The 285,328-nt window shown below is 52.3% G+C and overlaps 3 protein-coding genes and 1 long non-coding RNA gene across 5 annotated transcripts; 2 read left to right on the top strand and 2 right to left on the bottom strand.

Moving 5' to 3' along the window:
* Window positions 1-76,235: 76,235 nt before the first annotated feature.
* OAT (ornithine aminotransferase) lies at window positions 76,236-108,188 on the bottom strand. Its single transcript, XM_004446650.5, has 10 exons — window positions 107,971-108,188; window positions 95,419-95,646; window positions 88,317-88,541; window positions 88,119-88,214; window positions 81,508-81,635; window positions 80,843-80,965; window positions 79,948-80,076; window positions 79,081-79,194; window positions 78,206-78,350; window positions 76,236-77,050 (listed from the first exon to the last, which is right to left on the bottom strand). Exons 2-10 carry the CDS (start codon window positions 95,615-95,617, stop codon window positions 76,890-76,892), a joined length of 1,320 nt encoding a protein of 439 aa, XP_004446707.1. The 5' UTR covers window positions 95,618-95,646; window positions 107,971-108,188; the 3' UTR covers window positions 76,236-76,889.
* Window positions 108,189-123,844: 15,656 nt separating this feature from the next.
* On the bottom strand, window positions 123,845-126,363 carry NKX1-2 (NK1 homeobox 2). The gene is made up of 2 exons (XM_004446678.2): window positions 126,153-126,363; window positions 123,845-124,590 (listed from the first exon to the last, which is right to left on the bottom strand). The coding sequence occupies exons 1-2, from the start codon at window positions 126,361-126,363 to the stop codon at window positions 123,845-123,847; spliced, it is 957 nt and encodes a 318-aa protein (XP_004446735.2).
* On the top strand, window positions 123,955-134,155 carry LOC131278661 (uncharacterized). Its single transcript, XR_009186042.1, has 2 exons — window positions 123,955-124,184; window positions 133,325-134,155. It is a non-coding gene; the product is annotated as an uncharacterized lncRNA (long non-coding RNA).
* Window positions 134,156-139,626: 5,471 nt separating this feature from the next.
* LHPP (phospholysine phosphohistidine inorganic pyrophosphate phosphatase) lies at window positions 139,627-285,108 on the top strand. 2 transcript variants are annotated; one of them, XM_058298171.2, is made up of 7 exons: window positions 139,627-139,795; window positions 160,828-161,015; window positions 164,499-164,652; window positions 171,882-171,945; window positions 173,055-173,147; window positions 195,399-195,490; window positions 284,406-285,108. In XM_058298171.2, exons 1-7 carry the CDS (start codon window positions 139,671-139,673, stop codon window positions 284,500-284,502), a joined length of 813 nt encoding a protein of 270 aa, XP_058154154.1. In that variant the 5' UTR covers window positions 139,627-139,670; the 3' UTR covers window positions 284,503-285,108. The 2 variants fall into 2 exon arrangements, with proteins under 2 accessions (XP_058154154.1, XP_012385395.2); XM_012529941.3 differs by lacking the exon at window positions 195,399-195,490 and having other exon boundaries at window positions 139,637-139,795.
* Window positions 285,109-285,328: the final 220 nt, after the last annotated feature.

Here is a 285,328-nt window from a genome sequence, read left to right as displayed (position 1 = left end):
AATTACTGCTTTACCCAACAACATGAATGAATCTCACAAATATAACAATAAAAAGCAAGGCACAAAATTAAAATGCAAATTAGATGGCTCCATTTATATGACATTCAAAAACAAGCAAAACTCATCTACACGGGTGGAAGTCAGGATAATGGGAATACTGGGGACAAGGGTCATTGTGCGTTCTTGAGCTGGGTGCGGGTTACACAGGCGTGTCACTCTGTGAAAATTCATCAAGCTGGACACTAAGGAGCTGTGCCCTTTATAAGTATGGGGCATATTTATACTAAAAGATTACTCATTGTTTACCTGAAACTCAAATTTAACTGGCCATCCTGAATTTTGTCAACTCCATTCCATTCTCGTGTTGATGGACATTTGGCCCATCCACAAATACCATAAGTGTATTTTAAATGTCAACAAAAAATATGGGCCTCACAATATGTGTCCTTGCATTTTTTGCTTAAGAAGGAAATGCCAGTGACAATGTTAGAATTTTTAGTGGGCTGGGAGGAGGGTCGGAGTAGGAAAAGTGATTGCAAATACTCATATAGTAATAAATTTTGTAACACAGAAAATAAATGTCTTCCAGAATCCACAGATATGGCTCTGTTTCCTTTCTCTTAGGATTTCTTAAATTAATATTCAATTTATTTTTTGGATGGATTTATGCTTTATTACATATCAAAAACATTCATCTGTGAAAAAAGAAGAAAGCCCAGTTGCTCTTCCCCTGATGATCAAACCATGAAAACCCCACCCCATGCATGGGAGAGTTCACTCTGGTATGTACCATAATTAAACCTAAATAAATCACCCCTTGCTTTATTCAAGCCATTTCAGACCAAAACTGCCCTGATCCCTGATCTCAATTAAAAGCTTCAATATATGACTAATATATTTTTCATAGTCTCTTGGTGCATATGTGGCACCATCATTCTTTTTTATTTTTGGGGGGGGGGGGCTTTTTTTTTTTATCGTATTATTTTGCAGATACATAGATCACAAAAAATGTTACAGCAGAGTTGCAACTCCTACTCTCCAGTTCGTTGGACTTATACCCAGTTCTCTTAGGATTTAAATTCAAGCTGCCTACTAAGTAATTTCAAACTGTTCTGTCCATTTTTGTAGACAGGCGGAGGGTGGCGATCAGTCAGCAAGTGTGTATTTGAGCCCTCTCCCCATACACATTATCAGTTCCCAGATGTGAGTGGAAACAATCATCACGCCCTAGCGGTCACAGTGCAGAGACACATGGTTCTGCCATGCTTTGTCCAAATTCCTAACCAACACCCATGAGCATGATAAAACAGTTGTGTTCAGCAAATAAATTTTGGGATGATTCATTACACAGCAGTAGCAACTGAATGATAATGCCTTGTTTCAGTCAGCTTTCCACTGCATAACAACTATCCCGAAATTTAGTGGCTTAAAACAATATACTTTATGTTGAATGACATAAGCCAAGCATTGAAGGACAAATACCATATGACCTCTCTGATATGAAATATGCAAACCAAGCTTTCTCAGAAAGCTAGAGACTGGATGATAGGCTTACAGGAAATTGGGGGGAGAGGAAGGTTGTGAGCTGATACCTACATGGTTGAAATCTATGATAATGTGAAAGTAAATAGCATACAGGGAAAGGAGAAGATGGGGGCATAGGGATACTATTGGGTGGGGCTTTGCAGGCTTAAGGAGGGCTAGGGTTGGGAGGATGGGTCAGATGGCCCAAGAAATTGAGGGAAGGGTTGGGGGGAACAGATGAACATGGGAGATTGTCGGGTATGTGCTTGAAACTATAATGTTGAGAAAATCCTTTAGAAAATACAATCAGTAAAGGTTACCTGTTTAAGGTACTTAAGGGGTGGCATCTGGCACAGGGGCAGGCTTCTAGGGAGTGTGTGAGTGCTCATCTTGTAACAGTGTGTTATATCATTGGGTGGAGACCCATACAATGAGTGGGAAGATGTACCCTCACCCTGGGAAGACCCGATGTTCTCAAACGTAGGGAATTGTATCTCTTGAGAGAATTAGTGGCTCCCAGTGGGGGAGGACACTCTAGCATGTCAAGCCCTCAGCATTGTTGCAATTATCTGTGAATCTGGTCCTTCAGGCAGTGAAGCTTGATTGTCACTGTGGGCCATGAGGGGAGGGGAAGAGAGCAATAGAACAGATGGAAGCAGGGTAGCTGGGAGGCGTGTTCCATAAGATCGTGCAATGATGGATATAGGACATGTTCAATTTCACCAAAAATGTATAAAAGTCCATAGGTTAAAATGTAAACCATAATGTATTTTAAAAATTTAGAAAATTGTAGTCTAAAATATAAACCATAATGTAAACCAAAATGGAACCAGGTTTGGTAGCTATATTTCAATATCTGTACATCAGCTGCAGCAAATATAACATGAGCATGTAAAAAGATCATTGCTAGCAAAGGGGGAAAAGGGGTTGATGTTGGAAATATGGGAGTCCCCTATATTGTATAGGTGACTTTACTGTGATCTAAAACTTTTTTGAAGACAAAATTAAAAATTAAAAAAAAAGAAAAGAATGTAGACACTAAGGAAAAAATGAAAGAAATTGCCTTGCCACTGTACATACAAGGCAACACCAATTACGGTGATGAAAGACAAAACGTCAAAAACAAAGTTTTATGGTATTTTTCATTTTTTAACACCCCAATTTATTTTTTACTTTTAGTTTTTCTACATTAGTATGTATTCTATTTCTAATCTTTAAACCTATCATTACTATTTCATTTTCCTAATTGAACTTGGCAATATATTAGGCTTCATTTTTTAAGAAATTTTGGCCCACAGAGGGATTAACTATGGCAGGGAGGAACACTGGTGCGGGGTGTTATTGATGGGGCACACATGGTTGGGAGGAAGTTCTCCAGGGCATGTATATAGGATAGATAAAAATGTTCGGATATTCATTGGGTATTTTCATAGAAGTTACCCTTACAAACAACAACTGAGGGAGTGCTGAGTTTCTAGCCAGGGAAGCTCTGTCACATTCTCCAGTGGAACAGCAACAATCCCCCAAGTGCAAGGGCAAATACCAGTGAAGAAGGATGGTCCAATGGTGAGCCCTTAAGCTGATTACTATGCTTATGAGCCTGTGTGCCTGAAATTTCAACTAGGCCTAGAGCGGCAGGGTGCCTAAGAGTTACCTCCTGAGAGCCTCCATATTTCTCAAATGTGGCCACTCTCTAAGCAAAGCTCAGCATGTAAATGCATTACCTTCCCCCCAGCATGGGACATGACTCCCAGGGATGAGCCTCCTTGATGCCGAGGGATTACTACCAGTCACTAGCTGGTGATGCAACTATAAAAAGACCTTGAATAAAAGGGGGATAATGGTAAATACAAATAAGTTTATATGGCTAAGAGCCTTCAAAAAATAGTTGGAAGGTCATCAGAGAGGTCAAACTTACACACATCTCAGCAGGATCCCAAAGACAGACAAAGTGCATACAACCCCAGGTACTGGTGCTCCTGAGGGCTACAGAGACACATAGGTTCTACAGTCATGGCAGATGGCTCTGGAGTTCAGTGCCTTGTCAGTGGGTCCTACCTTGGAATTTGTGTTCCTGAGTGTGATGGAGTTGGACTCAGATGTGACCTTTTTACACATACCTCTTCTGTCACTTTTACTGAACCTGTGGTTGAAACTGGGATTGGTGTATACTCAGGAGACTTGAATCTCTGGACTGACCATGTGCCAGCTGGGCCCTGAGCCTCAGCAGAGTTACAAGTCCTACTCTCTAGTTCTTTGGACTTACCCAGGTCAGCTAACAGGGAGGTGAAGATGGTCAACCACTACACCAGGAAACAAAGAGTGCCTACAACTGCAAGCAAGAGAATCGCATCCATCAACCATGTGAGATCTAAGCCCCCTCTCAAGTTAGAGGTGGAGTGGACATCACCATCCCAGGGTCCACAGGATGGAGGAATAAAATATGGATTAGAGTGGACTTACTGGTATTCTATTATAGAACTATTGTGACTCTAGCAATTAAAGAAATTGTATCATTGATGTGGAGACAGTGGCCATGGTAGCTGCTGAGGGCAGGGAGAGGGAAGAAGAGATGTGATGTGGGGGCATTTCTGGGACTTGGAGTTGTCCTAAATGATATTGCAGGGACAGATGCTGGACATTATATACCCTGCCATAACCCACTGAATTTACTGGGGAAGAGTGCAAACTACAATGTAAACTATAATCCATGTGGTGCAGCAGTGCTCCAAAATGAATTCACCAAATGCAATGAATGTGCCTCAGTGATGAAAGAGGTTGTTGATGTGGGAGGAGTGGGGTGAGGTGAGGTGTGGGGTATATGGGAACCTCTTACATTTTTTGAATGTAATATTTTTTGTGATCTATGTGTCTTTTTTAAAAAGGCAATTAAAATTAAAAATTAAAAGAAAAAAAAAACAATATACATTTATTTAGCTTGTGATTCTGTGGGTGAGCTGGGTGGTTCCAGTTTGGGCTGGCCCAGCTGATCTTGACCAGGCTCTCTCATACATATGGTCAACTGGAGGGTTGGCTGGTGGCTGGATGATGATCTTCATTCACAAGTCTGACAGTTGGCAGGCTGTCGACTGGGGCAGCAGTTACAGCTAGGCCCTGGGTGCCTCATCATCTAAGAGGCTGCCACCAAGTCTTCTTCAAAGGGGAACAGAGCCAAGAGCAGCAAGAGGGGACCAGCTCCACTGTGCAAGCTCTTCTCAAGTCTCTACATCCATTGGCCAAAGCAAGTCACATGGCCAAGTCCAGAGTCAGAGTGAGAGAGCTCTCAAAGTAACGAGGCAAGGAATGTGGATCCAGGGAGGGAAGAATCCATGGCCATTTTGTAGTCTACCGTACTCTGCCACTTGTCACCTGGCCACATGACAAAGGGCAGGGAGCATGTCTTGCCATGCACTATCGGATGGGAGCTTCCTTGGGTCTTCATCCAATGTGGCTGGAGCAGAAGTTATCTGAGAGGAGAGGCTGGGGTGAAGTCAAAGGGACAAGCAAGGGGCTGGGTGGAAAGGGCCATCCATCCCTGTCTCCTCAAGAGATAGGAAGAGTATGAACGGGGAAAGAGTCTGGAAGTCAGACCCACCCAAGTTTAATTCCAGCTCCACCACAAGCCCCTAGAAGACCCCTTGCTAACCTCACTGTCCCCATCTACCTCTTAGGGTTGCAGTGAGAATGACATGAGGCTGGGTGCCTGGTGTAGAGCCCACAAACAGCACTTAGCAGCATGAGCAGCCCTGTCGTAAGAGCTGCAGGTGGTATGTTTGCAGCTCCAGGTACTGGCCCAGGATTCCTCTGAGCCTGCAGAGTGACAGGGCTGGCCAAGAAAGAGCCAGGTGAAAAGGTTCCCCAGTCAAAGCCTTTGCAGATGCTCACTCCCTAAACCCCCTTATTATGCTACCAATGACTGGTGCAGCTGCTTACTGAGAAATAATTGTTGCCTGCCTGTCTGAGGGTTGGCCTGTGCAAATGGCAATTGTTCAGATCCTGCACCTGGCCACCCAGTGGGGTCCCTGGGTCTGTGCTTATGAATGTACTTCTCAAAGGCTCATGCTGGTGTGGTGCTGGCTCGTTTGACTTGGTGTCCAGCAGCTGGGCAGCACCTGGGGCAGTGGTAGACATCCAAGGAGGGATGGGCTACAGCCCAAAGCAAGGCTCCAGAAGCAGCTTTCCCTGCTGCAGAACCAGGCTGTGAGTGCAAGGGCACATACACCCCACACACACTCACACACTCATACCTACCAACCCCTTGACTGAATGGCATGCTGCCATGTCAACCACATGCAAAGAGGCCCTTCTCCTCCAAGAATCATTGCTAAGCTTGGCTGACCATCTTCCCAGACCAGATATGGGAGAGGGGAAGGCATTGCTGCAGAAACAACAGCCTGCTAGCATGGAGTTGCAGGTGGGCCTGGGAGGCTGCAACAGTAGGTTCAGAAAATCAAGTGGAAACTGGAAAATCTAGACTTCCTGGAATGCCAGAATTCCTCTCTAGGCATTAAGGGTTGTGATGGATGGGAATCGGATTTGGCTCAACCAATAGAGCATCCGCCTACCACACGGGAGGTCCAAGGTTCAAACCCAGGGCCTCCTGGCCCATGTGATGAGCTGGCCCATGTGCAGTGCTGATGCGCACAAAGAGTGCCATGCCACACAGGGGTGTCCCCCACATAGGGGAGCCCCACATGCAAGGAGTGTGCCCCGTAAGGAGAGCCACCCAGAGCAAAAGAAAGTGCAGCCTGCCCAAGAATGGTGCCGCACACACAGAGAGCTGACACAACAAGATGACACAACAAAAAGAAACACAGATTCCTGGTGCCACTGATAAGGATAGAAGCAGTCACAGAAGAACACACAGCAAATGGACACAGAGAGCAGACAACGGGGGGTGGGGAGGAAAGGGGAGAGAAATTTAAAAAAAAAGCACAGTGAAGCAGATTTGGATCAACTGATAGAGCGTCTGCCTACCACATGGGAGGTCCAGGCTTCAAACCCAGGGCCTCCTGACCCGTGTGGTAAGCTGGCCCAAGCGCAGTGCTGATGTGCACAAGGAGTGCCATGCCATGCAGGGGTGTCCCCTGCATAGGGGAGCCCCATGCACAAAGAGTACACCCCTCAAGAAGAGCCTCCACGAGTGAAAAACAAAAGCGCAGGGAAACGGATATGGATCAACTGATAGAGCGTCTGCCTACCACATGGGATGTCCAAGGTTCAAACCCGGGCCTCCATGTGGTGAGCTGGCCCACACGCAGTGCTGGACACAGGGGTGTCCCCCACATAGGAGAACCCCACATGCAAGAATCACACCCCATAAGGAGAGCCGCCCCATGTGAAAAAAAGCACAGCCTACCCAGGAGTGGTACTGCACACAAAGAGAGTTGACATAGCAAGATGATGCAACAAAAAGAGACACAGATTTCCAGTGCCAATGACATGAATACAAGTGGACACAGAAGAACACACAGCAAATGGACACAGAGAGCAGACAACTGGGAGGGAGGGGGGGAATAAAAAATAAATAAATTCTAAAAAGCACAGCCTGCCCAGGAGTGGCCCCACACACACACAGAGGTGATGCCACAAGATGACGCAAGAAAGAGAGACACAGATTCCTGGTGCCACTGACAACAATGCAAGTGGACAAAGAAGAACTCACTGTGAATGGACAGAGAGAGCAGACAATGGGGGAGAGGGGAGGGAATAAATAAAAAATAAATCTTTTTCAAAAAAATGTTGTGATGGTTAATTTCATGTGTCTAGTCAATCAATGCTGTTTGGTTAAACACTGCCCAAATTGTTTCTGTGGAGACATTTTGTAGATGAGATTAGCATCTACAGTCAGTTGACCTTAAGCAAAGGCAATTACCCTGAAAATGGGGTGGGGGTGGCAGGGGTGCCTCATCCAATTACTTGGAGGTCTTAAGAGCAAAAGCTGAGGGTTCCAGAGATGATAAGAATGTCTGCCTCAAGCCTTCAGCATCAATTCTTACTGGAATTTCCAGCCTGCCCACTCCCTAAGGAATTTGGACTCAAGAAAATATCCTCCTTCACTGGTGTTTTCATTTCCTGGCTTCTAAAGCAAAGACCATGCAATGGGTTGGCTTAAGCAACAGGAATCTATTGGGTACATTCTTGAGGCCAGGAGAAGTCCAAAATCAAGGTGTCAGCAAAGCAATGCTTTCTCCCGGAAGTCTGTGGGGCTCTGGGGCTGGCTGCTGGGGATCCTGGGTCCTTGGCTTTCCAGTCACATGGCAATGCACATGGCGGCTCTCCTGGCTTCCGTGGGTTCCGATGACATCCAGCTTCCGGCTTCTCCCTCTGGCCTTCTTTCTCTCTGTGACCTTCTCTCTAAGGCCTTCAGTAATAGGATTAAAAACCCTCCTGATTCAGCTGGGCCACACTGTAACTGAAGGAACCTCATCAAAGGGTCCTATTTACAAGGGTTCACACCCACAGGAATGGGTTAAGTTTGTTTGAGAACATGTTTTTCTGGGGTACAGAGCTCCAGCCACCCACCCTGGAATCTCCAGCCTGTGGCTTACCGTACAAAATTGGGATTTGCCAACTCCCACAATCACATGAGCCAATTCCTTCTAATAAATCTCTTAATCCTGTTGGTTTGGTTTCTCTGAAGGTCCCCACTCATACAGGGGGCAAGAGAAGGTTTTGAAGGGCAGCATGATGCGGCCAAGGGCACAGATGAGTTCTCAGGACCATCCCTCTGGGGACGTGTGGGAGAAAGACAGACTGGACATGCGTGGCCAGTTCAGTGGAGATGTCCATGGCCCGGGAGAAGCTGCTAGGCTGAGTGGGGAGGTGACCGTAGGAAAGGAGAGGGTAGAAGGTAGTCAAGGGCCATTCCCAGGTTGACATCACATGCCGCTGGCTGACTGAATATCGGGCATGACGAGGAAGACAGGACAAGTAGAACCGAGGCTCCTGGTACACCCAGTGGGTGACAATGGGGCCATTAACCCAGCACAGGAGGAAGGGCAGGTGTGGAGAAGCTGCTGTGGTAAGTTTTAGGAGATCCGTTCAGTCTGAGCCACTACCTCAGCATCTCGGGATTCATCAACTTTCCTGATCTGTGCTGCAGCCATTTAGGAAACCCTTCCTGATGGCAAAATCTATACGCTCCCTATAAGAGGCAGCCTTTCCTTTCCCACCTGTAGCAGTTTGATATTGTTTAAGAATTCCAAAAATAGATATTGGAGTAGATACATTTGTAAACTGGTTTGTTCCTCTGGGCGTATTAGATTATATTGGATTCAGAGGTTTCACTTTTACTTGATTAAATATGATTGAGGCTTTGATTGGGCCACATCAGTGGGGCAGGGACTCTCAGAGAAACTGCACCACAGAGAAAGGGGGTTGGAGTTTTGATCCTGGAGCCTGGGAAGTAAACAGCTAGAGAAGCAGATAGGTGAAGGAGGAGGGAAGGCTCAATTGGACACAGCAGAGACCCTGGGAAGAGAGACGAGCTGTTTGCCTGATAGTCTACAGCTGGCCTCGTGGAGAGAGCAAAGGAGCTGAGCTTGGAGAGAAATGAGCCCCAGAAAGAGAGGAACCCAGGAAGCCTGAACGCTCGCAGACGTCGGCAGCCATCTTTCTCCAACACGTGACAACAGTCTTTGGTGAGGGAAGTAACTTATGCTTAACGGCCTTGTATTTGTAAGTTCTTACCCCAAATAAGTACCCTTTATAAAAGCCAACAGATTTCTGTATTTGGCATCAGCACCCCCTTGGCTGGCTAATACACCACCTCTATAGCTAAGGTCCATGGGAACGGCCAGCGTGGTCTGGGAAGGGAGGTCCACATGGCCTGCTCGGGTGGAAGAAACCGGAGAGGGTCACATGATGGAGGTGGAGACCCCAGGGGGCAGGCCTGCCTCTGAAGTTTCCCCAGGCCTGCAGGAGCCCTGAGACGCTGGTGGAAACTGGGGTTCAGTCCCTCAGTCCAGCCACAGGTTCTCCAAGCCTGGCCTCCAATCCCACTGTGGCCCACCCGGTCCTCTCTGTCCTGGGCTCGAGCCCTCACGCCTTTCACAAGCATCCACACCCCAGCGGACATGAGCCCCAGCCGGGATCTGGCAGGGGGATTATTTTTGAAACCTATTTGCAAGGCAGGTTTCTTACAAATGCAGAAAAGCAAAGCAGATTCCACCGCTTTGAAAAGGACGACACACACTACGCGAGTTCTGCGGATGCTGGCACGTGCGGCATCACTGGGCCCATCCTCGCCGTCCACACATTTAGGAGACACAGAATGACCCCTCCCCAACCATTGTCAGCAACGGAGAGCATCCAGCGGGCACCCGTGGGGCGGGAGGCATGGGGCCAGGCCACCACAGGCATTCTGGGGGACCCTCGGCTGCCTAGTGCATCCCAAGATACCTGTCCTGGCAGTGACAGGCTCCAGATCAGACCAAGGAGTCAGCCTGAGCCCTGGGCTGGTTTTCAGGACTCGGGTGCGGAGCCCTGAAAGGGCCGTCTCCCATCCTCTTCTGGGCCCCACACCTAGCATCCAGGGAGCCTCCACTCAGCAACCCCTGTATCTGTCATGCTCCCGCTCATTAACCTTCTGTGGCTCCCAACACGCAATCAAGCCCATGCTCTTCAGTCTTCGTGACCCCATCCCACTACACCCCCACATCCCCAGACTCCTCCCGGGGGCTGTGGCTCCCAGGCCTTTGCTCAGATGGGCCTCTGACAGCAGCTCTGAAATCTTCTCTCCATGGCCACTTCCTCCATGGATTCTTCTCTGAATTCCCCCAAAGACAGTGCTCCCCCCCTCCCCCCCACCCCCATCCTTCCATGCCCCTGGGAAAGCTCTTGCCCACTTTGAGTTTCAGCTCTTTGGCATTTGCCTCATCTCTACCCTCCCTCGTGAGCATGCAGAGGCGCCAGGGAGGCTTCAGCCTCCATCTCTGCACGCCCATCCATCAGGGAGGGCGAGGCCAGCTGCTGCCCAGACAAGCCTGGGCCCGCGGTCCTGGCTGGGCGACCTCCTGTTGCTGCCTCCCTTTACCCCTCCTCCTTGCCTTTGTTATCTCCCTTTTCCAGCCGTTGCTATCCTTCCCGCCAGTCCCGTCCACTTAGCCAACTCATAATCTGCCCCTTTTCTTAATCACCGCCTACTTCATAGCTGCCTGCACAGTTCCGCCTATCCACTACCGCCCCATAGTTTACCCGCCCCAATTCCTACCCCTCCCTTGACCCGACCTTATATAATCAAGTGTATTTCCGCAATAAATTAGACTAGCTCATTCTCACAGGCTGTCTCCGTGGTTTTTACCGCGCGTCCCCCACGCCTGGAGAACCTAGGCCTACGCGTTGGCCTAGGGGCTCACCGCCGAGCCGTGGAAGCCCGCCCGGTCCTCGTAGGTTGCTAACTTAGAATAGCAGCCCACAGCAGGGGTTGCTAACTTAGAATAGCAGCCCACAGCAGGGGTTGCTAACTTGGAATAGCAGCTCACAACCTCCCACAGGCTCGCTCAGGGGCCTGCCCTCCCCTCGGCCCTTGGGCTTTCTCCACGGAGTTGGCACCCAGTTTTGAACCATGACACCCATAACATGCGTCCCTTCCACTCACACTGTCTGAGCAAGGATGCACCACCTGGCCACAACTGGGGAGGGGGCTGGGAAACATCAGTGGCACATGGGGGGCCATGGCCTTGGCAGTGCTGCCCCAGCGATGTGTGCGAATGAGGCCACCCTACAGGTGTGTTGGAGGGAGTGTGTCCAGAGGGGGGAGGAGGGAGGGGATGGCCCCCATATTTGCTGCACTCCTACTACGTGCAAGGCCCTGCGCTGGGTGCAGTCGCACATCAGAGCCTCACAGAGCAGCAGAAAGAGCCCAGACTTGAAGTCAGACCCATGTGGTCCAGAGCCCAGGCCTAGAGGCCTGAGAATGGCCACCAACTCCCCAAGGCCTGGGCTGACGCCCCCACGTAACGAGGACGATCTGACCCCCAGGATGTGGGCGACTGTGTGAGGTGAAAAGAATGAAGAGCCTGGCACACAGCAGGCCCCCGAGGCAGGGCGCTGCTCTTAGCTATGGTAGATAATCCTCATCCTCACGGCAGGGAAACCGGATCTCAAGTCATGGCAGGGCAAATGTGCCCCAACTCCACGTCCTCCCCAGCATGTGCCCAGCTGCCAGGGCCATCCCTAGTGAAGATCGGAGGAGCCTGCAACCTCCCAGACTTGGCAACTGCCATGGACTGAGCTCTTGCCTCAAAGCCCCATGGTATCTGTCAAACGCAGCCAGTTTCATCCACACCCTCTTAAAGAATATTCAGTCCACTGATTCTCAGTAAAAATACTTCAGAGCCTGGGTCTAGAGCAGCCATCTTCTCTTCACCCAGTTCTCCTGCCTGCCATGGGAGGCCCCACCCTCCACCCTGACCCCTGAGATTTATCACCCATCCATCTCCTCTGCAATATCGTCTCCCAGAACCCAGCCCTCCCTCTTTGGACCAGTGCAGTGGACAAGGTCCAAGAAGGAACATTCAGATGCTCTGCAGCAAAAGAAGAGACACCAGAGCCCATGTCACTGACAGCCAGCCCCAGGGCCACGGAGCTTCCACTGGACCCCTCCACCTGCTTCCACGGCACGTGGGCAGGGCTGATGGGATCTGGCCCTCAGGAGGGCCCTGTGATCAAGCCCAGTGGTCCAGCCCCAGGAGCCCGGGGCTTCCGCCCTTCCTGCCAGCAGCTGCCCAAGGGCTGTGGATGGTCAGAAAGAGATGGTCACGCTGCTTGCCCACCACCTGGCACGCAGCTGGTCCTAAGCTCCAGGAGATGCTGGGTAAAAATGCAAAAACCGCTCCTCCCTTGCTTGGAAAGGGCGCTGCATTTATTCCAACCCTCGCTGGCGAGAGCACCTCATCACGGAGATCCGTAGATTTGCGGTCAGTTCCTGGCATGCCCCCAACCTGCTTTCAGGTTTGGGGGATGTGCACCTGGAGAGGGCCCCTGCCCACAGCTTTGCTTCCTCCGCAGAGTTGGGCCAGCAAGGCTGTAAGACTGGGCGGGAGCTGTGGGCAGGAGGCCACATACGGCCGGGCCCTGCCACCTGCTACAGTTGGATGCGTCGTCCGCTCGCATCTGTGCCAAGGGGCGTGGGGAGCTGAGGCTGGTTAAATCACCCGAGCCACGGGCATTGCCACGTGCCACCAAGGAAGAGGCCCGCTCCCCAGCCCGCCCGCACCCCGGCCCCCATTTTCCAGCCTGGGCCCCTCTCCCTCTGTCCTCCTTGCATTAGGCAGCCTCATTTGTCATCTTGAACTCTCACATGTAAGTCCCGGCAGCCACGCCCTGGCCTCTTCCAGCTGCGCTCGTCACTCCAGCCGTGTGCTGGTTTTTCCAGGCTCCGCGGGGCCGCCTTGGTCCAGTGGCTGCAGATGCTCCGGTCATGGTGGCCTCTGAGACAGAGCTGGGACTGGAGCCCGTACATTGGCCCCACCTCAGTCCCCTGCCCCTGCCCTCCCGGGCCCCACAGCAGAGACTCTGCCACCCCTTCCCCCAGCGGCTGAGCCTCCCCCAGGCTGGAGTCTGTGGTCACCCAACGGGGTGACTGGACACTGTGCCAGGCCAGCCCCAATGCAGGGAGGGGGATCCAACTCCCACCGTCTTTGGGGCCAGGGCCCCTCGGCGCTCCTGAGGGCCTTGCCTTCTCTCTCCTGCCTCCAGGCCTTCACATACGCTGTTCCTCCTACTTTAGACACCCTTCCTCATCCACCTGATGCTTTGCCTTCCTATGAGCCTTTCAGGTCTTGGCCCAGGTGCCACTTCTTCCAGGCAGCCCTCTCTGACCACCCCACTCATGGTCAGACACCCCTGCTCCCTTCTCCACTTCCTGCCCTCCCCCTGTGCTGCCTCTGTCACGCTGGGAGGGAAGAGCCCGTTGGCCTCTTTGTCACCCTCTCCAGGCTGTGAGCTCCATGGAGCAGGTGGGGACCTCATCTGCTTGCCACAGTCTCCAGCACAGCACCTGGGATAGATGCTTCAAAAACAACTGCTGCCTGAATGAAAATGAAAGAATGAGGTAAAGGAATAAAATGAGTGAAGGAGTGAGTGAATGAATGGATGAATGTTGGCTTGGAGGTCCTGTTGCTCCAGGAGTGAGTCTTGAACACCGTGGGGAAGGATACGCTTCTCTCCTGCCTCCCAGCGGCCTACCAGCCCCCAGCCCCCAGAACTGGAACCTTGCACAATGGCCAGCCTCCCCACCCCCCACGAAATGAGGTGGCCGTAGGCCTGGTAGCCAGAGCGGGTTGATCCTATAGCTCACCAGGGGTGGCGGGGACAGCCACCTGTCCACACTCACCAGGCTGGACCCACATGGCAGCCACTACTGGTCCCCTCCAAGAGCACCCAAAGGCCCCATCTCAGCTCGTCCCACTACCAGCTGCACCTCAGGTCAGCCTCTCCTGGCCTGTGTCCCTGTACCTGGTCAGCTCTTACTTGTCCTTCAGATGAAAGGAAGCTTTCCCTGACCCCCTGGGCAGGATTGGGTTCCCCTGGAAATATTTTTGCCAAGTACTTCTCCTTCCAGCACTTGTCACTCTGGTCTAAATGGAGTACATGTGAAATGACTTGTCCAGAGACTTCCTCCCTGGTTGGATTCTAAACTCTGCAAGGGAAGCAGATTTGGCTCAATGATAGGGTGTCCACCTACCACATGGGAGGTCCAAGGTTCACACCCCGGCCTCCTTGACCCGTGTGGAGCTGGCCCATGCCCAGTGCTGATGCGCACAAGGAGTGCCGTGCCACACAGGGGTGTCCCCCGCATAGGGGAGCCCCACGCGCAAGGAGTGTGCCCCGTAAGGAGACCTTCCCAGCGCGAAAGAAAGTGCAGCCTGCCCAGGAATGGCACCACACACACGGAGAACTGACACAAGATGATGCAGCAAAAAGAGACACAGATTCCCGTGCCGCTGACAACAACAGAAGCAGACAAAGAAGACACAGCAGATAGACACAGAGAACAGACAACTGGGGTGGGAGGGAAAGGGAGAGAAATAAATAAATAAATATATCTTTTTTTAAAAAAAGCCTCTTAAGCAATTCAGCCTGATTCTGCCTTCAGCTGAGTCAGCTTCCAGCACTCAGTGCTGTGCTGGTTTACTCTCAGGCTTCTTTGGATCCCAAGCAGGCCCCATAGAGAGTGCCCAGTGTCTGCTCACAGATGAGGCCTAGATAACACAGGACAGCCCTTCACTCCCAGCGGGACTCTGCACCACCCCTTCCCCTCCATGCCCTGTACCCTGAAGCTTTCGACATTGCCCTCGCCTCTCTGCCACCTGACACCTCACTTCCCATCCACGGCTACAGCCCCCCACTTTCCCTCCCTCTCCAGAGAAAGCCTGCCAGCAAGGCTGTCTCTGCGAAACCTGGTGCCCCTGGCTGGACCCTAGGAGTTCGCCCAGATGGAATTTACAGACAAGTTGCCAAGATCACTATGTCGCTGAAAGACAGCAGGAAAGGGTTCGATTGGAGACGGGGCAGTCGCCAGCCTTCTGGGGTTGCTATGGGCACTGTTCCGTCCCTCCTTCTACACAGAGGCAGGCTGAGCCAGCCAGGAGAGGCCCAGGGAGAGCCTTGCCGGGCTGGAGGCTGTCCTCCCCTCCAATGCCACTTTTCCAGCACAGGAAGGCAGCATGTGCCTCTGGGACTGCAGGGCTGCACCACGGGGTCAAAATGCCAGGCGCCTGCAGGCAGACGGGCATCAGAGCAGAGGCGAGCAAACACTTCCACAGGGCACGTGGCAACTCAGAAATGGCGACCTTAGGCGGCGTTTTCTCCTGCGAATGGCGGGCCCGCGTGGGGCTTGGCAGGCAGGCGTGTGCACCAGTCGGAAAACCCAAACCTACGGACTCTACCCATTTTGGGTCATTGACAGCAAACTGGACACGTCTCATGAGGCCACAAATTTCCCAGCATGCCTCACTTCATGTTCCCAGTCTGGAATTAAAGTTGGCATTTGTTGCCCTGGGTTAATTAAACAAATGAATAAGATGCCATGGTAGGAGTGCCAGTTCCCTGCTATGTTTCAGATATTCCCTGGGGAGCTGAGAGAGGGAGCTCTGCCAACCACAGCAATATTCCTAAAACTAAGCACCCCGAGGCCGCGCGAAGAACTCACCCAAGTGTAGAATGTCTGAGCTCCCTGGGGACGGGGACCAGACCCCACTCATCCCCGGGTCCCCAGCCAGGCTCAGAGGCAGGCACATCCCCCCATGACCCTTTGGGGAAGGCAAGCCAGATCCCTTGATGTTTGGAAGGAAGGGAATGTGTCCCCAAAAGGCTTCCTACTAGACAAGCCCACACAGCTCCCGAGCTGAGACCAAACGGCCCTTTCATTCCCCCCAAGTCTCCCACTAGACAAGACGCACCCACCTCGAGTGGACAGAGGGGCCCCCTCCCTCCTCACCACCGTGAGCCCAGCCTTCCTCTGAGCCCTCTGCCGCCCCCACCCGGTCCCACTTCTCCTTCCTCATCTCCAGGCCACTGGGTTTTCCAACCACATGCAACTGGGATGGACGAGGAAGCAGATGTCACATCATCCCTACATCATGGCATCACCAGGTCAGGGCCCCGCCACATCACAGCATCACCATGACACAGCATCACCACGTGACAGTGTCGCCATGACACAGTGTCACCACCACCTAGCATCACCACGTTACAGCATCACTACATCACAGCATCACCATGACACAGCATCACCACGTGACAGTGTCGCCATGACACAGCATTACCAAGACACATCATCACAAGCTCACAGCACCACGATGTCACAGCATCACCACATCACAGCATCACCACAACACAGCATCACCATGTGACAGTGTCACCATGACACAGTGTCACCACAACATAGCATCACCACGTTACAGCATCACTACATCACAGCATCACCACAACACAGCATCACCATGTGACAGTGTCGCCATGACACAGTGTCACCACCACCTAGCATCACCACGTTACAGCATCACTACATCACAGCATCACCACAACACAGCATCACCATGTGACAGTGTCGCCATGACAGTGTCACCACCACCTAGCATCACCACGTTACAGCATCACTACATCACTGCATCACCACGACACAGCATCACCATGTGACAGTGTCGCCATGACACAGTGTCACCACAACATAGCATCACCACGTTACAGCATCACTACATCACAGCATCACCACGACACAGCATCACCACGTGACAGTGTCGCCATGACACAGCATTACCAAGACACATCATCACAAGATCACAGCACCACGACGTCACAGCATCACCATGTCACAGCATCACCATATCATAGCATCACCGGGACACAGCGTCACAAGATCACAGCACCACCATGTCACAGCATCACCATGTCACAGTGTCACCATGACACAGCATCACCATGTCACAGCATCACATCACAGCATCACCATGTCACAGCATCACCATATCACAGCATCACCACAACACAGCATCACCACGACACAGCATCACCACGACACAGCATCACAAGATCACAGCATCACTATGACACAGCATCACCAAGTCACAGCATAACCACGTCAGTGTCACCACTTCACAGCACCATGTCACAGCCTAACTGAATCACAGCCTCACCACTGGTGCCTCTGGAGAGCTTTCTAGCTCCAGTTAATGGTTGCCAGGGAAATAGGTCCAAGGAAAACCAGGCACACCCAGTGCCACCACGCCAGGAACCCTGCCACCAGGCGGAGATGGGTCTCTGCAGAGCCCGCTGCACGGCTGCTTCCGCGGAGGCACAGCCCCTCGGAGGGTGCGTGAGAAGGCCGTGTGGCTCCCTCAGGGCTCAAGGGTAAACTGCCAAGAACTGTTTCTAGATCTGCTCTGGCCTCAACCTCGGATGAAGCTGCTCGTCAGGCCGAGGAGTGACAGCCAGGAAGTCCTCCCCCTGTCTTCCTGAAGTGACGCTCTCATTGAGCTGGACAAAATTGCCGTATTCCCAGGCCTTTCCTCCCAGGGATCGTTTCCTCTCAAGACAGCCACAAGGGCCCGGCACCCTCACGCAGCGTCGTGGCCCCCAGCCCCAGAGACAGGCCACAGGTCGCGCGCCAGCGCTTCCCTGGCGGCCTGGTGCCAGCAAGAGCCAGCCCCAGCCGGAACCACGGGGGGGAGGCGCCCATTCTCTGGCCCACAGCACCCCTGACAGGCCCCGCAGCCCCTCTGAGTCCAGCCATCACTCACTACAGCCTTCCCCAAAGGGTCATTTCAGGAAGGAAAAACAGCCCAGGGAAAGGAGTGGCCCAGGAGTGGCCAAGCCAACAAACAGACAGACGGAAGCCAAAACGGAGCCTCCAGCTGGACGTTCAGACCTAAAGTAGCAATGGACTGTCTTTTAAAATGGACTGTCTTTTTTTCATTTTAAAAAGTTTAAAATAAAGTCTGGATGCCTATGGGCCCATCTCAGCTTGCTCCCCCAATGTCTGGCCCTGCCCCCCTGCCTGGAGTCATTGAAAGTGACCTTGTCACAGTGATGATCAGGACAGCAAGGCAGACCAAAAAGACATGCACAGACTAATAATAACTAACATTTATTGAGTACCTACCATGTACTGAGCAATATATATACACATTAAGTATACCGGGTCATCTGATCTTTTAAGTTAGGTACTACTATTATCCCCATTTTACAGATGAGTAAACTGAGGCAAAGAGAACAATAAATTCAGTCTCCAACCTCACTTTTAAGACAGCCCCCAGTGATCCTCAGCTCCTGGTGGTCAGGCTGTGTGTGACCCCCGCCCTTGAGCGGGGCGGGATATAGTGGCTCCCATCTAATAGTCCAGCAAAAGCGACGAGAAGCCACTTCCAGGACTCAACGACAAAGACCGTGGCTTCTGTCTTGGGCTCTCTCTCCTACTCTGGTTCCCTCTGGTGACACCCGGCTGCCCTGTGGTGAGCTGTCCAGTGCAGACACATCTTGGCAAGGAGCCGAGGGAGCCATCCAGCCCACAGCACCTCACCCTGCCCACGTCCTGTGAGCGACTCAGAAGCAGATCCTGCTGCAGTTAATCTTCAGATGAGACCATAGCCCTGGCCAGTACCTTCATGTGCCTTGTGAGAGACCTTGAGATAGGGTTCCTGCTGAGCCACACCCAGGCTGCGCACCCCCAGAAAAGAAGAGGTGGTCAATGTGTATTGCCTTAAGCTGCTAGATTTGGGGGCAATTTGTGCCACAGCTGTGGAGAACCAATAAGCCTCCTCAGACATGAGCTGCCCCGAGCCCTGCCCTGCCGTAACCCCTCGCTGGAGGCCCACCTCACTGTGGCCCTCCAGGCCTGTCCCTGTCCCTGACACTGCCTCCTCCTGACCCCAGTCCAGAAGCTAACTGGCCCCTTAGCTAAGGCACAGTACCTGCCGTCTCACTGCTGGTCGCTTGCCACGTCTTTGGTCACCTGGAAGACCTGGCCAATGGCACCTGTCCCCATCCCTGAACCCATCTCCTAGTCTGGAAACAGGGTTAAGTGAACCCCACACGAAAGAACAGTCCCTTCAACAAAAGGTGCTGGGAGAACTGGATATCCACATGCAAAAGAATGAAGGAGGGTCCCAACTCACACCATCTACAAAATCAACTCAAAATGGACCAAAGAGCTGTATATAAGAACTAAGACTATAAACTCCTAGAAAAAATGTAGGGAAGCATCTTCAGGATCTTGGGCTAAACAATTGTTTCTTCGACTTTACACCCAAAGCTACAAGCAACAAAAGGAAAAATAGATAAATGGGACCTCACCAAAACCTAAAATTTTGTTTCTCAAAGGACTTTATCATAAAGTGAAAAGACGACCTACCAAATTGGAGAAAATATTTGGAAGTAATATAACTGATAAGGGTTTAATACAAAGAATATATAAAGAAATCCTGCAGCTGAACATTAAAAAAAACAATCCAACTAAAAAATGGGCAAAAGACTTGGATAGACCTTTCTCCAAAGAAGATACACAAATGGCTATAAAGCACAAGAAAAGATGTTCAACATCATTAGCTATTAGGGAAACACAAACCAAAACTTTTACAATGAGAGTGTGAATAAAATGGTTATTTAAAAAGAAACTTTTTAAAACCTACAATGAGATTCATTTCACTGTGACTAGAATGGCTACTATTTTAAAAACAGGAAGTTGCAGGTGTTGGAGAGGATGTGGAGAAAGAGGAACATTCATTCTTGGCTGGTGGGTATGTAAAATGGTGCAGCCTCTGTGGAAGACAATTTGGCACTTCCTGAGAAATCTAGGTATAGAACTACCATATGACCCGGCAATCCCACTGCTAGGTTTGCACCCAAAAGACTTGAATGCAGGAACTCGAACAGATATTTGCACACCGAGGCTCATAGTGGCATATTCATGATTGCCACGAGCTGGAAGCAGCCCAAGTGTCCATCAACCAGTGATGGGTAAATGTTGTACATACACCTGATGGAATATTATTCAGTATTAAAAAGGAATGAAGACATGATTCCTAAGGCAACATAGTTGAACCTCAAAAACATCATGTTGAGTGGAATAAGCCAGACACAAAAGCACAAATATTTCATGATCTCACTGATATGAAATAACTAGAAGAAGCAAAGTCGTAGTCAGAATCTAGAATATAGTTTACCACAGGCTGGGTTGGGGTTAGGAAATACGGAGTTAATTCTTAAATTTTATAGAATTTCTGTTTGGGTTGAATGTAAAGTTTTGGTAATGGATGATGGTGATGGAAGAACAATATCGTGAATGTAATAACACCACTGAATTTTATACATGAAATGTGGTTAAAAAGGGAAATTTTAAGTCATTGTATGTTACTAGCAATTTTTTAATAGGACTGTACAACAGTGACCCTATTGTAAATGATGAACTATAGTTAACAATGCAATTTAAAAATGTTCTTTCATGAATTGCAACAAATATACCACACTAATGTAAGGTGTTAGATAATAGGGTAGTACATGGGAAATTTGTATTTTATGTATTTTATGCATGATATTTCTGTAAACCTACAACTTCTCTAACAAAAAATAATTACTACAAAAAAGAGAGAGAGGGAAGCCCATGTGGTTGTTTTGGGGGTTAAACAATAGGTATTGAGAATTTGCCAGGGGACCAGCCACTGTTCAGAGGACTTTTATGCAGTATCTCACCTACTGCCCCAGTGACTCGGTGAGGAAGGTACTATTTTAGCCCCATTTTCCAGGTAAGAGAATGGGGGCTTAGATAAATCCTGTGACTCCCCACAGCCACACACCTGCTCAGTACAGGGCCCTGGCCTGAATGCTGATTCTCAGAAACAATCCTATTTCCTCCTCTCACAGAGCTGCCGGCCCTGGGTCTCCCTCCGTCCTGGGCAGGTGTGGTCAGAGCTCCCCCGAGCCTGCAGGCGGGCACAGCCTCCCGGGCCCCATCCCCAGGGCTTCCGCCGTCAGCACCCGTGGAGCCACATCAGAGGCTGGACCTCCTGATGCCCCAAACCCCGGCCCGACCCAGAGAAGGCAGAACCACAAAACCCCACATCCGAGATGCTGTATAGTCTAGATTCTGCTTCTACAATTGTGTTTGTCTCCTTAGTCCTTTCAGGGATGGACGAGATGAAAATTCATCTTCATCCATCAGAAATGTTTCTAAACTTGGAATGTCAGGGTCCCAAGAGCCACCCCCAGGCCCACCGTCCTGTCACCTCTGGCTCTGGCACAAGGCAAAGCCCTTCACGGGTTTAGTCCATTGGGAACACGAGGGACTCACCCCTCTCCGGGAGCAAGCTGAATTCGGGGTCCCTGAGGACTCCCCAGCAGATAAATGAAAAGCTCGTCTTTCCCTCCAATAAGGGCAGCCAGGCCTTTCAGCCCCCGAGACTCAGCTCGGCAGCCCAGAAGGTACTGACCGGCCGTGGCGGATTCCAGCCTGCCCAGGCTTCTGCCCGAGAGAGGCCCAGGAGCAAGGGCTGTGTTCACTTTCCACTGCTGCTGTAAAAAGTGAACGCAAACTATGACCTGAACGAAAACAAATTCCTTGTATTACTGGAAGTCAGAAGTCTGGCAAGGCTCGCACCGGTGTCGGCAGCCACGGGTAGGACTGACTCCTCGTCTTTTCTGGCTCTGGAGGCTGCTCGCGTTCCTTGGCTCGTGGCGCCTTCCTCCCTCTTCAAAGCCAGCAGTGGCGGGTCAGGTCCCTCTCACAGCCCGTGACCCTGACCTCCTCTCCTGCCGCCTTCTCCCCTTTTAAGGAGCCTTGCGATGACTTTGGGTCCCACCTGCATAACCAGAAGAAGTTGCGTACTCTCAAGTGCCCATCACCCCTCATCCGGGTTCAGGGCCCGAAGGAGCAGGAGCGCCGGACCCATCCGAGCTTTCTGGAGCCCCCTGCAGAGCAAGGAGGAGGGATCTGGGCATCAAGCCTGCATTCCAGTTCTGTCCCTGCAGCTTACCCTGTGATCCCGGGCAAGCTACTGCCCCTCTCTGGGCCTCGGCGACCTCCTCAGGAAGTGGAGGGACAGCCGCTCCCTTCCCCAACCAGCGCAGCCCAGCAGGTGCAGATTCAGGTGACCCAGCTTCGCCTTGGTCCTGGTGGGCCCAGCAGGCGCACGCTAAATGTCAGTCCCCTGTACCCCTCGGCACCCTGCCCAAGTCCACCCTACCGTTTGAAACCAGAGAGATGCCTAAGAAAACAAGCACCTTTCCTTGGAGAAAAAAGGCTGTCATTTTCCTAGCAGTCTCGGGCACCCTGACCGGGGCCCTGCCGGCTGGAGTCGCTCCAGAAATGGAGGTTCTGGCTGGCTGTCCTGGACTGGCCGCAGAGAAAACACACCCTCGGGGCCAGGGCAGTGCGGATGAACTCCAGGAGCGGAGCCTCCCAGAGCGCGTCTGGGGCAGGAGGCCAGCAGGCAGGAGGGGGCACGCTGGCAGCAGGCCTGGGCGCCACCTGGCCCGGCCCGGGCTCCCCGTGCGGCTGGAAGGCCTGTGCCCGTGCTGCAGCATCCACTGTGCAGAGAAGGCAGGTGCCCCGACCTGAGGCCGGAGCTCCCGAGCGGAGCAGCCTGGAGCAGGGTGGGGGGCAGCAGGAGGGAGGGGTAGCAGACCAAGAGCCGGCAGCATTGCAGCCCAGCAGGGACACCATTGCCAGGACGACGTGGGCCGCTCAGACGTGCCTGGGTCCCCAAAAGAGAAGAGGCAGAGCTGGGATTCGAACTCAGGTCCCTACCCCTGGACCACAATGCTTCCTGGCAGAGGGGGCAGAGCTGGGAGGAGGAGCAATTTCAAGAACTTCCTGAAGGAACACGGTGACCGAAAGCTGCCCCATCGGGCCCGTGAGACTGGCGAGACGGGGGTCGAGGGGCGGGCCGCGGCCCGTGCTCACAGCCCCTTGGTCCCCCCGTGAGCCCCTCCCGGGCAGCCCCCCTGGGCCTCGGGCCCCAGGTACACCCAGAGCCCCGCTTGTTCCTGCGCATCAAACCACCTCATCTCCCTCTTCCCTTTATCTCAAAAAACCCAGAGCTCAGCTTTCTTTTCTAAAGCGCCGCTAATTAGAAGCATATTTTATTTTCCCAGGGGAGGCAGCTGTGGGATAAAAGTGGGAAGTGTAAACGCTGGTGGTGGATGAATCATCGCATTGCTTTTTATTCATTTTTCTTTTACGACGAAGTTCGTATGATTTCCTAAAAGCACATAGAAAAGGAGCACAGCTCATGCCCCTCGGCCTTGGCGAGGACTCCTGGGGGTGGAGTTCAAAAGCCAAGACAGGGCTTGTTGAACAAGCTCCGTGCGTTATAAGCAAGTCCACATCCCCCTCTGGGCCGGAAGTGGTCCAGGGAAAGCATTTGGCCAAGTTGGCCCAGACAAAGGAGGGCAGTCTATTCTGCACACTGCTCATGTTCAATAAACATGTGCTGAGTGAATGAATTAACTAATAGGTTTACCTAAAGCCTGCTTTAACCAGGGAAATTAGAATAATTGACCTTGTGTGGCCCCTTAATAAGTGGAATATGACTTGATGATATGAGAAAATATTCCCCACCTATTTTAAGTGAAAAGCAAATTATGAAACAGTGTGTAGAGTAGGATCCAAATTTTATTTTCAAAACATAATATATGTACATAAATCTATGGAAATATAATATAAATGTAAGAAAATGCATAAGCTCCGGTACCAGTCTCTTTGAATGGAGGGGCAATGAGCGGTCTGTAATTTCTTCTTCACCCTTCCCAGCATTTTCCAGTTTTCAGTCAAAAGCACATGCTACTTCAGTAATCAGGGAGAAAAACATTCTACTCACAATAAGATGCAGGATCGTAAGGTAACTGGCCCACCTGGCTTCCTTGCATGAAACGCAAGCATGCCTTACCTGACTCCGACGAAATGTCAGCAGCGTAGAGGCCACCCTTCTCCAGGGGGCTGCAGACCAGGGAGTCCTTCCCTGAGATTCCTCAAGGACCCCAAGGGGGTGGAAGGGGGTGAGGGAAAACCTGAGCAGATGGGGCGCCAGGCTACCCACCCCTCTTTCAACCAGAGCCGCTCTGCACCGCCCGGGGCCGGCAGGGATTCCATGCACTGCCCCGGCCGGCTGAGACCTCAAACCCTCTATTCTCCAAGAGCAAATTAAATCTGACCCTGTATCCCCATCTCCCTGGGCCAATGGCAAATTCACCCTGTCATTATGGGGCTCCCTCTTCAGCCAGGTTTTCCAGATTTTACAAATGAAAATACAAGACGCCCGGTCAAATGTGAATTTCAGATAAACCAGAGTATTTTAGTGTAAGTATGTCACACGCAAGCCTGTCTCACATAAACTAAAATACCCTGTTGCTTATCCAAGATTTCACGTTTAACTGGTGTCCTGATTTTAGCTGGCAGCCCCCTCCCATCCACCAAAGGTCCCGCCAAGGCCCCCGGTGGTTAGCAGCCCAGCGGGGACCCCAGGCCGCTGGTGCCCACTGTGCCCACCCCACAGGCTCCCTCAGGGCAGGGGCTCTGCTGCCCTCATGCCACGTGGGGCAGGGGCACCTTTGCCAGGGCCGGCCTGGTGACCAGAGTCTGACCTCCGATGGGTGCCAGTTGGCCACCCCCAGGCCTGCCCCTCTCGGGGTGCTATGAGGACGTGGGGGCGGGCCCACCCCACCATCAGGCACCTGGCGGGAGACCGCTGGCACACCGAATCGGGAATCAGGGTGAGTCTAAGAAAGGGACTACGGGGAAGCAGCTGTGGCTCGAGCAATTGACCTCCCGTTTACCCTACGGAGGACCCGGGTTCAAGCCCCAAGACCTCCTGGAAAAAAAGAATTGTCCCATACCTGCGCAGCGCAGAGAGGCACAGGCCCCTACACGGTGACGCGGCGCACCAAAAAGACGACACAACCAGATAGAAAAATAAAAAAGAAAGAGGTGTGGACCAAGCGTAGGAAAGCAAGAGGCAGTGCGGCCCCAGGCTGCTGAAGGGGTGAGGGGGGAAGGGGCTGCAGAGCCTGGGCACAGAGAGGCCATGGGCAGGGCTGCGGAGTAACAGCCGCGACCCTCCGACGCCCCAGAGGGAGAGGTCCCGGGGCGAGGACACCCTCCCTTCCCTCCCTCCACCTCCTGCCTGGCCAAGCCTGACTCAAAGTCAGGGGTCAGGGGGCCCACCGAGGTGACCCCTGCAGGTGGCCTCCAGGGCCCAGAGCAGGGGTAAGTGAAGAGGGCCGGGGAGGGGCGAAGGGAGAGGCCCGGCAGCGCCCCCCTCGTCGGGAGAACTCTTCGTCCACAGCCCACCGCTCCGAGCCCCCCCACAATCCTCTCAGTGAGTTGAAACAAAGGCCAAGAAGGAGCACTGTCTTCATGCAACAGGTCGACCCGAAGCCAGAGGACAGGTTGAAGAAAGAGAGCCCAGTGGTCAGACCCCTTCAGTAACAGGGAGGGGATACACAACGAGAACAAAACAGTAGCTCTCCTCTCAAAAGTCTTGATCCCGGCCTTTACGGGTTGGACTTCCACCCAAAAAACCCAGTTCACAATGGTTCTGCGACTTCAGGAAGAACAAAAGCCAGGGCCGTGAGCTAAAACGCCTGCACACAGAAACGCCAGCATGAACCAGTGACAGCCGACGACGCTCCTCGTCCCTGGCCGGCCTGGAGCTACGTTAGCCAGGCTTTGGAAGGCCTGCTCCGCGGAGATGGGCTCCAAGCACAGTCCCGAGCCGAGCAGGGCAGGCCCACCCGCCGGCTGCCTCCCAGGGATAAGCTGGCCCCAGAGAGGACCAGTGCTTTTCAGGGATTTACCCCTGCTCCAGTCGAATGGCCCTCAGAAAAAAGACTGTGACCCAGTAGACTTGGATGACGCAAGCCTTCCATCAGCGATGTTTAAAAATGGAAGCATGTGGAGCCTGACCCTCCTCGAAATCCCTCAGTTTCCCTTCATGAGGCTTCTAGCCAAAGATGATAAAAGGTGAAGTGGTTTTTAATGCGTATGCTCTACTGCCTCTTAGAAGTACTTTTTATAAGCTGGTAAACCTAGAATCTAGGGAGTGGCCAAACTAAATGTAACTTCTTAAAAAAAAAAGGAAAGAAGAAGAAATCTATGTGTCTCACTGTCAACTGTCTATAGTTTTGTGTGCTCTCATTTTGGGATTAAAAATGTGTTTTTTTTCCCCAAGTGAATTTGATAGTTTTAATGTTTTACAACTTAAAAAAAAAAAAAACATTAAAATGCTTATTAATTATTTTGGTCATTTTAAAAATGCTACTATGATTTCCTTTTAAATGTCCAATATTTACACATTCTTATTAATATTTTCAAATGATATTGCCAAGCTAAGATACCTAAACTCACAATGTCTGTGGTGCTGTAAAGTTTATACTGCCATGTGTCAATTTTGAAAATGATAACCTTTTCCATCCTGCATATTCCATTGTTATTGCCTCACTGATTGGTTCAGGAATGGGTACACAAGCCAGTCAGAATGAGTGAGGTCCCTTCTTCCGTAGGAACAACTAAAAGACTCAGCTTTCCCACCGGACATAAATAAGGAAATAGTCACTAGAGATTTGGCAGCCATTCTGTGCCCATGAGGAAAGAGTCTGCCTGAAAATAAGCCAATACCAGAGAAGTAGAACCAAAGAGTATATGGAGAGAGGCCGCCTGCTGATTACATCATTTGAGCTCTGGGTCAAACCATGGCTGAAGAGTTGAGTTCCAGGCATCCATAAAAGTTCATGTTTTACTTAAGCCAGTTTGAGTTGGGTTTTTGACACAAGCTCAATTCCTACATGGCATGCCATGTGCATAGGGGGTCAGGAGTATCACTCCCACTTCTCTCAAGGCCAAATAAGTGGAAAAGAGCCTGGCAGCTGTCCAGAAGAGGCAGCTCCACCCCACTGGGAAATGAGATGCCTTTCTCTGCCAAAGGGGCGAGGAAGGGACAACTGGGGGCCTGAGCTCCTTTGAAAGGTGGGGTGACAAGATGGTTACGTGTGCAGACTCAGAGCAGACTGACCCCCCGGGCTAGCCCACACCTCCACCACTTGCTGATCACTCGGGCATCATCCTCGTCCCCTCTGCTCCTCCGTCTCTTCCTGGGAGGATACCATGTGGCTACTGCAAAGATTAAACAAGCAAACACCTGTGAAGTCCTTAGACCAGAGCTTGGCACAACACGGACCTCATTAAAAGGTTTTAGCTGCTGCTGCTGTTATTAATACATTATTAATCACACACAAGCCCTCTCTGGATGAGTTTCACTCTGAAGGTTTACAGCCCTCCAGCCTCCTGCCCATATGAGGAAAAATCCTACCACCTGCCCTGGGTGAGCCCCACTTCCCTCCACCCCTCTCCCTGCAGGCTCCCTCCCAGCCTGTCCCAGAAACTTACCTGCTGAGCTGCTGTGAGCCCCACTACACCTGCCGGTCCAGCCACATGCAGACCAGGGATCTGCAGCCAATTCCAAGCTATCCCATTTTTCTGTAGCAAGTGACAAAAACTGGATTAATGGGGGGAGGCGACTTTATTGTCAGAATTCAGAGGCCCCGTGATGCCACAGGTGCCCTGCCTCCCACCACCTCTTGGCCGTGCCTTCCTCTGTGTTGGCTTCACCTTCAGGCAGGTCTCCTCCATGTCAAGGATAACTTTCTTTGAATGTCTGGAAGTTTAAAAGAACTATCTCTTTAAAAATCAGAGTAGGGAAACGGACTTTGGCCCAGTGGTTAGGGCGTCCGTCTACCATATGGGAGGTCTGTGGTTCAAACCCCCGGCCTCCTTGACCCGTGTGGAGCTGGCCATGCGCAGCGCTGATGCGCGCAAGGAGTGCCTTGCCACGCAAGGGTGTCCCCCGCGTGGGGGAGCCCCACGCGCAAGGAGTGCGCCCATGAGGAAAGCCGCCCAGCGTGAAAAGAAAGAGCAGCCTGCCCAGGAATGGTGCCGCCCACACTTCCCGTGCCGCTGACGACAACAGAAGCGGACAAAGAAACAAGACGCAGCAAATAGACACCAAGAACAGACAACCAGGGGAGGGGGGGAATTAAATAAATAAATCTTTAAAAAAAAAAAAAAAATCAGAGTAAACTAGGAAATCAGAGGGAGAGAATATATTGAAGAGCTGAAATGGCCAAGATAGCCAAATAATGATGAAAGCACTACAAGTGAAAATGTGTGGATTGAAGTTAAAGTTGTTCTTAGAGGAAAATCCAGAGTTTTTAAAGTACTAATCAGAAAACAAAAAATGAAAATGAAAACAAATGAGTTCAACTCAAAAAAGGACAATGGAGTCAACTCAAAGCAGCAAAAAAAAGACCTAAGTAAAATAGATAAGGGCAGAATTCCATAAAACCAACAACAAAACCAGAAATGATTAACATAATCAAACTAAAAATATGCAAAATATAAAATGAAAACAGGGAACAACTCTGAAATAACAAATACTTTTTAATACTTAAGGAAAATTATTTACAACCACCAACCAATATTAAATGGATTCATTTGCAGGAGAGAAAAAAATAGCAAAATTGGCATAAGGGGAAATAGAAAAGCTGGGTAGGTCACTGCCATGAAGGAAAGTCAAAACGGAAGAGAACAAACTGTTAGAACCGCCAGGAGAGTTCAATGTGGTTGCCAGCTACATACTTGTCTTAGTATGCCAGAGCTCCTATGACAAATACTGCACACTAGTTGGTTTAGAAATTTGTGGGCTCACAGTTTGGAAAACCAGAAACCCAAAACCAAGGTCTCAGCAGGCCGCGCTTTTCCCCAGGCTGCAGCGTTCTGGAGCTGGTTTGCCGCAATCCTTGGGGTTCCTTGGCTTGTGTCTCACTTGGCGGTCACTCTCCTGGGCCTCCTCCCATGGCTCTCTCTGACTCCTGGCTTCTACTTCCATGTTCACTGTCCTTGCTGATGAGGACTCCCGGTCACATGGACCAAGGCCCATCCTGATTCGGTTTGGCCTCATCTGAATGGGCTCTTCAAAGATCCTGTCCACAGGTGAGTCCACACCTTTGCTAGCAATGACATCTTCAAAGGTCTGTTTGCACATGGGTTCACATTGGCAGAAACACAGATTCGGATTTGTACGTGTCTTTTGTGGGTGACATGAGTCAATCCCCCAAAATATTCAACATACAAAAAACAATAGTGTTCCTCAGTTCCAGCAAAAACCCACTGGAAAACATGTAGTCAAAATAAGACAGCATTTATCATAGCAACAAAAATATAAATTATCTGTGAATTAACCCAGAAAACAATACACAAAGATCTCTAGGGAAGCAGAAGTGGCTCAAGCGATTGGGCTCCCATCTACCATATAGGAGGTCCAGGGTTTGGTTCCCGGGGCATCCTAGTGAAGGCAAGTTGGCCTGCGCGGAGAGCAGGCTCAAGAGGAGAGCTGGCCGGGAAACGGACTTTGGCCCAGTGGTTAGGGCGTCCGTCTACCATATGGGAGGTCCGCGGTTCAAACCCCGGGCCTCCTTGACCTGTGTGGAGCTGGCCATGCGCAGTGCTGTTGCGCGCAAGGAGTGCCGTGCCACGCAAGGGTGTCCCCCGCATGGGGGAGCCCCACGCGCAAGGAGTGCGCCCGTGAGGAAAGCCGCCCAGCGTGAAAAGAAAGAGCAGCCTGCCCAGGAATGGCGCCGCCCACACTTCCCAAGCCGCTGACGACAACAGAAGCGGACAAAGAAACAAGACGCAGCAAATAGACACCAAGAACAGACAACCAGGGGAGGGGGGGAATTAAATAAATAAATAAATCTTAAAAAAAAAAAAAAAAAAAGAGAGCTGGCCCACATGGAGTGCTGACCCGCATGGAGTACTGGCCCACATGGAGAGCTGACACAGCAAGATGACACAACAAAAAGAGACACAGAGGAGAGACAATAAGGGATGGAGCAGACCAGGGAGCTGAGGTGGCGCAAGAGATTGCACACCTCTCTCCCACTCCAGAAGGTCCCAGGATAGGTTCCCAGTGCCGCCTAAAGAGAAGACAAGCAGACACAGAAGACACAGTGAATGGACACAGAAAGCAGATAGAGAGCACAGAAACAACTGGGGGCAGGGTAAATTAATTAATTAATTTTTTTTTTAAAGATCTCCATGGAGAAAATTTTGAATCTATTAAAGGCCCCAAAAGGAGTATACAAGAAAGAAGATAGAAGTACCCAATTCATGGATGGCACACCGTAACTGCAAAGGTGAATTTCCTCAAATCAATCTGTAAATTAAAAGCAATCCATTCAAAAATTACAGCTGCATTTTTCAGGAACTTTAAAAATTTATTTGAAAATTCACACGAAAAATAAAGATTCATGAATAGCTTAAAAAACATGTTTTTAATAAAAAGGAGAGCAAAGAAGTGGCATTGGCAAAGGTACAAATAAGAAGATCAAATAAACAGGACAGAGATTGTGAAATCAGACCAAAATGATGGAGATGAAACTCCCTCCAGGGAGGGAAACATGGGTTCTTTAATAAATGACTTTGGGGATATTAGCTCGTCTTGTGGAGAAGCTGTTGTCTCCTGCCATGTAGAGAATGCACGCCAAGTAGAGAGCCGCTGGCCCAATGTCCCAGCCACACTTCAAATTATTGACCTTGTCACTAAATATTGTGCTGCCTATTTGACAATCACTGGCCTGTACATTGCATGTGCCTTATAATTTCAACGTATATTTGTGACATTTCCCAATGTCTCATGTGTATTACATGTTTATATAACCCAAACTTGGTCTCCACAGAAGAGTGGTTGAAAGCAGTTCCAAATGAAAAGTAGATTCTTGGCATCCTTAAACTGAATTAAGCAAGCCAATTATTAGACTGCTTCACATGCAAGATGAACAACTGAAGCATTCCACTTCTAAAAGTGTGGAGGTAAACTACCTGAGACAAGCAACTGCCATCCAAGTCCGACAGATTAACATCAGGAAAGTAAGATGCCAGAAGGAAGTATAGGGAAGCCGATGGGGCTCAACTGATAGAGCATCTGCCTACCGTATAGGAGGTCCAGAGTTCAAACCCACGGCCTCCAGGCCCGTGTGGAGCTGGCCCACGCACAGTGCTGCCGTGCGCAAGGAGTGCCCTGCCACGCAGGGGTGTCCCCCACATAGGGGAGCCCCACATGTAAGGAGTGCACCCTGCAAGGAAAGCCACCCTGCAGGAATAAAGCACAGCATGCCCAATAATGGCACTGCACACACAGAGAGCTGACACAGTAAGATGACACAACAGAAGAGATATAGGTGCCGCCAAGAATACAAACAGACAGAAGAACACACAGCGAATGGACACAGAGCAGACAAGGGAAGGGGAGGGAGAAATAAAATAAATCTTTAAAAAAAAAAAAAAGGAGTATAAAAAAAACTATTTACCCTAGACATTTATTTCTTTTGGAAATAGATATATTTTGGATTCTTGGTACTGGTTAGGAGGAGAGGGAAAAAAGCAAAACAACACTAAAAGCTCTTTAGATACAACCATCAAAGGCATTTGAAAACTCTTCATGTTGAACATAGAGACAAAAATATAAAAATTAAAATAATTATACAATGCATATAATGTAACAGTATAATGTAATATCATATGCACATATATATATTCCAAATTGCTTAAGGATTGAGTGTGATAGTTAAAGTACAAAATTTTAAAAAGAAGAGAGAAAAAGTTTACAGTCTCAAAGTCAGAAAACGTTGGAAAAACAAGGGGCAAAAAGAACAAACTATGATTTTGGATAAATAATAAATACCTACTGAAATTAAAAATGTAAAAAAAAGCTATGGTAATAAAAATGACAGATGCAACTTCATCAGAATTAAACATTTCTATTCAGTAAAGGATACCACAAAGTAAATAAATGAGTGAACAGACTGGAATAAGTTTTTTCACTGTCTGAAAATAATTGTCGGGAATTATTGTCCAGAGGATGCAAGTAGCTCCTACAAATCAGCAAGTAAAAGATAGCAAACCTCTCCAGAAAATGAACAAAGATTACGAACAGACAATTAACAAGCAGGGGAAATCTTGTTGCTTAATCGATCATGAAGAGACACACTACCTCACTAATAACCAGAGTCACGTGAATTAAAACAAGATGCCCCTTACAGCTACCCAATTAGCAGCGAATAGATGGTCAAGCAATAAATACCACTTGCTGCTGGGAGTTTGCAGCATGGGGTCTCTCTTCTGATGGGGGAAGGATAAACTGGGAGTTTGCATTGCCCTTCGGCCCAGTGGCGTGATTCCCAGGTATGTGTCCCAAAGACGTTTTTGCGTGGCCCTGAAGGAGACACATACAAGGATGCTTGGCCCAGTGAAGGGCAAACTAGGGGCCCATTTCTTAGGAATGGAAAAGCTTTATGGGGCCTTTTAAAAAGGGTATTCACATAAATGAAATTCCATGCAGCAACCAGATATATTGAACTAGATTTCCATATAGCAATGAGGACCTATCTGGAAATATAACATAGGGCAAAAAAAAGTATGAAAGAGAATGAGATTTAGAGGCTGGTATAATTTATGTAGATTTTTAAACACACACAAAATAGCACTATATATTTTCCAAGGTGTCACTTACATTTAAATAAATGTAGCATGTCTTGAAAGTGGCTTGAAAGGATAAAAATTAAATACACTGAAGTAGGTGCTGGGGGAAGGGGAATGGGAGTCAGATGGGAGGACAAAGAGGGAAGATAAAGAAGCAATTAGCTGTACAGAACATATGTCCAGGGTGCATGGTAATGTTTGGATATACTCATAGTGGCAACAATTAAAAACCACAGTAGGGGGGGTACTGGGTTCCTGGCCAGTGGTGCTCTGTCATGGTCCCTAGGGGAGCAGCGACAGTCTCCCAGGTACAGTGGCAGGGACCGGGAGGGAGTGAGGGTTCAACAGTGAGCCCCTGATGCTAATGACTATGCTTCTGAGCTGACAAACCTAAAATAAGAACAAGGCCTAGAGCAACATTGTGCCTGGGAATTTCCTCCTGTCAGCCTTCATATTACTCAAATGTGGCCAGTCTCGAAGCCAAACTCAGCATGTAAATGCAATGCCTTCCCCCCAGCGTGGGACATGACACCCGGGGATGAGCCTCCCTGGCAACGAGGGACCACTATCAACTACCAACTGATGATGCAACTGGAAAATGACCTTATACGGAAGGTTCAATGCGGATCAGCAGAATAGCCACGTCTACATAAAATACCATGACTTTAAAATGCTGTTTGACCTAAAGTAAGGGGGAAATGGAAAGGAGAAATGAGTTTATATGGCTACGAGTTTCTAAAAAAGAGTCTGGAGGCTGGCAGAAGGATTGCCCTCATGCACAACTGAGCAGAGTCAGAGAGACAGAAAAAGCAGATACAACCCCCAGATATTGGTTCCTTTGAGGGCTAAAGAGACCCATGGGAGTTATGGTCATGGCCGATGGGGTTAACTACCAGGGCAGATGGCCCCTCTTTGGAAATGGTGTTTATGTGTGATGAATCTGGCCTCAGATGGGATCTCCCTTCATAAGACTTTCATGCTAATGTGCTGGAGGTGCAGTTAATGTTGGGGTTTAAGATATATTTAGGGGATTTGAATCTCTGGACTGACAATGTGATAGCCAGGTCCTGAACCTCAACAGACTCCAGCACCTACAATCTGATCTATTGGACTTACCACACTCAGCTAAGATGGAGTTGAAGAAGGACAACCACCACACCATGGAGGCTAGAGTGATTACAACTGAAAATGGGAGGATTGCATCCAGCATCCATGTGGAATCTGAGCCTCCTCTTGACATAGAGGTGCAATGGACACAACCAATCCAATGTCCACATAGAAGAGGTGGCATTGGATTGGGAAAAGTGGACATGGTGGACGATGGGTATGGGGAAAGGCAGGAAGAGATGAGAGGTGGAGGCGTCTTTGGGACATGGAGCTGCCCTGGATGGTGCTTCAGAGGTAATCACTGGACATTGTAAATCCTCACAGGGCCCACTGGATGGAATGGAGGAGAGTATGGGCCATGATGTGAACCATTGTCTATGAGGTGCAGAGGTGCCCAAAGATGTACTTACCAAATCCAATGGATGTGTCATGATGATGGGAACGAGTGTTGTTGGGGGGGGGAGAGGGGGGGCGGGGGGGTGGGGTTGAATGGGACCTCACATATATATTTTTAATGTAATATTATTACAAAGTCAATAAAAAAAAAAAAATAAAGCAAAGCACAGCTTGCGTGGGCCACTGGTGATGTAAGCCAGGCTCTGGGCTGGGTGGTCCCTTCAGTTCTGTGGACCTGAGGACCCCAAGCTCCCAGGAAGCCCTGAACATGCTGTGCCACCCTCAGAGAGCCTGTTCTGACCACTCAGTGCTCAAGGGTGGCACTAGGTTGCTTCCCATCTGTGGAGGAACAGGATTCTGGACCACCAGGCCTCCAGGCAAGAGGCTGCAAGACCAGCAGCCCCACCCACCCTCCTCCCCTCCACCCTCCTCCTGCAGAGCACCCACACACTGCCCTGTCCAAAGTCAGCTCTCCTCCATTTCCAGGCTCAGCCCCGGAGGCTCCTATTTCACCCGACCCCCTCCGCCTTCTCTGGGCAGCTCTGAAGCTCCAGAGGTCTGGCCCAGCCCATGCACTCCTCCACCTTCTGCCAGAGATGCACCCAGGAAGGCACTTCTGAAGGCCCCCACAGGCTGTCTCCATCAAGCCAAGGGGAGGCCTGGAACCCCAGGGAGGGCTTGAGGACAGATGAGGGCCCAGCCTCCATTCCGGGGGCCCAGGCTGGATGGACAAAACCAGCCCATGAGCACACAGGTTCTCCTGCCTGCAGTGCCAATAAGGGCAGCCAAGCCAGGCAGCCCCATTCTCCCTCTCCCTTCTCCCTCCTCTCTCCTCTTTTTCCTTTTCCTCTCCTTCTTCTCCTTCATCTCCCTCCCTTTCTCCCCTCCTCATCATCAGGGTCATCATCACCATCATCATTGTCATCATCATTGTCATGATCACCACCATCATCATCACCACCATCATCATCTCAATCACGATCATCACCACCATGAGCATCACCACCACCATCACCCTCACCACCCTCATCATTGTCATCACCATCACCATCACCACCATCACCACCACCACCCTCATCACCACCACCACCACCACCACCACCACCACCACCACCACCATCACCACCACCACCACCACCACCACCACCACCACCACCACCATCACCACCACCCTCATCACCACCACCACCACCACCACCACCACCACCACCACCACCATCACCACCACCACCACCACCATCACCACCACCCTCATCACCACCACCACCACCACCATCACCACCACCACCACCACCACCACCATCACCACCACCACCATCACCACCACCACCACCATCACCACCACCCTCATCACCACCACCACCACCACCACCACCATCACCACCACCACCACCATCACCACCACCACCATCACCACCACCACCACCATCACCACCACCACCATCACCACCACCACCACCATCACCACCACCACCATCACCACCACCACCACCACCACCATCACCACCACCACCATCACCACCACCACCACCATCACCACCACCCTCATCACCACCACCACCACCACCACCCTCATCACCACCACCACCACCACCATCACCACCACCCTCATCACCACCACCACCACCACCATCACCACCACCATCACCACCACCACCATCACCACCACCACCACCATCACCACCACCCTCATCACCACCACCACCACCACCACCACCACCACCACCACCACCACCACCACCATCACCACCACCACCACCACCACCACCATCACCACCACCACCACCATCACCACCACCACCATCACCACCACCATCACCACCACCACCACCATCACCACCACCACCATCACCACCACCATCACCACCACCACCACCACCACCACCACCACCACCATCACCACCACCACCATCACCACCCTCATCACCACCACCACCACCACCACCACCACCACCACCACCATCACCACCACCACCACCATCACCACCACCACCATCACCACCCTCATCATTGTCATCACCATCATCACCACCCTCACCCTCACCCCCCTCACCACCCTCATCACCACCACCACCACCCTCACCACCCTCACCATCCTCACCCCCCTCACCCCCCTCATCCCCCTCGCCACCCTCACCACCCTCACCACCCTCATCATCGTCATCACCATCGTCATTGCAGCAGCTATCACTTACCAATACATATTAAGTGCCAGGCATTGAGCTGAGTACTAGATCCCCTAACTTCTACCACAGCCCTATGAGGCACACTTTGTAACTTCATTTTACAGGTGCTCAGAGAGGCTTGGAGACTTGTCTAAGGCCATCCAGACCCTTAGACTTGGGGTACAAAGCCAGCTTGTCTGTCTCAAAGTCTGGGCCCCTGCCCCCACATCGGCCCAAACTGGCCTCTCCAGCTCTGCCCGCTTCTCCAGCCTGCCTGGCCCCAGCTCCTACCCAGTCCATTATGGCCTCTCCTGGGATGCTCACTCCATCCCCAGAGCCCTGCCAGAGACCGCAGCATCAGGTATGGGAGAATTCCCTGAGGGACTCGGGCTTGTACCTCTCGCCCGCACACCTGGCCTTCAGAGCCACCTGAAGGACAGCGGGATGGAAGGAAAGGAGAGCCTAGGGGGCCTTTGGGTCCTGCCATGAAAAAGAATATGCCTGGAATCCAGACAGATTTGTTTTCCCCAGAGGGACCCAGTGGATCATATCTGGTGGCAGAGCCAGGCAAGCTGGGAAAGCACTGAGAGCCCCGGAAGGCCATACATCCCATAAGCACTTCCTGGGCACCTAGATGTGCCCAAACCTGTGTCAGGGACCATGGCTGTGGACTCAAACATCACGAGGGGTCCCTGCCTCAAGGAAGATTCCAACACCCACGTGCAATCCCGAGGGCACTGGGATCCGGAAGCTCATCTCAGGCTGGATCCCACCTATGAAAAAGAAACCTCACCCCGACCCCCTGTGAGGGTCCCTGCACCAGGGAATTCCTACATTCCTAACTCCCTCCCTCAGGACAGCTCCTTCTCCAAGTCAGAATTCTTGTCCTCTGAAGAAATGGTGTTTGCCCTCCTTTCTGATGATAAGAATTCTGAACCAAACATGTTGCTCTTTTCACTTTTCACTGCAACTACCAGGAAGCGCAAAAGGAGTGTTTAAGCCCAAATGCTGGAATCACATTACATTCTCTGTAGGTGCAGTTTTTTAAATCCCGGTCCTGAGTGCCTGTTGCTACTTTATAGTGTGTGTCCTTGATGGAAACTGCCTCAAACCTTCTGTGAAATAAGAGAGGAAAAGAATGAATGAGTAAATTAGGTTTCCAGGATTTCTATGAGAATAAAATCACTGAAATTAATTCCCCACCTGAAAACTCCAGCCCTGTGCAGTTCCAGGGAAGAGGTTGGGAAATGCTTTTCCAGGGAATTAGCGCTCAGAGAACAAAGCCTGCACCTGCCGGCGCCTGCCTGTTCCTACTCTCGCCCACCCTCGCCTCCCCCCGCCTCTCCCCGGTGGGACACCAGCCCCAGCTCTGCCCACTCCCCGCTTCCTCTGGGCTGCTCGAGTTTCCCACGTTTTCCTTCTTCCCTGTCTCCGCCAGGTCTTCCCAGACTTGAGCTGTCTCTAGACCACTGGGCTAGCAGCAGCTTCATTCTGAACTCGCTCCACCCCAGGCTCGGCTTCCCTTTCTCTTTTCCCTTCCAGGTCTCTACCCTCAGCCTTGATTTGGGTCCCCCAGAAGCAGACCCAGAGACAAGGACTCGGGAGCAGGGAGCTGATGTGGAAGGTGGTCCAGGAGGCACTAGGAGGAGGGAGGGGAGCGAGCGAGAAGGGAGGAGAGCTGGGAGGAGGCCTGCCTGGGCCAGCAGACGCGGTCCCCAGGGCCGGGGACAGCTCTGAGCTCTCCCACTGACAACCACCCACCGCCCCACACATCCGGGTTGCTCCTGAAGGGGGTGGAGCAGCAGACCCTGTCCTTCCCTCTGGGAGTCTGCTCATTTCCTAGGGTCCCTGTAACAAAATACCACAAGCAAGGCGGCTTCAAACAGCAGACTTACGGTCTCAGCGTTCTGGAGGTTGGAGGCAGGACCCCCTCGAGGCTCCCGGGCCTCCTGGCCTCCTGCAGCTTCTGGTGGTCAAGGGCAGCCTTAGGCGTGGCTCGGCTTGGACTCTGGCCTCCACTCTGCCTCCAGCATCACATGCATTCTCCCTGACAGCCACATCTGGGTGCAAATGTCCCTTTTCTGATGAGGATACCGGCCATTGGATTCAGGGCCCACCCAAACCCCGTGTGGCCTCATCTTAACTCAGCTACCTCAGCAAAGACCCTACTTCCAAAGAAGGTCACATTTCCAGGTGCCAGGTTTAGGACCTGAACTAAGATTTGGGGGGAGCATCGACAGTCCAGCCCCACCCAGCTCCCCAGGTCCCCTCCCCTGGGTCATACCCAAAGCCCCCTCCTCACTGGGAGCAAGGCTGCAAGCTGGGAAGGAGGCCAAGAGAGATGGTGAAACAGAAAACACAGTGGGAAGCACGTTCTGTCTAAGGATCGGGAAACAGGAGGCACCAGGCGCCTGGGGGAAGTCACAAATGGAAAGCGGTGGAAGACAGTAGCAATGTAAAGTTGGGAGCAGAGGCGGCTCAAGCAGTCGAGCGTGTGCTTCAAGCATGGGAGGTCCTAGGTTCGGTTCCCAGTGCCTCCTAGAAACAAAGACCAACAACAAGCAAACAAACGAGCGGATGTGGCTCAGTGGTTGAGCACCGACTTCCCACTTACAAGATCCGGGGTTCAATCAGTACCTGAAAAAAAAAACAACAATATGAAGCAGCATCCCCGAGTCCCCTCAGCCCCCCAGGTACAGCTTGGCAATGAGGGTCGTCATGGAGATGGAGAGTCCAGGGCCGAGCCCAGGAGGACCCAGGTGAGGCCTCCACGGGGACCACAGCACCAGGCCGGCAGCTCAGAAGCCTGGCTCAGGGGCTTGCAAAGGGCTTAGTCCCAGGATTTCCCCAAGCCTTGAGCAGGGCCACCACGTCCTTTGCAGGGGGAGGGGCAGACGTAATGGCTGGGCTGCAGTCGCCACCAACATAGAGTATTCTTGTTCCCCAGCCGTTTTAACAAGGTATTTATGGGCCAGATATGGCCTCAGGACAAGACTTGGCTTATGGGGCTGGCTCCAAACAAGCAGGGCAAAGAGGCCTCAGGACAAAGGCCGTGTGATAAAGGCCATGAAAGCAGAGAACTGAGGGGCCATTCAGCCCTCGTGAACGAGCAGCCCGGGCTCAGCTCTGGGAGGCACCTTCACCCTCACCGGCCGGGGGGGAGGGGGCCGGGGGGAAGGTAGCCCAGCTGACCAACCCCACGGGGGCAGGGCCTGGGTAGAGCACGGCTCCCACAGCCCACCCTGGGTTTTGAGAGCTTTTGCCTACCACCCCACCACAGCATCGTTACATAACGAGTAGCTTATTGTCCCATCGTCACTCCTCAAAGACGGCCACGATCAGGGCCCAGTGCACACGAGACAAGCCTTCAGCGGCCGCGGTTCCGACAGGCGGCAGGCAGGCGGCGATTCAGCCCCTCTGTCCCACGGAGCTGCGATGCCCCGTTTCACCTGTGCACAGCTGCCGTTTAGGGAGAGCTCGGTGTGTGCAAGACCCCCCGCGGAGGGCCCCTCGGCCACCCGCTCCCTCGGGCTCAGCCCCTTGGCAGGTAGATCCGTCGGCATCAAGCCCCTGGCAGGTGAGCGACGGGCCGAGGGTTCCCACCCAGATCTGCAGAGGCCACCTAGGGTCTTCCTCCCACCACGTCCATGTCTACGTCCACGTCCACGTCCACACGGGCAACCTCCCAAGAGGCGTCAGTGTGAACATAGGGAAGGAGCAGCTTATCTGCCCAGCACAATCAAAGAGGGCTTCCTGGAGGTGGCAATGTCTGAGCCAGGCCTAGAATGATGAGAAGAGAGAGGAGCAGAGGGAAAAGGGAGCGGACACAGAGGCCTGGGCATGGCAGGCAGGGACCAGAGGTGTCTCGATGGCACAGCACACTTCCTCAGAGGCTCTGAGATTTGGGGTTCTGCCCTATTGTTATTCCAAAAGGTGGGAGCAACCCAAATGTCCATCAGCAGATGAATGGATAATCAAATCGGTATATACACACTATGGAATATTATTCAGCCACACAAAGGAACGACGTTCTGGCACATGCTACAACATAGATTAACCTTGACGACAAGACACATGGTGAGTGAAATAAGCCAGATAACAGAAAGACAAACATTGTATGATCTTGCTTATATGAACTACCTAGAAGAAGCAAACTTCATAGAGACAGATGATAATTTATAGGTTACTGGGGCCAGCAGGGTGGGGTGGGAAGTCTGAGTACAGCTTAATAGTTGCAGAATTTGTTTGAGGTGATGAAAAAGTTGGGGTAATGGATATTGGTGATAGTAATTTATTGGTGAGTATAATTTATACTACTAAGTTGTGTACTTGAAAGTGGTGAAATTGGGAAGTTTTGCACTGTGTATGGGTTACAACAATAAACATTTATTAGAAAATACAGAAATACCTACCGCATAGCCAATGTTAACCACGTACTTCATAGAATTATATTTTGTCCTTACAAATACTCTGGGGGAGAATTCATTAACCCCATTTTACAGAAACCTGAGACTCAAGGAGGTTAAAAAACTTGCTGAAACCACGGGGCCTCGGGCGAATGCAGGAGGCAGGTCTCAATTAGGGGTTTCATTTGGGGCCCCTGCACCTGCCCAGTCGCCAAGCAGAAAGCCTAGGGGCGGGGGCTCACGGGAGCCAGACAAGACAGACTGAGCCTGGAAGGGGGCGGCCCTGGGGCGCCTCCTGTCCTCAGTTTACAGCCCAGGGCCAAGGACCTCGGTTGTGGGTCCTACAGGGCTATGGACAGGCGGGAGAGCCAGGCCTGGGGGAGACTTTGCTCGCTGTGGTCAGCTAAATAATCACTGACGTTCATCCCCCGAACTGTCCACACCCTAATCCCCAGAACCTGCGATGATGTCCCTTACCAGAACGGATTTGCAGCTGTGATTAGGTAAATGGCCTTGCGATGGGGAGCGGTCCTGGATTATCTCTTATAAGTAAATCCCCAGGGTCCCGAGAAGAGGCAGACAGGAGGGTCATGATCAGCAGTGGGCGGGGATGATGGAAGCCAGAGGCCCGAGGTGGAGAGAGCTGAAGATGCTGTGCTGCTGGCTTCAGAGACATGGGCGGGGCCAGGGGCCCATGGACGCAGGTGACTCTAGAAGCTGGTCAAGGCAGGTGAACAGCGTCCCCTGGAGCCTCCAGAAGGAACCAGCCCTGCCAACACCTTGACCGGAGCCAGTGGACTGGTTTTGGACTTCTGAGCTCCAGAACTGGAGAGAATAGCTCTTTGTCATGTGAAGCACTAAGTTTGTGCTCATTTGTTTCAGCAGCAACTTGAAACTCATACCCTGGCTCTCACGCCCACTCACCTGGGAACAATTCCAGGCCAAGCAATTCTGAACCCTGAGAATGTGACCGAAGTTCTCCTTTGACCACAGCAAAATGATTCCAAATTCTCCTCCTTGAATGTAGAAAACAGGTTCCAGATCATTCCATTCTACTTCCTGTGAGAGGTTTGGGGAAAAAAAGGATCCAAGAAAATAGAATTACTTTAAACAGCACTCTTCCTGCTGCCCCCAAATGAAATACATTTCTTCTCAGAGAGTGACAAAACTAGACCTGTTACGGTAGTGGCCGCTGCTGGTCCCAACTGACCACAGCTGCCCGGGGGATGCCGCAGCCGGTCAAGCTGGGCTGAAAGAAGGGCGCTGAGAAAAGGAACATTGTTGCAGAGGGACAGAGGACTTGGGGCTTTGGCTTGGCCGAGGGAGGCGGCTTTGGGGCAGGGAGTTTTCCTAGAGCTATAAATGTAACAGGTCGCCACTGTGAGCAGGGGGACACTGCCATATTTTATTAATAGGCCCACCCAGGGAAAGCTTACGGGGGGTGGGGGTAGGCAGAGGCAAGGAGACGCTGCCTGATCACACGGCGCGCACAGCAGAAAACAGTCCACGCAGACGTGCCTGGGCCGGGAAGGACACTGGGGCTCGTCCGTGGTGGCTGCCCCCTCTTCCCAGGACGGGCTTGGCAAGCTGTGCCTGGAAATACCGGACCACACTGTGCCGGCCACCACTGGTCACCCCTGCCAGGGAAGCCCCTTGGGGTAGGAGGCCAAGAGATGGAGGTGCTGCTCTCTAGACCCTGCTGTGAGTCCAAGTCACTGCCCAGGCCCGGGCCTCAGTTTCCCCAGCCATAGCCATCACTGGCTGGACTAGCAGGCCCAGTCTGAAGGTCTGGACTTCCTCAGTCCAGTCCCCAACGTCTTGCTCCACCTTGAGCTTCTCCCTCCTGTCACGTCTCCCAGACGTGGCCTCAGCCCCAGCCAGGGCCTCTGCAGCTCTGCCCACTCCCCGCTTCCTCTCCCCCAAATTCTGAGACACGGCGGTCTGGGCTGCTGGAGTTTCCCACGTTTTCCTTCTTCCCTGTCTCCCCCAGGTCTTCCGAGACTTGAGCTGTTTCTAGACCGTTTGGCTAACAGAAGCTTCATTCTGAACTCGCTCCACCCCAGGCTCGGCTCCCCTTTCTCTTTTCCCTTCCGGGCCTCTACGCCTTGCCTCGATTTGGGTCCCCCCGAAGCAGACCCAGAAACAAGGACTCGGGAGCAGGAAGCTGATGTGGAAGGTGTCCAGGAGGCACTAGGAGGAGGTGGGGGAGCGAGCGAGAAGGGAGGAGAGCCGGGAGGAGGCCTGCCTGGGCCAGCGGACGCAGTCCCCAGGGCCGGGGGGCAGCTCTGAGCTCTCCCACTGACGACCACCCACCGCCCACACGTCCATGTTGCTCCTGATCAGGGTGGAGCGGCCCTTGGATGCCAGAGAAGCAGAGACCCAGGGCTGGGGCGGGCAGGGTCCGTGGCAGGGGGTCCATGGCAGGGAGCCCGCCACCCGCCACGCCACAGGAGGCAGCACCACCATGCCCCCCGCCTTCTCCTCTGTCCTCTCCATGGGCCCAGCTCATGCAGGCCCCTTCCCAGCTTAGGGCACCCCTGCAGCACTGTGGCCGCCCCCCAGGATGATCGTTTCCCCAAATGGCACCGCCATCTCCCAGCGGCGCGTCTGCGTCCAGCGTGCAGGCCAAAGCGTGCTCTGGGGCAGCAGGGGCTGGAAACCTTCCCGAGGCCCCAGCCGAGCGCGAGCGTCATTCCCTCCGGGTGGGCGATGGCCCCTCGCCTTCCCTGAAGGGCCAGGGAGGAAATCGTGCCCCCTGGGCCCCAGGGGGGCAGGTTCTAGGTCCCGGCCGGTCCTCCAGGCGGCCCCAAGCGCCTCACCCAGCCGCGGTCACCAGCTCGCTGTGTGCAGACGCCTGCGGGCACCTGGCTCCAGCACCGCCACCACCTCAGGACGCCTGGAGGGCAGAAGGAGGGCGCCCATTTCACAGACGAGGAAACTGAACCTGGGAGCAGGTAGGGCCCGGTCACGCTGGGCCGGTCCCTGCTCAGCACCCGTCCCTGCCCTCCAGGGGCTCACAGGCCCCCAGGAGAGATGCCCCTCACTCCCCGGCTCAAGGGGAGTCCCCAGCATTTCAGGAAGAAGCAGGACAGGGAGGGCGCCCCCCCCACCACCGTGTGACGCTCTTCTTCCCCACCCTCCTCGCCCGCGCCCTCAAAACAGATCCCCGGAGCCAGAGACGACCTGCCAACCACAGTGCCCACTCAGCGGGTTCGGGGCCAGGGCGGAGGGCCCTGGGTGGCCAGGGGGAGAAGGGAGCTCAGAAGGCAAGGGCGCCAGGAGGGGCCCCCCAGAACACACCGCTGCCCCCTCACAAGGTCTTCACCCCAAGGAGGGGGCAGCCCTGGGGCGCCCGTGGTGCCCACAGCCAGAGGCCCCTGCGGCCAGCCTGGCAGCCAGGGGAAGAGAGGCCACCTGCCAGGGACCCCCACCCCTGGCCCCAAAGACCCTGACCCTGTCCCCATGCAGGGTCGGAGGCACCACCTTCCCAGGCAGCCTGGAGGGGCTTCAGGGGGAGAGAAAGCTCAGGTAGAACTTCTGTAATGGCCTCTTCAGGGGCTCAGGGGGGCTGGGGGAGACGCCCACCTTCCACCCCTCAAGAGAGTGAGCCCTTGGGAAGCGGATGTGGCTCAGCTGATAGAGCATCCACCTACCATATGGAGGGCCCAGGGTTCAAACCCCGGCCTCCTGACCCGTGTGGAGCTGGCCCACAGACAGAGCTGATGTGCTCAAGGAGTGCCCTTCCACGCAGGGGTGTCTCCTGCACAGCGGAGCCCCACGCGCGAGGAGTGCACCCTGCAAGGAGAGCTGCCCCACGTAAGATAAGTGCAGCTCACCTAGGAGTGGCGCCGCACACACAGAGCAGCAGGTACAGCAAGATGACGCAACAAAAAGAGACACAGATTCCCAGTGCCACTGACAAGAATACAAGCGGACACAGAAGAACACACAGCCAATGGACACAAAGAGCAGACAATGCGGGGGGGGGGGGGAAGAGGGGAGGAAGGGGAGAGAAATAAATAAAAATAAATCATTAAAAAAAAAAAAATGATCGTGCCAGAGGCGGGCCTGGAGCAGAGCCAGTTCTAAGTCTGTACTATCATCTGGAGCAGATAATGGGGGTAGGAGTGGGGGGGATCCCCAGCCCTCAGACTCCGTGGGGCCTTGGCCCCCCAGCAGGCACTCGGGAGAGGATGTTAATGGGCTCAGGGGATGGAGACGTTTAAAATGGAAATTGACTTCTGCCCAGCAACTTGCAGATTCCGCTGACAGCCCTTCAACAACAAGCCCTTCTCCAGGCCAAAGACCCGCCGCCTTGGATGGTGGGTGGTGGGGAAGTGACCCCCCCCAGCCCAGCCTGCCCAGCAGGCTCCCACGCTGCGCTTCGGAGGGAGATTACACGATGCCTTATGCATCCGCCTTCAGGGGGAAGCCAGAGGCAAGCGGCATCTACAGAAGCCCAAGTGCAGAGGGCTCGGGGAGGAGTGGGGGGACCAGGGCAGAGCGGGCCTGCAGGCTGCAGGGGCAGAGCCCAGCAGGGGACCCCAGGTGAGGTGGGGGTCACTGGCGGGAGCACGCTCCTTTCACGGTGGCTGCGGGTGGCCGGCAGTGGCTCTGTCCCCTTCCTCCCACCTCGCCATCTCGGGATGCCAGGGCTGCTCTGACGGATGCCACACGCTGCTGGCTTAGCACCAGGAACTTCTGCTCTCACAATTTTGGAGGCCACAAGTCCAAAACCCTGACGGCCATGCTTTCCCGGAAGCTGTAGCCTCCTGGGGCCGGCCTGCCGCAGCCCCCGTCCCGTGGCAAGGTCCCGCTCTCCCCTGGTGGCTTCCTCTGGCTTTGGGCTTTTTATAAGGCGCACCGATTCAGGGGCGCCCCGCCTACAGAGGACCTGCGAAGAGCCTACTCACAAATGGGCCCACGCTCTAGCTGATGTCACATCTCCTCAGGGTCCCATTTACAAAGGGGTTCATCAGAAGAAGAAATGACGGAGACCCGGGGCCACACCGTGAGACGAGAGCCAGAGCCCCAAGGACGGTGGCAAGTTAGGCCAGATCGCTGGACTCCAAGAGAGAGTCCCGACTTGGGAGTTCTGGTCTCTCAGGCCGTGAGCCAGCAACCCCGGCTGTTTACGCCGACGCCCTGCGCGGTGTTTGCCAGGGGTGACTGAGCCAGCGGAAGTCAAGGTAAGCGGGGCCACCTGTGGCTCAGGTCCAAAGAAGAAAGTCCAGCCTCGGTCACCCCACGCCCGTGCGCTCTGAGGCGGGGACGGCGCGGCTCCTCACCGACAGGGCCACCTCCAGAGTCACACCCCCTCAGAAGGCCTCGGGGGAAGCCCTTCCCCTCAGCCCCCTCAGGGACAGCCCGGGCTCCTGACCAGCAGTCCAGGTGGACGGGAGCTGCCCAGAGCCGGTGCCCAGGAGCCGGTCGCGCCTGCTGCTGGCCGTTGCCTCGCGGAAGGTCGGGAAGAGGCCCCGTGAGATCTGCCCGAGACAGGAAGCGGCCTCCCGGTTTTCCCTTCGGGAGGAATATGCCAGAAAAGCAGTGGCCCGTGAGGCTCTGGACCATCTTGGTAAGAGGAACACTGGGGATGATGAGAAACCGACTGTGCTGACGACGCCGGGACGACACGTCACATCTGCTGAGACGAGGAGGAGCTCGGCCCCACTTCCAGGCAGTCACAGCACGCTTAGCGCGGGAAGGCAGCGTGGACGGCGAGACGTGGCTTGCTCACGGTCACACAGCACGTGGGGGGCGACAGGGCCGGGGAAGATTGCCGGCGCCCCAAACCCTCCGGCGCTCTCTCCTCTCAGAGCCGCCTGCCCTCAGAGAGCCCGGGGATGCCGTCTGAGCGCCAGCCTGTCAGGGCGCACCGGGCCTGGGGCCGCCGAGCCCACCCTCGGCACCCCCCAGGAGCCCACCCTCTCCCCCGGGCGTCCCCGCCCTCGCCCCCGGGCTTCCCGCCCTCGCCAGGTCTCCGCACAGCCCCCTCTCGCCGTCAGGGCCGCTCCTCTGGACCCCAGCTGCGGGGTGGCACAGGCCCCCTTCCCGCAGGCTCCCCGCCGGGCTCTCCAGGAGGAGCAGGAACTGCCCAGCTCCAAGGCGAGTTTCCAGAGCCTTCCAGAGCCTTCCAGAGCCGGGCTCGTCCCGCGGCAGTGGAGGCCGCCTCCGTGCCGGCAGCGGGAGGAGGGCGAGCGGCCGCCGGACGTCCTCCCTTTGGATCGGCAGCCATCGAAAGGCTGCCACAGAATAGCAACGACGAGGAGAAAGGTCCCCAACGAAACGTCAAGGGGAGGACACAGTCGTACGCCGCCCGGCCCGGCCGGAAGCCAGGCCTTGTCCGATGCCGGGATTCCGAGGCCTGCGGGCGGGCGGCCAGCGCAAGACTCCTGGCGTCTAACCTCCGTGTCCAGCCAAGAAGCGTCCTGGAAAAGGCGGCGCGGCCGGCCCGCCCCAGAACGGCGCTCCGCACCCTCCCTGGGTTTTCTCATTTATACTGCCTTACTCAGGGACCCCGCTGAAATGAAAAACCCATTCCAAGCAGCCGCAGCCGAGAAGGAAGCTAGGAATGGAGAGCGTCAGCAGCACGTTAGCTCTATCCCAGCTGGGTCCAGGCTCTGGAGGCGTCCTCAGCGCTCCGTCTCCCCATGTTGGCATTCAGAGGCTGGGTCTCAGATCCACCAGCCCCCTCCTCACCACCCCAAGGGGCCCTCTGTACGTCACGACCCACGTGCCACCTGCCACCAGGACACGCTTCAACCCACGCAGCAATCCCAGCGGAAGACGGTCCAATTTGTTTTTAAGAGGTACCAGGGATTGAACCTGGGATCTCGCACTGACGAGCCCCCTGGAAAGCCATGCCCATTCCCCAGTGAGCCTTGAATGAATCTACCCCAAGAAAGGTGGACTCTATCACCAGAAGGAGGAAGCTTGAGGCAGACAAGCCAAGGTTCAGAGAGGCTGAGGAACTCACCCAAGAACACACAGCCCCAAGGAGCCAGGATGCTAAGTCGGGGCTGCAGCCACCAAAGCCCAGGCTCAGTACTGCTCTCTTGTCCCGCTCATGGGAAGGAGGAGAGAGAGCCAGCAGCTCACCCTGGACACCCTGGGCCCACTTCCAAGGCCTCCCAGCAGAATCCCAGAGCCAGAGGGGCTGCAAGGAAAAACGGAGAGAGCTGTGTGTGCTAGACCTCTGAGCACCAAGCACGGAGTGCTGCTGCAAGCAGCTGCAGCCAATCCTGCTCCTCCGAGCCCAACGGGGTGCATTAGAGGACATGGGGCGCTCACAGGTCTCTGCAGGGGTCGGGCAGCCAGGTTTGAGGGCAAAGGCAGTCAGGAACAATGTCCCAAGTCACCGGGCAGTTGCTGCAGGGAAACCTGTGAAGGACACAGGCACCTCCCTGGTTCCTGCTGACCCCCAGTGGAAGACGCTTGAACCCATCCCTGGAAGCCTCTAGAACCAAGAAGCAGGAATCACTGCTGCCCCTGAGCTCCCGCAGGAAATCCTGTACGCCGCCCCAGCCTTTTCATGTCACTGGTTCCCACATGCCCTGAATCGGCAGAGCCTTTATCAAATGCTTATTTCCCTGGCTACAGGGGGGGCTGGGAAGGCACAGGCATTTTCAGCCTCTGGAAGGCAAGGGGTCCCTGCCTTCCTCCAAGACAGCTGAGGTGAGAAAGCCCCCAACACTGGAGGGGCATACCAAGATGCCAGATGGCCAAAGAGAGTATCATGTATCAGTCTGCGTTCAAGCAGAGGAGTGGAACCAGATGTGTATGTTTGTGTGTGTGTTGCGTGAGTGTATGATGAATGTAAACACACATATGCGTGGCATTAGTTTCCTAAGGCTGCTGTAACAAATCAGCACAAATTTGATGCCTCAGAGCAACAGGAGCTACTCGCTCACTGTTCTGGGAGTGAACGTTCCAAAATTAGTCTCACTGGGCTAAGATGGCGGTGCGGGCAGGCTGTGCCCCTCCGTCCCGCCCCCGCCTCTTCTCGGAGTGGCCCCCGTGCCTGGCTTGTGGCCAGTGTCTTTAACTCTCTGCTTTGTCTTCACTGCCTCTTCTCTGCATGTGTGAAATCTCCCTCTGCCTCTCTTTTATAAGGACAAGTGTGTCTGCATATTTAGGGCTCATCTCAAGATCCTTACTTAATCTCACCTGCCGAGACCCTCTTCCCACCTATGGTAACACTTACAGGTTTTGGGGAGTAAGACCTGATGTCTCTGGGGAGCTATTACTCAGCCTACTATGTATGATTTACCCAAATGTGGGAACAGGCTACACGTTTGATGGTGCCACAGCCTGACGTCAGCAATCAAGATGTGAAGAAGGTTACCTGTTTAAGATACTTAAAGGGGATAATCTGACACAGGACAGATTCCTAGGGAATATGTGAATGCTCATTTTGCCAGAGTGGGTTATATCATTGGGTAGAGACCCATATCATGAGAGTGAAGGTAGACACACATCCTGGGGAGGACTGATGCCATCAAATAGAGGGAACTGTAGCTCTCAAGAGAAATGGTGGCTCCCAGGGCATTAGGGCAGTTGAGCATGTCAAGCCCTCAACACTGTTGCAAGTATCTCTGAACATGGCTCTTCAAGCAATGAAGACTGACTGTCACTGTGGGCCCCAAGGGGAGGGGGAAATAAGTATTGAATAGATGGAACCAATGGAACAATGTAACCGGCGAAGGGGGTGTCTGCAGGAGAAGCTGGCCTCTTTTGTCACAGAGTTGAGCCCCTGGCCCAGGAGTTGGAGATACTGAAGGAGGAGTGCTGGCAGGTGCTAGAGGAGCCACAGGCCCTCGCCAGCCAGGTGAGGCTGCAGCTAAGCCACCTGGGAGCTGCCCCGGAGCCTGGGCCTTGCTCCAACCTTCCCTCCAAGGGGGAAAGAACTGCACCCTGCCTTCTTAACCTCATGCCAAACATAGCTCGAGGCCCATGCTGATCTGCGACTGGCAGGAGAAGAACTCTGGAAAACGTGTCCATCCCGGACAGCTGTCCACTAACCTCAAAGACCTCAGGCCTTGAGACACTGGTGGCACTTCCCTGGTGGACCAGGAGTGATCAGAAGCCAGTGACAGGGACCTTCTGCCTGGGGACCAAGCTCAGATATCCAGTCTAGAACCCACTTAGATAGATTTATTTTTGAGACCTCCAGCCCTTTCCTGACCTTAGAACCAGTCTGGGGACATGCAGGGTCACCCCAACAGCTTTCCCTAACTTGCAATCTTGGGCAGCTAGGACTGGGAACTTTGTGCCCACACTCCTTCCAAGGGCCCTGGGCACCTTAGATGCCTCCTCTCCAGGGTCCCCAGATCCACAACTCCCCCTCCCGAGGGAGGGCCCCCCCTGCTCTGCGTTTGTTTCACTACGGGAGACCCAGCAAGCAGCTCTCCAGGTGAACACGGAAGGTAAGTTAACTCTGGTCTTTCCAGATGCTGCCTTCCCCACAGGGTTCCAGTGTGGGAGGAGTAATTGTGTGACTGTGAAGACAGGAAGTCCAGAGGGAAAGGTGATAAATATCAGTTGTCTCCGAGGGATGGGATTATGGATGATTTTTCTGCCCTCCCTTATATTTTTCTGTATTAAGTTGTTCAATGACCATATAATATAATCAGAAGAGAAAAATCATTTGCCACGTGGTCAGGTTTCTCTTCACTCCCTTGTGCTCTCAGAGCACAGCTCCCCGAACAGGGCCCAGGGGCAGCCTCAGAGGGCCGCGCTGAGCCATCACCACGATACTCGCTTTGGCCTTACGGGAACGTTCCCGAGACAAGCCATGAGGCAGCTTCTCTCGGCTTTTCAGGCACCGAGAGCGTATCTGGGGCATGAAACTTCTGGAAGCTTTAGTCATCAATCTCTGGTCTCCCCGTGACACTCTGCTGATTGTCAGCAAAGCTCTCAGGGCATGGAGTTGGCAGACGGGCATTCTTTACCCAGGCAAGATTTGTCAAGAAGAGCAGGGAGAGAGCGCCTTGCCCCCAGCAAGCTACAAAAGTCCCAGGAGCTGTGGGTATACTCGGCTCCCTGGCCTGGCGGCTAGTGACAGGCTGGTCCGAGGCCACCAAGACCAGCCACGGTTTGGTCCAATCTCTCCTCCGGGCCGCTCGATGTGGAAGCGTAAGCCTGCGAGAGCCCTGCTCAGCCTCTCGTTCTCCAGATGTGCGTGAGCACAGGTGTTCCTGGGCGCTCCCAGGTCCTGCCCTGAGCACCAGACTTGGTTTCCTGTAACTGAGGGCACGACTTGCCCCTAAGGGCCAGAAGCAGCAGCAGGGACCGAGAAGGCCGCTGATTTGGTGTCCCTGATCGATGCTCTTGATAGATTGGCTCAAATTCATTGTTCATTAAGTGCAGGAAAGGAACCAACTTTCTCTTAATACAGAGTGTCTACCTCCTACATTGCATGAAAAATAAAGGCTTTTTTTTTAAGCCTTTAGCCCTGGCTCAGCATCAGACATCCCTGGGAAGTCTTAAGAGTATGGGTGTGGTTCTGTAGCTGCTCGAAAAGTCAAGTGCAGAATTACCATATGACCCAGAAATCCAAGTTCTAGGTATAAGCCCCAAAAGAACTGAAAGCAGGGACTTGAACAGATCCCTGTGCACCATCGCAGCACGATTCTCCAGCCCAGGCAATAGCGGCACAGCGAGAGGTGGTTCATTTCTTTCCTCTGAGGATTCTGGAAGCTTCAGTGGGGCAGGGCCAATGGACATTTTGCCATTTGGATAAAGCGTCACCATGGAAACCCGGCGAACTTGCAGTAGCCCCTGGCTTGTATTTGTGATGCTGCTGTACCCTGACACACAGGTGACCCAGGAAGTGTCCCCGGGAGTGGCCAAGCTGGGCCTCCCTTCAGGCTGCGCCAGGCAGGGGCAGCCGCGTCCCACTAAGCCTCTGGGCTGCCTTCCTTTCCTGTCCTTTCCTGCCCAGGTGGCAAGGACCCATTTAAATGCCACCCCCACTCCTTCCCCCATGCCCCAGCCCCTCTGGGCCCCTGCCCCGACGGCGCAGCTCCTCCAGGTTTGCACCCACCCTGCCCCAGCTCCTCCTCCATCCTGACCATGTGAGCCTCTCTGCTTTTCTCTCCCTCCCCCATGACCTTGAGGGGCCATCTGTCTTCTCTTAGCTTTTGCCCTCTGACCCCTGGCACTGTTTCTGGCACACTAAATACCCTAGAAACTCCGGTTGAAATTGAAATTGCTCGTTAATCTCTGAAATTAACCCCCCTCCAGCTTTCCTCAGCAGGTGTCTGCAAATGGATCCAATACGCCCAGTTGTGGAGGCGGCGGACGTGACGAGGAGACCAAGGGAGCCCCCTCCCGCTTCCCCAGACGACGTCCAGGCGCTCACTCTCCTCTGTCACCCCGCCACACATTTATCTGGGGGGAGCAAATACGCGGTTCCTTGTGTACATCACTGTTGTAAGTACAATAAATCACTAGCAGCGAGAGACGCCCCTCGCAGGGGAGAGCGCCAGCCGCCTCAGCGCGCACTATCGGGAAGAGGCAGCCGCCATCAATAACGCCGCCGTCAGAGCCAGGAGAAAATCAAAGGCCTCCTGTCGAGGCCCCTGTCGAATTGACGTGCCGCACTCACGGGGTTGCAGCCGGGACAAATGGAGCCAGGAGCAGACCTAGGGACACGGAGAGCCTGGGAAGGCCAGCTGGGGCCCCACCCGCGGCCAGGGCACAGCAGTGCCAGGCGAGGAGAGAAGCCCAGGACGGCCCGTGGGCCCCACCCGCCCCGCAGCCCCGGACCCGTCACCCTCTCCAGGTCCCTCCGAGCCCCCAGAGCCTCTGTCCCTGCCCTGCCCTCGGCTCTTTTGCTTTCTGTCCCCCACAGGCACCTCTTAGCAGGATAGATGGAATGGACAGAGCTGGAGCCAACTTCCTGGCCTCTGGGGCGCTCTCCATGCGGCCCAACTTGGCATGCCCTGGCCTCGCACACAGTAGATGCCCAATAAAGGTTTATTGAATTATGGGTTCTAAATTCCAAATGCTGGTGGGGGGCAGTATCGATCACATAATCGTAACTGCATGGTCTGCTCCTGTCCCGGGAAAACAGATGGGTCAGCAACTGCGGCTCGCTAAAGCCAGTCACCCTCCAGGCAGGCTGACGCTGCCCTTGAGCGCGTCACCGCGCACATCTCCAGGGTTTCATCACCGAAATTTTACTCCAAGGGTTTCCAGCTCCACCTCTGCAGCAGAAGGCCCTGGGAAGTCTGCTAAGGATATGTGTGTGCTTTGGCAGATCCTCGAAAAGTTAAACATGGAATTGCCTCATGACGCGGCAATCCCACTTCTACCGATGTTCCCAGCAGCACTATTCACAAAAGCCGGAAGTGAAGCAACCCCAGCGCCCCTCAGTCAGTGAAAGGATAGACAGAACGTGGTGTAAGCACGCAATGGAGTATCCGCCATAGAAAAGCAATGCAGTTCTGATGCTTGGAGCAACACGGATGAACCTCGAAGACACTGTGTTGAGTGAGATAAGCCAGACACAAAAGATGAAGCTTGAGTAATTTCACTAATATGAAGTATCTAGAATAAGCAAATGCAGAGAGACAAGAAGTAGAACACAGGTTACGAGGGCCCCGGGTGGGGGATGAGGCATTACTGTTGAGCGGATGCAGAGCCTCTGTTTGGGTGATGGAGAAGTTTTGGTAATGGGTACTGGTGGTGGCAGCACAACATTGTGAAAGTAATTAATACCACTGACTTGTGTGCTTGAAATGGAAAATGTTGTGTAGTACATATGTTACCACAATAATAATGAAAGGGAGGGAGGAAGGGAGGAAGGGAGAAGGGGAAGGGAGAGAGGAAAAAAATACCCATGTGCTGACCCACCGAGTCCTGGACTTGCAGATGCTAGAAATGCTTCCAAGTGTCTCTGGAACATTCCAAAGATTGAGATGGATAGGATGTGCAGAGGGGCAGAGTGGTGGGGACACAGCCCAGCTCTGCCTCTGTCGTCCTGGGAACCTATTGCCGTCACTTTACTGGCCAGACGCTCCACTGCCTGGTCTGTGAGGAGATGTAATAAAACCCTGGGCCCCCAGTGACCTCAAAGTTCTCCCCAAAATCCAGGAAGCCACTCCGCAGACCTGAGAAAGCAGCTGCCGGTTGATTTGTATTTGTGTAACAAACATAGATTTGCTCGATAACACTTGGATTCAAGACACATCTCATTTGATATATTTTACTAAATAAAATTAAATCTTGGGAAGCAGATTTGGCTCAACTGATAGGGCGTCCACCTACCACATGAGAGGTCCGCAGTTCAAACCCCGGGCCTCCTTGACCCGTGTGGAGCTGGCCCACACACAGTGCTGATGCGCGCAAGGAGTGCTGTGCCACACAGGGGTGTCCCCCGCGTAGGGGAGCCCCATGTGCAAGGAGCGCGCCCCGTAAGGAGAGCCGCCCAGCGCGAAAAAAAGTGCAGCCTGCCCAGGAGTGGTGCCGCACACACAGAGAGCTGACACAGCAAGATGACACAACAAAAAGAGACACAGATTCCCAGTACCACTGACAAGAATGGAAGCAGACGCAGAACACAGAGCGAATGGACACAGAGAGCAGACAACTGGGGGGAAGGGCAGGGGAGGGGAGAGAAATAAATGAAAAAATAAGTAAATCTTAAAAAAAAAAAATTTAGCTGAGCAGCCCCCTGACAAACACTGACGTGGCCATCCAGTCTACCGACCCCAGGGCAGACCCAGCTGACTGCCAGACTCCTGCCTCAGGCCCCTCACGCACACATGGGCCCTCACACACACATGGGTCCTCATGCACAGCGGGCACCTCTCGCACACACAGGCCCCCGTGCGCACAGCGGGCCCCTCACACGCAAATGGGCCCCTCACATGCACACGGGCCCCTCACACACACAGCGGGCCTCTCAGGCGCAGAGTGGGCCCCTCACATACTCAGGAGCCCCCTCATGCACAGCAGGTCCCTCATGTGCACACAGGCCCCTCGCACACACGGGCCCCCTGCAGGCAGCCCAGCTCTTCTTCACTGACCTCGTGTCGGCATCCCAGCCGTCACCCTGAGACCTTGATACCCTGATACGGGACAGACACTTCCAGGGCTTTGGCTTTGGAAACCTACCCTACCTCTTCCCCAGATGTCATCCCCTCGGGCTCCCCACTCAGTACCAAAGCATCTCCACTCAGTTCAGTCTTGGATCTCTTGGGTTTTGTGTTTTTGGTGTGTGTTTTTTTTAAATTCTCCCTGCTCCACCCAAGATGGTTCCTTTATCTGTTTGCTCACTGTTTTTGCTCATTGTCTGCTCATTTTCTGTTTTTGATACTTCTTAGGAGGCACCAGAAACCAAACCTTGGACCTCCTATGTAGGAGATAGGTACCCAAGTGCTTAAGCCACATCCACTCCCTGCTCATTGTTGGTTTGCTTGCTGTCTACTCGCTGTTTGCTTGCTGCCTTACTCGGGTTTTTTTTTTTTCGCTTGTTGTCTGCTCGTTGTTTTTGTCTGCTTGTTGTCTGCTTATTGTTTTTGTTTGATGTCTGCTCATTGTCTGCTCATTGGTTGCCTGTCTTCTTTAGGAGGCACTGGGAACCAAACCCAGGACCTCCCATGTGGGAGGCAGGCACCCAACTTCCTAAGCCACATCTGATGCCTCTTGGGTTTTTTTAATACTCTTTTTAAATAGACTCTTCTTTTGAACCACTGTAGGTTTACAGAAAAATTACACAGAAAATACAGAGTTCCCATAAAACTGTCCCCCCACACGACACACACAGTTTTCCCTAGTATTAATATTTTGCGTTAGAGTGGTACATTTGTAATACCTGATGAGCCAATTTATTAGAATGACATTATTAACTCTAGTCCATAGCTTGCACTAAGGTTCACTCTTGCTGTTGTGCAGTTCAATGGGTTTTTTTTTTAATTGTGGTAACACAAATGTAACCTAAAATTTCCCATTTTAACCACTTTATAATATGCAATCAGTGGTGGTAATTACATTCACAGTGTTGTGCTACCACCATGACTGTTCATTACCAAAACATTTCCACCACCCGGAACAGAAACTCTGTGCCCATTAAACAAAACCTCCCACTCCCCGGCCCCAGCCCCACGCTGAGCCTTTTCTTTCAGTCCCAACCTGTGCCAGGGTTGACCAGATACCCAACATTAGTCATACTGGGGCCTCCCTCTGCTCCCCAAAAGCTCTGTTGCACATGAACCAGGGCACCCAGCAAGGCGTCCTCTCCTCGGTGTGCAGGGGACCCTCACTGCCACGGCACCTTCGCTACATTGACCGTGGTCTCGTCACAGCCCCGGCACCCAGACCTGCAAGCGTCTAAGGGGCCACTCTCCCATCCGTCGCGGCAGCCCAATCCCCAGCCCCAACTCAGCACACACAAGGGACTCCCCCACTCCCCTGCGTCGACGATCCCCTCCTCTCTGTAGACCAAACAGGAGCCTGAGCAGGCCCCTCCCGGGCACGGAGCCCCGGCTCTCCCAGAGGAGTCAGCCTTGGCCTGACCCTCGGTCTCCGAGCAGCAAGACCAAGTCTGGTTCCATATCTCAACAAAGTCGTGGGCTGCAAGGGTCTCCACGTCCGCCAAACAACACAGACCTGGCCGAGGGTTAGTCTGACACACAATTTAAACTTGGGATCGGGGTGGGGGAAGCAGTGTACTTTGCAAGTTGATATACCCTGAAGTTTGAAAAATCAATGTCTCCCTCTCTCTCTTCCTCTCCCCTCTCTCCCGATTATTCAAGGTAAACCTCCATTTCTGTGGCAGACACCTTCAAGTGACCCCTAGTGAGTCACCCCATATAGAAGCCCCTTCCCTGAGCATGGGGGAACTTGTGGTTTCCAGCCAAGAGAACATGGCAAAAGATGTCACTCACCTGATCACTTTACATTATATAAGACTCCATCTTAGGAGGCTGGAGCAAGAAATTCTCCAGCTGGCCCTGGAGAAGTCAGCCACCCTAGTAGGAGGGGCCACCTGGCAGGGACCTGTGGGTGGCTTTAAGAGCTGAGAGCACCCCCCCATCCCAACAGCCAGAAGAACACATGGTCCTCAGAAACTGAATTCCGCTGACAACCACTTGGAGGAGGACCCAGATGTCCAGAGAGGAACCCAGCCCAGCCAACTCCTTGACAGCAGCGTCATGCCACCCCGAGCAGGAACCCAGTTAAGCCGCGCTCACACTCCCAACCCACAGAAACGGTGAGGTAAGGAATAGGCGGTATTTTAAGCCACCCCTTTTTGGTGCTTGGTTACAAAGCACTAGAAAATTAATTCAATTCTTTCCTATTTCATCTTTGATGGGAATATGTCATGTTGCACCTGGGGGTTTGCATCCAAAAGAAAGCAGACACAAAGGAGGCTTGGATTTCCAATTCCAGAAAGAGCCTGGGCTGGGAGTTAAAAGACCTGGGTTCAAGTTCAGCTCCTTCTACTAACCTGCCATGTCACTGAACAAGTCTCAGCTTGTCAGTGAGCCAGGGCTGGCCTCAGGCTCCTTACGGTCTTCTGAGTCTATGGTTTCATCAGAGAGCTTTTAAAGTGCAAAGCACTTCCCATTTATTTCCAGATCCTCTCGTTGTCCTTTCTAGCTGCCCATTTCCTTCACACCCAGAGCAGAGGCGGGGAACTGCCAGCAGGGCCAGAGTCCCGGAGACCTGGGGTCCCCTTTGTCCCTCCTCGCCTCCATCCAGCCTGGCAGAGTCCCAGCCAAAGCCACTCTCCTGCTTGAGCTGGAAAGAAAAACCTGCCAGGCCCCAGAGGACCCGTTCCCAAGGGACGGCCTAAGAAGCAGCCACCCCCATTTCCAATCCACATCGTGAATTACTTTGGGAACAATCTGCTGGCTCAGCAAACTTTCTCCATTTTTCACCCATCCAAGCACATTCTTCTGAGCCCTCCTAGGAGGGGCAGGGGGACTCGTGCTCCCCCTTCACTCCAGCCACAGAGCAATCCAACAGGGGCTCCCTGCGCCTGTGGCTTCTTGCAGGGTCGTCTGCCCGAGAGGATGCAAAGCCTGCTGTGGCATGTCCCCAAACCTCCCTGACGGACCCGACGGCAGCACGGCAGGAAGGGGCCTGGTTTGCCCACAGCTAGGTGTGCGGCTGCAGAGGTCAGGGACCAGCTGGCCTTGCCCTTGGGGACAATGAGGACCAAGCGCTACCCAGTGATCTTAGTCGGGGAGCCCCAGGCCAGCCTTGGCCCCTCACCACCTAGCACCTTGCTGCCAAGAACCAGAGCTGCAGCCACCACCCCCCACCCCCCAAGGACTGAGTACATTGGAGGCAGTGGCCCAGCCCCCAACCTCCCACTCTGCTCTTGACCGCCCAGTCCTGTTGGATCCCAATCACCCGCTCCCCTCTGGCTGGATAGCCCGGCCCTGCTCAACTGCAGGACGCTGCCTCACTCCAGCAGCGGGCACCTGGGCTGCCCCTCGCCGTCCATCCCTTGGGATCTATTTTCCTCAATCCAAACAAGCCCAGAGCCACTGCCCTGCAGGCCCAAGGCGCCGTGCCAAGCACAGAGGATGGGCATAGTTGGGTGACCTCGGGGAGACGAGCAGAGGCCCACAAACACCTATGCCGACCATTTTAAAGCAAACAAGCTGATGCTGTTACAGAAATAGCAGCCTCTCCAGAAAGGTCTAGAAATGCTTCCACGGCCACACGGGACAAGGGAGTGTCACTGTGAGTGCCTCTGCGGGGTCCCTCTGCCTGGCAGCCTCAGTCTGGGGGTCCCTGCGCAGAAGTGGGGCCCTTTCCTGAAGCGCAGGGCCCAGCTGACTCCACGCGCTCCATCAGGGCCGAGACACGTGTCCCACGTGCAGCCAGGCCACGCGAGTGGTGGCAAGAGGGTCCCTGGACCACAGCTCCTGCAGGGATGCAAGATCCAGTCCTTTGACTTTTCATGGCCCACACCCAGGTCCCACTGAGCTCTGGAAAACAGAATCACAGGGACAGTCTCAGACCCAGCACAGTGAGCCTCGGGGAGCCTCAGTTTCCTCACCTGTGGATGATAGCACCTCCCTCCCCTTGAAATGAATTAACAGACTCTGGTGCTTCAAGACCTTCCTCACAATGGAGAATGTGAATGAAAATATTTGTCCCTTCCCCCAAAGCTGGAGGGCTCCCCATCTCCGCCCCTATCACCCCTTCCCAGGCAGCCGGATGCGGACAGGCACTGCTGGGAAGCTCGGATCTGCCTAAAGGACCGTCACAGCTCTGGCCTCCGCCCAGTGCTGGGTTTCCTTGTCTCATCTGGGAGGCTGGGAGGACTGGGGTAGAGCTGACACGTGGCTTTTTCTTTATGAGCTCCCCGCAGGGTTCTAGAAAGGCTGCTCTGCGGAGCCAAGCCTGGGCCTTGGGTCTAGCGGAGCCGAGCCAGCGGGCTCTTCCCCCGTGGGACTGCTCGCTGCACCTCCCGTCCCGCCTCTTCCTGCAGCCCACACACTGCTAGGATCCTCCCTGCCTAATTAGCAGGCCAATCCCGTCCCCAGCGAACTAAATGGGTCCCTTCTGCTCCGTGGGCGTCTCTCACAGTGTCCCTTTGTGGCTGCCCGGGGGCCCAGCCATCCTGGGTCCTCGGCTGCTTGTGCCGAGTGCAGTTCTGAGTTCACGCCTGGTGCCCACCTTCAAAGCTATAAGCAGGACCGCGGGGGGACTCCTGGGGCAGCGCTTTCCTCTCGAAAAGTGGCTGACTGCGGGCGGGGCCAGGCCTGGCCTCCGCAGACTGGCCTCGGGCCAGCCGTTTGCAGGGGGCTTGTGCACCCAAACCACCCGCCCTGCAGCTGAGACACACAAACAGCCAGGCGGGCCAGGCGGGAGGGCACATGCCCTGTTCTCGTGAAGGGGGCCAGGCACAGCTCTATGGACACAGCATGCCCCACACACCCTACCTGCTCCCCAAGGGGGCAGAGCCTCCCCCTCCTAAAGGTAGAGCTGTCTGGAGAAGTGGGGATGCACTTTCCAAAATGCTCCACTGAGGCAGGCGTTCCTCCAAGTGGGGAAGCAAATGCTCTTCCACCCCGGAAGGGGCACTGGCTATGGCAGCTCACACTAAAGGGCCAATAGCAGATCCTACCCAGAAAGGTGGCCCTCCAGGTCAGGTGGGGGGCTCACCAAGAACCACCCGGGATGGTCAGCACTCCGCCTGGGGCTGCACTGCAGCAGGAACAGGTGAGGGGCCCTGGAGAGCCAATGCACAGTGGACCTCCCCTTCCCTGGGCCACACTCAATGACCAGCCTCCTCCCCTCCCCTGGCCCCCGCTCTGGGGTTCGAGAACTTGAGGTGGCTCCTGAGCATGGATTTGAGGTTTCACCTAACTGCACATACAAACTGGGCTGACTGGGTGCCCAGCTCCACAGAGGAGGTGGGGGCAGGGTGTTAACGCTGGTAATTGCCGTGTAACTTCACTGGGCCTAGGCCTGTGACCCACCAACCCTGCAGAGCTGCCAGGGGAGCAAAGAATCCAGCCTCTATAAAAGACGGGTCGTAATCTCAAAGCCAAACTCAGCATGTAAATGTGTTGCCTTCCCCCTAGTGTAGGACATGACTCCCAGGGATGAGCCTCCCTGGCACTGAGGGAATACTACCAAGTACCAGTTGATGATGTAACTAGAAAATGACCTTGAATAAAAGGATCAACTCGGACCAGCAGAATATCTCAGTCTACATATAATACCAGGGGTTAAAAATGCTTTTTGACCTGAATAAAAGGGGGAAATAGAAAGGACAAATGAGTTTATATGGCTATGAGTCTCCAAAAAGAGCCAGGAGGTTATCAGAGGGGTTGCCCTTATGCACACCTCAGCAGAGTCCCAGAGACAGATAAAAGTAGATGCAACCCCAGGTATTGGTTCTTCTGAGGGCTACAGAGACCCACAGGTCCTATGGTCATGGCAGATGGAGTTCAGTGCCATGTCAGTTGGCCCTACTTTGGAGTTTTTGTTTCTGTATGATGGAGCTGGACTCAGATGTGATCTTTGTCCTCAAGCCTCTCTTGTTACTTTTACTGGAATTGTAGTTGGTGCTGGGGTTTAATGTATACCCAGGGGACCTGAATCTCTGGGCTGACCATGTGATAGCCAGGCCCTGGGCCTCAACAGACTTGCAGCTCCTACACTCTGGTTTATTGGATTTACCCTACTCAGCTAACATGGAGGTGAAGAAGGTCAAACACCATACAAGGGAGCCAAGAGTGCCTACAACTGAAAGCAGGAGAATTGCATCCAGCATCCGTGTGGAATATAAGCCCTCTCTTGATATAGATGTGGAGTGGACACAGCCATTCTAGGGTCCACAGGGTGGAGGAATAGAGAATGGATTAGAGGGGACTTACTGATATCCTATTCATGAACTATTATGATTAGTAATTAAAGAAAATGTGGCATTGGTGTGGAGAAAGTGGCCATGGTGGCTGCTGGGGGTAGGGAGTGGGAGGCAGAGATGTGATGTGGGGGCATTTTCGGGGGTTGGAGTTGTCCTGGGTGGTGTTGCAGGGACAGTTACCAGACATTGTATGTTCTCCCATGGCCCACTGGGTGGACTGTGGGAGAGTGTGGGCTATGGTGTGGACCATTGACCATGAGGTGCAGCGGTGCTCAGAGATGTATTCACCGAGTGCAGTGAATGTCCCACGATGATGGAAGGGGTTGTTGTTAAGGGAGGAGTGGGGTGACGGGGGTGGGGGGTATATGGGGACCTCATATTTTTTTAATGTAACATTAAAAAAATAAATAGAGAAAAAAAATAAAAAGCACAAAAAAAAAATAAAAAAAGAGGGGTCGCCATTAGTCCTCTTCTTCCCGTGGGGAGAGAGACGGGCACTGGGCAAACGAAGCCAGGATTAGAACCCAGGCTGTGGGCAAGTGAAGCCGGGACTAGAACCCAGGTCTCTTCCAAGCCCAGGTGTGAACCCTCCAAAGGAGAACCCCACTCTGTGTCTGGCCCCAAGCTTCCCTAAAATCTCTGACTCGTGACCGTAGCCCTGCGGGAGTGATGGGCCTGGGGCAGCCGTAGGGCCCTGATGCCCTCCATCCAGTTCTGGGGACCACTGGTTCAGATTCCCCTGTGTGGCCAGGGCGGGGAGACCTTCATAGTTTCTTGAGCCTGGTTTGATCCCAGGACCCCAGAATCTGAGAATCCTCAGCACCAGCTGGACCTGTGTTGGTCACAGAAGGGGGAAGAGGCCCAACACTGCCCCCCACTCAGCCCACTGGCCCACACCCATCTTCTAAAAGGGTAAAGTGAGCCCCCTGAGGGGCATGACTTATCCTAGGCCCAGCAGCTGGTGCCCTGCCCCGTGGGACTGGAGCAAGCACTCTGTCTGCTCCTTGTTCCTGCCTGGAGGGCACGCGGTGGTTGGAGCCGGCACAGAAAGCCTGGGCCTCCAAAGCTGGTCTTGCCCTTGGCTCCCACGTGCCCAGAGTCTGTCAGGGCCGGCTGGGCCAGGACTACCACTATCTCAGTGACCATGGCCCAAAGCAGGCACAGCCATGCTGCTAGCACAGGTCCCCCACCCCAACTCCGTGCACAACCCCTCCCCCATCCAGTGACCAAGTCTTACTCCAATGCGCAGCCGCAGAGCTGAGGCCCCCAGAGGCCCGCCCCACAGTCTTTGCAAATCCCGCAGCCTGAGATCCTCCTAGCAGCTTTCCTCGGATTCCCAGAGGCCTGAGAGCGCCCACTGCCCCCCCGCCCGGGGGATGCACAGGCCACCCGCACCTGCCAAGTGAGCCACAGCCACCTTTTAAAGTCCCCCTCCCGGTGCTGGTGGGTGATCCGTCCTCTGCCTGCAGGAGGGGGCACCGACGAGTCCCCCTTCTGCAGTAAGAGCCACTAAGAGGCTCCGCCGAGGTGCGGCGCGGTGGCCGGACGCTGAGACGGGTGGAAGCTCTCCAGATGCGCAGAACCGCGTGCGGGCGAGCAAAGCCTGGTCGGAGGCCCATCTCTGCAGCGAGGGCCGTGGCGGATTGGTTTCTGCAAGGAGGACACTTCCTAACAACTGACAAAAGCACACTCCATTCCAGGTGGTACTGCGAGGCTCCCCGCAGGCCGCCGCTGCCCCGGGGGGCCCGGCTCGGCGCGCACCCGTGGGCGCACCCACCCGCCCCCGGGCCCACGCTCTTGGCCCGAAGCCCCCGGGCCCTGGCCGGACCTTCAGTCCCGGACGCTGCCGGAGGGCCCAGGCACCCCCGGAGCGCATGCGCACTGCCGCGGCTGCAGGGCCCGGCCCCGGAGCAAAGCTTTGCCGACAGCGCCCCCCGCCGGCCCAGGCGCGCGAGGCCCGGAGCCTGGCTTCGGTGGGTTCCCCGTGGCAGGCGAGGGGCGGCTCTACACCCGGTCTTCCGCCCGGCGCCCGAACCTCGTCTCCGCAGAGATGGGGCCTCTGCTCCCGGGAAACGGACTGGGGACACTAAGGCTTAAGGGGATGTTAAAACCCAGTGCAGGGAACGAGCCCCCACCCGCGTGGCCGTTTTCTGTGGGCTCACGAGCGCGCTCACAGGTTAGAGGCCCAGGCTGGTGCGTGCTCGGGCTCAGCTGGTCAGTGCTGGGTCCCCCTTCCAGAGGCCAATGCAGCCAGGAATTGCTTTAAGAAATGCTGGCCTAAGTGATATTGCAGGGTCAGATGCTGGCCTTTCTATATCCTGCCGTAACCCACTGACTAGTACCAGGGGACAGTGTCAGCTACAGGGTAAGCTGTTACCACGTGGTGCAGCAGTGCTCCAAAATGTGTTCACCGAGTGCAGTGAGTGTGCCACGATGATGGGGGAGGTTGTTGGTGTGGGAGGAGTAGGGTGGGGGCCTGGGGGGTATACAGGAACCTCATGTCTTTTAATGTGATGTTTTTTGAGATGTATATATCTTCAAAAAATACAATTTACAAAAATGATGGGGGGTATATGGGAACCTCCTATGTTTTTTAATGTAATGTTCTTTGTGATCTATTAACTTTAATTTTTTAAAAAGTATTTTAAAAAATGCTGACCTAATTCCACAGCCTCATTTCAGGAAGGGCACAGGGTGGTCAGTTGCAAAAGGCTGGGAGGGAAGAGCCAAGAAGAAGCTCTGAGCAGCTCAGCGGCCTGCGCCCCTCCCGAATTACACCCCACCGGGCCTGAGCAGTATGGCTGGACCAGGGATCCGGAGATGTCACCAGGTTCCCAGCCAGCCCTGCAGCCAGCAGGCTGTGCACACCCAGGGAAGTAACTTCTCCTCTCTGAAACTCCCAAGTCTTCCTTCTAAGGAGGAATGATTGGCAGCAGACCTCCATGACTTGAAGTCTGGAGGCATCCTCCCAAGACCTGGCCACATGTGGCTGCCATGGGTTTTTCGTGCTCCTATACAGGTACCCCCAGGCAACCCCCAACGCTGCATGCATGGTATGTGCATGCGGTGTGGTGTGTGCACGTGCATGCGTGTATGTGTGTGCACGTGCTTTTGTGTGCATGTGCATGCATGTACATGTGTGTGTGCCAGCAGTGGACCTGGCCCTGCTGGGGATGGGACCGCCCCACCTGCGGAGGCTGAGTCACCCTGAGTCAGCTCCCTAGGGTGTTACGTTAAGCCGGGAGCCTGGGGGGCGTCCAGCTCACCTCCCCGCCCCGGCATGCACCAGGACGAATGTGCGGAGGCTGCTCCTGGCCAGCGACCAGGTGGCACCTGCTTACCCAGCAGGACCACGGTGGCGCAGGTGCCCAAGGCTTTGCCTTTCCCTGCCAAGGACAAGACCAGGGGGCAGAGGCCTCATGGGGCACGTTGCCAGCCCCGGGGAGCCCTTCCCCCCATGACAGAGGCGGGGCTGAGGCAGAGGCAGGCTAGGGGCCTTGCCAAGGTGCCACAGCCAGGAAGGGCTTCAGCCAGGGGTGGAGGCCCAGAGTCTGGTAGGATCAGCCCCGCCTGGGGTCAGGTTCTAGGATCCCCGAGGAAGAAGCACGGGGACCCAGGGTGGCGCTTCCAGGGCACCCATTGAAGTCCTGCAGCTGTACGCGTTGTTGGCATGCATATTTGAAAGTAACTGCCTGGGTAATTATTTCCGAGTAGAGTGGAATATAGGTGCAAGGCTTGGCACTCAGGGTCACAAAACCTAAGTGGTTTGTGATGAAAAGGAAGGCAGGAGAGGAAGGAGACTGGTCGTCCGGCCAGCACCCCTCCCCTCTCATCTCAGGGAGGGAGGCTGGCCTGAGAAAAGCCCCCAAGCTCAAAAGACCCCCAGGCCCTCTGCAGCCCGTTACCAGAAGCCAGTGCTGCAAAGGGTCCAACTGAACAGGCGGCTTGGAGCCGGGGCGCAGCCCTCCAGGCCACAGGGCGCACCGAGGCGTTGTGCTGCAGATGAGAAAAGCCGCAGCAGCTCAGCTGCTTCATTAACGGTTTGAGGGACTGGGCCTCAAACGCACAGGACGCACAGGAAAACAAATCTCATTTGCAAGTTAATCAAAATAAAGGCTGAGAGCTAATAAAAATGCCTCATGGAGCCACGGAGTAAGTCCTGAAATATATTTTAAAGAGATTTTTCCCTTAACGGGCTAAGCTACTTTCATATCTATTATTCATTTGAAAGGCTCCTGCTGGAATTAAGAATCCATCCCCCAAGTCAGAAACAAATCGAAATTCTTCTGCACACACCAGAGACCTCTCGGGGATGCTCCTGAGACAAGAGGCCCTGCCCCACCCCACCCCCATTCCCATCCTCCCTCCACCCCATTCACCTGGCTCCAGGCACCTGAGACTCCTTCCTGCTTCCCCCCAGAAACCCTGTGCCCCCACCCAGAGCCCCAGGCCCACCACTTAGCATGTCATTGGCACAAGGCCAGTTTCTTAGGCTCTAAAACCTGTTTTTTGCATCTGCAAAATGGGGATAGTTGTATCTGTGGTGAAACTTAATGCATTTAGGATGGTGCCAGGCACATTCTGCTTAATAAAATTTACTTCTTTGAATCATTACCTCTTGTTACAGCCCAACTCCCGAAGGGCAACTTGGTGAGGCTGCACGAGATCAAAGAACGCACCCGGCATTTTCGTCCGGCCTGACTTCATTGGACTTACGGACAGAAGAGAATCTTTCATGGCGGCCGATCAAAGAATGAAGTTAGTGCTCAGCAAGAGAGGAGAAAACGAGGAGTGATATCTAAGGGATTTTAGAACAAGGACATTGCACAGGGATGAGAAGAGCTCCTGCTCGGGTCCGGGAAGTGCGCACGGGGTGTGGTGGTGTTCGCACTACGCACATAGGAAGGATGACTACTGCTTTGGGAAGGTCATAGCTGATGACGCCATCGATACATTCCCTCCCCTCTGGAGAGGGCTGTAACCCTTTAACTCAAGCCTAGGTAACACGGGCGCTACGTGCTGAGGACTTGGGGAGCACAACCCACCCCCCGTAGCAGCCTTCACTGGCCATAGGACAAGCCTTGCATCCACACTCCACAACAACAGTATAAAAGACAACAGAATAATAGGAGCAGTATATACACAACACTGAACGTCAGCGAGGGCATGGGTCCCACCTTGTGACACAGTGAGAACGCATGTTAGCAGAGGGGAAAGGAAGACTGGGGTCACAGCTGAGTCCCCAGACAACATGGCCAACAAACAGCATGGTCGTGAGACCCCATCCAGAAACCTCCTGAGGGATCCCAAGACCCTGAAACGAGAACCTCATTTGGAACGAGAACCTCATTTGAAATGAGAATTCTGTTCAGGGTCAAGGGAAAGCCCTGGATACCCTCAAAAGGCCTCGCCATTGGTCCCTCAGAAACTGACAGGTGGGACAACCAATCAGAACAGCAAACAGCTGGGGCCCCACCCCAACATTATGAAGGGGGAAGAAGGAAAACTTTTAAAAGGGCCTGACATGGGGCCCCAGGCACACAGCCCACCTGCAGTATACCAGCATCCGTGCCTCGGACTGTGCACTTTTCTCCTTTTCTTGTTTCTCAATAAACTCTTTACTCCTTTGCCTATCAGATGTCTTGTCCTTAAATTCTTCTGTGCAACGTAAGCCAAGAACCTAGAAGCCCAGAATCCAGAGCCATCAAGTAACCGTAAGACTATCTAAAGTCATCCTATTTTGTAAAACTACTTTTTGTAGTTGGATAGTTTCTTCATTTAGTAACCAAATTGCTACTTTGGAGGCAAAAAGGGCTCAAGCAGTGTGATTGGCTAAAGCCATTACATGTTTTTCAGTGACAGTTGCAGCACCACTTGGCACAAAACCAGCCAATGGGTAGAACCACCAGAGGTTGCGTGTAACTCTGTAGCTAGCCTTGATAGTAAAACTACACAACTCAGGGGTAGCCACCCCACATCGCGGAGTCCCTCTTGTCGTTTGTTCCATGCAGACAGAGGTGATACGATCTCTGGTGACAGATTCAGGTGCTGACCATCCTAAACATTATACACAGCTATCCTAATAAAGGCTGGGCTTATTCACCTGTTCCCTTACAAGGGAAAAAATATAATTACAAGTCTCATCGAAGGATGCAGCTGAATCTCAGGCCTAAATGAGGTCTTCTTGTCCCAAACGTGTTGATGGGTCATAGTCTACCATTGCCGGCAAGGTGGTCCATGCTGTCCAGTGTGCAGGAGACACAGTCCACGGAAGGTCAGGAGCACCCAAGGATGGTACGTCTGTGCAAACCCAACATCGGGTTTAATTGTGGGCATGGGTTACTGCCGAAGCCCGCTGGAGAAGGGTAATGGCTTGGGCGCTACAGGTGAAAAGAAAGATGTCTATGGGGAACGAGAAGGGGAGGGCAGGCTGGAAAGCAGGATACAAGCAACATTTCCAGTAGTGGGTAACATAGCAGTCCAGGGCTTTCAAACTGGACCTCGTGACCAGCGTCTTTGGTGGGCTTTATCCTGACCAGCTGCCACCCGTTTCCTGTACTAACCTGCCTCAACTCCCCCCTCAGAGAGTTCACACCCTTATTCAAGGCAGAGCTCAAAGGCGATGGTCATTCCTCTGTAGCTCCTCCTGCTGGTCAGGGGCAGTAGAATCTACCTGACCAGGTGTGAAACTCTCTGGCTGTTCTACTGAGGTTGAGGGAAGGCAGATCTGGCATCTTGATTGGAACTGGATGAAATCCCCACATGACCAATACCTCATTGTGGAAGATGTTGATTCTGGAAGAAATGAAGTTAGAATTTTCAAGATACAGTTAGTTCTAGGGAGAGACTGTGGTAGATCCACAGGTTTGGTATAAACTGCCACCCCCAGCTCCCACAGTGGTGCTTATGCCTACAACAGCTCGGAGAGGTATGAGGAGATGCACTGCCTTAGACATAAACTCACAAAGACAGTATAGGCAAGAAGATAAGCTCATGGCAAGCGAAAGAGAGACAATGCTAAAGAGATCTATTCTTTCATCTTACAGGTGTGATCATTAATTACTTAGTAAAGGAATTAAGTTTACAAAGACTTTAACAGTTCAATATCTTTCTGCATATAATCTAGAATAGAAGAGATATTATCATATTCATCAGGTATGTAGGTACAGTACTTAATACTATTTTCAATGCACTAGTCAATATACAAGTTCCTCTTTGAGCTGTAGTTAATAGATTAAGCTCCAGGTTTGCAATACCTTACATGTTATCTCTCCATGGGAGCAGGCCATCTTGCCAATTGTTATCTGTTTAGGTCCTACTCACAGTGCTCTGTAATCACTGCTCCACTTGGCATATCCTTCACAAAGCCAGCATGCTGCAGCACCACTGGCCCTAGAGAGAGGATCCAGCATTCCACCAGCCTGGTGCATAGCACCCTTCAGCACCAGGAAACAGAGTCAGTCACTGGTCCATTGTAAATCTGGCCATTTCAAGCCATCGCCAGCTGCTGCAGGAGTCTGAAACCACAATGTACTCTCCATCCACTTCAAGAATATAACCAGAGATGTGGTAGATAACTTTATTGTTTTAGGGGTTATTGACCAACCTAGCCAATAACTCAAAAGGAGAACCACCATGCAGTGTACTGAATGCCTGGTTTCGATGCACAAGAGAGTTTGACAATACTTAGGTCTACCTCTCTTAATTTTCATACACTTTCTAAATACTTCCAGTGCAGTTTATAATACATCAAATGAACTTAACTATTTTAGTACTTTACTTTTTACTTTTCCATGATTACATTAATTAACAGGTATTTCATTTCAGCACTACAGGAAAAACTACTTTCTCCATTATTTTATGAAAACCTAAGATTCCCAGTGGAATCAAGGTTCTCTTCCAAAACCCTACCGCCACTTCAACATGCAGATTGAGAGGGGCTCTGACAGGTTTCCCTGTTATGAAGTTACTCTGACAGGTTTCCCTGTTATGAAGTTACTGATTGTTATCAACATCAATTCAGTTACTATTTAATAATGGCTTCCTGGGGAAGCAGATTTGGCCCAATGGATAGGGCATCCACCTACCACATGGGAGGTCCACGGTTCAAACCCAGGGACTCCTGACCCATGTGATGAGCTGGCCCACGTGCAGTGCTGATGCGCGCAAGAAGTGCCGTGCCACGCAGGGGTGTTCCCTGCATAGGGGAGCCCCACGTGCAAGGAGTGCACCCCCTAAGGAGAGCCGCCCAGTTGGAAAAAAGTGCAGCCTGCCCAGGAATGGCGCCGCACACATGGTTAGCTGATGCAGCAAGATGTCACAATAAAAACAAGACACAGATTCCGGGTGCCGCTGACAAGAATGTAAGCAGACAGAGAAGAACACACAGCGAATGGACACAGAGAGCAGACAACTGGGGGCGGGGGTAGGGGAAGGGAAGAGACATTTTTTTTTTAATCTTAAAAAAATAAAATAAAATTAATAATAATAATAATGGCTTCCTGGAATTAGTCATTTAAGTACTTCAGTTTAGACCTGCTTTTACAAACTTCGTATAATTAACTATAATTACTTTTTCTTATTAACTCCTAGATTTCTACTTAATGATTTCCCTGAATCAGTTACTTACATTATAATCATTCTGTTTAGAAAATGCTTTTACAAACTTCCCATAACTATCTATAACCACACAGACTATCGTAACTTCATCTCAAGACAAATCTCACCTTTACAAAACACATTCCCTTAGTTAATGCTACTTTCTACAATACCTTCGGCAGCTTTCTATATTCATTCAAGCCTTGTCTGACATATTTCCACCCTGATTTTATGAAAATCAGCCATCTTATCTTAGGACAAAACACTTTCCCTTAAACAAACTTACCATATTTTAGTCAGCATTGACTATGAATTCATGTCCACAAACCTTTTACTTTTTCTATATCCATTTAAGTTTCATATTCCTCATTCCGTTCTGTGAAGAAAAAATTTTAAAAACTATTCAATTCAATTTAGACAAAAACAAGTTTTTAAAAAGAGCTTTGTAATAATTTCATTAGTTAAAAACTTACAATTTTCATCATCTTAAAGGCTTAATACATATTATGCTAATTTATTTTATTAGTATTGCTGTCAGATTTTCCCTAGGCTCTTGGCTATGCTACAAGAAACAAATTTCAAGAGCGAGCCAGGTTAGTTAGGCCAGTAATTCATAAAGGAATGGAGAGAAGAGAAATGGAAAAAATAACAGATCATGGGCCCCAGGTAGAGAGGAAGGGGCTGAAGAGTGATAAAGAGGGCCAATTTACACACTACAGTTCTCCATTACAGATTACAAATGCCCAGGTTTTACTTGCATGTTGCTCCATGGGGGGGGGGGGGGGCAGGGAGGGGGAGGCAGAACAGGGCCTACTCAGCCTTTGCCTTTGCTTTTTGAACCATTAATTATTCTGCCCCTTTGCTAAGGACAGGGGAGGAGTCCCAACTGTTTGCTGTTTTGATTGATTACCCCAGCCATCAATCCCCTGGGAGGGCCCAATGATAAGATCCCTAGAGAATATCCAGGGGTTCTCCAGGGTTCTGAATGAAATCTCATCCTGAATGGGGTTCTCTCAAGTTCTCCCAGCAGCCATCCTGGGGGTACCAATGTCCATGTGGGCGTCTTGCCAGGTGTCAGATCCATCTATTGACTCCCTATTTTACTAGCCTGACTCAGTATCCTATAAACCTAGGGAGATTATACCTAAGCTAAACAAAATTGAAACCATATATATAGTTTACACAAGAGAAGTTCTTGTTTCTTCCTTCTTCCACAGGAAGCTAAAACCTCTTTGTGAATAATCTTAAAAACATGACTGCCAAGTTCTAGAATATAATTGTTTAATTTGTTGAATCATAATTTAGAGAAATCTTTCCATAGCTTTTAAAGACTTTTTCTTTACTTACTGAAATTTAGCCATTGGATTAATACTGTCATTCAAAAACTATTAAAATTTAATTGGGGGAATTGGATTTGGCCCAACGGACAGGGTGACCGCCTACCACATGGGAGGTCCAAGGTTCAAACCCAGGGCCTCTTGACCGTGTGATGAGATGGCCCACGCACAGGACTGATGTGCACAAGGGGTGCCCTGCCACACAGGGGTGTCCCTGCGTAGTGGAGCCCCACGCGCAAGGGGTGTGCCCTATAAGGAGAGACACCCAGTGCGAAAAAAGTGCAGCCTGCCCAGGAATGGCGCCACACACACGGAGAGATGACGCAACAAAAAAGAGACACAGATTCCGGGTGCCGCTGACAAGAATACAAGTGGACACAGAAGAACACACAGCGAATGGACAGAGAACAAACAACTGGGGGGGAGGCAGGGAAGGGGAGAGAGAAAAACAAACAAATAAATAAATCTTTAAAAAAATAATAACATATCTATTTTTTTTTTAATTTTAATTGGTAGGGAAGCAGATGTGGCTCAACCGATTGGGCTCCCATCTACCATATGGGAGGCCCTGGGTTCGAGTCCCAGGGCCTCCTTGTGAAGTCAAGCTGGCCCGCACCCGTGGAGAGCTGATGGCCCACACCTGCCAAGAGCTGACGGCCTGTGCCCACCAAGAACCAGCGCAGCAAGATGACACCACCAAGGGAGACAAGCAGACACAGAAGAATGCGCAGCAAATGGACACACAGCAGACAGAAAGCAAGCGGCAAGGGGGGAAGGATAAATAAATAAAAAATAAATCTTTTTAAAAAATTTAATTGGGAAATTACAGGACAGATTATGCAAAACAAGGTTTATTCTGTAATATCCCCTCTGTTCCTATTTTAATTTCCAGACAGAATTCTAGGCTAAACTGACATCTCCCCTATCTTTCCACACCCAGGCCATCCCATTAGTTCCCTACACCAGTTTTACTGGAATTCGGTCAAGGTTAGGAGAAGACCCTGGGGGCATGATAGGCTAAAGAAAGAATGCGGGAGAATTCAGGATAAGTTTTTTAGTTTCTTTCCTCTAACTAGTTTCTTTAGTCATATTTTATACTGACTTTTTATCCTGTTTGGCTTTTCTAATTTGGGTTTCCTGAGTATTCATTTACCTATATAAGCACCCGTTTAATTTTTAGCAATTTGAATAGAGCTCTTTTAAGAATTTCCATTTGTTAATTTAATATTACCATCCAGAGGTATGAAAATATACACTGCACTGAACAAACAGACAAATGCAGAAGAGCTAAGGCACACCCACAGAAACCTAAACCCACCGGTTTGACTCACAATTCTCCCTCCCTTGGTCCGGCTGTCTCCCGCTCTCCACCTTCTCACATCTCTGTTTTTACTGCTCTTAAGATCTCTTCTGGAATTAGTGTTGCCTGTAATAAGCACGCTTGTTCTTGGAAACACTTCTATTAGTAACCACAACCAGTTAGGAATACTTGAGCCATATAAATGCCATTAAGCACTAATTTAACAGGTTAGATGGACAGACCTTTAACACATACATTCTGGTTACTACTCTTCAGGAGTACACTTAGGCTCAAAGTTCAGGAGTAAGTGATTAATTCAAAACGGAAAGTTGGTTTTAATACCTTGATAAAATTCTAATCAAAATGAAATGTGACTAAAACAAAACATTGTCAAAATAACATCCCATTTAAACTCTTCTACAGTTTACACAAATATTATGATTTTGGCTTTGTAATATATTTTTAACTGAATGCTTACAAAAGTGGCTATCATTTTTTTTCAATTAAGAGTTATCTGGTTTGAAGTTACTCAACTTTAACAACACCGATTTTGTTAATGTGGCTATCTGGATCTAACTAGAATTAACATGGAAACAAAATAGAGAACATTAAAGTTGCTAAGTTTTTCCACTTCTCCAGTAGTTTAATTCTATTAGCTCCACTAGCCCACAAGCGCACCAAACAGGTGGCAAGGGGTTCACGGAGTTGCTGCCAGAATGTTTTCTCTTAGTTAACTGCTCTGGCAGCATGCACTCTACTCCCATCGGTGTCTGCGGGGCACCCCCACATTCACACAGAGTTCCACAATGGCCAAGCAAGTGGGCAACCCCATATTCTCTCGGCAGTCCCCACTCCCCCAGGAGGGCAGCCACCCTTCCCCACATGGACGTTACAGGCCAGCCTGGGGTTTCCCCATGGAGTTTCCTTTCCCTGAGCCCGTGCCTGCTGCTGCCAGTGGTCCTTTGGTCTCCTGGCTGGATCGCCAATTGTTACAACCCAACTCCTGAAGGGTGCAAGTTGCTGAGGCCACAAGACCAAAGAACACACCTGGCATTTAGTCAAGCATAAGCTTTATTGGGACTTATGGATAGGACAGAATCTTTGACAGTGGCTTGTCAAAGAATGAATGAAGTCAGGACTCTGCAAGGAGATAAGAAAATGAGGGGTTCTATACAAGGAGTTTTAGAAGGACATTCCACAGGGTATGAGAGCAGAGTTCCTGCTAAGGTCAAGGAAAGTGTACACATGGGGTGTGGGCGGGACATGTTTTCACCAAGTCGGGTTTACCGAGGATGTTTACTGCTTTGGGAAGATTATAGGTTCTGATACTAACCATACATTCCCTCTCCTCTGGGGAGGGTTAAACTTTAACTTATGCCTAGGTCATACAAGCGGCTACCTGGGAAGGGGGCCTGTCCCCACACCTCTCCAGACACATGGGGCTCATCAGGTGTCTGGCATTTAGTTGGTACTCAAACATTTTTTCAAATAAATGCACCGACTAAAAAGCCCCGTGGGACCAGGGACCATGCCGGTCCTGTTCCCCATGGATTTTGGCCCAAGACCAGGGTCTGGCTGGGGGAGCGCTCAAATGCGCAGTCAGCGGCATTGGTGCTTACTCGAGGCACTTGACTGCACACACTGAAATGCCCTGGAAAGCTTTTTTCTTCTTCTGAGGTACCAGGGTTGGGGATTGAAACCTGGACCTCGTGTATGGGAAACGGGTCATCAACACTGAGTTACAACAGCTACCCTGAGCTAGTTTTTGTCATTTGCTGGTTTTTTTGTTTCTAGAGGGTACCAGAGATAGAACCTGGGACCTCGTATATGGGAAGCAGGCACTCAACCAGTAGCTACATCCATTCCCCACTGGGGAGATTTAAACATGCAGATGCCCAGGCTCCACCCCAAGATTCCGGGTCACTGATTTAAAGATGTGGTCTACACAATGAGGATCACTTTAAAACACCCTTACGTGAGCAGAAATGCAGCCAGCCTTGATCTAAACCGTGAGTGGCCCCCACCTGGAAGGGAACAGTTGACCTGCCCCTCCCCCAACACCAAATCCCTTTTTCTTTTCCCCAGCACATCTCCAAATTGGGAACTTTAAATTCCTAGTGCTTAATTCTGGGTAAATAAAACTTCAGTTTACTTATAGGTGGAATTAAGAACAGAGATGAGGTGTCTTAGAAACTCAAAATACAAAAAAATCAAGTCATCATAGGGAGAAGGAATGACTAATTGCAAAAGAGCATCTGGGTGACAATCCTTTGGGTGCACCTAGCCCAGCCTGTGCATCTGGTCACCCTGTGGTCTCTGGGTTCTCTCCCACCTCCCCTTCAGACCTACCCATTCTACACCCTCCCTCCCTCCTCAGCCATCACCTTATCTAGAGGGTTCCTCCCGAGGACTCCTCCAAGTGCCTGGGAAGGCAGGCAAGGGGAGGTTAGCAACTCATTTACTGAGCTTCTACTAATGCCAGGTGGCATCCCAGGACTTAGCCTGCACCACGCCTTTGAAGGTCATATCATCCCACCTCCCTGGATAAGCAGGTGAGGCTCTGAGACGCAGCAAAGTGTAATATTCTAGAGCTAGTAGGTGGTGAGACCAAGCTTCCACGCCAGGGGCATGGGGGAGTCCCCATTATCAGGCTCTCCCCCTTACTTCATCCCCGTGAGAGTGTAAATGGGAGCAAGCAACACCTCACCCACTGTGCTTACCACTGTGCACAGATCTGATGCCCCAGTGTGGCTGACAGACCGAAGAGTGTGTAAGAAGTGAGAAGCCTCCAGCAGGCAGGCTTCCTAATGCAGCAGGCCCACTCTTACTGGCCCTCAATGAATTCAGCAGCAAGTCTTTTGATCTGCCCAATTCACCTAGTCTTTGGAGCTTCAAGTTGCTCCCATGAGTGAGAATGCATATTGGAAATTTTAATTGTTGGAAATGCACTCTCAGGTATAACCCTCCTTCCCCCCCCCCACGTCAGAATCAATTTTAATAAAGACTCCTAAGACCCCTGTTCTCAACCTTGACTCACATTGGAATCACCTGGGGAAAAACATACTGATGCGTGTGTGCACCCCAGATATTCCAGTCCCAATGATAATAATGTGCAGCCAAAGGACCAGAATAAGGACAATTGGCTGGAAAATAATGCCAAATGGCACTGGGGCCAGCATGGTTCACTCCAGGGTTTGAAAACTGGTAGAACTCTGAACGTCTTTAAGACAGGCCTCACACCCCGGTTGTACCATCTTATGCATAGTTAGACCTGCCCAGCCCCTGCAGGGATTTCACCCGGACACCCCCATGCAGACCAGTAAGAATTTCAGTTGGTGTGAAGAGATCTTCAGAATCCACTCACATGTTTAAACTTAGCCTCGTTTAGAGGCAAACACTGCTCAAGGGACCAAAGACCCAACTCCCATACTGCTAAGGGCACAACCAGGGAGGGGGGGGAAGGGGCGCAGTTTGGCTCTAAATTCCTTTCCTTTTACCCAGCAATCTTCCTTTAGGGATTTACTCCACAGAAACATACAACTGTGCAAAGATAGAAACATAAGGTGGTCAACACAAGCTTTGTTTAAAGAGTGAGAGATGAAATGACTCAAATGATCCTGATATGAGATGAAATTATAATATATTTACTTATAATGAAACACCATTCATTTAAGAATGAGATAGCTTTATCATTCCCAATATAGAAAAACATTCACAATTTTCTGTTCCACTAAAAAAACAGAAGTTGCAAAACACCAACTGTATTTAAGTATATTTTCATAAAAATGATAAATATTAGTATATGTACAGGGAAGAGAGTTATTTTAAAAGGGAAGAAGGGAGGATTATAAGGTACTTCTGTTTTCTAGGTTTATTTTCCTTTTAAAGTTCTATTTTTCTAGAGGTTACCAAAGAAAACTGAAATGCTCTTTGAGAACACATGGAATAAAACAAGGTAAGAAAATGCTCAGAGTTTTCAAATGTTAGATAATCAATTCTGCAGTAATAGTACACTAGTAAAGTCAACAGACATTATTAATATAAGCTTTATTTTAAAGAAACATCAGAAATGAACATTTTTACAAATTATAATCAAACATAAAACATCGGAAATGAACATTTTTACAAATTATAATCAAACTAATGACATCCATAGAATACATCCTGATATTGGCCAATATTGAGTTAAATTTACTTAACTCTAGTATTTTCACATGTGCTTAGCCTTTAATCCTTCCTAAAATTCAAAGATTTTAATTATTCAACTTTAGTAGTGTTAAGGAGATCTTCTATATAATAGCCCAGAGATATTTTTTCCAAATATGAAACATTATACCAGCAAGGAAATTATCAAAATGTATATACTAAAGGGTTGATTAAAGGCTGTCTATAAAGATAGACACATTTCATCTTAGAAAGACACACACACAAACCACAATCAAATATATGATCTCCACTACATCTTTCTTAAAGTTATATTACACACCAAACTGCAGGCTCATAAATTTATTCTATTACATATGAACTGAAAAAAATACATAATACTACTAATAAAAAAAAAACTAAGTCCTTGAAAACATGCAGGAGTGGAATGTATCTGCCTTAAGAGCAGAAGCTTAATAGGCCATCACCGACCACCTGGCTCCAGCTGGCTCCCAGGCGCCACTGATCAGCTACGCTGCTCAGAAAGACAGGATGGTCTTGTTAATGATCTCAACTGACTCCTGAATCTCATCCTCCTTGATGACAAGCGGCGGTGCGAACCTGATAATGTCACCATGGGTTGGCTTGGCCAAAAGTCCATTATCTCGAAGTCGCAGGCATACCTTCCAAGCATCATAATCTGAAAAGAAACCGTCAAACACATGTATGCTGATCAAAAGGTAAATGCATAAACATTCCCTTGCAATATGCTTGGGCAAAGTGAAGCCTAGCAAAATAGAATTCTCGGCACCTGCTCAAGAAAGGCAGCTTTGAGCTGCAGGCTTGCTTTTGCTCTTACTCCTGACCTTTTGGCAAACACCTACCTAGGTGTTGGAATGGCATGATTAGACACATCATTGATTCTTATTATTTTTTTTTTCATAATTGAAAAAACCAAGCAAAAAAACCCCTGTGTGTTCTAAAACTGCTGTATTAATGATACCAGGAGGAACCAACACAAAAAAGGATTTGGTTGATAAAGATAATTAACCGACACAGATGAGCAATACTCAAACCCCAGGGAATCCAATGCATTCATACAAGGATTTGTTCCCTGAGTTCGTGGAACTAGACACTCATTTTATAGCAGTGATTCTCAATCCTGGCTGCACATCAGAATCACCGAGAGAGCCCTGCGACCTGCAAATGCCTGAGCCCCACCCCAGAGCTATTAAATTGGAATTTCTGGCCTCAAATTTTTTTAAAAGCTCCCCAGGTCATTCTGAAGTAAGGTCGGGGTTGGAGCCACTTGGCTTTAAATGGGTTATCTGGAGAAAACCCAGCAAGGCACCCTGAAGGTTACAAATGGGGTGCTAAAAGACCAAAAAGACTGAATGACACTTATTGAGCAGGCAATTATGTGGCAGCTGGAATCACTAACCAATATTATCACTGATATATCATTTTTCCCACTGCTTCCACTACCTCTACTGATTACTACAAAGCACTGAAGAGGGAGGAAAGCACAGCAAAGGGAAACATTAAAGAAAGTGCTCTCTATACACTTCCTAACAGAAAATAACTTAAACTCTCCAACTCATCTAAGGTAGAATAACAAATGACTTAAAGGAAGTAAAACAGGTCAAATTACTTAAATGTAGAGTTTTCATGTAGGGAAGAGGTATGTCTAATATCATTACTATAATTATACCTCAATCAGATCATATTCTGCCTTAAAAGATTTGTCAACAGGAGGCCAGTTAATAGAGGGACCTGACAACAACTTAAAATAAGAAATGTATTTTAGCTTTTCCTATAAATTTAATATCTTCAGTAAAAGTATACCTCTTCATACCTTTGGTTTCTCTAATAACAATAGCATTTAATAATCCTTTTCCTCTTACAGCAGTTACAATATCAGAAGGTAGTTTCATGAGTTCACTTCTCAAGATAGTACCCATTTTGTCTGCATTTTCAACAAGGTTTTCTTCTTCCAAAACCTATTTTTAAAGAGAAATTACATAAATTTTGAGATGGCCTTTTCTGTTTTTCTTTGGAGAGTCACAGGTTATAAGTAAAGGAAGAACATGATTAAAGACTGGAGTAACTTTCATTTCTATGTTTCAACTCCTTTATTAATCTGTATTTACACAGACTAGCTCAGAGCCTTGCTTTAATCTCAAATCCATTATCAGTCTGATTTCACGGCAAAATAAAAATAAGGGCATTCAAATATGCTTAGTGCAACTAGTACATGATCTTACTACTTAAATAAGTCAATGAACATAATTTTTAACCTGCAAAAAAAAAGTCCTTAAATGTGTTCTTCCTAAAATGCCCACACTCAGAAATTACAGAGAAATTTTGTCCTTGGTAGGAGGCACATAAGGAATAATGCTAAAGGCATTTAAAATTCACACTTTTAAGCAAGAGGCCAAGCAAGCCAGACCCGGCAAGCAGGTGGATCACGACGTGAGATCTGAGGACCAGCCAGGGCCTAAGCGTCCAAAGTCCTAGAAGACTGAAAACTCAGGAAGCCCATGGGAGGACACCCAGTCTACTGGGCCAAGATTTAAAACACTTTTTGACAATGCCTTGCCCCTACAAGCTTTCCTCTTACATCATATTCTCTAATATTGGGCAATCTAATTAAATTTCTCATTACACCAATGTGCTCAAACTTCAACATCACTTAGAGAAATGGATCCTGCATGGTGTGGTCAGTTTTACCTCGAGGGATGCAATGGCTACTCGGCAGCCCAGAGGATTACCACCATACGTCGAGCCGTGCTCCCCGGGTTTAATGGTGAGCATTATGTCATCATCACACAGCACTGCAGACACCTAAAGACAGAGAATCAAATGCTCACACAGTAACTTCTCCAACTAAGTAGTCACTCTCAGCATACCAGAAACACAAATATTTATGAAGCAGATATTAAATTTGATATAAAGCTTCAACAAATAAGAGCTATTATGTCTGTCATCTTAACTGCCAATGACACTGAGGAATATCCTAACAGATTGCAAATATATGAGGCACACTTCAATGGCACAGACCAACAGAATTTTGGAACTAAGATTTTAATGCTGCTACACAGATTTACAATACTTCCCAATTTCAAGGTGACATGCTTTGTTTAACTACTAGAAAACAATGCTGAACACTGTCTTCAGCAAACAATTTGATCTACTCAGCAAAATGTCTCTACTTCAGAGCCCTTTCAGTCAATGCCAATTATTGGCTCTGAATAGGAAACCCAAGAAAAGAACTACACAAAAAATTAGTTTTTCCATCTCTACATTCATCATTCATGACTTCAAACCCTCAATTAGTAATGCCATGTTTCTGAACATTGGATAAAAGCACAGAGGTCTCTGGGAATATTTGGGGGACAAAATGTTTCCACCCAAAACAAATGCCATAGCAAATTCCACGCACAATCAATTCCTCAGTGAAAGTTAACTGAGTCTACTAAGTCAAACCAAACCATCTGAGAAAGGCATTTCTGTCCATTATCAGTTGATATAAAAATATTTCAGAGGTCTATTTCATTGGAGCAGCGAAGGAAAAAAGAGATTGGACATGAAACTTACCGGATAGAGGCCACCAGAAAGGGCCTTTCCAAGGAGGACCACATCAGGTCTAACGTTTTCATGATCAACAGCCAACCATCTACCAGTTCTGGCCAATCCTGTCTGTATTTCATCAGCAATAAATAGAACCTATTGGAAAACAAAATAACAGTGTTAATTATCATTTTCATTTCCATGGGGAGAAGAGCAGTCTTTATTTCATCCTCACCCCCAAAATCTGTAATTCTGACATGCCCTCAAATTTGTGAAAAGGTTTTTAACAACCCACACAATTCCCAACATGTCCTCTGGAAATCCTGTAAACACCCCAATTATTTACTTTATCAGGCCACAATCCTCCAGATGGTCACTTAGCACTGCTCTACATAAAGGAAAGGCACTTACGCAGAGGTGAGGGTTGGGATAAAGCTATCCTCTGGGGACAAATTAATTCTTTTATTCCACAAATATTTATTAAACATTTACCACATGACAGAAGTTATTCAGTGGTAAACAAAATACACTAATATTACCCTTGGTGGGAGGAGGAGGAGGAAAGTTAATTACTTAAAGTCTGGAGTTCGGGAGTGACAGCAAAGGGTCTGGTAGGATTTGGGACTGTAGGTAAAGATTGAGTGCACTGTTCTTAGAGACGAGAGGAGAGAACATGTTTAGGGCTGGAAAGTACACAGCTATGCCCAAGCCAGTATGCCCAATGTCCCAGAGCCAGGAAAAAGTCAGCTTCTGCACAGGTTCCTGACAGGGGGTACTAGAAAGTTCTGAAGCTCTGAGAAAGATGTCTCCCTCTAGTGGAAAAGGTTTTTAATCTTTGCATTGATCCTAGCAGAATTCAGAGAGGCCTGCAGTTGCGCTCCCAGGCCCCAGGCAGCGCATCAGGAGTGGGGAGCACGGACACCTGGTGCCTGGTGCAGAGCTCCCGCACTCCCATCAGGTAACCTGGATCCGGAACCATCACACCCGCTTCACCCTGAATTGGTTCTACCATAAACGCAGCAACATTGGGATCCTGAAGAACGCGCTACAAAAGAAACACAAACATGTTTTAACAACTTCTTTTCTACCACATTTGGAAACCTAAAACCACACCCTGCACAATTCTGTTAAGTATCAGAAGCACCAACACTTCAGCTTTAAGCTACTCTAACCTATATTTTCTAGTATGTAGTCAAATGTACTGTAAGTAAAACCTAAGGTAAATAGCCATTTTAAAGCCATTTTAAGTGAACCTTTTTATTTTGTAAATATCTTCATAATTTTTTAAAGCTAGCTAAAAATTATGTAATTTTATCTAGTAAAGTCAATAAACAGATAATATCCAAGTTAATTGTTATCAAGGATACAAATCTAAAGTAGCTTGTTAGTTGTAAAGATCAGACCACAGAGCCAAGTTTTCTGTGTTGGAAACTAACTGATCATTACAGAGAACAAGGCTGAAACCTTGGCCTAATTTCAATAAGATAAAATTACATTAGAGTCACATAATGTATTTTTAATTCAAATATTCAACACATATTATTTCTGTTTACTATGTACTTAGCAACAAGACACTAGTGAACTTACCTCCAGAGCAGGCAGATCATTATACGGAATGATTTCGAAACCTGGCATAAACGGTCCGAAACCATCATAACTGGTGGGGTCTGTGGAACTGGAGATAGCAGACAAGGTTCTACCCCAAAAGTTGCCAGCTAGAAATGAGAAACAAATGCTGATTATCTCAAGCAAACCCAACACATTTATTAAAAGTTGTTCCCCAAAAATTCCTTAGGAAGTTTGATTAAAAAAGGAAGTCAAGGGTTTGCTTTTGAAAACCTCCAGAGGGCTTTCATTTGTTAAAAAAAACTGATATTCGATACCATATTCGTATGTCATGAGAGAATACAGTCTGGTGTTGCAATTAACGTTTTATGTACTTCTCTACTGGATCTCTTGACTGTAATATACAGAGAGACACTTGTCTTTTCTTTCACTAATCCCAACCCAATAGCAGTATTCAATACATAATTTTCTAGAGATGGTGCATTTTGGATAATGATAGGAGAAAGATATTTTCCGTAGAAAATTAACAGTTTTCCTTTTAAAAATCCAAATATTACAAGCTAATAATTCTATAGAATGCCTTTTAAATTTCATTTTGAGACAACAGACTCAGACTATCATAATACTTTCGATCTTTCCTTCCTTGGTTACAATCCTTTATAATGTTAAATAATACATCTGCCTTTGTTCAAAAGTATTTTTTATCCATTAATTGATTTCATCAATAAACTTGACTGAGTGTCTACTAGAGGCACCACTCCCTCTAGGTGCTGGAAGAGAAGGGTGATCAAGTTCGGCAAGCTCCCTGCCCTCAAGGAGCTTACATTCCAGTAGAGAAGAAACAAGGTAACATAAGCTAGTAAAACAACTGAACAACATCACTTAATATCGGGTTAGATTCAAGGAAGGAAATAAACAAGACAGAATAATCAAGAGGGTTGAGGGTTCACGTACAGTATATTTTTACATCTTACCACCAACTCTGCTCACAGCAACTTAATCAACCCAGTTGTATTTTAGCTTCATAACATCTCTAAAAACTACTCTTGCAAAGCCTCTCACCTATGAGCAATCTCCATTTAACTCATCCACTAATAACAGCATATTAATTTTGACCAGGCTTGTTTGAGGGAAAAAATGTACCTAATAGGCCAAGAACCTAGTCTCTCTTCTCTATCCAGCCCTACATCTCCCACTCCCTACCCCTGGTAACAAACGACCCATAGTGTGAAAAGCCATCCTCTCCCTGACTCACCAGCTTCTTTTAATATTCAGATGGGAAGGTATTTGCACCCTTTGCTAGTTTTAAAGAGACTGGATACAGTATGTAAGAATGAAAATCACCAAAAAGACCAGTTTTATTTGCAAGAGACATTTATGATGTCCTACAACTAAGGCCTAAGATTTTAAAGTAAGTAATCCAACTATGGAAGATTTCCTCTTTGGAAACACTCACCTGCCATTCTCAAATACCAACTACTGCTGGCCATCAGTTAAATTCTGGGTTTTATTATGTGATGAGTTTACGGCTTAACTACAGCTATTCACAAGGCAGAATAATGACAGTTTTCAATAATCACAAGAATTAACTTTAACCAGGGCCAGTGACAAATCTATACATACTTATGTTTCAAAAATTGAAACCAAAACTTCAAAAATGACTCAGAAGTGGAGAACCAGCAAGATGGAGACAGAATAAGTAGCTCCTAGAGTCAGCTTCTGCTACAGGGCAGTTAGGAAACACCCAGAGCTCTCTGGAGCTATCTGAAGCACCTATTTGGGTGCTCCAGGAGCCCAGAAGAGCATCCTGCAACACACCTGAAGGAATGAAGGAGGAGACTGCGCATCTGCAGAGAAGATTCGTTAAGTAGAATGCTCCATGCCTCAGAGGCCAGTATCCATCCTCCACTGGAGACACAAGCCTTGGGAGCTGTTTCACGGCTGAAATTGAAAGCTCCACTTCCCAAAAACGAGGGAGGAAGAGACGGTGGGCAACAACTTCAGCTATTGATGAGTAAATTCAGTGGGCTACAGTATAATCCTGAGAACAGCTAAAGTATGAACCTGTCCAAGCCAGAAAGAGGCCAGTGGCCCCATCTTAACTCTGCCTGAGACACCAGGGAAAGCGGAGCCGACTGAGGATCACAGTGCTGATGGAGACCAGCTTCCTTCCACCCAGATCAGATTACACCTCTAGCATAAGCCCCAACCCCACCTCTGGCAGGGAGGAAGCTGGGGGGACCTGCACCAGCCTCTCCGGGAAATTACTGGTCAAGCCACGGAGGCCAGAGATTGTCCTACTCTGGCAGCACAAACTGCCCCAGGAGCTATTCTGTGGCTGGAATTTGAAGCTCCATTTCCCAAAAACGGGGGAGAAGGAGATGGTTGGCCACTGATTTCAGCTACTGATTGGTGGATTCAGCTGCCTAAGGTATAATCCTAGGAATAGCTAAAGTTTGAACTTGTCCAGGTTGGAAAGAGGCTGGTAGCCACCATTTTGACTCTGGCCCCTGCAAGAGAGAAAGCGAGGCTGACCGAAAACCAGTGATGGTAGGAACCGGTTTCTCTCACCCAGATCAGCCTGCAGCCCCAGCCTAAGTGTCAGCCCTGCCTCTGGCAGAGAGGAGGCTGGAGGGCTTGGCACCAGCCTATCCAGGTAACTGCAGGTACATTTGTCTGGCACAGACTGAATAATTGGAAGTCAACTGGGGCAACTTCGGTCATCTTGGACCCATACTGCATAGACTGCTGCCCATACCTGCAGCTCCATCCCAGCCCCAAGCAGGAAAGGGAAGTGAAGCCTCATCAGTCTCTCTGGGCAACTAGAGTCTAGGCCTGCATATCTTGGATTATTTCACACAGTTGTAACTCTGTCCCTACCCCTGGCAAAGGAGAAAGTTGGGAGAAGCTTCATCAGTCCCTGGGATAATGAGCAGCTTGAGCCTTCACAGCTTATAGCAACAACTACATCTTTGGTTCCTACTGCACAACTAGCAAGGGAGAAATGACAGGAAGCCCTAAACTAAAGAGAAAAACTGCTCTCAGAATATATACTCTAGTAAGCAATGTGCCAAAACACCAACAAAAAAATTGCAATCCACACCAAGAAACAGGAAGATATGGCCCAGTTAAAGGAATAAGATAAGCCTCCAGATGACATAAAGGACAGGAAGCCCTAAACTAAAGAGAAAAACTGCTCTCAGAATAAATACTCTACTAAGCAATGTGCCAAAACACCAACAAAAATTACAATCCACACCAAGAAACAGGAAGATATGGCCCAGTTAAAGGAATAAGATAAGCCTCCAGATGACATAAAGGAATTGAGACAACTTATCACAGATGTTCAAACAAATCTCCTTAATAAATTCAATGAGAAGGCTAAAGAGATTAAGGATATTAAGACTTTGGATGAGCACAAAGAAGAATTTGAAGGCATACATAGAAAAATAGCCGATCTTATGGGAATGAAAGGCACAATAAATAAAATTTTAAAAACATTGGAATCACATAATAGCAGATTGAAGAGGCAAAAGAAAGGATTGGTGAGCTTGAAGAAATGGCCTCTGAAACTGAACATACAAAAGAACAGATGAAGAATGGAAAAAATTGAACAAGGTTTCAGGGAACTAAATGACATCAAAAGGCATGCAAACATACATGTCATGGGTATTCCAGAAGGAGAAGAGAAAGAAAAAGGGGCAGAAGGAATATATGAAGAAATAATGATAGAAAATTTCCCAACCCTATTGAAGGACATAGATATCCATGTCCAAGAAGCACAACGTACTCCCATCTGAAAAAATCCAAATAGACCAACTCCAAGACACATACTCACCAGAATGTCGAATGCCAAAGGCAAAGAGAGAATTCTGAGAACAGCAAGTAAAAAGCAATGCATAACATATAAGGGATACCCAATAAGATTAAATTCTAATTTCTCACCAGTAACCATGAATGCAAGAAGACAGTGGTATGATATATTTAAGATAGTACAAAAGAAAACCTTTCAGCCAAGAATCTTATATCCAGCAAGATTGTCTTTCAAAAATGAGGGTGTGTTTAGAGTATTCACAGATAAACAGAAACTGAGAGAATTTCTAACCAAGAGACCAGATTTTTCAGGAAATTCTAAAGGGTGTGCTAGAGCCTGAAAAGAAAAGAAAGGAGAGAGAGGCCTAAAAGAGAGTCTAGAAATGAAGATTATATCAATAAAAGTAACAAAGTGTCAAAGGAGTGGTAAAAATAAAATATGACAGATAAAATTCAAATAGGAATAAACTTAACCAACGATGTAAAGCACTTGTGTTCAGAAAACTGCAACTCAAAGTTAAAAGAAATCAAAAAAGGCCTAAATAACTGGAAAAACATTCCACGCTCATGGATTGAAAGACTAAATATCATAAAGATGTCAATTCTACTCAAATTGATATACAGATTCAATGCAATCCCAATAAAAAGTCCACCAGGACTTTTTTTTTAATTGAAAACACGATTATCAAAAGTTTATATGGAAGGGTAAGTGGTCCTGTATAACCAGGAACATCTTGAAAAGGAAAAGCAAACTCTCCTCTCTAGACTTTAAATTGTATTACCAAGCTATAGTGATAAAAATAGCATAGTACTGGCATAAAGACAGACACATAGACCAAAGGAACCAAATTGATGGTTCAGAAGCAGACCCTCACATGTATGGTCAAGTGATTTTTGACGAGCCTGTCAAACCCACACAGCTCAGGCAGAACAGTCCATTCAACAAATGGTGCTGAGAGAACTGGATATCCATAGCTGAAAGAAGGAAACAGGACCCCTATCTCCACACCTTATGCAAAAATTAACTCAAAATGGATCGAAAACCTAAAAAATAAATAACTATAAAAGCAGTAACCATAAAGCTTCTAGAAAAAAACTGTAGGAAAATAGCTTCAAGACCTGGTGGTAGGTGGTGGATTCTGAAAGGAGATAAGAGGAGAACTGAGATGGACTACTGATGTCTAATGTATGCAGCAGTTTTAATTAGCTTTACTGTAAAAGTGTGGAAATGTATAGATGGTAACAATAGTAACAGCTAGTTTATAAATGGGGATGCAGCTGAAAATGGCAGTCTAGGTATGTAAATACCAATTAATAGATTGCTAGTGAATATTCTAGGAACAGAATAGCACAGTAAACCAAGAGGAGGATGAGAATTGTGGTTGATAGTACAAAAGCAAGAATGTCCTTTGTTAGCTAGCACAAATGTACATCACAATTACAGGGTGGTGGGAATGTGGAGAAGCATGGGACAGATACAACTGGAGTGACCTATGGACTGTGGTTAGCAGTAATGATATAATATTCTTGTATCTATGCCAAAGATGTACTGTGTTCATAATGGGGCAGTATGGAAAATGAGTGCCAAATGTACACTATGGACATGTTAACAACCAGATGATATTATCTGTAACAAATGTTCCACTACAGTGTGGTGGTTGATAGCAGGGTGTTGTTTGGAAATTCTACACATGTGCGTGATTGTTTTATAAGCTTACAACTTCTGTCATAAAAATATATATATTTAAAAAATAATAATATTGTGGGGTGGGGGAAAAATACACCAAATATAAGATAAGGACCATAATTAGTAGTAAGACTTTGACAATATTCTTTCATAATTTGTAACAAACATCTTACAACAATGCAAGGTCTTAATGGAGGGTTGATTTATGGGCTCCCTATATGATGTTATACATGTTTGCTTTATAAGTTCACAACTTTTCCTATACACTATTGTTTGTGTATGATCATATATAAATGATAAAAAGATAATAATAATAGGAGGTTGGGGGAAAATACTTTGGTTAGTAGTAATATTTTGACAGTGCTCTTTAATCATTAGTTAAAAAGGTTTAACAACGATTCTAGGTATTACTGATAGGGTGAGGTACGAGAGTCCTGTATGATGTTATATATGTTTGTTTTATAAGTTCACAACTATTACTATACACTTATTTTTTATGTACATTTATGCATGAATTATATACTTCAATAAATTAAAAAAAAATTCTAAGGGGGGAGAAAATAATAAAGCAAACAAAAAACCAACTAAGGAAAAAAAAATAAAGGTTCAGAACCTATCATTTGAATATCATTATAAAGATTCCAAAAGTTAGATTCAAGTTATTCTTTTCAACCATTCCCAGAAGAATACAAGGAAAACTACAGCCTCCTCTTCCCAACTGCTTCAAAGAAGACCATGGTACAACCAACACGTCAAATATTAAGATTCACACTTCATCTCATACCCACGGCACGGCCTTCTTGAACATATCCCAAGCCTGACAACCTAACAAAAGTCCAGCTAATTAACCAGAAAACTGCTATGGGAAATATATGTAGATAATGAGAAATTATATCAAATAACCATTCATTTTAGAGAAGGAGTGGTAGGGAGTTATTTAGGAGAGAAAAACCCCATATGTGAACTTGGAAATAAACCCAAAACAAGGAAGTCCCTCATTAATTTTTAATGAAATGTCCAGCAAATAAAAATCAGGTACAGCAAAAACATTTTAAAAATCTCATCAGTAAATTAAAAGCAAAAATGAAATTGCATGTTTAAATGAAAGCAGCTGATGTTTAATTTCACATACCTGCAAAAACAATCTTTGCTTTGTATTTCGGAATACCCTTAACAGTGTAGCCCCATTTACGAGCAAGTTTGCAGGCAGTCTCTCCAGCCTCCACTCCTATCCAGAGGGAAACGATTTCAAATTTTAAAAATGTTTTAAGTTATCAGAAAATAATAAGATTATTTGGGGGGTATTTAACTGGAAAAGGAAATAATTTACCTGTATTCATAGGAAGAACTTTGTGGTAGTTGAAAAGTTTAGTGATATACTCCTCATATTCGCCAAGTACATTGTTATAGAAAGCCCTAGATGTTAAGGTTAATTTGTCCGCCTGGCTTTTCAGAGCATCCACAATCTTTGGATGACAATGCCCTTGGTTGACAGCACTGTAAGCACTCAGGAAGTCAAAATATTTTCTGCCTTCTACATCCCACACGTAAACACCTAAAATATATAAGGAAGAAAACAAGTCTCTGAATATGAGCCTATATTAAACTCATAAAACATGTTTTTAATATATAATTGTAGTTCAGGCTTGTTTTAGAGCAATCATAATAAACTTTGCTTTAGAAGATATATTAAAGAATTATATTTTATCTGTCAATCTTCAAGAAACATGTTTAACAAGAACGGCATAGCACGAAAAGGATGTAAACCCTCAAATGAAACCTTTACCCAATTCTAACACTAAGAAATCAAAATTGGAATCTAAAGGTAAAACATTAAACTTAATAGATAATATCATGGAAAGTTGACCATAGGAAGTAAAATGCAACAAGGGTTTGAGGAACACCTAACTTTTACCATGTACTTACATACTGTGTTCAGTGCTTTCATACATGATCTCACCCTCATGAGAATCTGGTAACCACCCCCTGGGCAGAGTTAAGGAAATAGAAACATAGATTACAGAGCCAGCCCAAGCAGTGGGTGTCAAACTGGGACTTGAATCCAGGCAGCCACACTCCAGAGCTCATCCTCTGCTACTATAAATGAAAAATTATTCTGCAAACCTGTTTCCAAATTTATAATACATACATCTAGATTTTTTGTTCAAAAGGAGATATATATTACAATACTGGTCACAAACTACAGACAGATAAAATGTTTAATATTCGTATGCTGTCATCTTCAGGCTCAAAGCTAAGTAACAAACTTTGATTTCATTTATTTAAGGCTGTTATATCAAAATCTGTTAAGTCACCATTTAGCAATAATCAAAATACTACAGCAATAATTTATCCAGGCAAGAATAACAGAGGCTAAAACTGTGAGTACAAATTTGGTGGGTAAACAGGCCATTTGCATAATCTCAAATTATCTCTGCACAAAATACCACAAAAAGAAACACAGTAACTTCACAGTAGAAAAGCTGGGCAGACACTACCTACCAAAGTCAACACTGCCAGTAATGAAATAAACAGCCATGTGTCTCCTGACATGCTGTATCCAGAGGGACACAAGAGCATTTCTGCAGTTTCTGGCCCAGAACAAATGACCTGAATCTAATCCTGAGGAAACATCAGTCAACCCAGAATTGAGCTTCCTTCTACAAAATTATCAGCCTGTACACTCCAAAAATACCAAGTTAGAGAACAACCAGCAAGATGATGACATACTAAGGAGCTCCTAGAGTCAGCTCGTGCTACAAGACAGTTGGTTATCACCCAGAGCTCTCCACAGCACCTGTATGGGGGCTCCAGAAGACCAGAAGAGCATCCTCAACATCCTTGAAAGAACGGAAGGAGGAGACTGCCCATCTGCTGAGAAGATTCATAAGTAGAGCCCTCCACGACATGGAGGCTGGGGCCCAGCCTCCACTGGAGGCACAAGCCTCCTGGGGAGCTATTCCGTGGCTGGAATTGGAAACTCCACTCCCCAAAAATGAGAGAGAAAGAGACAGTTGGGCACCAACTTCAGCTGATTAGTAAATCTGACTGGCCAAAGTATAACCCTAAGAACAGCTAAAGTTTGAACCTGTCCAAGCCAGAAAGAGGCTAGTAGACGACATTTTAACTCAGCCCCTGGCAGGAGAGCAAACGGGGCTGACTGAAAATCACAGTGCTGGTTAAGGACTGGCTCTTTCCATCTAGATCAAATTGCAGCTCTACCCTAAGCCCCAGCCCCACCTCCAGCAGGGAGGAAACTGAGGGGACCTGCACCAGCCTCTCAGGGAAAATACAGGCCATGCTGCAGAGACCAGTGATCATCCTAATCTGGCAGCATAAGCCACCTCAGGAGCTATTCTGTGGCTGGAGTTGGAAGCTCCATTTCCCAAACACAGGGAGAGAAGAGACAGCTGGCTATTGACTTCAGCTACTGATTAGTAAATTCTGCTGGCTAAAGTATAACCCTAAGAACAGCTAAAGTTTGAACCTGCCCAAGTTTGAAAGAGGTTGGTAGCTGCAATTTTGACTCCACCTCCTGCATGAGGGGTAGCTGGGCTGAATGAAAATTACAGTGAAGGTAGAGACTAGTTTATTTCACCCAGATTGGCCTGCAGCCATAGCCTAGGCCTCAGTTCCACCTCTAGGAGGAAGTAACCTGGCCGGCTCTGCACCAGCCTCTCCAGGTAACTGCAGGTACATTTGAGTGGCACAGACTGAACACCTGGAAGTCTACCAGTGCAACTGCAGTCATCTTGGACTCATACTGCATAGTCTGCTGGTCACACCTGCAGCTCCATCCCGACTCCAGGCAGGAAAGAAAGGGGCGTGAACCTTCATCAGTCTCTTTGGGCAACTACAGTCTAGGCCTGCATGACTTAGATTATTCCACACAGCTGTGGCTCTGTCCCTACCCATGGCAAAGGAGAAAGTTGGGAGAAGCTTCATTGGTCCCTAGAACAAAGAAGGCAGATGAAACCTCCACAGCTTGAAGTACTTACTACATCCTTGGCTCCTACTACACAACCAGCAAGAGAGAAAGGGCAAGAAAGCCCAAAACTAAAGAAAGAAACTGTACCCAGAATAAATATATCTAGCAAGCCAGATGCCAAGACAGAAAAAAAAAAAATTACAATCCACACCAAGAAACAGGAAGATATAGCCCAGTTAAAGAAGGTAAGCCTCCAGATGACATGAAGGAGGTGAGACAACTAATCATAGATGTTCAAATAAATCTCCTTAATAAATTCAATGAGGTGGCTAAAGAGATTAAGGATATTAAAAAGACACTGGATGAGCACAAAGAAGAATATGAAAGCATATGTAGAAAAATAGCAGATCTTATGGTAATGAAAGTTGCAATAAATGAAATTAAAAATACACTGGAGGGAAGCGGATGTGACTCAAATGATTGGGTTTTCATCTACCATATGGGAGGACCCAGGTTCGATCCCTGGGGCCTCCTGGTAAAAGCATACCCATGCAGCAAGCCAGTGCCCATGCAGTGAGCCAGCGCCTGTGCAGTGAGCCAGTGTCTGCACAACAAGCCACACAGCAAGATGATGATGCAATAAAAGAGAGACAAAGGGGAGAGTCAAGGCGAGACACAACAGAAACTAGAAAATGAGGTGGCACAAGTGACGGGGAACTTCTCTCTACATCGGAGGTCCCCAGGATCAAATCTCAGTGAATCCTAGAGGAGAAAACGAGAAGACAAAAAAAGAGAAATAGAACAGAAGATCATACAGCAAATGGACACAGACAGCAAAAACAGGAGGGCAGTAGGGAGGGGGAGAAAATAAATAAAATAAAGTGATTTATTAAAAAAACAAAACACTGGAATCATATAATAGCAGATTTGAGGAGGCAGAAAAAATGATTGGTAAGCTTGAAGAAATGGCCTCTGAAAGCAAATACACAAAAGAACAGATAAAGAAAAGAAAGGAAAAATTGGGGAACTAAACGACAGCAAGAGACATGCAAACATACCTGTCATGGGTGTCCCAAAAGAAGAAGAGAAGGGAAAAAGGGCAGAAGGAATATGTGAAGAAATAATGGTAGAAAATGTCCCAACCCTACTGAAGGACATGGATATCCATATCCAAGAAGCACAACGTACTTCCATCCAAATAAATCTGAACAGACCAACTCCGAGACACATATTAATCAGAATGTCAAATGCCAAAGACAGAGAATTCTGAAAGCAGCAAGAGAAAAGCAATGCAAACAGATAAGGGATACCCAATAAGATTAAGTGTTGATTTCTCATCAGAAACCAAGGAGGCAAGAAGATGGTGATATATTTAAGATACTGCAAGAGAGAAACTTCCAGCCAAGAATCTTCTATCTGGCAAGACTGTCTTTCAAAAATGAGGAGGAGTTTATAATATTCACAGATAAACAGAACTCAGAAAGTTTGTAACCAAGAGACCAGCTTTGCAGGAAATACTAAACGGTGTGCTACAGCCTGAAAAGAAAAGACAGGAGAGTTTGAAAGACAATCTAAAAATGAAGATTATATCAGTAAAGTAACTAAAAGTGTTAAGAGTGGTGAAAATAAAATATAACAGATAAAACCCAAATATTTTGGAATAAATTTAACTAACGATGTCAAGCACCTGTATTCAGAAAACTACAACTCACTGTTAATAGAAATCAAAAAAGATCTAAATAATTGGAAGAATATTCAATGCTTATGGATTGGAAGACTAACTATCATTAAGGTATCAATTCTATTCAAATTGATACACAGATTCAATGCAATCCCAATAAAAATTCCACCAGCATTTTTTAAATTAATAGAAAACATGATTATCAATTTTTTTTGGAAAAGTAAGGTGTCCTGAATAGCCAGAAATATCTTAGAAAGGAAAGGCGAAGTTGGAGGACTCTTCCTGACTTTAAAATCATATTACCTAGCTACATTGGTAAACACAGCATGATACTCACATAAAGACAGAAACACAGACCAATGGAACCGAACTGATGGTTCAAAAACAGACCCTGACATCTAGGGTCAAGTGAGTTTGTTTTTTATTTTTAAGATTTATTTTATTTATTTCTCTCCCCTCCCTGCCCTCCCCCCCGGCCCCCGTTGTCTGTTTTCTGTGTTCATTTGCTGTGTGTTCTTCTTTTTGTCTGCTTCTGTTGTTGTCAGCGGCACAGGAATCTCTGTTTCTTTTTGTTGCGTCAGCTCTCCGTGTGTGCAGCGCCATTCCTGGGCAGGCTGCACTTTCTTTCGCACTGGGCGGCTCTCCTTACAGGGCGCACTCCTTGCACGTGGGGCTCCCCTACGTGGGGGACACCCCTCTGTGGCATGGCACTCCTTGCACGCATCAGTACTGCACGTGGGCCAGCTCCACACAGGTCAAGGAGGCCTGGGGTTTGAACCACAGACCTCCCATGCGGTAGACAGATGCCCTATCCACTGGGCCAAGTCCGCTTCCCTCAAGTGAGTTTTGACAAGCCTGTCAAACCCACCCAGCTTGGGCAGAACAGTCCATTCAACAAATGGTGCTGAGAGAATTGGATATACATAGCTGAAAGAAGGAAAGAAGACCCCTATCTCACACCTCATACAAAAATTAACTCAAATGGATCAAAAACTTAAATATAAAAGCAGGAGACTTAAAGCTTCTTGAAGAAAATGTAGGAAAATATCCTCAAGACCTGGTGGTAGGTGTTGGATCCTTAAAGCAGATAACAGGAGGACTGAAATGGACTCTTGATGCTTAATGTATGTACAAGTTTTAATTAACTTTACTGTAAAATTGTAGAAATGTATAAAGTGGGTGGTAACAGATTATAGTGAGTAACAGTAAATGGGAATGTGGCTGAAGAGGGTAGTCTAGAGATGTAAATGACAACTGACAGAAAGCTAGGGAATAATCTAGGGACTAAATAACACAGTAAACCCAGAGGTGGATGAGAATTGTGGTTGATGGTATAGATGCAAGAGTGTCCTTTGTGAGCTAGAACAGATGTACATCACTATTGCAGGATGGTTTGAATGTGGAGAAGCACAGGAAAAATACAACTGGAGTGACCCATGGACTGTGGTTAACAGTAATAATGTTAATATTCATCCATCTATGCCAAAGATGTACTGAGTATGGAAAAAGTGTGCCAAATATATATGGACCTGGTAACAGTCTGATGATAATATCTCATAATTTGTAACAAATGTTCTACCATGGTGTGGTGTGTTGATTAAAGGCTGCTGTATGGGAATTCTGCACACGTGTGTGACTGTTTTGCAAGTTTACAACTTCTGCCATAAAAATATATTTAAAAAATAATAACAGGGTCTGCTGGGGGAAAAATATGCCAAATATAAGATAACGGCTAGAGTAAGTACTAAGATTTTGATGATATTCTTTCATAACTTGTAACAAATGTCTCACAACAATGCAAGATGTTGGTGGTGGATTTATGTAAGGGGCCCCTATAAGATGTTATACATGTTTGCTTTGTAAGTTCACAACTTTTACTACACACTTACTGCTTATGTATATTCATGTAGAAATGATACAATAGAAATAATAATAATAATAATAATAGGTTGGGTTGGGGGGAAAATACACCAAATAGAAGATACTTTGGTTAGTGGTAATATTTTGAGGATGCTCTTTAATCATTAAAAATGTTTCACAACAATGCAAGGTATTGGTGATAGGGTAAGGTATGAGAGCCCTGTATGATGTTATGTATGTTTTACAAGTACACAATTATTACTATACACTTATTGTTTATGTATGTTTATATATGACTACCATCTTCAATAAATTTTTTTAAATGAGAAAAAAAAATCAAGTTAATAAAACACCGAGGAATTGTTCTGGATTTTAAAAGGCAAAACAATCATGGTACCTGAATGCAACCTATGAGCCAAGATTTTCTTTTGCTATAAAGGACAATAAGGAAATCTGAAAAACGTCTGTAGATAGACAACGATAGTGTATCGACGTTAATGTCCTGATTTTGATCATTACACTGTGGTTATGCAAGAGAAAGTCCTTGTTTGTTAGGAACACACACTTTAATATTAAGGGGTAAAGGGGCATAATGTCTGCAATTTATTCTCAAACAGTGCACACCCATGTAGAAAGACAGTGATGATAAACCTAATGTGGAAAACTGTTAGCACTAGGGAAATCTGGGTGACAAGTAAAGAAAATTCTTTGTATTTCTTTTGCAACTTCTCTGAGTTTAAAATTATGCCAAAATAGAAGTTTAAAAGAAAAAAAAAAGTGATAGCAATATTATAGTACTTTATCATGTATCTATAGTCCTTATTGGTGAGGTCCACTGTGTCAAAGCCTAAATGCGTTCATCCTTGCATTTCCCAAAGCAAATAACAGATGTTCAATAAATGTTAAACTAACTTTATCTGCAATATCAAAATTAAATGCATCTGGAAAAATATATGCAGGTACCTTTTCCTCTCTCCAGGGCTACAGGTAAAGGGTGGTAGTTGTGTGCACCATACTTAGACTCCCGTTCAAAAATGTAATCAGAGGATGGAGGGCCTTGGACTGTTCTTTTAGCTGCAACGGAGGTAGCAGAAGCCACTGAAGAATGAACGCCACGACGAAGTACAGCAACAGTCTGCAAATGTGCTAGTTTGGAAAACATTGTGTCCTTCAAGCAGTACTGCTATAGACCTGTCCAAAAAAAAGAGAGGGCATTAAGTGTAAGTCTTCAGAGGTGATGGATTTGTTGAGCACCTACCACGTGTCCTGCAAAGGATCAGGCAAATGAAAGAAAAAAAAGACCTGGCCCTTGCCTTTGGGAAGCTTGAAGACAACAAAAGGTCAAATAAATAAGTATTTACAGTAAAAGCTGATACATGCTACAATGAGGATAAGTGCTAAGAGTTGCAAGTCTAAAAGAATATAGCTAGAGACTGGATGACAGGCTTAAAGGAAATTGGGGGTTAGAGGAAGGATGTAAGCTGACACCTACATGGGTGAAATCTATAAGCTGGAGGTAAGTATTTGTACAAGGAAGGGATTAAATGGGGATATAGGGTTACCTTTGGGTGGGGCTTTGTGGGCTTGAGGGGGGCTAGGGATGGGAGGATGGGTAATATTGCCCAAGAAATTGGGGAAGGGTGGGGCAACATATGAACATAGGAGATTGTCAGGTATTTGGTTGAGAGTATAATGCTGAGAAAACTTTTTGAAAAATATAATAAGGAAGGTTACCTGTTTAAGATGCTTAAAGGGGATAATATGACGCCAGACAGGCTCCTAGGGAATATGTGAATGCTCATTTTGCCATAGTGGGTTGTATCATTAGATAGAGACCCATATAATGAGAGTGAAGGTATACCCACATCCTGGGGAGGACTGATGCCCTCAAATAGAGGGAATTGTATCTCTCAAGAGAAATGGTAGCTCCCAGTGCATTAGGGCAGTTGAGCATGTCAAGCCCTCAACACTGTTGCAAGTATCTCTGAACATGGCCCTTCAAGCAATGAAGATTGACTGTCACTGTGGGTCCTAAGGGGAGGGGGAAAGAGGTATTGAATAGATGTAACCAATGTAACTGTGTGGGCAATAGAAGTGTTCCACAAGTACACAAGGATGGATATAAGACACGTAAAATTACATCAAAAATATATAGGGGCTGATAGGCTAAAACGTAAATCATAATGTAAAACATAAGATAACTAAAAATTTAGAAAACTGTATAGTCTAAAATATAAACCACAATGTAAACACAAATGTTACCTTGTTTGAAAGCTATTGTCTCAGTATCTGTACATCAGTTTCAGTAAATATAGTATGAATATGTAAAAAGATTATTGCTACGGAAGGGAAAAGGTTTTATGTTGGATACGTGGGAGTACTGTATATTGTACATATGAATTACTGTGATCTAAAACTCTTGTGAAGATAAGCTTAATAATTAGAAAAAAGAAAAGAAAAAGATAGGACGTAGAACTGAGGAATAGACAGAAGTAGTTGCCTTGCCAATTTGCATACAGGGCAATACTCATTGTAGTGGTGGAAGTCAAAACATCAAAAACAAAGCCTTTGCATTTTTAAATTTTTTGATACCCCAATTTATTTTTACCTTAATTTTTCCAAATTAATATGTATTCTATATCTAACTTTTAAACTCATCACTATATTCCATTTTACTATTAATGGAACCTGGCAATATATTGAGCTTCACTTTTCAAGAAGTTTTGGATCACAGAAAGGTTCAACAATGGCAGCGGAGGAATACTGGTGTGGGATGTTATTGACAGGGGACACATGGTTGGCAGGGAGTTCTCTAGGGCATATATCCAGGGTACATAAAAATGTTTGGATATTTTCATAGTAGATACAATTAAAAATGGCAACTGAGGGAGTGCTGAGTTCCTAGCCAGGGGAGCTTCATCACAGTCACTAAAGGAACAGCAACAATCCCCCAAGTGTAACCGCAAAGACCAAAAAAGAAGGAAGGTCCAACAATGAGCTCTTGATACTAATGACTATGTTTGTGAGCCTGTGCACCTGAAATAAGAACAAGGCCTAGAGCTACAGGGTGCCTAAGAGTTACCTACTGAGAGCCTAATGTGGCCAGTCTCGAAGCCAAACTAGGATGTAAATGCGTTGCCTTCCCTCCAGTGTGGGTGGGACATGACTCCCGGGGATGAGCCTCCCTGGCGCTGAGGGATTACTACCAAGTACCAGCTGATGATATAACTAGGAAATGACCTTGAATAAAAAAGTCAACTCGGACCAGCAGAATATCTCAATCTACATATAATACCAGGAGTTAAAAATGCTTTTTGACCTGAATCAAAGGGAGAAATGGAAAGGACAAATGAGTTTATATGGCTATGAGTCTCCAAAAAGAGCCAGGAGGTTATCAGAGGGGTTGCCCTTATGCACACCTCAGCAGAGTCCCAGAGACAGATAAAGTAGATACAACCCCGCGTATTGGTTCTTCTGAGGGCTACGGAGACCCACAGGTTCTATGGTCATGGCAGATGGAGTTCAGTGCCATGTCAGTTGGCCCTACTTTGGAGTTTGTGTTTCTGTGTGATGGAGCTGGATTCAGATGTGATCTCTGTTCACAAGTCTCTCCTATTACTTTTACCGGAACTGTAGTTGGTGCTGGGGTTTAATATACACCCAGGGGACCTGAATCTCTGGACTGACCATGTGATAGCCAGGCCCTGAGCCTCAACAGACTTCAGCTCCTCACTCTGGTTTATTGGACTTACCCCACTCAGCTAACATGGAGTTGAAGATGGTCAACCACCACATCAAGGAGCCAAGAATGCCCACACCTGAAAGCAGGAGGATTGCATCCAGCATCCATGTGGAATCTAAGCCCCTTCTTGATATAGATGTGGAGTGGACACAACCATTCCAAGGTCCACAGGATAGCGGAATAGAGTATGGATTAGAGTGGACTTACTGATATTCTATTCATGAACTATTGTGATTAGTAATCGAAGAAAATGTGGCCTTGGTGTGGAGAAAGTGGCCATGGTAGCTGCTGGGGGTAGGGAGTGGGAGGAAGAGATGAGATGTGGGGGCGTTTTCAGGACTTGGAGTTGTCCTGGGTGGTGCTGCAGGGACAGTTATCGGATATTGTATGTCCTCCCATGGCCCACTGGGTAGACTGTGGGAGAGTGTGGGCTATGGTGTGGACCACTGACCATGAGGTGCAGCGGTGCTCAGAGATGTATTCACCAAATGCAATGTATGTCTCATGATGATGGAGGAGATTGTTGTTATGGGTGGAGGAGTGGGGTGAGGGGGGGTGGGGAGTATGTGGGGACCTCATATTTTTTTAATGTAACATTAAAAACATAAATAAAGACAAATGAAAAAAAGAACATGTAAGAAAATGGTGATTGGAAGGTCAGGGGCTTTTACTTTTCACTTACACCATTTTGTAACACTTCACAATAGAATTCACACACATACTCATACACTTAGGTCAAAAATACTAGGAGTACATCAAGGACAAAGGCACTCACTGTGGGGGAGCTAAGCAAGGCTGCGTGGAAGAGGGGCTAAAGAGCTGTTCAGATCTGACAGACTGAGGACCAAGGCTAAGGCAGAGAGCAGAGGGAGCTGGGCGTAGTCAGAGAAAGGGCTCTGGCCTAAGGGGGTCTAGTCACAGGGTAGTCACAGGGTAGGAGCTCCTGGGACTGGAGAAATATTTTGCATATTGACTTTGTCCTTGCCTGTGGGGAGTAAAGAAATTAAGAAAGAATTTGGTTTCTGCAAAGGTAACAGAGACCATCATAAGGAGAAAAGAACAGGTTATGTAGGGGAACAAAGTGACTTCTTGAAGACGGGAAAGGCACTTGAACCAAAGATAGAAATTAACACCAGAGACAAAAATTACAAAAAGAAGAATCTGATATTTAGTCAGAAATATCTAAAACTTAGTCAAAATTATCATAAGCAAAGGTGAAAGGCAAACAGACTAGAAAAAAAATGTTCCCCAATTATAATAAACAGCCTTTAAAGAGCTTTGACAATAAGTTGAACAGGCCCACAGAAAAATTTATACAAAAGATAAAAACAGGCAATTCTCCAAATAAACAGTCTATTCTGCTATGATGGCTACGTTTCTGTAAAACTTATCCACCACCACCTCCCTGGAAAAAAAAATCTGCATCATAAAAGCAATGGTTTAAAGAAAAAAATTAGAGAACAAACTATAATAAGTAATTGTACATCTCAGTAAAACCAGTATTTAATTCCATGTTTCCGAATCTCAGAGTTTAGACTTCTCTCTTCCAGTCATCACTGGCCCTTTAACTGGCCCCCATCACAGTGGGGGATACAAAACCCATTGTTTTGTATCCAATTGTATGGTACTCAATCATGATAAGCCATTAAGTAAAGTAATGGATACAGAGCTCCTGTTGGGGGTGTTGAAAATTTTGGTAATGGATGATAGCAATGGTAGCACAATCTTGTAAATGTAATTAATAATCACTGTATTATATACTTGAAAATGGCTGAAATAGGAAATCTTATATTGTACATGCTATCACAATTTCTTCCTTAAAGAAAGTATGCTACAGAACAAATGAAGAATAAAAAATTAGGGAAAATGCACAGCAATGTCTGAAAAAATACGTATTTTCAAGATAAATTCAAGATTTGTAGAAAGTTGCCAAAAACTAGGCAGTTAGTATGTCTATCCTTAATTTCTAAAAAAAGGGAAGCTAGTTAACTGGTGTTTCAACAGAACTCTACCAATAACAAGTCAAAACATGCATAATCTCACAACACTCTTGTTTTGAGCTCCCAACTTAACAAAACATCATACTTGGAGCTTAGCTTGCTTCTCTTTCTACTTGGCACTCCCCAGTATACGCAATATGTTTAGGAATTCACAATTGCTAAAAAAATACCAGAACACCAGTTTGCCAAAGACTCACCGACTAACCTCTTTCTTCCCACAGTTCAGACTAGAATACAGATTTTCAATTAGAGATCCAGGGACACTCTTTAAAGGGACAATCTAATAGCTCCCGAAAGAAAATGCAGAATTGTATGCATAAGTGCATTTTTCAAAGGAAAAAAGTCTGTAACTTTAACTAGATTTTATTTCAAAGGAGTATAGACCAACAATAACAAAGTTTTATAAGAGTCATTAAGCTATAGGTGGTTCCACTAGACAAAACGTGCCCAAAATACTACTGTTAAGTCTAAAATACTGATTTTCAGATTCATTTCTTGAGCTCTTTATGCTCTGCTCAGTAAAAATTAATGTTCTGTTTGGCCAACTAAAAATCTAATACATCAACAGACATTCATTTTTACCTATCAAATTAGCAATGAAACTCAGTGATGTGTCCTCATGTGCTACTTAATGGTACTCTACAGTGAAATAACTTTCTGAAAAGAATTGTAGCCACAATAAAAGCCGGAGAAGTGTTTATACTCTCAGACCAGTAATTTCACTCTTTAGATACCATTGTAAAATAGGAAGGAACAGACACACATATGCACACAAGTGTTCAACAAATGAGAATGGTTCAACTAATCACAAACATGATATCGTGTAGCCATTTAAATAAAGTTGTTAATGACCTGGAGAGATGTTTTAGGATATGTTTAAGAGAAGAAAATAAAGTCATCTATACAAAATGATCAACTATGCAAAAAATAAACCATCATCAAGGGGAAAACTATAAGGAAAGGCACAAAAAACTCTACTTTTCTGCACTTTTCACATTTTCTACAATGACCATGAATTACATTTATAGTAAGAAAATAAATGGTATTAAAAACAAAACTGGATGTCTGCCTGGATAGCTGTGTTTAGACAAAGAAAAAGGTTAGGCAAGAAAGACTGTGAAGAAGAAAAGAAAGGATTTGCTACACCTTGAGAAAACAGACTGTGGTTACAAAAAAGGTAAACATCACAGCCCTAGGAAGTGAAGTCCTGATAATAATAAATAGACCCCAAAGTTCCTCTGTTCGGAGGGGGGAAGGTCAATTTCTAAAACACAAATGATTCTATATGATTTTCCTATCAAGGTCTGTAGCTCTGTGGCTACACAAAGAATTAAAAAAAAAAAAAAAAGGGGGTATTAAAAAATATTTTTAAAAACTCTAAATAGCATCTTTTAAGTTAATTAAGTTGATACAAGAATGGATTCTTTGAAAGTAGACAGCGGTGATGGGAGAACATTATTGTGCCGGTAATTAACAGTGCTGAACTGTACGTGTGAAACTGGTTGAAAAGGGAAGCTTGGGGTCATAGATATTACTCGAAGGAAAGCTAGAGGACATGGGACTGTATAACACAGTGAGTCATGTCGTGGATGATGCCAGCGGTTAATAGTACAAAAACAAGAACCTTCTTGCATGAACTATAACAAATATACATCACTATTAGAAGATGTTAATAATAGGGTGGTATGTGGGGAAAAAGACAACGCACAGTACTGACTAAACAGTAATACTGTAATTTTTTCACATTAATTGTTAACAAAAGTACTATACCAATGCTAAGGGTCAATATGGGGAGGGGACTAAGGGTCAAGGATTTTTTTTCTTTTTTGTTTTATTTTTCATGTTTGGAGCAATGAAAATGTTCTAAATTGACTGTGGTGATGAACACACAACTCAATGTACTGAGAGTCAAAGATTGTATACTTTGGATGGATTGTATGGTGTGTAAATCTATAATTTTTAAAAAAATATTCTTCGTGATTATCTAAATCGATCGTCTCATTTTATATTAGGAACTTATTGCTCAGCTAATTTCCAAAACAAATGGATGATGAAAACCAATTGATATGCCAAATCCAGGCAGTTCTATTTAAGAAAACCCAACTATAACTTATTAACAAAATAGCAACATTCAAAATATTACTAACAACCCATTAGCCATCAGGGAAACACAAATCAAAACCACAATGATCCCCTCCTGGGGAGTCTTGTTATGTTGTCTAACAGAAGGGCAAGAATTCTAGAGTACATAGGAAATCCTAATGAAAGAAAACAGGCCAATATGCCAAGCCCTCAATATTAATACTTGTACTTAGGAACCTTATTCTTATAAAATTGAAACTTAGCCTAATAATCTCTATTACCTAAGAGTTACCTCCTGGAAACCTCCTTGTTACTCAAATGTGGCCTCTCTAAGCCAAACTCAGCAAATAAACTCACTAGCTCCCGATCCCAACATGACTCCCGCACATCTCAGGTAGCTCTCACTGACTGCCACAGTAAACAAAGCCCAAAGCTGGGGTGCTCCAGAGGACTCTAGAGACATGTGGACACTATCAGCAAGGCACACAACCCCATGAAACCAGCACCCCGTCAGCGAGCCATACTTTGGAATATACGATAACCTATTTCTCCACTGTAACAGAGTTAGGCTCGTTTGTAATTTCCCTACACAAGATTCTTCTACCCCTTTTATTTAAACCTATAATTAGCACTATACCCGTTAAATCTAAGTCCCAGAAACTAAAGTCTTCGGTCTATTCATATGCTAATTAAGCTCAGCAGAATTGCAGCCATCACATACTTTCCAGTCCATCAGACTTGCCCAGGACAACTAACAAAATGATGATGACCGACAACGCCCATCCCAAAAAGCAGAGTATCTAGAAGTTTGCAAGCAAAACAGTTCCTTCTGCCCCATGAAGTCTAAGCCCCCTCTCAATGGGAAGCAGGGTGGGCGTTACCGTGCCCAAATCCTCACGATTGAGGAATGAACAAACATGGGGGGGAATGCAACCATGGACCAAAGCAGACTTAGTAAAGAACTTGAAACATGGATAAAAAGATAGTGGTTATCAAAGGTTCTGAGCAGGCAGGGCGAGGAAAAAATAGATGGAACATACAGCATTTTTAGGACATTGGAATTGTTCTGCATTATTTTCCTATGATGGATACAGGTCATTACACATTTTGTCAAAACCATAAAATTGTATGGTGTACAATTTTAATGTAAACTAATGACCATGGTTAGTAGCAATGCTTCAATATTTGTTCATCAATTTTAACAAATGTACCATACTCGTGTAAATGTTATTCATAGGGGAAAATGTGAGAGAGGAGGCAGTAGGGTATTTCCGAATTCCCTATATTTTCTATGTAACTTTTCTGTAACTTTTTTGTAACCTAAAATTTCTTTAAAAATAAAATTTTTAAAAGTTACTACCTCACAGTCATTAGCATGGCTACTATTAAAGTGGTGCAGCTGCTCTGGAAGACTGTTTGGCAGTTCCTCAGAAAGTTAAATATAAAACAACCATATATAACCAGCAATCCCACTTTTAGATACATACCCAAAAGAATTAAAAGTAGGGACTGAACTGATACTTGCACACCAATGTTCATAGCAGCTTTACTCACAATTGCCCAAAGGTGAAAGCAACGCAAATATCCATTGACAGAAAAATGAATAAACAAAATGTTGTATAGGGGGGAGTGGGGGGCAGGGGCGGTGGGGTTGAATGGGACCTCATATTTTTCATAATGTAATTAAAATAAATAAATAAATAAATAAATGATTTTTTTTAAAAAAATGTTGTATATATACAATGGAATATTATTTAGCCTCAAAAAATGACGTTCCGATACATGCTACAATATGGATAAAACTTTAAGACATGTTGAGTGGAAAATGCCAGATACAAAAAGACAAATATCGTATGATCTCGCTGATGTAATTAGAATATGCTAATTTTGTGTAAGAAATCACAAGCGAGGTTACCAGGGGCAGGGGCAGGGGCAGGGGCAGGGGCGGGGAATGGGAAGTTACTGTTCAACTGTTTCCGTTTCTGATTGGGCTGATGGAAATGTTTTGGTAATGAATGGGGATGACATGACAGAAGCACAACATTGTGAATATAATTACCACCACTGAATTGAATACTTGAAAGTAGCTAAAATGATTAATTTTGGGCTGTATATATTACCAGAATAGAACCATATATCACAAGAGTGAACCCTAAAGTAAACTATGGACCACTGTTAATATAATTATAATAATAATGTTTCGTCAATTGTAACACAGGTACCACAGTAATGCAAAATGTTAACAGGGAAAACTGTAGGTGGGGAAGGAGAAGGTATAATATGGGAACTGTACTTTCTGCATGGTTTTTCTGAAAACCTACCAGTGCTCTAATAAAAAAATCAATAACAATAAAAAGGTACTAATACTCACTAAGATTTTAAAAGTAGAACTCTGGATATTTCATTCAACTGGGAAAGGTCCTACACTTTGGTGGATCATGGCATACCAGGAATTCTGTAAGCACATTTTTATCAAAGGACCTTCTGTGTTCAAGTTAACTGTGCTTGGCACCATACAGCAAGTATTAGAAAAGAATTTAAATTGGCTTTAAAAATAGCTAACATCAATAATTTCCTTACCCCAAAAGGCCTGGTAAGCAGGATAGGAGAGTGGAAAGTCCACAAGCTGTGAATCAGAGAGACCAAGATTTATCCCATTTCTGGCTGTGACACTTAAGTTTCTTTGGGTGATTTTGTCAATCTTTCTGAACTTCGATTTCCCCATTCACAAAATGAGGTTGAAGTCCTTCAAGGGCATACTGAGGATTAACTGAGTTAGTGTTAAAGTACCAAAACTAGCACAACATGGTCATAACATATTACTTCCCCTCCTCCCTTAAATTCACAGCAGCAGCTAGCAAATTTCTGTAACACAAAAATCAAGTTACATAGTTTCTTTTTTTAAACTGGGATTTTTTTTCCCTGAAAAGAATAGTAAATTTTTTCTGTTGATTAAAATACCTGGGGAGTAGGGAGTGGGTTATATGGGAACCTCTTATTTTTTTGTTTTTTAATGTAACATTCCTTGTGGTCTATTACTTTTTTTTATTAATTTTTTAAAAATTTTAAAAAACCATTATAAAAGTCAATCCATTTATGGTACTTTGCATTGGCAGCCCTGTGGCAAGCAAACTAAGACACCCCCCAAATGCAAGTTCATTGAGTGGAAGAGTGAATAAAATCAAGAGATTTTTCAAGTTGAAAAATAAAAATAAAAAAATAAAATACTAATATATCTCAGACAAGAATTACCTGTAATTCCACATGTCAGAGATAACCATTAATTTCCTGTTATTTTTCTATGCATACAAACTATATAATATTAGCCTTTTTTCACCCTCCCTATAGAATTATTACATAAGACCCATCTGAGGGCTTCCAGGTAGCTTGCACAGGCTCCTCCCACAGGTCCTAACACTTCAGCCCACGGTTTTACATGCCTGCCCCAGCTACTAGCCTATAAACGAACAGAAAGGAGAGTAACCAAGTCCTAAAAGCAACTGTGCATCTGCAGAACTCGCCCAGGTTCCAGGACCTGGCTGGCATTCCCTGTTTGTTCAACGAATGAGGTCATTCCTGAAGAAACACTCGGGACTCCTACCGGAGTCAAGGCATCAAGGGAAAGAGTGCAAGACTATCACTGGGATGATTAAGCCGTCTGTTCTTAACCAAGCCGAGCCCACACCAAGAGGAGGCTCTCATCCGCTCAGATCTCCTGAGGCACAACCTTCTTCACCAAGAGTTCACTTCATCAGATTTAATGGCCTTCAGAGTCAGTGTGGGCCAATGTGACTCCTCAGGGCTGGGTCAGGCATTTAACAGAGCCCCTTACTTGGATCCTGGAAATGAGAACAAATTGCTATTGACAAGCAAAAATTTTACCACTGAATGCTTAAGGGAGCCACATAAGCAATACCACCCTCTTCAGGTAACTATTGCTACCTCCCCCCTACATGCGAGCAGATCTACAAGAGTTTCTGTTAAAGGCTGCATTTTCAAAAACCAATTTAGCTTATGCTATTAAATACTATTGTCTTAACTCACTCTAAAAGAATAATCCCTGCAAAGTCAACAAAAAGCCACTTCAACACTCAACCTGAGGAGTAAATTTGGTTTTATGATATTTGTCAAATATTTACTTGACTTGAGGTAAGCATTCATCAATACAGACCTTTTTAAGAAAAGTTCTGCCAACAAAGCTCTTACATAATCAGAATTCTGGCTACAATTGAACTCAAGTGCGTCACTGGCAAACAACCGAAGTATTACCACTCAAAGAGGATTGGCTAACCTACAACGCACCCTCCACACACCTCTAAAATTCATTCCATTCATCACTATTTTAAAATTTATGAGATTTGGCACATCCTCAAGAACTCAGTAAAGAGCATAAAAATTGCACCAAAATAACTGTAATAAAGACAGTCTTTGGGAAATTACATATAAGACAGCCTCTTTGGAGGAAAAAATTCCTTTTTAGGGTTTTTGCTATACAAAGTTACATTCAATTTGGGGGGGTGCAAAATTAATCTTAAACATTTTTACTAAATGAAAAACTGTAAACGTAAAATGAAGACACTTTCATTTAACTATAGGGTTTATAAAAAGATTCTACATATTTTTCATAATCAGGAACTAGATTCTCATGGAAAGATTAACTGGGACAGCCTACTGACAGGAGTCTACTTTTATTTCAAATGGGTAAGAGAAAGAATTTGGGTTGCAAATCTGAAGAACAGTTGTAGATTCACGCTGACAACTAGTCTGCTTACAGAAACTCTTACAATCCTATAAGATTCCGAATTGAGACAACGGAAATTATACAGTCACTTCATTACAAGCGCACTCCTTCTTTCCCACCTTCTCACCTTAACATCTCACTTTATCAGAGGTAAAACTGAACACCAAGAAGGTAAGATAGTGACAAAAGGAGACACTGTAGGTCACTGAGAGCAGGTCTTCCACTGAATTCCACCAGAATTTACTGAACATTGCAAAGGAACTCTTTAAGAATGAAGTCGTCATGCTCAAAGTCCAGGTGGCCCCAATCCCTTGACACCATCTAATAATCAACCTGTATGTTACTGTCAGGTTCATCTCTACTTCTGTAAAGTTTTTATTTGCACAACAGCTGGGGGGATGAGAAAGCCTGGGGAAGGGGGAGAGGTGGGCGGGTGTAGCTGTAGCGCCAACGAGCGGCCTGGGGCTTGGGGAACCGGGGGTCTCTGGACCCCTTCTCAAAGGTCTCCATCAGTCTCCTTGCAGCCCCGCAAGGCGGGCTCGAGGGCGGCGGGACCCGGAGGCCGGGCGGGAGGCTCGGCCCCGCCCGGCCTGGCAAGCGGAGGTGCCACATCTACAGCCTCTCCCTCCTCTCTTCCTCCTTCCCTCCCTCGCGCGCCGCCCGCCGCTTGGGACCCGGGATCCTGAGGCGGTCCCGGGCCAGGGATGCCCCGCGCCCCGCCCAGGGTCGCGCCCGACCCGGCGGGACCCCAGCTGCCCCAAGTCCGAGCCGGCGGCGGCGTAAACCGGCTGCGGAGGCTTCCCGCGCCGAGGCCCAGCACGCGTCATCAGCGGGTCCCCCGGGAACCCCGGCCTGAGCGGCCGCGCGCCCGGCCGCCTCGCCGGTCACCGTCGCGGGGCGCTCCCACCCCAGCCTAGCGGCTAGCTTATTCGCGGCGCTCACGCGGTTACCTGACGGCACCGCAGAAGGCTCAGGAACACGCGTCGTCGACGAAGCGGCGGCGGCGGCGGCGTCACGGCAGCCTTAAGGCGCGGCTTCCGCCCGCCCCCTCGACGCCCTCGTCACCCTCGTCTTCCATTGGCTGGCGACGGAGGACTGGGCACCAATCGCGTGGGCTCCGCCCCGCCCCGCCGCCGCGCGCCGCCGAGCTTTCCTGGGCCGCGGGTCCGAGCCGCGCCTGCGCCTGCGCCTGCGCCTGCGCCTGCGCGGGCGGCGTGGACGCAGTCTGGCTGTTCTTGGTACCAGCACCCTTCCCTCGGCGCCGTCCCCTGCGCAGAGTGAGACCCGAAGGCGTGAAGCCGTGGTCAGGTCCATTTCGCGGGCCGCCCTGGAACCCGGAGGCGCTGCCCTGCTAAGTGATGCAGTCGAATCCGCGTCCAGCAAGCTTCACGGCGGCTGGAAACACTCTGCCCGGCTCGCCGTGGCTGCTGTGGGCAGTAAATGACGCGAAGGCCTTTGGACCGCATGCCCGCCCGCGGCGCCTTCCACCCCCCGTCAGAAAGCTCAGAACTCAACGAGAATATTCCGGGATAAGCTCCTGTCAGAACCGGGAGGGACTTGGGCGTCATTTATTTACAGCATTTTATTTTTTTTAGATTGGGAAACAGACTGGGAGAGGAGAAACGACTTGCCGAGGGTTACAGGGCACGTGCAGGCCGTCCCAGCCCTCCGTGCCAGGCTCCCTAGTCACTGGGCACAGGCTTGCGCAGCCAGGCAGCACGTGATCGTCAGCGCTGTGTCCGTTAAACCACAATGACTCGGTCAGGGTCTCAGCGGAAAACATGCCCACTTCTATTTGGAAATTTGAGAATTTGCTAAAGGAATTCTGTGCGTGGGCAGAGAGTACCAGGAAACCACAAGAAATAGAGAAGTAACCTGGGCTAGTGCACCTGGAAAGGCCACTACTGGCCCGAGGCCTCAGGGTCCACAGGGGGAGGGAGTGAGTACCAGGGCATGCCCTGCGCTGCCCTCAGCAACACCACAGGGTTGGGGCTGGGGTGATTCCGCCTGGCTCTCCTGCCGGGACCCTCCATGGGCTGAACCCATTAGGAAGGAAGAGGCCTGGAGAGCCCTTGGAGGCAGTCCCTACAGGTGAGGAAGTGGGAGAGTGGATGAGGCAGGGAAGGAGGTTGGGAGACACTCAGCACACATAACCAGCTGAGAAGTCTTAGGGGAGCAGGAAGTAAAGGCAAAGCTATATGGGGGTCAGGGAAACGGTGCCGGCCAGAAGCAAAGCTGTAGACTGTCAGAATCCTTGTCCGCAGTCGTCCAGAACAAGACGTCCAAGGGAGTCAGTCCTCCTTGGCTCAAATCTGCCCTCACCCGAGATCACGGAAACGGACTGTTATGGCCATGCCCTCTCTGGAGGCCAGCGAGTGAGGGTTTTGCCATTTCTTTGGTGTCCCTCCACGGCATGGAATTCAGTATTATTAACTCCGTGGAAGTTAGGTCCTTCTGCCAAGGGGTCAGAGAGGAATCATTTCTCAGCCATTCTGCTCTACAAACCTGGGCAGATGTGTGGGGCCAAGCAGATCTCTTGGAACACTTACAGAGCCCAGGAATCCCCAGCTATGCCTTGGCAAGTAGGAGAAGGTGCTTCTGAATTTAGGAAGATCTAACATCAAAATATGTTACAAAGTCTCTGGACCCACAGATAAGATGCTCTTTAATGAATAGATGCTCTCATATACAAGAAACTTCTGAGAATGTCTGAGTTTATCTCTTCTCTCTTATCAGAAAAATGCAAATAGGTACAGAGAACATGATAATACTTTGATTCCTCCGCCAACAGTTGTTTTCTCAGATTAACTTGGCCTGAAAAGGGATTCCTGGACTTGAAAGTTGCTTGTTTTCAGAAATGGAGCTGCTCCATTTGTATGCATTTTTTATTTGTATAACCTAGAAACAGATTGTACATTACAAAGATTTTTGAGCCTCTAAAAATATTCATAGATTCAAGTAATTAACTTTACAAGAACCATAAAGCCTAAAGCTACAAAGGCTGAACCTCATAGCAGATATCCATGACCTAGATTCATTTCATTTGTTCACTCCATAAATGTTTGTGTTTGTAGAGATCCCTGCATGCCTGGCACTAGAAGGGATTTCACATCAGGCAGGATCCAGTGGGTCTCTTCAGTAAGTACCAAGAAGTTTAGGAAATGCGCCTTCAACAGGTGGGAATAGAAACCTGGAGACTCTGACCACCTAAGAGAGCTGCAACTACGTAGAAAGGGGAAGAAGTCTTGATTTTTTAATAGGCATTGGTCAATTATTGAGCAACCAGAAAAACAATTTGTGGGTTTTGCAGTCCTCTTGGTTTTCATTATTTCCTCCCTTGTTATTACTTGTTATTAACAGAGCCCACATAGACCTTGGCTTGCAATGATTAAAAAGGAAAATCCAAGCTGACAGGCGAGGATAACGTTTGATAATGACACTCAGAAAGGAAGTGATGATTTTGGCCCCGTGGGAGAAATTTTATTTTCCGGGGTATAATTTATCCTAAAAAAAGCAGCCTTCCCTACGCATGTAACATGTCCTTCTTGCTTCTACGTGGGGCTGGGGCAGGCATTTTTCTCTGGAGGAGCATTAACCTGCACAAGTCCTGGGCAGGAGGCAAGCAGTGGAAGTATGCTGGTAAAAGTTCTGAACTTAAGGTATTTTGCAGTTAAAATATTGGTTCTAAGGTGAGATGTCTGCCTAGGAGTGCTTATTTGCTCCCTCCCCACCCCCCACCTGAACTCCACCCAAGAACTCTAGCTGCAGCTCCAGCCCTAGCCCCTGGGAGAAGACCACTGACACCCAGCCTGCAGGTTTGGCAGAGTTGCCTCCCTCCCGAGAGGCTGGAGGATTGGCTCCAGGTCCTCGTGACCCGGAAGGCGAACAGGAAATACCAGATAGGCTGCAGGGGGCCTGGACCCACGCAGCTGGCAGAGCTCTGAGTGTAAATCAGCTCAGCTGCAAACATTTAAAGAGAGACTCAACTCATGCAGCTTAAAAAGTCAGCTCATCAGTTTTGAAAAACAATAAAATGGTATTTTGAACATAGGAATTAGAAATGTAAATGCATAACATGGTTTTAAAGAGCTGACAAGAGCCTGAAGAATCAATTCCAAAACAGGAATGCAAGGTTCCCAGAGTTTCATAAAGGGCACAGCCAATGTTATGTAAGAGGTGACAGAGGCAGCCAAGAAGCCAGGGGTACCACCCCTTCAGGTTCCATTTTTGCGACACTTAATTTGAAGTAAAAATTTAGACTAAGAACCAAAAGAGTTAAAAATTTTTGACAAAAGTTCAAATAATGTATTAGCTTTAATATGGAAAATATCTTGCTATTTAAAAAACAAGATAAATCTCAAGTACTAGTTAAATATTCACATCTTTATCTATTTAAGTACTATTTTGCAATGATTTTTTATTGATTCCATGAAAGCTAACTCTGAGTGCCAAAACTTGAGTAACTTTTATTACATTCTTTTGAGGACTTTAATTCTGACTCCTTTTAGTTGGACTAGTTTTTAAAAAATTCCCATGATTTATTAGTTGAAAACAATTCAGACTTTTCTCCCAACATTGCTGACTTAAGTAAATGTAAATTTTTAAAATGGCCATACGTTTTTATTATAATGTATATAACATAGCATTTTAACCTTTGTTGTTGTTTTTTTAGAAGATACTGAGTAATGAACCCAGGACCTCATACATGAGAAGCGGGCACTCAACCACTTGAGCTACATCCATCTGCCCCAACATAAAATTTGCTATTTTAAACCATTTTAAGTTATAGTTCAACGGCATTAACTACTTTTACAATGTTTTGCTACCATCACCACCTTCTATTTCTAAAACTTTTCATCACCCCAAACAGAACCTATTAAGAAGCAACTCACCATTCATTCACACACACACACACATGCACAGCCACTGAGCTACTTTCTGTTCTATGTATTTGCTTACTCTAAATATTTCATCTAAGTGGAATCATACAATATTTATCCTTTTGTGCTTGGCTTATTTCATTTAGCATAATGCTCCTAATGTTGTAACATGTATCAGAACTCCATTTCTTTTTACGGCTGAAGAATATTCCATCGTATGTATAGACCACTTTTTGTTTATCTCTTCATCTGTTGATGGACACTTGAGTTGCTTCCACTTTTTGGCTGTTGTGAATAATGCTGCCCTGGATATCAGGGTACAAGTTTCTGCTTGAGTCCCTGCTTTCAGTTTTGGGGGATACATACCTGAAAGTGGAATTGTTGGGTCATATGGTAAGTCTATTTTTAACTTTTTCTACAGCAGCTGTATTATTTTACATTTCCACCAGCAATCCATGAGAGTTCCAATTTCTCCACATCCTGGCCAACACTTGTTATTGTACATTTTAAAAATAATAACCATTCTAGTGGGTGTGTAAACCTTGTTTTAATTAAATGTAGTTTGAAGATTTTTTTTCCTCTCCCCTTCCCCCCCCCACCCCCAGTTGTCTGCTCTCTGTGTCCATTTTGCTGTGTGTTCTTCTGTGACGGCTTCCATCCTTATCCGCAGCACCAGGAATCTGTGTTTCTTTTTGTTGCGTCATCTTGCTGTGTCAGCTCTCCGTGTGGGCGGCGCCATTCCTGGGCAGGCTGCACTTTCTTTCGCGCTGGGCGGCTCTCCTTATGGGGCACACTCCTTGCGTGTGGGGCTCCCCAACGCGGGGGACACCCCTGCGTGGCACGGCACTCCTTGCGCGCATCAGCGCTGCGCATGGGCCAGCTCCACACGGGTCAAGGAGGCCCAGGTTTGAACCGTGGACCTCCCATGTGGTAGGCAGACGCCCTAATCGCTGGGCCAAGTCTGCTTCCCTGAAGATTTTTTAAGCTTTTCAATGTTAGATGCTATTAAATAAGTATGACATAAATCATTTCATCTTTGCAGAAGACATTGAATATTTGTTTTCTTCCAAACTTTACAGAGAATTGTTCACATTTTGGAAAACCCTGTCACAGACAGCAGTGCCCATTCTGGTACTTGAGTCACCAAGATGGGCCTGCATTTCTGGTGGCCACGTCCTTAATAGCAGTATATGCTTCTCTTTTCTTTTGACCTGGACTTTCCCCGAAAGGACTTTAGTGATAAAGAGGCATTAAATCTCTAAATTAGGGAAGAGAAATTATATTCTTCCATGCCACCTGAAGTTTGAATTATTCCACTGATAAAATAAATCAACTTTCGTTATCTGACTTCTGTATTAGTTTAACCATAGATTAAAGCACTAGACGATCTCAAATACATAGCTCTCCCCACTTTTTATTTAGATTTTTAAATAAAAATCTAGCTCACAGGCCGCAGACTTGGCCCAGTGGTAGGGCATCCGTCTACCACATGGGAGGTCCGCGGTTCAAACCCCGGGCCTCCTCGACCCGTGTGGAGCTGGCCCATGCGGAGCACTGATGCGTGCAAGGAGTGCCCTGTCACGCAGGGGTGTCCCCGCATTGGAGAGCCCCACACGCAAGGAGTGTGCCCCGTAAGGAGAGCCGCCCAGCGTGAAAGAAAGTGCAGCCTCCCCAGAAATGGTGCCGCACACAGGGAGAACTGACACAAGATGACACAACAACAACAAAAAGAAACAGAGATTCCCGTGCGGCTAACAACAACAGAAGCGGACAAAGAAGATGCAGCAAATAAACACAGAGAACAGACAGCCGGAGTGGGTGGGGGTGGGGGTGGGGGGGAGGGGAGATAAATAAATAAATCTTTAAAAAAAACAATCTAGATCACAAAACACTGTGGCACTTCAAGAGGAATCAAAGGTATTGAATAAGCAGCAGTTCCTACCTTCAAACTTCAGCGGGCAGACACCGTGCTGCAAGAGCCAGACCGTGCCAACACTGGCTGTTCACTGGGTGCCAGGGCACCTGCGCCCATGCCCTGCGGTGGTGGAGAGGCAGGCTTTACTGCGGCAATGGAAAAGTTTGGGTAATGGATAGTGGTGATGGTGGCACGACCTTGCAAATGTAATTAACAGCATTGAATTGTGTATTTAAATATTGTTAAAAGGGGAAATTTGGGAAATTTTAGGTTGTATATATATTACTAGAATTTAAAAAAAAAATTTAACAGTTCAGAATCAGACAACCCAGAAGTCAAATCCTCCCCTGCTCCTCAGTTGGGTAATGTAGGACCCCACAGGTCCCTTGCCCCAACTTGTAAAATGAGACACTGCTTTGCAGGGTGGCCTTGAGGATTCCATGACAGATGCAACATTTCTAAGACCTCCAGTGGCTCAATTATGGTGGTATTACTATCTTTATGTAAAATGATGGTAAAGGTTCCTGTCCTATATACAACCAAAGGTAGTATTTTATTTAAAATAATGGGTAAAGTTTCTTTTCCAAGCTCTTACGAGCATCATCTAGCCTTGACTCCTTTCTTCTCAAAAGCGTTCGACTGAAAAGTAAATAAAGCATATATTATAGTAAAAAAAGCTATAAAATTTCAATTAAAAAGGCCATAATATTTTATCACTGTGATCTGCTTGGGTAAATTTTATTTGGAAAGGGCAAATAAAAAGGGTCACAGCACAGAAAACTTCCCACCCTGGCCTTAAACACAGGGTGCCTTAGATTTATCCCAGCTGCTCCTGGAGTTTGGGAAACTTGAGCCAGAGTTTGTGCCAGATTTCATAGGGATTGAACTTTATTCAGAGCTAGATTTCTGGTTGCTTAACATCTTTCCATGTGTTAATTTTCTAAAGGAATCTTGAGATAAACCCAGGTTAGTAGTTTAGTGCCCCATTGGGCAGATTGTCAAAAGACAAATCTCTTCTTGGTTTCCAAAGATTGATGCTAATCAGGAAAGGACTTGGGGAAGTTTCAAATTACGTAAGTTATAATATCTTACTCTTTTCTTAAATTGTTTCGTAGAGATCTTCCTCATTCTTTTTTTTTTTTTTAAATAACTGCATTAATAGCCCCATATTGCTAGACCCTTGGAGTATTTCCAATCTTTTACTAATGCAGTGTCACATGGTAGTCTCATGCAGGTTTATCTATAGGATAAAGTCCTAGACAGGAGACGGCTGGGTCAAAGAACTTGCCTACATTCCAGTTTCAAGGAATCGACTTCCAGGGCCTGCAGGAGAGCGCGATACCTGCACACGCTATGCCGGTCTCAGAATGAGACGAATGCAGAAATTGAGAGTAGTTGGACAATTTAGAGCAAATTTACATTCCTGTGGCAACCAAGTGCATGATCAGTTCTTTATTTCGTTTTATTTTTGTTTTTTTTAATCTGAGTTATTTAAATAGTACATTTTTATTGACATTATCAGTCTATGATAAGTGAAAAAAATTTTAAATTACTTCTATGGCATGCAAAATACCTTTAAAATTCCTTTAAGTATCATTGTTTCCAAAGTTATGAGTAGCTTCTTTATTAACTTGTGGCATCCTTTCAAATCATTTGAAATTCAGTATAAGGTTTGTTATACAAACTTCTAACAAAGGTGAGGGGGTTGTGCAGATAACTACCCCTAAACATCAAAGGATAAGACAAAATTAGGCCAAATAAGTGAAAACGTTTTCCAATCACTTAAAGGCAACCAACCATTCTGTTGTAAGAGAAAAAAAAAAAACCACAAAACATATGGATGAATTGCCTGAGGGAGAGAGAGAAGAGGCTCAACCAGATGAAACAAGTAGCTAAGGGCACAAGACAAAGAGTAGTGGGTGCTAAATGTGGTCAGATCTTACACGCAAAATGATCTGGGCAGCGAAGCCTCTAGAATCAGCTTGGTGCCAGCCCAGAGGTCAGCCTGCCTTTGAGGACACTGATTCCCTAATAGTAGGGAGGGGGCGCAAGATGAAATATTGATATGCAGGAAGGGAGTGTTAGAAATTCTTCTTATATTTTATAATCGTATCCTTTTAAATGTATATTTTTATTTTGCAGGTAAATCATTTTTAGCACTGTAGTATATGTATATTATTTAAATACATACATATGTTAGGGATGCAGACTCAGTAGTTTTGATTTCAGGAATGAGATAAAAAATGCAGAAAGCCCACTGGACTAGATAAATCTGTGGCAGAACTTGAGGGAAGGGACCAGGTGTGTCTTGTTCACCACTGCACATCCAGAGACTGCACACTGGCTGACTCCCAGCAAACACAGGGGATTTATATGGACTTTGTTATAGCCTTGAAAATAAGCACCCAGGTGCTTCCACAGGGGTAGTTGCTAAATACTAAAGCTCCAGAGAGATGGGGAGACGAAACGGCCTGTATCTATCCTAAGGCAATGTTGTTATTCAAACATAGTATTGTTCTCTTCTAGACCTGAAAGAGATTAGAAATCAGTCAATAGATCCAACTGTATGGGTTTATATTCCCATGAACTCCTGGAATCTTGTGACCGGGAAGGTACACATTTGTCTAAGGCACTGAAGGTAGTTCTAGTTCTTCTTTTAGTAGAAAACCATGGTGGAAACTAACCATTTTATAAGGGTAAAAAGCAGTTCTGATTCATCCCAGGAAGGCAAATAACTGAGGTCTTTTGAACTTACCTCGTTAATATTAACTTCTTTGTTAGTAATGCTTTGTCGCTCTGGGAGTTATACCTGCCTAGCCAGGTATAACTACGGCACAAAACAGCTCTGTATAGAACAAGCGTGGCAAAGGTGGGATTAGTAGCATAATTATCTCCAGTCTGAATTCCTAATTACGTCAGTGCTAGGGACAGTATGTCCTGGTACAGAAATGACTGGCAGGGAAACCGTGGCATTTTCCCCACTCTACTGCACCAACTGCACACCTGAGCTCCTGTCACGATGCTGAGCCTGAATCTTTCCATTGCATTCCCAGAGCCTAGTGCAGCACCTGGCTTATGCCCAATAAATGTTTGTGCAAAGGAAGAGGGGAGGGAATCTTTGGACCATATACTTTTTTAAATGTACAAAAGAAATGGGGATGGGGTGGGAGGCCATAAAAGCAATTTGAAAAATTTTAGAGTTGTGATTCACATGTCAGATATTTTTATTAAGGCAGCTTGTTAATTTATCACAGAAGAGAAGATGTCTATGCTTCCTCCTGGAAGATTGCTATTTGCTACTATTCGCCGATATTACTAAATGACCTTATATGGAGAGAAGCTAATTTCAAATTCTAGATCTGCTTGAATTCTGATGTCTTTAAAAAGATTCCATCAAAATCTTGCTTGGAGTTAAGTGAGGTTTTTTTAGTCAGGATCAAAAAAGAGCTGGTTACTTTTGTTCTCCCTGTAGAGATATTTATAGGAATTAGTATTGTGTATTTCTGGCAAGGTAGAGTGACACAGGCGACCACAGTGATGCACAAAAAGCCCCCTACGTGCAAAACCAGCACACTTTAGAAAATGCACTAGTGGGGGAATGGAGCTTTCAGAAAACTGTCCTGTTGTCAGTCCTTTCCATCTTTCCTGCATGCTTTGCGGTCATTTTAGATCTCATGAGTGTGGACTTCTGAAAGTGCTGTCTAACTCTCCCCCAGGTCCAGCCCCTTCTACCTTCCAATTCACAGGCTAATTTTAGAAGCAAGGAGAACCTCAGCCCCTTTTGTAAGTGGATTCACCAAAAGATGAAGGAAATGGGGTCACGAGAAGGGTCTACTAGGATTGTCCACCGGGCTTTTTTAAGGTTTGATTCCTGTCACCTGCTGTGGATGCTCTTGGGCCATGGGGGCGCAGGGGCTGGGGCTGGGACAGTGCAAAGGAGGACCAGAAGGAGGACCACTGTGTGCCCAGCAGCTGCCTGAGTCTGGTTTGTTTAGAACGCAGTCCCCACTTTGGGGCCATTTCCAAACCCATGTGCTACGTAAAAACACCAATTTATAAATCAGCAGGAAGAACTTTAATATTTCCTGGGAGAGACCATGTGCACCTTAGAGGCTCAGAAAAGTAAGGAAACTAGCCCAAGATTGCAGAGCTAACAAGGAGTAGAGCTAGAAATCTTTTGACTCCACATACCAGCTTGGAGAAAAGGAAGGGAACAGACAAGATTTTCTTCTTCACTGCAGCCTTAGTAAAGAGCCCCATCATCCGGAACAGTCCTCGGCACAGAAGGGCGCTCTGCAAATGTTTGTGGCAGGATGACCCGCCTTTTCAGTGCACAGGACACTTCAGCTGTAACTGCAAAGCACCCAGCCGCCTCCCAATTCACTTAAAAATATTTTTAACCACATTTTTTCTAGATTTGGCAGAATCAGAAGGCCCAGATGTCAGGCTCTGATGTGTGACCTTGAGCAAGTCAGTTCCCCTCTAAATCTCAGTTTATGTTGCCTGTAAACAAAGGGGTTAGCTAACAGACAAAAGACTTGAACAGGCACTTCACCAAAACAGATATCGAAGTGGCCAACATACATATGGAGAAGTGGCCAATATCCTTATTTATCAGAAAATGGAAGTTGAAACTATAGTGTAATACCACTACACACTTTCCAGAATGACTGGAATGAGCAAGGCGCTTGGTTCCAAGTGTGGGGAGGAAGTGGAACACCTGGAACTCCCCTTCACTGGGGGTGGCAACGCAAACTGTTGAAGCCACACGCTTTGATAGTATCTACTCCAGCTAAACACACCCACAGTAACTGCACTCCCAGGTCTATTATCAATGGAAATATGAAGACAGAGTTACCAAAAGGCAGGTACAAGATTGTTTAGTCAGTATAGCCCCAAACTGGAAAGTATTCAATTGCTCATCAACAGTAGAATGGAGAAGTATGTTGTGGCGTGTACACACCAGTAATAAGAATACATCATCTACAACTATACGTGATATGGATGAAACTCAAAATAATGCCGAGTGAAAGAAGCCAGGCATACAGACATAAAAGACTATGTATGGTGTGATTCCATTTCTTTTTGGTTTTTGCTTTTTTAGGAGGTTCTGGGGACTGAATACAGGACCTCGTACATGGGAAGCAGGCGCTCAACCACTGAGCTACATCAGCTCCTCTCCATTTCTCTAATTAGAACAAAACAAAACCCCAAAACAGGCAGAACTCATATATTGTTAGAAGTCAGAATAGTGGTTCCCCTTGGGAAGGGGACAAGGGGGGTGCTGGGGTACGGGATCTTGATCTGGGCGTTGGTTATACAGGTGCATTTCATGCATGGTATATTCAGTGTTCTGTATGTTGTCTTTTGTGAAAAATAAGGGATTTTAAAAATGAGCTAGTTGGGCAAGGTACAGCATGGCTTTTCTAGTGTCACCCGTGACCGCCCCAGGCACTAAACTCAGTGCTACCCCATGTAAATTCTTGGGTAGTGCTCTCCGTAGCCCCCTGGAGGTAGCCGTTATGAAGAAACTGAGGCATAAAGACAAGTTGCCAAGGTCACACACCCAGAGGGTGGAAGTGGCCTTGGACCTGAGCAGGCTCAGGCGGGGGAGCCACACTCTGAGCCCTGCGCTCGCTACCCACCTCACAGGCAGTCTTGGAAACCACAGCCCTGGGCGCCTGGAGGGGTGAGGTGGGCGCGGTCTTCTCTGACAGACCCCACCGGAAGCCCACGGTGTGTCTCTCTGGCTCTCCCCACATCAAATCTGCCACTTCCTCCCCGTGGGGCGCTCTGCGTTTCTTTCCCTGGCACTTTTCTTTCCTTGAATCTGTTTTCTATCACTTCAACTGGGACGCTTCCCTTCAACTGACCGTAAGATGGAATTATGGTTTTTAAAGGTAAGTAACATTTATTGAAAAAATGTCGTTAGCCTACACTTAATTTTAAAAGCTATTGTTGCTTAAGAGTTACTTCTAAAAAACATACTAAATTACTGTGTCATAAAATGGACTGAACGCAAGAAATTCTCCCCACTCCCTCCCTTAAATAAAGCTCCCTGGCTACATGGTTTCAAGGGATATAAAATTGTCATTTTTGTCATCAAAAATCAATAACTAGCAGTAGACTCAAGTCTGAAAAGTTAGATTTGTGGGGGTATTAAGAACTTGTAAAGTTAGGCTAGGACGTTAATACATGAAAAAGATGTGTTTCGGGAGCGGATGTGGCTCAGCAGTTGGGTGCCCACCTCCCACATGGGAAGTCCCAGGTTTGGTTCCCAGTCACTCCTAAAGAAGACAAACAACAACAAGCAGACATCAAGCAAAAAAAATCTGAGCAGACAATGAGCAAACAATGAGCGGACAGCAAGCAAAAAAACAAGGAACAAAACAGATGAGGCATTGGTGTGGAGAAAGTGGCCATGGTGGCTGCTGGGGGTAGGGAGTGGGAGGAAGAGATGAGATGTGGGGGCATTTTCGGGACTTGGAGTTGTCCTGGGGGTGCTGCAGGGACAGTTACCGGACATCGTATGTCCTCCCATGGCCCACTGGGTGGACTGTGGGAGAGTGTGGGCTATGGTGTGGACCATTGATCATGAGGTGCAGCGGTGCTCAGAGATGTATTCACCAAGTGCAATGAATGTCTCATGATGATGGAGGAGGTTGTTATGGGGCGAGGAGTGGGGTGAGGGGGGTGGGGGGTATATGGGGAACTCATATTTTTTTAATGTAATATTAAAAAAATAAAGACAAAAAAAAGAAATCATAGATACAAAGACATATATACAAAGTTGTTAATTTTTAGTAGCAAATAAAATTACAAACAACATAGGGTGGGTTGGGGGAAGATACAACAAATGTAAGATATGGACTATAGTTAGTAGTAATATTTTGATGGTATTTTTTCATAATTTGTAACAAATGTTTCACAACAATGCAAGATGTTGGTGGTGGGGTGATATATGGGACCCGTGTAAAATGTTATGTGTGTTTGTTTTGTAAGTTCACAATTTTTACTATATAATTATTGTTTATGTCTGTTCATGTATACTTCAATAAAAATTTTTTTCAATTACAAAAAAAAAACAGATGAGGGAGCCATAGTGGGAGGGGATGTGTTTGCAGGTACTGCCTGCAAATGTGTTCTCTAGCATGCTTCTGGAATCTAGCATGAGACTGAAGAGGATGACTCTAGAAAGTGGCATTGGGGGAAGCGGATGTGGCTCAATAAATAGAACATCCACCTACCATAAGGGATGGTCCAGGGTTTGATACCCAGGGCCTCCTGACCCACGTGGTGAGTTGGCCCATGCACAGAGCTGCTGCACACTAAGAAGTGCCACGCAGGAGCGCCCCGCGTGGGGGTACCCCATGCGCAAAGAGTGTGCCCTGCAAGGAGAGTCGCCCCACGTGAAAAAAAAAGTGCAGCCCGCCCAGGAGTGGCGCTGCACACACGGAGAGCTGACGCAGCAAGATGACGTAACAAAAAAAGGGGCACATCTTCCTGGTGCCACCGAGGGTACAAGCGGACACAGAACACACAGCGAGTGGACACAGAGAGCAAACAATGGGGGCAGGGAGGGAGAGAATAAATAAAATAAATCTTTAAAAAAAAGAAAAAAGAAAGTGGCATTAGGTTAGAAACACGCTCCATTTATGAAGGTGAGCTGGGGTGGGGGTGGGAATACATATATACATCCTCTGATAATTATACAATTATTAAAAGGCTTTGCTCATACAGAACAAGGAATAAGTAAACAAGAAATCATTGCAAAAAGAATTTATTAGACAAACACATCAATAGATCGAGTCTAAGGATTTGGTTGGAAAGCCAACGTGCCTTTCAAAGCAGCAGGAGTCCAAAGTCACACAGATCCAGCTTTATTCTGTGACAATTTGTGGGAAAAAGAAGGGTCGGGAATTGCGCCCTCCCAGCTAGTCCACAGACAGACAGGTCGCCTGGGTCCCTTCCTTTGTCCCTCACTTGGACTGAAGTCCTCTGGAACTCTGGTACCTGAGGAGCCTGGAATGAAATGTTTCCCACCTATGACAGAAATTCTTGGCTACAGATTTAGCCTCTGTGTACTTGAAACTGTACTTCAATTGCCTGTTCATTTACACGGAATTTTGCTTTGGGGAAAACAACTGTAAGGTACCAACACACAGTGAATAAAATAACGTTCTCTACTACAGTGACCGCATTTGTAATCTCATCTGGCACCATCTGTCTTCAGAAAGTTATAACATGTCATTTGGGGAACACTATTCTTTAGAAGAGAAGAGTGTAATTTGTAAATAATACATAAATAATACATTCTCTTAAATCTTGTAAGTGTCACACGAATATGAAGTCTTCATTTAATTTGGGGGAAAGGGAGGGTGTTTTCTATCATTCTTGATAATAATACAATTAGATACTTCAAGATTTTAATGCTGTAATGTATTCATAGCACCAAACAGTCCACTTTTACTTTATAAAAAGCCACTTATCATTCAATTTAATTATTAGTGTCATAGGTTACCAAGAAATAGCAAGAAATATAGCATCCATATAAATATCACACGGCCTTGAGTAATCAAATAAAGGCGAGATGGAAACACACCTGACAGCTGAAGACATTTGTATTTCTGAAACGCTGGCTTCAAGCCATATTCCTAAGAAAAGCATGGGAAACTAAAGGAAGAGTATTCCAAACAAACTTGGCAAGGGAGTTTTTGAGAATTCATTTTTTTATAAAAGGAGATAAAAGCATAAAAGCAGCATTTAGAATGCACATGTATAAAGTACCTGGAGTTGGATCCATTATCAGCCTGTTTTTTTGCTTCCACAGTAGCTCTCTACACACAAAAACCATTCCTTTTACAGCCTGATTACAACTTTTTGCTTATTCACCATGCCATGGTGAGAATCTGTTTGGAACAAGAATAGCTTTCAAGTCAAAAGTTTAAATGAAGATATAAAAATGTTGCATTTTATGCTTTTACAAAATGACCCAATTCATAGGCCCAGGTTGTGCTTCTGGGGCTACCTCTGTCCAGCTATGGTCAGTAGCTGGGGGCCCAGGAATCGCTGGACAGACAGATTAATCAGCACTAAAGTTTTAAGGTATCAAATACTGCAACGAAACCATCTGATTGATGCATAGACTTTGTGTCCTTCCTTGAGCCACTGGTCCTCTTCATGATCTTATTTTTTTAATGCATTTGGAGCCATTGCTGTGGTTTGTCAACCCTGTTCTCAAAACCTGCAGCGCAGAAGGGTGTCTACTTGAGCAAGGAGGGCTAGCTACAAAGCTGAGTTACATTTCCCAGCACAAACTTCTGTTTTACTAGGAAAAGATGAAGAGTCTGTTTTGTAGCAAGAATTGCTTTCAAGTCAGAATCTTAAATGAACATCTAAAAATGTCCAGCTATATACTTTCAAAAAATAGTCCATTTCATAACTGCCGTGTGTGCTTGCAGAAATAGGTCTCCCCCAGCTCTGCTCAGTATTTGGGAGTCGAGGAACCGCTGGGTTTGGACCAATAATCAACTATAAAAAGAGAAAGCTCCTTACCTTCGGAGTCAGCTAAAATCTTTCCAGATTTGACCCTAGGTGTGAGCAGCTGGCGGGCAGGAGGCCTTGGCTCCTTCTCTCCACCTCTGCCCCTGGCCAGACATCCTGATCCTGCAAACCAGCCCTCGAGATGAATTAAGCCTGATGGAAAGTTAAGATCAAGGTCGAGAAGCCGGAAGACTTGAGGCCAGCCTTCGACTCCCAGCACTCTTAAAAAGACGATGGACCCCTGCCCCCTTTCATGGACCGCGTGGATTCTGGGGGTCCACGCGACCGGCATGGGAGTCGGTGCACAGCTTCCCTAGGCCCTCTGGCGGTGTCTCCAGGTAGAGCAAAGGGCACTAGGCGGGGACACCGGCGCACCAGGAGGGGGCGGTCGCTGGGCCTCCGCGCTCCTGGGTGGAGTGGGAGGGCCACGCCACGCTGCAGGTCGCTCTTCCATCTCCACGCGGTGGGGGCCCAGAGGGCCTGTGTTCACAAGTGCGGGTTGTAGAAAGGGGCCAGATAGGAGGGCCCGAGGAAGGGCGCGAAGGGGCCCCCGGCGGCGGCGGCAGCCGTCAGCGGGAAAGAGGCAGCGGCTGGGAAGAGGACGTTGGCCGCGGAGTAGGAGGGGAAAGTCTGGAAGGGCAGCGCGCTCGGGCCCGGCGGGCCGGGACTGGCCCCCGCGCCGCCGCCGCCGCCCGCCGCCGCCGCCGACCCGGGCGCCGCGGACTGGGGCGCACCGCCTCCTGCCTGCAGCGCGCCGTCGGCGCCCGGGTTCTGCTTCTTCCACTTGGTCCTGCGGTTCTGGAACCAGATTTTGACCTGTGTCTCGGTGAGGCTGAGCGACAGCGCGAGGTTCAGGCGCTCGCATACCGACAGGTAGCGCGTGGCCCTGAACTTGTTCTCCAAGGCGACCAGCTGCTCGTAGGTGAAGGCGGTGCGCGCGCGCCGCGGCTTGGCGCAACAGGGTTCCGCGCGCCGGCGCCGCGGCCGCGGGGAGTGCGGGGACAGCGGGCAGTCCGGAGAGCCCGCGGGGCCGCCGCCGCCAGGGCCGCGCTCCCCGGCCGCCAGCGCTGCGGCCCGGGCCTCGGGGGAGCGCGCGGGGCCGGCCTGCGGGCGCGCCACCCACTCGCGGTCGCCGCGCCGCGCAGCGTCTTCAGCGTCCTCGTCCTCCTCGGCGTCCTCGGCCTCCGAGCCCTCCAGGGGGGACGCCGCGCCCGCGCCTCTGCCCTCAGCATCTAGGGGAGAAGCGGACGGTGACCAAAAGCGGGCAACGACCCGCCGCGTCCGGATCCCCAAACCTTCACCCGTACGCCCCGCAAGCCCCAGCTTCGCTGCTCTCCGCGCAGTGCGCTCCTCCCTCCTCGGTCCCAGCCGCATCCTCCAAAGTACTCCCCAAAGTTGGGGTTTAGGGTGCAGTGCCCTCTTGCCCCTTCACTGTGCTATCTAGTAGGCGACCAAGAGAAGATGAATGAATGAATGGCCCCCATTAAGAAAGGGTTGTGACCTGGGGGGCAACCCCAAAGGCAGGTTGGGATCGTTGTACTTGAAGACTTCGAAACGTCAAGTGCGTTTAGGGGGTTTGTCTCCCCGGTCCCAAGAAGCTTATTTTGGCCTGGGACCCCTAGCAATTAAAAAAGAAGTTATTTAAAAAAAAAGAAGAAGTTATTAAGTTCTCCCCCCACTCCTCTTTTAAAGTGAAATCCCCCCTTTCCCATCTTCTCTCTCCTGCCGTGTTAATAGAGTTTCAGATTTGTGCGGGGCCGGATCGATAGATGTCATCTATTAAAGGTAAGTTTTAATCGAACAATATTAGGATCAGACAGGGAAAGGGGGTTTGAAGTCGGTACCTGCAAGCTGCGGGCAGGAGATATGCAGGCGCCAGTAATAGAATATCGATCACCGGGGTGAGGGCGGGGAGTGCGGCCCCTCCGAGGGGCGATCCGAACAATTACCAGGACCGCTGTCCGTGCCCGGGCGCGGCCGCCAGAGGCGCCTGGAGCCCCAGACAATCACCGCCAAACTTGGGGAGGGGAAGGTAGGGGTGCCGAGGGGGATCCAGCCTCCCCAGGGACCTGCGCCCCTGGCCCTTGTCAACCTCGTGACCAACCCTCCATCCAGCATGGCCCTGCTGTCTTTCAGTCCTTCCTGCGGCCACAAACTTTCCTGTCCTCCTCACCGGGTGTCCGCCAGCGTTGGGAATCAGTCAAAATGGGTTTCGAGGAGAAAGGACGAAATGCCTCCCACCCACCTGCACCCTCTACCGCACACAACATTTGGGTCTCTGGGAGGGTGGGTGAGCCGGACAGCCAAAGTTCTGCGGGTGTGTCCGGGTGAGTGGTAGTGGTCCCAGGTGCGTAAACCTGACCTCGCGACCCCGGGCACACGACTTAACCTCAGCCCCCTCACCCATAAAAGGGCGTGTTGCCAACGATGGCATGTACCTCACAGGTTCCCAAGTTCTCCGTTACTGGCCCGTAGCGGGCGCGTTAAAGGCCGGATGAATGAATGAGCGTGGGCAGGGAGGGCTCTGGGTAAGTGTTCGTTCCACGGCGAGGAAGTCAGAGTCGTGGGTCTTAACCGCTTGGCGGTGAGGAGGGACGAGGGTTCGGTGGCAAATCAGTGCCCTGGGAGGCTGGGAGCCTCTTCTCAATCCAATTCGGAGGCTGGGGCTGTACTTGGCACCTCGCCCTCTGCGGACGATGCGGCGAAGGGCCCCTCGCCCGCTTGCTGGCTGCTTTCTCCCCACCTCCACCCCGCATCATCTGGGCTGGGGGCGGGAGTCGCTTCGCATCCTTACCAGGGCTCTCCCGTTGCCAGGCTGGGTCTCCAGGGCTGGCGTCCTTCCCGGCTTCGGCCTCCAAACTTTTCTTGGCTTCCAGCGGAGCTAGGCGCACCGCCGGGAGCGCAGCGCGGGTGAATTTCTGCGGATCCAGGATATCCATGACCGAAAAGGAGATCTTGTGGTGGGAGGGAGCCGCCTTGGCCCCGCTGTCCTGCCATGCCAGCATGCCCGCCGCCCGCGGGCCGGAGGCCCGGCAGCGCGGGTCCGAGGTGGCCGCGCTCGGGCTCGCCTTCCGGCGGTTGGCGCGGCCGCAGCTCTCCAGCCGGGAGGAGGGTCGCTGCGGCCAAGAGAGGAAGAGGGTGGGGGGATGGTGGAGCGGGAGTCGGGGCGGGGAGAGAGCCGCGGGGGGCTGCGAGCCGATTGGCACTTGCGTGGCGGAGGTCCCCGCCACGTGCAGGGCGCGCTCGCAAAAGGCCCAGGACTGCCCCGCGCGGCTCTGGGCCGCACCATCAGCTCGGGGGCCGTCTCTGTACGCCCGGGGCGCGCGCCCGCCGGGACAGCGCCGCGGGTTCCGCGCGCTTCCACCCAACCCGAAGGGACTCCGGGTGTGCGCGCCAGAGGGAAGGGGGGCGGCAATCCTCCATCCGGTGGAGCTCCCCAACACACGCGCGCGCGCACTCCACCCCCCGTTCCCCCCCCCCCCCCAAGCAACCTCTGACTTGGGTGTTCACCCTCTCCCTGGTGTACTGGGTGCAACTGAGTCCGGAACTGCTCACATTTCCACGGCAGTGCTCAGAGCATCTGCTCGGCCAGTGCATTTTCAGGGCCCAGGGATATGTGGCCTCAGGCTGGGTCAGCTCAGAGTGAGAAGCCCTCGTGTGCTCACAGCCCTCGGACTGGCACTTACTTGCTTCTCTGAGCATCCTTGTAGTGTGGGCGTGCTGGGGCACTATTATCACCTTTTAAAGATGAGGACACTGAGGCTCAAAGAGAAAAAGGGATTTGCGCAAGGTCATAGTTGATGGACAGAGATGGATTCGAACCCAGGGCTCCTGCCCCCAGACCTGTGCCCCTTTCACTACCTCCTGCCGCCTGGAAACGAAGGGAAGGGAGCAAGATGCGCCTGCACAGCGGCCACCGTCCTCCTTTCTACCCCACCAGGCTGGATGGAAGGCATCAGGGGCTCTGGACAAGTGTCCGAGGGCCTGGCAGGCTGCCCCGGGGCTTTGGGAACTGTGATGTGGGCTCAAGGCCCAGGGGTGAGAGAGAAGGGTCACTGTCCTGGCTGGTGGTGACCCAGGGTTTTGTGACCTGCGAACGACCCTCAGGTGCAATGTCAGGCCTTCCTCACAGTCAGATTCAATCGTCTGCAGCAGAAATTGAGTCTTCGGGAATCAGGTTGCATCTTTGATGCTCAAACTCCTTCAGTCCCAACAAGGAAAATGTTGAAGGAAGCTTGGTTTGAATTTAATAGAACAGCTAGGATTGCAGGGGCCCCCGCTGCCCCTCCAAGTGCCCTGGGGACGGCCACCTTGGGTGGATTGGGGAAGCTGCCACCAGCCATACCCGTCCTTTCCTTTTTTCCCCCATTTTCCTCCGGGGGAGCACACGGGCATCTGTATCAATGGCAAATCCTGAAACTTCTCGCAGCCTCCCCGCCCAGAACCTCGAACTCTGCTGGCCCTTTCTTCCCTGCCCCATGGGGTTTGCAAACAATGACTTGGCCATTAATATTGTCTGAGCAGGTAAGGAGTAGGAAGAGGAGGAGAAGCTGCTCTTTAAAGCGGCGGGGACTGCTAATCCCATCTGTTATTGAGAAGGCGGCCTTAGAGCCCAGCGCCTTGTAGTTTTTCTCATTCAAACCTTCTGGCCCCTCCCAGAGGCGGCTACCCTATTCACCGCAGACTTTTAAGTCGGGCTGAAATTCAAACCAGCTCCAGTCCTGAAGCGAAGATCGATTGTGCTTTTAAAGCTTAGGAAAGGAAGTGCCCTACCCAAAGCTGGCTGGCGGGGCCACCTGCCTCCCACCAGAGGGAAGGCGTGCCGTGTGAAACCAGAAGAAAGCCTCCCTGGACAGCGGCACCCCGGAACCTGGATTAGGGATCAGCACCCTGAGAAACGAGATAGGGTCCTGCTTTCTGTTTTGACAACTCTTTCTCGCCCCAGTCCTCACCTGATCTTTTTTTTAATCTCCTTTTTTCCTTTTCTCACCCCTCTCCCTAATGATCTCGATTGCTTTTTTTCTTTTTCCACCTGCAGTCGTATTTTTGAAAAACGGGCTTTTCGGGATAGCTCGGAATATATCTATTGAATGAAAACAGGTGGCTTGCCGTGGTCCCTCTTTTTACCCACTCCTCTTTAAGGAAACTTGAGGCCGTTTCCAGGGGGTTGGGGCCAGCATTCCAGAGGACCCTCCAGACCCAAACCAGGGGACGGGGAAGGCCCCAGACAGCCAAGAGCAGCCACATCTGGGTCACTTGACTTCACTTTATAAACTGCCTCAAAAATGTTTAAGTTAAATGAGTCATTATAGGAAGGAGCTGAAGAAGGGAGAAGCAACAGACTGGAGACAAAGTCAAGAGCACAGAAAGGCCATGGTCTTTAAAACTGAAGCTCCGTAAAACTCCTTACTCGTCAAAGGTGTCTTAATTATTATTTCTCTTTATTGCCCTTTATTTTCCTGGTGTTTCTGATAAGTGTGGTACATGCAGCATGAGGTTATGTGAAACCTCACACTCAGTACTTGACTTCTGCAGCAGATTACACCAGGGGTTCTTAAGGGGTCCGTGAGCTTGAATTGAAATTTAAAAAACAACACATTATTCTTGTGGGGACGTGTTGGTGCAGGTGTGATGTATTTATTAAATAATATACGGTATAGTATGGACTTGGGAAGGGCTCCGTGGTTTTCACCTGACTGGCAAAGGGGTCCGTGGAACAAAAAAAAAAACTGTTAAGAAGTCCTGGATTCCATGGAAGAAGCACCCCAGTGTCTCCCGTGGCTCATCAACTTCAGGGGGATAGAAAATGCTCCCTCCTATTACCCAACTTAAAGAGAACCCCCACACCCACCCCAAGAAAAGGCTAAATCCTTAAATTTGGTGGTGGTGGTTGGGAAGGAGATCTTTGGGGAATTGTTTCTCTGGGTACCTGCTTGGTAATAGACCAGGGGGGGAGATGCGACGTGGCCGTGTGTTTGATCCCTAATGCCGGAGCTTCGTTAGCATCCTCACGCGTGTATTTACGCCTGAAGCATCACAATGTAATAAATATATACATCTCCAGCCAGCCACCTTCCCTCGGTGCAGGGAGTTGATTTGTTTTTTCAGCAGGAGCATTAAAATTCCGCCTGAGTGCCGTCTTTAAATTGCTTTGATGCTAGGTGGGTTCCAACCCTGACCTGTCCTGATGGCAGCTGATGGCTGTAACAAGCTCAGGATCAATATTCATAGCGGGTGTCCTGGGCTGATAACACTACCCAAGACAATGTTCACTATCAGCACGGACAGCTGAGATATTGCACCATTAGGGATGTTGTGTTAAATAACCTGATCCATTTCTGAGGCTATTTAATGAATTTCACAGTTTAGATAGTATCTTTAAGGAGAAGGCAAAGGCTATTCCGGAGCCACTGATGCAAATCAATGGTGCCAAGCTGCCCGAGCTATTCCACAAACAAAGCGGCCCGGCCCGATAATTCCAGCACAGCCTCGACGAGCCACTGCCTGCACCAGGGACCTAGGGACAGTGTTAACAATGGGAAGAACGTGCAGTTCAGGCAGAGGGAGAGCCACGCTCGAGTCCTGTCGGAGCGCCTGAGATGAACTCTGACGTTCCTGAAACAAAATGCGACTGACATTCTCTAGGTTAAGCCCCTTGGTTTGAGGCAGCCCACCGGGTAGGACACCTGTGCCAAAGGGACAGCTTGATAAGGCCCAGCTTGGTGAGGGAGGGGAGACATCAGAGGTGGCGCTGCAGGGTGGTGATGTCTGTCCTCGAGCCCCCCAGCCAGCTTGCCCCCAGGTGGACTTCTGCAGCACAAACAGCTTTCAAATAGCGCCAGGGGTGGTGCGCTAGATTTTTAAAGTTAATTACCATAGCAGAGTCGGTTGTTTGTTTACTTGACTCCGGATCCCTTGTTGCTGGAAAGTTCATTTACAATTAAAGGCGAGCATTTACCATTCTCCACCAGGGCTCTGAACTCTTGACTGCCTGGGAAAGGTGTTCCTTTTTAAAAGCCCACCGTGGCGATTGTCAAAAAATCATTTCAAGTGTGACCTTCCCAGTTGTCCCCAAGCGCAAACAAAATAAAAATGTTTACTCAACCTATTTTGCTTTAAGAAATCAGTATTTCTTTTTGGAAGTAAACAGGTTAAAAAAGGGTCAACTTCTTTGTCTTAGAAAGGCAGAAGAAGCATCAAAGGTAGTAAAGTTAACTTGCCCTGATGAGAATATTTAGGATTAATAGGTTAATATAATTATGTACTCTATATTAGTTGCATATTATAGAATTTATAAAGTAAAATTATGTACCAATGTAACGTTGATGATCAGTAAGAGCTTTAATAGCTGCTCTTTCTTGGGCACTTGCTCTGGACCATGCAGGCAGCTGCCTCAGCCTTTTGCACACTTTACTTAATTGAACCCACCCAACAGCCTCAGGAAGCAGGCACTATTACCCAAATTTGCAGTTGAGTAAACAGTTTAGAGGTTTAGTAACTTGACCAAGGCCTCAGAAGACCGAAGTGGTGGAGCTGAGATTCGAACCCAGGCAGTGAGATTTCCAAGCCCAGGGCCAGTAAAGTTCTTACTAGGGAAATCAACTTCCAGCTCCAGGATGAAATCCAATGGCAGACATTTACGGAATGGATTTTCCCTCAAAGGTACACACGGAGCTGAGATTTGTAAGAGGACCTCTGAGAAAATAACCAAAATGCAAGCCCTGCCCGGATGTCCGCTGCGAGGCTGGGTTCCGAGTCCCGTTTTGGAAGCTCTCACATTCAGTGTTGTCTAAAGTTCTTAAGATAGTCCCAGGAGGAGCCTACGGAGGTAATTGCCAGGCGAGCCAAATTGCTCTGGGCATCTGGAAAAGCGGAGAAATGTCATTGGGAGAAAGAGAATGGAAACAAAACGTCAAGTCGCAAGCTGAGGACATATGAAGAGAGAAGGTGCAGGGCCACAAGCGCAATCTGGGTTCCGTGTAAAGCAAGCTCAGCGTGCCACTTTAATGCTGGACCAAAGAGGGGCAATGGTGGAGGAAAGGCAAGGAAGCAGGGCAGAGGTATGCAAGTGCTTGATGCTCTGACTTCCCTGCAGAAAGGTGAGCAGGCTGCTTTGTCCTTGTTAAGTGGTTTCTACAAGGGAGATGCTGAAGCCCTCTCTGTGCCCACATTCCATGCCTTCCTCTTTTCGCTGGGCTCCCTGCCTCCAGCCTTGCTGCCACACGAGCCTCTTGGCCTCGCTTGGGTGTGTAAACTTCACCCCTCTAAGGGCCAGGCTGTGGCCTACACGAGCGGAGCTGCCTGCGTGAGGACCACGGCAGATGGAGGGTCCCGCTCCATCTCACGGCAATCCTGCGCCTGCACAGGTTGACAGTGACTTGGCTGGCAGTGACCTTGCAGGAATGCCTGCCAGCACTGAGTGATCCAAAGGAAGCTGGAAATCTGGATTTTAAATGCTGGTGACCAATTCACAAGGTTTAAAAGTGGGACATCAAAAACAGGCCTGTGGATCATGACTTTGTGACCTCGGCTGTGCACGTGGCCAGGTGACCCTGATTCCTTGTTCACGGTGTTTTGATGGCTTTCGGTGGTTTGTGGGATGGAGACAGTGTCCTGGTGTGGCGGGTGAGGCCCTGCAAGGTTTCGCCCTGGCTGCCTGTGCAGCCTGCTTCCTGGAGAGGCCATGCTCCATGTGAGATGCCCTGGGGACCCTGCCCCATGCATGCTGCCTTCCCAGCGACTTGGCTTCAGCCCTCAGACCCTGGGGAGTGGGCAGTGACCACATAGTGGGAATCCCGGCCCACAGGTGGCCTATTTGTAGGCTGCCTAACAGCCAGGTGGGTACAGTCTGGCTCAAGCAGGTGAGCCGAGCTGGTCAGATCCATTTCCAGGAGTCTGGACTGACCCAGGAGGGTAGTTCCTGCCAGTGGCGGGGGGCTTGTGTTAAATGGGAAAGAAAAGTTGGAAACTGTCCGACCACGTGAGCACAAGAGTTAGGAGGAGCCGGGAGAGAGAAAGAGCAGAACCGAGGTGCAGAGCAGGTGGCAAAGCAAAGGGACAGCTGGGTGGGCACCAGCTGCGCCCTCGGTGGCCTTCTTGAGGCTGGTGGCTCCACTTCCCTTGAGCCTCCCTGCACCCTGCCAAAAACTCCTCTGTACTTTGATGGGAGCCCCTCAGACGGAGGGACTTCTTTTCATCTTTGAGTGTCTCTGCTCAAGGGTCACTTCTGTCAAGCCTTCTCTGACTTCCCAGGCTGGCTTGAGCACGCCTGCCCATGCTGTCCCTTGGTGTTGTCTGATCAGTGCCCATTGCCCCCTTCTCTGGTATCAGCACTTTGATTTTGCTCAGCCCCCCCCCCGCCCCCTATATACTGTACTAGCAGGACTGTTGATCAAGGGTTGCAGCCTCCCCCAGTCAAGGGGTGGGAGTGGGCCCCTAAAGGATCAATCACTCTCTCCCCTGGGACTCTGAAACAGAGTGACACTGGGTTGGAGCTGCTAAATGCAGGCACTGGAACCCTAAAGAAATTGTCTGCTTCCCACTCTTGGAGGTGATGATTCCTGAACTTTGAGGATTGGTTTCCAGCATTTCCTTAGATGCTATAAACTGCCTTATGTCCTTCCCAGCACCCTCCTCACATTCGCTTCCCCCACTTTTGGAATCAAATTAGCCAGAGCCAAAGACCCTGCTGGTCCAGGCTTTATTTATTTATTTTTATTTAATTCTTTTTTTTTTTTTAGGAGGTACTAGGGATTGAACCCAGGACCTCATACAAGGGAAGCAGGCACTTAATCACTGAGCTCAATCTGCTCCCCGATGAGAGTTGGTTTTTTGTTTTTATTTTTAGGAGTTACTGGGATCAAACCTGGAACCTCGTACATGGGAAGCAGGTGCTCAACCACTGAGCTACATCAACTCCGCAATGAAAGTTGGCTTTTTCATTTGTTTGTTTGTTTTTGTTTTTAGGAGGCACCAGGATCAAACCCGGGACCTTGTACGTGGGAAGGAGGCACTCAACCGTTTGAGCCACATCTGCTCCTCTGGTGCCGGCTTTATTGTACCGTATGGGACGCAGACTGTGGTCTGAGGACTGCCTTAAAGTCAGGGACCACAGAGCCTTTAACTTCGTGACCATCAGGCCCTGGCATGTAGCAGGTTGATGAACTGAGTGAATGGAGGGCAGAGTACAAGGTGGTCCAATAGCATGACCCAAAGCGCCACTGGATGATGAAACTGGCTTGGAAACCCAGGCCTTAAGAGATTGAACGGGCTGAAAATCAAAATAGGATCAAGAGAAGTTTAGATACAGCTATGGATTCACAACGGATCAGGCTCACTTGTGGAACAGCCTGACACATTCAAGGGGGTCATTCCTGCTGGACGAACACGCTCCCACCCCAAGGCCACCGCAGGGAAGGAGAACCATGAGTCTGACTCACGGGGCGTTTCTGACGCGTGGTAGAAACGTGTAGTGGTAGCCAGTCTCCACAGGTGACCACCCCTGGTAAACCACACTGTTCGGTGTTGACATCCTTGTGAAGTTCCTGCCATGCTGAGCCTGGTCTGGCCCTGAATGACCAGCACAGTGTGGCTGAAGTGACTCTGAGTGGCCTCCGTGCTGTTTTGGTCACAGAAGGCCGTGGGAGTAAGCAATTTTAGCCATTCCAGCCCTGTAGAGCCCCCAGAGGGCTGCAGGCCCAGCCAATAGCACATGCGGCAAAAGAACCATCTAGCTGAGCCCAGTCAGTCCACAGACTCCCGAGAAATAATAAAATGGTAGTTGTTTTAAGCAACTAAGTTTTGTGGTGGGTTTTTTTTTTTATTTATTTTTTATTCATTTCTCTCCCCTTTCCCACCCCTCTGCCCCCCGTTGTCTGCTCTCTGTGTCCATTCGCTGTGTGTCCTTCTGTGTCCACTTGCATACTTGTCAGTGGCACTAGGAATCTGTGTCTCTTCTTGTTGCATCATCTTGCTGCATCAGCTCTCTGTGTGTGCGGTGCCACTCCTGGGCAGGCTGCGCTTTTTTCACATGGGGCAGCTCTCCTTGAGGGGCGCACTCATTGTGCGTGGGGCTCCCCTACATAAGGGACACCCCTGCATGGCACAGCACTCCTTGTGTTTATCAGCACTGTGCATGGGCCAGCTCATCACATGGGTCAGGAGTCCCTGAGTTTGAACCCTGGACCTCCTATGTGGTAGGTGGATGCCCTACCAGTTGAGCCAAATCCGCTTCCCTGTGGTGGTTTTTAATGCAGCAATGGATAAATAGAACTTATGCACTTAATTAGATGGTTGTCATGGAAATCTTGGTAGCTTAACTCCTAAGGCAGCTCTGCTGGACATTCCCTGTTTGCTTCTCCAGATGTTCTCCATCTTCCTCTAGCCTGCTTGGTGCCACTGAGGTGGACTTGCATCTATAGGCTCCCTGCCCTCTGCCATCCAGTAGAGTTCAGCCAATGGGAAGCACCAGCAGGAGACAAAAGGACAGGACGAAAGAGATGAGGCACTCCTTCCCTGCCGGCCACAGGTTAACATGGCTGTGTCCGTCCACCGAAGGCCACTGCTCCCCTGCAGCCACAGAGCTCCTTCTGCTGCAGTACGAACTTCGCAGGCCTAGGGATGGCAGCTTCGGAACCCTTCCCTGTTCTTTGTTGCTTTTCCTTACCACTGCCAACTGTCCCTTCAGTTCTGAGGATCTCATGTAAGTGTGTGGACTTTCTTAGGCCATATCCTGAAACACTCCACATACTTATTTAAAGCTGCTAATTCTTCAGGCTTTGTACAAAAAGAGACAAGAACCTCTGTGGCTAAACAGAGAGGAAAGAAATAGGAAGCTTGGGAAAGCATCCCTTGTGGTGTCCTCTCCCATCAAACCTTTGCCCAGGGTGTTCAAAAGGAAATGAGCAGGCAGCCTGAGCCTTGCCCCATTGCCCTTCTAGGACCATGCCAAGCAGTGACGGGAAGAGGAACACACAAACGGTGAGCCCAGACAATCAGCCCCTCCAGTAACGACAGCCACGTATGTGACCAGTGATCTTGTTTTAGGAAAAAAAAAAAATCAAAGGATCATAGAATATTAGAGCTTCCAGGGGCATCAGGCACATTCTAGCATCTAGAATCTAGACCCTTGTGACTCAGCAAAGCCCCTGGGGAGCTTCCTAGAAATGCAGAATCTCAGGATCCTTCCCAGAACTACTGAAAACCAGAATCTGCATTTTAGTCACACACACACGCACACACCCATAATTCATATGCGCGTTATTTATTTTTTAATATGTAATGGCCTTCTGTATCTCTTTTATTTTAAGATTTATTTTTTATTTATTTCTCTCCCCTTCCTGCCCCCTGTCTGTTCTCTGTGTTCATTCACTGTGTGTTCTTCTGTGTCTGCTTGCATTATCCAGCGGAATTGGGAAACTGTGTCTCTTTTTTGTTGCTTCATCTGGCTGCATCAGCTGTCCGTGTGTGCAGTGCTACTCCTGGGCAGGCTGCGCTTTTTTCATGCAGGGCGGCTCTCTTTGCAGGGTGCACTCCTTGCGCATGGGGTACCTCTACACAGGGGCACCTCTGCGTGGCACGGCACTCCTTGCACGCAGCAGCACTGCACATGGGCCAGCTTAGCACACAGGTCAGGAGGCCCTGGGGATCGAACCCTGGATCCTCCATATGGTAGGCAGACGCTCTATCAGTTGAGCCATGTCTGCTTCCCCACATGCACTTTGAAATGTAAGAAACTCTAGTCTAGATCAGCGCTCCTCAAAGCAAGGTCTATAGACCATCACCGGGGAGACTGTGAGAAATGCAAATTGTCAGACCCATTCCAGACCTCCTATATCCCAGTCTGGGTTTTCATAAGCCCTCCAGGTGATTCTAAAGGCACACTAAAGTCTGAAGACTTTCAGAGCAATGACTCTAATTTTTTGACTATGGCCCATTCCAGTAAGAGAGAAGGCCCTTGGCCTACATGGCCCCATCTGGTCTCACTTTCCAGGTAAGAAAAACTTTGGTAATAAGAAAGCAGGGTCCCCATGGGTGATGGGCACGTGCTACTTTGCCTGCACAGTGTCTTTTCCCTCTTCTGGTTACAGTGCCCTGCTTTTTGCTGGGGGGAGGGGAGCGGCCTCTCCCCCATTCTGTATGGTCATGGTGGGACTGTGCACAGGTGCCTCCCTTACCCAGCCCTGGCAGGGGCACACTGTACTGTATCCCTCTGAACACAGGTATGGGGATTGGGGGGCACTGACCAAAGGGTTCTTCCTGGAACTGTCAGATAAAGTTGTGGAAAAGGCGCTTCACCATGTGGCTTCCTTGACACTCTGTTAGCCTGGAGCTGGAGCAGCTGTTTCTCCTAGCTGCCAGGAAAAAGCCTGACACAGTGAGACAGAACAAAACCAACCCACAGAGGAGAGCGGAAGTGGGAATGGAGAGCCAGAGTGCCCAGAACCTTAGATCCATGCCTGAAGCTATCAATTGCTGGACTCTCTGGTTATGTGAGCCGATAAATTCCTTTTAAATTGAAGCTATTTGCAATTGGGTTTCTGTCACTGGCAACTCAAAGAGTTCTCGCTAATGCAAGCAAATCTGGAAGGATTATACAAACATCTACATAGCAATCGAGATTTGGATGAATTCATATTTGAGCTGAAATTCAGACATGAGTTGTAGCCTTGATCCTGGAAAAATAACAGGACAAGGCATGGTAATGAAAAGATGTACACTGCACATTATAGTATTACTCAAATAACTAACAACAGACTAAAAGTCACCTTTCAGGAATTCATCATTAAAACACAAGAAAAACGGCAAATATTAGAAATTCAAGGCAACATTGGATATGCACAGATCCTCAAGGGCTCATACCAGTCACTTCTGAAACTGCAACTACTGGCCCTGCACAGTAGCAGCTTTGCAACTTGGCCGAAAGTTTTGAGGCAGCAACATTTCTTAGTAGAAGCTGATCTGGAGCCTTCAGGAAATTCTGGAAGCACACACACTTGAGTTGACAGGTTCCGTATTTTCGTTGACCTCCATAATGTACACAGAGGGTTACTAGGAAGTAGACATCTGTCACACTTAAAAATAAAAATGCATGGCCCTGCCTCCCATTGCCTCCCTTTTTTCTTACCAATGGAACCCAGATTTCATTCTGAGCGGCAAATGCCCAGCTAAAAGTCTCACATTTTTAGGGTCCCTTAAAGCTAGGGTTGGCCACATGACTAGCTCTGGCCTAAAAGATGGAAATAAAGATTCTGGGAAAACTCACTTTCCTGGCATAAAGGGGAAAACCCAGCTGTCACATGCCTTTTGTTCTCCTTCTTCCTCTTTTTCCTGCATGAAATGCGGCAGTGATGCCCTGGAGGTGCAGGAGGCATCTTGCAGGCACCAGAGTGAGTGCTGAACACCAAGGATGATGGAGCAGAGAGATGGAAGAAACCTGGTCACTGACGGTGCTGGGGCTGCTGGACCTGGCCAGGGCTCCTTCCTCTTGGCTTCTTGTTTATGCAGAAAAGGTTACCCCTATTTGGTAGCACAACCACAAGTGAGTTTCTGTTACATGCTGCCACATGCAAGCCTAATTTACACTATGCCCTTCATTTGTTAGATCCAAAGAGAGGTCTCGGCCCATCAGTGGCAATTGGGCATTGCTCCTAGCTCCGTGACTCTTAGCTGCAGAGAACTCAAGCTTGGTTCCTCTGCCAGCCTTGGAAATCTATAAGCTCCTTAATGCCCTGTGTAAACTAATCCCAATAGCTGGAGTGGTTTTTCCTGTTTGCAACTAAGATCCTGGCCAATATATAAGGCACACTACTCTTTTCTCCCCAGACCAGATTGTAAACTCCTAAAGGACAGGAACTACATTCTATACTTCTATATAATCAACAGAGTAGGGAAGCAGACTTGGCCCAGTGGATAGGGCGTCCATCTACCACACGGGAGGTCCGCGGTCCACAGTTCAAACCCGGGGCCTCCTTGACCCGTGTGGAGCAGGCCCTCGTGTGGAGCTGGCCCTCGTGTGGTGCTGATGTGCACAGGGGTGCCCCCGCGTAGGGGAGCCCCATGCGCAAGGAGAATCACCCAGCGTGAAATAAAGTGCAGCCTGCCCAAGAATGGCGCCACACACGGAGAGCTGACACAAGAAGAGGCAACAAAAAGAAACACAGATTCCCATGCCGCTGACAACAACAGAAGTGGACAAAAAGAACATGCAGCAAATGGACACAGAGAGGAGACAACGGGGGGGGGGGGGGGGGGGGGAGAGGGTATGAGGGGAGGGAGAGAAACAAATAAAAAATAAATCTTAAAAAAAAAACAAACAGTAAACGGCTCCCTCAGTAATCTTATCAACAAGATACACACAATTCATTGAACTGGGTTTTAAGTTCTAACATTCTGATAAATTCTTTATATGAAGTATTCTCTGTATGATCATCTTCTTTTGAGACCTCAAAGCTAAATTAGGCCAGAAGTCACATTTTCTCAAATTTCAATTTAAATATTTGAAAGGGTCAGAGAGACAGTTAAGGAAGCTCCTCCTCTTTTCTGTTAATTTTTATTTATTGCAAAAATAATATAACATCAAATGGAATTTAAAAATTCATCCGAAATCTCACTAGTCTAACTCATGGCAATAGTTCCATTTTCTTCCCAGCCTAACTCTATTCGATCTTATTTTGGCAGGGCTGTTGTCCAATACCATTTTGCATTCTACTTTTTCATAGAAAAAGCATTTCCCATGTTGTTCCTTAGTCTTTATTTTTGGTGGCACCATATTCCATTCAGTAGCCATGCCATACTTTCTCGAACAATCCCTTCCTTGAACATTTACTGTTCTTCCAGCTGTTTTGGCATTAGAGCTTACACTGCAGCCAGTGTCTTTGGAGTAGTTTTCCTTAAGCATCACTTCCCAGGTGCGAGTTTGTCCGGTCAAAGGGTCCGACACTCTCCACGGGCTTTTAGGGCTGTCACTCGCTCGTGCCAAAGCAAGAGGACACCAGTGCTGGACTGCCTGCTCTTTAATTTTTGTTCCTTCGACAGGCGTCCCCTTGTTACTTCAGAGTGCCGTGCTCTGGTTTTTCAGGGCGAGTGACTCTTTCCCAGGGTCTCGCTTTCCGCCCTTGCCGCCGCTGTCCGTCGATTTCCCGGGGAGAAGGCTCCCCTTTCACACCCCCGCCACTTGGGGACGCGCGACCCGGCCCCGGAGGGCTCGGCTTCCCAGGCTGCCTTGCGCGGCGAGCGCGGCCGCGGGTTCGCGACGCCGGGCGGGGCGGGGAGGCGCGGCGCGCGGGCGGCGGGCGGCGGGCGGCGGGGCGCAATGGCCGCGTGGGGCGAGCGGCTGGCTGGCGTGCGCGGGGTGCTGCTCGACATCTCGGGCGTGCTGTACGACAGCGGCGCGGACGGCGGCGCGCCCATCGCGGGCTCCGTGGAGGCGGTGGCGAGGTGAGGGGCCGCGGGCGGGCGGCGGCGGGCGAGCGGCGGCGGGCGCCGGAGTCTTCGCGGCCCGGGGGCCGGGGCTGCGGGGGGCGCCAGGGATGGGGCGGCCCCTGCGGGTCCAACCCGGTAGCCACTCGCTCCAGGCCCTACCGAGCCCTCGAAATGTGGCTGGTCTGAATTGAGATGGGTGGTTAAGTGTAAAACACACACGGGAAATATGCAGGAAAGAAGTGTCAAATAGCTCAATATTGTTTCATATTGATTTCGTGTTGAAATTATAACATTTGGATAGTTAGGTTAAATGAAATACATTATTAACTCACCTTTTCTTTTTACTTTTGTTAATGTGGTTGCTAGAAGGTTCAAGGTGGCATATGCAGCCCACATGCTATGGCTATTTGCTAACAGTTGGCTTAGACAATGGGAGATCCGGGTGTCTTGCCCAAGCCTGGTGCAAGGAAGAGCTTACACAACCACTGTTGGCACCTGGGTTTTGTGAACCCTGTTAGTGTCACCAGCCAGTGCTATCTTGATATTGATCAGCAGTGAGGAAGGCCTGGAGGCACAGAACCTGGCCTCCCAGAGTCCCCAGCTGGGGACCCTGGCTTGGTGGCTAGACCTTGCTGGGACCGCCTTTACCTCCATGCCGATGGACCTCTTGGCCCTGCTCCAAGATGTCACCCCACCCGTCTCTACCATTGCTGCTGAGATAACAAATTGTCCTGCAGAGCAAAGCAGGAGGTGTTTGGGAGTCTGTGAACTTGGGAAGGGGAGGGGTGGCCTCCGGGACAGGGCCTGTGAAGAGAGACCCAAACCGAAGGGACTCCCCACCTGGGCACTCGGCATCCGCTTTGGATAAGAGCATTATGTGGGCAACATCTGTTGGGCTGGAGCAGAGGGCTCTAGGCTGAGACTGGGCTTGAAGTGGGCTGGTTGGCAGCAGGAGGCCAGAGATACAAGGCGTTATGGGCCTCATAGGTGGGGGATGGACAGCCAACCTGGACGTGGAAGGATGAACCAAGTCACTGCATGGAGGGATAAGCGACGTGAAGAAGATAAGGTCCTGAGAGAGAGCGTGATGGGGGACAAGAGTGGCCTTCGCCCTCTCCGGTTACTTTTACCAGAACTGTAGTTGGCGCTGGGGTTTAGTGTATACCCAGGGGACCTGAATCTCTGGACTGACCATGTGACAGCCAGGCCCTGAGCCACAACAGACTTGCAACCCCCACACTCTGGTTTATTGGACTTACACACTCGGCTAACATGGAGGTGAAGAAGGTCAACCACCACACCAGGGAGCCAAGAGTGCCTACAACTGAAAGCAGGAGGACTGCATCCAGCATCATGTGGAATCTGCGCCCCCTCTTGATATAGATGTGGAGTGGGTACAACCATTCCAGGGTCCACAGGATGGAGGAATAGAGTATGGATTAGAGTGGACTTACTGATATTCTATTCATGAACTACTGTGATTAGTAATTGAAGAAAATGTGGCATTGGTGTGGAGAAATTAGCCATGGTGGCTGCTGGGGGTAGGGAGTGGGAGGAAGAGATGAGCTGTGGGGGCGTTTTCAGGACTTGGAGTTGTCCTGGGTGGTGCTGCAGGGACAGTTACCGGACATTGTATGTCCTCCCATGGCCCACTGGTGTGGGAGAGTGTGGGCTATGGTGTGGACCATTGACCATGAAGTGCAGCGGTGCTCAGAGATGTATTCACCAAATGCAATGAATGTCTCATGATGATGGAGGAGGTTGTTGTTATGGGGGGAGGAGTGGGGTGAGGGGGGTGGGGGGTATGTGGGGACCTCATATTTTTTAAATGTAACATTAAAAAAAAAAGACAAAAAAAACACAAAAAACTACATGAGTAAGACCAAAAAAAAAAAGTGGCCTTTGCTAGAGAGGAGATCAGAGACAGCTCTGAGGAGAAAGCATTTGGACTGGATCAGAGGGGTAAGAAGACAGAGCAAATGGCAGCTGCAAAGGCCCTGAGGCAGAAGAGCTTGGCTCCTTCAAAGAGCTGAAGAGCCTCCTAGGGCCCCGGAATAGTGAGGGGAAAGTGGCTTTGACAGGCAGGGATTTGAGGGTCTTGGAGAGGAGTCTGGATTTTATTCTGAGTTTAATGGGAAATCACTAAAGATTTTAGGCAGGATGTCATGTGATCTGATTTATATTGAAGAGAAATTTAAATGTAAAAAGTGAAACTACTTCAGGAGCAAACGAAAATAGGAGATTTCATTTGAAATCTTGGAATAGGAGAAGGCCTTTATAACTGTCTCAAAATCAAGAAATCAACAACAAAATTTCAGTAGTCCAGTAGAGAAATGGACAAAGGATATAAACAATTCATGAGAAAGGAAAACCAAAGTACCTGTTAGCATGTGAAAGGTAGTCAGCCTTACAAAAGTGAGAAAAATACAGATTAAAACTACACATCGATGCTACTTGTCCTCTTTCAAATTGGCATAAACCCAGAAGTTTGATAATGATTTCTCTTGACAAGAGTTTGGGGAAACAGACCCTTTCATACATGTGATAGTTAGGCTATTGTGTCAACTTGGCCAGGTAATTGTGCCCAGTTGTTTGGTCAAGCAAGCACTGGGCTAACTGTAATACAAGGGCATTTATAGACTTTAGTCACTGTTGACTTTACTGCAGTGATAAATCATAGATAGCTGGTTATAATTACATCAACAGGGAGATTGCTATCAGCAATGAGTTACGCTTAACCCAGTCAGTTGAATGCCTTAAAAGGGGACGTTATTTCAGCATTGAGAGAGAATTTCCAACTCATCTTTGGACAGCCAACATCTCCCAGAACTCATCAAGAATCTTCATTGGACTTTCATTGGAGCTCCTGGTTGCAGCCTGCCTGCGGAACCTGGACTTGTGCATCCCCACAGCTGCATGAGAGACTCTGATAAACTTCTTACTATCCACAGATATCCCTTGTTGATTCTGTTTCCCTAGAGAACCCTGACTAATACATACATTGCTTGTGGAAGAGAAATGTGGCACTAGCCCTCAATAGTTCCACTTCTAGGAATTTGTCCTACAGCTATACCTCATATAGGAGAGATTCCTAAAGTACCAGGGTCATCTGTGGCTTATGAAATGACAAAAGACTGGAAGCAACTCAAATTTCCCTCAGTGGGGGTATATCACAGTCCATCTGTGGTGGGTGAATTACCACCCCATAGAAAAAGGAATGAGCACGCCCTCTGGGTAGTGATGTGGAAGCTGGCATTGTCTTTGCTGGCTGCTGAAACAAACATTATACAATGAGTTGGCTAAACAAAGGGAATTTATTAGCTTAGAGTTTTGAGGTTAGGAGAAGTCCAAAGTCGAGATGTCAGCAAGGCATGCTTTCTCCCTGAAGACAGTGGGGTTCTGGGCTGGCTGCCGGCGATGTGTTGGTCCTTGGCTTTTCTTCACGTGGCAGTACACGTGGCGGCCTCTTTTGCTCTCTCTTCTGGGTTCTTCTGACTTCCAGCTTCTTGCTCTTCCTATGGCTTCTCTCTCTCTGTGTGAATTTCACTCTCTTTTAAAGGCCTCTAATAATCCAGGTTAAAATCCAACCTGATTCAGATGACCACACCTTAACTAAAAAGAACGTCTTCAGAAGGTCCTATTTACAGGGGGTTCACGCCCTCAGGAATGGATTACGATCAAGAACCTGCTTTTCTGGGGTATACGATTCAATCCCTAACAGACGTATTAGTGAAGAGAGCAAGCGTGCTCTCTTTTGTGTAGTAAAGGCAGAAGTGCAAGCATGTATTGATCCTGCTCATGTTTACATACAGAAACTGGAGGGAGGGACTGTTTGGAAGAATGTTTTTAAAAGTAATTAATTAACTAAAGGAAGAAGAAAAAGAGGAAGAACCATCCAGGGCTCTAATGTCAGTGATGTTCTGCATGAGAGTCAGGCTCATCAGGATCCTTACCTCACCCTGCTCCCTTGGACATGTCCCCCCACGTTTGTAGAGTCTTAGGACACCTTACAAGGCCATTTAGTCCACACATTTCTCTTCAGGTTAGGGAAACAGAGACCTACAGAGGTTCCGTGACTTGTCCAAGATGACACTTTGGGTACGTAGCAGAGCTGGGATTTCAACCCAGTCTTTTGGTGGAGAGTCCAGCAGAGAGGTGCTGATTGCTTTATTAATGAGCAGTTTTGAGGGCCCAACCCATGCAACATACTGTTCGAGGTGTGAGGCTATAGCACTGGGCGAAAAGTCCCTGCCTTCTCAAAGCTTACTCTAGGGTGGATCATGTACCCCGGCAAACACATGCCCTTAATGTTAAGCCGTGCCCCTCTGAGTGAGACCCTACTGTAAACCAGACCTTTGGAAGATGTTATTTTTAGTCAACCTGTGGCCAAAGGAAGCAGGACGGACCTTGATCTGGATGACTGGAGGCCTTATAGAAAGGCAGGAAAAGGAGAGGACATGGTAGTGTAGCAGGAGCCAGAGATGCATGCCAAGGAGGCCCAAGGATTGCGGCAAGCCAGCCCCTGAAGGCCCAGGCCCCGGGAGAAGCTGTGGCCTGGGTGATATCTTCATTTATTTGTCTTTATTAGAGTAGTTGTAGCTCTACAGAAAAATCAGGCAGAAAATAAAGTTCCTATTATCTCCCTTCCCCATTATTAAAACCTGTACATTTGTGCAGTACATTAGTTACAGTTGATGAAAGAATATTATCATAATTGTGCTATTAACTATAGTCCATGGTTTATATTAGGGTACATTAGCCTTGCTGAGGTCTTGATTTTAGATTTCTAGCCTCGAAACCATGAGCCAATAAATTCCCATTGTTTAAGCCAACCCTTTATGTGGTATTTGTCTTAGCAGCTGGGCAAACTAAGACACGTGTCTGCTTGAGGGAGGAAGCATTAAAAAACAACAAACAAGCAAATAGGAAAACAACAACAGAAAACAAGCACATAGGTGTTACGTCAGATTGTGACGTGTTACAGAGAAAAGTTGAGCAGAGTAAAAAGAATGGGGAGTATAAAAAAAAGAAAAAGGAAAAGAAACGGGAAGGACACAGCCTCTTAGGAGGAACCACCTGTGTGAAAAGCTGGGGGACAAGCAAGAGGGAAGAACTGGGTGGTTGGAGGGAAGGGTGGGAAAAAGACTGTAGCTCGTATAAAACCATTTAAAATTTTTTAGAACCACATGCATGTATTTCAAATTCAGAATATTACAGTAAGGCTACTTCATGCAATCTCTCTGGCGACGAAACACAGATTGGACTGGCAGGGGCAGGAGGCAAGAAGCAAGGGTGACCCGTTAGGGTATGCACAGGGAGAGATGAGGGGCTTGGACCAGGAGGTGGCAACACAGAGGCTTTGAAAGTGGGCCAATGGCACCTGCCAACATATTGGCTATTTGAGGGGCCGGGGAGAAGGTGGAATGAAGGATGCCTGCCAGTGTCCGACTTGAGCAGCCAGGGGACAAGGAGGGGGCACGAGGCAGTGTCACCATGGCTCCTGGTCATATCAGAGCCCAACACGCAATAGACCCTGCAACAACCTAACACTGAAGTCTGGCGCACCTTGTTCAGTAGGAACTCGTTAGATATCCTTTTAATTCTTTTAAAGTCAGAGCCACTTAAAAACAACTTTACTAAAGTAAATTTTACATATAGAAAAGCACACATAAGAGTACATCTTGATGAATTTTCACAAACTGAACTCACCTGTGGGACCACACCCCCCTCCGAATTCCCTCACAGTTACTGCCTGCCCCTCTCCGCCCCCAGGGTAAGCAACTGTCCCCACTTCTAAGCACCCCAGGTTACTTTTGCCTGATTCTGAACTTCATATGACTGAACAGATTCATATAGCATGTTCTCCTTTACGTCTTGTTTCTGGCACTCAGCGTTGTTTGAGAGATTCATCCATCTTTGTGGCACGCAGCTGTAGATCGTTCATTCCATTGTCTTATTCCATTGGGTGAAGGCCTGCTGCAGGGAGGCAGCTGCCTGTTTTTGGTTATAGGAGAAGAGCTGCTGAGGACACTCCAGTGTGTGCCTCTGGTGAGCACATGGATGCATTGCCATTGGGCCAGACCTAGGGCTGGAATTACTGGGTTGGAAGGTAGGAGTGTGTTCAGCTTTAGTAGGTGCTACGAAATCGTTTTCCAAAGCGTTTGTACCAATTTCCACTCCGTCCAGCAGTAGATGAGAGTTCTAAGTGCTCCCTGCCCTCACCAGCCCTTGGGGCGTCAATCCGTTTCATTTTAGCCGAGTCACTTTTGCATCTAAAAAACCCGACTTAGTCAAGTAATCTGGACAGGTCCTCTGTCCCCATCCACCTCCTGCTAAGGAGCATAGAACGGGCCTCAGCCACGGCCTTGGAGGAAGCAGGGGCTGCTTCCGAGCCTTCGCCTCCCAACCTGGACGTTTGCCTTAGGATGGGCATGTGCCCCTCAGGCCCGGCAGGCTCCAGGAGTCCCCCAGCTTTAGCCACGACGGCAGCTGCCAGAGAGCAGGTTCCACGTGCAGGGCACTTTGCTCAGTGCTCCCCCTCGTGCTCCCGTCTGATCCCCCACAGTCCAAGGAGGTAGGTTCTGTCCTCATCGTTGTCTGTCACTGAAGCCACCAGGGCTCAGAGAGGGTGAGAGCTTGCCTGGGTCTTGGAGGGGGCATGGCTCGGGCACGGTTTGAACTCACGCTCACGTCTACCTGGCTGCAGGGGTTGTGCTCCTAGCCTCTGTGCCTGGAATCCTGGGCACACGGTCAAGAGCTCCTGTACCACACCTTCTGAGCAGATGCCCCCATCCCGACAGAACTGTGCCTTGAGCATGTAGAGGTTCCAGGTGGCTCTAGAAAGGGCGCAGCCTCTTCTGGGTTAGCTGCCGTGGTTCCTGCACTGGTGTCCTCTAACTGGCCCCCAGGAAGAGTGTGGTTTTGATTTGCTCTAACTCAGGCAGATTTATCTGGCGAGGATAAATCTGGCTTCAGCCACCCTGTATAAATTTAACATCGATATGATAACAATCCTAAAACACACGGCAGCCAGCGTTGTAGAGAGAAGCCTATTTCTTCCCCAGGAAAGCTCCCTTCTGGCTAGCATGTGGGATTGTTTCGGGTGAGGGGCACCTTGTCCTGGGAGGTTTTTTCCTGGTGCTGCTTGGGAGCCTGGAGAACTGGTGGCCTGGTTGCTCCGAGTCCCCTGAGCTCCCCATGCCTCAGGACAAAGTCCGCCTGCCTCTGCCCCATCTACCAGGGCCTTCTCAGGGACTTCAGGCCCCTTTTCCCTTCACTCTCTCACCCACTTGCTCCCCAGTTACACAGACTTCCCAGGAGGGTTTTCATTGAGTGAGCCACGGCCCTGTGGCTGTAGCTGACATTCATTTCCTGTCCTCAGCTCCCCAGTTGGCTCTCTAAGGACCAGGCCCCTCCAAGAGGCCTGGCCTGAGAGCAGAGGGCCCTCTAGAGCCCCACAGGCCCCCTCGGGGTGTCTCTGGCCCTGAGGGCACCGTGAATTCTTGATATGTACGACCCCATTGAAGGGAACTCAAAGGAAGTCCCCCCCACCCCGGCCATGATGGGGGACAGTCTCCTCCAGGGAAGCCGAGCACTGGGTGCTTAAGCAGCATCTCTTCCGTTCTCTGAACCCGGGGGTGGGGGGTGGGCTGGGGACACGACTCACCACCCGCCACTTTTCTTCCTGGATTTTCTTTTGTGAGAGATGTCCTGGGATTTTGGTTCCCACCCCTTTGGGGCACAAAACACGGGGGATAAACACTCTTTTTTATAGTAGTATTTAAACACAGTAAAGATAGTCAACATTCCAGGGGCGTGGGGCGGGGGCTGCTGTGTGCAGCCAAGTGCTGGACTGCCCATGTCGTCTTCACAACCAGTTCCTAAGGCGGGGGGACTGTCCCCTTCTAATGGTGAGGGGACCGAGGCTCAGTGAGGAAGTCGAGAAGGTGGCCGAGGCAGGATTGGCACCCAGGTCCTCCTGCTCCAAAGCCCATCTCCCCCTGCCTCATTAGAGGTGCCTTCATTCATTCATTCATTCATTCATCCCCTCAGCAAGCAGTGAGTGCCGCTCACACACCAGACATGTGCCATTGGCACAGCCGGTGGCAGCCCCTGCCCATGTCCCCCGAGGTCCCTGGGGAAGACTGCCAGGCCTGGGCCCACACAGGAAGGAGAGTGTGTCAGAGGGAGAGAGTCCAGCCAGGCCGGGAGGTGGGGGGCCCGGGGTGGGGGCTCCAGACCCCACAGGTTGGGTGGTGGGTGAGCTGAAACCTGCAGGTGTGGGGGAGCCGCCAGGAGCACGCCGAGGAGACAGGGGGGCCGGGCTTCCACTGCGCTGGCCCCACCCCCTCAGCCCTCCTGGGCAGCTGCTGGGGACGGTGCTGGCCGGTGCTGGCCTGCGGGGCCCTTGCTGCCCTGGGGCTTGTGTGCAGGCGTGGCCACGGGGCCATCTGGAACGGGGCAGGGTCCCCCCAACAGGCCCTTTATGGAGCCCATTCATGGGCCGATTGGACTCCCCCAGGGGAGCCATTCAGGAGCAGGGCAGAGGACAGTGGGGGGCTGTAGGGGCCCCAGCCCGATGGCCCTGCGGCATCTGCATGTGAAAGGTGGCCCGGCATTTACTGCATCCTGTCCCAGGGCCACTAAAACACATCTGCTGGGGTCCCGCCCCCTGCCTTTTGGGGGCCGGCGGAAGGAAGCGGCTTGGCTGGGCCCAGGGTGGGCCTCATAAAGCAATTCCCGCCCCAGGCTGCCCCGAGGCGCGCCTGGCCCTGGATCCCCGGGTCCTGTGCCGCCCGCCAGCCTGCAGCCCTTCTTCCAGGGCAGTGCTTCTGCAGCCCAGTGGGCACCGTGTCCCACTGGGCCCTGCAGCAGCGAGGGGCCAGGCCAGGGGGCCTTGCAGCCAGCCCCGCCCTGGGAAGGGGGCCAGGGGATGGAGTGGCAGTAAGAGTTACAGCAGGTGGTGGGACAGGCCTGGCGCTTCACGTGCGTCCCAGTACACGTGCCCTTGAGGCTGTCCGAGGTCGTTTAAGCCCACGGCATCTTTCCCAACTCAGCCTGGACCTTGGACGTGGGGCGTCTGCTGGGCCTGCCCTGCCACTGGTTCTGTTTACTGCCAGGAGGTGGCCCACAGCGGGTCGGAGGGGGCCGGGGTGGACTCTCACCTTTCCTTTTTTCCTAATATCCACGTTTAGGTCTTATGAGTAGCAGGCGATTTCCTTCTTGTGCACGTTCCCACCGCCACATGAACATACGGAGTGAAAAGTGCAAGCCCTGTGTCCCTGTGTCACCCAGGCCTTTCCCCAGGGTGGCTGCTGGGGATCCTTCCAGTCATTTTCCTTGGTATCTCCCCACAAGCACAGGGGATTTTGAGATGTAGCCCCCTCCCTTTCCTGGGTCATGTCCAGGCCCATGGGTGCCCCATCACACTGTGGGGGCCCGGGCAGCCCCTGGCGCTCGAGGGGCATGTTTGTTGATTCACAGGTCACTGGACGCCACGTCCAGGTTTTCAAACTCTTATGTAGCCTGAGACCTAGCTCTTATCCCCCAAAGGAGAACCCCAGAACATGATGCCAGATAAAAGGGCAGGACTGAACAGTGTGTATTTTCCACTTTCAAATCTGTATTATTTATTATCAGGCCAATCAATGAAATGATGGAAGTTGTTGTAAATAAAAAAATAGACGTCTGGGGCAGTGGACAGCACACCCCTATTGTATTTACACGCTTTTATGTTTATGAGTTTATTTGTGTGTCTGGAAACAACCGGGGTGTCCACTAGGAGGGCTGAGTGAAAGCGTTCTGGCTTATCCAGACTATAATGTCATGCAGCTATTAGAAAGAGCAAGCTCTGCTACGTATTTATATTCATTCATATGTCATGGGAATTGCATATGCTAAGTGACAAAACGATAGGGTAATATGTATAGAATCCCATTTTTGTTCAAAAATCAAGGAAAGAAACACAATAAACCTCCATGTCCAGGCAGAGTAATGACTGGACTGTATGGAAGGAGCTGGACAGACCGCAGGGGGTGCCTGAGAGGGCGCGGCCGAGCCTTTGCCGCCGGGAGTGAAATCTGGGCCTGTGCTCCTGACCTCAGCCTTGCTGGACAGGGTCGCCCCGTGGAAGTCAAGGGCAGCCGGGGTGGGGGGTGGAGGGTTCCAGCTTACACCCGACAGGTGCCGCCTCTGGTGGGAAGCCCTCCGGGGCTGGGAGGCGCGAGTGGCCCAGGTTCCTCTGGAAGTTCACCGGTGGGGTCCCAGGCCCCCCGCCCAGTGCCCCAGGGACGTCCTGAGAAGCCGGCCTGGTGAAGCTGTGGTGGCCCTTTCCCATGATGCTCCTCCTGCAGAGGAGGATGCTGAGGGGACCCAGAGGGGAGAGGGCTTGCTCAGAGGAATCCGCAGGAGAGGTGGAGAGGCCAGCACCCCAGCTTGTGTGTTGCAAGAGGCAGCATTTTTTTTTTTTTTTTTTAAAAAAGGTGATTTCGGCCAGGAGGGTGGGAGCCTGGGTTTTCTGTTTGTTTTTTTTTCTTTAGGAGGCACCGGGAACCTAACCCGGGACCTCCTGCGTGGGAGGCAGGCACTCAACTGCTCCAGCCACATCTACTCCCCGAGCCTGGGTTTTGAATCCCAGCTCTGCCTGGTAGGAGCGATGTGCCCTCGGGCAAGTCCCTGGGGCTCTGTGCACCTTGGTGTCCCACCTGTGATAGATACTACCTGTGTCACAAGGGTAAGAATTTAGTGAGGTGTTTTCTCTCTTTTTTTTAAAAAGATTTATTTATTTATTTAATTTCCCCCCCTCCCCTGGTTGTCTGTTCTTGGTGTCTATTTGCTGCGTCTTGTTTCTTTGTCCGCTTCTGTTGTCGTCAGCGGCACGGGAAGTGTGGGCGGCGCCATTCCTCGGCAGGCTGCACTTTCTTTTCACGCTGGGCGGCTTTTCCTCACGGGCGCACTCCTTGCGCGTGGGGCTCCCCCACGTGGGGGACACCCTTGCGTGGCACGGCACTCCTTGCGCACATCAGCACTGCGCATGGCCAGCTCCACACGGGTCAAGGAGGCCCGGGGTTTGAACCGCGGACCTCCCATGTGGTAGACGGACGCCCTAACCACTGGGCCAAAGTCCGTTTCCCATAGGTGTTTTCTCTTAAACCAACATTTTACTTTTCCTTGTCTAGTGGCTAAAGGGGCATTTTGTGGCTTGAAGGATGGGATGATACTGAGGAGGTGGTTACTTTGCATCCAAAAGACTTTTAGTTGTTGAACTTGGTGTACATTCAACACAAATCCCTGTCTTCCCTAGGAATTGTATTTTCCACCTATGTATGTTTTTTTTTTTTAAGTTTTATTTATTTATTTAATTCCCCCCCTCCCCTGGTTGTCTGTTCTCTGTTTCTATTTGCTGCATCTTGTTTCTTTGTCCGCTTCTGTTGTCATCAGCCACACGGGAAGTGTGGGCGGCGCCATTCCTGGGCAGGCTGCACTTTCCTTCCCGCTGGGCGGCTCTCCTTACGGGCACACTCCTTGCGTGTGGGGCTCCCCTATGCGGGGGACACCCCCGCGTGGTGCGGCACTCCTTGCGCGCATCAGCACTGCGCATGGGCCAGCTCCACACGGGTCAAGGAGGCCCGGGGTTTGAACCGTGGACCTCCCATGTGGCAGACGGATGCCCTGACCACTGGGCCAAAGTCCGTTTCCCTGTATGTATTTTCATCAGGACAAAATCAAAGGATTCTTTCTGGGGGACACCATTCAAGCCCTGACCCTGGCTCTCTGGGCATCTGGCCTCCTCTCGGGCTGCCCCTGCCTTGAGGGCCCCGACGCCCTCAGCGCTGTCATTGTCGCCACCGCTACCCCTGTCATTTATTTTTTGTGATGGGTCAGGTGCTCCCCATATGTTAAATAGTCCTTGGCATCTGCATGAGGTGATGGGGCATCTCCCTGGGAAGTGGGAGCAAAGGGGGAAACCGAGGTTGGAGAGTGTTAAGTGACTTGCCCCAGGCTGCACTGTGAGGAGGTGCAGAGAGGCTGTGGTGGGTCTGCTTCCTGCGCCCACCCCACCCCAGAAGGCCAGACCTCTGCAGGCCCAGGACCCCCATGCCGTCCCATGCCCTTAGGCATCTCGTTTTCCCCTGGGCCTCAGTATCCCCCCCCTCTGAAACGAGCCTCCTCTGGCTTCCAGATTTCCAGGCATGAGATTCTGCATTGTTTCAATTAATTATTATTTTGATCCATCACTACGGGCTCAGCATGTCCCTTGCTTGGATCTGAGCCCCAGTAGCCCAGACAGGCCAGAGAGAGTACATGCCGGAACACTCCGGATCGGTGTTCTGCTGGGCAGGTGAGGTCACAGGCACGGGAAAGGCGTGCCACGTGTCCCCGTGGTGCTTGGCTTGGGGCTTGCCCTGTGTCTATTTGACTCCCTCGCGGTTCCGCTGAGGTCACTCCCAGCTGGCCTGGTCTGAGAGGCCCAGCCAGGGGCCAGGCGCACCACTGCCCTCCCTGGTCTGCTCCCTTCCCTCCGTGCAGACTGTGGACCCTAACGACACAGGACATGTGTCGCAGCCCAGCAGCGTGTCAGCAGGAGAATCAGGAGGGACCACAGGGTGGGTGCGCGGCCGGCGGAAGGAGGGAGGGGCAGCAGCAGGCCTGGCCAGAGTGGCTGGGAAAGGGCGTCACCTGGGCCTTTGGCTCCCCTTGGTCGGGTGATGACGCCAGCGCCCAGCCTGTCCCCACCCTCCCTCCGCACAGCCCTGGAGGGCGTTACGCCACTGCTCCACCAGGGACGACCGTCAAGCACACGTGCAAGAGCTCGGCTGAGAAGCCAGATCCCGCTCCCACGGCGCAAAAGCCTTTCTCCGGCCACAGGGCAGCTCCTAACCCGAACCAGTGCAGGCCGGCCACGTGGGGAGCTGGGCTCGATCCAGATCAGCACGGGCGTCCCTGGCGCATGCTGACGAACGTGATTTTCCGCCAAGCATTGTTGACTTAAACCAGCGCTGAGCGTTCCTGCTTGACTTTCACGTCTCCTGAGGAGGGTTTAATCCTCGTCGCTTTCTAAAACGGAGGCAAGCAAAGATCTCAGGAGAAGAGAGCACCTTGTGCTGCTGTGGAAGCCCCAGTACACAAAGACAACCGAGGCACCAAGGGCTCGTGTTCATCAGGGCCACCGTCGTTTCACCGCAACCTGAGGCGTCACAGATCCCTCTTCCCTCTCTGAGGAAACTGAGGCAGGGAGTTTTTTATATCTGTGCCACTGGTTCCCATTTCAGTCTTGTTATGGATTAAATTGGGTGTTCCCAAAAGTACTCTGAGGTCGTAACCCCCAGTACCTCAGAATGGGACCTTTTTTTTTGAAACTAAGGTAATTACAGATGGAATTAGGCAAGTTAAGGTGATTGGATTGAGTTAAGATGGAATAGCATGACCTTTATAAGAAGAGGACATTTGGGCCCAGAGTGGGAATGTCGTGGACAGCTGAGAAGAGGCAAGGCAGGACCCCCCCTGCCCGGCTTCAGGGGTCGCAGCCCTGCCGACGCCTCGATGCGGACCTCGGCCTCCGGAGGGGAGACGGAACCTTTGTTGCTCTGAGCCTCCCAATTTGTGGTGCTTGCTTAAGGCTGCCGCAGGAAACTGAGCGTGGAAAGAGGAGCCTCCACCCTGTGCCTGACACGCCTCCAGCCCAGAGCCCCGCGTTGCCGCCCCAGGAGGCAGGAGCAGCCTGGAGCGATTGGGGGGCGGAAGCCGGGTGATGGGAAGTGCTGCCCCCAGGCCTTTCCTCCTGGGGTGAACTTCTCCTGCCTCGTCCTGGAGAGAGTTCCTGGCACCCCAAGTGGAGATGGCTTTGGCCTGGGCGAGCCAGGTGGGGAGACCACATCCCGCCCGGTGGGCCCTGGGGCCCCCCCAGCGCTCTGAAGCCTGGCCTGAGGATGAGCCAGTGAAAGGCTGCAGCAGCGTGCCCGTGAGGCTGGGTGTGCCAGGTAAGGCCAGGCGTTCACTCGTCCCCTCTGGTGTCAGTCGCATTTGTCACTTCAGAATTGGACCCAGGCCTGCAGCCCTCACCTTCCCATCTGCACACCTGCTCAGCTGAGGCGGGGCCTCTCCCCTCACTCGCCTGAAGGGTCTTTCCTCCTGGGTGGGGACGTGGGGGATTTGGAGTCACCATCCCTGGGCTGCCAGGCCCTCCTCACATGCCCCTTTCAAGTCCCCTGCTCTCTGGAGGCTCGGGACCCCTGGATGGTGGGAGCACAGCTGGGGGGTAGAGGGGCAGCCTGGGGAGGCGGGAGAGCAGACGCCCAATGGGGGGAGCAGGGAGGGTGGGCATCCGGAGCCTGGCAGGTCTCCCGGCAGCCAGTGTGGGCCTCTCTGTTGCCACCACTGCTTGGTCATGGGGGGTCGGGGTTTTCCCCGCACGGGGTGAGGTGGGTGAGGACCGCCCCCCCCGAGAGGCCGTGGAGCTCATCCACGGGCATGTGCCAGCAGGCACCCTGCGCCGGGCGGGGCTCAGCACGTGCCCGGGCGCATTTGCTCCTCACAGTGTCAGGGAGGGGCAGTATCACCCCACTTTACAGAGGAGGTGGCTGAGCTACAGAGAGCCGTAGCTCGACCCAGGCCCGTAGTGGCAGAGCCGGGACCTGCCCTCAGCCACCAGGCTGCGAGGCCCCTCAGCAGGAGAGCGTGCGTTTTGTACCCACTCCACAGGCTGTGGCTCCCTCCAGCCTCCAGGGTGCTGGTGGGCCTTGGGCACGGGCTGTACCCCCGCCTGTCAGGGCCCATGTGGCTTCCACAGGCTTTCTCTTCTGCAATCTTCTAGAAACCTTGCCCCAGGCAGGGTTATATCAGATGCTGGTACCGTGGAGAAGCGGTGCTGCTCCATGGTGGGGTTACTGGGAGCTCAGGGCTTCTTCCAGAACTTGAAAGCACTGACTGGGCTCCAGGGGCTTGCTGCAGCTGCGGGAGCAGTGCCTGCGTACTGGGCGGGACAGGGCGATTTCATTCATCCCCAAGGGGCCCATTAGATCTGAAATTTGGATTGGTTAGGTGCTCCTTAACAGTGAACCTCTGCTGCACTGGGTACCCTGCCCCATGCGTTTTGGGGGGGTTTTGAGGGAGAATCCAGGTGAAATCAGCCTGGGGAAGGGACAGTCACTTCCTGCCGGGCTCAGACCCCTGGGAGCCTGGGAGCCGCTTGCCCCGAGCTGCCCCTTCCGCAGTCCGAGCTTGGGGAGCAGACAGCGCCTCGGACCTGTGCAATGCTCCTCCAAGCCCCTTGTGGCAGCAGGGGCCCCTCTTTTGCCTAGGAATGCAGGAGGGGCTCTGCTGAAGGAAACTGAGCCCTCCAGGAGCCCAGGAGCTGGGGGAGGAGCAGAAGGGGGCGGTTCCAGTGCAGGGAGCGGCACTGAGGACTGAGAAAGCCACGCCCGGGGGGCTTCCTGAAGGAAAGGACAGATGGACCTGGCCTTGAAGGATGGCTCTAGGGGAGGGTGAAGGCAGAGACTCTCGTGGGGAGAAGGAGGCTTTGTGTCATGAAGGTGGCACTTCCAGAGGGCTGGGGGCAGGGTCGAGGGAGTCGGGCAGGAAGGACGGGGCTGGGGCCTGGCAGAGAGGGGTCTCGCGGGCCCTTTGCCTGGCAGCCTCTCCTCCAGGCCCCTCGGGGGAGGAGCCCCGGCCCTCCCAGCTTCGTGCCCTTGGCAAGGTCACCCAGGATGTCCCATAATTGTCCTAACGCTTTACCTGCTCTGGCACAGTAATGAGCGGGTTTTCATTATTTCCGGGTGAGCGGGCCTGGCAGATGCCGACAGCCAGCAGCTGTGGGAAGTCCGTGGTGATTTGTAAGGGACCGGCGCATCTGATGCACGGTAATTGCCCCGGGCGACTTGTCACTCAGAGGCTCGTCCTGGCCGGCTGGGCTGAGGTAAAGGTCAGTTCAAAGAGCTGGTGTGGTCAGAGGGAGCGGGTGCACCCCCGCCCTGCACAGGGCGCCCGGGGAGGGCCGAGGCACGGCCACAGGCTGAGAAGGCCCCTTTCGCTGGGTGCTTGGGTGGAGCTGGGCAGCGGGGCCTCCCCGATGCCTACAACCCTCAGAAGTGCTCTTTGGGGGTCTCTTTGCTCCCCTTGGGGGGTGACATTCTTGGGTGCCTGTGTCCTGGGTTCCCGAAGCCCAGGCTGTGATGTCTAGGGCAGGCCAGTTGGGACACGGCTCCTCGGCCTCTCAGGGCCCCCTTGGGTGCCCTCACACCCCGTCTCTGCGTGCGCATACAGGTGCTGCCCCCCACCCCTACCCCTTTAGAGCTTCCCTTACCTTCCGCAGACACCCTGGAGCACACCTGGGGCCTGGGTTCCGGGGGCTGCCGGGGCCTTGTTCACTGGGCCCCTGGAAAGCACCGGCTACTTTTGCTTGCCGGGGTGAGGGCCGCACCCGCCTCCCGGCAGAGGGTTGAGGACCCACAGGCTTTGCTGCTCACCAGCCGCCTGGCCTCGGCCCTCCTGGGAGCCTCTGGTTTCTGTCCGTAGAATGGGGACGATCCGTTCTGGTGTCTGGCATGTACTCAGTCGCACATGCCCAGTGAGTGTGCACCAGGCCCGTGGCCCCGGGGAGGGTGGAACACCACCGGTGCCAGGGCTCTGCCCTCAGGGAGGATTGGGGGCACTGAGCGATGGCCCAGGGCTTGGCCCAGAGTCCAGGCTCAGTACGGTGTTGTATTAGTCAGGTTTATTTTCAGAAATTAAAACAAAACAAGGATGCCCTGGAACTGCTCTCCAGAGGGCCGCTGGCTCCAGTGTGGGACATCAAAGGGGGCACCGTCGGCCGGCAGAGATGGGCAGGACCCAAAGGGAGAAGAACTTCCCCGAGAAGGTTGCACCCAACTTTTCAGGGACCAAGTGCATGGCCAAAATGAGTCCTCTGACGGCCCGGGTCTGTGTTTGGACGGGCTTCGCGCTGGCTCTGCGTTGGCGAGCCGTGGCTGCAGCGTCCCCAGGGCAGTTCTGTGGGTCGTGCCCCTTCTCACCCATCTCTGAAGGTGTGTTTGGAATAACAGATGCGAGGCCCCGTCAGCTCCCTGTCACACGGATTGCTCACTGTTCTGAGAAGGTCACACCATAATTCATTAGCAGTAATTAGTCCCCCGGGTCCCCCTGCACTTCTTCACTCACCTGCTCCATTAACTTGGGTGCGAATCACACGTTCCGGACACCAGTCAGGGAAGATCTGTCCATAATGTACAAGGGGACGCTATTAGTTACAATATATTAACTGCCTAATTTAAAAATAAGAGAGCTATCTTTTTGAAGGGCAATTAACCACTAAGTGTAATTGATCATTCATAAACCTCTGATTAGGAAAGACAAATAATAAGAAAGGGACGGATCACCTGGACTATTGAAGAAGACATCGTCAGCTGCCCGGCCTGCGTTCACTCCGTCGTGGGCAAATGGACAGATTTCTTCCCAAATCGCATGTGTCACCGAGTGCTCGGAAGGCCTGGAGGCTTGTCGTATCATGGGAGTGTGCAGTTTCATCACGGAAGGCGCTCTCTGTTTCTACCAGGGCTTGTCAGGGGCTCCAGACTCGGGGACACCCTTGGGGAAGCCATAGAGGAAGCGTCCATCTTGCCAGTGTCATTTCGATTTTCTGTTCATTTGTTGTTCAGCAAATGTTTATCGGGGCCTGCTGTGTGCCAAGCTTGGCCAACGGCCTGGGCGTGCAGTGTTGACCCCAAGAGAGCCGCGAGTCAGGAGACACAGCAGCAGATGTACATCGGACTACTGAGGGCTCACAAGGGGTTGTGAATGGGCGAAGGCGGATTCCTCTCTGTTGCATAATGCACAGGATGTAAATAGCGGTGCTGTTTGTGAATTGATCCTCCTCTGCCTACAGAGGTATTGATTGGTGTTCTCAAACCCTCTGGATTTGGGCGAAAGAAGCAGATAAGCCCTGTGCTTTCAGTGGCAGCCCACCAACTGGGGAGTCAGGGATTGCAGGGATTTAAGATTAAGTAGGAAGGAAGGGAGGGATTGAAGGATGGAAGAGGCAGAGGAAGGAAGGAAGGGAGTAAGGGAGAGAGCGAAGGAGGGAGGAGGGAAGACCTGCGTATTTTAACAGCAGAATTTCACAGTTGCTGTTTTTTACTAATAACGCCACGCTATGCACTGAGTTTTGTAACTATGAACTGATTTTCATATCTCAACATTAATTTTGAAAAATGCTCAAGGAAATTTGTGGGATGGGGGGTGATAGAAAGTGTCCAAGGAAAGCTGGAATATAGATTTTTTTGAAAATATGTAAAAATGTTAATGAAAGGGAAGCTATGGAAAACAAATACAGGAAGAAATCTTTGACCAGGTGATCAGAATATTGGTCACAAGAAAATGGATGGTGGTGACAGTAGCACAGCATTATGAACATAACTGACAGTGCTGAATTACGTTTTAATGTCGTTAAAGGGGAAATACATGTTACCAGGAAAAATAAAAATAAAAGAACTTAGAACAGTACAACACAATGGAGAATCTTAATGTAAACCATGGACAACAGTTAACAGTACAATTATAATATTCTTTCATCAGTTTTAACAATGTACCACACTAATGCAAGGTGTTATAATAGGGGGAGGTCTATAGGAACTCTATTTTTTGCATGTTTTTTTTTTTCTGTAAACCTGCAACTTCTCTAATTAAAAAAAAAGAAAATATTAGGATGAGATTTAATAAACTGTGCTTTCAAAAAGCAACAGGTTGTGATGGATAGGATGGGGTGGGGACAACGTGACACAGGACAGTCTCATTTTGGACTGAGACCTGCCATTGTTTTCCAGCTGCGGTCATTGCCAAAGCCAGCCCCCGGCCCTCTGGCTCTGACAGTCCCCCTGCATCCCAGTGATGGATGGAGCGCCCGACTCACTCCATCTCTCAGCCACCCTCCAGCTCAGCCGGCAGCCCACTTCCCATCCCGCCTTCCACGCAGCCCATGCCCGAGCGGAGCCAGGCTGCTCCCCTTTCTTTATATCTGCCAAAGCCTGCTCCCCTTGGACCTGCAGCTCCCAAGGAAGCGAGGCTTGCAGCCCCCCGGCACGTGCACAGCAGCAGCCTGCCCGTCACTCCGCCTCCCTGCCCCTTCTCCCGTGTATTCAACTCCTGCCCATCCTTTCAGACAGGTCAGAGCCGCCTCCTCTGGGCAGCCTTCCCTGAGTCCTCACATTGGGGCATGCCTTCCTCTCCAATGGCCCCACCCCTCTCTCACTGCTTTGTAGGATGGGTCTGGGCACACACATTTTGTCTTCTTGAGTCCCCTGAGAGCTCCAGGATTCACGTCTGGATAAGGGAGAAATTAGCCGACTGCCCAGACTCTCAGTTCAGAACAGAGCAGAAGGCACTGGCCTTTTTTGAGACTCAATTTCCTCAGCCATAAAATGGGATAAAAATTGCTTCCCCGCTGAAGGTTGGGGTTAAATTCAATTTTTAAGTGGGTCTCACTTATTTGCTCAGATGGAGGTTCGTTTCCAGCCCACAGTTCTGAGTACTCGGCTCCCGTGGATGTGTTGCCTCTGGACTCTTGATTGGGTCCTCATCAGTGAAACAAAGTTTGAGCATATAACTCCTATATATGAATATTCTTTACAGGTTATAAATTCTATGCGTTTAACACCATGTAAATGTATTACTTACATTATAAAACATTCGAAAATTGAAAGGATGGGCACTGAGCCAAGACGTCCCCCGGCCCCACTGGGGACCCGCTCTTGTGAACAGGTCTGGTGGCGAATGGTATAACTGGTTACTCTTCTTCGGGTCCCCTGGCTTGCAGCCTCGTGCTTCTTCCACACGCGGCTCAGTCAGATGCCAGATACTGGCGCCCCGCTGGTGTGTCTGGGGCTCTTGGGGCAGGGTGGGGGAGGCTATGTGATTTGGAACACCCACCGAGCCTGCGTGGCTGGCCCCTGTCCCCCCACTCGCGGGTGACCCAGCGTCCCCTCTGCACCCACGTTCCGTGCTCTCGATGCCCAGCAGCGCCTTGCCCCTGCGGGTCTCAGCCCCAGAGTGCACCCCTGACGGCCTGTTTCCTCCTTCGTAGCTCCTTTCTGTTCTCAAGTGTAAGTTCCCCTCCCTCGTTGGTTGCCGGCCTCCCCACCCGTCCACCGACCTGGGCTCCGGGAAGAGCAGGACCCTGCCTTATGGGTCACAGGTCTGCTTCCGTGCTCCAGCCCCAGGCCAGGTGGCCAGGGCTCGGTGACTGTGTGTCCCTCTGGGTCCTCCTGAGGCATCTGCCCTTCGGCCTTGTGCTCTGAGAACTTGCCCAAGAGCAGCTGGAACACACGGACCTCCGCAGGGCTCAGGTGGGCGGGAGCATCGGGGCCGCCCACAGTCCGTGGCATCTCAGTGTCTTGTTCCATTACCTCCGGATCTTCATGGGATCCGGGGGGGACACCCCGGAATTGTCCGTGCACCGGATGGCTTTGTCTGGCAAGCCTTTCCTTGTGGACGGTGGTGAGAGCTCCCCGGGTCCCCTCTGCCTCTGCACTTGTTGGGCACTGAATCCAGAGGGAGTGACGAGTAGACATAAGCAGCTCAAAGGCAAAGTGGAAATGCCGACTATCGTGGAAAGGTGCAGAGACATGGCTGCCGACATTCCGAGGGGGAGGTCTGGCCTGGCCACCGGGCAGCGCGGGGGAGGGCGCCGAGGGGGCCTCAGGGCCCGGTAGCACTGGCTCAGGCGGAGCGCCAGGTGGATGGAGAGGCAGTGGGTCCCAGGCAGAGAAGGAGGGCAAGGGAGATGCAGGTGCAAAGAAGGGTGGACGCAGAGCCTCGGGGAGCCTCGATTGCGAAGGCAGTGAGAATAGAAAGGTTTGTGGGTTCCCCTAAGAAGGGGTCTGCTGCAGCTCAGGTCCCAGCCAGAACCTACTTGGGGGTTGGTGAAGGCCCGTCCAGCCACCCACGCTGGTCTGGCCCATTCCGGGACTTTACCAGGTGCCCTGGGAGCAGTGCCTGACTCCAGCCCCCTGCCAGGAGGCCCCCCTCCCACCTCCCCGCTGACTGTCCTGTCCCCCCAGGCTGAAGCGGTCCCGGCTGAAGGTGAGGTTCTGCACCAACGAGTCCCAGAAGCCCCGCGGGAAGCTGGTGCGGGCGCTGCGGCAGGCCGGCTTCGATATCTCCGAGGGCGACGTGACCGCCCCTGCGCCGGCCTCCTGCCAGATCCTGCGGGAGCGAGGCCTGCGGCCACACCTGCTCATCCATGACGGTAAGCTGCAGCCCTGCGACCTCGCGGAGGTGCTGGCGCCCCTTCCCCCAGTGGGGACCACCGCTCTCACTGGACAGACACACGTGGGCCCGTGGCCGGGTGGCTGGTCTGTGTTTGGCCCCGGCTGCCACCCTTCCCAGCCTTCCACTAGCAGGTGTATTAGAGACAAAGAGCCTGGCCAGGCTTTCCTGGGCCTAGGGTGGGACCAAGGGGGCGGGGATTGTCAAGGGGGACAATTCCAGCTCTTATGGCAAGAAACTTAGACAATAAGAGCAAGAGAACGAGGGAGAGAGAGACAGGGAGGGAGAAAGGCCCGAGCTTTCTGCAGTCTGATACTCAGTAGCCTTGAATCGTATTTGTAGAAAACCATCCTAGCTCTCTGGTGCAGCTTGTAAATGACTGTAGGAACAAAGTTTGCATCCTTGATTTTAGTCTGAATGCAAGGAAAGAGGCCCTTTGACACTGTGGAGTGGTTTTCTAGAACAAAGCAGAGTGAGCAGTATTATTTGGTGCCTTCTGAATTATTCAGAAAGAGTAGACTTTAGGAATCCTTCCAAATCTAGAACTCTTTCTCGGTCATCTTACTGAGCCTTCCTCCTTCCGTCCCCTGCGCTTGAAATGTTTATTTTTACATTCCATCGGCAGAGGCAACAGGCTCCCATCCATGCCCCACTGCAGGCAGGAGTGGGGGCTGTCAGAGGGGAGGGGGCTCCCTGGGAGGCCCGAGGGTGAATCGAGGGCCCTGGCGCCAATCCTGGGCGATAGGCCCAGCCTTTAGAAATCGTGTTTCTCAAAATACTTCCTCGGTATCCCAGCATTCCCGCCAGAGGCCTTAGGACACAGTCCTGAAAGAAAGAGAAAGACCTCAGAAAGGAAATCCCCAGGGAAGGGGGAGGGTCCGCCTGGCATGGGTGTGAGGGGGCAAGTAGGGAGGAGAGAAGATCCAGCATTTGCCTCGAAGGTGGCATGAACCTTTGGCGCGGACCAGCAGGTCCTCAGTTTGAGGGGCCTCTGGGGGAAGGAGCTGCCCTTCCTCAGTGGTTATCCAGGCTCTGCATTTTTAATAGCTGTACCAGTGTTTTCAGACTTCAAATTTTTCCCACGTTTTAAAATTGATGAATTCTCCACCCCCCCAACCCAAGTTTTTATGAAAATTTCCAAGCATACAGCAAAGTCAAAAGAATTTTACTTGGGATATTTTAATACATCACCTAGATTTAACCAAAGACCTTTTACTCTATTTTCTTATTATATGTCTATCTATCCCTCCATCCATTTTGTATTTTTTTTAAACAAATCAATTTTATTGGCACATATTAATAAAACATAAAATGCACCCACAGTGTACAATCATGGTATTTGGTATAATCACATAGTTGTGCATTCATCACTTCAATCATTATTACACCATTTTCATTATTTCAATAATAATAAAAACAGACAATCAAGAAAATTCCTCACCTCTCAATCTCTCTGTGTTTCCCCTGCTGTACATAACTGTTATTTTTAGCCAAATAGCACAGTAATTTATTTATCTGTTTATTTATTCATTTATTTAGCAGTTATATTGAGAGATATTTGCACACCATCCATCTATCCAAAGTGTATGATGTAATCGTTGGCCTTTAGTATGATCACAATGTTGTGCGTTCATCACATCTTGTATTTGATGAATTTCAAAGTAAATCGCAGACGTGGGTACACTTCCTGTAAACCCCTCAGCAGAGCATTGACTAGAGTTCAATACTTGTTCAGTTTTTTCTTTTTGCTCTAAAATTTACGTAGTGTGAAATGCGCACATCTCAAGTGTACTGACGCTGTTTTGACAAATGCACACATCCATGTACCCCCCAAACCTTCTCACGATACAGAACATCTTCACCCCAAAAGTTCCCTCATGCCCTTCCCAGTCAGCTCCCGCTCTGTTCCCTTAGAAGCAACCGCGATTTTCACTTTGTCCATTGTACCTGTTCTCAAATTTCCTATCTATAGGCCCATACACTGTCTAGTCTTTGGTGTGAGGCTCCTTGTACCCAGCAGAGCATCTCATACCCAACCACGTCATAGCACGTAACAGTAGTTTGTGCCTTTGTGTTGCCAAGGAGTGTCTGTGGCATGGCTGCACTGCCATTCCCTTGTCGATGGACACATGGGTTGTTTCCAGGTTCAGGTTATTCTGAATATATCTGCTTAGAACATTCCTGACCAGGTGTTCTGGGTAAATGCTGAGTAGAATTGCTGGGTTACAGTGCAGATATATAAGAAACTGCCAGACCTTTCCCCACAGTTTCTGTATCATTTTGCACTATCTCCACATCCTTGCCAGCACTCAGTGTTGCCTGTCTTTTTAATCCAGCCCTTCTGGTGGGTATGAAGGGGTATTTCATTGTGGTTTCTTCATTTTTTTTTAAATCAGAAAGGCTTATACCAAGCAAGGTGAGCACCAGTTTCTTCTTAGGAATTGATGGTTCTATCCTTGCACCTTGCCCTGTTTTTACTTAAAGAGGATGGCAGATCAGGGAAAGGATGAAGAGGCTTTCCGAGGGGCCGGTGAGCCTGGCCAGCGGGCACGACACGTGTGTGCCTGCTCTCGTTTCCGTGAGTTTGCCTGGAATGTGGCGTTGCTTCTCACACACCAGGGCTTCAGCGCCAACCCTCTACGGGTTGCTCGCAGCCTCGTTACTTCCTATGGCTGGGAATCTGTGTCCTCCAGCCAATGTCCCCTTAGCGGTGCAAAGCTCTGGATTTCCTGGCCGTGGGACTGAGCTGAAGGAGCTCCTGGGGCTGAGCCAGCTTTGGGGTAGTGGTCGAGGATGGAGCCGTTTCTTTCCTAACAAACCCACTGGCCGCAGGGGCAGGAAGCCCATCATCCATAAAAGGGGAACGACACCACTTCCTTGCCCACCCTTCCTCGCCCACTTCCCGTGGCAGCTGTGAGGGTCAGAAATAGATAGTGCATGGGAAACGGACTTTGGCCCAGTGGTTGGGGCGTCCGTCTACCACATGGGAGGTCCGCGGTTCAAACCCCGGGCCTCCTTGACCCGTGTGGAGCTGGCCATGCGCAGTGCTGATGCGCGCAAGGAGTGCCGTGCCACGCAAGGGTGTCCCCCGCGTGGGGGAGCCCCACGCGCAAGGAGTGCGCCCGTGAGGAAAGCCGCCCAGCGTGAAAAGAAAGAGCAGCCTGCCCAGGAATGGCGCCGCCCACACTTCCCGTGCCGCTGACGACAACAGAAGCGGACAAGGAAACACAAGACGCAGCAAAGAGACACCAAGAACAGACAACCGGGGGGGGGGGGGAGGGGATTAAATAAATAAATAAATCTTTAAAAAAAAAAATTAGCCACTCTTTAAAAAAAAAAAAAAAGAAATAGTGCATCTGAGAAAGGCGCTGAGAGTCGGGAGGGCAGGTCAGGAGGCATCCCAGGTGGGAGACGGCGAGAGGGGCGTCTCCCCAGGGCTTGATGACACACTCTCTCTCCCCAGATATCCGCTCCGAATTTGATCAGATCGACACGTCCAACCCCAACTGTGTTGTAATTGGAGATGCAAAAGAAGCCTTCTCCTACCAGAACATGAATAAAGCCTTCCAGGTGCTCATGGAGCTGGAAAAGCCTGTGCTCATATCACTGGGGAAAGGGTAAGTAGCCCAGGGAGAGTTGCTTCTGGCTGCTTTGGACAATGCTCTGCGATTCTCTGACTTGGAATCGAGGGGGAAAGGATGCTGCCACATGGGCACAAGGTGGGCACGGTGTCATTCTTTCCCTTCCCTCCTTCTGGGCTCTTTCTTTTTCTCTTTATTTCTTCTTTTCTTTCTTTATTATATATATTTTTAAATAAGGGAATTTTATGTATGGTTCCATTCTTTTTTTTTTTTTAGAAGATACCAGAGATTGAACCCGGGACCTTGTGCATGGGATGCAGGTGCTCAGTCCCTGAGCTATACCTGCCCCTCTAATATCTTTCTTAGGAAATGAGTCCTCTGTCCTTGGATGCTTGCTGATGAAGCTTTTGCGTGGGTCCTAGGCTAGGAGAAGCTGGGTGTATGTGTGTGAGGGGTAGGGGCATTGCAGAGGGAGAGTCCTTGGAGATCCCAGAAGCTACATGTTGACTCAGTTAGAGCAGAGCAGAGGAAGGTGCCTTTGCACAGATTGAGAAGGATTTCTTGGCCTGCGTGGATCCTGGGGCACGAGGCGATGAAGAGTTGTCCCAAGGGACTAAGCAGCGAGGTGTCATCTTGAGGGTGTGTGGGATGCCTTAGTCTGGGTGCTGGCCTCACCAGCTGCAGAGCACGCCTCTATAAAGTTGGTGGTTTTGTGACAGTCCCTTTGTCTGAGCCTTTAGCACATGCCCACCCTGTCTCTTTCTCTCCCTCTTTTAACAAGAAACAGCGTTGCTTGTTTTTCTTAACATATTTTTGGCTACCAAGACAGGATATGTTCATTGAAGAAAATTTAGAAAGTACAGATGAGCCCAAAAAGAAGAAAACAAAAATGATTGTCAGCCCCACTGCTCAACAAAATGGCTGTTGCTGTTTTGGTGTTTGTCCTTCCACATGGTTTCCTGTGCAGGTAGATAATTACAAATGCATGCGTTCACCACCCTAGCATCAAATTTGCCCTAGTTTTGTAACTTGTTTTTCAATTGTTCATCGAACAATATATCGTAAATGACTTTCCATGCAATACATGGACATCTCTGGGGCATGGTTATCCGTTGTGCAGATATCCTACAATTTTTCTCATTATCCCCTGCTGGTGAATATATAGGTTCCTTCTGATTTTCTGCCAGAGATAGGCTGTGACTGAGCATCTTGGTGTGTTTCCGATGATGTCCTAGTAGTTGATTACTGACTGAACATTTTTGAGGTTCTTGATACAGGTTGCCAAGTTGCTTTCCAGAAAGCTGTGCCAATTTTTTCTCTTGTCAACAGAAGAGGCCCTAGGCTCTTCAAATTACAGGGATGCTTTGGGTTTCCTACCCCAGTGCCTCGTGCAGTGCAGGATGCTCGGTCCACTTCTGAGAAAGCAGTTTTTCTGGCTTAGATGACTCTGGAGACTGGAGACTGGGTGCCCATTTGCCTCCACCTGAAAAGGGCCAGCTGTTTGAATAGCAAAGGGCCCCTGACTACGGCTAAGCCCTATATATGCTCTCTATGTTGTTTAATCCTGACTGCAGCCCTCTGAGCTGGAGGCAGTGTTGCTGCCATTTTACAGGTAGGGATATTGAGGCCTAGAGAGGTGAAGAAGCCATGGTCCCCGAACTGGTAAGTGCTGGCAGGACCAGGAGCACAAGCTGGCCCAGCTGACCCCAGCACCTGTGCTTGTCCCCTCCAGGCTACTTTCTAGAGCAGAGGTTCGGCCCACACAAGATCTTAAATTCTTCTAGAGCCTATTTACAAATTAGGAGATTTTACATAAAATACCCAGGTTTCTGGGTTCCATTGGAGAATCAGAAGCTCTGACAGTACTGTCCCAAATCCATGCACATGGTGGCTTCCTTTAGGTCCAGTTTTCCACAGACCCCACCACTCCGTATTGCCCCTAAAAGCTTCAGAGTCAGTTGCTAGTAATCTTGTCCTGCGTGTTCTTTTATTCTCGATAGAAAAAAATTTCTCTGTGACGATGTCTCTATCAAACAGTAATGAATGAATGATGTTTCAAGAGAGAAAAGAGGGAAATGGACTTGGCCCAGTGGTTAGGGCGTCCGTCTACCACATGGGAGGTCTGAGGTTCAAACCCCGGGCCTCCTTAACCCGTGTGCAGCTGGCCCATGCACAGTGCGGATGCGCGCAAGGAGTGCCCTGCCACGCAGGGGTGTCCCTGAGCAGGGGGGCCCCATGCGCAAGGAGTGCACCCTGTAAGGAGAGCCACCCAGCGTGAAAGAAAGTTCAGCCTGCCCAGGAATGGCGCCGCCCACACTTCCCGTGCCGCTGACGACAACAGAAGCGGACAAAGAAACAAGACGCAGCAAAAAGACACAGAGAACAGACAACCGGGGGAGGGGGGGGGATTAAAAATAAATAAAATAAATCTTAAAAAAAAAAAAAAGAGAGAGAGAAAAGAGAGGATGGATTTTCTTCAGGAACTAAAAATGTTCCAGTATGTTTATCATAAGAGTAAAACATGTCCCTTTCTAAACTGAGGTCACTGCTGTGATGCCAACCACAGAACCTGGCCTGCTTACCTCATTTACATTCTGGGCGTGACGTTTGAATTAGCAACCCCCTCACTAGAGAGTAAGTCTAACTAAGAATATGTTATAATGCAGTTATGCTAAAGTTACCTTTAATGCTATGGTCTCATAATTATCAAACATTTTTATTCTAGATTAAGGGTAATAGTTGAAATAAGTATGTAGTTGAAAAAAATGGAACCAGCTGCTTTCAGCTTCAAAATACTGCAACAAATTCAATAATAGGTTGGGGAGTGGGTGCAGCTCAGTGGTTGAGCACCTGTTTCCCACATATACATATGAGGCTCTGGGTTCAATCCTCAGTATTTCCTAAAAAAATTTCAATGGTAGGCAAGGGTTTGTTTTAAAAATAAGGAAGTAGTGGGCTATCTGATTGCTGGACATTCTGACTTTGCACTTTGGGTGCTTAAAAACCAGAGGGAGGAACAGAGAGCTTTAGGGTCTCAGCTTCTTGGGATGGCTGTGAAGAGAAGGTGCCGGGAGCTGCCGTCCCTGGCCGAGAAGGGTTGCGGTGACAGGGGCCGTCCCCAACAGCGAAGGGTGAGTGTCAAGCAGTACCCATCAGGGAGGCAGGAGCCCGGGCGGAGGCACGGGGCAGGATGTCCTCCTCCTGGAAATGGAGTGATTTACATTTGGCATCTGTTTGGACCTGAGAGGGGGAATTGGCTTTGTAATTTCTTCTGTCATGCTGCCGTCAGAAAATTAAGCTGTTTACGCCACAGACTACGGAAGGTTAATGGTTCTTCTGGGAGAGGTCAAGTGGTCATTTTGAAGGGAGGCTGTGCTGAATAATCGGAAACGGCAGAAGAAGAAAGCATAAAATCGCAGCTGACTGCCCCTCCCAGACTTTCCCCCTTTTTTGCAGCATCCACTGTTTCCTCTTGGTGGCTGGAACATGCGGGCTCCAGCCCGGCCCCCTGTCAGCTTTATTTTTCCAAAAACAAAAGATAAATATAGCAAATCTCTTGTGTTTCAGGAACAACAACAAAAATTAACCTACTGGCTTGTATTTAGTTTCTCTTTAAAACTATTTCCAGTTAACAGTTGGCCTCAATGCCTTTTTAAAGAAAAATTTCTGGGCAGATTCAGTTCAAAATGAAAAATATTAAATGTTTGTGGCAGTCAATTTTCCTTTTAGAATCTAAAGATTAGAGCAACAAAACAAAGATTTTGATTGTGTATTTTTTTTACATTGCATGTTCATATTTTCTTTCACCGTCCAGGACTGAATTTAAACCTAAGAAAACCTAAGTTTCTTTTACTTACTTACTTATTTTTTCCCTCCCTTTCCCTCCTCCCCCCTACTGTTTTTGCTGTCTGTGTTGTCTTCTCTTCTCATTTTCTCTTCTCTAGGATTCACCGGGATTTGATCTTAGAGACCTCTGATGGGGAGAGAGGTTCCCTGTCAACTGTGCTACCTCAGTTGCTGGTTTCTGCTGTGCTTCACCTTGATTTCCCCCTTGTCTCTCTTTTGATGCATCATCATCTTGCTGCGTGACTTACTTGTGTAGGCAGTGGCTCACCACGTGGGCATTTGCGCGGGCACTGGCTCACCATATGGGCACTTGTGCAGGTTCTGGCTCGCCATGCAGGCTCTGGCTTGCCGCACAGGCACTGGCTTACCATGTGGGCACTGGCTCGCCATATGGGCGTGCTTTCTCTTCTTTTTCACCCGGAGGCCCCAGGGATTGAACCCAGTCCCTCCCATATGGTCAGTGGAATCAGATGAGCCACATTGTCTTCCCTTCTTTTACTTTAGCAGAAGGGCTTAGGGGACTACGAGAGGAGCAGAAGCTATGCCTGAGGGTCTCCTTGGGAGGTTTCCCAAATGAGGTGGCTTTTGGTGAGCGCTCCTGCTCCCCGGCAGCTGAGGCATGGGGGCCTGGGACCAGGAACTCCAGAATCCTCAGTTCCCGGTGGAGCTGTACCCGTGGCCGTGGCTTTGTTCTTTGCCCTCCCTCCCGCTCTCCCTCCCTGGATCTCGCTTCCTCTTTCTCTGCAGTTGCTTCTGGGTAAGGATTCCCTATGCTGGGAGCATCCTTTCCTCACCTCCATCCTCCATTCCTACATCACTTCCCTGGGGAGTTCCCCCCCGAGCCCTCTAACCCCCCAGCCTGGGCTCCACGCCACCTCCACACCCACCGCAGCAGTCATCTCACGGGGGTCCAGGTGCAGCTTGCCCATCTGTCCGTTTCCTGGGGCGAGGTCCCCTGAGCGCCAGTGACGGCCTTGCCCGAGCAGCATCTACCCACCTGGTCCTGGTGCTGCTGGTGGGCTCAGAGCCACCCGCCTCGGGCCTGGACCCCCCATTCCCTCCCTTCTAGTTGGATAACGCTCTTACCCTTCATCTTAGATACTCCCTTTTCTGGAGGTCTCTCCTGTCTTGTAACAAGTTCAGGAGAAGGCAAGGGCTTGTTTTCAAATAAAAGCTTAGTGGGCTTCCTAGCCCACGGGGCCCTAACTTAGGCTCTGGGTGCTCACAGACCAGAGAGAGGAGTGGATGGCTTCCGGATCATGGCCCCTGCCCTCCCCCCGGTCCCTAGTGCCCCAGAACATGGGGCCCCCTTGTCATCGCCATTTGGTATTTGTCTGTGGATTTCTCTGCTCCCTTGCTGGGCTGTGGGCCCGGGAGCCTGGGGGTCCCAGGGGACCCAGCGGTCCCCCACCCTCTTGCTCACCCCATGCTTCAAACCGTTTGTGCTTTGTTGTGTAAGTCATCACACCAAAGCAGTTTATTGTTGTAAGTATGAGAAAAAGAAGAGGAAACTTCTAAATGAGATACATACATGCAAAACATGTTCTGGACCCTGAGTTTAAGAACCACGGAAGTGAGGCCCTCGATGCTGCTGTCCTTTCTAAAGGGGGCATTCCAGGCCCCCACTCTAGCAGTGTGGCCCTTCTCTCTGGCTGCCAGGGACCTTGCTGGAAGGTATTGTGTCCCAACCTTGGTGGGCCCTAGGCCCCTGGCAGATTTTTTTTTTTCACCTTCCAGGACCAAATTTAGACCTAAGAAAACCCAGGTTTCTTTCACTTTAGAAGAAGGGCTTGGGGGCCTCCGAGAGGAGCAGAACGCAGAACGCGCGCCCTGTCGGGCTCACTCGGTCGGGATGGAGGGCTGTCGTGACAGGGGCTGCCCACGCCTTTCACAGGCAGACTCCGAGGCAGGCCTGCGAGTGTGGAGTGGCAGGTGGCCAGCCCTTGGCAAGGCCCGGGCTTCGGCTCAGGCCCTGCAGCCCAGCCTGCAACCAGCCCAGAAGCTTCTGAGAGGAGCCCGTAGAAAATGCCAGGGGTGAGGGGGCAGCATGTGCCACCCACTGCCCCAAAGGCCTCAGGTGGGACAGACAGGGCCAGGCAGGGTCCCGGGAGTGGAGAGCGGATGAAGGGCGTACGCTCCAGGGAGGCTCAGGACCCCTCCCCGCCCACATGCCGGAGAGGAACCTGTGCTCCCCAGTTCCTCCCCAGTCGCACCTATGGCCGGCGCCTCAGCCTGGGTGAACGGTTGTTGATAACAATTTTCCTTACCTTTTTGGAGCATCTCCTTCTGCGTGCAGGGCATTGTGTTAAGTTTGTGGCATAAATTATCTTGTTCAAGCTCCACAACATAAACTGTTGTTCCCCTGCCCGCCCCCTTTTACAGATTAGGAAACTGAGGGCCAGAGAGGTGAGGAAAGCCGGAGTCCCACAGGTAGAAAGAAGCGGGGAGAGCACGTGGAGGCCGGAAGCCGGCACGCTGCGCTCCTCTTCCCCCGCTCTCTCTACACGTGCTGCTTAGTGTCTCACGCTTCAAGGCACGGGGAAAGGAGAGGGTCCTGAGGGCTTGGCACGCCAGGTATTTTAATAACTCCAAGAGTCACTCTTGGGTTTCACTGAGCCCCGTGTGCAGAGCAGCACAGAGCAAGCCCTCTTCTCCCCTTCCCCAGTTGAGCGGCCCTGCCAGGGGAGCCGTAAGGCGCGTGCCTGCCAGGTGGCAGCAGGCGAGCCGGGGAGTGGTGGCCACTCTGGCCGATGGCCCCACGCAGCCTCTGCGTCAGCATGGTGTTCGCAAAGCAACGAAACCGTCCTGAGAGGGGAGTCCTCCTCCAGGCCGAGCCGTCTCTGGGTCCATGGAGATGGGGAGAAACAGTTGTCTCCTCGTGAAAGCAGCTGGCAGTGGGGACCCCGGCACCTCGCTGACCTCTGGCTCCTAGGACGTGCGACAGGGTGCCGCGGAACAAATGGGGTTTTCTTCTGTAGGGGCAATTAGGGGTTAATTATTAGCAATTAGGGCTTGGCCACATGTTCTGCGGACCTGCTGGCCTTCCCTAGAACACAGGATACTTGTCTTTCTCTGTATTTGCAACTGGAACCATCTGCCCGTGATGTCCCCTGTTAATCATTGCAGGAGGGTCCCCACGAGGCTGGCAGCAGGGGGCCATTCTGACGGAGCCAAGCTGCTGGGCCCTGTGCTCGCTGGCCCGGGCCTGGTGACCGCTGCGCTAAACCCTGCGCTCTTTGCCGGGCCTGGTGCCGCTGTGCCGGGCTCTGCCTGCCGACCGCCCTGGGCCGTTCTCAGCGCGGCGTCTGCACCGACCCCTCGCCCGACCCGGCTCTCCCGAGCCACCGGAGCCAGCACAGGCCCTTTCTCTTGGCACCTGCCAGGCCCTGCGGCTCACGTCCCTTCTTCCTCTCTTCTAGGCGCTACTACAAGGAGACCTCTGGCCTGATGCTGGACGTCGGGCCCTACACGAAGGCACTCGAGGTAGCAGCCCGGGGTGTGTCCGTGCCCGCTGCTCAGGGCCACCTGGGATGGTGCTGGTCTTTCTGGGGAGGGGGCGTGCTCAACGCCTGGGGCCGGCCCTGCCAGCTGACCGCGCCCTCGTCTCTGGAGCGTGGCCCCCGGCTGCACGTGGGCCTGCAGGGCACATGGGCTGACAGGGCCCATGGGCTGATGGCAGGGCACGTGGGGGGGAGGTACATGGGCTGACAGGGCACATGGGCTGATGGCAGGGCACGTGGGCCTGCAGGGCACATGGGCTGACAGGGCACATGGGCTGATGGCAGGGCACGTGGGCCTGCAGGGCACATGGGCTGACAGGGCACATGGGCTGATGGCAGGGCACGTGGGCCTGCAGGGCACATGGGCTGATGGCAGGGCACATGGCCTGATGGCAGGGCACGTGGGTCTGAAGGGCCCATGGGCTGATGGCAGGGCACATGGACCTGCAGGGCACATGGGCTGACAGGGCACATGGGCTGATGGCAGGGCACGTGGGCCTGCAGGGCACATGGGCTGATGGCAGGGCACATGGGCTGATGGCAGGGCACATGGGCTGATGGCAGGGCACGTGGGCCTGCAGGGCACATGGGCTGACAGGGCCCATGGGCTGATGGCAGGGCACGTGGGTCTGAAGGGCACATGGGCTGATGGCAGGGCACGTGGGCCTGCAGGGCACATGGGCTGATGGCAGGGCACATGGCCTGATGGCAGGGCATGTGGGTCTGAAGGGCACATGGGCTGATGGCAGGGCACATGGGCTGATGGCAGGGCATGTGGGCTGACAGCAGGGCACTTGGGCCAACAAGGCATGTGGGCCAACAGGGAACATGGGCCAGCAGGGCACATGGGCCGACAGGGTACGTGGGCCGATGGCAGGGAGATCGCGGAGGTTGGCCCTGAGTGCCTGGGCGCCCCGGTGTGGAGTCCTGATGCCCTTGCCTGGGCTGGTGCCTCTGGGCCACACGGTCCCGCCCCTGCAGACCCCGACCTGCGAGGACACATCTGTGCTCCCCCGGGGAGGCCTCCCTGGGCGTGGGGCCCCTGCCTGCTCCTGGCCCCTGACCCAGGCCTTGTCCTTTTCTCTCTCCCAGTACGCCTGCGGGATTGACGCGGAGGTGGTGGGGAAGCCATCGCCCGAGTTTTTCAAGTCCGCCCTGCAGGAGATGGGCGTGGAGGCCCACCAGGTACGACCACCGTGGGAAGTGGGCGTGGGAGGGGAGGCCCTGCGCTGGGGGACTCCAGGGCTCGGGGCGGCCTCTGGATGGTGGCCGGGCGGCCAAGGAGCCCCGACGACAGCTCATTTGGCTGAAAAGGGGAAGAACAGACAGCAAAAGAGCTCCACGGAATGTGTTCCATCTGTTAGATTATTTTCAGAAATGTCTGACTTCTTCTAAGACTTGACTCTTTGCTCCTTCTCGGGAAACATGAAAATTGACAAGTCCTAGCAGTGAATATTACTACAGTTGGAAAGACAATGTAGCAACAAGATTGAGAGAATGTACAAAAATGATCGCCTCACTGTCACCTTTACAGTATGACGGTTTGGGGGGCTGAGCACATTCCAGGCACACCTCTTAAAAAGAAGAGGAGCCAGCTCGGTTCCGCTAGTCGAGTGCCCGGGCTCTGCCATCCTCCTGGGCGTGGAGATGGCCTCCTTCCCTAGGAGGTCCTCTGAGGGCTCTGCAGAAGGTGGGCAGGTGAGCGCCCTGCCCAGCTCTCCTGCCGTCGGTGTGAAGCCGCCCGGTCAGCAGCCCGCAGCAGGGCTGGGGCCCCGGGGCCACTGCGGCTGCCCGGTCCTTGGACCTGCATTTCCCTGCATGGGTTCTGGTTCGACCCCTGGGCCTTTCGGTGCTCTGTGGATCCTCTGATGTCACCCAGCACATTGGAAGGTGCCGGGGCTGGGGGAGTCCCCAGCAAACATTGGGCCATGCCTTGTTAGACAGTTAGGGAAGGGAAGGTTTGTTCTGTGACAGAATGAACACTGCAATTAAAAACCTTTGCTTTATAGAACAGAAGTCCTCTTTTATTATGAAAATTTTCAATTACACACAGAAGTAGAGAAAATGATACAGTGCAACCTGTATGTACATCACCCAGACTTTACAAATAGAAGGTTTGTCACATTTTCTTTTTCCATTTTAGTATTTATTTATTTATTTATTTTGAGGTACTGGGGCCGGGCATTGAACCTGGGACCTCATATGTGGGAAGCCAGCACTCAACCAATGAGCCACTTCAGCCTCACTGAATTGGCTTTATCGTTTGATTTGCTGGTGCTTGTCTTTGTTTTTAGTAGGCACCGGGGACCAAACCTGGGACCTACCTTGTGGGAAGCAGGCGCTCAACCCCTTGAGTTACATCTGCTCCCCACTGCTATTGTATTTTTTTCTTTTTTTTCTTTTTCTTTTTTAAAGATACACAAAATGTTACATTAACAAATATAAGAGGTTCCCATATACCCCCACTCCCCTCCCCCCCCACTCCTCCCACATCAACAACCTCTTTCATCAGTTTGGCACATCCATTGCATTTGATGAGTACATTTGGGAGCACTGCTGCACCGCATGGATTATAGTTTCCATTGTAGTTTACACTCTTGCTGCTGTATTTTAAAGCAAATCCTGGACTCCTTGTGATGGAATCCTTTCATATTGCAGTATGCCTTGAAAAATGCAGTAATTTTTGGACATAACTAAAATGTTAGTAAAACACCTAACAAAATTGTCACTCTCTAATAAGATCTAATCCCCAGGCCATATTGAAATCCCCCTGGCTGTCTCAGAAATGTGCTTTTCCTGGCAGTTTGAATCAAATCCCAAGGAGGGTCATCCCTTCCATGTGGATGGTATGTATCTTGACCCTCTTTTTTAATCTATTATAGAAAACTTAAAGCATCCGTGAGCCTAGAGAGAGCAGCATTCCCAGGTACCCATCGTTGAACTTCAATGATTATCAACTAATCGCCACTTTAAAAAAAGATTTTTTTTTACTTTTTCTTTTGGGGTCATTTCAGCCTGACAAAAAAGTTTCAAAAATAGCACCAAGAATCACCACATGCCCTTCACCCAGTTTCCACAAATGTGAATGTCTTACGTCCTAATCCTGGGGCAGTGATCAAACCAGGAAGTTAGTGTGGACATCACTGACTCCTCTAGAGAGCTTTTTCAAACGTCGTAGTCGTCTTTTTTGGGGATCAGAGTCCCATGTTGATGTTAGTGGTGTGCCACCCTCGGTGTCCTTTACGCTGAGACAGCTCCTCCGTCTTTGTCTCCCACGACTGAGGCATTTGTAATGAGTATCAGCCGGTTATTTTGTAGAATGTCCCTCAGTCTCTTTTTCCTGATGCTTCCTCCTGATTGGATTCAGGCTGTGCAGTTTTGGCAGGAATCCTGCAGAGGCGACACTGAGCCCCGCTTTGTGCATCCTTTCAGGAGGCACGGGAAGTCACTCTGCTCGTGATCATGAGATTACCTTTGACCCCTGGGTGAGGTGGTGGCTGCAGTTTTCTCCACTGTGAAGTACTATTTGTCCCTTTGTGATGAATAAATATCTTGGGGACAGTACTTGAATGCCCTGTCAGGATTCTCTTTCCCTTTATTCTTTCCTCTCCTAATTTTAGCCTACATTAATGATTCTTGCCTGAGACGATTATTACTGTGGGGTTTACTGTGGGGTTTACTGTGGGGCAATTTTCTGTTTCTGTCATTCCTTCTAGATTTATTAATTGGAATTTACTGTAAGAAAGAGCTTTCCCTTTTCTTCCATTTATTTATTTACTCAAACCAACATGGACTCATGGCCATTCATTTTATTCTATGAGTTATAGTCCATTATTGACATTATTTTGTTGCTCAAATTGTCCCGTATTTGGCCATTGGGAACCCCTTCAAGTTTTTGTGTGTTTTTTTTTTTAACTTTTTATCTTGAAATAATTTCAAACTTGCAGAACATTTTAAAAAATAACCTCATACACAGAAATCCAATATACACCCACCCTCCCGGATACACTGATCTACCAATTTTAACATGTGGCTATCTTTGCCATTCCTTCCTCCTTCCCTCCCCACTCTTCCTTCCCTCTCTCTCTCCCTCTCTCCTTCTCTCCTTCCCTCCCTTCCTTTCCTTCTATCAGTCCATCCATCCATCCATCCATCCATCCATTATCTGAACATTTGAGAGCACGCTGCACACATGATACTCCTTGGACACATAGTACTTCCATGTACATTTCCTATAGACAAGGACATTCACTTCTGTAATCATATTAAATGTAGTTATCAAGTTCAAGAAATTCAACATTGATATAAAGCTTACATTCTATATTCCAGTTTTTTCTCATGTCCCAATAATGTCCTTTAGCCTGTTCTCCTCCATTCATAGATCCCATCCAATCTCAATGTGTTGCATTTTAATTGTCATTATTTCCTTAGTTTCTCTTTCTTTTTTTTTAAATTGTGGAAATATGTATACAACATAAATCTTCTCATCCCAACTCTTCCAAGCAAACCATTCAGTAGGATTAATCACTTTGACAATGTTGCAGGACCATCACCATCATCCATTACTAGAACTTTCCTTTCACCTTGAACAGAAACCTTATACTCATTTTGTATTAACTTTCCCACCCCATGACCTCTGCCCCCACCCCTAGTAAACTGTGTTCTACTTCCTGTCCCTCTGAGTTTGCATATTTTCTGATATTTTCTTTGTCGTTACCATGGGGCTTAAATTTAGCATTCTAAATCTACAATAATCTCATTTGCTTTGCTATCAACTTAACTTCAATAGTATATACATGATGTTCCTATACCCCTTACCCCCTCATCACCTTTCTGTAGTTCTTGTCACAAATTACATATTTTTGTATTATGAATTCCATACCATTGATTTGTTATTACATTTTGTGCATTTGCTTTTTAAATCCTGCAGGAAGTAACAAGTGGAGTTACAAACCAAAAATACAATAGTACAGGTATTTATTTTTATTTATGTCATTGTCTTTACTGGAGATCTTTATTTCTACATGTGGCATCAGTCAATTGTGTAGTATCCTCTCCTTTCAACCTGCTGAACTCCCTTTAGCATTTCCTATAGGACCAGTCTAGTGGTGACAGAGTCCCTCAGTTTTTGTTTATCTGGGAATGTCTTCACCCTTCCCTCATTTCTGAAAGACATTTTTACCAGATGTAGAATTCTTGGTTGGCAATTCTTTGTTTTCACCACTTTAAATATGCCTTTCCACTGCCTTCTGGCCTCTGGGGTTTCCAGTGAGAAATCAGCATTTAATCTTATTGAGGTTCCCTTGTATGTGACACATTGCTTCTTTCTGTGGTTCTCAGAATTGTCTTTATCTTTGGCATTTGATGGTTTGATTATAACATGGCACACAGTATGGTCTATTTGGGCGTATACTGTGTGGAGTTCATTGCGCTTCTTGGACATATATATTCTTGTATTCCATTAAATTTGGGAAGTTTCAGCCGTTATTTCATTGAATATTCTCTCTGCCCCTTTCTCTCTTTCTTTTCCTTCCAGAATTCCTACGATGTGTATGTTGATATGCTTGATGGTGTTCCACAGATTCTGTTTTGTTTTTTTTTTTCATTTTCTTTTACCTTTCTGCTCCTCAGACTGGATGATTTCAATTGTCTTATCTTCAAGTTCACTAATTTTTCCTTCTCCACCTCCCCATCTGCTGTTGAACCCCTCCAGGGAATTTTTAATTTGTTACTATGGTCTTCAGCTCTCTTTGGTTCCTTTTCATAATTTTCTTCTTTCTACTCATATTCTCTTTGTGTTCATCTGTTGTTTCCCTGATTTCCTCTAGTTCTTTGTCCATGTTTTCCTTTAGCTCTTTGAGCATATTTAGGACCATTTTTTTTTTAAGTCTTTGTCTGAAAAGTCCCAGGTCTGCTCCTCCTCATTGATGGTTTCTTATGCTTTAATTTTCTCCTTTGCCCACGTCATCACTTCCTATTTTTTGCATATTTTTACTTATTTATTTATTTTTAATGTTACAGTAAAAAAATAAGAGGTCCCCATATACCCCCCACCCCCCTCACCCTACTCCTCTCATAACCACAACCTCCTCCATCATTATGGGACATTCATTGCACTTGGTGAATACATCTCTGAGCACTGCTGTACCACATGGTCCATGGTCCACATTATAGTTTACACTCTCCCCCAGTCCACCCAGTGGGCCATTGGAGGACATACATTGTCCAGTAACTGTCCCTGCAGTACCACCCAGGACAATTCCAAGTCCTGAAAATGCCCCTGCATCACATCTCTTTTTCCCACTCCCCACCCTCAGCAGCTACCATGGCCAATTTCTCCATCTCAGTGCTACATTTACTTCCATTACTAATCACATTAGTTCCAGAATAGAATATCAGTAAGTCCACTCTAATCCATACTCTATTCCTCCCTTCTGTGCACCCTGAGATGGTTATGTCCGCTCTACCTCTGTATCGAGAGGGTGCTTAGATTCCACCTGGATGATGGATGCAATCTCCTGTTTGCAGTTGTAGGCACTCTTGGCTCCCTGGTGTGGTGGTTGACCTTCTTCACCTCCCTGTTAGCTGGCTGGGGTAAGTCCAATAAACCAGAGGGTAGGAGTTACAAGTCTGTTGAGGCTCAGGGCCTGGCTATCACATGGACAGTCCAGAGATTCAGGTCCCCTGAGTATACACTAAACTCCAGTGCCAACCACAGGTCCGGTAAAAGTGACAGGAGAGGCTTGTGAACAAAGATCACACCTGAGTCCAACTCCATCACACTCAGGAACACAAACTCCAAAGTAGGGCCAACTGACATGGCACTGAAGTCCATCTGCCATGACCATAGAACCTATGGGTCTCTGAAGCTCTCAGAAGAACCAGTACCTGGGGTTGTATCTACTTTATCTGTCTCTGGGACTCTGCTGAGGTGTGTGTAAGGGCAACCCCTCTGATGACCTCCCGGCTCTTATAGCCATATAGACTCACTTGTCCTTTCCATTTCCCCCTTTTATTCAAGGTCAAAAAGCATTTTTAACTCCTGATATTACATGTAGGCTGAGATAGTCTGCTGGTCTGAGTTACCCTTTTATTCAAGATTATTCTCCAGCCACATCATCAGCTGGTACTTGGTAGTAATCCCTCGGTGCCAGGGAGGCTCATCCCTGAGAGTCATGTCCCATGCTGGGGAGAAGGCAGTATTTGCATATTTTTAATCTTTTGTTGAAACCTAGACATTTTGATGTTTTAATGTGTTATTGCTGGAATTTAGACTCTGTGGACTGTGTTCCTTAAGCTCACATCTAGCTAGTGTTATGACAGAGCCTTCCTTGAATGCCAACAAACATAAAAAGAAGGAAGAAAAGAAAACAGCTTTCCCAGTCTTGGTGGATTGACTGTGGGAGTGCTCTGCTTTAAAGATTATCCATACAGCGAGTTCAGAGACTAGCTCCAGGCCAGAGCAGAGGGACCTCCCTGGTCCTTTCTGTGCATGCAGTTTGTCTTGGGCATGTATGTTTGGCCATAGACATTTCCCTGTTGACACGAATAGGAATGCCTTCTCTTTCCTAGGCAACAGCTTCCTGACAGCCCCAGACACTATACTGAGGGTCCTATGGCCAGCAATCTCTTGCCCCAGGCAGCTGCTTGACTGCTCTCCCAGTGTTTGTGGGAGAGCTCCATGAGCTGCCTTCTATTAGTACATTCAGCCAAGTTCTGGAACAGCAGCTCCTTCAGGCCACCACCAGACACATATGCTTCCAGAATTGTACACAGGGATTACTCTGCTCCCTCTGGAACTGCGACCAGGAATCTGCACTGGGAGGTGAGGGGTGGGGGGAGAGTGGCCAGCCAGCCAGTACAACACAAGATCCTATGGCTTTTTTTTTTTAAAGATGTATTCTATTTGTTTCTCTCCCCTTCCCGTCCCCCCCCCACACACACACCATCTTGTCTGCTCTCTGTGTCCATTCACTGTGTATTCGTCTGTGTCCACTTGCATTCTTGTCATGTGGCACCAGGAAACTGTGTCACTTATTTGTTGCATCATCTTGCTTTGTCAGCTCTCCATGTGTGCAGCACCACTCCTGGGGTGGGCTGCGCTTTTCTCATGCGGGATGGCTCTCCTTGCAAGTCACACTCCTTACATGAGGGCTCCCCTACGTGGGTGACACCCCTGTGTGGCACGGCACTCCTGCGCAGCAGGGCTGCACGTGAGTCAGCTCACCACATGGGTCAGGAGGCCTGGGTATCAAACCCTTGGACCCTCCATATGGTAGGCAGATGCTCTATCAGTTGAGCACAACTGCTTCCCCCTACTGCTTTTAGGTAGACTTTTTTTTTTTTAGGAGTTACCAGGGATTGAATGTAGGACCTCGTAAATGGGAAACAGGCAGTCAACCATTGAGTTACGTCTACTTCCCAGTGAGACTTTGTTTTTTTCATTTGTATTTCTTTTGTTTTTTTTTTAAAGGTTAATTTTTAAAATTTATTTCTCTCCCCTTCTCCCTCAATTGTTTGCTCTCTGTGTCCATTCGCTGTGCATTCTTCTGTGTCTGCTTGTATTATCAGGCAGTGCTGGGAAACCACGTCTCTTTTTTGTTGCATCATCTTGCTGCACCAGCTCTCCGTGTGTGTAGCGCCACTCCTGGGCAGGCTGCGCTTTATTTGCGTGGCACAGCTCTCCTTGCGGGGCGCACTACTTGCACATGAGGCTCCCCTATGCGGGGGCGCCCCTGCATGGCATGGCACTCCTTGCATGTGGTAGCACTGTGCATGGGCCAGCTCACCACATGGGTCAGGAGGCCCTAGGTATTGAACCCTGGACCCTCCATATGGTAGGCGGATGCTCTATCAGTTGAGCCACATCCGTTTCCCATGCTTTTGTTTGTTTTTAGGAGATACTCAGGATTGAAACTGGAACCTTGTCCGAGGGAAGCAGGCACTCAACCACTTGAGCTACATCCTTTTTCTTGATATAGTACTCACCTTTTTATTGAAATCCTTTAACTCTTTTGTAGAGCTTGGAGAAAGCTGTTTCTGCCAGTTCTTGCTCATTCAAAGCTTCTGGTGGATGGATGGAGCTCTGAAGCTTCTCACTCTGCCATCTTCCCCCTTGGAGTTTAATTGTCACTTCTTTAATCTATATATCTATCCACTCATCATTCCTAGTATTTTGAATCAAATCCCAGAAATCATATAATTTTATCTGTAAGTATTGCTATGTATCTCTTAAAGATGAAATTCTTCTTTAAAACGTAGTCATAATGCCATTATCACAATGATTCCTTAATATCAGCTATCCAGTCATTGTTCACTTTTCTGTTTGTCTTATAACTATTTTGTGTTGTTTCCAGTTTGTTTGGATTGGGATCCAAATAAGGTTCTTGTGTTACGATTGGTCAATATGATTGTTTTTCTAATTCCCACTTATCGACCTTTTGTTTTTTCTTGCAACCTTTTGAAGAAATTGTGTTGTTGGTCCCATAGAGTTTCCCACAGCCTGTATTTTGTAGCCGGCACCTCAGTGGTGCCCTTCAATTGCTCTGCTGTGCTCTCTGCTTCCTGTATACTAGTTGTTCGATCTAGATGTCGGTCAGCTCCAGGTCTCATTGCTTTGACAAGACTTCTTTATAGCTGACGATGTGTTCTTCCACCAGGAGGCGCACAATGTCCCGTTGTCTCCTGTGGTGGTAGCAGCTATTGATAATTGTTACCTACCTCCTCTGATTCACTAAGGGTCACAAAACAGTGACACTTGGAGGCGGTCATTCCTTCCTCATTTATTGTTTGGAATATTTTTATACAGAAAAATTTCTCTTCGTCATCTATTTGGTCCCCTGAGGTAACCCCAGATGAATACCTGCTTCTTTCTCTTGATTTGTTTGCAAAATATCGAAGTGATTCCCTGACCTCATAAGGTGATGAACCATTATAAATAGATGGATTTGAGCCTGTCTGGTGTGCTTCAATCCATCACAGTCCTTGTCTTATTGATGTTCAAAGTATTTTGACCAGCGGGAGTCTTTTCAGGTTGGCTTCTGAGTCCTTCCCCCCCCCCCAAAGATTAATTGGTTCATTGATTACCTCTCCCTTCCCACTTCCTCATTGTTGGCACTTGCTGTGTCTCTTCATCTTCTTTTCTTTCTTTAGGAGGCACTGGAAACCGAATCTGGGACCTCCAGTGTAGGAGGGAGCACCTAATTGCTTGGGCCACCTCCATTCCCTGTTGTTGTATCTTTCTTTGTTTTCCTCTTGTGTCTTTTGTTGCATCATCTTGTCACATCAGCTCACCACGCCTGCCCATCGTGCCAGCTTGCCGTCCTGCTCGTCCTCTTTAGGAGGCACTGAGAACCTCTGCTCCCTTCTTTGTTGGGGCTCTCATTATGTTTTTCTTCTTGTGTCTCTTGTTGCATCATCTTGTTGTGTCAGCTTGCTGCACCTGCCCGTCATGCACTGTCTTCTTTAGGAGGCACGGGGAACCGAACCAGGGACCTCCCATATAGTAGGCAGAAACCCAGTCACTTGAGCCACATCCGCTTTCCCTGAGTCCTTTTGATGTGACCCTAGAGGTGTTGGAGAATTTGATATTCTAGACTTGCCTTCTATGTTTCCTTAGGCCTGCAATCAGACATCCTTCCACGGAGCCACATAGACTTTTGTGGAAAATAGTATTAATACTTAGAAACCAGAACCAGTTCTCGTTGCTCCAGGGCTGGTCATCATTTCGAATCATTTTTAGTTGTCAGAGCTTAGAAATGCCTATACCTGTGGATTTTTGCTTAATTTAATCAATCTTGTATCTGTATTTCCTTTTTTCCCTGACAAAAATCCTGGTTCTCAAGAATATCAACATTATCACTCACTTGCTTGAGCCCAAAATTCACACACGAGTCTCGAATATCAGAAACATTCTACTGCGTGAGAAAAGTCAGCCACAAATGAGGGCCTGCTACCAGAGCTGCTGGCAGCTGCTCTGGCAGCCCCACCAGGCCCACCCCGAGCTCTATTGGTGCCACCAGTCCCACCACCACACCTAGCAGAGGGTTACCTGGGCACTGAATAGGATAGACTGTCTACAGTTCTTTTTATCCTTAGAGCATATCTCTCTAGGGATTGACAGTCAAGTGACTGTGCCTTAAGCCTGTAAGAAGAGGTCCTCATGGGTTGTGTGCCACAAACTGGATCCACTTTGCATTCATTTGACTTTTAGTTGTAGGAAATTGGGTTTTCAACATTTAACTTTGTTTCATAATTATGTAGAATATTTGTGTGGTTCCAAAATAAAATCCACAAAGCAAAGCAAAATGTATTCTAGGAAGTCTAGCTTCTCTCCCTTTCCTTCTATTCTCGTCATACCAGTCTCTCATAAGTAGCCATTTTTAAATAAATAGTCGGACTTACCTTTACATTTTTAAAATATAAGCAACTTTGTATAGATTTATATCCTACTCAGGGGATTTCTTTAGGAGAGAATAAATTCTCTTAAAATAACTTGTTATGGAATGAGGAAATGCTGCTGTTGCAATGTGAGTTTAAAAAGCAGTATTAAAATTAGATAAGCTGGGAAGCAGACTTGGCCCAATGCATAGGGCATCTGCCTACCACATGGGAGGTATGTGGTTCAAACCCCGGGCCTCTTTGACCCATGTGGAGCTGGCCCACGCACAGTGCTGATGTGTGCAAGGAGTGCCGTGCCACACAGGGGTGTCCCCTGCGTAGGGGAGCCCCACACGCTAGGAGTGCGCCCCGTAAGGAGAGCCACCCAGTGTGAAAGAAAGTTCAGCCTGCCCAAGAATGGAGCCGCACACACAAAGAGCTGACACAATAAGATGACGCAACAAAAAGAAAAACAGATTCCAGTGCTGCTGATAAGGATAGAAGCGGTCACAGAAGAACACACAGTGAATGGACACAGAGAGCAGACAACTGGGGGGGATGGGGAGAGAAATACATTAAAAAAAAATTATAGAAGCGGGGAAGCGGATGTGGCTCAAATGACTGAGCCCCCGCCTACCACATGGGAGGCCCCTGGTTCAGTTCCTGGTGCCTCCTAAAGAAGACAGTGAACTGGCATGACGCACAGGCGCAGCAAGCTGACACAACAAGAGACACAAGAAGAAGAAAAAAACCATAATGAGAGACCCGACAAAGTAGACCACCCACATTGGAGGTCCCAGGTTTGGCTCCAGTGTCTCCTAAAGAAACAAAGAAGATGAACAGACACAGGAGGTGCAAACAACAAGGGGGTGGGAGAAATAAATTAAACTTTTAAAAAATTATATAAGCTGTATGATTTCAACCATCTCAAACATTCCCCTCCCCCAAAACAAACAAACAAAAAATTAAAAAACTGCCAAGGCCTAGAACTTAAGACCAGAAGGCCCCGCGTGTCAAGACGCGCTCGCTGGCCACACTTGGAGAGGTCTGCCCAGGTGAGCCCCCAGCCCTTTTCTTCTCTCGGCGTTCTTCAGGTGGTTTTTCCACAGTCAGCATTCTTTACATCCTGAATGAGAAATTGCTTCCCACCCCTCCCCACCCTCCCCCAAAGAAGGGCCCCTCTGTGGTGAACAGGGTCCAGCATCTGGGTGCTTGGCAGGTGCTGGGCTCCAGGGGCTGAGAGGGTGGTCCTGACGCGAGATTCTAGGCGCTTCTTCACGTCACCCTGGGGGACCCTGGGGAGTGGGGGAGGAGCGTGCTGGTGGCCTGGAGCCCACATGGCCACGCCCACTGCCACCCCCCCTTCACTCTCGATCCCCCCACAGACAGTTGAACCAGCGGCATGCGCTTCGCCACGCCCCCCCCCCCACCTTCTTCCTTAAGTGTTCATCAGTGTTACTGGAGCCTCAGGACGCAGAGCCATTTCCAAGCCGTCTTTCAAAATGAGGCCGTTTCAAATGAACTGTGTCTTATGCACAAGGCAATAATTCTCTGTCACTGCTTCTTTATTTGAAATGAAAAATGCCTGTGAGGAGCTGTCTTGCTGCCAAAGTGCCAGGCCAGGGCGAACCTGGAATTTTTCAAGCTGCTTTAATCAATAAAGTGATCACCAGGCAGTTCCCTTGACAACCGCGGCTTCCCAGGGCCCTGCCTCGCTTCTCGCTGCCCAGCAGTCTTCAGCGGGCAGTGGAGTGGACGTAATTCCCCAAATCCAATTTTCATTTTAATCTTTCCTCAGTTGCCTAGAAATAACAGATTGCCGGTATTACTTTAATAGATGAGAAATTCGGACCTCTTAGAGGTAACCAGACCCTTTCTAAGATTCTGTAATAAGGCAGAGAATAACATACCTGAAAGGTTACTTCTAGAAATACCTAATTCTTACAGGTTAAGGCTTCTGAACCAGTGGGTGGTTTCATAGCTTTATACTAAAGCCCAAATGATGTGAAGGTTTGGCAGGTTTCCATGATCACAGGAAGCGCCGTCGGTTGTCAGTTGTGCGTGTTTAATGGAAATCCGGACTCTTCAAACCGGAGTGCTGGACTAGGCGCAGAGAAGCCTGGGCTGAGAGGGGCGCGTGTCACAGGCAGGGGCCAGGCTGGCAGCCCCGTGGCCTTTCACCTGTGTCATCACGTAAAATCCCCATGCCAGACCCCTCTGTTGAAGCACCCCCGGCCTCTACCCATTGATTGCTGCGCCCTCCCCCAGTTGTGGCAACCCCAAATATCCCCAGACACTGCCAGTGTCAAGGTGCGGGGGCAGACCCACCCTGACTGAGAACCACGGTACCAAGGAAACAGTGACGAGACGCCCAGGGACGCACCGGAAGCCATGCCACCGAGCAGGCGCGGAGCCGGGATCCAAACCACCGACTCCCGGTCCCCTTGGGGTCTCTTTGCTGGTCCCTGCTTCTCAGGGAGGAGCCAATGGCATAGGTTCCCTAAATAGAGCTTGAAAAGGTATTTTGGTAGTATAAAATCATTTTCTACATTGAAAAATACGCAGATATATTACCAGAAAACAAACCATAGAAAATAAAGTTAGAGTCTCCTGGAGTAAGCAGAATACGCAGGAGTTTTCTGGGGCTCCAGCCCTCAGGACGGCCTCTCACCACCCAGGATGAGGCTGGTAGTTCTCACCAAAGTGGGGGACTCAGCCCATCATTTGGTACCCACCCCTCAGGGGTGAACGGGGCCTGCGGGTGGGGAGTGAACATCCGTCCTCGTGGCGGCCCTCGGGGCCCCTCGTTTCCATTGCAGACCTGCCTGCCCCCTCTCTCTGGTCTTCCCCCTGCCGGGGCCCCTTGCCCAGCTCTGGGTCGACTCGCCCACAGGCCTGGTAGGGGCTCTGAGCCCCTGGGGAGCGCGGGTGAGCCCTCTGGGCTCCTGCGTCCCGGGTGTGACTCTGAAGAAGATCGGCTGGAGAATGAGGTGTGGCTCTGCAGCAGCAGGCTGGAACTGGCGGGAATTTCAGGAAATGCCAGCGCTGAAGTTGTCTTTTTGGTGATGTGTTTAGGTCTTAAAGTGACTGAATTTTTCCTAAGATATTTTCTCCCCTAGAGCCTGTTTTGGTAGATCTTAAGTATTTTTATCTGATTATGAAGTAATTCATGTTTGTTAATGATGATTCAGAAAAATTCAGGAAAGTACAAAGTACAAGAAGAAAATAAGAACTGGCCATCCTTCCACTAGCCTAAAGTGACCAATCTCCTGCTTAACCTTTCCAGTTCTTTTTCTGTATATATCTATATTTTTAACACAAAACCAGTAGAATCTTTGCCCCTCCTCTTAATAGACTATTTGGGACAATTTCCTTAGTACTAAAGTATTCTTTACAAAGTAATTTCCATGGCCAGGTGGCATTCCATCCCAAGGACCACCTTGATGTTTGTAAGCATCCCCTGTTGCTGGACATTTAGGTTGCTTCCACTTTCCTTCCTGGACTCACACTGATGAACACCCTTGGATACCCATCCTTTTATACATTAGAAATCCTAGTGCTCGAAATCCTAGAGGTCTAGTTATCGGCTGTGATATGCATTGTTTATTTTTATTTCAGAAAGCTGGTGTCAATTCGTCTCACTCCCACTGTGGATGGGAGTGCTTATTCTCCCACAGTCTTGCCAACACCAGTTATTTCTCTCTTTTAAAAAGAGTGGTGTCTTGGCATTGCTCCTTGTGAATGTAAGGCCATGGGAGAAACTTAGCGATGAGGTGTCTCCAGGTTTTGCGGGGAGCCTGGGTTTCCTTTGAACATGGAGGCTGAAGTTCTGGGGCTCACTCTGGCGTTAGATGCCCTCCCGAGGCCTTTGTGTATGTGTGTTTGGGGGTTGCTTCTCAAGGCTGAAATGAAGAGACTGGACAGCCCCCAACCCCCCCCCCCAGCCGCCTTCCCTGCCGTAGGAAGCAGCACTGCTCCTGGCAGGGGCCCGGCTAGCTAAAGCAGTCTGTGGAAGGTGGCCTTTCTTGGGAAGCCCTTTGCGCTGGAAGTTCGTTCTCCCAAACTTCACCACCTGTTAGAATAGTCCTTTTCCCAGTGCCCAAGAAGACACAGAGGAGACGGTGGCAGGCAGGCATGTACGTAAGAACGATGAGCGAATCTGCACCAAACCTGCTCCATGTCTGTGGAGCCTCCTTCCAGGCCTCTGGGCCCCAGAGTCCACCCTTCTGGTGTCGTGGCTCAGTCTCCCTCTCACCGTGCTGCAGTTGGCGAGCAAGTGAACCGGGCCTGACAGGTAGAGTTTTTTATTTCCCCTGACAGTGCACCTCTTGACCTCTATCTTCTTGCCAATGATTTTTTAAATCCTAAATGATTTGGCAATAATTGCTCCTCTTTGTGTGATTATTGCCCTTCACCGATAGTGAATCTGTGAACTCCCCAGGGTCCCAGGCGCATTTTGGTATGCGGAGCCCACAAGCTGGCCCAGACAGGCATCGCTGCTCCGGGCAGCTGCACGCCCTGCCGGCTCCCGAGCGTCCCCAGCTCTCTGAGTGTCCTCGGCTCCTGAGCGTCCTAGCATCCCTGGCCCCCCCAGCATCCCCTGCATCCCCGGTTACCCAGCATCCCTGGCTCCCCCAGTATCCCCCGCCCCCCCAGCATCCCCTGCATCCCCGGTTACCCAGCATCCCCAGCTCCCCCAGCATCCCCTAGTTTCCCCAACATCCCCGGCTCCCCCAGCATCCTGGGCTCTCCCAGCATCCCTGGTTACCCAGCATCCCTGGCTCCCCCAACTCCCCCAGCACCCCTGGCTCCTTCGGCATCTCAGGCCGCCCCAGCAGAAGTCCCAGTAGCCTCCATTCTGAAGGGGAAGAATTTTTGTTGCCTTGGGTGAAGTTTTGTTTTCCCCAGAAGCACAGGAGATGCCAGGCATGATGTGTACTAATTGAAGGAACCTGCCAGCAAAATGGTCCCCGGAGCCTCTGGCAGGAGTGGCCAGGATCCTCAGTGTTAGAAAGAAAGCTGTACCTGTAAGAAAACAAAAGCTCACCCGATTGTGGAGGAGAAGAGAATTTTATTAACGATCTTGCAAGAATGGCATGCGACCTGGATAGGATAACATGAGCAGCACCCCAAACAGCAAGAAACAATGACATTTATACCCTCAACCTAACATGCGGGTCCCTCCCCTGTCCTCATTGATTGGGTACTTCAGGAGTTACAGCCTATCCAAGAGGTCTAACTAACTTAAGCGGTCCCCACTCTGAGTCACCGCTCCCCATTCCCTACATTCCCGCCAGCTGGGCAGGCTTGGCATTGCTTTCACTCCTGGCACCATTTTTCATATTTGGCGCCACTTTTCACCATTGTCCCCCCTCGCTTTGGCCCTGCCCCGCTTTGGCACCACTTTTCAAATTCTTAGCTAGAACCCCTTTCCCTCCCTCCTCCAACTGCAGAGCCGGCTCCGGCTTCACCTTTATGTGAAAATTAAACTTACCCTTTCCTTACTTAAGTAAGAAATGCTGTGAATGTCCAGCAGCTGGCCTGGCGGTTTCAGGACAAGCCCCTGAGAAGAGCAAAATAGAATCTAATACCTGGGGCTTATGGCCAGCACCGCTGCCCAAGGCCAGGCCACCTAATTGCTCCTGCAGCCCTCTCCTCCCAGGTGAGCCAAGTGACCAGGTTACACTGCCTTTGCAGGCACCTTAAGAACCACCTGTTGGTGCCCCCGAATCCGGGGCTGTTGCCACTTGAGGAAGCACACGTTGCCACTAGCTTTTTTTCTTTGGTGATTTTACTATTTCCAAACAGCTGCCTTGTTATTTGATAGGTAAAATATTAAACTCATTTGGCTTTGGCAGTGTTTCCCCAACATCAGTCATTCTAGAAAAAACAAAAATTCCAATTTTTACCATATCTCTGTACTTGCCCTGGCATTGTTAGTTAACGTGTCTTTAAATTGATTCTTTTTTTTTTTTTAACTGAAATAAATGTATTTTTAAAGGAACTTTTAATCCCTACTATAAATGGAAAACCGGAGTCTTTCACTTACTGTAAATAGATAACTCAAACAGGAAACTATTACATTAAAAAAAGTCTGTCCTTGTACTCCCCCAAATCAAACAGGATATTGTCAGGATGCATAATCCAAGCATGGGATTAGTGGGAGGAAAGATCAGAAAAACTAGTGAGAAGGGTGAAGTATGGACTCTTCACTAGAAAGAAATGCACTTTTATTTCCAGTGCCTTGTGGCTCTTGCAGGTGTGTGGCCACTAGTGACTTGAGGATCTGTAGCCTCTTGCAGTGGCTCTTCCGAGCTTCCGCCGCCAGCCCCACCCCAGCCCCCCGTAGCGTCTCTGGCAGTGCCTCCTTAGGCCTCTGCTTGAGTGCAGCTAAGTGACGGGGCCTGGCACCTCACGGGCAGCCCAGCCCTGTTTGGACGGTGACGATGAGGAGAAAAGCCTGGTGTAGAGCTGAAGCCACCTCCCTGGCCTCAGGGGCTGCACCAGCCCTGGCTTTGTCCTTTCCTACAAGTGCCTCGCGATTCCTCCTGCCATCTGAAGTGTGTGGAAGATGGTTCCAAGGGCAATAGCCTGTGCTTTCCGGAGTTCACTGCGTGGCAGGTGCTGGCGAGTAGCAGGCAGATATTGTGGTGCACATACCGTGTCTTCTGCTCTGGGAATGCCCCCCCCTCCCCTTACCCATCAGACCTGGTTGACCCCCTCGCCCTCAGATTGCAGTTCAGACATCACCTCCTCCAGGAAGCCTTCCCAGGCCACACCTCCCCCACCAGGCCAGGCCTCCCAGCCTCCTGCGCCTTTTCTCCCTGCCCCTATCACAGGTCTCTTTTAGTGGTTGTGAAACTACCTGACTGATGTTCATCTTCTACATTTGACTGTCAGCTACACGAGGGTGGGGCCCGTGTCTCTTTGTCTCATCCCGTGTCCCCACAACCTGGCTTGATGCGTGACCCACGAAGTGCTTGATACAAAGTGCCAACCAACTCAAGGCCATAGTACTTATTGTAAAGTCCATGGACCTTCTCCAACGTGGTTAGGTTAGAAATTCCCTCAGCAAAACTCCCAATTATTAGTATTTTTAAAAATGTGTCTAGATAACTTGCTATGTCCAGGCACTGTGCTGTAAGACATTCAACCTATGTGATTTCATTTAAATACTACTCCACCAGTTACAGCCATTTTACAGATTGAAGTGAAAGCTCAGAGCTAATGACTTGCCCAAGATCACACAGCAAACAGCAGAGCTGGGTCTCGAGCCCAGGCGCTCTGGCTTAGTCTAAGACTTGAGCTCAGTCTGTCTGTTCTGCTGGACACATAGGACCTACCCCCTTTCCACTGCTCCCACTGAAACAGAGCAGAGCCCATCTGGACCCCTTCCTCGGACCCTCATCCGTAAGACCCTCCTGGCTTGTGAACCTGTCACCGTCGCCGTTTTGTGTTCTCCTGCTTTTGGCATGTGGAGTTCCTCAGTGGAGAGGCCCACCCAGCGGCTCAGTTCCAGAGGGGAAGATTGTGGAGAAGCAGTCCATTCCAGAGCCTCTACCCTAGCTAACATGGTGGTGTTTACCTCGCCACGGGCATCTGGTTTCTCAGGTCTGCCTCCAACCGAGGAAATTCCCAATGGGTCTTGTGAGCAGATCTGGAACATTTGATCTAAGGTGTCAGACTTTTCTTCCACTAGCAGAATTTTTTTTGGAGCTGAAAATATTTTGGAGCTTTTAACTGGATTTTTGCAGTCAGGGAATGAGGAGAGGCTGCCTTCTTTTTTCTTTCAAAAATACGTTCACTCAGGTAAAACAGTATGAATCAATTTAAACAAAATACTTAGGAAATAATAATACAGCCTGATATGGCAAAAGGGGTTCCACAGATGACTCAAGTTAGGGAATCGATGAAATGTTGACTTGCCTTCTCCGCCCGCCTTCTCCCTGTTGAGCAATGAGAAGGCTTGCTGTTTGGGCCTCAGAAGGGTCTCTAGACACCACCTCTATCATTCCATCTCCCTGGGCCTCAGACAGGAGCACTGACGTGCTCGCCGGCCTGTGTGGGTCCGCAGCTGCGTGCCGTTTTCAGCGCAGAGCCCCTCCCTCGAGGAGTCACCCGCTCCTGGAGGGGGAGGGGAGTGGACAGACCGTTGTAATGCCTCGTGAGCCAGTGGTGCAAGGGCGGGTCACAGAGCCTTTGGGCGAGGGACAGGGCCCGGCCTGGGGGCTTGAGGAAAGGGGGTCACCCCCAGAGCTGAGCTGCAGGGGACTGGTGGGAGTCCGGCAGCAGAAGAGCAGGTGTGCAGGAGAGAGGTCCCCATGCGCCCGAGCGGGTGCCAGTTCCCGTGCCTGCCCTTCCTCCGGGTGGCTCTATCGGCCATGTGTTCCCGTCTGCTCGGCTGCCGAAGGCAATATCCTGAAACAGCTTGGCTTTTAACAGTGGGAACTTATGAGCTTACGAGCTTACAGTTCTGAGGCCATGAACATGTCCAAATCAAGCCATCATCTAGGCAAGGCTTTCTCACCGAAGACCGGCTGCCGGCTGCCCCTGCGCTCCCCTGTCCCGCGGCAAGGCACGTGGCAGCATCTGCTGGTCTCTCTCTTCCCTTCCAGGTGTTGTTGCTTCCCGCTTCTTGCTTCCATGCCTTTCTCTCTCTGTGTGTCTGAATTTCATTCTCTTGGAAAGGATTCCGGTAAGAGGATTAAGACCCACTCTGAATAAGGTGGGCACACCTAACTTAAGATACTGCTCCCCACAAGACTCACAGTGGGTCCACACCCACAGGAATGGATTCGCTTTAAGAACATACTTACCTCCAAACTCTCACACCATATAGTATCATTTTCCTTTTGCCTGAAGGACTTCTTGTGATACTTCTTGTAATGTATTTCTGCTGCTGCTGAATTCTTTCAGGTTTTGTGTTTCTGAAAAAGTCTTTATTGTGCTTTTGTTTTTGAAAAGTACTTTTGCTGGTTGCAGAATTCTAGGTCAACAATTTTCTTTCAGTACTTGAAGATGGTGCTCCACTGTCGTCTCTCTTGCATTATTTCCAGTGAGAAATCTGATGACTTATCTTTGGTTTTCTGGATATAATGTGTCTTTTTTTCCCCCTCTGGCTATTGAGATTTCCTCTTTGTTACCGATTTTGAGCAATTTGATTATGATCTGCCTTGGTGTAGTCTTTTTCATGTTTCATGTGCTTGGTGTTCACTGGCGGTTTGGATCTGTGGATTTAGTTTTTGTCACGTTTGGTTGTTGTTCAGCTATTATTTCTTCAAGTGCTGTTTCTATCTTCTCACTTGCCTCTCTTTCAGGAACTCCACTTACACATATACTAGTGCCTTTAAAGTTGTGCTGTAGCTCACTGAGGCTCTGGTCAATTTTAAAGTATTTTTCTCTGTGCTTCATTTTGTGTAGTTTCCATTGCTATGTATTCAAGCTCATGAATCTTTTATTCTGCTGTGTCTAAGCTACTTAATATCACCCACTGTCTTTTTCATCTCAGATGTTGTTACATCTCTAAAATCATTTTCTTTTGTCTTCCATGTCTCTACTTAGCTTTTGGAACACATGGGATACAGTTGCAATAACTGATTTAGTGTCCTTGACTGCTAATTCTAGCCTCTGTATCAATTTTGTGTCTAGTTTGGTGACTTTTCTCATTATGTGTAGTATTTTCTTCTTCTTTTTTTTTCTTCTGAGGTTCTGGGGCTGGGGACCTAACCTCTTATGTGGGAAGCTGGCACTCAACCACTGAGCCATGTCAGCTTCCCTGCATTGTTTTGTTTTTTTTTTTTTAATATATTTTCAAATTTTTAAAAAAGATGCTTAGATTACACAAATGTTACACACACAAAAAAACATAAGGGATTCCTATATACTCCACTCCCCGCACCTCCCACCCTTCCCCACATTAACAACTTCTTTGCAATTGATGAACACATTTAGAGCATTGCCGCTAAGCATGGACCATAGTTTACGTTTTAGTTTACACTCTCTCCCACTTAGTTCTGTAGTTATAGCAGGATATATAATGGCCTGTATCTGTCTTTGCAGTGTCATTCAGGACAATTCCAAGTCCTGAAAAATGCCCCCATATTACACCTCTTTTTCCCTCTCCCTGCCTTCATGACCTCCAGTGGCCACTGTCTCTACATCAATGATATAATTTCTTCCATTGCTAGAATCACAATAAGTCTATAGTAGAATACCAGTAAGTCCACTCTAGTCCGTATTTTATTCCCCAATGCTGAGGACTCTGGGGTGCTGATGCCCACTCCACCTCTAATTGCTAGGGGGCCTCGATCCCATAAGGTTGATGGATAGGACTCTCTTCCTTGCAGTTGTAGCCTCTCAGTTCTTTGGTATGGTGGTTGTCTGTCCTCATCTCCTTTTTATTTGTCCTGGGTGAGTCCAATGAACTGGAGAGTAGGTGTTGCAGCTCAGCTGAGGCCCAGGGCCCAGCTGGCACATGGACAGCCCAGAGATTCAAGTCTCCTGGACATACACCTACCAACTCTAGCACCTAGGTGTGCACTTGGGCTTTTTATCTCTTTGTTCCCTCCAGATCGATGCCCTGAAGCTTCCTGCTCTGTGGGTTCTCAAAACAGCTCACTCAGGCAGGATCTTGCCCCTTCTCAGTTGTTTTTTGTGAGAGAGGTGGTGAGTGCCCCCTTAAACTGACTCCATTTTGCTGGATCTCCCTGCGTGTTTTTTTCATTTGTTTACTTGTTGTTTTGTTTTTTGTTTTTAGTAGGCATTGGAAACCGAACCCGGGACCTCCCATGTGGGAAGCAGCTTCTCAACCACTTGAGCTACAGCCACTTCCCTATTTTCTTCTTTGCATGCCTGATCATTTTTTATTGGAATCCAGGCATTGTATATTTTAGCCCTCTGGGTGCTGGACATTTTTGTGTTCCTATAAATATGTTTGAGCTTTGTTCTGGGATGCAGTTAAGTTACTTGGAAATGGTTTGACCCTTCCAGATTTTTCTATAAGATTTGGGAAGCAGCACCAGAGCGGGGTTTAGTCTAGAGCTGCTATTCCCTCCACTGAGGCAAGACCTTTCCAAGAAGTTTACCCGCTGCCCCGTGAGCTATGAGCTTCCCTGTCTGACTGGCGGGGACGGGCACTGCTCCAGCCCGCGTGAGTGCCAGCTGCCATCTTCTCGGCTCTGGCGCCAGTTCCTCACCCGAGTTTGCTGGGCTCTGAGGTGAGCCCTCTGCATATCTGCGTGGTCTTTCTCTGTGCAGCCCTGTCCTCTCTGAGGCTCTCCCCTCTGGCTCTGCCTTGGTCTCCCTCAGCTCTCAACCCCAGCTCCTTAATTTGGGGAGTCTGCCAGGCCCCCCCTCACTGGGTCTGGAAAGCCTGAAGGCAGCAAGTTGGGACAGTTGCAGTGCTTGTTTGTTTCCTGTGCCTCAGAAAGCATTGTTCTTTGTTGCTTGATGCCCATTGTCTTGAAATCTGTTGTTTTCTGTATTTGTCTGGTTTTCTGGCTGTTTAAAGGCAGGAGAATACATATCCTGGAGGCTGCTGTTTGAAATGATTTCCAGATTGCAAACATTTCCTTTGTGTGTGTGTGTTTGTATATCATTTTGCCTTTTTTTTTTCCCATTATTGAAGGCAAAACCTTTTACATAGGGTTACAAGATTTGCCAGCGATTTACTTGGTTTTCATAGAACCAAGGATTGGGAAAATAACTTGGGTATGGACAATTTACCACCGGGTAAAATTCAGCCTGTGTTCGAGTGGAGGCGAGACAGCTTCAGCATCTCCACACGTCCTTGTGGCACAAATCACTTTGACGTCTGCTGATTGATTTCAAATTGCACAAATACATACCATTCAGAGCCATGGCCCAGGGGGGCAGCGAGGGATCTATTCAAGGGGGGTTGACTTTTAATCAATGCGATGACAATATTATCTTGTTTAATTTGTATGATGGTGGTTTTAAACATCAAATCAAGCAGTTTATTATGTCAGGAAAGATGAAGGAGCACAGGAATAAAATCCTCCCCACAGCGCTTCTGAGTGTATTTCACTGCCGTGACAGGCCATCATGATTGGAGACGACATCGTGGGCGACGTCGGCGGAGCCCAGCGGTGCGGGATGAGAGGACTGCAGGTGCGCACGGGAAAGTTCAGGTCAGTGCCCGCGCGTGGCCCGCCGGGCCCAGGGGCCGGCCATGTCCTGGTTTTGTTTTTCCAAAATAAAGGTAGGTTGTCTCCCCCGACGTGTCAGGGCAGTGTGTGGGTCTCGGCTGTCTCGTACGTACCGCCTTGTAAGGACGGGTCTGGCTGACCTGGCGCCGCCGAGAGCGGGGAGGGCAGGTAGCTTCTGCTACAGGGTGGGAGTTCACCCCGGGGCTTGGACAGGCGCGTAGTTCCAAGATCTGAAAACAAAGGTGGGAGCGGATGCAGCTCAGTGGTTGAGTGCCTGCTTCCCATGCCAAAGGTCCTGGGTCCCTCCTAAAGACGCAACAAAACAAAAAAAAACAAAACAAAGGCTCCGTGCGTGGCGGCCGCCTGGGGGGGAGCCGGGCTGAACTCGGGCTCCGGCCTCTCCTGTGCAGTCAGACCCTGGGCTGTGCCGGCCGAGGGTGCCGTTGGCGGGCAGACCCCACCCGCCCTGGTCGCCCTCTCCTTTTGCTCCGCCTTCTCCATCCCAGGCCTTTGTGGCCTCCGTGAGGCAGCAGACCCCTGGGGGGGACGCTTTGGGGCTGGGCGGTTGTCTCCAGAGGAAGACCGTGTTATCTGCTGGTCCAAAGGTCAGGCTGGTCCCGGAGGGGCGCCTGTGGGTGTAGGGTACTCCTGGGCACGGGAGGTGCCTTTTGGTGATCGCCTGACTGGCCGTCGAGGGTGTCTTAGACATCAGAGTGTTGTCTTTCCTTATTCTCAGTGGTTTTGATAGTGAGTATTCAGCAAAAGTGTAATTTTGTGGATACCCCAGTAGTGCTTGGATTTGTCAGTTACAGCTGAACCCAGCTCTGTGGTTAGGCAGGGTCAGAAGAGACAGGCTGGGGGCCCACCTCGAGTGTGGTTTAGGGGCTCGTGGGTGGATGCTGGGTGAGTGGGGAAGCCTCAGAGCCACCTCCTGGCCCCCGGAAGCCCCCAGACACACGGAAATAGGGACCTTCCTTCTTCCCTGGGATCTAAAAGGGGCTCCTGGTTGCGCTCAGTTCTGTCTGGCCTAAGGGAGTCAGGGGGTCCCAGGAGGGAGCTGGGGTGCCCACCCCCTGAGTTACGGATCCTGATCCTGCTGCTGGCTCCTGGGCAGCGGGCTCCTCGCTGAACAGCAGGATGTGGCACCCTGTGGTCGCCCCTTTGTGCCCGTTGCTCAGTCGCCCGGTGCTGCTGGCCCGCAGGGATGCCCTGGTGTCAGCCTGCCATCAGAAGCCCTGCCCAACACGCCTCCTTTGAAACCCTGACGTGGCTTAGCTGAAGGTCAGGGCCGGGAACTCTGAGGCTTTGTGCGTCTGTCCTGATTGTTCTTGGTCTCAATCGAGGTTTTTCTGGGGTTTCCAACCTAAGTCAGGGACCCCCATAAACTGAGAATGTTCCCTCCTTGCCCTGGGCCCCAAGCCTTCCCCAGGGTCCCTGGCTCTGTGATGGAGGGTGCACACGCCACGTGTGGGCCGGGGCGGGAGGCTGCGCCCTGCCGTGCACCTCCAGGGTTGCCTCTCAGGCCCATGTACCTCTGTGCCTACCTGCACGCCGTTTTAGGAAACGTGACCCATCCCCCAAGAGGCAAGGCCACTGGCCACTCCCACCCTGACCGTCTTGTCTTTCACCTACACCTATAGCTGATGCTTGGGACTCAGATGGGATTAAATGACATCATGACCTGCTTTTAGCTGGCAGTGTTCTCCAGCAGATTTCCAGGACTACCCCAAGAGTTCTTGCTGTGATTTTTAATGCCCAGTGAGATGCTGTGTGTGCTGCTTGGCCAGGGCCCGACCCACTGTGCTGCTGCAGGTGGAGAGGTCGGTCTCGCTTCCAGGTGAAAGTCACCTGGCTTGGACTGGAGGGGGCGGGGCTTGGCCTGTCCTCTCTTTTAAGGTTTTTGCCATTTCAGACCATTCGATTTGTCCGTGTGGATGCGAGCCTGCCTCTGTTGACGTGCAGGGTGGCACTCAGGTAAGGTGGAAAGGAGTCACCCAGGTGGGGGCCTCCCAACAGGAAGACGACGTCCAGATCCTGTGTGTGTAAAGAAGTGAGCGTGTGCTAAAGCAGAGCGGAGAGCTTTGAAACTGGCGATCCTCCGCGGCCGTGCCGTCCACCATGGTAGCCACGTGCCCCGGGTGGCTTCTGAGTGCTTGGACTGTGGCTGGTCCAGACTGAGACGTGCCGTCTGTAAAATGCACACCAATTTCTAAGATCTCGTGAGGAAGTTTTGATATTGATAGCATGTTCAACTGTGGATATTTGGATTTTATTGGGTTAAATAAATATGTCGTCCCACCTGTTTACATTTATTTTTGTTAATAGGGCTACTAGAGCATTTTTATTTGCACACGTGGCTCCCATATGTGGTTCCCAGTTGTAGGTCTGCGTTGGCGGGAGGGAGGCTGGGCCCCAGCCTGCACCAGCCCCTCTCCTCCACACGATGCTGTCCGCGTAGGGACCGTACCCTGGAAGGGCATGGCATGCTGAGGCTGCCCCAGTGACCCCTGGGCACGTGCCCTCCGGGCCTGGTGGGGCCTTGCTGTGTTGGGGGCTGAGACTCATTTGGGCTGAAAAGCCTCAAGAGGTGCCGGTGGCCCTGGGCCAGGAGCAGCCTCCTACCTGGTGACTGTTTCCCCTGCGGAAACGCCCGGTGCAGCCACCCCGGGGGGCCCCAGCTCCTGCCCGGGCTGCACCGCCCCCCTCCCCCCCAGCTGCCCTGCTGCAGGCCGGCCTGTGGGTCTGCAGTGGCAGGGGCCGTGCGACCTGTGCTGCCCCGAGTGCCTGTTGTGACACAGATGAGGCGTGAGCCTGCGCCGTGCTGGGCCTCCCTGCCCGTCCCAAGCAGCCTCACGGGAGCGTTGGGGCCTGAAGGAGCCCAGGGCCAGAGGGGCAGCTGGGTGTCGGCAGGGCCTCCTGGGTCCTGACCTTAGCTGGCGACCTTGGCTGACATGGGGGCTTTGGCGGAGAGCGTGTGGGAGGGAGCGGCGGCCCAGGGTGGGCGGGAAGGCCGAGCGGAGCGTGCTTCAGGGCTGGGGGCCCCGACAGGTCCCTGCTCCAGGAGGGTCGACTTGGGGTCCCCACTGCCTGCTGCAGGGCACTCCCTTCGGGCCACCCCCGCTCCCGCCCACCAGTGACTGCATCTCCGAGGCAGCCAGCCGGAGTCGGGTGGTCAGTTGTGCTGGGGCGGGTGGGGTTGGGTTCCTCTCCCACGTTCCCCTGGCCTCTTTCTGTGTATCCCCAAATGCACTTAAGAGAAGAGGGGGTTCCTTGGCACCGGGACAGACCACAGGGTGGTCTGAGCAGAGCAGTCCCAGCAGGCAGCTCAGGGCCTGGAGGTTTGCCGGGTCAATCACCATCTTGGCCACAGCCCCACACAGCCCAAGGGTGACAACCAGCAAAGCCCTCCCCTGGCCAGCAGGGGGCGGAAGAGGCCCACACAAAGCTTTGCTCAGCCCTGCTGGGTTTGGAAGCCCAGCCGGGCAGGCTGCGGCCCTCACCTGGCGGCTGGCGGGCAGGTAGAGGCCTTCAGGGTGTTCCCACCGGCTTCGGGTGTGGCGGCAACCCCATAGCCTGAAGCTGGGAGGCTGCACTTCTGGCCCAGGCTCCCCATCCCAGCCTGACCCTGGGGCCTCCCTCCCCTGGGGCGCTGAGCCCACTGGTGGCACATACGTGGCCAAGTGAGTCCCTGCCCCGGGAGGGGAGCCTTGCCCGAGGCTGGCCTGGAGCCCTGCTGCCCCTGTCCTGGCCGGTGCCTTTGCCTCCCTTTTCTCCTGCTGGGAGCCTGCGCCCTCGCGGTCAGACGCTGCAGCAGGGCCCGAGCGGCCATGCGGGGGGGCGCCCAGCCTCCCTTCTGGCCCGGCAGGGTCTGGCTGCAGGGCTGGGGCGGTCGGGAGGACTGCTGCCCCCACCCCAGGCGCTGCAGCTCCCTGCCTCCTGCTGCTGCCCCCCAGGCCCAGGCCTCGCCTCCTTTGGGGGTTGGGGCTGGGCCGGGGGACCTGGTGCCCTTCCATTTAAGGAACTTGCATCTCAGTTCTGAGGTGTCTCCTCTGTCCCCAGTGGAGTTGGAACAGGGCTGTCAGCCTGCCTGAGCGGACCCTTCGCCTCTTTATAGCCCCCACCCTAGTTCTTACCTCCCCCAGGGGACACGCCAGAACCCAGAACTGTTGCCCTTACCCGCCCTTAGCACATCCGTTCCATTCGGCCCCTGCCACCTGCACCGCCGCGCCTGTTTATTTTTCTCCCTTTCATCTCATCCCTTCCTTCCTTCTTTCCTTTCCTTCCTTCCCTTCTTCCTTTTAATTTATTTTTCGAGCTCTTGCGAGTTTACAGAAGTCTCACGTAGGAAATCCAGTGCCTCCCCCGGCTTTGCCCCTTCTAGCACTTGGCGTTACGCGGTGTGGCTGAGCGCGGCTGATCAAGGTTCCTTAAGTCCCACTTGCCTGCCAGACCCCTGTTCCCATCAGGAGGGGCTGTGGGGACAGACCAGCCCGCGGGGCCCACACCCGAGTCGCTTTTCCTGCTGTGTTTACTTAAGGGTGCAGCGTGGACAAACGCTGCCTTTTGCCCTTGAGAGGACCGTGTGCAGGGCCTGGCTCTCCAGCTTCCTGCACAGCTCCTCCCCGCCGGGGCGCGCGCACCCCTTCCGCTCCTGAACTCGGCTGGGGCCCCGGGCGGGCTGGGGTCTCCCACCCGGCAGGGCGGCCGTAGTGTCTGGGATCCAGCCGCCCCTGTGGGGCTCGGAGGGGGCCAGAGTCGGTCCCCAGAGAAACCCAGCTCGGCCACCCGCTGAAACGGCCACTGCCAAACTCCACCCTGGGACCAGATATTTCGCGGCTCGGCAGCCACGCACTTCCGAGATTTCCCCTCTAAAGAAGAGCTTCTGGTTTCTCCTCGGAATGGCGTAGATGCTTCTTGTCGTGCCAGGTGGTGGGTGTCAGAGGGAAGCGAACGGGCCTGGGCGTTCCCAGTGCAGGGGTCTCCCGTGAAGGCGGGGGCCGGGGGTGATGAGTGCCACCACTGTCAGCCCCTGTCCTTGGGCCTGCTGGGGGCCCCCTGGCTGGGGAGGAGGCTCCGAACAGCTTCAGGTGGGAATGGGGCCAGGCCCCAAAGTAGGGGCGCTGCTCCTCCTGGTGGCACACGGAGCCGGCACGGGTGGAGGAGAGGGGGCTAAGGCTGGATTCGAGCACCCCGGAAAAGCCAGCGCCGAGCTGACCCGGTTGACTCAGTCCCTGCCCTGGCCGGCCCGCCCTGCTCAGTGACTTGGGCGTTTGGGTGGGGGTCTGGCTTCAAGATGTCGCTTGGCCCACCCAGCGTCACAGTGAGAGAGGAGCACCCTGGATTTGAATCTGGGCGCTCGTTTTCATTAAAGCCTTTTGAAACACTTAAGGAAAGTTTACAGAATCCAAATACATTCTTTAATGAAGAACAAAGCACACACCCCAGCTCGAGAACTAGGACCTGGTGGGCTCCCCGGAGAGTCTAGTTCTTGCTCAACACCTGCCAACCTTCAGAGGCGACCGCAGCCCCTGCCTTCATCACCACCATCGTCTCGGTGTCAGTGGTTCTCCCACCTCTGTGTCCCTCCGTGTCCCGGAGCTCTGGAGCCGTGTCCTGCCCGCCTGGCCTTGTGGAATCGCCCCGCAGGCCTCCCCTGGGGCCAGTGCTCGCCCCCCCCTCGCAGCTGTGTCCGTTGTGGTGTGAGCAGACCGCCCTGTCCCTCCCACCCTTGCAGGATGTCTGGGTGGGTCCCGGTTTCTGTGCAGTGCTGCCGAGAACGTCCCGGCTGTGTCTCCTGGCGGATGGGTGTGAGCCGTCCCAGGGCAGATCTGCTTAGAGGGGGAGTGCTGGTCACAGAACACACACGCCTGCCCTCCCCAGATAATGCCAGGTGCTTCCAGGGGTGCCCTGCGCCTCCCTTCCCCGCCAGCACGTGGCCAGGCCACGCTCTCGGTCTAGCTGATCTGCAAGGGTCCTTCCCACTTGTCAGCCCCAGCGGTCCAGCCCACCAGGCCCTGGGTGCTGCCAGCGATGGGGAGGGAGCTCTGCGGGCCCCTGGGGTGGGCAGGCTGTACCTGGTGGGAGGAGGGTGTCGGGAGGCGGAGCCGGGCTCGTGTGGTGGGGTGGGCATGGGGGCTGCCGCAGGGGGCCTGTGCCTGCCCCCACCTCCTTGGGCTTTGACCGGGGTCGGGGGGGTCAGCCTCCCCTGCATGTGGCCAGTGGGCCGGGGAGACCGAGCTAAGACCAGGAGCACCTTTGCAGGTCACTGGCCAAGACCACCTCATTCCCAGGCAAGAAGGGGAAAGGGTCCCAAAGTGTCACCAGCCCCAGCGGGCTCTGGGCCTGTAGTGGAGAAACCAGCGCCCAAGGGAGGGGTGCTGGGTGCAGCGGGCAGGTGGCCGCAGAGCAAGGCACCAAGGCCTCAGGACCTGGGGCAGGACCCCTGCTGACAGCCTCCAGCCCCAGGAATGTGCCTTCGGGCCCCTGCAGGTGACTCGGGCCCTGGAAGCCTCTGGAGTGGGGGGAAGGGGTTGATGAAGGGTCAGCAAGGCTGAGCTGGTACATTCCAGAAATCAGTCAACAAGCGTCACGGGTGCGCGCTCTGGGCACGCTGCCCGTGTCGGCACCTTCACTTCAGGACGCCCGTGAAGGGTGCTGGGTGACTCCCATAATGAAGAGGAGCCGGCCCGGGGTGGTAACGACCGGGCCGTGCCTGGCAGAGGACCCCACAGGCCAGGGCCTGTGCAAGGGCGGACCTGCATTTTAGCGCAAGCGAACCTCACAACAGCCCGGGCCAGCCCCTCTTCTTATCCCCCCTTGCCAGGTGTGGCAACAGAAGCACAGAGAGGTGGAGACCCTGGCCCACGGCCACACAGCCAGCCAGGGTCGGAGTCTGGATTTGATCCCAGCTCTGCCAATTCCCCAGCCCTGAGCTCTCACCACTGAGTGCCCCCCTCAATCCTGCTCTTGGCCCTGCCTGAGGGAAGGGCCGCGTGGCAATGAGTGTGATTGGAGCAGGGCCGGCGTCCAGGGCTGCGGGGCCCTGGGTGGGGGCGACAGGTGGCAGCCCCAGCAGGGCGTCTTGGCCGCCTTTGTGTTCCAGTGAGCCTAACCCGAGCTGCCCGCAGGGGTGGGGGAGTGCCAGGCAAGCCCAGGCAGCTCCGCCCGGCCAGCGTGCCGGGGCAGTAAGGGGACACCGTGCTGACCGCAGCCGGAACCGTGGCCTGACCGCCCCGCGCCGGGCTGGCCGCCTGCCGGAATGTTCTCTAACCCCAGCGTGAACCCGGGGCCCGCTGGCCTGTTGGAGCCTGGCTTGCGGGGGGAAGCCGCTCTGAGATCGGGGGTCCCCCCCGTGGCCCCCTGGCTGCCCACGCTGCTGCCTGCTGAAGGGCCGTGGCATGGGGATGCGGCCGGGGCCAGTGCAGTCGTCACTGCTCAATTCCCACACACCAGGACGGCTGCGTCTGTGAGCCACCGATGGCTCTGTCTTCCCAAGAGAAACGGAGGGGGGAGCACAGGTGGCCCAGAGCCCCCCAGGCTGCCCCGGCCTCCAGGCACCTTTGGTCTCTTCCAAAGGTCGTGTGGCACTTGTCTTACCCGTGCCGAGATCCCCTGTGTCTGAGCGGCACCCGATCGTACCCACGTACCAGCGCCCTCCAGCCTGCCGTCCTCCCAGGCTTGGGGTGCGTGGACCAGCCCCCCCAGAGAGCACATGGTCTGCAGGCCTTCGCCTGGCCGGAGCCGCCGGGGGGTGGGGGTGGGGATAGCGTGCGCCATGGGGCCATGGAGCTTGGTCGTGGCTCCCTCTTTGGGCCTCAGTTTCCCCATGTCAGGTAGGGTCAGCCCAGCTTTGTGTGTGGACACATGGGGGTGAGGTGCGGTCCCCAGGGACCCACAATGGCTGTGGCTCCGTGGCAGCGTCCTTCCCTGCCAGTTCCCATGTGGTCGGCCCAGCCCAGCCCCGGCTGACGGGATACCCCGCCCCCCGCACAGTGCTGGGGACTCCCCAGACCTCCTTGCGGGGCCCACTGTCCCCATAAAGTCGACGTAGTCCCTGCCAGCAACGGGGCCTCCTCCCTGCCTTGCCTTCCCTCCCCACCACTAGACCATACCTGGCGCCTGCCGCGAGGCAGTGGGCGTGGCGTGGTGGCCGCGACAGGGCCCCTGCCCTCCGGGGCCATCCTTTCTGGTGTACAGACAAGCAGAGAGACCCGGGGCAAGAACATTCCAGAGAGCCCTGCAGACCACCAGCTCCCAGCCTCGGCGTCCTGGACGGTCGCCCCAGGCGGCCTGAGCGGGCCCTGCCCTGTCCTCGTGGCCGGGGTCACCTCCGAGCCCACCCCTCCTGCAGGCCCCGGCTCGCTCCGCGTCCCCCTGGGAAGCTGCCGGGGTGGGGCTTGGAATCCAGCGGGAGGCCTGCCTTGGGCCCCGACTCTCTTCCCCACCAGACTGGCAGCTTCCAGGGGCAGGGCCCACCCCCTGCCTGGCGGGGCCGGGGCGGCTGAGCTGACCACCTGGCCCCAGGTGGAGGCAGCTTTAGAGGGACGCCCACCCAATTGCCTCCCCTGCTGCTCACCCATGGGCAGGGGTCTCTCCCTGACCACGTCCGGCCCCCACACTTAGCGCACGCATTCCCAAGAGGGCCGAGGTGCTTCTTGGAGGGGGCCCCCCTTAGCTGCTTCAGTGGCTGCTGACCCTCCACAGGGCCCCGATTCTTGAACAGGCGCACACTCTGCCCAGGAGAAGTGTGCCGGAAAAGGCTCCTTAGGGGGCGCTGGGAAGAAAGGCCTGCTGCGCGATGCCCTGGCCTCTGTGGCCCATCCCGGGAGGGTGGGGCTGGGGGCCCCAGAAGGGGATCCTTGGCTGGTTCCAGAGAGGGAATTGGGGCTTGGGGCGCGGAGGCAAGGCCCAGGCCTGGGTTTCCTCCGCTGTGACATCGCGGGTGGCAGGCAGCTTTCGTTCCTGCTGGCCGGTCCCCGTGCCCCTCTGACCCCCGTGTTGCTCTGGGGTCACCCCTCGTCTGCCTCAGCCCCCGGTCGAGCCACAGGCCTCAGCATGGGGCTCAGGCTTGGCTGGTCTGGGCCGCGGGAGACCCTGGCCGCGGCGATGGGCATGTGGCCCGGCTGGGCCTGTGAGCTGGCCCCACGGTTCACCGGAAGCCCTCGGAGAACAGTCAAGAAAACCCGGAACTGCCTGCAGCTGCCTCTGTCACCCCAGGGGAAGCCTGTCCGAGGGAGAAGCCAGCGTGCGGGAAAACAGAGCCTGGAGACGGGGAGAGTCCCAGCACCAGGATCCAGCGCGGCCTGAAGCTGGTCCTCCTTCGGCCTGTGGGTTGAGTGGCACTAATGCGTTCGCCTCATTCCCAGCAGTGCGGCCAGGGAGCACCGCGGGGTACTCAGGTTTGGTCTCTGAAGCTCCCGGGCCGGTAGCCGTCCTGGGTGGGCTTCGTTCTGACTCTGGCCCACTGGGGAACCCGCCCAAGTTCATGCGGGAGATGCCGTGTACCAGGCCCTGTCCCCGTGGCTGCCCCTTCCGAGGGGCAGGTAGAGGCCTCCTTGGCAGCCCTCTGCCCACTCGCCTTCTCTGTGCTCTGGAAAGCACTGGAAGGGACCTCATTTAACCTCGGAGGAACGATGCCCACAAAGCTGTGTCAGGGCTGTCCCAAAATAGACAGGCCGCCTGGCGAGGGAGTTGGTGCCATCTGTGGGGGTGGCCCAGTGGCTGGCGGGGTGGGGGGCTGAGGAGAGGCTCAGGCTCCCTGGAGCTGCTCCGTTACTGTGCACCTGCTGGGGCCGGGCTCCATGACAGCCCCAGCACGGTTCTGCCCAAAGACACCTCCTTATCAGTGTCACCCTCTCCCCCGTTGCAAACATGGAAACTGAGGCCCAGAGCAGGCAGGGAGGCTGTGACGTGGTGGTTCTGGCTGGTGCCCGCCTCCTCAAGGTCAAGGGCTGCTGGCATCCAAGCTCAGAGAGAGGCTGAGATCCACGAACAGACAGAAGCCCGGAGGGAAAGACACGGAGTGCCAGGGGAAATTTGGGTTGTGCCTTGTGTCCTGGGGATGCTCTCGATACTGTATGACAGTCACACGCCTCATAAACAGGTCTGTGAACTAGGGGGACTCAAAAGCCACTTGCAAGTACAGACGTATCAGCTGGCTTAAAACCAGAAGCCAACCCCAGCCCCCGAGAGTGCCCCAGAGCCTAATTACAGCTCAGACCTGAGCCTGACCCCCAGCCAGGCCCCTCCCGCAGGCAAGAATGTAAATCACTGAAAATAGGCCTCCTTGTCCTGGAAATTCTGACAGTGCAGCCTGCTGGCTCCTTCCGCCTTCCATTCCTAAGCAGGAGCATGTCCAGAGCGGGCGGTGCCCTGGAGGTGCTTCCCCCAGACAGGATCAGAGCAGGGCTCGCCGGGGCAACTGGGCGGTCAGCCGGCTCGGCCGGGCCCCAGCAGGCCGTGCTGTCACCTGTGCGCACTCCTCGCTTGCCCTCTCCCCCGGCCCTGGCAGGGAGGTTGCCTCACTTCCTCCCATGTTCACTCAGCTCGCAAGGCCCACAAAAACCCCACACGCCAGCTCGCGTACACACACGCTCACAGCCAGCCCCACACCCTGGCTGGCACACACACACCTTTGGGCCTGTGGAAAGGCATTCACCTGAGAGTTGGATCTGAGCCACTCCAGCCTGGAATGGAGGTCAGGGGCTGCAGGGGAGCCTTGGGCTGCAGGGGAGACCACAGGCTGCAGGGGAGACCACAGGCTGCACAGAAGGCCACAGGCTGCAGGGGAGGCCACGGGCTGCAGGGGAGGCCTCGGGCTGCAGGGGAGACCACAGGCTGCACAGAAGGCCACGGGCTGCAGGGGAGGCCACAGGCTGCAGGGAAGACCACGGGCTGCAGGGGAGGCCACAGGCTGCAGGGATGGCCCAGGGCTGGGGTGTGTCCCGGGCAGATTACTGCCCTGGCAAGGGTAGGCTGAGTGGGTCCTTGGTGGAGAGGGCTGGTCTCAGGAGTGTGGACTCGAGGCTCCCCTTGCTGCAGGACCAGGCCACCCTGGGGTGTGCTCGCAGGAGGGTCCAGGGAGGCCTGGGCACCAGGACAAGGCCGGGCAGGGGGTCAGCATCAGCCACCGAGACTGCCGGGGAAGGGGCCGGGACCAGCCAGGCTGGGGTCCCGGGGCGCGTGCGTCCTGGCCGCCTCGCCTTTGCTTCTCCAGCCGCCCTCTCCTGTCCCCAGTCTCCAGGGCCTGCCAGGTCTTTTATGAGCAACTTTCATTTTCCCTTTGCTTTCTGCTGGGGCCACCAGAGGGCCCCTGGCCACCAGGTTGAGGGGCGCTCACCCCCAGGTGTCCCCCCCCACACTCTCACTCGCAGTCAGGCACACACGCCCAGGTCCCACGTGCACACACGCCCAGGGCCCCCCTGGCACACTCACAGTCAGGCACACACGCCCAGGTCCCACGTGCACACACACGCAGGGCCCCCCCGGCACACTCACAGTCAGGCACACATGCCCAAGTCCCACGTGCACACACACGCAGGGCCCCCCCGGCACACTCTCACTCACAGTCATGCACACACACCCAGGTCCCACGTGCACACTCACGTGCCCAAGTCTCCTATGGCACACACACATAGGCATGCACATGCACACCCAGGCCCCACATGCACACACACGTGCTTGCTCACTCCTACGTCCCCCATGGCACACTCACACCATCATGTACTCACACACCAAGGTCCCATGTGCACACACACTCACACCCAGGTCTTCCATGGCACACTCTCACACTCAGACACGCACATACACACCAGGTCCCACATGCGCACTTCCAGGTCCCTTCATTCACACTCTCACACTTATGCCCACTTAAGTCAGGTCCCTCACACACTCACACCCAGCTCCCCCACAGCATACCCCCCCACACGCCTCTGGGCCCCACGCCCGGGCCTACTCACCCATGTACACACATGCACCGCCTAGACTGGCGCACCGTGGGGCCCTGCCTCAGGGCAGTGGGTGCGGTCAGCGTGGCCGGCACAGAGGGCAGGGGGCCGGCTCTTGGCAGCCTGAGGACGCCAGCAGGTGGCGTGGCCATACACCAGCCTTGCCAGGGCCCTGTCCCCTTCTCCCTGGCACCTTCTCCGGGCAGAGAGGCCTGGGAGCCGTGCTGGCCCTTGTCCTGGGGAGGGGCACGACCCAAGGAGCAGAGCCCTCCAGCAGTGGCCGCCACCCCCACACCTCCCAGCCTCTGCCCTCCGCCTCCCCCCTCTCTGCTCCTCGGCCACAGGATCCAGCTGGCTCCTCAAGGCCTCCCCCGTGATGGAATTCCCAGTCCTCCCAGCTGGAAGGCCTCTAGGGGATGCCAGGCTCCACGTGGAAGTGGAGAGGGGCAGTGCCACTTTCCCGAGGCAGCGCGGCCTCCATGCCAGTGCCGTCTCCGTTTAACCCAAGACACCTGCTCCAGGGTTCCTTGGCACTCCTTGCTGCCCTCTCGGCCTTATTCTCCAACAACCTTGAAAAGTTCTAAGAACAGCCCGAAGAAATTCCATGTACCGTCCTGCAGCGAGAGGCCCTTCAGCTCTTCCCATTGTTAACGTCCTTGATAGCAAGGGGGTCCGACGCATGGCCACACAGCTCTGTGCTGTCCTGTCTCCAGATTCCCTCGGTCCCCAGCCGCCCTTGACCGCGATGGCATGGACACTTGTGAAGTTTGCAGGCCAGTCGTTTTGGAGCGTGGCCCTCCCTTTGAGCCTCCATTTCCCTACCATGTGACCCGGCGCATGCCTTTTTGGCCAGAATATCCCAGAGGGGTTGGTGTGTTTCCACAGGGCATCAGGTCAGGAGGTGCGTGGGCTCGGCTCGTCCGATATCGGAGATGGTCACGTTGCTCCCGTGGCAGAGAGCGGCTGCACGAACTTGACGGCATCTCTTCCCCTTCGTGGAAAGGTGCTTTGAGACTGCAAATCCCCGTTGCCCGTCCTACTTCACCCACTAGTGTTTAGCACCCACAGGCGTTTCTTGTCTGAATTATCTCTACAGTGGCTGCCAGATCATCCCGCCGTGCCTCTTTGTTACAGGCATTCACCGTCAGGAAGGACTTTTCCCTCTCCCCGTTCATTTATCTACGGCAGTGTCTACTCCGGCTTGCCGTTCCCTGCAGTGGGCCACCATCTGTCGGTCTCGTTCTCGCTCTTGCTTCTCCTGCCGTCCCCAGTGCGGCAGCGGCAGCCCCTTCAGGCCGGCCTCTGCGTCCCTCTGTCACGTCCCCACTGGTCCTCAAGCCCGCCCTTGCTTTCTGGCACAGAGGGTGTTTCGGGCTCTTGTTCTGTCCTTGCCGCAGCCCCAGGCTCAGGCTTCTCTCCAAGGAGCCCTGGTTCCTTTCAGTGGACAGTGGAGTTTAGAATCTGAGCCGGGCCTTCGCCAAGTCTGTTATCCCGCAACGCCGTGTGCATGTTAAGTCAGGTAGCAGCGGTCTCTTCTCGGGAGAGGCCTTCCAGCGCCCTGGTGGCGTCGGTGGCTCTCACCCGAGCCTCACTGCAAGCGAGGTGTTCTCTTTTCCGGAAGGGGCACAGACCAGCCCCGGGTCGCCCTGGGGGACGGAGACCCAGCGCAGCAGCTAGCGTGTCTGCTCCTCCTGACTTGAGGCCCTGATGGACACTTAGCCATGTGCTGTAGAAGAGCGGGGGCCAGGGGCCCTTCAGGTGGGCCATGGGGGCTTGTCTGGGCCTCTGGGTAAGAGCGTGGGTTCTGGGGACAGAGATGAACCTGGCGCTGCCACTTGCCAGCTGGGAGGCCTCTCTGAGCCTCAGTGTCCTGGCAAATGGAGCATTTTTTGGGCTTGGTCCCCTTGGTAGCACCGGCACCTTCAGTACAGTACAGCTCAGTACATACCCGGCCACAAGAAAGCCTGGTCTGTGTCCGGGGGTCACAGGCCGGGCAGGGCACTTGCTTTGAAAAGTCACCGCAGAGGCCATGCCCTGAGACCTTCCCTTGGTGCATGGAGAGCTGTGGTCGTGGGTCAGAAGCTTGCAGGTCTGCCAGGGGAAGAGGGAAAAGCCACCCAAGTATAATAGCTTTTAGCTTCGCCTTGCTGCTGGTGGCCTGGGGGCTGCCACTGCCACCGGACTGAAGGCTGCTCCCCACGGGCTCCAGCCTCTACTGCAAGGGTGGGTGCCGGTGGGGAAAGTGTATCCTGTTATTTAAATAGGGCAGTTGGGAATATCAAGGCCTCCTGCGTGGGGAGGAAGGGCTGGGCTGTTCCCTGGCACCCCATGTAGGTGGATGCACCCCCACCCACTCCTACCGACCTGAGGGCCCCCAAAATGCAGCTCAGTCTTGTCAATCAGGTGAATGAGACAAAGTGGCCTGGAGGGCCCCCCAGTCCAGTGGGTCCCCAGCCTGGCACTGGGCACAGAGTGGGTGCCCAGGAGCCCTTGGGGGCTGCCAAGTGGGGTATACGATGCCTAGGGATGTGGCACGAGGGGATGCAGAGGTGGCTTTGGGCTGCCCCGAGAGTCGGGAGTGCCCAGTCAGCAGGGGTGTGTCTGCCCTGGTCAGTGCCCACCGCCCCCCCCCCCCGGCCTGGGCACATGCCTGAAGGCTGGCGAGGAGCTGTGTCCTGAAGGGCGGGCATGGGGCTGAGGAGGCACGGGGCCTGGGTCCCAGCCCACCCGAGCGGGGGTTGGCTACCGCAGACATCCCAGGCAGGCCCCGGCGCAGCCGGGGAGCCCGGGACCTGGGCCCATGGGGCGCCCGCGTCCAGCCTGTCGCTGCCCACGCCCTGGAGCCCCCGCTTTCCTGAGATGGTGCCTGGGTGGGGAGTCCCCTCCCACGGGGGCCTTCCTCCACCATGGCCGGGCCCTTTTCCCGTTTCCTTGAACTATTGCTGGACCTCCTACAAAACCCAGGAGATTGCGAAGGGGGCCGGCGGCAGGAAGGGGGCAGCACCGGCTCGTCACATGCTGCGATGGGAAAGGCCGGGGCTGTGGGCTGGGCAGCAGGGGCTGAAATCTCTCTGCCAGCGTGGGACCCTGCAGAGGCTGCTTGACCGCCGCCTGGTGAATGCGGTGGTGGCGCCCGCCCCGCGAGGCCCAGCGAGGCCAGGGCAGGCTGGGAGACCCGTGAGCCCGCGGTGGACGTGGCCCTCCCCAGCCCCTCTACCCCCTGGTTTGGTGAGATCATCACTGACTGGTTGGCAGCGAGGGGCACGCCCTGCAGTGCGGCGCTGCCGGTAGCCGTGGCTTTGCCTCGGACGCACCTCGTTGACCTGACTGTAGGAAGGAACAACGAGGTCCTACAAATTGTTCCGAGTAAAGACTCGTGCAGCACCCGGGTGCCATGGACACCGTCTCGGTGATTCTGTCCCAGCCTCGTGGCTGAGGGGGGAAGCACTCAGCCCCTGGGACCTGCGTGCCCGGGTCTGGACCCAGCTCGGCTGTGTGGCGGGGAGCTGGGTCTCTCTATGCCTCAGGGTTCTCCCCTGCAAAATCTAATAGTTCCTCTTTCCTGAGGTTTTGGGAAAACACCCATTGTGACTGCAAGCAGACACAGCACCTGCTCTGCCAGGGCCTGTTATATATATTAGCTGGTTTAACCCTCACACCTGCCGTATCAGATGAGTTACTGATCTATCATCCTTGTTTACCAGAGAGGTTGAGTAACTTGCCTCAGGTCACCCAGTGGGTAAGTGGCAGAGACAGCATTGGACCTGGGGAGTGGAGCTCCCTTGCCCGCACTCTTACCCACCGTGCCCTGGGCCAGCGTTAGCCTCTGTGGGTTTAAGTCCGCCCGGTGGGGTTTTAGTTGGTGTGGGCAACAGAGTCATGCTGGGACAGGAGCCAGGGGCTGGGGGAGTCAGAGCCCAGGGCAGAGGGACTCGGGGTCCTCAACTGTGGACCCCGAGCCCCAGTTCTGTCCAGGGCAATTAGGGGGACCGAACTAACTCGACCAGAGAAACTCCCTCCTCTGTATCGGGGTTCCGGCACGGCTGCCCTGGGCAGGGCTGGTAAGGGTCTCCCGCCTTAAAAATGTGTTAAGAGTTTGGGAAGCACTGGCCCCCCCACCTCCCTGCCTACCCATTCTACAGACGAGGAGGCCGAGGTGGAGAGGCCTGCGCACTGGAGGCTGGGGCTGGCGCCGGGTCCCCTGCCCTGGGCCTTCCTCCCCCACCCAGCCGCAGCCCCCCCTTGCCGTGAACGGGCTCAGGCTGTCCTCGGGCGTGTTCTGGAATGTTCCACCCACAGGCCTCCCGGGTCACAGGGCCGAGGCAGCCGTGGAAGGCATTCCTGGTTTTCTTCTGGCAGGAGTCGCCTAGAGGCAGAGGAAAAGGTTAACCTGCCTGGGACCTGCCAGCAAAGAGGAAGCCTCAGTGTTTCTACCCGAAATAATTAAAAATAAATTAAGCCCCTCCGTGGCTGAGCCGGATGGACATTCATGAGCCCACTGGCTGGCCCCGTGTCCCCAGCCCCTCCCTCTGCAGGCCCGAGGGCGCCTGCCCAGCCAGGTTCTGGGGTGACCCTTGCTGGTGGGACCCCCATGTCCCTGCTGCCCAGCCCAGGCCCTGCTCAGAAGCTCCCTGAGGATTCTGGGAGTTGGGCGGCTGGCGAGGCTGCAGGCCGTAAGGCAGGGAGGAGAGCTTCAGCGCTGCTTTGGGAGGGGTCCCCGAAGGCAGGAAGCAGGACAGGCCCCCACTTGGCAGAAGACATTTGGTAACTTGAAGCGTTTGCAAGCAAATCCCGTCCTGCAGCTCCGAGCCCGGTGGAATCTGGACCAGCCTGGTAGGGGTTGGTTTGCGCAGTAGACCTTGGGATGGGCAAGAGCGGTGGCTACAGACCACTGGGAGGCTTTGGTCCACCCGAGCTCTCAATGAGAAGGTGCCATCTTTTCTAGAATAACCTAGTTTTAGAAGGAACCAGACTTAAACCCTTTTCCCCCCACATGCAGAAAGCGTGTAAGGTGGGGAGAGTCGTCTCTGGGTTTTAAGGAAGGAATCTGAGCACCAGGGGCATTCAGTAACAGCCTGGGGGACCCAGGACCTCGGAGCCCCAGCTCGCGGCCTCTCTCAGCTCACCCAGACTCAGTTTCCCCACCTGCCCTCACTGTCTCCCAGCTGCTGAGAGGTCCTGGGAGAGCTGTAGTCCAAGAGTGTCACGGGGTCATAGAAAGATGTCCTGGGCATCAGAGTCCTGCCCACACGGAAGGCTCCTCTTTGCTGCTGGAAGGGGAGCCCCGTTGGGAGGCTCCAGGCGGCTGCGGAAGTGGGCAGAGGTGTGCCCAGCCCGGAGGTGGGTTGTGCAGTCGGGCAAGGTGGGAAGGCTGGGCCCTGTGAAAGGCCGTAGGCACTGGTGGAGCCGCCCCTGCCTCCCTGCCCAAGCTGGCACAGATGCTGCAGTCCCAGAGCTTCTGGAAGCCCTTCAAAGCTCCACTGAGAGCTACCCAGAGGCAGCGCCCATTAGAGATACATATGGCCAGGCAGGCCCCAGAGCAGGCCCATTTTCAGGTCTTCTCTCACCCACCACACTGAGGGAACTGAGGCCCGCAGAGCAAGGACCCAGCGGGCAGCCTCCCCATTTCTGATTCTGCAGGGTCCCATGCCTGGGCCCACCGTCCTGGGTGGAGGCAGGGCTGATGCACCCCGGGTGTTTGGAGTTCGCAGTTTTCAGCCTGCTGTGAGTAAGTCAGTTTGTGTTGCATAAACAGAAACAGTCGGGCTCATTTTTGCCCCGTCACGAATGTGTGTGGCTTGTGCAGGGGGACGCAGGGCAGGACCAGTGGAGAAATGTGGCGAGGCAGAGGCATCCGTGAGGACAAGGCCACCAGCCACCGTGGACCAGAGGCTTCTTTGGGACTTGGCAGCGTCCTTGACCCCTCTGCTCCGACTGAGCCTCCGTCCGAGGCTCCCGGGAATGGCAGGACCACGGTTTCCCACCCGCCACGGACCATGGCCTTCCACCTCCCGGGGACAGCAGCCTCCTCACCCCCCCAGACCACGGCCTCCAAACCGCCCGCTGGGCAGGGGCTCTGCTGTGCCCTCCTGCCAGCCAGCACTTCTCCTGGGTGTGCCAGTCTCCATCTACGGCTGACAGCTCGTGGCTCCGCCCTGCCTTCCCTTCTGTCTCCCAGGTGCCTTCTCGTCTCACCTGGTGGTTTATTTGGTGTGTGCGAAGGAGAGGCCCGGCGCGACACAGCAGGCCTCAGGACTGCACGCTTCCAGCCCTGCAGGGAGAGCCGGTGGCTGCTCTGCGCTGCTCCCGCCGGGCTGGCTGCAGGAGATGGTGGCCAGGCTTCCCTCGGTGGGGCAGGGCAAGTCTCTGAAGACAGGGGGACCCCTGCCCACTGCAGCTTTGTGCCTAGATGGCTGTCTGTGTCTGCCCCTGCACAGGATTTGCCAAGTATTTTGGCCACGTGGATCTAGAAACATCCAGTGATGATGAGGTGATGTTGCCATTTATGCTCACAGCCAGGAGAACCCCTAGGAGTTTTCTAGATCCTTCTCTCTCCACTCCATTTTATAGGAAAGTGGGGCCCGATGCAGTTTCTGAGCTGCCCAGGTCCCAGAGCTGTCTGGTGGCAGGAGAAGCCGAGGGCCTGGGCTAGAGCCCACGCTGACTGCCACTGAGCCGATGCGGCGGGGGCGTGACATGAGGAAGGAAGCACTTCCTGGAGAAGTTTGTGTTGCCTCCCCTGACATTTCAAGGCACTTTCTCAAAATGTTGTAGGAATTGAGCTATTTTTGGCTCAGCCTCGTGGGATCAGCGAATGGGGCTGCTGTGGCTTGGGCTGCAAGTGTGGAATGGTTGTTTGGGGTCTCTTTCTGGGGAACCGGATGATTTGAAGAAATGCGGGGTGCCCCTGGGGCATCCTGGGGTGCCCCAAGTTTCCCCTGTGGCTCGTCTGCCCTCTTGAGACCAAATGCCACCACCCCCCAAGTTCTGCAGGGCACAGGAGTGGGAGACATGGAGGGGACAGAGCGTCGTCACCGAGAGTGCAGCTCAGAGCTGTGCGGCCTGAGCGCACGCCCTGCTCACGTCTCTTCAGGTCTCAGCTTCCTTGTCTTTAAAATGGGGTTAGGAGGGAAGTGGACTTGGCCCAGTGGTTAGGGCGTCTGTCTACGACATGGGAGGTCATCAGTTCAAACCCCTGGGCCTCCTTGACCCGTGTGGAGCTGGCCCACGTGCAGTGCTGATGTGCGCAAGGAGTGCCCTGCCACGCAGGGGTATCCCCTGCGTAGGGGAGCCCCACGTGCAGGGAGTGCACCCTGTAAGGAGAGCCGCCCAGCGCAACGAAAGTGCAGCCTGCCCAGGAATGGTGCCACACGCACGGAGAGCTGACACAACAAGATGACGCAACAAAAAGAGACACAGATTCTGGGTGCCGCTGTTAAGAATACAGGTGGAAATCCAATGGATGTGTCATGATGATGGGAACGAGTGTTGTTGGGGGGGGGGGGAGAGGGGGGGTGGGGGGGTGGGGTTGAATGGGACCTCACATATATATTTTTAATGTAATATTATTACAAAGTCAATAAAAAAAAAAAATTAAAAAAAAAAAAAAAAAAAAAAAAAGAATACAGGTGGACACAGAAGAACACACAGCGAATGGACACAGAGAGCAGACAATGGGGGGGGAGAAATTTTTTTTAAAAATGGGGTTAGTACCAGTACACACCGCCTGGGGTGGGGGTGCGGGCAGTGGCGGGGCCCCCCGCGGGCTTGCAGCACCGTCCTAGCGCCTGGAGGGTGGTGGGCAGACCCTGGCTGTTGTGAACCCAGCAGGGCTGTCTGAAGGGACTTGTTCCCAGGACAGCCGTGGTGGAGATCTTCGTCTCCCAGGACCTCTGGCTCCCCCCGGCCTGCCTCGTGTCGCCGCACTGCTGGGGCCATGCAGCCTCCATTTCTGGAGAGATGCTGTGGACGGACGAGTGGCCTGGAGCTCCAGAGGTGACGGGCCCCCCACCCCACGGCAGGCCAGGCACGGCCCCTGCCCGGTCCCTCCAGGTCCCCCAGCCAAAGCTCCCACGCCCCCTGCCCCCTCCTGCCCACTCTGGACCCACGCAGCGAGGCAGGGGCCAGGGGGTGGCATGAGGAGGGGGCTTCTCCATGGCAGCCCGGAGGCCCTGCTCACTGGTGTCCCTGAGGTCGCCCTCAGGAGTGTGGCACCGTCCCGTGGGCAGCCCCTGCAGGCGCCTCTCTCACAGGCCACCGTTGCACCCAGTTGCTCACCTTTTGTGCTTTTTTTTTCAAGATTTATTATTATTTTTTAATTTATTTCCTCTCCCCTTCCCCTCCACCCCCCCAGTTGTCTGCTTTCTCTGTCCATTCCCTGTGTGTTCTGTGGGAATCTGTGTCTCTTTTTCTTGCATCATCTTGCTGCAACACTCTCGGTGTGTGCGGCGCCATTCCTGGGCAGGTTGCACTTTCTTTCTCACTGGCGGCTCTCCTTACGGGGTGCACTCCTTGCACGTGGGCTCCCTACACGGGGGCACCCCTGTGTGGCACGGCGCTCCTTGTGCGCATCAGCACTGTGCGAGGGCCAGCTCATCACACGGATCAAAAGGCCCTGGGTTTGAACCGCAGACCTCCCATGTGGTAGTCGGACGCTCTATCAGTTGGGCCAAATCCGCTTCCCCCTTCTGTGCTTTTAGGGGATGTTCTGCTGGGGACCCGGAGCTGCTCTGGCCTGGCCTGGCCCCCGCCCCCCGCTGTCTAGAAAACTCTGCGAGTGTGTCACGTGCTCCCTCCACCTAGAGCCCCCGCCTGCGGCAGGGACGGAGCCCAGTCCCCAGGGCTGCTGGGAGCGCGAGCATCTTCTCCAGCAGGCCCCGCCGCGGGTCCAGGGGACTGCGCAGATCTGTCCCCCTCTCCCAGGTCCCCCGAGCCCACCCCTAGGTTCTGGCCACAGACCTGGGCTCCCTGCCCCGCTGCACCCAGGGCTTGGAGCCAGAGTGCCAGGGCCAACCTCCCCCCGGGCACAGGAGAAAGTGTCAGGGACCCCGTGTATTCTGAGGAGCCCGTGAAAATGTTTTAACTTCCTTTTAAAATTAGAAGGGGAAAAAAACAAACAGGGTCAATGAAAATGTTTAAAAAAATTTTTCTCTCAGAAAAAAAATTTTAAGGTCCACGGAAATCTATTTAATGATTTTAATGTTTTTATGGAGGAAGGGGTCCCCTCAAAAGTCACGAAGTTTGAGACGCTGCCGTGCCCCGCAGCGTGTGGGCTTCGCCCCGCGAGACCCGCGTCGGAGGCCTTTCCTGGGAGACGAGCTCTCGGAGGCGCCAGGCGCACCCCGGATGCCTGCTGTGAGGGCTCGGCCCGCCGCCCCCAGCAGAGGTGGGGTCTTCAGATTTGAGGTGGACATGGCCAACTGGATGCTGGCCTTCATCGAGGGCTGCTTTACGGAGGCATTTATTGTGGGAAGAGCCCGGGACAGCGGTCTCCAGCTGGCAGCAGTGGCCACATGCAGTGGAATTTCTGAACCCCAATGCTCACAGAAGAGCCAGCCTCCGCTAGCCCCAGGCCACGAGGAGGTGGGGGCCCTGCCAGGGAAGGGCATCCAGAACCCGCGGAGCCCCGGGGAGGCCGCGGGTGTGGTCAGCACGGCTTTGCAGTGAGAGGCTGTCGTAAAATGAAGAAATACTTACAGGAAAATGCTTGTTGTACAATCTAGGTGGTGTCCACAGTGCCCCAGCGAAAAGAAACAGCCCTGCGGGCAAGGGGATGGGGTAGGGGTGCTGTGGCTCAGCGCGCGCTATGACACAGCCTGGCCTGTCCCTTCTTAGCCTCGGGCCTGTCCTCCTGGGGAGGCGGGGGTCCTGGGTCCTGGGGAGACGGGGGCCCTAGGGAGGAGGGGGTCCTGGGGAGGCAGGGGCCCTGGGGAGATGGGGCTCCGGGGAGGTGGGGATCCTAGGGAGGTAGGGCCCTGGGGAGGCGGGGGTCCAGGGAGGCGGGGTCGGGGAAAAGGCTCTGTGGGTTCCCTCCTGCCTCTGGCCGTCTCATGGTCTGATGGTGGTGGGCCCTGAGGGGCTTGAGATGGAGGGGCACGTCCCTGCAGAAAGGCCCTGGTGCCTAAGCAAGGTGGCTGGGGCTGGAGCAGGGGCAGGGGGCAGCAGGAGGCAGGCAGGGGTGGAGCTGGAGGCGAGGCGGTTTCCCCGTGAGCGTGCTGGGCCCCCAGGGCCCATGACCCCTGACCACCTGGGCGTAGGGGACTGTGCAGGTTCCACAGGCAGAGGTGCAGGCAGGTGAGGCAGCTTGTTCACGGCTGTTGGCGAGTCTGTCCAGGCCTCTGCCCTGGGGGCTGGGGACAGGCCAGCCCAGGGCACACCCCACAGGTGCCACCAAGTCAAGCCAGGTTCCTGCTCTGCAGGGGCCGCTATCCTTTTTGAAGAGCCACGCCCCCTCCCCTTCCTTCAGAGCCTCAGGGGTGGCAGGCCTGACCCCCCCCCAGACTACCAGGTGAATTCCTAGGACCTCTTTGGGTAGACCTAGTCTGCTCAAACTACAAAGCTGACCCCCATTTACGGTCGGGACCCAAACCATATCTTTGCTAACAGGTCCCCACCCCTGCAGGAGACCCGGCACCTCTGCTGTTTATCACCACCAGCCTCTTGGGTGCGGCGAAGCCTCTGGGCGGAAGGGCCTGAGTGCCTCCTGGGCTCTGGCTCCTGGGCCACCGTGTTCTCACCTCGGAAGTGGGGTAGAAGGTTTGACAAGCCCCCGGGGGTGACAGGACGGTGCCCAGACGGCCGTGGCCAGAGAGCGGCCTGGCCCTGGTCACAGACGTGGTGGCCGATGACGTTCGCCGTGTGCCTGAACATAGCTCTGCGAGCTGTCGCGCTCCCACCCTTCACCCACGCCGCGGTGCAGCCCCTTTGGAGTGGAGAGGGGCACCCGGGTCCTCGGGAAGCTCTGGGGGGGGGGCTCCTGGCGTGGCCCCTGGCTGCAGGTCCCCGGCTGGGTCACTTCTTTAATCCTAAATTCTCTTATCTGGGAAGTGAACGTATGGGACCTGGCAGGTGTCACAGATGCCGCGAGGGTTAACTGAGATGCTGCAGGTAACATAAAATCCCGCCCGGCCGGTGGCAAAGGCTCCACCAATGCGCACCCAGCATCGCGGCCTTCGACAGCCGATTCCACGTCAGCTGTCGGGGGCCGGGCCGTCCTCACCCTGCCACCTTCCAGGGGTCTGTGGCCTTCCCAGCCCCCCCGGGCAGGCCCGGGGCTCTTCTCTGTGGCTCACCGCCGGGGCCCCTGTGTGGGACAACGCCAGGGGCACTAGCCGCAGCGTCCCCGCGCAGCCCCGTCCCCCACCCCAAGGCGCTATCCGTGGCTCTCACGTTGGGCCCGGCGTGACGATCTCTAGTTTACGGACAGGGCCTTTGAGGAGGGCAGTGCCGAGCCGACCTGGTGAGCGCTTTGGCTCAAGAACATCCACACCCTCCCTTACTGGCACGCCCGCCACTGGCACTGCCCCCGGTACCCGGGAGAGGCCGAGATTCGCAGTCGGCGCTCGAGACCAGGCTGGCACCGTGCGTGCCCATGTGTGCACGTGCCCGGAGCGTGAAGGTCGTTTTGTGACGTGTCTCCTGCAGCTTCGAGTTCCTTATCTTTCGGAAAATCGATACGAGCCAGCAGGCGTCACCCCAGTCTGTAAAGGCTGATGCGGTCACTGGGCCACGAGGTGGGGAAGCTGGGCCTGGGGAGAAGGGGCGCTTTCCCCGCCCACTGCAGTTGCCCCTCAAGGCCAGTCACAGCAGGTGACGTAGCGTTGGTGATGCGTCTTTGTCAGGGAGGCCTGCTGGGTTGCTGTCCCTTCGCCCTCCACCAGGCCGATGGGAAGGCCTCTGCCAAGTGTGTGGGGCTCTGGGATCCACGAGGCAGGAGGAGGGGCACGGGGTCTGCAGGGGGCGTCCCCGCCGGGGCATAGTGGCCTGCATTGGGGAGTGGGTAGAGGAACCCGCCACTGGGCCGCCAGCCCCGTCGGGACCTTGCATGCCTTGGTGGGCTGGAACTGTCGTCCAGTGCCTGCCACGTCTCCGGGCCACGCCAGGTGCTTTACTCACCAGGCCACGTGACGGGACTCAGCCTCCCCCGTATTTGTCAGAGGCCTGCCCTGTGAGAGGCCCGCGCCGGGCCCGGCACGTGCCCCTAGACGTTAGCTGGTGTTTTCACTAAGAAGGAAGTGAATGACTTCCAGGAGAAGCCCAGGGCCTCCTAAAGTCTGTCCCCAGCCCATGTCCTGCAGTCGGCAACACGCCCTTTTCCCCTCTACAGCCTCGGAGTCCGCGGCTTCGCTCCCTTCTCCCTGCCCCTGCCTGGATCCCTGTAGCACCCCGGCCCCGTCAGGCTGCCCTGGGTGCAGCCTGAGCTCTCCGCTAGCGGGTCTGCAGCCATCAGGGCGTCGTTCACTGAAGAAAGGTCCCGAGAACCACCCCCAGCGCTGGATCCTTATTCTACCTTTTCGATCCACCAAGCTCAGCAGCAGGGTAAACCCAGATTTCCTGAAGTCTGAAGGTTAGACAGCTTGCTTGGGGAGGGGACATTTTAAGAAAAGGAATGCAACTCTAGGATTAATGAATGCAAGCTTAGGTTTTAAGGAGTTGGAAACACATGTTCACGTAAGAACCGGTGCATAGATGTTCAGCATTATTCATAAGAGTGAAACAGTGGAAACAACCCCACATGTCCATGCAATGCTGAATGGCTCGACAAAACGTGGCATGCATATGCGATGGAACATTATATAGCTTTAAAAAGGAGTGGAGGGTTGATGCAGGCTACAGTATGGATGGACCTTGAAAACACAATGTGAAATGAGGAAGCCAGACACAGAGTCACATATTGTAGATTTCATTTATAAGAACTATCCAGAATAGGCAAATCCATAGAGACAGAAAGGAGAGTGTGATTTCCAGGGGCCGGGGGGAGGGGGAACATGACTGCTTGATGAGTAGGGGGTTTCTTTTTGGGTGATGAAAATGTTCTGAAATTAGATTGTGGCGATTGTTACACAACACTGTGAATGCGCTTAATGTACTAATGTGCTAAATGCCGCTGAAGGCTGTGAATGTTCTAGCTGTTATAAATGTACACTGTGCATGTACTAAAGTTCTAAAAGCTGTTTTAACACTTAACAATGCCTAAAGTAGTGAATTTTACATTGTATGAATTTAAAAAGGGAACATTTGTGTGAACACGTTGGTGGGGCCTCGGAACGTGCCCTTGCCTTTGAGCGCTCTGACCCTGAAGCTTCACTGGCTTCACGGCAAGTCCACCCCTGCTTAGCAGCTTACTCTTCCTTCTGCTCATCGCCTCATGTCACAAGATGGCTGCCATGGTCCCGAATGTCACAGTTGCCCTCAAAGCAGAGCTAGTGAGCTTTCACCCCACAGAGGTCCCTTTAAAATGAATGTGAAACTTTCCCAGGGTGCCCTCTGCCGATCCCTAGCAGACTCCCAGTTTCAGCTCTGGAATTGGGTCATGTGACCATGCCTGGCTCCAAGGGCCTCTGGGGAAGGAAGTACCTGGCAAAAGGCCATGGAGTTGTCACAGCTGCCTTAGCCAGCCATGCTTCTCTGCCCAGGCCTGGGCCCATTACTGGATGCTCCCAGGCCAGGCTTCCAGCCAGCAGCCAGGCTCCCCTTCCACTCGTGTAGATCTGCCGGCCACTCCCTGCCTAGACCACTCCTTGGCTCCCCACTGCCCTCCCAGCAAGTCTTCATCGTCTTGGAGACTTCCGTGGCTGGTCTCTGCTCATCAAGCCCCAGCTTCCCCCAGAAACACTGAACTTGGGGTTCCCAGACAGCCCTGGGCCTTTGCAGTGACGTCGATGATGATGACAATGTCACGGCTGGCGAGGCGTGAACCCTCTGGGCGGGGCGCTGTTCTGGGCGCGTCTCTGATAATCGCCTCATTTAAACCTCAGCTCCCCCCGGAGTGCGGCCAGGCCTTCTCCCCCTGCCGTGGCCGCGGCCCGGTGTGCTGGCGTCCCTTGCCGGAAGTCGCGTGGCTCGCAGCCTCGAGGGGGCTCGGCGCCTCGCCCTCCTGGCCCCCGGGCTCTGCCGTGTCGCTCAGGACTGTGGTGAGGAGCCTGGTCAGCGTCCACTCCTGAGCCCTGAGCCTGGGCCAGCGCAGCCCGCGGGGGTCGCGCCCTCCCCCCCTGTTTGTCGTGGCGGGGACGGCAGCCCTGAGGGGGGGCACGTTGCCAGGCCGCGGAGCGGGCAGCGGCGGCACCGGCTTAGACGCGCGCTCTGTGGCGGTGGCCTTTCCGGCGCCTCTTTGTCCCGGGCACTAAGAAGCGGGCTGGATGCTGGCGTTTGCAGCGTGGGAGGACCATCGCCCAGTCGGGGTCCCGCGGGTGCTGACGGGAAGACGACGGCTGCACCGCCTCCAGGCCCCGGGCCTTCCCGGTCTCCAGCGTGCCCCCCAGCACCCCAACTCTGACCTTGCCGCTCGGGGTAGCTCACTGTAGACCTACTGCGTGCCTCATCCCTCGGCCCACTCCACGTCTCCTGTGCTTGTCCTCCTCCGCCACTGAGTCCTGCTCATCTGGCCTCCACCCCCTCCTCCCTGCACCCCCCACACCGACGCTCAGTCACACTGGACCTGGGCAGCTGCTCCTGGCCGAAGCCTGACCCCAAGGCCCCCCCCAGAAGGGCCTCCAGTGCAGACCTGATGGGGCGCTTCCAGCCTGGGGGGCCTTTGGGGCGTCCTGTTGGCCACGCTCTGGGGGGTCTTGCGTCTTCGTGTGACACTGCACCGCCCCCAGCTTCGTCTTCAGCATCACCTTTGCCACCTGCCCTGCCTGCCCTTCTGGCGGTTTCCTCCCGACTCGCCTCCTGCCTGGCTCACGACCCCTCCCCTTGCCTGGAATTCCCTTCCCGCCCTGGGACCCCTGCTGAGCTGCTGGAACCCCAGCGGGATGTCTTCTCCTGGGTGAGACTCACGGATGCCACCCCGCCCCGGCACAGTGGGGTCTCCCATGGCACTTGGACACCTCCCTTGTAACTCGTGTTCTGTGGCATCTGGGTCCCTGCTCGTCTCCCTCCCCAGTAGTGAGCTCCCTTGGGGGGGGCCACACTCAGTCTTAGTAAAGCACCGTCGCCTAAGAGAGGAGCTTCATGGAAACTTAGGGTGCTTAAGTTCTTTGTATTCCTTTCATGCTAAACCTGTAGTTTTTTTTTAAAAAAGAAAGCAGAAATCCGAAACAAACTGCCACCATCCCAGCCTCTGATCAACTGTTTCCACTCCCCAGATTTTGCAGTTATTGTCTATATGTGTATACACATTCAGTTTTTAGGTTTTTGGAGACTTGCAGTGTTACAGTTAGACATTTTATTTTTGTTTTTTTTTAATTAAAAATCAATTTTATTGATGCATATTAATAAAGCAAAATATATCCAAAGTATACAATTAATGTTTTTTGATGTAATCATATATTTGTGCATCCATCACTTCATTCTTAGAGCACTTTGATTATTCTAATAAAATAATAAACAGAACACAAACATACAAGCAACAAACAAAACTCCTCACGTCACAAACTCTGCATGCTAACCCTGCCATACAGAGCTGCTATTCCTTTTCCTTCTTTCTAATATGTTTAAAATTATATTTTGTAAAAACAAATGTATATGCAATTTCCCCCATATTTGTGTTTTACATGTTGTTTTAGTATATTACACGGTCCCATGTTACAGTTTTGAGCTTTCCTTCTAGTAATATATATGGCCATAGACTTTCCCTTTCAACCATGGTCATACCCATATAGTAATTCTGCTCATTACAATCACTGTGATGTGCTCCCACCGTTTCTGTTCATGTCCAAAGGTTTGCAAACAACTTTCTGCTAATTCTGCATAAATCAACCCTCAGGTTTCCATTCTTTACCCTCATTCTATGTTCTGGTTACCTATATTTTAATAATTAACTACATGTTTACGTTATATATTTAGTTCTTAACAGCACACTCAGACAATATTTATCCTTTCCTGTCTGGCTTGCTTCACTCATTGTAATGTCCCCAGGGTGAACTAGGCAGTCATATGCTTCATGACTTCATTTCTTCTTAACACTGCTTAGTATTCCGGCATGTGTGTACACCCTAATCTGTTTATCATATCAATTCATCAGTTGTGGGCACTTGGGTTGTTCCCTCCTTTGGGCGATCATGCACACGGCTTGCGTGGAGCTTAGTGTGCAGATGTCTGCTGAGTCTGTGCTCTCAGATCTTCTGATCGTTTGCCTGGTAATTGTACTGCCCGGTCACATGGCCAGTCTATATTCAACTTCCTTAGGAACTGCCAAACAGTCCTTCACAGTGGCTGTACCATCTTCCATTCCCACCAACAGTGGATAAGCATTCCTATCTCTCCACATCCTCTCCAACATTTACAGTTTTCTGAATTTTTAATAGTAGCCCAATTAATAGGTGTGAAATGATATTTCATTGTAGTTTTGATTTGCAATTCCCTCATCTCTGGTAATGGTGAACATTTTTCCATGTTTTTCTTTGTCATTTTTTCTCTTCTGTGGACAACTATCTTTTCAAGTTTTGCCCCATTTTAAAAATCAGGTAGCTTGTCTTTGTCTTTTTGAGGTTTGTGATTTATGTCATGGATATCAAACCCATATTGAATATGTGATTGCTAAATATTTTCTCCCTTTGATTTGGCCGCCTTTTCAACCTTCTGACAAAGTCCTTTGAGGTGCAAAATGTTTAAATTTCAGGTAGCCCCATTTATCTATTTCTTAGGCATTTGTGCAGCACATGTCAACCCAACATCACACCATGCATATTGTTTTACTATGCTCTTGTGGTTGTTTTGCTACTGACTCTCTCCCATTCCTCAACCCCCTCCCAGAATAATCTGTGTTAACAACCAGCTGTACCTCTCATTCTGTGCACACAAACACACACACACGGAGGGGAGGTGGTCTTGTTTGTTTTTTTAAGTGGAATCATACTGTTTTTTTCACACCCTGTTTTTCTCACTTCACAGTACCTGCTGGAGGCCCGGCCAAGCCGGTGGCAGCAGCGCTAGCTTTACACCGGCGGGGGCCCTCATGGCTGGCTTGGCTCCGTCCAGCATAGACATTTGGGCTCCCCCCCCCTTTTTTTTAATACCCTATTGCAAACAAAAAATGCTTTCTTAAGCTTATCTTCATGTTTTAAAAACTTAACACTGTTTCTGATTTCTCATTTAATGTTTTGGACTTGAGATTCAGTCAATGGAGTTGTAAGTCTTTGTGGTTCTGGAAAAAGACCTGCTCTTTTTTTTTTTTTTAAGCACTCGTCTTATTTTAGAACCTTAACACATCTTAGAAGAAGCCATTTTGTGCTTTTTCTCCTTAATTTGAGCACAGCCTATGGGACTCCCACGGTGGCCAGTTTGTGGGATTTGCAGAAGGGCCTTCTGCCCGTGGGAGGCTCTGCCAGCGCCAGGCGTCCCTCCGCGGGCAGCGTCCCTGGAATCAGAGGACTGGGTTTGAATCCTGCCTTGGTTGCCGCCTAGCTGGGCCTTTTGGGGTAAGCAGAAAACCGAGCCTGTCCTTCCTCGTCTGCAGGTGGGGTGGCAAAGCCTACTGAGTCGGCCGCACAGGGAGTAGATCAAATGACCTCATGCCTGTGCACAGTGGCCATGGGGAGGCGCTGGCCTGCAGGTGTGGGGGTCCCCGACTCTGACCTTGGCCTGCAGGGGCATGGGGTCCCTGGCTGTCTGACCTTGGTCTGTAGGGAATAGGGGTCCCCCTGCCTGACCTTGGCCTGCAGGGCATGGGGTCCCTGGCTGTCTGACCTTGGTCTGCAGGGAATAGGGGTCCCCCTGCCTGACCTTGGCCTGCAGGGCGTGGGGGGTCAGGCTTCCAGTGCATGTGGGCTCCATAGGCCCTGGGGGCTCCTCTCCTCTGCCCCCTGCAAGCTGAGTCTGACGCCTCTGGCGACGGGGAGCTGGATGAGTTTCCCGTGGGGCCGTGAGGTATATCCAGCCGAGGGGAAGCCTGAAGTCTGTGATGGGGGAGTGGGCAGCCCCAGGAAGCTTCCTTCCTCCCCTCCCAGCCCCTGGTGGCTGCCCGCACTCCTTGGCTCCTGGCCGCATCACTCCAACCTCTGCCTCCACCTTCCATCTCCATCTTAAAGGGTCTCCGCCCTCTGTCTCTCACAGGATCCCCGCCATTATGTTTAGGGCCCACCCTAATTCCGGTACGACTCATCCTAACTAGTTACTCGGCAAAGACTGTTTCCAAGTAAGGTCAGGTTCACGGCTGCCGGGGATCAGGACTTGAGCTTAGCTTTCTGGGGACACAGGCGCCTCCGCAGCAGGAGCTCGCTCCCTGCCGAGGGGCCCGGCCTGCCGCTCGCCCGCTGACCTGTCCTCCCTCCTGCCCTGGGCCTCGTGACCCCGGCTGCCGGTTGTGGAGCCCTTTCCCCGTTAGAGGCTGAGTCCCTGTCCCCCCCTACAAGGAACACCCCTTCTTGCAGCTGTTGGGAGAGGCCCCACTCCCCTCTGCTCCCACCGCACCAACACCCCTTGCCCGTCTGCTCCCCGCCCACTCACGTTCAGGTTAGCGCACCTGCTTTGTTTTCACATGAGATTTCTAAAACGCCTGTGCGCCGGGGGGACAGACGTGCGCCGGGGGGGACAGACGTGCATCTGCGAGTGTTTGCTGTGTCGGTGGCAGCGGCGTGCGGGGCTGCGAAGGGGTGGGCGCCCAGAGTGTTTGTCGTAAAGGGGGCCCTGCTCTCCGGCTGGCACGAGTGCACGCCCCCGGGGGCTTGTCCTCCTGCGGCTGCTCCTGTAGAGGAGAGGGAAGTTCAAAAGGGGGTGCTGGGGTGTCGCAGGGGAGCAGGGAGGCGATGCAGCTGAGGGCCTGGCCCACCGCCGAGGGCCTGTGCCCCTTGGGAGGGGTGGCCAAGGTGGGTCCAGAGCCTGGAGCAAACCCCGGGCCACCTTCTGCCCTTGGACAGTCGACCCCGCCTCTCTGGGCCCCTCTTGTAAAATGCAGAACGAGGAGCTGCGTCTCCCAGGCTATCACGGGTCCCCCGAATGGTGCCCGCTGCCATGTCATCATCCCCGCCAGTGCCGGCCCCCCGTGAAGCCGGGGGTTCCTGGTGAGGCAGGAGACAGGGCCAGGGGCGGGGGGCCTGCTCTGGGGGTTCTGTGGGGGTCTGCCTGCCTCAGGCCCCGAGGTAGCTCAGCACCGCACCGCAAGGCCGGCACTTCCTGTGCTCCCTCCCCGGAGCCCCCGCGGCCCCCCTGCCCTCCCTGGCATTTCCTCACTGCTCCCTTCGGGGTTCGCGGCTCCCCAGGCCCTGCCAGCCAGAAAGGGGTCCCTCTGCGCCCTCCCGCTCTGAGTCAATAGCGTTCACTGCCCTCCCCAGAGAGAGGGAGGGAGAATCATCTCTTTCTGCAGGGACAGGGGCTTCACGGGCTGGGGGGGCCCTGACCTCCTTGCGGGAAGGGAGGGGGCTTCGCGGCTTTATCGCCAGGAGCCCCTGAGCTTCGAAGCCTTCAGCCACTGCCTCCCGCGCACCCGGGAGTCCACGCCTCCCACCACCTCCCCCCACTCCCCCCTGCACTCACTTCTGAATCCGGGAGACCAGAGACCACGCAGCTCCCCCCCCTGCGTCCAGCGTCCTCAGTCTGCAGAGGGTGAGCCCCCGTCTAAGGGCCTCATTTTCATCACCCGACCCCGAAGAATTAGCAGGAGTCCTCTTGCTAATTTACATGCTATACGTTTGGGACTTAATTGGAGCGTAATTGTAATCCATATGCCTGTTGAGGTAATTATACTTATAAACCTAATACAATCCATAGATCAGTGGGTTCAGAGTTAATTAAGGCTACCGTAATTAACATTTACAAAAAAAACGTGCAATTACTGGAATATCCTTTAAGCTGGCCTTCCGAGCTGAGAATGAGTGCCCAGCTCAGCGACAGGCGCTGTCAGCTTCTCGGCCTCTCGGGTTCTTTTATCCTGCAGATCCGGGGCCTTCGCAGTACCAGGTGCTCAGGTGCCTTCCCTCACCGAGGCAGGGCAGGTGTCCACTCTCACCCCAGGGCTCTGAGCCGGGCACTCAGCTCAGGACCGTAGAATCACATGAAGCCAGAAGCATCCTGCGAAGCCACAGCCTGGGACTTGCTGTCCCCAGGGCTTGGCTGTCCCCAGGGCTTGGTTTATTGTCTGCATTAGCATTAGCCTGATAAAGGCCATCTTGTGGAAAAAGAATGAGAAATATGTACATTGAATTAGAGATAAAAACCAACCTGGGGTTCTTACTTGGGGGGTCTGAGAGCTTTGCCTGGGGAAGCTCAGGGGACCCACCCACTGAGGCTCTACCTGTAGCCAGGTCACACCTGTGCCCCCCTCTGCCCCAGGAAAGTGGGGCCGGGGTGGACTGCTGGAAGGCTGGTGGTTCTGTCCTAATGGGCCCCCTGGGCTCATGGCGGGGAGCCTGTGGGCCAGGTGGGCATGGGGGAAGAAGGGCTCAGGTGACAAGGGGAGAGGTCAGGGGAGGACCCGGGAGGCACCAGCCAGTGCCCAGTGGCCGTGTCGTGGGCTGGGGCTGAGGGAGGCCAGCCCAGGAAATCCAGATGCCCTCTGGTCCTCTCTAATACAGAATGTTCCAGATCTCACCCGTCTCCTCTCCCAACGCCCCTCCCGAATGCCAGGAAAAGAGCCATCGCTGCCCAGGAGGGCCAGAACTGCCGTCTCCCCGTCTGGCAGCGGCACGGCTCCCGGGAACACTGTCATCCTTGGGAGCTGTGCAGCCCAGCACAGCCCGCCCTCCCGACCGCGCAGGAGAGAAGCGGCAGCCCCAGCAGGCAGCGCCCTCGGCGGGATTGCTGCAGGCCCGTCCACGTGCGAGCTGCCCTCTGCTCCTGCGGGTGGGGGCAGGACCTCCCTCCGGCCCTGCGGGGCTCTCTTCTGGGAGGCAGGTGCCCTGTGGATGGCGCCATATGCTCCTTGCGAGGGATTCCAAGTAGACGGAGCAGGACTCAACCGTGCTCCAGGAGCAGGTGGCAGGCAGTTAGCCTGGGCGGCCCGGGTTCAAATCCTGACCCTACCCCTTAGTAGAACTCACTTAACCTCCCTTTAATACTGTCTGGGGAGTGGGCTAACATGAGGACTAAATGAAATGACGTGTGAAGTGCCAGCATCGTGCCAGGTACACAGGAGGCACGCAGTGCTGCTGCTGTTGTCATTGCCAACATTCACAGGAATCCTGGAGGAGCCAGAGTGGGCAGGGGCAGGCAGGGGCAGGTGGGGAACAGGGGCAGGCAAGGGCAGGCAAGGGCAGGGGCAGGGGCGGTGGGGGATGGGCAGGTAGGGCAGGTAGGGCAGGGGCGGGCGGGAGACGGGCAGGTGGGGGCAGGCAGGGGACAGGGGCAGGAGGGGCAGGGGCAGGTAGGGGGCAGGGGCAGGTAGGTGGAGGCAGGGGCAGGAGCAGGTAGGGGCAGGTAGGGGCAGGGGCAGGTGGGGGGCAGGGGCAGGTATGGGCAGGTGGGGGCAGGGGCAGGTAGGGGCAGGTAGGGGCAGGGGCAGGTGGGGGACAGGGGCAGGTATGGGGGACAGGGGCTGGCAGGGGCAGGGGCAGGCAAGGAAAGGAGAAAATGGGAACGGGAACAGGTAGGGACAGACAGAGGCAGGGAAAGTGAGGGACAGGAGGTGGGGGAAGAGAAGAGAGGGGCAAGTAGGGGAGGGGAAAGTGTGGCAGGGGCAGGTGGGAGCAGGGGGAGGCAGGGGATGGGGCAAATGGGGACGGGCAGGTAGGGGCAAGGGCTGGTGGGGGACAGGGCAGGAAAAATGAGGGACAGGAGGTGGAGGAAGAAGAGAGAGGGGCAAATGCAGGAGGGGAAAGTGTGGCAGGGGCAGGTGGGGAAAGGAAAGGGGGCGGCAGGGGCGGGGGCCTGGCAGGTGTGGGCAGTGCTGTTACTGGGTGTTTCTCCAGCCCTGGTGCTGACCCCCAAGTCTGGCTGACCCCGGAACCTGGCGTCCCCGGCAGGATCCCGGCGCCTCCCTTCCCCTCAGCCTTCCTCATACCTGCAGCCCTGCAGGAATTTCCAGGGGCAGGCTCCCTCACCCCCCGGGGATTCCTCGGGGAGACCGGGTGGCTAGACAGGAGCAGTCACATGTCAGAGGAGAAAATGACAAATGATCACAGCGGCATTTATTGAGCAGCCAGGGTGTGTGACACCATTCCCTGACACCGACAGCAGCGCACGGCGGCCGGCATTTTTGTCCCATTTCATGGATGAGAAAAGTGAGGCTCAGAGAGGGTGAATTCTAGGTGCCTCCTGTAGGACAGTGGCTGGGCGAGGATTTGAATCCAGCCACTCAACAACTGCTGTGCCCTTGACCTCCCCCTTCCGTCCTAGGCCTGGGGTTGGGTGAAGGGTGGGCGTGGCCAGCAGGTTCTGAGACCAGGAAGTGCTGGCAGGGTCCTGGGGGCAGAGCGGGCTGGCCCCAGGCTGGGCCCTGGGGCTGGAGCCCACCAGAGGGAGGAGGCCGGCAGGCCCCAGAGTCCCCTGCGCAGGAAAGGACTGGGCCAGCCGGGGCCTGCAGGGACGTCCAGGGTCTGCCCGAGCCCCTGCTGGGTCCTTGGGTGTCAGCGCCTCACCCTAACAGAGCCTGGGGAGGACAGGGACCCCAGCTGGGCCACGTCCTCTGCCCCTTTGCACTGTGGACCCGAGAACTTGCGCAGCTCCGGGTCCCCTCTCCCTGCAGGGAGCACGCACCCTGGGTCCCTTCTCCTGGGACCCCAGTCCTGCACTGCCTGCCATCTAGGGCCTCCATCTCACTTCATACATTTTGTCCATTTTTCTAGTTGTTGAAAAGCAGGAGAATCACTCTCTCATGGCCATTAGCCTCTCTTTTACTTTACAAATGCAGTAGTATGATGATTTGCATTTTTAAAATTGATCATCAAACCACTGCTGTGGAGCCCATGTTGTGGGCCCAGCTCTGCACAGAGCTGTCCACCTGGGCCGCCTGGCTGCGCCCTCATGCCCAGCCCAGGGAGTGGGTGCTCCTCTCGGGCCTCTTCTCCCTCGGCTCCAATCCCACACACAGCTGCGAGTCGGTGGGACTGGCTGACCCCTGACCCCAGCATTGGCTTAGTGCTGGCGGCAGGGGCTGGCTTGAGATCCTGGGAGCCCAGCTCCCCAAGCTGTGCTTACGTCCTCATCTGACAACTCAGGAGTCAGCGTCCACCCCTGACGACACGGGGGTGCCACCTTCCAACCTCCTGTGCGTGCATGTGCATGCCTGTGGTTCCTGCGTTTTTCAAAACTGAGGACAGGTACTTGCTCTGTTCTGGAATTTTCCAGCATGACCACCTGGCACGCCTTGTACCTTTTGCATCCTAGCCCACCCGCCAGTCCTTGACTCTCACTTCTTTGCTGTGGCCCGGCTGCGTCACTTTGCACCTACTTGTGATTTTCTCACAGAAGTAAACTCTTGGCTAGGGAAGCCCTAGTGCAAAGGGTCTGCAAAATTCTAAGGTTTGAGGCTTTTGCAAAATCCTCCCTCATTGGGCACGCCCCTCCCAGTTCAGTACGGGCTGTGCTGTTTCTTTGTCCCCTCCATGGCAAAGCAGACGAGTGATATTAGCATTTTAAAAAATGTCCCCGCTGCTAGGAAAAAATGGTATCGTCCTCGATTATTAATGAGACTAAAAGTATCTTTCCTTCTCCTTGGCCTCTTTCTTTCCTCCTGTGATTTGCATATTCATGTCCTTTCTCCTTCCTTATTGTATGTTTTAAACAAACGGCTCTGCTTTTAGGAAGAAAGCTGCTTGTCATCATCTTCTCTGGGGAAGAGGCCTTCTTTTGGCTCTTAACCCGATGGCACACCACAGCTGACGATGTGGGGACTCAGGCGGGCACTGGAGGGGGGGAGGCGCGGGTGTCCCGGCTCCTGGCCGAGGAACCAGGCAGCCTCGGGGGTTCTGCAGCCACAGGGACAGTGTGGGGGTTCGAATCCCCTCGTGGTGTTCTAGCCGCGTGCAAACGAGGGCAACATGGGCGCTGCCTGCTGGGGCTCAAGTCGTTCACGTGAGGGTCAGCGGACCTGGGGCCCGAGTCCTCGCCTGGCCAGGCGCTCGGCTAGTGGCCCTTCGCCAGGAGTGCCACCTCCCCATGCTCCTGCCGGGAGCTCGGGACACCCGAGTGAAGGAAAACAAGAAGCCACCTGAGCCTGGGAGGGGCCTATGATGTAGTTAGTTAGTAAAGAAATTCGTAGCTGTCGCAGGTCACACCTCGCTCTCGATGACCTGCGAGGCCAGGCAGGTAAACAAGAAGCAGTGGATAAAATGCTCCAATAACTGGCTCTCCAGCCGGCTGGCCCTGCACCCCTGCCTCCGCCACGGCGCCCTGATTCCTGGGGAGAAGGCAGCAGGACCCCACGCCCCGGCTCTGTGGCAGGGAGAAGGGGAGCGGGCGAAGCCCAGAGCGGGGGGCTGGGAGGGCAAGAGGCTCTGCTGTGCCGCCCGCCGGTTCGTCGTCATCGCTTACAGATGTCTGTTGGCCGTCGAGGCGGATGCTGTTTTGTCCCAGTTTTACAGATAAGGTAACTGAGGCAGGGGGAGGAAAAGGATTGCCCAAGGAAGCCCCGCTGGGGGGTGGCAGGGCCCAGGACCGCGGCTGCTTCTCGCAGGAGCCTGTGCTAAGGGCCTGCGAGGCCTGGCCCGGTCGGGAGCCTTCCGGCCTGCGTCGTGTCGTGCTCTCCGTGGGCGCAGTGGCCCCAGGCCTCCAAGCCAGGGGGAGGAAGGCAGAGGGAGGCAGGCCGACGGCCGCCCTGAGACCCGGGCCTGTGGCTCTGACCGGCCCGAGTCCGCCCGGGGGGCCTTGGTTCCGTTACAGGCCAGGCTGCAGTGAGGGTCTCGGCGCAGGCACGAAGCCCCTTTGCAGGCTCTCGGCCTGGACCTGCCATGCCATGGCTGGAGATCTGGACTCCTGTGCCTGGCATTCAAGATCCTTCTAGAACTGCCCCTGTCAAACATCCTGCTCTCGTTGTCCAGTCTCTTCCCCCAAACCCTAAATTCCAGGGAGGCAAACCAGACACCTCTGCCTGGAATGCTCCCCCCCTCCCCTTTCCCCTCTGACTCCTCAAGTGTAACCTCCTCCAGGAAGCCTTCCTTGATGCCACTGGGGAAAGTCAAGCGCTCCCTCCTGTGCCCTCCTGACACCTCACTGAGGCTCTCTTGACAAGTCCTTCTCTGCACTAGTCAGGGAGTGCCCAGCCCCTGAGACCATGGCTTCTGCTTCTTTGTGTCCCCAGGATCCAGCCCAGGGCCTGGCCTGGAATGTGCTCCTGACCTGATCTGATAAGCAAACCAAGGCACACGCGAAAGCCTCTCGGCTCGGGGTCCTGCAGGGGTCAGGACTCCGTGCTCTGCAGGTGCCTGGTGAGCGAGCTGCTTGTGCCCCACTGGCCTGGACAAGCCGAGGTCCCTAAGCACGTTCACGGCACCCTGACCCTGCCTTGGAATTCATGCATTTTAGCCCTGCAGGACGCTTTAGGAATGCAGGCCAACAAATCGCTCTGTTTGCTTTATTGGAGAGACAACGACATGCAAGTGAGTTATTGCTGCCTTGGAGTAAATCACAGTCCATTTGGAACATCTGTTCCCTAGAGGAGGGTTAGGGCTAGATCTTGGGGTGAGGCTGGAGGGCAGCTGTTGCCCTGCTGGTGGGCTCCCTCCCCGGGGTGGCTGTTGGTGGGGCCATTCAGGACCCCCAGTGAAGCTGGGTGAGGGGGCAGGGGGGCAGAGGCACCCTGGGTGCAGGGCAGCTGCCTAGGAATGGACTGTGGGTGAGGGGGGTGGGGAGGGTCCCGTCTGGTGGTCTTGGGGTGAGTGGTGGAGCCCCATGTTACTGGATAGATGGGGAGCCCATGGGGAGTCTGGCTCCTGATGGAGAGCGTTGGGGCAGGGAGGGGGGGAGGGCACAGGAAGCACAGAGGACCCGGCATGCCCTGCACCCTCCCACGCCCGCGCGTCCTGACGCCGCGGCTGGGCCCGCGGCCCTGGCCCCTCGTGCCTGCTTCTTCCCCTGGCCCCCCCGAGACCCTGTCCTTCTGCCCCATCTGCCTGTGCTTTGGACAGAAGCAGGCGGCCCGTTGACCCTTGGTGACAGTCCAGGGTGCACAAGGCCGTGAGAGGGAAGCAGCCTGTGGCCGTGTCCTTGCCCTGCCACTGGCGGCAGCACCTGCTGCCCGGAGGCCCCTCTGCGGCTGCTGGGCCTCCTGGCCAGGGAAAGGGGCCCGGCGGCCTCTGGGCCTCTCCTCAGCAGCCTTTCCGGGGGGACGGAGTCCTGGTGACGCTTCTGACGTCTGAGCCCTGCGCAGAGAAGCAGCTAGAAGGGCGGCCTCTGTGCTCCTTGAACGGATGCCCTCCAAGGCTGCTGGGCCTTTTGTCCCTGAGGCACGTCCCCGTTGATTCCACGTTCATGGGCGCTGCGCATGCGCCGTGCTGCACGCGGCCATGTATTTGTAAGCATTTGCTTGGCAAGCTCTGCGGGTCACCGTCACCCCATTTCCAGGTGGAGATGATGAGGGTGGGAAGCAGAGGCCTCTCGCCCCCGGTCCTCCCACAAGAGGCGGGTGGACCGTCCTTGGCAGTCTCTGGGAGCTGCTTGGGCCTCGCTTCTTGTCTCTCCCATGGGTGGATGCACTTGGCTTGTGTCTGGTTCAGAAACAGAACCTTCCAGAAAGGCAGCCAGAAAAGATGGCGGGATTGGGGCAGAGGCTCCACGCTGGCTCCTGCTTGTGCCCACCCCCCCTCCCCGATGCCCACCCCGCACATGACAAAAGGGCCCAAGACCCACTTTTGTGTTGCTGGAGTTCCCCAGCCCCATTTTCACATGCTGTTTTCTTCCTAGTTCCAAGTGCCGGGCGGAGCCAAGCACAGATGTCCCCAAACAGAGAGAGATGGGATCCGAGCAGGCCTGGGCGGCCACAGCCCTTCTCATGCTCTCTGCAAAACCGCGGCCCCTTGCCAAGAGCTGTTTGGGAGGATGTTTGGGAAAAAATGTCAAGGCTTTAATTCTTCTCTCGACCTTTTCGGTGGAGTGGCCGGGCCTTAACGCTGGAAGTAAGAGAAGTTATAAATAAGGACGCAGCTGGCCTCCTGCGCCTGCCCGGCTCCCCCACTGGCCAGCGGCGGCTTCTCTGCAGATGTTCCTGAGCTCGGGGTCCCACTGTGCCCTGCGCCTCGGCCAGAGGGAGTCGACCATCGTTTCCAGAGAGCAGAGGTCCAGAGAGCAAGGTTTCCCCCAGCCAGGCCCGCCAAGGAAAGGAGTGACCCAACGTCCAAGGAGCAGAGTGCCCTGCCAGGGCCCCCCCCGGCGCGAAGGGGTGCGGCTTCTGGCAAGATGGCGCCTCCCGAAGTGGGCTTGACGCCTTGGGACGTTTCCTGGGTTTGTCCTTCCTCTACTGCCCTGTCCGCGCTCTGGCGGCGCTGACCGTCCGCTGGAGAAGTTCTCAGTGGGCACGGAGGGCCCCTGCCCTGGTGCAGACCAGCTGGCCCGGGAGCTGCATCCACTCGCCTGCACTTTCCTGGCTGTGGGGCTCAGGCGCCCAGCCCGGGGCTGGCTGGCTTACCCAGGCCGACGCCCCTCCAGAGAGGCCAGACCGGAGCTGGTTGCCGAGACCGAGGCCACCAAGGGCCCAGTGAGGGTCTGGGTGGTGGGGCCGAGGGTGGAACTGCTGGAGAGGATGCCACCCTTGGCTGTGGTGGCTGGAAGCCACCCTGGCTACGGACTTATTTCATGCAGGATGATGAGTGGGTTCTTTGGTCTCAGAACTGGACCCAGCAAGTCTGGGGCAAACTGGGGCCTGGGGACATCGATTCTTGGCAGTGCTGCTTCTGCTCCCTTTTTGGTGCCTCGGTGGCACTGGCCCCTGTGGAGGGGACGCCTGCCGGGTGCCTCGGTGGCACTGGCCTCTGTGGAGGGGACGCCTGCCGGGTGCCTCGGTGGCACTGGCCCCTGTGGAGGGGACGCCTGCCGGGTGCCTCGGTGGCACTGGCCTCTGTTGAGGGGACACCTGCCAGGTGCCTCGGTGGCACTGGCCTCTGTGGAGGGGATGCCTGCCGGGTGCCTCGGTGGCACTGGCCTCTGTGGAGGAGACGCCTGCCCGGGTGCCTCGGTGGTACTGGCCTCTGTTGGGGGGACGCCTGCCGGGTGCCTTGGTGGCATTGGCCTCTGTTGGGGGAACGCCTGCCGGGTGCCTCAGTGGCACTGGCCCCTGTGGAGGGGACGCCTGCCGGGTGCCTCGGTGGCACTGGCCTCTGTGGAGGGGACGCCTGCCGGGTGCCTCGGTGGCACTGGCCTCTGTGGAGGGGACGCCTGCCGGGTGCCTCGGTGGCACTGGCCTCTGTGGAGGGGACGCCTGCCGGGTGCCTCGGTGGCACTGGCCTCTGTGGAGGGGATGCCTGCCGGGTGCCTCGGTGGCACTGGCCTCTGTGGAGGGGACGCCTGCCCAGGTGCTTACTACTGGCCCAGAAGCCCCCAGAGAGGGGCTCCCTGAGGGCCAGGCGCATCTCCAGTCAGATGTCCTGCAGCGGTGGTGCCCCCTGAGGTGCCACCGAAACGGCTTAGCCCTGTGCTCAGTGGGAGACCACGACACAGACCGGGTTCCGCCGCCACGTGCCACGCTGTTGACTGCAGCACGTGCGAGGGCACCGGCGTTCTGCTTGACCACAGGGTTGGTCTTGAGGTCCAGGCGCAGCAGCAGCTGCACAGAGGTGCTAGTGTGACTGGGGGGGGCGGTTAATTTTATAAACTTAGTGCATTCACATGGCATTTGGGAATCGTAGAAAACCAGATTCAGCAGCTGGAAGACTCCGTTCACCAGCAGCATCGTGGACATTTTGGCCTATTTCCCTCAGGCCCCCTTTTTAAAAAGTATTTTTTAAACAAAATTGGGACTGTGTTTTATGTACAATCTTGTACTTGTTAGTTTTGAAATAGACTCATCTGTGTTTTAGATATAAGCTACAAGGAAAGGAAAAGACCAGATTGTTGAGCCTTAGCTAAAGCTGTGACAGAAGGAAATCTACAAATATCCTCCTGCTTGGCCTTGTTGGTTTTCCTCCCAGACAGTAAGGGGCAGAACCAGCCAACACCGCGGCGAGCCTGCTGATGGTGTTTGGCATTTGTGCTTCCAGTACCCGGTGCACTCTACAGCAAGCTCGCGCACAAGGGTGGCGGCGAAGCGTGCTGGCCTGGCTGCGAGGGGCTCTTAGGCTTGGCCCCTCCCTGGAAAGGGTAAAAATATGGGTGCCTTCAATAGATTTTTTTCCTTCTCCTTTTGAGTTTTGTAAAAATTATGACATTATCTAATGTTGTTCTAAAGATTCGTAAGAGAAATATTTAAAACAATTATAAATGAGGGAGAGCAAAGGGACATAAAGGTAACTTGTAAAATGGTGACAACAGTAGACTGTGCTCAGTTACACACACACATCCATATAAGATAATACCTGTAGCAACCACTAAATTATCCATATGAAGAGGTGCACTCAAAAACACTATAGGTAAATTAAAGTGGAATTCTACAGAAAGTTCAAGTAATCCACAGGAAGTCAGGAAAAAGGAAATAGAAAAAGAAATATTTAAGGAACAGGAAATTAAAAAATGAAATGGCAAACTTAAGCCATAACATCAAGAATTACAGTAAATCAAGAAAATCACCTTAAAGATAATGGCATAGGTAGATTGAAAGTAGGACAGAAAGGATACATCATGCAAATGTTAATCAAAAGAAAGCAGGAATGCTATTTTGTCAGATAAAGCAGACTTCAGCACAAAGAAAATTACCAGGGGCAAAGAAGAATATTGCATGAAGGTAAAATGGTCATTCCACCAAGAAGACATAGCAACCCTAATGTGCGTGCACCAAACAACAGAGCTGCAACATACGTGAAGCAGAAGCTGATAGAACTGAATGGAGAAATAAACAACTCTATAGTTATTTTTGGAGACTTAAACACCCCTCTCTCTACAATTGGTAGAACAACTAGACAGAAAATCAGTAAGGAGATAGACAAGCACAACAGAAACCAACAGGATCTAATCCACATTTATAGAACACGCCACTAACAGCAGCAGAATACCCATTCTTTTCAGGTGCCCACAGAAAATATACCAAGACAGGCCACATTTTAAGCATAAAGTACACCTCGACAAATTTAAAATAATTGACATCATTCAATGTGTGTTCTTTGACTACAGTGGAATCAAGCAAAAATTGATAACAGAAATATAATGGGAAAATCTCAAAACATTTGGAAACTAAACAATACACTTCTAAATAATCCATAGGTCAAAGAACAAGTCTCAAGAGGAAGGGGAAAATACACTGATCTGAATTAAAATGAAAATACAACATATTGGAAATTATAGGCTGAAGATAAAGCAGTACTGAGAGGGAAATTTATAGCACTAAGTGCTTACATTTAAAAAAGAGAAAAAGTCCCAAACCCATAATCGAAACTTCCACTTCAAGAACTCAGGAAAAGAAGAGCAAAACAAACCCAAAGCACATAGAAGGCAGGTACTACTAAAGATAAGGGCAGAAGTCTATAGAATTGAAAACAGAAAAATAATAGAGAAAATCAGTGAAACAAAAAGTAGTCATTTCATGGCTCCAAGGAGAAATGGATGATTCTAGGACAGGGGCAGGAAATATGCAAGTGTATTATAGTGTCAGGAAGTAAGGGAAAAAAAATTCCCACAATGGCAGGAGCCAATTGAATGAGCTCCCAGTGACCAAAGCTGGAATAATTTGAGCAACAAAATAAATAAAGACGTATTGCACATGGGGAGCGGGTGTAGCTCAGTGGTTGAGTACCTGCTTTGCATGTATGAGTTCCTAGGTTCAATCCCCGGTACCTCCTAAAAAAAAAGTATTGCATTATAGCCCAAAGTATAAAACAAACTTTCACACTTTCATAAATGAATGACTGAATAAACTAATAAATGGGGGAGAAATATCTCATGCAAAAGAATTCGAAATAAGTTGTGTAGATACATTACCCTAAAGAAAGGAGAGCAGAACTCCCCACTTCTCAAGTGTGGGCTATGTGCAGTGACTTCCTTCCAAAGAGTGCAGTATGGGAAGGGGGGAGAGTAACTTCAGAGGAGACACCTGACAGTGCCTGAGCCAAATGGTCAAGGTAACATCGACAGTCATAAGTCATGTTGGCAGTACCTGCCTGTGTTATGATGTGATGAGAAAGGCACTTTACCTCTGTGACCTTCCTCCTCTAAAACCTTAACTCCAGGCCAATCAGGTGAAAAACAGCAGACGAGTTCCATGAGAGGGACATCCTACAAAAAACCTGACCAGTGCTCAAAACTGCCAAGGTCGTCGAGAACAAGGGCAGTTTGAGAAATGACACAGCCTAAGGAGATCTGGTGACTAAATGGCATGTGTGTCTTAGATGGGATCCTGGAAAAGGAAAAGGACATTGTGGAAATGAAAAAGATCTGAAAAAAGTGTGCACTTTAGTTAATATTAATAACATATCCGTATTGGTTCATTAATTGTAGCGAATGTACCACAAGATATTACTAATAGGGAAAGTTGTGTGCAAGGAGTGTAGGAGCTCTGTGCTATCTGCCCAGTTTTTCTGAAAACCTAAAACTGTTCTAAAAGATTAAGTCTATTGTTTTTTTTTTTTAATTTAAAAGCTGGTTCTTGGAAAAGATCGATAAAAATGAAAAACCTCTTGCAAGACTGACAGAAAAAAGGAGAGAAGACACCAATGACCAGTATCAGTAATAAAACAGGGAAGAGTGCCAGAGATTCTGTAGACAGCAAAAGGATAGTAAGAGCACACTGCCAACAACTCTACACACACTGACAATTTATATAATGTGGATTAGTTCCTCAAAAGCACACACAGAGAAGCGGATTTGGCTCAACTGACAGAGTGTCCACCTACCACGTGGGAGGTCCGGGTTCAAACCCAGGGCCTCCTGAACTGCATGGTGAGCTGGCCCACGCACAGTGCTGATGCACGCAATGAGTGCCGTGCCACTCAGGGGTGTCCCCTGTGTAGGGGAGCCCCACGGGCAAGGAGTGCACCCCGAAAGGAGAGCTGCCCTGTGCGAAAAAAGTGCAGCCTGCCCAGGAGTGGTGCTGCACACATGGAGAGCTGACACAGCAAGATGACACAACAAAAGGAGACACAGATTCCCAGTGCCACTGATAAGAATACAAGCGGACACAGAAGAATGCACAGTGAATGGACACAGAGCAGACAACTGGGGAACTGGGGAGAGAAATAAATGAAAAATATATATATTTTTTAAAAAGCACACACAACCATAACCCACCCAATATAAAGTAGATCATTTGAATAGCCCTATAACTGCTAAGGAAATTAAATTTGTAATTTAAAAATTTCCAGGGGAAAAAACCTCAGACCCAGACAGTTTTATCAACACTGTATTGATTTACATCAACCCTACACAATTCCTTCCTGAAAATAGAATAGAAGGGAACACTTCCCAATTTGTTTTTTGAAGTTAGCATTACCCTGATAACAAAGCCAGACAAATACAATGTCAAAATGAGAAAACTACAGACCGATATGCCTCATGAATATGAAAAATATAAATGTAAAACTCCTTAACAGGGTTTTAGAAAATAGAATTCAGCAGTATATGAAACTAATTATACATTGTGATCAAGTGGGGTTTATCCCATGGATGAGAGCCTGGTTTAATATTTGAAAATAAATCAATGTGTTCCATCATATTAACAAGCTAAATAAGAAAAATCTCATGATCATATCAATTAATGCAGAAAGAAAAACATTTGACAAAATTCGGCACCCATTCACAATAAAAACTCAGAAAACTAGGAATAATAGGGGACCTTTTCAACTTCATAAAGAACATCTATAAAAAATGAACATTAAACTTAATAGTGGAAGACTGGAATGCTTTCCCCCTAAGAGCGGGAGCAAGGCAAGGGTACTCCCTCTCACCACTCCTATTCAACATGGTTCTGAAAGTCCTAGCCAGTGCAATAAAGCAAGAAAAGGAAATCAAATGCATGCAAAAAAAATGAAACTATCACTATTTGTAGATGACATGATTGTCTATATAGAAAGTCCCACGGAATCTACAAAAGGTCCTCCTACAACTAATAAGTGAGTTTAGCAAGGTCTCAGGATACAAGATCAACATACAAAACTCAATTGTAGTTTTATATACTAGCAATGAGCATGTAAACACTGAAATTTGAAATATAGTATTGCATCATTTACATTCACTTCAAAGAAATGGAATGCTTTGATAGAAATCTAACGAAGCCTGCTAAGAGTCCTGTTTAGGAGTGGTATGGTGAAGGCTGCAAATTGCTGATGAAAGAAAGCAAAGAAGCTCTAAATACATGGAGAGACCTCTACCATGTTCACAGACTGGAAAATTCTACATAGCAAATATATCAGGGAGTGGATTTGGCTCAAGCAGCTGAGTGCCTGCTTCCACATGGGAAATCCTGGGTTCAATTCCTGGTGCTTCCTTAAAAAAACAACAAGCAAAACAAAACAAAAAAAAAACGAGCAAAATAAAAAAACAACTCAGAGGAGCTGACATGGCTCTGGTTGAGTGCCGGCTTCCCACATACGAGGTCCCAGGTTAAATGTCTGGTCCCTCAAAAAAAAAGAGAGATGTCAGTTCTCCCTAGGTTGATATACACGTATAATTCAATTCCTTTCAAAATCCCAGCAAAACTGTATGTAGATATTGATAAGCTTATTCTCAAATTTTTATGAAAAAGCAAGGGAACTAGAATAGCCAGAATCACTGAAAAAAGATGAATAAAGGGTTTTCAGAATCCCTGAAAAAAGAAGAATAAAGGTTTATGCTGCAGCTTCCATAATAAATGCATGTGGCGGCGGTGGTGGGATCGACACGAAGACCAGTGGAGCAGAAGAGAGGACTGCCAAACTGGTTTTTGACAAAGGTGTGAAAGCAATGCACAAAGGAAGGAGAGCCTTGTTCAACAAATGGTGCTGGGGCAATTGTACATCCACGGGCAAAAAAAAAAAAATTAACCTCTACCTCAACCTAAAACGAATACCTTATACAAAAATTACCTCAAAATGAATGATGAACTTAAATGTAAACCTTAAAGCTGTAAAACTTTTAGGAAAAAAATCATAAAATTTGTGGGTATAGGGTGAAAGTTTTTAGACTTGACAGCAAAAGCATGATTCATAAAAGGAAAAACTGATAAACTGGATCTCATCAAAATTTAAAACTTTTACTTTGTAAACGACCCAGTTAAGAGGATGAAATTACAAGTTACAGTCTGGGGGAAAACATTGGCAATCTATGTGTCTGACAATTAGGATCTAGTATATGTAAAGAATTCTCAAAACTCTACTATAAATAAACTTACAATCTGGGGAGTAGAAGTGGCTCAAGTGGTTGAGCGCCAGCTTCCCACAGGGGAGGTCCCAGGTTCAGTTCCTGGTGCCTCCTAAAAACAAACAAACAATAAAAAACCCAACAAGTAAAACAAACAAAAAAACCACTCAGGGAGGCTATGTGGCTCAGTAGTTGAGTGCCAGCTTCCCCCATACAAGGTCCCAGGTTCATTCCCCTGCCCCCAGTACCTAAAAAAAAAAAACAACTAAAACTGAACAAACCAAAAAACCCATACAATCCAATTATAAAATAGGCAAAAAAATGTGGACATTTTGCCAAAGAGGCTATACAGATAGCAAATAAGCACAAGGAAAGATGTTCAACATCATTAGTTATCAAGGAAATGCAAATCAAAACCACAATGCGATAGCACTACACACCTATCAGAATGGCTAAAATAAAAAATAGCGACAACACCAAATGCTGACAAGATGCCGAGAATCTAGATTGCTCAGACATTGCTGATGGGAATGTGAGATGGTGCATCCACTCTGGAAAACAACTTGGCAGCATCTTATAAAACTAAGCATGCCACTACCATATGACTCAGCAATTGTGCTAATGGGTATTAATCCCAGAGAAATGAGAATTTATAATTCACACATAGCTTTATTCATAATAGCCCAAACTGGAAACAACCCAGATGTTGTTCAGCAGGCGAATGGTGGTACATCCATATAATGGAGTACAACCCAGCAATGCAAAGAAGCAAACTATCAATAAATGTAACACCTTAGCTGGGTCTCCAGAAAGTCTGCTGAGTGAGAAAAGCTAATTCTAGAAGGTTACGTACCATATGATTCCATTTATAGGAAATTCTTGAAATGACAAAATTATAGAAATGGACGACAGCAAATGGTTATTTGCCAAGGGATTGGGAAGGGGCGGGGAGGAGGGAAGTGAGTGTGGCTGAAAGAGCCGCTGGCGAGGGCCGGGTGGTCGTGGGCTTGTGCAGCGTTTTGACTGCACCAATGTCGATACCTCGGTTGTGACACTGCTCTACAGTTTTGAAAGGCATTATCACATTGGGGGAAACTGGGTGAAGAGTACATATTGTAGATTTCTTGTAACTGCACGTGACTCTACCATTACCTCAACGTAAAAAGTTTACTAAAGAAACATCAAAAAATGGGCAGGGAAGGGGGCAGATATGTAGCAACTCAGGAAAATGCTTATGATATAATCTGAAATGAAAGGAGCTGGTGATAAGCTTCAATGCTCAAGTGTGCTCACAGCACTGCAGTAACATGCTTGCAGGTGAAAGAGACGGGAGGATAACACACCCAGATGCCTCCTGTGGTTGCATTAGGAGGTCGAAATGGATCTGCCATTTAGCTGTCTGTCTGAACATTGGTCCTTCCCTTTTCCTGCCATTCTTCCTATAGATGTTTACTGAGTCCTGACTCTGCGTGGGTGCCAAGGACATAAGCTGCTGCTTCCCCAGTGGAGGCAGGGGCACTCTGAGGCAGCTGCCACACAGGGTGCTGGGTCTGGGATGGGCTAGTGCACTGTGCTGCAGTGTTACAGGTGGTGTTTTCTTCTTACCTCTAGGTTCCAAAAGTGTCATATGATCAAATTAGTTTGTCATGGAAGAAGTTATGTATGTGTGTCTGAGGCAGATTGAATTGTGTACCCCAGTTTGGACATATTCTGGTCTTGGTTGGCGTCTTGGTGGGTATAGATCTCTTGTAAACAGGAGCTCTTGAAGCTGTTACTTCAGTTGAGGTATGGCCACAGGATGGCTTTAATCTGAATTATTGGAGTCCCTTATAAGCAGAGCAAAGGTCAGCCAGAGAGCTAGAGCTACAGGAAGAAGCAGGAGTCAACAGAACCTGGAGGAGAAAGAAGACATCTCCATGGGCATTGCCATATGACAGAAAAGCCAAGGACCGAGGGTTGTCTGCATCCAGCCCCCACATTGCCACAGCCTTCTGGGGGAAAGCATCGCCTTGCTGACACCTCGATTTGCATGTCTGCTAGGCTCAAAACTGTGAACCAATAAGTTCCTGCTGTTTAAGGCAACCCACTGTATAGTTTGGTGTTTTTTGTTTGTTTCTTTGTTTGTTTGTTTGTTTTTTGAGGTACCAGGGCTGGAATTGAACCTGGGACTGCGTATGTGGGAAGCCGGCACTCAACCACTGAGCTACATCGGTTCCCCAGGGAGACTTAGTTTTTCATTTGTTTTTAGGAGGTACTGGGATCAAACCTGGGACCTCGAATGTGGGAAGCAGGAGTTCAATTGCTTGAGCTACATCTGTTCCCTATATACTATTCATTTTAGTAGCTGGGAAACTAAAACAGTTTTGGTACTGGAAAGTTATGTGTTGCTATGACAAACACCTAAAAACGTGGAGATAGTTTTGGAACTAAATGGGTAACAGGTAGAGGTGGGAAGAATTGCAAGGTGCTTGATAGAAAAGGCCTTCGTTGTTTCAAGGGACTGTGGGAAGAAGTGGGAACGTTGAAGATACTTCTGATGAGAACTTAGAAGGAAGTGTTATTAGAAACTAGAGGAAAGGTGATCCTTGTTATAAAGTGGCAGGGAACTTGGTGAAATGGAATTCTAATATCTGATGGAAGGCAGAACTTGAAAGCGATGAACTTGGATATTTAGCTGAAGAGATCTTCAAGCTAAGTGTAGAAGGTGCAGCCTGGTTTCTCCTTGCAGCTTGTGGTAAAATGAAAGAGGAGAGGGATAAGTTGAGAATGAAACTCTTAAGCACAAAGGAATCAGAAATTGATGCTTTTGAAAATGCTCAGTCGGATAGACTGAGATAGTGTTTTTTGAGACTAGGACCAGAAGCAGCTGTCAGCTCACTGCCCCGAGCTTTCGGGAAGTGAGAACAGGGTCCACGTGAGGGCTTCACTGGATGGCCCTTTGCTACAGTGGGTGTGACCAAACATGGACCCAGTAGCCTTTCCCATGAAAGTCAGGATTGGAAATGCAGTTATCCAGGGAGGATCTGTAGAAAGTTCTTTTGTTGGATGGTTTGGACCCCTTGAACTGCATGCAAAGCAGACAAGGTTTTTGTGAAATTTATATGGGCAGAACCATGTGGACTGAAAGGAACAGAGAAGGGGTGAACTCAAGGAAGAATGACTTAAAGGGCAGGACCACGGAAGATCTCCTTGGGCCAAGACAGTGGGCCTGACCATGGGTGTGGAAAGGGCAGGCCCGCCCCTGTGCCCGAGGGGGTGGGCCTTGTACCCCAACAGTCAGAGAGAGTCTCGCCACCCCAGTATACTGAAAGGTGAGGACTGTGCCCCAGCATTTGTGGGGAACCTGGCCGCCATCTCAGTGCTCTGAGAGGGTGGGGCCTGCATCCCAGTTCTGGGGCGGGCCCGGCCACTGCACAAGCTCTTGGAAGGGGTGCGGCGGCTGCTGCAGCAGCCAGAGAACAGAGCACCAATCCACAGGCAACTCTCAGCCCTTGAAATCTGATGGCGTTCTCCCTGCTGGGTTTAGAATTATTTGGAACCCGTAATTCCTGTTTTCCTTCCAACTTCTCCCTTCTGGAAAGGAATGCTTATCCATACCTGTCTCACCAGGGTATTTTGGCAACAAGCGGAGAACTTGTTTCCTTGGTTTCACATGTCCATCAGACAGAGAAATTTTGCCCCAGCATGGCCCATGCCCATAGGTGATTTTGATGAACACTTAGCATTGCTCTAAAATGGCTTAAAGCTTTTGGGTGTTATGATGGAATGAAAGTATTTTGCATGTGGGAAGGATATATCTTTTGGGGGTCCAGAGGGTGGACTGTTGTGGACTGAATCGTCTACCCCCGTTTGGACACAGTCTTGGTCTTGTGTATTTTGGCGGGTGTGGACCCGTTTAAGACCTCTTGAAGATGTTACTTCATTTAAGGTGTGGCCCAACGGAATCAGGTTGGGCTTTAATCAGGTTATTGGAGTCGTTAATTAGCAGAGTGAAAGCTGGACAGAGAGAGAGAGAGAAAGCCATGGGAAGAAGCCGGAAGTCAACAGAAGCCAGAGGAGAAAGAAGACACCACCATGTGCATTGCCATGTCCCGGAAGAGCCAAGGACCAAGGATCCCCGGCACCCAGCCCCAGAATGCCACAGCCTTCCAGGAGAAAGCATCTCCTTGCTGACCTCAGTTTTGGAAAATTCCTGTGCTCGCCATTGTCTGGGAGCTCGCAAGGTGCACCAAGTTTGTGGGAAGTCATTTGACAACGGCTCTGGGTTCCGGGGTTGAACTTGTTAGGGTGGCCGAAATCTACTTCTGACCAATAACCCCGACACACACATCCGAGGGCCAGATGGCTGGTGCTGGGCCTCGCCTGGGCCAGACACACCTGCTCTGGCCTGTTCTTCCACCAAGTCATAAACCGGAAAGCAATGCCCAGGCAGGAGAGGGTGGAGGCTGTCACGGAGCCACGTCGCCGCTCAGCCGGTTTCCTCTCCCAGCACGTCTTCACGCTGGGCTTCGTGCATTTGGAATGCACATGTGCTCTGACGTTTCCACACATATACCCTGGCAACCAGCGCATCGCCCTGAGATGGGGGCTTCACTCCACCAGCCGCCCCTTCCTGCAGCGACTTGCAGCCAGCTGAGAAGCATGTGTGAGAAGGGCACTTATTCCCCTTGGAAATACTCTTTGGTTGAGATGGAGGGTTGATTTGCTTGCTTGCTTTTTAACAACTTGCAGAACTCGTCTCCCTTGCCGTAGTTCACTCGGGGCCACTCAAGAGTGCACTTGGCTTGCGGCTCCGCAGCCCTCCTGGCGTTTGTTTATACTTAGGATCCTGGGTTAGTTTGCAGGGAAAGGGGACTGGAGCGGCCGCATTTCCAGATTTTGCATCTGTTTTTAGCGGGGGCACTATTTTTAAGTCAGTAACTGCCCAGCCTAGGGTATAAAGCTGACCCAGAGTCCTTGGGGGATGGCATTAGGAAGGGCACAGCTCTCTGGAGCCTGACCAGGAAGCGGCACAGCCCCTGCCACACTTCCTGGGTGGCCGCCCATCTCCGGAAATTCCAAGGTCATTTTCTTTATCATTTTCTTATCAGTCCTTGGCATGTCCGGTTCCGTCAGGCAGGGAAGAAGCACACGCCTATTGTCCCCATGTCCAGCCAGAGACCTGCAGGGGTCTGACCTTGCTCAAGGTCGCCGGGAGGCGGCTGAGGAAGTTGGCAGAGAGAGCCGCGGGAATGCGGCTGCCAGCCACCTCCAGCCCAGGGATCGGGTGACAGCAGGTCCCTGCTGGTTGCTGGCCGCAGGACACCTCTGCCCTCAGGCTCCTTTGTGTGTTTGAGGAGAAAACCAGACTTTTACACGCCAGGAACCCTGGCAACATGGAAGGGCCAAAGCGGGATGTCGGCTCTGAGAGGGCGCCTGGGGCAGTGGGCCTGGCGGGCGCCGGCTCTGCCCGGAGTGGCCTGTGGAGCGGGGCTTGGCCGTCCTGCCGTGTTTGTTGTGGGCAGTTGCCATGCCCCGCGTTGGCATCTCAGCAGGAGAGACCCAGGGACAGGTGTGGCCGGGCCTGGAGACGCCCTGGCCTGGCTGTGCTGCACCCCCTTGGGTCCCAGAGACTGGGCGTGCCATTGTGCACCCCACAAGCACTGGGCACTCCCCGCTGCCCGGAGTCTGGCTAGCATCGTTGGGCCCTGGGGTTCTCCTTGCACCCCAGGAGGCAGGCTTCTTGTCTCCTGGTGGCGCAGAGCTGGAAGACAGCAGGTGCGTGCCACCCCGGGGGCCTGCGCTGCGCCCCAGGCTTTCCCCACACGTTGCCTCGCCACTGGCATCATGCAGCATGACTGTGACTGTCATCGAAGCCTTGGTGGTGGGTGACGGAGCTGCCCAGACCAGCTTACAGCCATCCTGTGCATGTCTTTTCCCAACTCCCTTCCGCCCCAGGCCAATGGGAGTGTTGACACCATGGGAAGGGGCAAATGCTACAAATCAGGGCTCCCCCCACCCCTCAGCGAGCCGGTTTGCCTGCCCCCTTTGCCTCTGGGGTCTTGTGTGTAGGGCTGATGGACCCCTGCAGACGCTGGCCACGGGAGGGGTCGGGTCGCCGGGCGAGCTAGCAGGTCCCAGGAGGCGAGAGGCGGGGCGAGCCGTGTGTCGGGAGGGCCGTTTGGGGTTCCTCTTGCTGCCTGAGCCCTTCTCATGGGACCGCCCGGGCAGCTGCACCTTGCCCAGGCATGGGGTCCTCTCTCCCCAGGCCTGGGGTCTCTGTCCCTGGGCTGCAGACCCTTGACAGCACAGCCTGCCCCTGGCACCTGTGCAGCTGCTCTCCAGCCTGCAGGGCTCCCGTGCAGAGGAAGGTGGGGAATCCCGGGGCGCCCGTGGGGGGCATCCTCTGGGACTCAGGAAACTCAGATCGGCACCTCTGTCCTCACCGAGGAGCCCCAGGTGGGGTCTCCGGTGCCCCCCTCCTGGGTACCGCCAGCTGCTGTGGCTGCTGGTGTCCGGATCTGATCCCGCAGGGGCACCCATGTCCACGGCCTGGGCAGAGCGGGGCATGGTGAGCGCTCACTAAACGAGAGCGAGCACACGAGCTGGAGCGTGTGCTCGCCGTGGGCTGAGGCCCAGGGGTTCACATCCAGCTCAGCCGCCTCCCGCCTGCACCCGGAGCCTTGACCATGGGGTGAATGGAAGGAGGAGCCCACTGCCGGGCACCTAGCACATGCTTAAGAATAGCAGCTGCTGTTACTGTCCTCGACCAGCACGTCTCTGTGCTGTGTTTTCAGTCCTTGATATCCCCAGACGGCCACCAAGCAGCGCTCCGGCTGGGCCAGGCGCAGCCGCTGATTTGCGTCCCGGCTCAGCAGCCTGTGGGGCTCCCAACTGTGATTTGTGACCGTCTCTGGTGGACGGAGCCAGTAGTCCCCACATGCACATGCATATATGTACACACATACACACATGCACATGTATGAGGCAGGCACACACACGTGCACACACGTGCATGCATACACAGATATGCCCCCAGACACGCAGGCACGGGAACAATTCATGTGTGTACACGCACACCCACGTAACAGCACACACGCGTGCATGCACACAGGCACACCCACATACAGTGCACGTGCATACGCATGTGTGCATATGTGTTCACAGGCACACACCCACTCCCTCTCTAGCACAAGGTTGTGACCACAGCATAACAGAAGGCGGTTCTTCTTTCATCTCGTTAAATGACCGCTTTTGAACAGGAAAGGTGCACAGCTCACAGCATACAGTTCGATGCCTATTCACACACACAAGATCTGGCTACAGATCAAGAAAGTGGACCTTTCCAGCCCCAGCAGCCCCACGTGGCCCTTGGGTCCCTCCCCCACCCCAGGGGAACAGCTTTCCTCACTGCCACTGGGAGACCGTTTTGTCTGCTTCTTTGTGTAACGGAGCCAGGTGGCGTGGGCTTGTTTGCGGCAGCCTTCTTGTGCTGGGCATTGAGTTTGAGATTCCAGTCGTTCCACGTGGATGCATGCATCGCACGCTTCCTTTGCACACACTACACAATTCCTCCGTCCTGCGATGTTGGCACGGGGACCTCTAGGAGTGTGCCCTGAGCATCTCGTGTGTGTCCTGAAGTGACTACCAGGCACATTGCCGTTAGGGTGTACCTGGCGGTGGAGGGGACCATCGGCCTGAGACCACCTTTGTGAGGTCCCCGATGTCCGTGCCTTGCTGGGCACTGTACACACATCGCTCGCCCAGTCTTTCCGCAGCAGTCCTACAGGGTTGTGTTCTTTTCCCTGTGTTACAGAAAAGAAAACCGAGGCCCAGAAAAATGAAGGGACAGCAAATCCCTGGGGGCATTGTGATACCAACCAGGTTTGTCTGTAGTGAGCTGGGCATAAACCAATGTACTTTAGCCCCCCTCGGCCCCTTCACCCTCCCAAGCCTTTCCCGGCCCCTCCCAACCCCCTCGGCACCCCTCTGACTCCGAGAAGCGGCCTTGGCACCCAGTGAGTCCTGTTTCCAAGGCGGGTCTGACAGACCCCGGGTCTGTTCTTAGGATTCTGACCCCCACCCTCTCAGCCCACCCCCTCCACACATTCCTGACCCCAGGCAGCACCCACCCCTGACCAGGGGCACACTTCCTTTCGCCCCCACCTGGAGGGCTCTGCCGGCCTCACACTGGGGCACGACCACGCCGGGCAGGCCGCTGGGAGGCCGGGCTCTTGCAAATCAGGGCTCTTTCCTCCCTGCTCCGGCCTTGGAGCAGGTGTCTGAGGCAGTGCCAGCGTGGGCATGAGGCGCCCTCAGCCTCTCCGGCTCGTCTGTCGGGCCGCGTGGCGCAGCAGCCCCGGTCGGCCATCCTGGAAGCGGCTCGCAGTAGGTGCCGGCCCCTCCGCGCTCTGGGGCCAGGCAGGGCGGGCCTCTGCGTGGAGAGACTGAGGGCAGAGCCAGGAGGGCCAGTGTCCAAAGCAAACGGGGAGGGCAACGGCTGGAAAACGGGCCTTTCCGACACCCGACTTGCTCACCTCACAGTGTTTGTGGAGAGGCTCCATGGGGCCAGCAGCCCCAAGCTGGAGTGGCCGCCGTCCTCCCAGGAGCGCATCTGGAGGGGAGACAGGCGCTGCACCCAGGTGTGACAGGAGAGCCGGGGTGGGGGCCCAGAGACTGCTGGGACGAGGGTCACTGACTGCAAATGGCGTTTCTTCCTCTTAAACATTTATTGAGGTGTATAGTAAAGTGCATTATTATTAAGTGCACAGCTTAAAATTTTACGTACCCGTGTAGCCGCCACTCAGGTCAGGCATGGAAAATTCCAGAACCCTGGAAGTCTCCCTCATGGGCCCTCCCAGGCACTATGCCCTCCATCTGGAGGTAGCCACTGTTCTGACTTCCAGCCTGGAGGCTCCCTGGACCACTTTTGTCTCCTCTACCCAGCAGATGAGCGGGAAAATGACACCAGGATATTAGCTTCCCAGGGCTCAAGCGACAAAGCTGTTGCCACAGTCCTGGGGGCCGGGAGTCCCAGTGACGGCGGCGGGGCCACACTCCCCCAAGTCCGTAGAACTGCCCTGGGCCACTCTCCTGGCTCCTGGCCGTGCCTGGCGATCCTGGTGCTTCTTGGCGGGCAGCATTGCTCAGCCCTGGCCGCCATTGTTCCACGGCTGCCTTCTTGGAAGGACGCCGGGCAGGTCAGCTCAGGGGCCCGTCCTCCTCCAGGACGACCTCGTCCCCCCCAAGTCCCCCTGCAACAAGGCTGCACTCTGCAGTGCAGGGCTCGGGCCTGGACACGGTTTTGGAGGGGACACAGTTCAGCCCTGTCCCCCGCACGCTCAGGGGGAGGCTGACCACAAAGACGGGAAAGAAGCAGGTTCTGTGGTGTGGGCGGGTGCCGGGTGGTGCTGCACAGGTGCGGCGGGCAGCGGGGCCTCTGGGTGGGCCTCGACGAGGCTGCGCGATTCACACAGGGGCTCGGAGGAGGTGCGGGGCGGCTGTGCAGATTTCAGGGGCAGAACTTTCCGGGTGGCGGGAAGCTGCGTGCAGCGGGCCGGGCGCTGGAGGAACGACACAGAGCGGGTGAGGCCGTGGGGGCAGCGGGGAGCGGGGGCCTGGGGTGGGGGGTGGGGGCGGGCCGTCGTGGGGTCCTGGGCAAGTGGCAGGCGTTGGCCTTCAGGTTTCCCAGGTCCCTCCAGGTGGCTGGGGTGGAAGCAGGGCAGTGGGCCGGAGGCTTTGCGAGAGGAGCTGGCCACCTGGACAAAGACTAGGAAACTGTAAGGTAATCCCACATCGCCCTCTTCAAAAATTCAGTACCTTACTTTGGATGAATTATTTGCTTTATTAATCGGTATCGATAAAATTGCTTTTTTTCCAAATCAGTATGTAGACTAGAAAGTGGACGTCCACACATAACTGCAGTCCTCAGAGGTAACCGTCACTGTTGGTTTAATATTTGCCCTCTTGGACTCTTGCATGTGTAAAAAACTTGTGTTTTGGTTTCTTTAATGGGATTGTACCCTAGGTATAGAATTCACCGACCTAGTTCTTTTCCCCTTAGTATCCTGGGGTGTCGTGTGGACCTACTGCCTCGTCTCTGCAGTCGCCCCACGTTTCTAACACGATTGTTCCATTTATTATCTATCAACTCGCCCCAGATCGGTGGACATGGTTGTTTCAGTGGTTGCTATTTTAAACTGTGCAGCTGTGAAAATTTTTATACAAGTATGTATTTTTTTTAAAAAACTAAGCTTTTTATTTAGGAACAATTTCATATTTAGAGAGTTTGCAAAGATAGTCCAGAGTGCCCCTGCCCAGCCCTCACCCAGCGACCTCGGTCACTCACTCCTGACATTTTCACGGTACAGCTGTCACCACTAAGACACCACAGTGGTGTGGTACGATTAGCCAAACTCCAGACTTGATTTGGGTCTCACCACAAACATATATTTTTATCTGCTTGTTTGATCATTGCTTTAAAATAAATTCCCTGAAATAGACTTGTCGAGACAAAGGGAAGGCGCAGCTTAACTTCTGAGACCTGCTGCCTGGCCACTCCCGAGAAAGCCGGCGCAGCTGCATCCCCCCGCAGAGCCGAGGCCGGCCCAGCGCCACCAGCCTCACCCCCCGCCGAGCTGGGTGAGCGCGTGCGCTCCCGGGCCTGCGGAGCTCCAGCCCCTGCGCCAGCCCAGCCGTGGCCTAGGAGGGCCAGGCCCAGAGGGGACGGTCCCCCTTGTCCATCAGATTTGTCGCAGAGGGAGGGGGAAACCGGCAGCTTCCCCATGCCACTCCCAAACGGAGGTCTCCACACTCCCAAACCACAGTTTCGTCTGCCCCAGGCTCCGATACTTGGGCCAGTCCACGTTCGTGTTGGAGACCTGGAAACAAGCTGCCAGCCAACGTCCTCCAGGCACTTGGGAGCCCCCCAGGGACGCCTCCACGGCCTCCCCCGCTTCCCCAGGGATGCACCGGGCTCAGGCTGCGCCACCGGGGCGCCCAGGGCAGCCAGAGCTGTGCAAGCCCTGCCTGGTTCCTCCTGGCGCCCTCGTGAGTTGCATCTTCTGCCCGACAGAGTGCGTGTGTTAACCCTCGAGACGCGCTGATGCCACCCGCCTACCAAAGTGTTTCTTGCCGCACCAGAGAGTAAGTCGATTCTGACATTCCGACATGCGGCTCCTGACCTGTAGCTCAGCCAGACGAACAGAGCCACACCCCTGCCTACAGGCTCACCGAACAGGGGCGCGGGCACCCAGGCGGCAGTGGGCTCGTCTCCCCGGAAAGTGTGTGCGGGCGCTGCCCGCTCCCCAGCTCAGGCCCTGACCGTCAGGAGCAGGAAGCCTGCCTCGAGGACCCGGAGGCCTCGCCGCTGCTCTGAGCGTCCCGGGGTCTCCTGTGCACAGGGGAGGCTGCTCTGGAAGGCCTGGCGCGAGGCGCTGCCCGGAGGCCCCTGAGGTCAAGTTAGCAGGGACCGACCCCCAGCATCTGGGCCTTCCAAGGGAATGACAAAGAGGGGAGGTGGACACACCCCGCCAGGCCCCCCGAAGGCCCCGAGCAGGCAGCCCTTGAGTTGCTGGCCCAGAGGGAGAGGAGGGAGAACTGGTCGTGCCAGGAGCGGGAGGCAGGGACGGGCCTGGGCCACGGTGCTGGGGTGGGAACCGTGCAGCGGTTGTCCAGAGACCTGGGATGGCCCGGGGTTTCACCCAGCAGGTCAGGGCATTGTCCCTGGCTGCGTGGCTAGCGGTCAGCCCGGGGCTGGGCCTCCTGGGGCCACAGACCCCTGCCCAGGTGACCTGGCCCACTGTTAGACACCTCCCACCTGGCAGGTCAAAGCATCCCTCAGAAATCTAGGCAGAAATGGGATATGCACACCACCTCAGTGTCCCCCCGTGCCCCCCAATATTAAGCAAGTCCTAAGAGAAGCACGGAAGCTTGGCAGTGGGGAAGCCTGGCCAGGTGGCAAGGGCAGCAGCCTCCAGGGGGACGTAGGGCTTGCGTGGTCCCCAGCGCGCTGAGTGGGGCCGGTCCCCGTGGCGTGTTCTTGTGTGCTTGCCCCAAATGCACAGCCTCAAGTCTAATCGGGAGGAAACACTGGGCATCCCCAAACTGAGCGACAAGAATACTGGGCAGGGCTCTTCAAAAATGCCACAGTCAAGGAAGTCCAGGAGGGACGAGGCTGGAGATGGGCGGGGCAGAGGGGTGTGGTGACGCGCTGCAGGGGGACCCCAGGCCTCCGGAGGTCAGCCGGGAGACTGGGGGAGGGAGCGAAGGCCTGCGTCCTCGTTGAAGTCCAAGGCTGTTAAGTTCTAGGCTATGAGCAGACAGCGCTGGGGAAGCGCTGTAATTAAGTGCCCGTCGTCCTCGCTGTACTATTTTTTCGCTCTTCTATAAGTCTAAAATTATCTCGAAACGAAACGTTAAAAAAAAAATGGAACACGGTGCTCTAGATTCCCGTCCGCCCCGCCTGCCCTCACCCCAGGGCAGCCCACCCCACCACTTACCCATCAAGGCTCCCGTCGCTTCCACCTCAAGCTGCATCCCAGCTCCCACCACCTCTCTGTGCCCTTGCTCTCCTCTCCCTCTCCAGAACATGTACCCCCCGGTTTTCTGGGCCATTTCTCTCTGCCCCATTCCTTACTGCCTCGCTCCCCACTGCAGTGCTCTGTTCTGTGCTGTCCCTTGCGTGTCCCTCTCGTGTCCACCCATTGCCCCCTGCTGCACACACACACACCCCCCACATCGCTCCCTCCCGTCCACCTTCCCTGCATTGTCCATCATGTTCTGAGTCTCAGGCCTGGGCCACCCCAGGGCCGGGCGGGGTGTCACTCCTTGGCACCCTGGCTCTCCCAGGCCATCGTGTGCGCGGGTGAGTGAGACTCATCCAGAAAGAGGGAGCTGCCTGTGCCAGCGTGCCGGGGGAGTGAGCAGGGCCGGCGGGCCTGGGGCTGGCCCGGGACGGTGGCTTCGCCCGGCAGGACGGCTGCGGAGGCCCGCGGGCCCCCAGGAGGTGCAGCCAGGGCCGCGGGTCTCAGGCGTGGCAGCGCCCAGGGCTGCTGGCTTCCTCGCTTTGCTCTCGGAGCACCATTAGCTGCCCGGGTGACTTTACTACCCACCAGGGCACACACGTATAAAATAATCTTGGCAGGGCGAGAGCGAAAATACAGCTTTCCCAGAAATGTATTTAAAGAAAAGCCCTTAAGAGCTCTGCAGAAGATAAAGCGCTAGTGTGCGGCAGGAGGCCGCGTGGAAACGTGGGGGCAAGTTTGGGCGGGGGGCCAGCCCCCTCCCGGGAACACAGGCTGGAGGGTCTCCTGGCCCCCACCGCAAGGCGCCATCCAGCTCTTCCCTCCCCTTGCAAGCCTCGGCCAGGGAGCGGGCAGAGCTGTGCCAGGGCGGGGGCGCCCGTCTGTGCCCGCTGCTGCGCAGAGCCTGCCCCAAGCCTGTAGTCGGGCCCCCCGTGGCTGCCGAACCCCAGCCCACGGCCAGCCCCGTGTTCTGGAGTCGGGGGGCGTGCTGCCCCGAGCCCCCAGGGCCACCGTCCTGCCCACCCGGCAACCGCAGAAAGGTGAGAAAGCAGGGGCGGTGCTTTGCATTCCAGTAATAATCAAGTGCTTGCTTGATCCTCCCACCTGAAAGAAGGCAGCAGTGGCCCATTTTAGAGAAGGAGAAACTGAGGCACAGCAGGTGCCGACCCGGCAGGGCTGCGGCGACTCTTTGCCTGACCCGGTCCCAGGCCTGTCCTGACCGCTACGTTCTGTGCTCCAGCCAAAGACCGTAGCCGCTCCGAGCCCACTCGTGCCTCCCGGGCGTGGGGGCACCCCCACCGCAGCCCGCCCGTTGGCCTGTCCCCCATCCAACCCTTTCTTTAAAGAGAAACAGCCCCTGGAATGAGCTCACCCTGAGATTTTATTGATCCAAAGAAAAAGCTAATTCGGCTCATTAACTGTTACTCTCAAGGCCTCCAGTTTTCAGGGGCCCTCTGGGGAGCACCAGCCCGGAGGCAGGGCTGGGAGGCCAGGCTTTCCCAGGTCCACCCCCTCGTCCCTCTTCGGACTCCAGGGGGGCTGTGAGCCCCCAGAGGCCGCCTTCCTCAGGCACAGAGCGTCCCCGTCCCCACCTCTGTCCCTCCCTCGCGGCGAGGCGGTGACCTGCTGTCCCCTCCACAGGTGCATGCACGCCACACAGACGTGCCCACCACTCACCCACGCACATGCACACGCCTCTGTGCACACATGCACACACGTGCCACAGACATCTGCTTGCACCCGTGTACACGCACCATGCATAAACGTGCCTCCCAAAGGCGTGCGCATGTACGCATCCCCACCCACGGGGCACACACGTGTGCACACCCCCGCCCCTTCCTCGGGGCAGCGTCCTGCCTTCCTGAATCTCCCGCGACTTCTTTGCTTTGTGACCGTCCCCATGCCCTCCTGGGCACCCCTGAGGCAGAGGCCACATCACCTTGGCCACCATGGCCCCAGCGCCAGCAGAGGGCTCGTGGCGGGGAAGTGGCGCCCCCAGGAGTTGGTGGATCTGCCCAGGGCCCCGGCGACCCCCTCCTGTTGCCTCAGCATGGAGGCACGTCCCTCGAGTGGCCGCGGCACAGGAGCTGTCTCTGAACCTCGGGGCGGTAGCCGGGCCCTCACTCCCTTGGGGTAAGTACATACTTGGGGTGCTTCTCCTCCCACAACCCCACGTCCAGGTCCCACAGCCCTTGTGGGCCCCACCCAGACGCCGTCACCACCAGGAGGTCTTTGCAGACCCTCCTTCCCCAGTTCCCAGGGCCTGCACAGTGGGGGGTAGACCCAGAAGAGTAACCCCCACCAGGGCAGCTGATGCTGTGCAGAGCTTGGGCGGAGGGCTGCGCCCAGCCCACCTCGACCCCGGGCACCTTCAGCGGCCCCTGCCAGCCGCGGGGAGTGAGGGTGCAGCGGGCCTGCGCGTTGCAGCCCGGCCGGGGGCCTGAGCACTGCCCCCAGCCCGTGCGTTGCTCCTTCCCTTGTTCTCCCTTCTGTCTGTTTTGTCAGCGGGGGTCCTGTTGGGTGCCGGGCTCTGGGCTGGGCCTGGGGGGATGGGAGGGGCCTTGACAGAGCTCCTTTTGGGGTGACCAGGCTCTGCCAGGAGGGCCCCAGGGGCCGGGCGCCCATGTGGGCAGGGGTCAGAGGTCGGGAAGGACCCTGCTGTGTCTACCCTGCGCGCTCTGACCCAGCGGGGGTGGCCTGGTGGCTGCCCACGAGGCACTCACACCCTGCATGCCCGGCATCTGACCCTGGTGGGGCCAGAGGCAAGGGCCTCCCCCGCCTCCCCTCTGAGCCCCACTGCCCTGCGCAGCGCAGCACTCAGGGTGGGGGGCACACTTCGGGTTTGGCCTTGAAAAAAATTAGCTTCTCATGTTGTAGAGTGCTGGTCTAGCTTTGGCACCACCCACAGCCGGGGTGCTTAGAGGCCTGATTGAAGGCCAGAGGGGCGTCCCAGAAGGGGGATAACGTGGGGAGAGGTTGCACGGGCAAGCAGGCCCCCCACCTCCACGTCCGCAGCCGTCTGGAATAGGGCCTCTGCATTGCAATGTCTTTAACAGGACTTCGCAGCACTTGGCTGTAAGCAATTCACACTGCAACTCTCTGGGAAGGGGCTCCCCAAACAAGCGTGACCACGGAACCCTTCCTCTGAGGAGCATCTCGTGGAGCTGGTGTTCTGAGTGGTCTTTGCAGAAGGCTCTTCTGCTCTGGACAGCCCTCACCCCACCGCCACGGTCAGAACTGGCCAGCCTTTTGACTGAAACAGTCAGCTCCTTGGACAGGGAGATTCATCCCAGCACAGAACCCTTTCCAGTTTCCCTCCACTGCATTCCCGCGCCCTGGCACCAAGAACGGGAGCCTGGCCTCCGGAAACGAGCCGCTCAGGCCTGGCCTGGAAACGAGCCGCTCAGGCCTGGCCAGGACGGAGGCCAAGATTCCGTGCCGTGGTTCGGGTGATCGCCCCACCATTCGCCCTCCATTCTCCTGGACGTGTAAGCGGTTTCCACCTTCTTTCATTATTCCAAATCACGCTGCCGTGAGGGCGCTGGGCGTGCCATGAGGTTTTCTTTCAAATAATTTTCCCCAAACTTGCCGGGTAAAAAGCGGCTCATTAAACAGAAGTATTACCAGGTCTCTCCCCGCAGGTCAGAGTCTGGGGCCCGGGGGTTTTTTTCTTTCACTTAACACACTTACTGGGGCTCCCTCTGGTCAAGAAGGCCAGCAAGCCCTGCTGCGAAAGCAGAGGTGCCGGCTCAGGGCAAACCCGCATCTTCGGTTTTACTAATCAGAGACTGCTGATTTCTCCCCCCTGGGGTGCCCACCCCAAGCTCCTCCAGAGGGAAAAGAATCCCACATCCCACAGCCTTGCCAGTTCTTGGTATTATGAAATTTTTCAAACTTTTCCTAATCTGAGGGATGTGTAATGGTGTCTTGTTTAATGTACTCTGCATTTCCTGTATTATTAGTGAGACTGAGCACCATTTTGAATGTTTGGTGGCATTCAACCTTCCTTTTTGTGAATCATCTATTCATGTTCTTTGTGCATTATATTGTGGAATGCTTGTCAGTTATGAACAATGCAACTACCTACCCCTGTCTGTGGTTCATCTTTTCATTTGATGTATGCTGTCTAATTGAATAAAAGTTTCACATGGACAGATAATCGGATTTATCAATAATTTTTATTTTGGTTTCTGCATGTGTCTGTCTTGTCTAAGAAATCCTTCCCTCCTCATAGTCTGAAAGATAGTCTTCCACATTCTCCTCCAGAAGTTGTGAAGTTTTGTTCTGTACATTCGGGTTCTAAATCCTGAATTTGGCTTGCATGCATGGTGTGAGGTAGGGATTTCTTTTCTCTCTGGAAAACCAGCTGTTCCAACACCATTTTCTGATAGCACACCATCTCCCTGCTGACTTGTTATGCCACCTCTGACCTATGTCAGTTTCCCACATTTACCTGGATCTGCTCCTGTTAAATGTATTTTTCAGACAGAGCAAGGCTAATGTGCAGAATTTCCCAGGTAATGAAGCGGATGAGCCTGAGGCATGTGTCCCTCCCACCCACATCCCAGCAGGTGGGACTGGTGGAAAGAAAGGCCTAGAATGTTCCCCCAGTATTCCTCTCTTGTGGCAGGAGAGCAGAAAGTGAGGGGAAGGAGCCGCCCTCCCCCAGCCCGGTCTAGGGTGGACTGTGTTCAGTTACGCAGGTGAGCGAGATGGAGCCCCTGGGGAGCAGCCAGGCTTGTGGGCGGGACATCAGTTCAATCCAGAACGTTAGCTGGCCCAGACACAGCACTGAGCCCAGGGTCAAGTCTGCTGGCGGAGGCTCAGCCGGCGATGCCTGCGGAGGTCCAGGGAGGCCTCACGGAGGGGTCGGCACTGGCACTGTCTTGAAGGGAAGGCAGATTCTCCGGCAGATGGAAAGGGAAAGAGGCTTTCCAGCAGAGGAAGCAGCAATGCCAGGGGCCACGGGCAGCAGAGGGCAGTGGCTCTCCTATGGGCCCCCCCTTGGTTAGATTAATTGTAATGACTCAAATTTTTTTATTTTTTTTTAAAGATTTATTTATTTATTTAATTCCCCCCCTCCCCCGGTTGTCTGTTCTCTGTGTCTATTTGCTGCGTCTTGTTTCTTTGTCCACTTCTGTTGTCGTCAGCAGCACGGGAAGTGTGGGCGGCGCCATTCCTGGGCAGGCTGCACTTTCTTTCGTGCTGGGCGGCTCTCCTTATGGGGCGCACTCCTTGCGCATGGGGCTCCCCTACGCGGGGGACACCCCTGCGTGGCAGGGCACTCCTTGTGCGCATCAGCACTGCACATGGGCCAGCGCCACACGGGTCAAGGAGGCCCAGGGTTTGAACCGCGGACCTCCCACGTGGTAGACGGACGCCCTAACCACTGGGCCAAGTCCGCTTCCCCAAATTTTTTTATAAATTAAAAGTTCGCTAAACAGACCTTCCCCTGCTTAATAGTAATTAGGAATTATTGTCATTTTCTTGGAAATTGCCCTTCTGTGCATCCTTGAATATGGACTTGTTTATATGTCAGCAGATAAATCATTGTCACGTGGAATTGGTTTTGACTAAGAGGGACTCGGGATTATCAAGTGCAGGTGGTGTGCTGTACACCGAACAAGCGGCTCCCCGGGGAGTCCTGACTTGTCGTGCCTGCCACTTTCCGTAGTGTAAAATCTTCCGCCGTGGCTGACCGTGGAAAGAGCTGTGCACCGTGCGCTCCTGACCTGGCGCAAGCCGACTCCCGCATGCGCTGGGTGCACCCCACTTATTTATGTGATAATAAAGAAAAGGCAGCTCCCGTCTCCTTTGGGGGTGGAACTGCCTTTAGCACCCCCTTCCCCGCGCCCGTTGGTGGTTGTGTGATGCGGCGGGGGCGGGCAGGATGGGCGGCTGCCCCGCAGGGAGGGGCCTGTTTCTGTCTGCGCTCTGCAAGCGGTCGGCAGTGGACGAAGCCGAGGCACTCCCGAGTGGGTGTGGAGAAGGGACGACGAGGAGGCGGAAGATGCAAAAACGTCCCAATCCTGCCGGAGACGCCACCTGCCTGGAACGTCCTCCGGGATAGGCCCCTTCTCACCCGAGTCTGATACTCTCAGGAATTCCCAGAGGAGCCTCCACTCCCCTCAGAAGGGAGGCCACGTACCCGGAGAACAGCCCAAGGAGCGCAGAAGCTTCTGGAGTCAGGATATTCAGCCCACACCCGACATCGCTGCAGGGCCGCGGGTGATTTCCTGGGGGCCCAGTGGGCACCCAGCGGCACCTTCTGCCCCCACGCCAGCCCTGAGGAGCCCCGATTTGTTCTGAATGTCCCTTTCTCCCCCTCCCCTTCTTCTCCATCCCTCTGTCCTCTCCCTGGCCCAGCCTGGCCACTCAGCCAGGAGGTCCCTGCTCTGCCGCCCTGGCCAGCGCCCCCGTGGCGAGATGCACCCCAGCACACCTCAGCTGCCCACACTCCGGGCTCTGCTCTGCCTGCTCCCCCCATCACTTCGTCCTCTGTCCCCATGTCTGCCGCCCTGGCCTTTGTCCTGGCTCTTTACTCCCAAGTGCAGCTGGACACACCTGGGCTTAACATCGAATCTGGGTGCTATGCCACACCTCTGCGACCAGAGGGGGCCGAAGCCCAGGCCCACCAGGGCTCACGCAGTCCTTGGGACCCACACCCATGGCCGGAGCGAGGCCCGAGGGCCGGAGAGGGACACAGAGCCCACGTCTGCAGGGCCACCCTCTTCTTGGCCCGTGAGCTTGAGGGGACGCCCGTCCCCCTCCCCTCAGGAGACAACACTCACGGTGGTCTGGGTGCAGAGAGCCAAGGGGCGAGCAAGCACAGCCCTGCTGAGCAGGCCCTGGTGCCGCTGGGAGGTTCCGCGCAGTCCCAGCCTGGGGTCGGCCGCCCCCTGGGACCCGCCCCAGCCACCCGAAGCACTGCTGTCTGGGACATTAAAAAATAAAAGAAGATTTCATAAACGTCTGCACAAAAAATACCACCTTGGCAGGTTCTAGCTCATCGGGCCCTGCCATGATGGCATCTTGGGGGGGTGGGCACAGCTCCCCCACGTCTGCCTTCTGAGGGCAGCTGGCCTCTGCCCCAGGGGTCTGGGGTCTGCCACAGAGGCCAGGTGGCCCGGGGATCAGGCAGAACCCTCACTGAACCTGGGAGCCAAGGAAGGAAGAGCCCAAGGTCACGGTAGGTCCCACGCTCGTCTCTTGACCAGCTGTGCAGCCAGCAAAGTGGTGCCTCATAGCGGTGCCGGAGCGCCCCTGAGTCCAGGCTGGCCCCCCTGCGGGGACTTAGCCAGGGCCCTGGAACGGTTCGGTGGGGCCTCCTCCTTAAGCCCGTTGACAGATAACAGAGCCGTCGCCTTCAGGACCAGCACTTCCGCCCCAGCCTTGTCCAGATCCTCACAAAACCTTGTCCCCACTGCCGCCAGCTTCACACACAGCCTTGGGCCATCTGTCTGGCCTGAGGCTCGGGTGTGAACAGGGTCAAGACAAAGCAGGCTGGCGGCTGGACTGGGATTTGGGTTGTGGGGCGGACACCGTTTCTTCTCTAAAGCAACTCCGAGCTGCCAGGTGGCACCTCCTTGGTGGCTCGGAGCTTGACAAATGGAACTTGGAGCTTGCATCGCGGGTCCTAGTTTTTTATCTGCTCCAAAGCTGTCCACTTTCGGATTGAGCTGCACCTACCATTCAAGACTCAATGCTGCCTCCAGAAAGTCAAATCACTGAAAATTAAAACTTGGCTTTCGCCAGGTGACCTGGGTTCAGCTGCAGTCACCATCACCGGAGCCCACGGCAGGAGTGCAGACAGCTGTGGGCAGGGACCACGGGGGCTCAGCGCGACCCTTCGTCCAGGGCACAGTGAGCCTGGAGATTTATGTGAGCGTGTGGCTCGGCCTCGAGGAAGGGCCTACCCCCTCTGCGGCTTTAATGGCCAGTCGAGGCCGGCCTGACCATCCCCGTTCTCCCACGCTTCCTTGCTTTCTTAGCAAAAGGGGAGTGAGCCCTTCTGCCCATCTCCCGACAAACCCGTTCACTTTGCTCTCAGTCCCCATTTTGCAGCCTTGGCCCACCTCTGCAGAGCTGGGGCGGATCGCGTTTCAGGCCTGAGGGTCCTGGGTGCCCCGGCCCCTCTGAGCTGAAGGACCCCCATGTGCAGTGACTCCGCAGCTCCAGGCCCCGCTCTGAATGAGCTCATTATTCCGCCGCCTGGAACGGCGCGCTGGGCCGGCAGTTGCTTCAGGCTCGCTCTGCTCCAAAGCTGTCCCCCTGCCAATCGCAGTTGTTTGCCTTAATGTTCCAAGGCCAAGTCCTTTCAGGAAAGTTCTCTCCCACCCCCACCCCACCCCCTTGGAAAAATCTATGTGCAGTTGATGGCTTTGCAGATTTTTCATCCATCTTTCCTTCCAAAGAATAGTGTGGTCAGTTCATTCGTTCAAATACCATTTTCTCTCTCTTCTTTTCTCTCTTTTCTATATCTATCCTTTTCTCTCTCACTCTCTCAACCTCTCCTTCCAAATGCACATGAACGGAAATCAGGAGAATTTAGAGTAAAAGCACTTGGGCGCGGGCCCAGGACGTGCGTGGTTTGAGGCCTGTGGAAGGAGAAGCGCCGTCGGCTGCCAGGGAGTGGCAGAGTGCCCGCGTGGGCCGTGGGACCTTCCTCGTGGGGTCTCCCTGTCCACATTCTCCTTTGTGCCTGGGATGTTTTAAGGGGCCTGGCCTAACTGATTGATTTACATCTGTTTCCTTACACACAAAATCAGGGCCCCCGAAGCAGAAGGAGACCCCAGGGCCAAGGTGGAGGAGAGGCTTAGGGCCCTTTGGGCTCCGGTCTCGGGCCTGGGGGCAGAAAGGGCGCAGCCCGGGCGCCCGCCGCCCACTCAGAGCCAAGAGGGCTCCTCCGCCCCAGTTCTGAGTCCAGGTCTGAAGTGGGCACTGGCATAGGGGTGGCTCCAGGCCTTCCTGGACCCCTTACCCCTGTGCGCAGGATGGGGGGTGGTACCCGGCCCGGTATGGCTCCCCGGGCCTGCGTGGTGGGGTGGGGGAGGGTGCACTTCACCACCCGAGGTGGAAACCTCCCCCTCCTGCACCTGCTGGCTTGCCCAGGAAACGAGACGAGACCTGGATGCTGTGCTAACAGGGAAAGGGCTCGGGCCGCGGGCAGGGCCATGGGGCACGGGGACCGCGCCCAGCAGTGGGCACTGCCGCCCGGCTCCTTCACCAGAAGCAGGATCCTGCCCCGTAGAGAAGGCCTTCCTAGCCTGAGGCCTGAGGCTGCCATTCTTTGGTGGAGTTTCCAGGCGGGCCAGGCAGGCCAGGATTCCCCTAGAAGAGGAGCAGGGCTCCGGGGAGGGGGGCGGTGTGCTTCCAGGCCTTGATGGGCTCAGGTGGGAGTCAGGTTCCCCCTGCTTGTTCTCAACCCAGTGCCCATGAGAACCACGTGGGAGGCTTTTTTAAAACATCCCAGTGCCCAGGCCACACCCCAGGCCAATTAAATCCAAGTATCTGTGGTAGCATTCAAAAATTTTTTCCATCTTTTTGAAGAACCTCCTTTGTTTCCATTGATTTTCACCATTGTTTTTTTGTTTTCAATTTCATTGATTTCTGCTCTTAATTTTTATTCTTTCTTTTCTCTACTTGCTTTGGGTTTATTCTGCACTTTTTTTTTAGTTTCTTAAGGTGATTGATTTGAGACCTTTCCTCTCTTCTAAGATAGGCATTGAGTGCTATAAATTTCCCTCTCAGTACTGCTTTAGCTGCTTCCCACAAATTTTGGTAGCAAACATTACTAGTTGCCATAAGATCCCCAGGTGATTCCAGTTTGCAGCCAGTTTGAGAACCAGTCTTCTCATCTCATCTTAGACCTCCAGAGATGGAGCTAACCACACTTCCCAACCCAGTTCCCAAGGTGCCCAGGAGCGAATTGGACTTTGCCTGTTGAAGAACTTTGTTTAGAAACAATCTTAAATGCCAGCAGGTTCATCTGCTCTCCCAGCCCACGCACACTAGACAAGATACATTTCAAGTGTATATGAAAAAATAAGTAATTCAGGGCACCTCGGGCAGGGACCAGGAGATGGAGACAAGCCCTCCTGGGTGCAGGGGAGACCACGAGGGTGGGGCCCCCTGTGTGTGGGCCTCACAGGCCCTTCCGTGGCTCCTCCAGGAAGGACTGCCTGACAGTGGCACCCACGTGGGAACCGCAAGGGAGTGAGTGCCGACCCTGTCCTCACCGTCCTTTTATCCTCGGTTCCCCCGTCACCAGACTGGCCCTGTCAGTCCTCACATCTGGGCTACCTGAGCCCTTAAAATACACTAATGGCTCACGTTTGCTCCCTCGGTGAGACCCAGGGCTCACTGGTGAGGAGGGGGCTGGGAGGACCCCAGGGAAATGAGTCACTGGGACGGGCCTCAATCTCCAAAGAAGCCCTGGCCCCAGAATCCTGCGTCTAAACTGCCACCAACGGCCAGATATCCCTTCTGGTCCTCAGTTTCCCCACTTGCAAAGAAGAGAGTGAGACAGCTCCCCAGCACCCACCCAGGGAGGGGAGGCCTGCGGGTGGACGTGAGCTGCCGGGCCTGCCGTGGGGGCTCCCTGCTGCCTGCCTGGCCGCCAGAGGCCCAGGGCAGGCTTGTTTGGGGAGTTTGTGGCTTCGCTGTGAACGGTGGCTCAGGACCCAGGGCCTGAGGAAAATCAAAGCAGTGTTGAGTAAATGTTCTGGAAGTCTGGAGGAGCAGCTCCGTCTTGCTGCCCAGGGGGTGAAAAATGAAGAAAATGAGATTCTGTCCAGGAAAGGCCCAGGGCCCGGCGGCCCTCCAGGAGCCAGGGCAGCTCGGAGGGTGTTCCTGTGCTCTCAATCAGCCCAGTGTGGGGCGCGCCGGCCACGCGGGCTGCCGTCCCCCAGGCTGGACTGAATGGCCCCCTCACTGGGCATGTGGGTGATTTACGAGGTGACACCTGGGTCGTGATTAATGAGGTGGCATCCGTCAGCCTTTGGGGATCCTGGATGGGAGGTGCCAAGTCAAAACGGGGGGAGGAGCAGCTGGCCTCCCCACTGCTTCCCTCTGGGCCCTTTCTCTCTGCCTCGGTTTCCCCATTTGAATAAAGAAACTGATGAGGACCGCTCACGCCCCTGCCCCCAATGTGGTAAGGCAGGCTAAGGAGGGAGAGTTCTGGGAAGAGGGAGCCTGGGGGTCCCCTCTGCTTGGCCCTGCCACCCCGCCGGGTGGCCTGTGGGTGGCAGGCAGGTGGCCCGTTTGCCCAGCCCGGGCCCAGCTCTCTGCAAGGACTCAGACCCTAACCCCCCATCAGCGAGCGCCTTGCTCCTCAGCCTTGGGCGCATGTCCGCCCCTCCCTGGCCTCAGTTTCCTTGTCTGAGGGGTTGCACTCGAACCTCAAGGCCCTCCTGCTCTCAGGTTTCCTTCTGGCTGGCCGCTCATGCAGCGGGCATAGGGAAGGAGCTGGCATTTGGCGTCCTTTGGCCAGCTGCCCACGGGTGCGGGCTGGGCAGAGGGACTGGGCCTGGGCAGTTCGGGGTGGTACGTGTTTGACTTTGGGGTCCTCCGGCGGACCCGGGCGGATCCTCACCCTGTAATTAACCGAGAGGGTCCGCAGCACCCGTGGCGTTTGCCCTGCCCGGCCTGGTATTTGGCCCACGGCCAGGGCTGGCCTGAACTGTCTTCCCCACGGCTGGCAAGCCTCCAGGCCCGGGAGGGGCCGCTGAGCTCCTTGTTTGTGTCTGGCTGGACTAGAGAATGACCTTGACTTTTCAGCCTTGTTCATACTGCCTACAGCACAGCGGCAAGACTAAATAGAAACTCTGCTTTTCTGTTTATTACATACATTGAAAAGACAGCACTCCTGCAGCCTCTAGGGGAACTTGAAAGAGAGAGAGTTCTACCCATTATCCTGCCACTCTTAGGCAGCTGTTTTCTTTCCTCTGGTTTCCCACAACTGCAGCCATGGTCACGTGCACATAAAACCCTCGTCTTCTCCCATTCTCCCTGCACCCTTCCCTCGTGCGGTCATTCACAGTCGTGTACTATGCTAGGGAGCAGATCTGCCCCGACACACTGGACAGCCCTCATGGCTGCTCGTCTCGGCTGTCCCCGTTTCCATCGTGAGTAACGCTGTTGTGCGCGTCTCGACAGCTGCCCAGAGCTTTCTTCTTCAGTCCAGCAAGCTTTTATTGAAAACTTTCCGCACGCTGGTCTCCGGATGAGGTGAGAGTTGTCTTTAGGAGCTGTCCGGGCACGGGGCTAGCGAGCTGCTGCTTTTTATGGGTCTCACCTTCTCCGGCCAAGCTTCCCCCACAGCGATGCCGTCAGCCACACCTCCAGGCAGGAGGCCGGCGAGGGGGAGCGCGTCTACTGCCCGCAGAGTGTGTCAGTACCAACCCAGGGGGCAGCTCGAGCGCCACCCTCACCTGGCTGGGCAGGGGCGGGGGCGCTGCGCGAGGACGGCTCTCACGGGCCAGCCAGTGTGCGGCTTGGAAGGAACCATCAGCCCTTTCTGAAAGGTTTCTCGGTGACACTTGGGGCAGCTGGTCCTTTGTGTCCTGCCCAGGACCCTTGGCTCTGCTGACCTCCACCACCACCATCACGTCTCCTCCAGGTACTGCCTGTTAGTGCCGAGCTGACCTGGACTGGGAGCCAGCCACCATCCGGGTGCTTTTTTAAAAAAATTATTTGTATAAATAGAGAAGTTGTAGGTTTACAGAAGAGTTGTGTGAAAAATACCACATTCCCATATACCCCCTATTGTTGACACGTTGCATTAGCACAGTACCTTTTTTAGTTGATCAAAGAATGCAAAATAGTGCTATTAACTATAGTCCATAGTTTACAGTAGGAGTATTTTTAACTCCCTCCCACCTCCACCATGGCTTGCATGCTCTCTGCTCTCTGTGTCCATTTGCTGTGCGCTTTTGTCTTTTCACTTGTCTCCCTTTTTGTTGCATCACCTTGCTGAGTCGGCTCTCCACAACCCTTGTGGGCCGGCAGCACTCCACAGCTCCCAGGCTGGTGGCACTCTGCAGCGTGCGGGAGAGCCTGCCTTCACAAGGAGGCCCTGGGACGCGAACCCAAGGCTCCCATATGATAGACGGGAGCCCAACTGATTGAGCCACAGCTGCTTTCCCATGAGTAGTGTTTTTTTTCCATACGCCAACTTATGATTAAGACCTTGTATTAATGTTGTATACTTGTTATAATTCACGAAAGAACACTCATTATACTTGAACTATGGTCCATCATCTACAATGGGGTTCACTGTGTTGTACAGTCCTCTGTTTTATCTTTTAATTTTTATTCTAATAACACATACAATTTAAACCACATTCACCTATATAATTCAGAGCTGTTACTTAACATTCACAGTATTGTGCTACCATCACCACCAACCATTTCCAAACCTTTATAATCAACCTAAACAGAAATTCTGCACAAATTAAGCATCAACCCTCCATTCTCTAACTCCAGTCTATCCCCTGGTACTGTATAGTCTAGATTCTATAATAACTCTATGAGTTTGCTTATTATAACTGGTTCATATCAGTTGAGATCATACAATATTTGTCCTTTTGTGTCTGACTTATTTCACTCAGCAAAATGCCCCCAGGTTCATCCATGTTGCCATATGTCAGGACTTCATTATTTTTTACAGCTGAATAATACTCCATCATATGTATGTACCTCATTTGTTTATCCATTCATCAGTTGATGGACACTTGGGTTGCTTCCACCTTTTGGCAATTGTGAATTATGCTGCTATGAACATCGGTGTACAAGTATCAATTTGAGTCCCTGCTTTCATCCTTCTGGATGTATTCCTAGTAGCAGGATTGCCAGATCATATGGCAGTTCTATACTTAGCTTCCTGTGGAGCTGCCACACTCTCTTCCACAGTGGCCACACCATTTTACATTCCCAGCAGCAAGGAATGAATGTTCCTATTTCTCGTCCTTTCCAATACCTATAATTTTCTGTTGTTTTTTTAAAAAATAGAAGTCATTCTAGTGGGTGTGAAGTGATATCTCCTTGTGGTTTTGATGTGCATTTCCCTAATAGCTAGTGATGTTGAGCATTTTTCCATGTGCTTTCCAGCCATTTGTATTTCCTCCTTGGAGAACTGTCTCTTCGAGTCTTTCGCCCATTTTTACTTGGGTTGTTTGTCTTTTCATTGTTGAGTTGTAGGATTTCTTTACATAGTCTAGATATTAAACCCTTATTGAATCTGTGGTTTCCAAGTATTTTCTCTCATTGAGTAGGTTGTCTTTTCACTTTTTTTTTTTTTTTTTTTTAAAGATTTATTTTTATTTATTTAATTCCCCTCCCCTCCCCCGGTTGTCTGTTTTCTGTGTCTTTTTGCTGCGTCTTGTTTCTTTGTCCGCTTCTGTTGTCGTCAGCAGCACGGGAAGTGTGGGCGGCGCCATTCCTCGGCAGGCTGCTCCCTCCTTCGCGCTGGGCGGCTCTCCTTACGGGTGCACTCCTTGCGCGTGGGGCTCCCCTACGCGGGGGACACCCCTGTGGGGCATGGCACTCCTTGCACGCATCAGCACTGCGCATGGGCCAGCTCCACACGGGTCAAGGAGGCCCGGGGCTTGAACCGCGGACCTCCCATGTGGTAGACGGACGCCCTAACCACTGGGCCAAAGTCCGTTTCCTGTCTTTTCACTTTTGTGACAAAATCCTTTGAAGCACAAAAGCTTTTCATTTTGAGGAGGTCCCATTGATCTGTTTTTCGTTTCTCTGCTTTTGCTTTGGGTGCAAAGTTTAAGAAACCATTGCCTACCACAAGATACTGAAGACGCTTCCCTACATTTTCTTCTAGGAGTTTTATAGTTCTCATTCTTATATTTAGGTATTTGATCCATTTTGAGTTGATTTTTGTATATGGTGTGAGATAGAGGTCCTCTTTCATTCTCTTGCATACAAATGTTCAGTTCTCCCAGCACCATTTGTTGAAGAGACGATTCTTTCCCAATTGAGTGGACTTGGCAGCCTAATCAAAAATCACTTAACCATAGGTGTGAGGGTCTATTTCTGAACTCTCCAATCAATTCCATTGGTTGATATATCTGTCCTTGTGCCGGTACAATGCTGTTTTGACCACTATAGTTTTGTAATATGTTTCAAGTCAGAAAATGTGGGTGTTCCAACTTTATTCTTCTTTTTCAACATGTTTTTGGCTATTTAGAGGCCCTTACCCTTCCATATACATTTCATAAATGGCTTTTCCACTATGCTTTTGGAATTTTTATTGGGATTGCATTGAATCGGTAAATTATCTGGGGTAGAATTGACATCTTAACTATATTTAGTTTTCCAGTCCATGAACACGGGATGTCTTTCCATTTATTTAGGTCTTCTTTAATTTCTTGCAGCAATTTTTTGTGGTGTTCTCTATATAAGTCCTTTATATCCTTGGTTAAATTTATTCCTAGATATTTGATTCTTTTAGTTGCTATCGTAAATGGAATTTTTTTCTTGATTTCCTCCTCAGATTGCTCATTACTAGTGTATAGAAGCACTATTGATTTTTGTGTGTTGCTCTTGTATCCTGTCACTTTGCTAAATTCATTTATTAGCTCTAGCAGCTTTGCTGTAGTTTTCTTGGACTTTCTACATAGAGAATCATGTCATCTGCAAGTAGTGAAAATTTTACTTCTTCTTTTCCAATTTGGATGTTTTTATTTCTTTTTCTTGCCTTTGGCTAGGACTTCCAGTTCAATGTTAAATGGCCGTAACGGTGAGCATCCTTATCTTGTTCCAGATCTTAGAAAGCTTTCAGTCTTTCACCACTAAGTATGGGTTTTTCATCTATGCTGTAGCAGTTTGATATGGCTCATAAATTCCAAAAATAGATATTGGATTATGTTTGTAAACTGGTCTGTACCTGGGCATGACTAAATTATGATTAGGGCTTTAATTAGGCCATGACAGTTGGGTGTTGAGTCCCACCCAGCAAGGGGCGGGGGACTCACAGATAAAAGACATGGCAAAGGACAGTTGGAGTTTTTGATGTTGGAGTTTGAAATTGGAGTTTTGATGCTGGAGTCTTGAGCTGGAGCCCTGGGAAGTAAGCACACAGAGGAGCGTGGTCATGAGGAAAGAGAGAAGGGCCCAGGAAGAGAAACAGACTATTTGCTTGATAGGCTATAGCTGGCCTTGTGGAGATAACAGAGTAGCTGAGCCCAGAGAGAAGCAAGCCCTGGGAAGAGAGGAACCCAGAAAGCCTGAACCCTCACAGACACCAGCAGCCATCTTGCTCCAACACATGGCAGTAGACTTTGGTGAGCGAAGTAACTGAATGCTTTATGGCCTGGTAACTGTAAGCTTCTACCCCAAATAAATAACTTTTATAAAAACTAACCAATTTCTGGTATTTTGCATCAGCACCCCTTTGGCTGACTAATACAAATGCCGTTTATCATGTTGAGGAAATTCCCTTCTGTTCCTATTTTTCTAAGTGTTTTTATCAAGAAAAGATGCTGAACTTTGTCAAATGCTTTTTTTGTGTCAATTGAGATGATCAAGTAGGTTTTTTCCCTCTATTTTGTTGATGCAATGTACTGTATTATTTGATCTTCTTGTGTTGAACCACCCTTGCATGCTTGTGATAAAACCCAAATGATCGTGGTGCATAATTCTTTGGATATGCTGTTGTATTCTATTTGCAGGTATTTCATTGAGGATTTTTCTTCTACATTCATAAGAGAAATTGGCCTGTAATTTTTTTTTTTGTAATACCTTTATCTGGCTTTGGTACTAGGATGATTTTGGCCTAATTGAATAAGTTAGGTAATGCTCCCTTCTCTTCAGTTTTTTTGGAAGAGTTTGAGCAGAATTTCTATTAATTCTTCTTGGAATGATTGGTAGAATTCACCTATGAAGCCATCTGGTCCTGGGCTTTCTTTGTTGGAAGGTTTTGATGACTGATTCAATCTCTTTGCTTGTAATTGCTCTGCTGAAGTCTTCTATTTCTTGTAGAGTCAATGTAGGTTGATCATGTGTTTCTTGGAATTTTTGTCCATTTCATGTAAGTTGTCTAGTTGGTTGGTGTTCTGTTGTGCATGGTTCCTTGTGATCCTTTTTATTTTTATTTATTAACTGTGGGGTCAGTTAGTAATGTCCCTCCACCCCTCACTTCTGATTTTATTTGTCTTCTCTCCTGCTTTCTTTGTCAGTCAACCTAAGGGTTTTTCAATTGTATTGATCTTTTCAAAGAACCAGCTTGCGCTGTTGTTAATTCTTTTGTTTTTTATTATTATTCTCAATTTCACTTATTTCTGCTCTAATCTTTCTTTCTTTCTTTCCTTCTGCTTGACTTAGGGTTAGTTTACTGTTCTTTTTCTAATTTCTCCAGGCATGCAGTAAGGTCTTTGATTTTAGCTCTTCTTCTTTAATGTAAGACCTAACAGGGCAACGGATGTGGCTCAACTGATAGAGCGTCACCTACCACATGGGAGGTCCAGGGTTCGATCCCCAGGGCCTCCTGACCCGTGCGGAGCTGGCCCATGCGCAGTGCTGCCACACACAGGGAGTGCCATGCCACACAGGGATGCCCCCATGTAAGGTTGCTCCATGCGCAAGGAGTGCGCCCCGCAAGGAGAGCTGCCCTGCATGAAAAATGCACAGCCCACACAGGAGTGGCGCCGCACACACGAAGAGCTAACGCAGCAAGATGATGCAACAAAAAAGAGACGCAGTTTCCCAGTGCTGCCGGATAATGCAAGTGGATAATGCAAGCGGAACACAGCGAGTGGACACAGAGAGCAAACAACAGGGGGAAGGGGAGAGAAATAAATTGGTCTTTTTTTTCAAAAAAAGACCTCACTGCTCCAGCCGAGCCCCCTGCATGTGCTCTTACTTTGCACCTCACTGAGGGCCCAGGAAGCTGAGCAGTCTCACGTGCCCAGCAGCCCTTTGGAACCACCCCCCAGGCCCCCCATCCGGGAAGTTCCTGCCCCGGTCCCCCGGGGGTGGACTGCACACAAACCAGGTGAAACCTCCGAGACCAGACGGTCCCCTGGGAATCCGGGGAAGGCCCCGGAGTTCACAAACAGCCTTTCTAAGCCCAGGCCTCACTCTCCATGGGGGGGAGCGCCACATCTCGGTGCCTGAACAGCGCCGCCAGCAGCAGCTTGGCTCGCGGGCAGCGGGGGCCGGGGCAGCGGGGCCCGGCTTCAGGAGCCTGGCCTCCAAGCCAGCAGACCAGGGCAGACGCTGGGCACGCTGCGCAAGCTCCTGCCAGCCCTGAGCTTTGCTGTCTTCCCTTTCACGGGGGCAAGGAGGGGACCACCTCCCAGCACTAGAGGGGCGTCCTGCCCATTGGAAACCCGCTCACTGCCGCCTTCCAACAGGAGGCCCCCGCCCGGCTGCCCCGGCCTGCAGGTGACGGTGGGGCGGGCCCGCAGCCTTTGAGTGAATGGCCCCGAGACGCTCCAGCTGCCTCAGGACTGGCAAGGGGCACACTGGGCATGGGGGGGTCGTGCCACGTCCCCACGCCCGTCCTCCCTCCTCCCTGGCCCACCGCGGGGAGAACTCAGAGCTGGTGTGTGCAGCCCAGGGGCGGCTGGCCTCAGGGGGGAGGGCGTGGGTGGCATTTCCACGGGAGGCTGGAGGAGCGCCCCGGGGCTGGGCGGCGCTCGGACCTCTCGGGGGAATCGGCCGCTGGCGAGCAGCTTGCCAGGGGCTGGGCGAGCGCTGTTTAATCTAAACACGGGCCAGGTGCTCAGCGGGTTTTGCTCAAAATATTAGGAGCAGCTGTCAGAGGCTCGGTGGCTTGAAGGCAGCCCCCAGCCCCTGCAGGCCTGTCCCTCCCTGCCCTGCGCCTGGTTTCCCGTGGGCATTGCGACAGCGCTGCAGGGGCTTCCGAGTCCAGGCTGGGGTGGGGGGCAGACCTCCCACGCCGGCTGAACCTCTCTGAGCCTCTGTCTCGTCAGCTGCAGATGGGGTGGTGGCACCTACCTCATTAGGCCCCTGAAAAATCACAGGCGCTGACCCGTGGAAATCACCCAGCCAGGCCGCCAGCGGGGAGGGGTCTCAGCGACAGTGCCGTTAGAAATGGCATCGCCGGGAGGGCGCCCGTGGGCCTGCCAGGCGAGCCCCGAGGGCCGGCAAGGGACACAGGCCAGGATGGCGTCTGCTGGCGCTGCACCATCTCTTGCTCAGAAGAGGCCCGAGGGGTCATTTGCCACCTGGCCCCTGGCGTAGCCAGCTGGGCGTCTCTGCCGTGGAGGAGTGTGGCGCTCCAGCCCCGGCACCTGGCTGTGTGTGCAGCCTCCAGGGCCGCGCCAGGACCCCAGAGTGGTGCCCGCCCCCTCTGCTGAGCCCCGTGGGGGGCCCATGAGCACTATGGCCCTCACCGCTCAGGACCGTGCTCAGGTGTCCATGCGTCTGCCCTCAGTCAGGCTCTCGCCACGTCCATCTGTCCTCCGCGATTGGGCACCTCCGTGTGCATCTGTCCACCACTGACCGGGCGCCTGCCGTGGCCATCTGCCCAGCCCAAATGTCTGCTGTGTCCCTCTGTCCACCCCTGAGTGAGCCTCTGCTCTGTCTGTCCATCCATCCTCAGTGCACCTTGATGGAGTGAACACGTGTCCATCTGTCCAGCCCCAGCTGGGCATCTGCTGGGGGCCGCAGCCTCAGCCAGCTGCGGGTCTCGTTGCCCCTTCCCCACAGCCACTTTGTAGATGAGGAAATAGAGGCCAGAGTGTGTGCCAATGTCACGCAGGGGTCAAGGCCGGCCCAGCCCAAATCCAGGGTGCGTGACCCCAAAGCTAGATGCCCTCTGGCCTGCCCAGCCCCCCGGAGCCTCTGCTCCCTGGCACAGCGTGGGGAGGTGTGAGTCCCCGTGGGGACTGTAAATAGGGAGGGTTGACTCACAGTCAGGCCAGAACAAAAAAGGAAAAAGAAACTCCTGCCGATAGGACCTGGGCAGGCCGTGGGGGCTGGTGGCCGCCTGCACGGGTGGGGCCTGCTTTCGGGGTTGGGTTTGGGGCCGGGAGTGGGTGAGGGAGTTCCCTGGGGGTGGCTGGCACCCCAGCAAGTGCTCCCTGGCCCCCAAGGAGGGCGCCGTGCCCCCAGGACAGATGCACGCTCTGGGGGTGCTCCTTGCGATGCTGGGATGTCCCCCCTTCTACAGGGTCCCCGCCGGACTCTTGGGGCGTATGTTCCAGAGGCCTTGCGGGACAGGGGTGTTCACGCGTTCGTTCGGGGGGCCCTGGGCACCAGGGGCTCTCTCAGCTGAGCCTTGTGGGGTGAGTGAGAGAAAGTGCCCCTTGGGCTCCAGTTCCGCCGTCCAGGCAGCCAGCACAGGAGGGCTGCCCCCGGGTCCTGGCGGGGTGCTGGGTGCCGGCATTTTTGAACTTGAAATGGTCTGGGTGTGGGGGCAGAGGGAGCTTTATCCTGGTAAGCAGTTCTCCAGAAAGAAACTCCCTGCGGCTAAGACCCAGACTGAGAACGCAGGCGCTGGGGGGACGCAGGCCATGTGTCCCCCCCGAGAAGGTCGAGGAATTCGGGGCATGTGTGGTCCTTGTGCCGGAGCCCGGGCCGGCAGGACCAGGGAGGGAGGCCCGAGCCTCGGACACTGAGGGAGCGCGGCCCCCCTGCCCGGCGCTGCCTGCACGCGGCCCCCCACCCCTGGGGACAGACTGCCTCCACCCCCGCTCTCCAGGACACAGGCCCAGGTGCCTGGGGCACAGCCCTGAGCAGCCGGGGCAGCTGGCCGGCATCTCCCCTTCCCACCAGGTTCCGAGGGCCTAGGCTAAGTGCTTGAGGCCACCAAGGGAATGCCCCTGCCTTTGGGGAGCAGACAGGGCCACAGCACCGGACAGGTAACCGGGCAGGTGCAGGAGAGTGACTCGAGCCCTGAGGAAGTCAGCCCAGGAGCCATGGCGCACAGAACTGCACCTCCCCAAGGCGAGCACTGGGGCTGGTGGGGGTGGAGGGGAAATTCAGGGAAGATTTCCTGGAGGAGGCAACCTGTTCCTTGGGGAATGAGTCCCAGAGAGTCAAAGTTTTAGGGCAGGGCAGCAAATTCAGATATCTGCAAGGACAGGCAGATGATGCAGTGGAGTAAAATGGGCCGGGTGAAACAACAGGAGCAGTAGAGAATGGTGGGAAGTGTGGCTAACTGGAAGCCTCTTGCCCCATTCAAAAGGCAGCTGCTGTGCCTCAGGGGCCCTTTCTTGCCTGTGGAATGCCAGCCCCGGGTACTCGCTCTAGATGTCCAGCTTCCATTTTAGAAAAACACTTGGGTGGGCCCACCCTGACGTGTCCAGGGGCCACTGGTCTGCAACCATGCCCTTCCTGTGTGTGTGAGGTGGGCCCAGGCCTCAGCTTGGGGCCCAGCAGCTGCCCTGCCCTCCAGGGGGCTCGAGGGACCTCACCTGTCAGCGTGAGAGCCTCTAACAGGCTGGCGAGCGCCACGCACGTCTCCAGCTGCTCATTCTCGGCGAGTCCTCGCTTCTCGAGGGGGCAGTGAGAACCGCGCAAGGAGCGGCTGGTGCTGCAGGGACGGGTCTGCCTGTCCGGGTGCCGCCTGGCTGGAGTGAGCTGGAACAGGCCCCGTGTCCTCTCCGTGGCTGGCTGGTGCCAGGGTCCCCTGTGAAGTCCCCGTCCCACTGGCTCGAGTCTAGGAATCCCACCTGTGCCCAGCCCCGTGCCGCCCTCTGCCCGGTGGAAGTGTGCCCAGCTCGGGCTTCGTCCCCTGTGTGCCTGATGACCGCAAAGCCAAAGCCAAGGAGGACTTCAGGGGTGTCCGAGGCCCCGCCCAGAGAGAGCTGCTGTGGGGGGACAGGCGAGGTCCCGGGGAGCTCTGGTTCCCGTGAGCACTGGGCTCCCATCCCTGTGCGGTCACTGGGCCTGTCCCTGCACGGTCACTGGGCTCTCGTCCCTGCACGGTCACTGGGCCTGTCCCTGCATGGTCACTGGGCCTGTCCCTGCACGGTCACTGGGCCTGTCCCCGCATGGTCACTGGGCCTGTCCCTGCATGGTCACTGGGCCTGTCCCTGCACGGTCACTGGGCTCTCGTCCCTGCACGGTCACTGGGTTCTCGTCCCTGCATGGTCACTGGGTTCTTGTCCCTGCACGGTCACTGGACCTGTCCCTGCACAGTCACTGGGCTCTCGTCCCTGCACGGTCACTGGGCCTGTCCCTGCACGGTCACTGGGCCTGTCCCTGCACGGTCACTGGGCTCTCGTCCCTGCACGGTCACTGGGCCTGTCCCTGCACGGTCACCGGGCCTGTCCCTGCACGGTCACTGGGCTCTCGTCCCTGCACGGTCACTGGGCCTGTCCCTGCACGGTCACCGGGCCTGTCCCTGCACGGTCACTGGGCTCTCGTCCCTGCACGGTCACTGGGCTCTCGTCCCTGCACGGTCACTGGGCCTGTCCCTGCACGGTCACCGGGCCTGTCCCTGCACGGTCACTGGGCTCTCGTCCCTGCACGGTCACTGGGCCTGCATGGTCAGGGCTGCAGAATTCCTTCGGGCCGGTCCCCACCTTGGGGTGCTGGGATGAGCTGCTCCCCGTCCACAGGGCTTCAGGGCGGCCAGCAGCCCCTCGACCCCCAGAAGCAGGAGGGCTCTGTGTGCCGAGGAACGTGTCGCTCCACGCGCTGGATTTAAACCAGCGCCAACGTGAGCCGTGGGCCCCTCGGGCTGGCTGGGCCTGGCCATTCCCGCCACCCCCCTCCCCGGGCCCGTTCCTGGCCTCTGGACGGCCCTACAATCACGGCGCGGGGTGCCCGGGCCGCTGTGCGGGTGGAGCAGGCCCCGCAGCGCTCCAGCGCAGCAGGGGTGGCGCCAGCGCGCCGTTGGCCTGACGCCCTGCGGGTGCAGGGCCGAGCCCGCCGCATGCCCGGCCCTGGGCCGCTCGTGGTGACGAGCTCTGGGGCTGCGAGCACAGCAGCCCTGATCTCCAGGCATGTCCTGCGGCTCCCGGGGGATGTGAAACCACAGGCAAGTCCATTCCCCTGCCTCAGTTTATCCATCCGGGCTCAGAGGCCCTGGGACTGGTCCAGCCAGCGCCTCCTTCTTCTGGGAGAGACTTCTGATCCTTCCCAGCTGGAGGGTGGGTAGCCGGGGGTGGGGTTCCAGGTCCTGGGGCACTGCCCATCCTGAAGGAAAGGGGGGTCCCGGTGGGGCCAGCAGGGCAGTGGACGAGGACGAGACCACCAGGAGGCCGCATGGACACGCCCAGCCCGACCCTCTCCTCGCCACCTCCTCCCCCCAGCCCTCCTGGTGGGTGGGCACAGAGCCTGGCGGCCCACCCGGCGCCCTGGCAGTCTGCGGGAGAGGGGGAGGCAGCCGCCCCAGCCCCTGGAGGGGCCCTGGGGACAAGGGCAGGACCAGTGGGGGGGTCTTGGGCTCCTCCCCGTTACCCAGGCTCTCCAGCCCCTTCCAGGCTCGGCCCCCTGCCCTGCAGCGTCCCCACCCGCATCTCCCACACATGCCAGGCGACCCTGCTGTCAGGCCCCTGATGGAGCTGCCCCCCCACGGTGAGAGGAAGGCTGGCATCACCCAGGGTGCACTGCTTTCAGTCTGCAGACTCCATGGGCGGGGCCACCCACACACACACACGTTATGGATGAGCAGATGGACAGGTGGACACGTAAGGCCTGGGGGCCTGGCGCCAGCCTGCTCCTGCTCTGCTCCTGTGCCCACCACCTCCGCCGGGCCCCGGGGCCCCCAGGGAGGTGCTGGCCAGCAGAGGGGGTCCCATTCCATCTCCCGAGCAGCGAGCTGTGGGGCCCGGGGGGAGAACTCCTCGGCGCCCGCTCTTCACATCCTCAAGCATCTGTTTCTCCCCAGGGAAAACCGTGTGTGTGTGAGCTGGGGGCACGGGCCCGCGCCTGCGGCCAAGCTTGGGCTCCGTGACACGGTGGCTTCTGGAGCCTGGGAGGCCTGGTGAGGCCCGGGCGCTGTGACGGGAGGTGCCTGGGCAGCAGGGACCGAGGACGGGCTCTGGGGCTCCAGGCTGGGGTGCAGGAGGCCTCAGGTCAAGGCCGGGCCGGGGGTGGGTGCCCGAGGACCCAGGATGGGGGGTGAGGGGCCCGAGGCCTGAGCTGAGGCCGGGCCACCCGGTGAAGGCGCATGGCTCCTGCTTCCATGGCGATGGCCTTGCTGGGAGGGACCGGGTCGGAGTCCCCCTCGTGCGCCCCCAGGCCTCCCCACGGGCCCAGGGAATTTTGGCCGGACAAAGGCCGAGTGCTGCCAGGGGCGCCCCTGTGCAGGATTCTCAGCAGTAGCAAGTCCAGCCTCTTGCCAGAGGTGCCCAGGCTGGGTGCCCCACTCTGTCCAGTGCCAGGGCCCACGAGGGCCCAGGAGGCAGAGGGTAGAAGGGCCGCCTGAGGCCTGGGTCAGTGCGTGCCACTGGCTCGCGCCCTGCACGGCTGACCTCCTGACAGTGGTCCTGGGGCCGGCCAGTGGGTGGGCACGGGCCTGGCATCAAGCTTCGGCCAGCGGCGGGCAGTAGCTGGTGGGTGCACGCGGTGGCACCCATTCCCAGCGGCCCCCAGCGTTTGCAGGAGACCAAGCCCTGGCCCCTGCCCTTTCGAAAGGACGGCTCAGGCCCGGGGGCTGGGCCTCTGGGTGCCAAGGGACAGCTGCCCTTTCCCCGGCCCCCGCCGGCTCCGGCCCCATGAATCGACACCCTCTGTCCTTTCCCTCAGCGTCGTCATCGCGGCCCGCCGTTGGCGTCAGCTCCCCGTGGCGTCACCTCCTGATGCAGCGCCCAGTTCCCTGAATTAACAGGGCCACCCGGGGTGCCGCCAGCCTCCTAAAGCTCCAGGGACGTGTGGCCCGCTGGTGTGGGCAGCCGCTCCAGCCTCTGGGGCCACGGAGGGTGGGGGGAGGCTCAAGGGGGCAGGCGGGCCACCTGCTGGGACCGCCCGGGGACTCTGGCCCGCCCAGTATTCCTCCCGGCCACTGGCCTAGGGGAAGAGGCGTGGGCGCCATTCGGGCCCCCAGGAGGAGGCGGCCCTTGGCCGGGCGGCCAGCCGCCATTACAAAGGCAGCCCCTGTGCCACATCCAGGCTGCGGCCACAGCGCGGCCTTGTCTCCCGCCCCCACGCGTCCTTCCCTCCGTCCCAGAGCCCGGGGGAGGAATGACTAACGCCAGTGGCGCCTTGCCCGGGGTGGGGCCTTTGTTCATTCACCCAGAGGACACTTGCTGGGTGCCAGCTCAGGGCCAGGCCTGTGTGGGGGACACTGAGGGCAGGAGACTGGGCCCCTCCTTCCAGGAAGCCCAAGTAAGCAAAGGTACAGGCAGGGGAACACATGTGGTGACACCCCGCCACCAAGGCATGGGGGAGAGGTACAAGTTCTAGGTGCTCAGAAGAGAAAGTAACTCGTTCTGTGAGAGAGAGAGCAGAGCCAGAGATGGAGAAAATGGGTGGGGTGTTGAAGGATGCATAGGAGTTTGCAGGCACATATTCCAGGGCAGAGCATGGACAAAGGCACAGATGTAGGGGAGAGCAGGGAATGTCTGAGAGCAGCGGGCTGTGCAAGGCCCAGCCAGGGCAGACTGAAGAGCTGGGCCATGATGTGGGCAATCAGGAGCCACAGCAGTTTCCGCAGGGGAGCGGATAGAGCAGCTGAGCCCTTTAGAAAGCTGCTCAGGCTGCAGAAGCGAGGGCAGGGGGCAGGCCTGGAGGAAGGACCAGGCAGCGGTGAGGGCAGGAAGGGGGCAGGCCTGAGCAGAAGACCCCAGCCCCCTCCAAACGGGCCCGGCTGGGCGGGCTGCGGCAGAGCCAGCTCTGGGCCAGCCGCTGCTCCCGCGCAGCAACGCGCCCCCGCCACCTCCTGGGGCCGCAGCGTCCACTCTGCAGGCCGCTGTGCGGGTGGGAGGGGGCACGCGGGGGCCTCAAGGGGCCCAGGAGAGGAGAAGGGAAGAGCGGCCTCGGCGGAGAGCGGCGGGACACCCGCCTGCAGTGCTGCTTGAGTCAAGACGGGGGACACGCGACGGTACCTGCCGGCCCTGCCAGCACCGCAGGAGGGGCGGCGGGCGGGAGGGGGGCCCAGATTGGCCACAGCTCCTGCCCTCACGTCCCTTTCCAGAAGCTTCCCTGACGCCCACAAAACGCTCGCAGAACCCTCGCCCTTCTCTTCCCTTCGCGTCCTGGGCGCCAAAGGCCTGGAGCTGGCCTGCGACCCGGAAGGCAGAGGGCGGCGTCCGGCGGGGGACGAGTTCGAGAGCAGCGCTGGCCGGAGCGCTCCCCGGGGCGGGTGCTGCGCCCAGAGCCTTTCCAGCCTCCCCTCGGTTCTTTCTCGGGGGGCCTGAGTGCCGGCTCATCTCCCCCCACAGATGGGGAAACTGAGGCTCCAAGGGGCGGGGGGCCTCGCAGGGCCTCGCAGCTGGTGGAGGCCGGGCGAGGGGAGCCCAGCTGAGTCCACGGGGTGCGGGGAAAGGGGGTCCTCTCCTGTCAGGCCACACACGGCCCCCTCGGGGGCCGCCGCCCTCTGCCCTGGTGACTGCCTCCCTGGGCGCGACTCAGTCTCCCTGACACGCACGCCCCGCTCACCCCGGGTCTGATGTGTCCTCTCTGCCCCCTTCTACCTGTCTCTCTCTCTTCCCCCACCCACCCCGGCCCCATTTTTCTCTCTCCACCTCTGTCTCTCGCTCTGCGCCGCACCTGCCGCCCTGCCTTCTCCGTTTCTGTTTCTTCTGCGTTCTGTCCCTTTCCTCCTCCGTGCTCTCTCTCTGTCCCCCCGTTTCTGGCTCGCTGGCCTTCCTGCCTGTGTCCCCCGCACATCTCTCCTCTCCCCTCTTCAGCCTCCTCAGCCAGGGGCACGCTGTTCACAGGCCTGCTCGAGCAGGGCGGCCCCGGGCACGTCCCCCTCCCAGCTGCCTCCATGCCAAGGGGCACGCGCTGCCGCTTTTGACTCCAAAGCGTGTCGCCTCTGGGGTCCCTGGCTGCTGCCCTGCAGTGCCCGCCACTGTCCCCCGAGGGCCGCGGCCCACGGCAGCACACGGAGTTAGGGTGTGCTCGTCCACACCTCCCGGGGTGCTGGCAAGCGCCGGCCTGCTGAGTGCCACCCTTCCTAGGGATGGACTCTTGAATCTAAGTGTGTAACAACACGTAGGTAGCCATGGACGCCCTTCAGGAGTGGCACGTGTGGCACCTACACAGATCCTCTTCCGTGGTGGGGAGATCTTGTCCCCTCGCCCGGAGGCCATCCCACTTGATGGGACAGGAAACCGGGCCCGGGCCCGGGCATAGGTGTCGGGGGGCGGGGGTGCACCTGGAGGGCAGCTGCCTGGGCATGTGGGTGATAAATCGAGGCAGGGGCTGTTGGGAGGATTTCTGTTCCGCTCCAGGAAACGCACCCTCAGTCACGGAGGGGAGCAGATGGGGTCCTGGGGGGGGCAGGAGCGGGGAGGGCAAGGCGGGTCCGCACCTGGGCAGGTGTCCCCGGGCCGTGGCCTGAAGCCCCCCTGGCTGCCCCACCGGCCCCTGAGGACCCTCGTCCTGGTTTGTTGTGCATGGTTTTTTTTTTTAAGTTTGTTTTTTGTGGGTTTTTTTTAGATTTTTAAAATTTTTTATTTTTTTCTCTCCCCTACCTCCCCCAACAGTTGCCTGCTCTCTGTGTCCATTCGCTGTGTGTTCTTCTGTGACCACTTCTATCCTTATAAGCAGCACTGGGAATCTGTGTTTCTTTTTGTTGCGTCATCTTGCTGTGTCAGCTCTCCCTTTGTGCGGCGCCATTCCTGGGCAGGCTGCACTTTTTTTCGTGCTGGGTGGCTCTCCTTACGGGGCACACTCCTTGCGCGTGGGGCTCCCCTACGCAGGGGACACCCTGCATGGCACGGCACTCCTTGCGCACATCAGCACTGCGCATGGGCCAGCTCCACACGGGTCAAGGAGGCCCGGGGTTTGAACCGTGGACCTCCCATGTGGTAGACGGACGCCCTAACCACTGGGCCAAGTCCGCTCCCCGCCCCCGTCCTGGTTTGAGGGCTGCCCTAAAAAAGCAGCACACACTGGGCCCCCTCCAGTCTGCAGGTCGGAGGCTGAGCACGAGGTGTCGGCTCCCACCGGGGCTCCAGGAGGCTCCTTGTGGCCTCCGCCCCCTTCGGGTGGTTCCGGCAGCCCTTGGGGCTCCGCGGCGCAGACGCGTCGGCCACTCCGGCCTCTGCCTGTGGCCACGTGGCGTCCGTGTCTCTGACTTCTAGGACCCCACTCCCTGGGTTTAGGGCCACCCTCGCCCCGGACTGCCTCTCTGCAGACCCTGTCTCCAAATAAGGTGCCGTGCGTGGAGCCTGGGCTCCCGGGCCGCGCGAAGCCAGCGCAGGCAGGGCTGGCCCGGGGGCTGCCGTCTGCCCACCCCCGGCCTGGAAGCCCCGGGACGGCCGTCGCCGCCTCGTATCCGCGAGCATCGCACGCGCCTTTCCGTTGCATTCTCGTAATGCACGTGTGTAACGCGCGCGGTGCGCTGGTCCCCCCGAGCGGAGGCGGGGTGTGCCCCGCGCCCGTCACTGCGGGAGCTTTGCCTGCTCTCGCGCCGGCCGGCAGGGCCCCAGCTCGCCCGCTCCTGTGCGTGGCTTCTCCCGCGCCTCGCGCAGCTGGCGAGTCCCGCGTCGGCGTGCGCAGCAGCGGTTCACTCGGCACAGCACACTCGTGCTCACGTGTGAACTCACCACAATCTGCCTTCCCTTTCTCCTGCGGAGGGACATGGGTGTGGTTTTCGCTTGTGGAACATTCGCGGGTGCCTTTTGGGGACCACATAGGTGCATTTCTGCTGGGGACATACGAAGGAGTGGATTTGGTGGGTCACAGGTCGGTGCCGACGGCCGCTAAAGAGGCCGTGCCATGTTCCACGTTTTGATGGTGGCAAGTGCCATTTTCACCGGGTTGTGTTTGTGATGGAAAGAACAAAATAACCCCTGACAATGCCCACGTTGATAGGCACGTTGTTCTCGTGTTTGGGTTGCTGACCGGCTCGAGGCGGGGGCTCTGGTGTGCTTGAATTTGTTTCCCTCTTGTCCCCAAGGATGAAGGCTTGGGGACTCACCTTGGTGTAGCAGGTGCCCTTGGGGCATCCATCGTGAGGTTGAGCAGGTGGCCCGGCCGCGGCATCCCCGGGGCACCTCTGTCCTGGAGCAGGCACTGCCGACCCCAGTGCCCTTGTGGCCAGCGGCCGGGCCTGCTCTCAGAAGCTTGGCTCCAAGAGCACTGGGCCGGGAGCCCGGAGAACCGGGCCGACCCCGGCTCTGCTCTCCCTGGCTGCGCAGCCTCCCGGAAGTCTTCCTCTCTCCTCACGTCGAGACAGGGGATGCAGCTCGTCCCTGGAGGATGGAGGAAGGAGCCGGCTGGGAGGGCGGGCATCGTGCCCAGGAGCGGGCAGAGGGGGCAGTGGACAGCCGGACTGGAGGGCAGGCAAGCAAGTGGGGGCCTGGGGTGGGGGACCCAGAGCTCCACCTAATGAGGCTCCAGGACCTGACCGTCCCCAGTCACACGCCCTGTTTCCTCCCCTCTGGGGGCTGCGCCTGCCCTCTCCCAGGTCTCAGGGCGTCAACAGTCTTTGGGGACACACCTCACAGCTGGAAGTGGCCTCCAGGCCATGGGGCTGAAAATGCTTTTAAAAGAAAAGAGGCTTGCCCAGGACAGTGGTTTGCAGGAACCAAACCCTTAGAAAGGGACAACCTGGCTTTTAGGATGCTTCCTCAGCCACTCCCTCCCAGACCACGGCAGAAGCTTCCAGGGAGCTTGGGGCAGGGCCCTCAGTGGGGGGCAGGCAGGGAGCCCCCAGCCTTCCCACAAGCGCTGGCCCTGCGCCCGGCACTCCCTGCAGGGCGGCCCTGTGCAGGGCCTGGCACGAGGGCCCTGGAACCCGACGAGGGGCAGGCGGGGGGCGTTCGTGCCACAGGCCGGGCCTCCGGACCTGACCCGAGGCGACCCTCGGGCACGGCCAGGCCTGAGCTGGGTGCTGGGGAGGGGGCTTTGCGGAGCTGCGCGGGGTCAACACGGGGTCAGCACTAACCTGCCGCCCCTCCCCAGGCCCAGTGACGAGCACCATCCTGAAGTGAAGGCCGATGGGTACGTGGACAACCTCGCAGAGGCCGTGGACCTGCTGCTGCTGCACGTGGACCAGTGACGGGCTCCGTGGAGGGCCCCTCCCCACCTCCCAGCCTCGTCCCTACCCCTGCCCCAGCACCCAGGCCCCCCAAGGCCCTGCCCAGAAAGCCCACCCTCTGCCACCCTCCCCTCCCTGGCCTTTGCCCCTCCCCCGGCGGCTTGCACCCCAACCACACTGGCCCCCAGGTCTGGGGGAGGTGGGGCAGCCCGGACTCCTCCAGAGAAGCAGCACCCTGTGGGCATGGGCTAGAGGTGCTCAGCCAGGTGGCTAAGGACCCTGGGGCTGTCCTGAACCCCCAGATTTGTTCCCTCTCAACGCACATTTGCACCTGATCCTTTCCGTGCTGTAAATGCCACCCAGTTGGATATGGGCTCTCAGACGAGGCTGGAGAAAAGCGGGCACAGACCAGAGCCAGGCCAGCCCCCGGGGGACGCCCTGGGCCCCTGCCCCCAACCCCCCGCCCCAGTGCCGGCTGAGCACCTGCTCAAGCAGTCCCCCCCCACATCTCACCCCCACGTGACACACCCAGGAGGCCCTCTGCAGGCTGCCACCCAGCTCGTCCCCGGGCAGCAGGGCTGGGGGGCCGGGAGGAGCGCGTGTTCAATAAACCGCCTTGGCACAGCAGCCGACTCGGCTTTGCCTCCCAGGAAGGGCTCCTTGAGGGGCGGGGGCTGAGCAGGGCGTGGGCATCCCTGCCTTGGTCCTGCCGTGTGCTTGAACCCCTATCGGAGGTGAGATGCCTCACCTGCTCTAGCCCCCGTGTTTAAGAGACAGGGAAACTGAGGCCCAGGGAGGGCAGGGAGCCACCCCAGGGCCCACCTGGGATGAGGTAGCCGGGGCTCCC

Source organism: Dasypus novemcinctus, chromosome 6 (genome assembly GCF_030445035.2).
Source record: "Dasypus novemcinctus isolate mDasNov1 chromosome 6, mDasNov1.1.hap2, whole genome shotgun sequence".
In the NCBI taxonomy this organism is placed as follows: domain Eukaryota; kingdom Metazoa; phylum Chordata; class Mammalia; order Cingulata; family Dasypodidae; genus Dasypus; species Dasypus novemcinctus.
This window is presented reverse-complemented; position numbering and strand designations above follow the sequence as displayed.

What these genes read in the sequence shown, in the direction of transcription:
- NKX1-2 (XM_004446678.2), bottom strand. Translation starts at nt 126,363, where the DNA reads ATGCTGGCATGGCAGGACAGCGGGGCCAAGGCGGCTCCCTCCCACCAC. An exon ending in CTGGCAACGGGAGAGCCCTG is followed by an intron (nt 124,591 to 126,152) that starts GTAAGGATGCGA and finishes CTTCTCCCCTAG; the next exon opens with ATGCTGAGGGCAGAGGCGCG.
- LHPP (XM_058298171.2), top strand. Translation starts at nt 139,671, where the DNA reads ATGGCCGCGTGGGGCGAGCGGCTGGCTGGCGTGCGCGGGGTGCTGCTC. An exon ending in ACACCTGCTCATCCATGACG is followed by an intron (nt 161,016 to 164,498) that starts GTAAGCTGCAGC and finishes CTCTCTCCCCAG; the next exon opens with ATATCCGCTCCGAATTTGAT. An exon ending in GTGCGCACGGGAAAGTTCAG is followed by an intron (nt 195,491 to 284,405) that starts GTCAGTGCCCGC and finishes GCCCCTCCCCAG; the next exon opens with GCCCAGTGACGAGCACCATC.
- OAT (XM_004446650.5), bottom strand. Translation starts at nt 95,617, where the DNA reads ATGTTTTCCAAACTAGCACATTTGCAGACTGTTGCTGTACTTCGTCGT. An exon ending in AGCCCTGGAGAGAGGAAAAG is followed by an intron (nt 88,542 to 95,418) that starts GTACCTGCATAT and finishes TATATATTTTAG; the next exon opens with GTGTTTACGTGTGGGATGTA. An exon ending in TTTCTGGTGGCCTCTATCCG is followed by an intron (nt 79,195 to 79,947) that starts GTAAGTTTCATG and finishes CTCTGTCTTTAG; the next exon opens with GTGTCTGCAGTGCTGTGTGA.